The sequence below is a fragment of the Scomber scombrus genome, chromosome 18, assembly GCF_963691925.1.
Source record: "Scomber scombrus chromosome 18, fScoSco1.1, whole genome shotgun sequence".
NCBI lineage: Eukaryota > Metazoa > Chordata > Actinopteri > Scombriformes > Scombridae > Scomber > Scomber scombrus.
Genome location: NC_084987.1, coordinates 27,281,261 through 27,569,618, shown reverse-complemented (window position 1 = coordinate 27,569,618; position 288,358 = coordinate 27,281,261). Strand labels below are relative to the sequence as shown.

At 39.6% G+C, this 288,358-nt stretch overlaps 12 protein-coding genes across 18 annotated transcripts in view; 4 read left to right on the top strand and 8 right to left on the bottom strand.

Moving 5' to 3' along the window:
* fbxl16 (F-box and leucine-rich repeat protein 16) overlaps window positions 1-10,457 on the bottom strand; it is a 14,392-nt gene extending 3,935 nt beyond the window's left edge. Inside the window, exons 1-3 of the mRNA XM_062439516.1 lie at window positions 9,750-10,457; window positions 3,529-3,771; window positions 2,254-2,519 (exon numbers count right to left, since the gene is read on the bottom strand). Coding sequence (XP_062295500.1) covers window positions 2,254-2,519; window positions 3,529-3,771; window positions 9,750-10,457 — 1,217 coding nt within the window. The remainder of the gene's footprint in view (window positions 1-2,253; window positions 2,520-3,528; window positions 3,772-9,749) is intronic.
* Window positions 10,458-42,785: 32,328 nt separating this feature from the next.
* smg1 (SMG1 nonsense mediated mRNA decay associated PI3K related kinase) lies at window positions 42,786-93,157 on the top strand. 2 transcript variants are annotated; one of them, XM_062438383.1, is made up of 64 exons: window positions 42,786-43,008; window positions 46,914-47,062; window positions 48,085-48,237; window positions 49,025-49,161; window positions 49,810-49,868; window positions 51,126-51,339; window positions 51,616-51,741; window positions 51,858-51,930; window positions 53,210-53,307; window positions 54,180-54,353; window positions 55,031-55,252; window positions 55,712-55,813; window positions 56,331-56,621; window positions 57,868-57,998; window positions 59,742-59,903; window positions 60,627-60,745; window positions 60,861-60,948; window positions 61,137-61,238; window positions 61,966-62,106; window positions 62,405-62,631; window positions 64,190-64,389; window positions 64,576-64,737; window positions 64,982-65,136; window positions 65,262-65,395; window positions 66,323-66,634; window positions 66,778-66,919; window positions 67,418-67,568; window positions 68,116-68,236; window positions 68,536-68,781; window positions 70,952-71,103; window positions 71,386-71,521; window positions 73,559-73,703; window positions 73,947-74,085; window positions 75,755-75,973; window positions 76,063-76,243; window positions 76,433-76,594; window positions 78,418-78,644; window positions 78,982-79,136; window positions 79,383-79,605; window positions 79,737-79,983; window positions 80,739-80,968; window positions 81,052-81,297; window positions 81,418-81,556; window positions 81,654-81,763; window positions 82,052-82,270; window positions 82,592-82,785; window positions 82,980-83,152; window positions 83,513-83,792; window positions 83,979-84,251; window positions 84,501-84,735; window positions 84,886-85,097; window positions 85,232-85,388; window positions 85,807-85,996; window positions 86,333-86,613; window positions 86,978-87,187; window positions 87,843-87,980; window positions 88,409-88,561; window positions 88,659-88,838; window positions 89,559-89,786; window positions 89,896-90,107; window positions 90,225-90,325; window positions 90,747-90,923; window positions 91,120-91,226; window positions 91,860-93,157. In XM_062438383.1, exons 1-64 carry the CDS (start codon window positions 42,932-42,934, stop codon window positions 91,935-91,937), a joined length of 10,977 nt encoding a protein of 3,658 aa, XP_062294367.1. In that variant the 5' UTR covers window positions 42,786-42,931; the 3' UTR covers window positions 91,938-93,157. The 2 variants fall into 2 exon arrangements, with proteins under 2 accessions (XP_062294367.1, XP_062294368.1); XM_062438384.1 differs by lacking the exons at window positions 87,843-87,980; window positions 88,409-88,561; window positions 88,659-88,838; ... (4 more) ...; window positions 91,120-91,226; window positions 91,860-93,157 and having other exon boundaries at window positions 86,907-87,033.
* Window positions 93,158-95,226: 2,069 nt separating this feature from the next.
* Window positions 95,227-100,938, top strand: hao1 (hydroxyacid oxidase (glycolate oxidase) 1). The gene is made up of 8 exons (XM_062438382.1): window positions 95,227-95,497; window positions 97,625-97,776; window positions 98,009-98,279; window positions 98,469-98,641; window positions 98,967-99,058; window positions 99,468-99,626; window positions 100,090-100,159; window positions 100,636-100,938. The coding sequence occupies exons 1-8, from the start codon at window positions 95,361-95,363 to the stop codon at window positions 100,701-100,703; spliced, it is 1,122 nt and encodes a 373-aa protein (XP_062294366.1). The 5' UTR covers window positions 95,227-95,360; the 3' UTR covers window positions 100,704-100,938.
* Window positions 100,939-102,208: 1,270 nt separating this feature from the next.
* lin7b (lin-7 homolog B (C. elegans)) lies at window positions 102,209-109,253 on the bottom strand. Of its 2 annotated transcripts, XM_062439135.1 has the most exons (6): window positions 109,178-109,253; window positions 105,796-105,914; window positions 105,586-105,657; window positions 104,173-104,382; window positions 102,580-102,743; window positions 102,209-102,230 (listed from the first exon to the last, which is right to left on the bottom strand). In XM_062439135.1, exons 1-6 carry the CDS (start codon window positions 109,251-109,253, stop codon window positions 102,209-102,211), a joined length of 663 nt encoding a protein of 220 aa, XP_062295119.1. The 2 variants fall into 2 exon arrangements, with proteins under 2 accessions (XP_062295119.1, XP_062295120.1); XM_062439136.1 differs by lacking the exon at window positions 104,173-104,382 and having other exon boundaries at window positions 109,178-109,214.
* Window positions 109,254-114,326: 5,073 nt separating this feature from the next.
* On the bottom strand, window positions 114,327-124,508 carry snrnp70 (small nuclear ribonucleoprotein 70 (U1)). The gene is made up of 10 exons (XM_062438381.1): window positions 124,294-124,508; window positions 123,768-123,921; window positions 123,620-123,682; window positions 122,647-122,701; window positions 122,491-122,555; window positions 122,306-122,368; window positions 121,460-121,541; window positions 116,766-116,867; window positions 115,761-115,860; window positions 114,327-115,677 (listed from the first exon to the last, which is right to left on the bottom strand). The coding sequence occupies exons 2-10, from the start codon at window positions 123,912-123,914 to the stop codon at window positions 114,864-114,866; spliced, it is 1,491 nt and encodes a 496-aa protein (XP_062294365.1). The 5' UTR covers window positions 123,915-123,921; window positions 124,294-124,508; the 3' UTR covers window positions 114,327-114,863.
* A 1,400-nt stretch (window positions 124,509-125,908) lies between these two features.
* scaf1 (SR-related CTD-associated factor 1) lies at window positions 125,909-137,429 on the bottom strand. The gene is made up of 6 exons (XM_062438380.1): window positions 137,282-137,429; window positions 131,091-134,704; window positions 129,551-129,633; window positions 128,901-129,212; window positions 127,156-127,284; window positions 125,909-126,893 (listed from the first exon to the last, which is right to left on the bottom strand). The coding sequence occupies exons 2-6, from the start codon at window positions 134,590-134,592 to the stop codon at window positions 126,750-126,752; spliced, it is 4,170 nt and encodes a 1,389-aa protein (XP_062294364.1). The 5' UTR covers window positions 134,593-134,704; window positions 137,282-137,429; the 3' UTR covers window positions 125,909-126,749.
* A 10,331-nt stretch (window positions 137,430-147,760) lies between these two features.
* abcc1 (ATP binding cassette subfamily C member 1 (ABCC1 blood group)) lies at window positions 147,761-175,037 on the bottom strand. Its single transcript, XM_062438379.1, has 31 exons — window positions 174,930-175,037; window positions 172,205-172,381; window positions 170,074-170,202; window positions 168,277-168,414; window positions 168,015-168,140; window positions 166,954-167,015; window positions 164,911-165,042; window positions 164,316-164,543; window positions 163,273-163,450; window positions 162,894-163,055; window positions 161,914-162,006; window positions 161,475-161,678; window positions 161,121-161,267; window positions 159,957-160,044; window positions 159,763-159,832; window positions 158,678-158,804; window positions 156,831-157,007; window positions 156,476-156,643; window positions 155,241-155,415; window positions 155,028-155,069; window positions 154,731-154,897; window positions 154,426-154,633; window positions 153,973-154,283; window positions 153,576-153,775; window positions 153,270-153,396; window positions 152,882-152,983; window positions 151,663-151,809; window positions 151,419-151,577; window positions 150,951-151,117; window positions 148,950-149,144; window positions 147,761-148,295 (listed from the first exon to the last, which is right to left on the bottom strand). Exons 1-31 carry the CDS (start codon window positions 174,975-174,977, stop codon window positions 148,187-148,189), a joined length of 4,563 nt encoding a protein of 1,520 aa, XP_062294363.1. The 5' UTR covers window positions 174,978-175,037; the 3' UTR covers window positions 147,761-148,186.
* Window positions 175,038-180,840: 5,803 nt separating this feature from the next.
* On the bottom strand, window positions 180,841-190,683 carry LOC133999747 (sarcoplasmic reticulum histidine-rich calcium-binding protein). The gene is made up of 6 exons (XM_062439043.1): window positions 189,906-190,683; window positions 184,762-185,156; window positions 184,325-184,393; window positions 181,577-181,628; window positions 181,219-181,255; window positions 180,841-181,135 (listed from the first exon to the last, which is right to left on the bottom strand). Exons 1-6 carry the CDS (start codon window positions 190,309-190,311, stop codon window positions 181,096-181,098), a joined length of 999 nt encoding a protein of 332 aa, XP_062295027.1. The 5' UTR covers window positions 190,312-190,683; the 3' UTR covers window positions 180,841-181,095.
* A 5,222-nt stretch (window positions 190,684-195,905) lies between these two features.
* On the bottom strand, window positions 195,906-231,205 carry trpm4a (transient receptor potential cation channel, subfamily M, member 4a). The gene is made up of 28 exons (XM_062439376.1): window positions 231,137-231,205; window positions 219,869-219,930; window positions 219,297-219,474; window positions 217,140-217,320; window positions 216,012-216,181; window positions 214,412-214,589; window positions 213,972-214,036; window positions 212,325-212,564; window positions 211,902-212,004; window positions 211,232-211,350; window positions 210,637-210,939; window positions 210,034-210,135; window positions 209,697-209,825; window positions 209,241-209,370; window positions 208,294-208,439; window positions 207,774-207,886; window positions 207,143-207,250; window positions 206,997-207,043; window positions 205,220-205,452; window positions 203,948-204,063; window positions 203,622-203,754; window positions 203,195-203,369; window positions 202,213-202,378; window positions 201,618-201,799; window positions 199,508-199,640; window positions 198,710-198,782; window positions 197,031-197,124; window positions 195,906-196,910 (listed from the first exon to the last, which is right to left on the bottom strand). Exons 1-28 carry the CDS (start codon window positions 231,203-231,205, stop codon window positions 196,885-196,887), a joined length of 3,774 nt encoding a protein of 1,257 aa, XP_062295360.1. The 3' UTR covers window positions 195,906-196,884.
* A 9,665-nt stretch (window positions 231,206-240,870) lies between these two features.
* On the bottom strand, window positions 240,871-253,273 carry prmt1 (protein arginine methyltransferase 1). Of its 2 annotated transcripts, none has more exons than XM_062439210.1 (11): window positions 253,102-253,273; window positions 248,632-248,810; window positions 244,825-244,920; window positions 244,549-244,704; window positions 244,356-244,419; window positions 244,104-244,246; window positions 243,746-243,833; window positions 243,525-243,640; window positions 243,198-243,348; window positions 242,666-242,787; window positions 240,871-242,544 (listed from the first exon to the last, which is right to left on the bottom strand). In XM_062439210.1, the coding sequence occupies exons 2-11, from the start codon at window positions 248,656-248,658 to the stop codon at window positions 242,461-242,463; spliced, it is 1,047 nt and encodes a 348-aa protein (XP_062295194.1). In that variant the 5' UTR covers window positions 248,659-248,810; window positions 253,102-253,273; the 3' UTR covers window positions 240,871-242,460. The 2 variants fall into 2 exon arrangements, with proteins under 2 accessions (XP_062295194.1, XP_062295195.1); XM_062439211.1 differs by having other exon boundaries at window positions 244,825-244,911.
* On the top strand, window positions 251,802-278,078 carry ap2a1 (adaptor related protein complex 2 subunit alpha 1). Of its 4 annotated transcripts, XM_062439208.1 has the most exons (22): window positions 251,802-252,838; window positions 255,812-256,023; window positions 260,720-260,913; window positions 261,065-261,194; window positions 261,467-261,568; window positions 261,941-262,200; window positions 262,777-262,945; window positions 263,176-263,313; window positions 263,515-263,697; window positions 264,277-264,374; window positions 264,456-264,687; window positions 265,057-265,245; window positions 265,360-265,514; window positions 266,991-267,053; window positions 268,741-268,803; window positions 269,067-269,149; window positions 271,796-271,896; window positions 272,482-272,597; window positions 273,336-273,452; window positions 273,609-273,678; window positions 274,396-274,530; window positions 275,772-278,078. In XM_062439208.1, the coding sequence occupies exons 1-22, from the start codon at window positions 252,772-252,774 to the stop codon at window positions 275,847-275,849; spliced, it is 2,955 nt and encodes a 984-aa protein (XP_062295192.1). In that variant the 5' UTR covers window positions 251,802-252,771; the 3' UTR covers window positions 275,850-278,078. The 4 variants fall into 4 exon arrangements, with proteins under 4 accessions (XP_062295192.1, XP_062295190.1, XP_062295191.1 ...); XM_062439209.1 differs by lacking the exons at window positions 266,991-267,053; window positions 268,741-268,803 and adding an exon at window position 271,961 and having other exon boundaries at window positions 251,804-252,838; window positions 271,796-271,880; window positions 272,470-272,597; XM_062439206.1 differs by lacking the exons at window positions 266,991-267,053; window positions 272,482-272,597; window positions 273,336-273,452; ... (1 more) ...; window positions 274,396-274,530; window positions 275,772-278,078 and having other exon boundaries at window positions 271,796-271,917.
* A 4,899-nt stretch (window positions 278,079-282,977) lies between these two features.
* On the top strand, window positions 282,978-284,746 carry si:ch211-195b15.8 (dual specificity protein phosphatase 8). Its single transcript, XM_062439500.1, has 4 exons — window positions 282,978-283,103; window positions 283,377-283,471; window positions 284,096-284,255; window positions 284,416-284,746. The coding sequence occupies exons 2-4, from the start codon at window positions 283,379-283,381 to the stop codon at window positions 284,634-284,636; spliced, it is 474 nt and encodes a 157-aa protein (XP_062295484.1). The 5' UTR covers window positions 282,978-283,103; window positions 283,377-283,378; the 3' UTR covers window positions 284,637-284,746.
* Window positions 284,747-288,358: the final 3,612 nt, after the last annotated feature.

Sequence of the window (288,358 nt, the reverse complement as noted above, 5' to 3'; positions counted from 1 at the left end):
TTTTTATTAGAGGCTTAATACCTGAAGTTTTTAAGGCCTTTGGAAGAACGCCCGATAAGAGGGAGCTGCTAACTATTTCCAGTAAGTATATCATCAAGCAGTATAAACATTTTTAAGGAAGCTTATTGGCAGGGTGTCAAGGCAGCATAATGAAGGCTTACGATCGACAGATTTCTGAAGAGTTTTGTAGTTAATGGCGTTAAAGTGGGTCATGTTCATCAAGTTACTTTTATGTAAATGTAGTGGTGACACATTTTTGTGAGATGTATAACAAATGATAGTTTATGTAATGTTTTGAATTGAATCCCTAAAGAAGGAAGCAAACTCATTGCATGTATTAGCAGATAGGAGTTCAGGAGCTATTTAGGCCAGGGGGTTGGTCTACAGTGGCAAATAGTGTCTGCATTATTAATGTTTTTGGTGATGATGTCAGAGAAGAATGATTGTCTAGCACTTTTCATTTCTACATTGTAGGATAGAAGTCTCTCTTTATAGATGTCACAGTGAATGTGACGCATAGTGTTTCTTATGCTGTTCTGTCCAGCACTCTTTTTCTGGATCTTTACAGTTGCAGTATTTCAACAGAAGTTGATCTCATCCTTACAGCAGCAATGACATCAATGACGCTCACAGTCTTAGAACTGAAATTATCTAAGAGATCATTAACAGAGGCTGAGGTCTCCATTAACAGTGCAGTATTCTCATTTATATATTAAAAAAAACAAAAACATGTTCATTACAGTACAGCAGCAAAATAAAAGTCTCTAAATCATATCTGTCTACATTGAATGTCTAAAAAATGAACAGCTACTCTTCCTCACTTCTTATCAACTCTGGAGCATCAATGATATTAAAATTCAGGGGTGCTGGTTCAGTAAGAACAGCTGCTCCGTTATTCAAATCAAGCCACGTTTGAGTAAGGAAGAAGAAATCTAATTCATGGCTAATAATCAGGTCACTGACTAAGAAAGATTTATTTGATTGTGATCTTACATTAAGTAGTGCTGCTTTAATGGTTTTAATGATAGAGTGTAGGAACACAATGGAATGTTGAGGAACTGCAATTAGACTGTATTTACAATACATGTTTAATACTATTTGTTTAGTAAAGCAGTGATCCTGAGAGGAATGATAGAAAGTCAGTGTTCTTGGCAGTGTTGGGGGTACAGTTTGAGGGGGCATGTGGGGTGTGGAGGGTGTGGACAAGGTGTTGAGGGTTGTAGCTGGGGGCCGGCGAAGCATTCTAGAGGCTGTGCGTGAAAGTGTGTGTGTTTTATACACTGGTTGGTTGAGCTAGTGAGTGAGATGAAGAATACCAGTGGCAGCAAGGACAGTGGCCGGTGTTGTTTTCAGGTGTGCTGCGAGAATGATTTGTCATGTACATGTTTCAGCGGAGATAGCATGAAGAATGTTTGCAGCTAAGGCACGGGTGCCCTGTGGACTGGGGTGAATGCCATCTCTGTTAATAAAGGAATAAAAAAATTCAAATGATCAATTATAACTAAGTTGTGTTAGTAACTTTCTGAATATATCCATGTGTGGAGACTGAACAGCCTGTTAAAATGCCATACACCTCGAAAGAGAGAGAGAGAGCGAGAGAGAGAGAGAGAGAGAGAGAGAGAGAGAGAGAGAGAGAGAGAGAGAGAGAGAGAGAGAGAGAGAGAGAGAGAGAGAGAGAGAGGGAATCAGCCCAGAGATAAAAGCTGATTTGCTGCAGTCATTGACTAATTTAAAGAGACTGTTAAAATTTTGCTTTAATACTTTGGACTGTTGATAGGAGGAATAGATAGGAACATTTCTGGTGTAAAGATGTTTACTTAAAAGAGGTTGGATCTGGTGGATTATGTCCAAAACCTTGGCTTTTCCTAATTATGGAGTCACTGATAATCAGTGAAGCTGGAGGAGCAGGGGGAGGGTGCTTGGAGGTCTGAACCTATGAGATTATAGTAGGTGAAGAGTTGTGAAGAGTGGGTGTGTCATTGAGAGTGACAGTCAACAGGAGTGATGGACCTTGTTGCTACTGTAGGCAGCAACAAGGGACCATCCAATAAGCAGGGTTAAGCCAGCAGTAGATCCATTTGTGGCATGCTATCCCAACCAGAAGACTTAAATCTCAATATCTGAACAATCAATAACTAAAATCTTTCACTGTTAAAACATTTAGATAAACCAGCCAGGATCTAGATAAGATTGACTGAATCAGTATCACCCTACACACTTTACAAAACCACAGGACCACAAACAGACTCTGACCTGTCAAGCACCAGTTCTTCCAGTTTATGTAGGTCACAGGCAATGTACTCCAGGGCCATGTCAGTGATCCGAGGGCACCAAGACAAGTCCAGGCTGCGGAGCTTACGCAGGTTCTCAGCCACCAGCTCCACACCATCATCAGTGATCTTGGAGCAGCCAGAGAGGCTGAGGGCGGTCAGGTTGGGGAGGCTGTGCACCATGTTGACTACACCATGATTTGTGATCTCCCAGCAGGAGTGAAGCCGCAGAGTGTGGGTGGTGTAGCCCTGTGGATGGAGGATAATTTTAGGGTATTTGATTAAGTAAGTGAATTCCAAGGCATTAATAACAGGTTAATTATTATAAAAGACGGCATTGTATAAATTGACTTCCTCTTTTGTGGGCTCTTTTAAGTTTGAAATATGCTGCATTTGTGGCACCAGGCAAAGTTTCTAGCTTCTTTTTTTTTTGCATTGGGAATTGTCTAAACTACTTGTGGAAAATATAAATGTTCATTTACAAACCAGCCACACTGATACCTTGGTTTATCAATTCAGAACAATTCCTAGATTCAGGCTTGATACCAAACATCAGAGATCCTCTAACTTTTGACACTCTTAATACTTTTAGTTGGTGTCAGATCACTGATCAACTTATTATGTTCTGGTAACAGTTACTGCATCTCCTTCACACACACTACCTTACAATATAATGTAAGACAGCATCCCACACTACAGCCTTAAAATGACATCATTGATGTATTGGCCACTTGGGAACACACTAATGATATTGACGTTATCACCGTATAAACTCTGTACTACAACATAGTGTCTATGTTAACCCAATTTATATTCACTCTCCTGTCAGTTTTGTTTTGGTCTCCACCAGCTACTGAGGACTAGCAGCTAAATGTTCGCCAGCAAGTCACTAACTGTGTCTGTGTACTGTGTGGTGCTGGGCAGGTAGTGTACAGTGGGTTTAGTGGAGAAAAAGGACCATAAATACAAAATGCTGGTTGGTTTGGTAGAGTCAAAACAAATGAACCTCTGGACCATTTCTTATTATTTAAAGCTGGAATATAATCATAGTAACAACTTCACAGAGAATCATCACCAATTCTGCAGAGCTTCTACCTTATTTTAACTCAGTCTGGAGCAAACTAAACTCTCATCAACTGTGAAACTGTTTTAATAATAGAGGTAAAATGGAACTTTACTTTATAAAGAATACATACACCGTGCATCAATTCGAAAACAGTAAAATACCTTGACGGTTTCTATTATTTTGACAACCTACCTGTTTGGCGGTGAAGTAGGCCATGGCTGTGTCAGTGACATGATAGGCCTGCAGGCTCAACTCTGATAGGTTGGGCAGTAGCTGTGAGATAGCAGCGATGGCGTCATCCGCCACATTGATGCAGTCACTGACGCTGAGTGAAGTTAACCGGGCATTCAGACTGGACCACAGGCCGGCCTCTGTGAAGTCATTGCAGCCTGACAGTTCAAGGTGCATCAGGCCTTGCATTTGCTCCAACATGACCTGCAAAATAAAAGTAAGCAAATTGAATCACATCTCCATCTAAAGTTAGTGTCCACACTTGTACAATGTTCTATTCAGCAACTCTATCCAACAGCATTTTTTCCGCCCACTATCTAATTTAACTGAGTTGAAATGCCCTGGGCAGTATGAGTCAGCATATCTGTGAATACACTTGATGTCATATTAGTTACAGTGTAAACATCAGTGAAAAGGTGGGTGTATATTTGACATCATGTGCTGTCACTAAGGGCCGGAACCCAACTTTTGGTCTAGGCAGATTAGAATGAGTGATCCATCTATCGACCTACCAGAACCAACTAGATACCTGCTATTATCTCTAAATCAATTCCAAACCCACCACTACCACCTATATACAACAAAAAACCAGTACTAACACTTAAAATATCAATACCTCGGATACATATACTAGTACAGATGAAAATAAAGTTTTGTCTTTTTTTGCTTTTCTCCTGTTTAATTTGACCTGCAGCCTGCCTACATCTGATTCATTTTAATCATATGCATACCCAAAAATGTATTTGCATTCATACCATTGGGCATTTTTACATAACACATTATTTTGGTGAGTACCTATTGCGAATCTTGTCCAGGACTCTGTTCAGAAGTACCCTGTCATTAACACTGGTCACTGAAGCTATCTTGGAGTAGCGTTAGTCTGTTAGTAGTCAAAATACTACATGTTCAATGATCTTGTATTTCAAGTTAATAAAGTTGTCAATCTTTGAGTTACTTATCCAATCTTGAAAAGCCATAACTTGTTCTGATCCATGTATGTTGGCACTAAATAATTTCTTTTAAAGATGGTTGCCTATGGGTAACATTTTTAGTGTTCATAGTTTATTCTAAAAAGGGTGAACATATATTATCAGTAGATACAAAGTGAGCAGCTTTGTTTGCCCATGTCCTTAGTTTCTGGTGTAACTGACTATTATTTCCAGTTGTTTTAACTTCAACATCTTCTGCACCTATGTTTCACACTACATACTAAAGGTCATAGTGCCTCCCTTTTCTTTGTCAACTGCAAAAATAGAAAGTGGAAGCAACTTGAAATAATTCAATAATAAAAACAAAACTTCTATAAGGGGAGAATGAGAGCTGCTGACTGTTGATTATGACATGACTCTGTTGTATTGATTAAAATAGTGCTGTGCATGTACATTATGCTGAATTTAAGAATTGAGCTGTGGTGATCAATAACTTTATCAACAACCAGCCTTAATTTCTTCATCCTGACCCATGGCATCTATGGCCCTGGATCTGTCATTGTTTGAATACTGGCTTTTATTTGAGAATTTATGGTAGGCTACTCAAGTCAGCACCATTACTAAAGTTATGTTGAACTATAGGACTTTGTTTTACAATCGCATATTGTAGGGGTAAACACTTCCCTGACATCATCAGGTGGGCACCGTCCTTCCTTAGTGATTTGTTGATAGGACCATGTAGCAACAGAACTTCAAGAGGATCAGTTGAGTCCAGGTTTCTTCTGTCAGTGATTCACTGTTGTTTATTCAGACTGTAAATCATAACCAGCAGTGGGGGTGGGGGTAGAAAGCTTCACTGAGGTCATCAGGTGAGCACCCTCGTTCCTTGGTCTTTTGTTGATAGGCTCAAAACACCTCAAGAGGGCTCAACGGTGATACCTGGTCTCCCAGTTGCACCTCCCTCCACTTTTACCCCTCCTGCTGGCTAATGGTTATCTTGCCCCCCAGTTCTTGTCATTTCTTTTCAGCCAAAGCCAATTGCTGCTTTGCTCAGCACCCTCTACCAGTGATGTGATTTCTGTCAGTATCATGTCCAGCATTACCTTGGTGCGTTTGTATTCTTCAATAAGGCTAGGGCAGTTCCAGAACCCCGTCCCCCTACAGGCCGATATTGCTGAGGTATCATTGCAGTTTGAGCCTGTTCTATCCAGCTTTTTCATGATTCAGATTGTCAGAGGCCACATCAGACAGGGGGAACAATCCAAACTTCAGTCACCAAAGTTTCAGCTTACTTGGAAGTAGTCTTATCTATGTTAGCAAGGCTATGGTTTTTTTTCCTTCAACTGCTTACTCTGCTCTACGTCCTTAAAGCTTGCATTGTACCACTGTACTAAGCTCTTGACTTGAATCTTTGAAACCATTGGTATGGGTGCACCGTCAATGTAGAATCTCTGATCTTTGAGCTTTCCTTTGATAACACAGATAGTCCTGGACTTGCTGTGCTTAAACTTCATATATGCTCATGTTATGCTGGAATGAAGTTTTTCCAGGAGTCCCTTTGTACATGTGATGGTTGTGGTCAGAGTGGTCAGGTAATCCATATAAGAGCAGATGGGAGGTAGTCATAGTCTGGAATGCAGGTGTTCTCCTCCCACCACCCATCTGACCATGGTAAAGGCTAGTGGGGAGCATCTTGCTGTTATTCCTATTTCCAGGGATTGCCAATATGTGGTATACTCTGATGTTGTGAGGCAAATCTGTGGATGTTGAAAATAGCTGGAACACAAAAAACTGAAAGACTGTCCAGAGGTTGGTATATGGGATAGATCCAAAAGCATTGGCCAGGTTGAGCAATGCAACATGAGGATCTCTGTCTTTGTTTTTTTGCAGCTTGAATCTGATGCCATATTATGGTTGAATGTTCTGGGCATCCTGAGAAACCTGATAAACTGGCTTTTTGTACCAAGATGTTAATCAAGGAGTTGTCTTTCAGGTAAGTTGCCATCCTTTGAGCAACAATGGTGAAGAAAAATTGATCTTCACCATTTAGAAGATTTCTTTGTCAGGATTGATCAATATTCAAGGCATTCTTCTCTTTGGGGATTAATACTCCCCCTGCTCTTCTCCATGTTATGTTTTACTTCTTCCACAGAAACATAAGAACATGTGGAGCATTCTGATACAGCCTATAGGGAACTCCATTTCCTCTTGGTGCTGATGCCATACTTGCCTTCTTCACAGCTTTTTCAATGTTGTTCCATTTAGGAGCAAGGAGCAGGTCTGTTATCTGTCGCCTGCTGGTGTTCTGGTTGAGGAATGGCTGTCAAGAGGAATGTTCCTATGTCATGTCTCTGGTTGTCTTTGTATATTGTTTTCAAATGATCCTCAAGTTAGCTTCTTTGACCCTTGGAGTGCTCTGCTCTTCTCTCTTCTCTTCTTTCACAAATAAAATGGATCTTTGTAGAAAAATGTTCTTGCCCTTTCCTTCTGACATTGTATTCTGAGATTTTCTCTCCGCTGTAGTCTTGCCAGGGATAGTTGAAGGAGGTTGATTCCCAACCTCTCCCCAATCGAGCCTTTTTTTTTTTTGCTTCAGCATGTCCATTCTGGGCGCTTGATTTCTTGTTGCCTTCGGGACATGGGTGTATTGCTGTTGTTCTATTATTCCTTGGGTCTCTTGGTGGAAACTTTTCCCGCCCGCATTCATACAATAAATCAGCCTCTCCAGCTTCTTCTCTGCTGTTCCTTGAAGTCCTTCCAGGATCTTGCTCACATTGACAATCACATTGACTGTTCCCCACTCTTTTATGCTGCAGGACTTCACATGTGGATACAGGCGTATATTTTTTCTCCATCACATGTTGTGTGTAGATTGATTCCAGATGTGATGGTTGAATTATCTTCCTCTACGAATGGGTTATTGATGCTCAGCGGACTATGGGTTGTATCCTGCTGCTGAGCTTCACTCAACTGACTTGACCCATCTCTTATGAGATACTGGTTGATTCATTTTAGGCATTTTATCCAGCCTTGGTAATAATAATAATAATAATAGGTGTGATTTTTATAGCGCCTTTCACAAACCCAAGGATGCTTTACAATGGATAAAACAAACAAACAAACAAATAAACAAAACAAACAATCCCAAAAAAATGAAGACTGAGCAGAAGAAGAGGAAGAGAAGTGTTCATTAAAGAGAAAGGTTTTTAACTGGGACTTAAAAATGGAGACGGAGGGGCAATCACGGAGGGATTGTGGGAGAGAGTTCCAGAGCTTGGGGGCTGTAGCGCTGAAGGACCGGCCTCCCAAGGTGGACAGCTTGGTGCGTGGGACTGTGAGGAGGTTGGAGGTGGAGGTGGAGGATCATTCTTGGCCACAGAGAGATGTTACCTTGGACCAGCCACAGCTACATTTTCGGAGCGTGTGTTCCTACAGCTGTTATTTCTGTTCCAGTTACATAATTCGTTGTTATTTCTGTTTCTGTGTCTGTGTCTGAAGAACTTTTTAAAAGATGATGAGGGATCCATATTATATAAATGTTTTATTCACACATAAATAGCAGGTATATAGATAGTATAACTCTTTAGTCTGATTTTGGTTATTATTTGGTAATATACTTGTATATTAAATTTGGACAGCATCAAGTGTTTCTTGTTCGTGTTATGGTCACAGCATGTTAGACAGCAGTGTAAAAACATTTGACACTTTTACGCTTGGTTTAATACATTTCTAAATATATTACAGCCTGTGGGTATACATACCCTTGACTCTATTCTACAATATTTTGCTGACAAACTAAAACTTATTTTTAAAAAACACCATTTTGTTTTCTTTTCCCTTCCTGTCTTTTTTCAAATTGCAATCTTCCATTTAAGGTGCAACAAAATGGTTATGCACAAATCAGCACCCCACAACAGGAAAGTCCATATATAGATCATGCAGCCACCAATTCTAGCATTCTCCATAGCAACCATCCACTCATCCCAGAATAGCAGCCTAGCCTAGCAGGTATGAAGAGCCATCTGAGAAACACTCTGCCAGCATTATGCCTCTTTTTGTTCCTAGCAGTGGAATATGCACAGCTAATAAAACTGAAGTAAAAGAAAATCAGAATGTCTTCAAATCCTTCTTACTACTGTCTAGAATACCATAACACCATAATACAAGCAACAAACGTACATAATGTTGAATCAAATCCACTTATAAACAGACTGACAACCAAAACCAGAAAAGTGGTTATAAGAATGATAAGTGAAGTATTCATCTTCTCTTCATAATAATGTTTGTGGGTCTGCAGGTCCTCTCCTGTGTGCCCCTTAAAATATCATCAACTGTCATCCCAGTAGTGATGGCACTGACCTGAGTATTCTCTAATTAAAGCCAGTATTCAAATAATGAAAATGTATCAAATAGTTGACCACTAATAAAGATCAGTAAATAACCAAAGAGGAGGAGTGAAATAGGTAAATTCAACATAACGTCAATTTCCACAGCACCAGTTCCAACAGTCCAACAGAGCAACTCACTACTCTGCTGCTCTCACTTTCTCTTTATAACACTAAGAGCAGTTTCATTCACTTATTATTTCCAATCACATTTCTTTTACACTTTTTTTTTCAAATGGTGTTAAGTTAGCATTAATGAAATTCAACACCGTCTGTATATTTTTTCAAATTAAAAGCCTACTACAACAAGGAGCTTTGAGTCACTGGAATGTTTTAATGTGAAACATCTGTGCCGGAAGTTGATGTGCTTAGTTTCATTGACTATAGAACAGAGAGCAAAAAAAAGGCAACTGGAAGGCCACTGAATGTGTACTAAAAACAGAAAGTGAGAGCAGTAGAGTGGTGAGTATGGCATGACTCTCATGTTGTATTGATGTAATTAGTGCAGTGGAAATGTAGATTTTATTATCAACAGCGAATTAAAACGGGAGTAGATCAAAAACAGGGAGACTTCTAATATTAGATCAAATATAATATAAAACAGGAGAAATAAGTCATACTTCACAAATAATCATAACATATTAATTGCTGGTCTTAACTGTTGCTGACCAGTTCCATTCCTTTGTTACCTAGATTGCTGCTGAGACTGTAAGCTTTCTCAACAGGTGGAGCTGGAACAGATCTGAGTATAACTAGGAATCTCCCAGGTACTGAATTACGCACCATGTGCAATTCAGTATCATCTCCAAGATCAGGAACATTTTTTCATCCAGTAATCTCTGTCTTTTACAAACATATCTAGACTTACCTCCAATCCGGCATCTGTGATGGTGGACCTCTTGAGGCTGACTGAGCGAACACCCTTCTTGGAGAGTGGGTAGTTGTCAATGAACTCACAAATGTCCAGGTCTGACACCCCCACTAAGCAGAAAGACTGGAAACCACGCAGTGCGAAGGCCTGTAGACTGACAAACTCCTTCTCCCCATTGGGCAACAACGTGTATAGCTCCTTGGCATGCAAGATGGGTGTCACGCCCTCCCAAAACTTGGGCTGATACAGCACCTTGCGCCATGTCTTGCACACCTGTGCCAGCACACATTTTTCAGCTGTGGTGAAGTACCAGAGCAGTCGGTTAAGCAGCTTCTCATCCAGGACAAGTTGGCGCTCCAGCAGCATGGGTTTAGGTAGAGTAAGGGGGGGTAGTTGACGAAGGGACGGCTTCAGGCCCACCAGAGGCATTCCAGGCTCCAGGTCAGGGCCCAAGAGAGAGGCTGCTGAATGGGGCATGACGGGGCCATCCAGGTGGTGGTGGTGGTGGTAGGGAAGGGAGGATGGTGGAGGAGGAAGGATGGAGGGCACTGAGGATGACTGGCACAGACGGTTCTTGGCAGCAGGCGTGCCCTTGGTGATACTTGCGCTGCCCAGACCGTTGGGCTGGCTGGGGGGCAACTTCACCATACCGTTGCGAGTCACGCAGGGAGACTTCAGCTCGCTGGGAGTGGACATGTTCAACATTGGGAACCTGGTGAAAGAAGACAGATTGCCAGCACTGTTAAACTTGGAGAAAGGTGAAGAGGACCAGTGTGTAAAGAATGAATCATTCATTAATTTAATAAACATTGAACTGCTTTAGGACAACAACAACATTCATTATAAACAAACATTTTGCTCGCAACCAGTGACGTAGAGAAACAACAATAAGTAGCTACACAGGCCCTCCATAGTAAACTGAAATCAGATGAGTGTTTACTGAGATTTCACGTGAAGTGTGTTTAGCAAACACTCTAACACACTGCATTGTAGGAAGACAGAGGATGATCGTATACACGTTTCCACATACTTCTGTACATTGGCATACAAATGTTGTCATTGGGATCTCTACTAGAATGTTAAACTACATGTCATAATACTGTTCAAAACATGTTTTTGTAGACCAGGGTGTCCCCAGGAAACTGATATGATGAACAACCCGGCACACAGTCCCCTTCCTGCACACACCAAATATCCTTACAGTTTCTAGTAGAACTGATGAAAGTAATGTAAGAATAATGTATACTATTAGTATAGGGCTACTGATGTTTAATACAAGTCCAGCAGCTGAATATCAGACTTCAAAGTAAGCTGACATACATAGAATATTAGATAAAACAGTGAAGAAATACAGTGTGTTTTACTGCAGTGCACGTTTGAGAAGTATCTAAGGGAGTTTTCATCATTTCTTTTTGTTGTGTTGTCTGTTTTTATTCATTTATGTTTGCTATTGGAATCAGTTCTGTTGTGAATTTAAGCTGACTCCAGCTGCCATCCAATTTAAAGAAGCAGTATTACTGCTGAAATTAGGGTTAAGTGAAAAATAGGGGGTGGTGTTGATAGCATTTCATCAAACTTGAAATCCAGTATCAAAGATGTATAATCACCTCTTTTTAAAAAGGCAGACACTGTACCATTTTTATTGGTGAAATGAATGTCCATCTACCTGAAAATGAGACGAGCAGCATAATATATGAAATGTTAACTATATGTATCTGACACATTCAACTAATAACTGGAGCCTAATGTATTGACTCCAAATACTAAAGTAACAAATATTGAATACTATGAAGCTCATCAGATTCAAATATTAATCTGATCTGAATCAAAGTTTAACTGGGACATTCTTATATTGACGTGAAGTGATCAGCTGATCATTTCTCTAGAGTCTCTACTCCGTGAAACTATAAGAGCATTTAGTCCACTGTCGGTCATTTAATGGTGTTGCAGAGTGATGTGTCTTTACTCACAATCTTTATCTAGATACAGACAGCAGCTGCAGAGAGCAACAAACATTTAAGTTCAGCCGTTACGGAGTTAAATCTTAATGAGTTATAGCTGATTAAGTATTATTGTATTATATTATTATATTACCATTCATTTTAATCTGCTGCTGGTAATGTCAGTTATTTTAACCAGAGACAGTGACACTCGGTTGATGATAAAGAGTGAAGAGCGGTAATGTCAGAATGTAATTAATTACCATGTGGGAACCAGATCCAGATTGGAACTGGCTATAGAAACCATCCCCAGCGATATGGTAATAAATGAAACCATGTGACATTTGTCAACTGTCAGAGATTTTGACACACTGTTTATACTTTTAAATCTGTGCTTGTATTAGATCATTGTGACAGATTTTGCAAATCAATGAGCAACTTAATGTTTATGATTTTTGCATTAATGTGACATACCTTGATTTCTCCGTTTTTTAATTGTCAATTGTCAATTTCAGAAGAATTAACTCAAAGTAAATGTTTTCCAGGAATTGTTTCACATCACTAAACTTCCTACTTTATAATTTATATTTATAACACATGACAACTGAGAAAACATTATTTACTGATGAAGACTGTGAGATGCAGTTAATGGTTAATGAGATGAGTTAAACTAAACTGTTTTAGGCTTAACTGGCTCATTTACAGTTCTTTCTGTTGATATTCCTGTCAATAAATAAAATGAATGAAAATAATTGGACCTCGAGTTAAGATGTATACTGTCAAATTATGTATTTCCAAGGTCAAAGAAAGACATTTAAATCTCACGTTTGATTTCTCAGAAAATGTACTATATGGCGTTTTATATATATATATATATATAATTATATATATATATATATATATAACGATATGAAATTGCATATGCATTATATCAATTATGATATCAATATAGTTTGTATGTATTCTGTCTGACTAATAATGAAAAGAAGTTTCACATTTATGATTATATAAATCAGAGAAAAGCAGCAGATCCTTACAGTTGAGCAGGCCATATGACAAAATATTTATCTTTTGACAAAACTTTATAATCAATGATAAAACTGTGATCTAATTTGATTTCTATAATTATAACTAATAGCTTTCATTTGATAGATTATTATCATAAAAAAAATTAAGAGAAGCAGTTTTCAGTTAGCTGAGTCAAAATGTTGCAGCTATCATCAGCATGCTGTTTGAATAGGCTGCTTCTCCTTTGTTGTTTGCATTTGACAGAGCTGAACGGTGTATTCAAGTGAAAACACATCATAGTGTAAATGAAAGCTGTGGCTCATGGCCCCATCTAGCCTGTTCTCTGTGATCTAACTGTATCAGCAGCAGGAGGACAGCTCACAGGCTCAAACCGCTCAGTTATGCAACACTCTGACTATAGGGCTTCACACACAACAGCATCCTTCTGTCCAACTCTACTGACACAACCAGCTGTGCTATTTACACCTGCTACATCCATAAACACACACATACGTCTGATACACAGCGTCTATGAGTTATCAAGAGTACTTTTTCAATATGACCACATTTAGCAGCATTTTACATTTCATCATTTTAAAGTATTTGTTGTCGGTCCCTTAGCAGATGGAGACTGGCTCTGCCTCCCCTGTCGCATCACCGAGGTTCCTTCATTACATAATACAGCAATGTTGTCAACTAAGCCGGCTAAAGCAAGCACCCGTGAAGCATTTAAAAAGGCAGACATATTTCAGAACAAAGATGAGCAAAACCCATTAGAGAAGAGATGAAAAAAATATTCACTCAAATGTCAGAGGTCAGGCTATAATATTTATTGAGATTTGGCCAAATCCTAAGGTAACAAATGCACAGTCACAGCAAAATCTATATTCACCATTCCTCCGTCATGTGGCTGTGGTGCTGTCTCTGTCAGGAGGTAGGGATGCTGAAGCATCTGCAGGCTCTGATGCCTGTGATCCACCACAGGCAACAATTACAGCATATCCGGCACTTCACAATAAAACCATCATCTAAGTGACTACACTGTAAAAACAAAAGCTTGAAATGATCTATCTTAATGTTAAATTCAGTTAGGCTGAACCCAATTGTTACTGTATTAATACACCTATAATAATAAATAAATATGGCAAGTTATTTACTACAACTAACTGTATTTATTGTTTTTTACAAAGTCTTATTTTGTCTAATGCACAGACAGTTACATGATGGAGGCTTCATATACATTCTATGATACATGTGTTTATAACATGATCACATTTTTAAAAATGAAACCATAATGTAGATAAGTGTTTATTCTCCCTCTTTCTTTGTGCTACATCAACCACATATCTTATATTAATGATGCCAGAGTTCACCAGTTTAAAATACATAGCTATATTGTAACTGGGAATTAATCCTAACCTTAACCCTAACCTTAACCTTTCATCCAGCACCTGAGTTGTTAAAATACTCCTTTCCAAGCAAGTCATGTGAAGTAAAAGAATTATGAGCTTGATGTAGTATGCAGTATTACAGTAAAAGTACTGCAGTATTATGAGTGATGTAGTATGCAGTATTACAGTAAAAGTACTGCAGTATTATAGTGATGTAGAATGCAGTATTACAGTAAAAGTACTGCAGTATTATGAATGATGTAGTTAAAGAATTACAGTAAAAGTACTGCAGTATTATAGTGATGTAGTTAAAGAATTACAGTAAAAGTACTGCAGTATTATGAGTGATGTAGTATGCAGTATTACAGTAAAAGTACTGCAGTATTATGAGCGATGTAGTATGCAGTATTACAGTAAAAGTACTGCAGTATTATGAGCGATGTAGTATGCAGTATTACAGTAAAAGTACTGCAGTATTATGAGCGATGTAGTATGCAGTATTACAGTAAAAGTACTGCAGTATTATGAGCGATGTAGTATGCAGTATTACAGTAAAAGTACTGCAGTATTATGAATGATGTAGTTAAAGAATTACAATAAAAGTACTGCAGTATTATGAATGATGTAGTTAAAGAATTACAGTAAAAGTACTGTAGTATTATGAGTGATGTAGTTAAAGAATTACAGTAAAAGTACTGCAGTATTATGAGTGATGTAGTTAAAGAATTACAGTAAAAGTACTGCAGTATTATGAGTGATGTAGTTAAAGAATTACAGTAAAAGTATTGCAGTATTATGAGTGATGTAGTTAAAGAATTACAGTAAAAGTACATCAAATCTTCATCTGAAAAGTTACTAAAGCTGCCTGCCAGTTAGACCCCCTACCTACCCACCTGGTAAACATCTGCCTACCTGCCCTGTCCGCGTTAATAACTGACATCATACATTCCTCACTGACTTCTGGTGTTGTCCCATCATCACTAAAGACTGCTGCAATAACACCAACACTCAAGAAACCTGGCGCTGATCCGAATGATTTGAACAACTTCCGTCCCATCTCAAACCTGCCATTTCTCTCCAAAATACTAGGAAGAATTGTTGCAGCCCAGCTCCACCCCCACCTATCCGACACTAATCTCAATGAACAATTTCAGTGTGGCTTCCGTCCCCTCCACAGCACTGAGACAGCCCTAGTGAAAATCACCAATGACCTCCTGATGGCATCTGACTCTGGACTTCTCTCCATTCTGGTTCTCCTCGACCTGAGCGCAGCTTTCGACACCGTTTCCCATGAAATCCTCCTGGACAGGTTATCCTCCATTGGAATCACTGACATCGCTCTGGCCTGGTTCAGATCATATCTCTCTGGCCGCACACAGTTTGTTCAACTCAAGAACCTGAGATCCGGCTCCTCCCCAGTCTCTAGTGGTGTTCCCCAGGGCTCTGTCCTTGGCCCCCTCCTGTTCATTATTTATCTTCTGCCTCTTGGTCATATTCTCAGGAAATTTGATATACAATTCCAATGTTATGCAGATGATACCCAACTCTATCTTTCCACTAAGCCTTCTTCCACTCTACCCATCGCCCTATCGGATTGCTTACTGGAAATTAAATCATGGCTCTCACTCAACTTTCTTAAACTAAACAGCGAAAAAACTGAGGTCATCCTCATTGGTACCAGATCAACCCTAGCAACACTCAACACTTTCTCCATGTCCATCAACTATTCCACTGTTCCTACATCCCCTCAGGTAAAGAGCCTGGGTGTTATCCTGGACAGCACATTATCATTTGAAGTACACATCAATAACGTTACTCGGACTGCATACTTCCATCTACGTAACATCAACCGTCTCCGTCCCTCACTTTCACCAACCTGCACCGCTATCCTGGTAAACACCCTGATCACATCCCGTCTGGACTACTGTAACTCTCTCCTCTTTGGTCTTCCGCGGAAATCTCTTCACAAACTCCAGCTGGTACAGAACACAGCCGCCCGTATCATAACCAGAACCAGAACCCCCTCTATTGAACACATCACTCCTGCCCTGCAGCAACTTCATTGGCTTCCTATCAAATCCTGCATTGACTTTAAGATTCTACTCCTCACTTACAAGATCCTTCCCAACCTGGCACCATCATATCTCTCGGAACTGATTCACATCTACACACCTTCCCGAACTCTCCGATCCTCCTCCGCCAACCAGCTCTTTGCCCCATCTGCCAACTTAACTACCATGGGGTCAAGAGCTTTTAGCCGATCTGCCCCCCGCCCTTGGAACTGTCACCCACCAGACATTTGCACTTCGGACTCTGTTTCCACCTTTAAATCCCGACTGAAAACGCTCCTATTCAGAGTGGCATACTCTGTCTCACACTAACTATGCAATCACGTTCTTGTTTATTTATTGTACTGATGCACTTTGTAGTCACATTCATATTTATTCTTTATCTTTGCACTAAATGTTACCTGATTTATATTGTTTGATGTACTGTTGTCGTGTTTTATGTGCCTTGTAAGGTGTCCTTGAGTGCTTTGAAAGGTGCCTTTAAATAAAATGCATTATTATTATTATTATTATTATTATTATTAAAGCTGTCAAATAAATGTAGTGGAGTAGTACTGTAAGTACTGTACCTGAGTAAATGTACTGTGTTACTTTTTACTATTGACTTTGTAGTAATTTACAGTCTAAAAAATGTATGTTTTTAGGAATGTGTTCATTAAACAAGGCAGTCTGTTGTTATAATTGGTAGTAAAGATATTACAACCAAATCAGATTGTAACAATAACTCTTTCTACGTGTTGCATCATTAATATTGTAATTTGAATGGATCAGTCTTTTCTTGACAGAATTTATTGTATACATAGATTCTTTAAGAGTATCTAAAATGAAAAATGTGTATGTACGTAACTGTATGAAGAGTTGTTTGAAACTACAGATCCTCAAAGCAGGTTACACACTGAACAGTGGTAACATTTTCTTTTAGAAAAGCGTCTACTGTAATTTCTCCTTGATTATAACTGTAAATCACTCTATCTGTTGCAATTCAAACACTATATACTTCTTCCATTACACTCCTTCACACACACTATGAAATAACAACTATCAGCCATAGACAATAAGAAGAGTGTGAGGATAAAGTGTGGTGCAGGAAGACAGTTTTGACACATCACTGTGTAGGTTTGGAGCAAACTTGTTTTCAGATCCTAACAATGTATTAAATCCCAGCCTGTAAACAGAACAGCAGGTCACAACTGCAGTGTGAGTTTTGTCAATTCACAGTCAGTGCAACGTTCATAAAATATGTCATAAAACGTATATTCTTTATGGCACTGAATGTTTTCGGCATTATATCAAAGTTTCCTCTACTTGGTAGATTTGATTGGTTTGTTTTGGAATGCAGTCATTCATTCTCGTGAATGAATTCTGTAGATTCTCAGTCAAAGTAAATCTTGGTCAGCTATTACTTTAGTATCTTTGTAAAGAGTACTTACTCAAATGTAACATTGTATCCTTTTATAGATCATCATGGATCATACCCCAGCCAGCATGTCCATGTGGGCCCCATAAGGGTTAAATTTAGACATGGGTTTGTCTGCAGTTTCCACCTGTGTTTGCCCATATGGGCTTCAAGTGGGTTCCGACAGGGTTTCAGGTGGGGCCCACCTGCGTGAGTTACACATGTGGGGGCCATGTTTCTGAAACAATATGGGGTCCATACAACTGCCCTGTTTATGCCCATGCCCTCTTAGCCCACTTACATCCCTTATGGGGTTCATACAGCCAGCCCACATGGGCTTCACATGTGGGGCCCATGTTACTGAAACCATGTGGGACCCGCAAAATTTGTCCAGTTCAAACCCATGCCCACTCAAAACCCATGTAGCCCACATTTAACCCACGTGGGGCCAACATTCACATGCTGGCTAGGACATAGTCATTTTTTAAAACTGGCTACTCTGTCATGAGGTGCTAAAACCTATCCAGCAAACACCCTGACATTCACACACACACACACACACTACTGTACTTTAGACTGAGCTTACAGTCCTGTTCCCCTGATGAATCACTCTCACTGGACTAAATAAAACTGTGCTGAGAATCAGTATTACTGTTTATCCGACAGAGCCCAGGGTTAAAGGTGGCCACAACAACATGGACTCTCCAACACTGTCTTACTACAAATAGTGATGTAAGATTGATCTTACTGTAAATTGAGCAAAGTCAACACATGCTCTGAAAAAGATCTGCATGAATCACTGAGTTCCATTTTCCCCACAGTCCATCTGAATTCCATGATTCACATAACTGCTGGTAAGACTGAATACGGTGTCCCTGAGGTGCCAAAACCAAATGACATTTCCAGAAAAGACAAAACTTTAACAAAATTGAAAGCAAATCAACCTTTTAAAAAACAAAAAAATTTTCAGATTGGACAAAATCCAAGTCAGTTCAGAGTTCCTCAGATTTCAAGGTTTGGTCAGCTCTATATTTGCCAATAATTTACACCAATAATTATTGCAAATAACTACCAATAATTTATGTCATATGGAGAATAGCATCATATGAATAGTCTTTTTATGATATAGCCCATTATTTTTTAACCTTCTCTTACATCCATTCCCAGTCAGCTTAAAATGTGTGCACTGACAGTACCGAGAGGTTACAAAATTCATATCATATTATGTGTTTTCTGAGAGGTTAGTGTGTTTTCGGTTTTGGTGTTGTATTTTGTGATTTGTTTCATGTGTTTAATGAAATGTTGTTGTGAGCCACTGTAGAATTCATCACCCCCAGGATCAGCATTTGTGCCCTCAGCCTGCGCTGTCCCCCAAATGCAAGTAACTCAATCATCAGTAGCTTAGTTAATACAGATGTTTTGGTTTTTCCTCATGTTAACAGTTTCTCATACACACAGTTTGGGGTTCAGCATCTTGCTTAACTACACTTAACATGTAGAGCCAGGGGTTGAACCACACCTTTAATTAATAATCCACCTACTCTACCAGCTGAACTACACCCATGGCCGGAGTAGGGCAAAATTGAGCTGTGATGAGACCTCAAGACTTTAGATATTAAAATATTCATGTGATATTCATAGATTTTAAGACTGCTAACTCTATGAGGACCACCAAAAAACATCTAATGAGGACCCTGATGTGGATAAACTGTCTGAACATCTACAGCCAGAGTCTTCAAGTCACATGGAGTCAGCACTTATCATAAACCATTCAACACCTTAACATCTCTCTGTTACACCCTAAAGACAGAAACCCTCTGAGAGGAAGACAAAACTGCTATATGGCATCATCATGATATCACATGTGAGCTGTGTGGAAAACTACATCATAGAAACAGTAAGAGACTAAATGAACACATCAGCTGTCTGTGAACACCAGAGAAAAAACACTCACAGCATCCAATGAGAAGAGAAGAGGTCCAAGACTGAGGAAACCAACTTTAAAGAGAGACAGATGTTATCATCTGCCCCATATACGTAAATAAACCTGTTGTTACATGCTTAAAGGACAGGTTCACTATTTTTCTAATGTGTTCTGAAACAACAGTCAGGAGCCCAAATGAACACTGAAATGTTTTCTTGCTGTAATGATTCCTCCTGTTCATACTGACCATTAGAAGATCTCTTCATAATGCTCTTACAATGGAAGTGATGGAGGACTAAATCCACAGTCCTCCTTCTGTGTAAACATGTATTTAAAAGTTGATGTGAAGCTAATATGAAGCTTCAGCGTCCAAATGAGTCAAATCTTCATCTTCTATGTTTCAACGTTACAGTGTTTTTAGTACCAAAGTCTTTTTGTTACTATACTTCCACCACAGCTCAACAGGGAAACACTAAGAGGGAATTTGATGCTAAAAAAAGACTGTAAATGTGTCAGATATCACTTGATATGACTAACTCACACTGATGAAGACTCATATAAGCTTCACTTCTACTTTGAAATGACTGTGTGGACACACTGTTGAACAGGAGGAATGATTACAGAGAGGAAAATCTCTTTACTGCTCAGATGGACACCTGACTGATGTTTTAACACACACTTCAAAATGTATGAACCTGTCCTTTAAGTTCTATTCTCAGGTCACATGATGACAACTGACTTCATGTTACTACATTGTCTGAATGTAGACCATATGGTTGAAAGTTTTCACATACATTTTGTAACTCTTGTTATTACTAGCTTGCAGAACACAACAAACAAGAGAAACATGCTTTCCATATTTTAAATGTACTATAAATGTTTCTCTGATAGATTACAGCCACTGAGATTTAACAGGAAAAACTGCTAACTGTAAGTGGCACTTACATTTTATATTATGTTAAACATTGGAAGCCTCTAAAAGCACCCCCAAGGACCTTCCCAGCTAGTTCACATATACAGTAGAAGTGTAGCACCATAACTATCACACTCCAATGTAGTGTGTGATATTAGATTGAGGTTTGGTGAAAGTACTGTATCTATTACAGTGAGGATAACAGGTGTACAGGTGTGTTAAAATGTCATCACCTGAGCTGAGCTGCGGATGTCAGAAAGATATTACTGTTGTTGTCCTCTCATTCTTGCAGGTTTGAACTGCCACGAACAATGGTTAGAACCAAGGCCGTAGCCAGGATTTTTCAAAATACCGAGGTCCGAAAGAAGACGACGGCATATATTTCAGTTCAATGTAATCCATGATGTATTTATACCGCTTTCTTGCTGTGCATTTCTCAGTCATGGTCATTCTTGTGGGCCAGTTCTTTCTTATCACTTCCAATTTTGCAACTTAAATCAACTCCTATTTCAGTATTCTACAACTTCCATGGTTGTATATTTAAAAATTGTATATTATTTTCTTTGTTTGTTCTTAAAATGTGGAATGGAGCACGGCCTGCTGGGAAAGGGAGAAAAGGGCTCATCCAATGAATGAACAGTTTGCAAAATGTAGACAACATATTTCTGGTGATTTTCAAGTCGCAGTTCACATCTACTGCAGCAAATATTTTCTGGAAGTGAGCACTATATAACAGCGACTTAAACATCTCCAGTAATATACTGTGTATATTTGTGAATTTGTGACGAATCTGCTGTTGGAAGCGCAACACAGCTGGAGCTGTTCTGTAAGGAAACAAGTTAAATTGGAAACCAGTTGGGACACCGGTGGATTTCAAGACCTCGCTCCACCGCTGACTATAGCCGACTACTTTCGTTTTGACATGGCAGCGGTATCTGCAAGTACGTGTCACGTGACGGTCCGTTGATGCAAGGATAATTGTCTCGTCGGATATTTTCACAATGAAACGAAACTTCAAGAAAAAAATACAGAGGACATGACCTCGGTGTCCTCAATGGTAGCTACGGCCATGGTTAGAACTTGGCATACTCTGTGTTAAGAAAGGCCTACAAACAAGCTGTCATAGCAAGAGCACTCCACAGATGCATGATGTTAGAAGAGAGAGAGGATCCATGTTAAGACAATTTCTGTCTGAGGTAGTAAAGTGAAGGCACAGTGAAGCGCAGGAACAACATGATCCACACAGTCTTATCAGTGTGTCTGATGCTACAATTGATCATGATCATCATGACAGACTGAGACATAGTCTTCCCCGCTGGGCTTATCTGTGTCAGCAAGGCAATAATATGTCACGGTAACCTGAAATGATATTGGTAAGGATTAAACATTATGTGAGATGAACAGCGTTCTCTGGAAAATCAGCCATTTCTGCTGTGTTCACTGCAGCTGCTCCTGCTCTGTCTGCAGGCTATAGCTCACACACTTTCTAGCCTGTTAGACCTTCTAACAAGTAACCAGCATAATACAGTATAGAAGCTTAGGTAACATATTTTTCCAGTGGTGTCATATGATTATGAGGACACAAAACTATACCTAAGAAACCAAATGTTACTCTTGAAACTTCTGTAGGTTCCATTAAACCTTTAGTATGGGATCAAACACCAGCCCATATTGTAACTATTTTAAACTATACTCCGTAAGATGAGGCACAACTTCTGGAGACTCATGAAAAAAAGAAAGAAATATGCATACGGGTCAATAACGTATAAGGATTTTCAATAACTCAATTTTAAATAATAAAAACAAGCATATCTAATGCAGTAGTTCAAACATTCAGAATGTTGTGTACCTGACAATTCATATTACAATGTGAAAGTGAAGATTAATTGGCACTGGCCTGAAAAAAAAGTCATTTGGTGCGACCCTGATTCATCTTGAAATGTCTTATATAAATAAAAGATCATCATTTACAAAGATTTTTTTTAAAAATGCAAATACTTTGTTTCCAAACACTTTATATTACTGAAAACTTGTAAAAAAAAAAGATGTGAAGCGTGTTAAGTAAATTAATTTATTTCAAGATGAATCGTGGTCGCACCACATGACTCTTTTTTAAGGCCAGGGCCAATTAATCTTGAAAAACCCACTAAAATCACTTAATTTCAAATGTATAATATGGATCTTCAGGTACACAACATTCTGAATGTTTGAACTACTGCATTAGATATGCTTGTTTTTATTATTCTACAATTGAGTTGTTCTAAATCCTTATACGTCATTGACCCATACACATACTTTCTGTCAGATTTATAAAGCTGTGTGTACACATGGGCCTGTTTTATAAATCTCGATCATTGTGAAAGTGGATGCATGTGCACACCCTTAATCAGCTGTTTACACACCAGCAATTCTTCATCCTTATTTTTCAGTTTGTTTTAATAGTTTAATAGAATAGATTTGACTCAATTGTCATCCCTTTTGGTTTGTTTGGGGGTTTTTTTTGTTTGTTTTTGTTTTTTCTCCCCATCATGGTTTTAAATGGTGAAAATTACATGTTAGACTACACCTGAAATGTAATTCTCATCCAATTACCTGATCCTTCTATCCTTTTTTATCTCTGTACTTAGTATCAGTCACACCATATAATTATTTGTATAGGTGTTATTTGTTTCTTTTGTGATAAACGTGTCACACACCACCTGGATCTTCTTACACCCAGCCCTACATGCAGGGGCGCATTTCATCTAACTACACACCTATCTGTCATTACATTTTAGATATGCAGAATAGCATTTCTACCAGTCAAAACTGTATTCTCAGAATGGTCATTAAAGATATCCACATTCTAACTCGTAGAAATTGTATTTCAAGATATTTATATTGTTCTAGCCAAATAATAAATGTAAGATATCCAAATATTATTAAAACGTATAAGTGCCCATTTTAACATTTAATAGCTAGACTGGATGTATATTGCAGATATCCATAATTTGATTCTTCTGAGTCAGAACATTTCAGTTATCCACAACATCAATCTTCCTGGGACAAATGACGTCACCTTTGCCATTCATGTGTACTGGCCTTTAATTTCAGATATCAACAATTACATAATGTCCAATTTTAACTAGGAATAATTGAATTATGGATATCTACAATATACATCCAGTCTAGCTATTAAATGTTAAAACAACTTGCCAGAGAAGAACAAGGAGAGGATTCACTCCTCATCACAGGTTTTTTTTTTATTGAGCTTATGTAAGATCATATAATTTATGGAGATAATTCAATGAAGTTTAGGCTTTGCTGTGACACTGACCAAGAAACAATTGTACTAGTTGCAGATGTATGCATCATCACATTATCACGAGGAGGAAGTAGAGGTAATGTTACAAATGAATCATTCAGAGTAGACTGCAGCCCTGGCTTTTGACTCACAGGCAGCATTTTCACATACAGTACATTCACCTGAAGTTTTGGAGCTTTGACCATTGACTTTGACATAGTATAAAATACTAAAAGTATAAAAATGAAAGAATGCATGATATGTCAATTTTAAGTGATTGCTACTAAACAAAACGTCTGTTTGACTTAAGGATACATTTGTGATTGTTTTTCCACGTAATGATGCAACTCAAACATATTAAATGGTTGGAATTCTGTGCAATGGTGATTATTTCACTCTTAATGTCTCAGTGAATAGTTTAAAAAAAATTGGATAGTGTCATACAATGTAAAAAAAAAAAATTTTTAAATTATAAAGCTACACATGGGAAAAGTTAAAGGGGCACTCCAACAATGAAACATGTCACTTTACTTGTCATGGTTAATAAACTGTTGTATATTCTGGAGATGCTTTGTCAAGTTTAAGGAAAAAACCCCTGATGATATCATAGTGATGTCATCAGGAAGAATCATTCCTATTAAATTACATTATTGGAAGTTTACTCTCCAGTTTTTGGAGCTTGACACATACTGTAGTCAGGGTAGGTCTTCTCTGCTCCTTTGAGCTGACTATTTGTTTTTAAGTTTGAGGAAGTGCAATCACTGGAGCACTGTTAATCCTTTCAGCCAAACCAAATCTGGATTACCCAAGTTACCAGGACAACTTTTGGTAATGAATCCGCTATGTGTAGTTTGTTTGGAGTTAAAATGGGAGACTACAGGGCCACATGCACTATCAACCTAACAGCATGAGCTTGTCAGTCATTCATGACTCAAAACTCATGCTGTAAATCAGTCATTAATAACTCAGAAGTCATGCTGTACAGCCAGACATTGGAAAGGAAATCCCAAAGATTTCATAGAAGGCTATTTTTTGTGGATGTGTGTATAAAATGATGTCCGAGACAGCAACAATATTTCATGCATAAAATGTTCTTATCATATAGCTTCAATTAAGATTTGGAACAAGCTCATTCTCAATGAACACGTCAGAAAGTGAGGATTACATCTCTCCAACCTTACAGCTACTTCAGGAGTATGTTAAAGGGTTAAGGGACTATATTTAGGCTAACATTAGAAGGCATAGAAACGTGAAATGAGTTGCAATCAGAAAAACAACAGCAAAACACAGAAAACACCTCATTTGAAAAGCAGAGAGAAATCACACTGCTGCACAAACGAGAAGCAACACGATAGCGTCACTGACAGACGCTGACGTCATTCTGTTTGTTAATAATACGCAGCTCGATGCGGCTGATCAGCTCCGTCTCCCACAGGCCCCCACAGGCCCCAACATGCACACAAAGAGCTGGAACACCCAGCGCCATACACCCACATCACCCCGATCTCTCTGCAGTCTCCTCCGCCTCGTCTGAGCGGAGGAGCTGCAGTGTGGATGCTGCTGCCATAACCCAACATCCCGTCATCCATCACAAGCACAGACACGCTACACACACACACACACACATACACACACACATACACACACAAACACACACACTGCACCCATGGACACATCCTCATCGTCCGGCCTTTTTTTTTTTTTCGCATACCTCTCAGATGAAAATTCACTTGGACATTAATCCATGATCAGCACGCTGTTACTGCTGCCTATCGATCACGTTTCTCCCAACGTTGCGACGCAGATAGGACGAAATAAATAATGATCAGGGGGCAGCCCTGCCCGTTATTTCCTATCGGGAGGCGAGAGATGCACCTACCGAGCCCATAGACACAAGAAGAGCACCCGACTCCAAAATGTGAATGAATCAAACGTAGGGGAGCACCGATAAACAGCCGTCTCCTGAAAATTGTTCAAATTAGAGCAAAAGAGCTTCTCTGTTGTGTTTTCGATCGCCTATAGTCCCCCTCCACAACAGAGTGGCCCTCTGTCTCGTAATTTCTCCTCCACACGCACACACGCACACACACGCAGAGCGGAGCAGCTCTGTCTCATTTAAAGAGATAGGCCAGGGCAGCTGGAGCAGCGCTGTGCTTCTTATGTAACCTGAGCAGCAGCTTCTGCTTGTTCTGCAGCCCAGACACACACATACTGTAAATGAACCACAGGTCACTGGTTTACCTGCGTGCATATGTCTGTGTGTGTGTGTGTTTGGGAGGGGGGGGGTAAATCAGACTATCAGAGGGGCAGGGGTAAAATACACCCTGATGTGGGAGTCCTCTGGGTGTCAGTGACTTTAGGTTGATCGGCTGCCTGTCTCTCAAATAAACATAGTAGGCTAAAGACTTTCTAAGGTTAGAGTTATAATAGTTGTATATTAACCTGTTCAGTCAAATACTAAAAATGTCATTTTTGTACCAGGTTACTTCTACTAATGGGCCGCTTACTGTTTCTTATTGGCTTCAAGTATGGATGTACAGCACATGTTCTTTTTTAGGATGAGAACATTTGGAGTAAATTGCTGCTGTTAAACTGTATAACAGGTTATAATCATGTAGAAATACAGCCACAATACCAAATGCATCTATTAGAAGTGTGAAAGTGTCACATGTAACAGTATCAGTGAACTCTGTGAGGATTTTCACAGCTTTCACTGCAGTCACAAACCTTTCTGACTTCAGAGAAATCAAGGTTCAACACTTAAAACATGAATATGCAAATATACTCAACAGACAAAAATGCAATGTGACATATGTGGAGAATGACGTTTCCAATAATAAATGAATAATGATTAAATGTTCCTTTTTTACAACCTTCAGGAGAATGAGACACAAACATTCATGATGCACATACTTGGAATGACATGATAATACACATACTACTGACCAGGTTTGATGATAAGGATTATTGAACTATTGAATGTCAGATGACAGATATGCCAATCATCTTATTCACAAGTATGTACTGATAAGGTTAACACTGAAAGGGCTGTATAAATTCAAGAGTCACAGACTGTAAAAAAAAAAAAAAAAATGGATGTAGCCACCATATGTTTGGTTTGTGGACTCCAGAAATGACCATATTTGGACGGATGCTAACTCTAACTGCTTGTTGCTACCTGTTCAGCACAATGTATTTGCAGTCTATAGTGAACTGTGATAATGCTAGTGATCATATTCACCAGCAAAACACAGGCTTTAATACTCAATTTGACCCTGATGACCCACCAACAGATATTCTGTTCAATAAAAACGAGTCACCTATTATCAGTATTCAGTAATCAACAGAAATCTATATTTAGCTTTGTCATGACTTTAACTAATATTCATTTGATTAAAATTTGATATAAAGTATAGAATCAAATCATCTGATGAAGATGTCTTTCTTTCAGATAAATCAGTGGACTGAGTCTTCATTACATCCCTGTCTACTAATCTGATGACTTTGAGGTATTTTCTGATTATCAAAGCATCTGATGGGAACAATTGCTGTCTAGTAATAATATTATATATTACAGGCTTGATGTAACTTACTTACCCAGACTTATCCATCTGGATATATCATATATCATATATCCAATATCATACTGCCTTGGACAAAGTCAGTAAAGTGCAATTCTGTTTTAAAAAATGGATACAAGAGTATTTCCACGCTATAGAATAAAGGTTATACATATTCCACCTTTACAGATATGTGATTCAGGGGAACATCTTTACATACGGCCTGTGAAGAAATACGATTTAATCTTAAAAGAAATGTGTCACTTTTTGATTAGTATTTTGGTGTCAGTAAGCATTATTTGCCAAAAAATTCCCTATTCAGTTCACATAGACAACATTTATGTTTGAGTGTGCTGCTGTCACCAAGTGCTGCTGATGTGGGAATGTTGGGTCTCTTTAAATTGAATTAAAGAGTACAGTTAAGATAAGTTTATCAGCAGTTCATTGTCCACAGCAGCGATGCAGGTCATGTAGTAGAGGAAATGTTTTTTGTGTCTGTGGAAGAATCAGTGCTTGAAAAGGGCATAGCAATATATGAACTTTTAAAAGTAAAGCAAAAATTAATAATAATAATAATAATAATAATAATATAGTCTCAATATACTTAGACATACACAAAACTAATGAAAGACCAAATTCATTTTCTATCTGAGATGGGTTCTAGGGAATACAAGAGGATAAAACAATAAGAGATAAAGCAAAAGAGCATATTTCGGTTACACACACACACACACACACACACACACACACACACACACACACACACACACACAAACACATACACACGCACAATCTGAATATTCTCTATGTTTTGTTTTATATAATCTTATTTGATGCTTTCACCTCATTGTTCAAAAACATCAGAGAGGAAAAAAATGAGTCTTTGATTGAACTGCTAATGATTCACGCCCACTCAGGTTAACCTGTGATGTGAGGTCACAGGTTGATATTGCTTCATTTTAAGGCAAAAGCAAAACATGTTGGGAATCTCTTCCATACACCTCCTTTCAGGGTTTTGCCCTGTTATGGGCATCACCTCCATGAGGAAGTGACGCTATGGCTCACTGCCTCTACTCCTCTGCTTGTTCATTATCTTCCAGGCAAGCACAGCTCTTACTCTCTCTCCATTTCTTTCTTTTTTTCTTTATGTGTGTCTCTTTCTCTCTGAGTCCAAAGAGGCAGAGAGCTGGAGAGCTTTCTATTTATAGAATCCTACCCGCCTGTTCGGCCTCCTACCCCCTTCGGCACAAAGAGATACACCCACATAAACACACACAAAGCATCCATGGACAGCACGCATGCAAGCACAACACAGGGGGCATAGCACAATAATGTACAAAGCACACACACACACGAAGACACACAATAAAACTGAATGTGAATTCATGCATTCACAGCGTAAATACAGAAGCACGGTATGCACACATGAACAAACACAGGCATAAAAATGTCAAGTGCAGCGCAAAGCCTAATAAAAACCCAGCTACAAATACCATAATGTGCATACTATAGCATTAATAATGCAGGGAGTTTTAGTGGGGGAAGAGGAACACTCCCTGTAATGAATACAGGAGGGCTTCCTCTGCTCTGCAGCTTTGGCAATGCAGCATGACAGTTACCCATCCTTTTCTTTATCTTGTGTGTGTGTGTGTGTGTGTGTGTGTGTGTGTGTGTGTGTGTGTGTGTGTGTGTGTGTGTGTGTGTGTGTGTGTGTGTGTGTGTGTGTGTGTGTGTGTGTGTGTGTGTGTGTGTGTGTGTGTTGAAGCTACAACAATCTTCCTGATATTTCCTGTCATGTCAGCATGTGATGGACAGTTGGAGTTAGGCCTGAATGTGTATGTCATAGTGCATATTTCCTTTGAACCAGTGTTGTCTAGGGTGGATGAATGGAGCATGCTGGTGTTTTTTTTATGTTTTAGCCCATTATAGATTCCCAAAGGAGTTTCCTATAAACAATTACAGTTGTGTTTACATTTAGTGTTTCCCACTAAAGCACTCAGGCCTCTAGTTTCACAGCTGTGTGATACAGAGGTCCAGTATGTGTAAAGTTGGCGGTAAAAAGACTGACTCAGGTGAGATGATTAAGAATAGCAACCTGTCCCTCTATCTGTCATATCAGCTACTTCACTGGTTCAATGTAAAATGAAAGCAGGTTGGAAACAAGTACTGAAACATAAAAGATGAGAGCACTAATTCACTTAGTTTACCATTTCAAGCCCTCTGTCTACAGTATAAGGCCATAAACAGATCAGGTGTTGTGGTTTCATTCTATTATGCTCATTTCTAGTTCTATATTTTTATTCTGGGATTGCACTAGAGTAGCTTTGTATGATGCACAGTTTTAAAAAAAAGCTCCTTATTTATCTTATTCTGGCCCTTAATGCAGCCCCTCAGTACAGCCTCTGTCTCTAACTGGCAGCCTTAGCTCCTGTCTCTTTAAACCACTGCACCCACTCTGTTCTGATTGGACAGCTTTTCCAAAAGCCTGCCAAGTACCAAGGGGCAGCCTATCAGAGTTGTGTTAAGTTGCCATTGATGTAAACCAACCATTTCCTGCTTCAATGCTTCATATTAAAAGCTTTTCAATGACTATATACTGGCAGAGTTTCATAATGGTGCTAAAAACAATTACATATGGAGATATTTGGAGTTCTTTGTTGAGCAGATCAGCTAGAAATAGTGCAGGGAGGAATAGTACAAGCAGGAACCGCCACAGTAGGTAAACTACTTATTTTACTTTGCTCTGATGTGTCATGAAAAATTCTCATCCACACCTCTTAGTCCCTCCCACCAAGCCAGGAGAGAGGAAACAAGGAAATACATTTTTACAGACATGAGACATCGTTTCCTCCTCACATGAAGTGACAGCTGTTTCTGATGGTGGTGACAGCTGATCACAGCTGGATCAGCTGTGATCAGCTGTCATTCTTTTAATGAACATTGCTGTTGACTGCTGAGTGTTGTAGATTGTTTGATTGTTTGATTGATGTTGATGTGGTGCTTTGCACTTGTACTGCCTGAGTCTGCATGTTTCCTTGCTGTATGTTGGCTGTCTTGTGAGAAGGTGACATTCAATTTCCCCTCCAAGGTATTAATAAAGTACTTCTTATCTTATCTTATTCTGTTTCAACAGCTGCAGCAACTTTTGATGGAGTTTGTATATGCACACATGTGTACTATGCTAATACTAATACTGGTGCGCAGTTATCACTGACATGGCAGCAGTGTTTTCTCTCTGCAGCCTGTTATATTACATATTATAATATATCTGTTTGACAAACACCTGCACATGGATAAAGGGGAGTTTTTTTTCTTTGCTACTGTCACCAAGTGCTGCTCATGTGGGAATGTTGGGTCTCTTTAAATTGAATTAAAGAGTACAGTTTAGACCTGCTCTATGTGTAAAGTGCCTTGAGATGACTTTTGTTGTTATTTGGCGCTATATAAATAAAGATTGATTGATTGATTGATTGATTGATAAAAACCTGCTACTGTGTCCTGCTCAGTGACATATGAACCATTACTACTGGCAGAATGTGTTAATATTGTTTATTCATTATTTGCGTCTGTATTTATTGATATTCTGACAAAATGTTACAGGGAAAATGTAAATTGTGTAACTCATATCAAACCCCATGCTCAGGAATTTTCCCCCTCACATGTGAACGGAAAAGTTACAAATGATGTGAAATATAAACGTGTTTGAAATGTGTGTCTTGCTGACAGTCAGACTCTTCCTTATGTCTATTTTATCCATTATAACATTTAGTGGACCAAATAACGTATCCTGAAAGGAAAAATCTTTCTAATAAATGAAATAAGTTGTTTATGGTTTTTTTATTGATCAGACTGCCGATTAACAGATTTTAACAAGATGGTGAAGTTGAGTTTGAGTTCAATCTGTAATCTGTCTCCACCTCAGTATGAAAGTGCAGAGATGTTGTTGTGATGTATCAGATCATCAGAGGAGTGAGGAAATATCACAGAAGAGACTTGGAATGTACCCACAGCGTGCCAGCTTGACTCCAGTCAAGGCTTGGCGAACTCTTAAATGTATCATGTCAAATTGTAACATGCTATATGTTCTGTTGTTGCTATTCAACATCGGTGTTGGGGAACGTTACTTTTAAAAGTAACTAATTACATTATAAAGTTACTGCCATTAAAAAGTAACTAGTTACATTACAGCATTACCTTCTGAGAAAAGTAACTGGTTGGAGTACTTTAGTGTTACTTTGTGATTCCTCATGTAGTTTTAGTCCAGACCTCCTTTAAATATAATGACTGTACCATCATCACACACCTAAGTCTGGACCATCATCTATACATCTACACATAATGTCCCATTTACAGCTCTTTATTTTACAGCTTTACATACACAAATGTAAAAGTGGCTAGCCTTCTCAAACATATGCCCACATACAAGTTATAAAAGTACATACAGGCTTTTCAAACACATCCCTACATCACTGCAAACAGGGCAACAGGCTCTTGTTCTCCAGGCACAACTTGCATGTTATTGTAATGTTCTTGCCCTTATTTGCTCCCATAAATTCAAATTAATGTGAATATTTCCACAAAGTGAATGCTGTCCCTTCTGAGCTGGCATGCAGTGATATAACCGTAGCATGTAGCCAGGTGTCTGCCTGCCTGCCAAAAAAGTAGTAACGCTGCAAATTTGTGGCAGATTTTCTTTTGTTGTGCTAAAAAGGGATGTTGGTTCAAAAATAATAACGGAGTACTTACATTGCGGACCTAACACGTTAGGTTACTCGTTACATCAAAAATGTCACCCAAATACTCTAATTCGTTACTTAGTAACACTGTTCAACAGTAAGTTTATAATAATTTCCCCATATGATACTTGTCTAAGCGCCAATCCAATTTGGGAGAAAATGCGATTTTCATGCAGAATTGTTCTTACTTTAACACCACAACAAGACATTTGATTCTTCTACGGCCGTTCAAAAGAAAGGTATTAGTGAGGGTAGGGTTAGTGTCTCTTTAAGACAGGAGGAGCCACAGAACCCTCACTGATAGAGGACCTCTGCCATGCATTCATAAGACAAGATGACCAGACAAGATACAATAGTGGATTTGGGGAAAGTGATACAGTATGTTACACTAATGACAGCATAAAACAAAAGTCATCATACAGTCAATATGTCCTTTTCCCCTCTGAAGTGAGACTGTCATGGTACCATGATGCTACTTTCCCACCAACCCATTAAAAACATGTCAACATTTAGGTTTTTAATCATTCCAATGATCATATTCCAAACTGTGAGAAGATGAATGAATGAACACTGATACACAAACAGAAAAACACATGGACACTCGTATAAGAGCACGCACTGCAGTGAAGATGACTCAGCCACTAGCGTTACCATGGAAACACAGCCTCTTTGCAATCAGTCTCTTAGTAACTGTGTGGTTGCTGAGGATGGAAGTTGTTGTTGTTGTGTTGTGTGTGTGTGTGTGTGTGTGTGTGTGTGTGTGTGTGTGTGTGTGTGTGTGTGTGTGTGTGTGTGTGTGTGTGTGTGTGTGTGTGTGTGTGTGTGTGTGTGTGTGTGAAACTCAGCTATTGATATGACTACAGCTCATTGAATGGATACTTAAATTAGAGCATCTTTTTAGCAAATAACTTCAAAATTAACTTCTTTTTATTTTAAAGATGATTTGATCCATTTATTTTTTTTATTTATTTATTATAATATAATAAATATAACATCTGGAGGGAAAGAATGAACAGAAATCCTTTGACAACAAAAACACAAGCCTGTGTTAAATCAGTGATTTGAATTCAACAGTCTTCCAACACTACATACAGTCAGTGCCAGTACTGACTGAGTATTTTGTTGTCCTATGAAGCAACTCTGACATGAATCATGTACTGTATAATCACATCATGTTAGCACATCACTATCATTTTAAAGCAGTGGCCAGCAGCTAGATTCATGGGACCTTTTCTATTGGGTTGTGAAGAACACTAACATTTTAAATATAAGAGTGTCCCACAGTGTTGAATATTAAACAAATAAATAAGACAATCATATAAGAAATCAACCATGTGTGATGTATGATCTGCTCAAACTGTCTCTACCCCGTTTGTCTCGATTGACAGACTCTGTGATGAGAAGTGGAACTATGAAGTAAAACGTGTCAGAAAAAAATACTGTACTGAAATAAAGGAGTGGAAATAAAACAGCTGGTATGTAATAAATGAAGCAGGATAAAATAACATTTCATAATGATGTGCTGAGTTTATAAATGTATTATTTTATAGTTGCATGGTTATATTATAGTGTGTGTATTTATTTATATGATTATTTCATAATGTTTTATTTATCTACTGTTAAACACTGTGGTTCTTTCCGTGTGTTAGTCAGTCTATCTAATTCTATTGGTTTGTTTTTTTAACCCTTTCATACCGTTCATATTCTACATTCTCACAGTATGTTCTGGGTTAATTTTAAAGCATCAATAGTCGATCTGACTGATCAATAAATGTGTGATTAAACATTGATCAATGTGTTAGACAGCAGAGAGAGTGTATTTTTTAGGTTTTACACCACTCATTGTTGGAGAAAGAAAATCTACTATCACGTAATATCATGTCCTATTTTACCTAAGACATGAAAATATAACGTAGCATAGTCTCCGTAGAAGCCTGGGCAAAACATACATAGACATGGCATGTACAGTTTCAAGATTCTCCAAAACCACAATTTTCCTTGATGTGACCCACTAAAGAGAGACTCTGGAAGACATATCAATAAATAGCCTCAATGCATACAAATGTGGGGTGTTTTTACAACTGTCAAATGTCAATATGGGTCAACTTTGACCAGAACAGTATTCAAGGGTTAATGTATAGCACATATCTAGCCATTGCATTGTATTTAGAATCTGTATTAAACCTATTTATTTAAAGACTGACTCTAGGAGGCAGGGCTGCTTTTCTTATTGTCATATCTACTTTAGCCTTGCAGACAAATATGACAGAGCTTTGTCCCTGTGAATTGGTTGTAATGTTTGGTAAGCTGTTTTTGTTGTTCTTTTCCAGTTGGTATTTACATGACTTGGTGTTATCTCACTGTGACCTCTCACTGTGTCCAATTTTGATTGTTATTAACCACCATCACCTTACAGTATACATAATAAACCAAAGACAGTCAATGTTACAGATGAGTTACATCACTAAATCAAGTCATGAACACTTGGACAGCTAAATAGTCAAATCATGGATTTGTGGCCGTTATAGACACACACACACATGCACACGCACGCACACACGCACGCACACACACACACACACACACACATACACACGCACACACACGCACACACGCACGCACACACACACACACACACATACACACGCACACACACACGCACACACACACGCACGCACACACACACACACGCACGCACGCACGCACGCACACACACACACACACATACACACACGCACACACACACGCACACACACACACGCACGCACGCACGCATGCATGCACACACACACACACACACACACATACATTTAAATGTTTTTACAGCCAAAATCAGCTGAGTTTCACACACAGTTTTCTGCTTTGATTGTGTTGATATTTGTGTAGAACTATTTAGATGTTTTCCAACTACAAATGTATTCAATATGTTTACACACCTCACTGTTTTTTTTTCACAGGCTCATAATGATATGCATTTTCTCATCCAAATGTATGTGTGTGTGTGTGTGTGTGTGTGTGTGTGTGTGTGTGTGTGTGTGTGTGTGTGTGTGTGTGTGTGTGTGTGTGTGTGTGTGTGTGTGTGTGTGTGTGTATGTGTGTGTGTGTCAGATTTGTGCAGTTTTGTGCAGTATGAAAATGGCAGACAATCTTTACCAAGTCTCCTTCTCCTGTATGCTCCCTCCTCTTTGTCCCTTCTGCTCCCCCCTCCCTCCCTCCCTCCCTCCTTCCCAGCCTGCTCCATTCATGCTGTTTTTTTTATGCCATTCACTGTGCTATGCTACCAAGCTAAGCTAAGGCAGGGATACAGCAACTACCAGGCCCAGCTAACCCACCCACAGCAGGCTTCTCCACACAGAGCCCTGTGTGTTTGGATGCATTGACGTCAGGGCTGACGCACGGCAGCCTGGAGTGGCCGGCTCCATCAAAGACCTGTATGCTCAGGCTTGAACAGAGGTATTATTAGCTGGCAGAGGGAGAGATACATGGAGAGAATGGAGAGAATGAAAGGAGAGGGGGGGGGGGGGGCTTTGAATGAACTGCAGAGTGAGAGACTCAGGTTAATACATGAACGCATGTGAGGTGGGAATCCAGTGCAGAGTTGATTATTTATTAGTCTGGTTATTTATCAGGGAAAATAGTGGTAAACATTGTTACATAGGAAATAAATGTAACAAACACATGATCTTGATACTTTTACAAAGCACACTCACCTCAATGTCCATTTAATGGCTGTTCTGGAACTTCTGAACATATGACCTGATCTTCCTCAGCAGATGGAGTAGCCCAGTTGTTAAAGCTGTTCAAATGTCCAGTTTTCTGGAGCCCTTTAGAATACCAGTGTGTAAGATTTAAAGGGGTTTATTGGCAGAAATGAAATATAATGCTCATAAGTATGTTTTAATTAGTGTTATAATCACATATAAATAAGAACTGTTTTTTCTTAACCCCCCTACATAGGGATTGGGTTCCTTTCCACACAGGCTGCCATGTTGCACCGCCATGTTTCTATACTAGTCCAAACATACAAACCAAACACTGGCTTTGGAAAGGGCCTTTAAGTGTTTTTTTTGGAAGGGTTAGGGGAGTATTCATCTGCAACCTCACTGCTAGATGCCACAAAATCTTACCCACTGGTCGAGTATTAAAGTTGGCTCTTGACCTTCAAAACAGCAGTCACCAAAACAATCAATTCAATGTATTCACACATAAAAAACATGGAATGACAGTACATACAGTACAGTATCGTTTTTTGGTAAAACATGAGATTTTTAGCCACTACAGTTAAGGCTAGTGTGGGTCTGCATCATACACAAAAAGACCAAGATCAAACAAATGACATGAGAGGCACCAGGAGTCACAAAAAAAACCTTACATATTATTCATATTCTACACCCCCCCAGTATGACCCAGTCTAAGAATCTCCTCATAAAAAGTGTCTATACCAAATGTTGGTTTAGAAAGCATCAATAGTTGATCTGACTGATCAATAAATGTGTGATTAAACCTTGATTCATGTTTCAGAGAGCAGAGAGAGTGTATTTTTTCATTGTTGGAGAATCACACAATATCATGTCCTATTTTACCTAAGACATGAAAATATAACATAGCAATAATGATGGAAATGTATTTTATGTAAAGGTAAAATGACAAGAACTTTATGGAAGTGTGGGGTTTATTGTATAACCATTAGAGCCATCAGTCTTCACTGCTACATCATAAAAAGAAATCCTCAACTACCTCATACTATTCATTTAACAATAACACATGTCAATAGATACGGAGATAATTTGACTATGGACAAAAATGTGTAGCACCGCATCATGTAAAAGTATAACATTTTTAAATATTTTCATCATTATTCATTTTGGGCCACTTTAGGAAAAGTCATCAAATTTCAGGGTAAAAGAACAGTTAGGGTGTTTTACAGCTGTCAGTGTCTAAATGGGTCAAATTTGACTGAACAGTACGTAAAGGTTAAAAAAAAAGTTCTATCCTTAAGTGTCACAGGTGTGAGACCCCAGCATGTTCCAGAAAGCTTTAAAGATTTAGTGAAAACTCTGAGTTTGGAAGTGAAAACCCACTTCCAGAAAGAGAGCTAACTTAAACTTTGTGAAGTGAACCTTAGTTTGTTAACTCAGGACTATCTGAAGTTACTGCTTTTATACACATTAAGCATTTTTTTGAACAACAGGTTTTGCTCTCACATTCAAATATTATATAAATCTCTGCATGTCCTTTCTGACACTGGAAGTTCTTTTTTTTATATAACACTGTGACTCTGTGCACACAAGACAGCTGTCACTTTGTTAGAGCAGCTACTGCGCTCAAATATTTGTGGTACATAATGTGAAATCTCAGATTCAAATTCTAAAAATCAGTATGAAGCTTTAGACATGTAGGATCATTGAATAGTTATCTCTATCATTCATGATGTGATTGGTCACACTGCAGAATTCATAATTCTTATAATATTGAAGATGTGTTAATATTTCTGAGTGAGCAGGATCAAGTAGCATCACTCAATGCTGTTGAGCAAATAGACAAATAAATATGTAAAATGTAAAAAATCGACTGTATTTTAACCTCGATACCTCTTCAAGTGCAAATCAACAAATACATTATTACTGGATCAGATTGTTAGCTTACAGTCATGTCTCTGTGACTTTGATTTATAGTTTTTAACTGTATTTGTATCTTTAGTTGCTGCCAACTTTTTGTTATGACATCTTTTTGTGCATCTCTAACATGAAAGCATCAATCATTTTGGTGACAAGAGTGAATTAATGGCAGTTTTGACAATGGTTCAATTACTTATTAAAAGTCCATTCTTGTTTTTTCTTTCTATAATATTTTTTTATGAAAAGTTATTATAGAAATCCATTACAAGCAAAATGGCATTACAAGAAATCCAGATAATCTCCAACAATTGAATTGACGAAACTAAACCGATCAAGTTAAATGTAATATTGACTTTGGAAAACTCTTCCAATCTCTCTGGTCAGAAAGATTAACAAGATGCCAGGCTTTCTCCATCTTTCCAGTCAATACCATGTTTTATCACTCAGACTGACTTTACACACTTGGATTCAATTATTATACCCTTCATTTGGAACTATAAAGCTAACAGAACTTTTTTTTAAACACACACACACATAAAAATCAAAAGATGCAGATGGTTTTACCCTATGAAACTTTAAAATGTATTATCAGGTTGATCACTTACTTGCATGATTGAAAAAGGCCCTCTTTCTACCACTGACTCCTGCCCAGCACTCATAGAATGTTTGCTTTGCAAAAAGACTTTCCTTGCCCTCTCCCCTCAATAACCCCACTACAGTTAATAAGTCATGGTTGCTAACAGCTTTGTCGTTGACGTGCCAGGAGGCTATGTGAGAATTCTTTTCTTTGACTTTTCAAGTGAATTTAACACCATCCAGCCTTCTTAACTGAGAGACAAGCTCGAGATGATGGGGGTGGATCCTTCCATTACTACCTGGATCACAGATTATCTGACGGCATGACTACAGTATGTCCGCCTGAAGGAAAGTACCTCCGGAATGATGGAGATCTATCTATCTATCTATCTATCTATCTATCTATCTATCTATCTATCTATCTATCTATCTATCTATCTATCTATCTATCTATCTATCTATCTATCTATCTATCTATCTATCTATCTATCTATCTATCTATCTATCTATCTATCTATCTATCTATCTATCTATCTATCTATCTACACTCCAATTTGACTGAAAATTGACTCTACTGATGCATGATTTGTGGTTGTGAGATTACATCTGGAGAGACTGAGATTGTATAATGAAGATAGAGGAGATGTGTTCAATAAGATCTGGAACCCTGTACTGAAACTTTTTCTGGGTAAGAACTAATGTGTTGCGTCAAAAGAAGTGAAGAACCTTGCTGTGTTTATTCCTTTTATATTTTTATTTGTTTACCATGTAAATGCACTTCTGTACTTTTTAACCTTCTTGTTGTCTTCCCGTCAAATGTGTAACTTTTGTCCTCCTGGGTCAATTTTGACTTGTTTGACTGTAGAGCATAAAGTATAAGTGCACATCACCCAATTCTTTCACATTCATTCCAACTTTACATTTATTTTTGGAAATTGTGGTCAATAGGCCTCATTTAAATTAAATTATACCTCATATTTTAGTTAAAAATAAGCAGATAATATGAATTATTTGACCTAAATTTAAGTAGTAATGAAAGTAGTGATGATTATTCTTGCAAATAATGTAGTATGGAACCATCCATATTCTTTTTGTCAGATTTGACCCGAGGACAACAGTAGGGTTAAAGAAAAGAAAAACTAGTCTGTATTTAATTTAATATGGTTGTGCTTATCATTATTACTAATGATGTGCTGTGTTTGTGGGGTTTTGTTTGTTTGTTTGTATTCCTGCTATATGTCCAAAACATGTATGTCCAATGACTGTAGATAGTTTCTATATTAATTGATTCAATCCAGAGAAGGTGGATGTGCTCTGTACAACTGAGTGGATGTGAATGTTATGTGCTGAAATTGGGTTCCCTCTGGTGGTGGCAGGCTGGGATATATCTCAAGTCAATCAATTAACCTCTGTTTAGTTTGTTAATTTCAGAGATTAGAGATGTCAGTCTGAGAAAAACTTCCACCATCCACCACCTCACACTAAATAGAATTTCATTTGTGATGCTCAAAGCACAGAAAGAATATATTACAGTTGAATCTAAAGATCATACAATCATGAAATCTGACGTTATGTGTCAGGGCACATTGGGGATTGGTGATGCCTACAGGTTTATTTTTTTAGGGGTTTACTTTTTCTTGTGTGCTGTGTTAAACATATTCAAAAATTAACCTTACAACTATTTTGGTCGAAAGGTGATGATAGAGGTAATCGAAAATTTCGATTTTTTTTCAACATTTCAAATAACATATATATAATATACATTTCCATACCAATGGTATAATGTCATCAAGAACACTAGCATGGATGCTTGCTTTCTACAATGTTATTTGCTGTATTTATCCAACCATGTTGCCTGTGCAATTCAGCAAAGCATCAACATAAAGAGTAACTTAACACTCCCTGAAAATCTTGTCTTTGTTGACCTCCAGACATTCAACTTCTGACCTTGCTGCAGTACTGGTGAAAAGATGCAGCCCCTTCATTAATTTGAATGAGGCCAGCTTAGTGGCTAACCATGGTGCCAAGGCAGAGGGGTCCAGCAAAATTAGAAAATTTCGTCACAATGCAACAGGTTGTCATCTGGCAAGACACTACATTGGCCAATCACATACAATATATGCAAGTGCACATCACTGGGAGCAATGCAGTAGTTCTATTGTTCGTGATTGTCATGAGGAAACATATAATATTTGCCAGCGTGAGAACTATCCAGAGTTGTTGAATCCTCAATCTGAGTATTATAAACAATGGTGCAGTGTTTTTGGCATCGGATAAGCCTTCAAACACTGTTCAGTGATCAGTGGTGATCTAAGTGATACATTATAAATCTTTAGAAAGCTTGGTTATGGAGCAGATTGTCCTACAATCAGTTCAGAATTTAAAAAAAAAAAAGTATCAAAAAGATGAACGCAGGTGGCGAAAAACAAATCTCCAGGTTCGTTATGACATCTTGACGTCATCAGCTGTGAAATGCAAGGCGGTCCTTCTTCTCTAACATCATCACCAAACAATAATAATGCTTCAGGCAGGCTAACAAACCCTCCTGTGTCAGTAAGATTTTAAGTTCTATCAGTACCTCCATATCAGGTGTCAGGTATTTGTTGTCCCTGTGTCCACTAAAAATCAGTTCATGCAGTTTGACGCATTTTACCCAATCAACCATAAGAACCTGGAGGATATTGTACAACATCTGAAATCCTACTTTATATTCTGGCTTATTCAAGAATGTTTCAAGTTGCATACCCCATATCTTCTGCAAATTGTCGACATGCCTCTTATTTCAGGTGTCTTTCCATAGGCCCTGAAACCTGCCACAATTAAGACACTCTTAAAAAAGAACATATCACTAATGAACAATTATAGGCTCATATCAAACCTCCTGTTGTTAAGTAAAATATTGGTATTATCTTCCAGTCAGGATTTCTACAAGACCACAGCACTGAGGCTGCTCTTATTAAGGTCTCCAACAACATACGCTTAAACACTAACAGTGGGAGAAATTCAGTCTTAGTATTATTGGATCTCAGTGCTGCATTTGACACAGTTGACCACAACATATTACTACAGCCGACTGGAAACTGGGTGGGACTTTCTGGCACATTAATTTAATCTGGTTTGAATCCTACTTAAAGGACAGGGACTACTTTGTGTCTATAGGTAATTACAAATCCGAGCAGACAAAAATGATCTGTGGAGTTCCCCAAGGCTCTGTTCAGGGGCCTCATCTGTTCAACATGTACATGCTCCATCTCACACAGATTATAGAAAACAACAAAATATGCAGACGACACACAAATGTGTATAATATCACCAGGGGACTATGATCCAATACAAACACTGAGTATGTGCATTGAACAAAACATCACTATGATAGAATTTTCATCAATTAACAAAGATAAAATTGAAGTAATAGTTTTTAGCGTCAAAGAAGAACAATTAAAAGCCACTGCCCAGCTTCAGACAATAATGTTAAAAAACACAAACCTTTCCAGAAATCTTGGCATAGCCATTTATTCAGACCTGAATTTATTCAATCTAAGAAAATTACAAAGTCTGCCTACTATCACCTGTAGAATAGAAGAGATTTATGTATCAGTAGGATTTGAAAAAGACTTCCACGCATTTGTCTTCAGTAGACTCGACAACTACAGCTGATTCAAAACACTGCTGCTCATGTTCTCACTAAGACCAATAACGTGAATCATATCACCCCATTTCTCAGACCATTACACTGGCTTCCTGTCAAAGAATTGATCTTATAATACTATTGTTGGTTTATAAAGCACTGGATGGTTTAGGGCCAAATACATTTCTGATCTGCTGCTGCATTATGAACCATCCAGACCTATCAGGTCATCTGGGACAGGTTTGCTTTCTGTTCCCAGAGACAAGACTAAACATGGAGAAGTACCGCTCAGTTTTTATGCTCCACATACCAGAAAACTGCAGGTTTGCTGCAACACTCAGCTCTTTTAAATTGAGGCTGAAGACTTTTTTGTTTGCTACTGCCCTTTATTAACTCTTTTGATTAATATCTTACACTGCTGTTTTATCTGTCTTATTCTATTTGAGATTTTTTCCCCCAATTTCACACTTTTTAACTGTATTTAAATGTATTTTTGCCTTGTTGTTGAAATGTGCTAAACAAATACACTTCCCTTGCCTTACAAAATACACATTTAACACTGTGTGCATAATAAAAAAAAATAATCAAATAATAATCCTGGAACAGAGCTTGCTTCTCCATTAAACTCAATCATACTGGAGTTTAAGAGTTAAGTTTACTGCTATGTACACTGGATCATAAACACATCCACACTGGATCCTGCATGCTGCAACTTTTAAACTTAATCTTATTCAGCACAATGCCATTCAAAAGATAGATGGTCATCGGTCACAGATGGTCATGACAGACGTTTTGAATAAACCTTAATGGAACTTGACATGTTGTCCCCACTAATATTTTGTTTTCTTGCGTGTGTTGTCTCTCTTGCATTATAGATGTTTTGATTTATTTTGATTTGGGACTCCCTTCATCAATAGAGCGTCAACAGCCAATAGGGGGCGCTATTAAAAACAAGTAAGGGAGATTCCGCTGCTCCCTCAAATTCGAAGAAGGCCGACCAAACACTACCGTAAGCTAGCTATAACAACGATTTGCTAACCGATTTGAGAGACTTGACAGAAACATAATAGTGAAAAGTAAGCCTGAGGAGAGACACGGTTACCGCTGCTAGCGGGTCATGCAGCTCTCCAAAAGGTAATGAGCCGTAAAGCCTTGGGGTCTCGGCTCAGCGGCGCCCACAAACTGCAGCCACACTGGAATGACTGGCAGCCCAGGTTGGTGCTCTGCTTTTGGGGGAGGCTGGTTAATTTAGTCCGGTGACTGTTTGGGCCCACGCTCTGTTGCTTTATGAAGTTGTGGCCACATGGGAGGGAGATTCCTGTTTGTCTCTTTATCGTAACATTAAATACTCAGACCTACACAAATGCAATGTCTTCAACATAATCATTTTGTCATCATGCTGTCACGCAATATACGTCCACGTCAAAGAGTTTTATCTGGGGTTGACTGCTCAGCCAGGCGCTAACGCTAGCTCAATATGTGTAGCATTGGTTAGCTAAATATTGCCAACCTGCTGCTAACGTAGTTAACGTTAACGGCAAATTGACAGCAAACGACACAAGACACGTTAGCAGATAGGATTATTGTGTCCCGTGAGCTCCAGTGATGAATCAAGTGAGCGATTTAGAGAGAACCACCGTGTGATCCATATTCACAACACGCTGTGGTAGTCATATGTGGGTTTCTGTGTTAGTTTAGCTGGTTAGCATTACTACTTCGCTAATGTTAGCCAGCTAAGCTAGTCAGACGCCACCCCAATGTAACGTTATCAACTTCCTTAAGTTAAGAACTTCCGGATACATTTTATAAACGTTTACATATAAAGGCATGACAGGGTTGTGTTGGAACTTTTTCAACTTCTAATAAACGATGCAGAATGAATGAAGCGCCAAACTCCTGAGCTAGCACCACTTGTGTTATCGAACCTCATGTCGTGACATTTGTAACGTCAGGTGTAAGGTAATCATTTTTAATTACAGCCTACTTATCAATTTAGCTGGAGTACCAACAAGGGAAAACAGGCAACTGCCTAGGGCCTTAGACCCCCTTGACCCTTAGAGGCCCCAAGTTCACTGGCATTAATTTGTGGAATTGTTGAGTAATACCAAATTTGTTTGGTAACATGCACCACAAACCCTCAAAATAGAATTTTTAATAGCCTTAAGGTGGCTCCCGTGTGTCCACCTATGTAATTATGAGAGCGCATAGGTCATTTTTGTACCCCAGGGCCCCCCCCAGTAGCTTATTATGGTCTTGGGTAAACAACTCAGAAGTCATTATGGGCACCTAAGCCTTAGAGGGTTAATGTAAGAGAGCAATAAGACATGTAAACAGTATCACAGCAAAAAAGATGCTCACAAAATAGTTTGTTCATCAAGTTTTCCTCTGTCATTATGTCCAACCACCTGTCAACCCTTTTCATTTTGACTGACTACTTGCTGGAAGCAGATACTGTCATCCTCTCCACACTAATTGAGTCCAAATTCAGTACCATGAAAACCTAACCAGTGGGCAAAGTGAAAGTAATATTGGAATTAATCAAAAATATCCCTTACACTGTCCAATTGTAGGAGCACTGTTAAAACAATTTCTTAATAAATAGACATCATTGTGACCCATCATGGATCCCTACAGAAACTGGTGTCCTGCCAATGTAACACTAAGTAACCGGGGAACACGCTCTATAGAAGTGTGTAATTGAACTGTGATTGTGCTTATACAGTGTGCATGACGGCCTTGGTCAGAGTGGACTAAAACTTAGGAAACACAATCGTGTCCCCATTATTAATCAGGTATAATATTTTTTAATAGGGTTTTCAACCTTTTTATTCCTTTTTTAGGCTATTTCAAATAAAATAGGAAGCTACAGTTAAATATTACAGAGAGGTTATGGTCACCTGGTTAATTTCCACATTTTAGGTTTAGTAAAAAAGGGAAATTGATAACGAAAGAGAAAATGCCACAGCGCATGTTTCACAATATGTTCCTGTGTAATGTGACATGCCTCATGGATCAAAGGAATGGGGCTGATATCACATAGCTGAGTAGGCCTACCTGCTATTTTCAGTTACTTAATAGGCTACATTAATTCACATAAGTTAATTACATAACCTTCATAAGATTGAGCTCTGTGTGACAGGTGTGTGAGAGGAAAACACTTAATGTCTGAAAGTTACTCCTAAGTTAACTTTCATCACAATTCAAAGAGTGATTCTGAGAAATAGTTATAATAATAATAATCATAGTTATGTCCCATGACCCTACAGTTTCTTCACATCAAATATGTTATTCTACAGAAAACCTGAATATCATTAGAAAAACACATGTCCATTATAACAGCAGTTCATACCTTTTTATGAATACAGGAATGTACCTGGTGTGTGTGTGTACATTTTATTAAATACATGGATACACAAAATTAGTAACACATAGAATTACTCAATAACTCAATCCCACACCCCTGACGTGATAATATGAAAAGCCTCTATTGCATGCGACAAATAGGGCACTGTGTCAGAGAGGTGCCTTACACTTTATATGACCAGCATTCACAGCATTAGTTACTGGCTCTATAAATAAAGAAAAGAACAGCAGTCTGTTTTCTTCATAGCGATTATATTATATATAACAGACACCTGTCTCTGTATTGGCCCCTTGTGATTTAGCATATTATTATTAGTCAAGTTCTCTGGCTATACTACAGCAGAGCTTTATTCTACTGTAACTGGATGTTTGAAGTCTAACTTTAAACTGTTTTGCCTTGTGTCACCAGGCTGTTTGACTCCAATACATTTAGAATGGACTGGTTGCTGGTTTAAGAAAACGCTGGTGTTCATTCACTTTTCACAGCTACACCAGAATAATGCACACATGTTACATTGGTGTGGTTTATATGCAGACTTGCACATTCCAGTAGACTCCATGCTCTTGTATTGCTTTGATTGATTGATTGTGATTGGGTCAGCTGTGGCTCAAGAGGTGGAGTCGTCCCTCCTCCTCCAGTCCCCATGTTTAAATGTCCTCGGGCAAGATAGTGATCCCCAAATTCTGCATTGTAAAAAGTGCTTTGGATAAACAAAATGCCCTAAAGATTATGTTGGCACCTTGCATGACAGTCTCTGCCATCAATCTATAATTTGTGTGTTTGAATGGGTGAATGTTGGCATGTGCTTTGAGTGGTCAGTAGACTAGATAAGTGCTGTATAAATGCAGTCCAGTTACCATTATGGCAGTGTGTGTTTTCAGACAAAGAATTAATAAAATCACTCCAGTTATTGCTGCTTTTCAAATGCATTCTTGTACATTGTTAATAATGTTATGATGTACTGTGCTCACACACCACAGTCATTTACTTCATCTTCTGTTGAGGTTAAATGTCAGAGCATATGTTGGATTTTATCATCTCTAGGGAAAGAACAAACAATATACAAGCTTTTAAAGACAAAGGTGAAATATTTTGTCAATACATCATACATTTTAATCTAAAGAGTAAATGTTTGCACTGTATCATCTTCCTAATCGCCCAGCTAACTCTGATTGGCTAAACACAATAATGTAATCTATAGTTCAATTTCTAAAGACTGCTCCTGTACAGTTGTGGTTAAGGTTGGGTGTTTGTGGTATTATTGTTATAAAGGGTTATTCCACTCCTGCAGTCATCGTGTTAAGTATGTAATAGTCACAGCACAGCTTTCTGACTTCTAGACGAAACAAACAGAACTTTCCAACCAGTGGAGGGCAGGAAAATCCACTCTTGTTTCATTCTTCTCATACCAGCTGTTACACCCTTACAAATGATTGCTTCTGTGGAGTCCTACTTATTTTTCTGCTGCATTTGTTTGGTTAAACAGTCACCTTCACCAAGACAAGTTGGCTAACTGCTGCTTTCATATTGACATCAAGATCCCAAGACCAAACACTGAAATCAAGTCATGACATTCTTAAAGACTTTTGCAACCAATAAGATTACCATCAACAAGAATGACAGATTTGTCACTAAATACTCCTACAGCTTGTGTCTTTGTTTCTATCTCTACAATACATGCAGTTACTTCAGTTATAAGATTTGTCTTTTTTTTCTCGTGTGTGTGTGTGTGTGTGTGTCTGTCCATGTATTCAGAGGTGACAGTGTGTCATCCAGCCAGGACGGCGTGAAGTCCAGAGAGCTTGGTTCAGCAACGTTGTACGACGTGTTGCCCTCCAGCTGCCCTGACCAGCCAGCGGTGCCCAGCGATGCCTACGCTGCTGCAGATGCACTCCAGGAAGAGGGTGAGGCACCTTTTTAGGTCAAGCTGGTTTGTTCTGACATTGGCTCAATACCTTCTGCTTCTGTTAATGGACTAATCACCCCTAAATCAAGTCACAATCAGCACTGTTTAAGAACATCAGAGTTTGCTGTATTTTTCTTGCATATCTTTTTGTCTTGCAATGTTTTTTGGGGGCTTTTAATGATAAATGTTAAAAATGATCGGAGCTCCTGATTTCTAAATGTTATGATGAAGATTGAAAACTGCAGTGTAGTTCTTGAGTAGTAAAAGTTTTAATTGAGTAACCAGATGGTGTTCAAACATAATGAAGGTATGAAAATAAAATCCCTTTCAGACATGATGATATATGACATTGAGTTGTCTGTCACCTTAATGTGTCTCATGACTGTGTTTAGAAAACAGCAGTGTTACCGAAGGAGCCACAGTATCTGTGTGATATTTGGCACACAGTGCATGAGCTGCAGCGCTTTGAACAGCAGCTAGTTAATTCTCTCACAGGCTGCATCACTCATGTTTTTTAAAAGGTTCTCTGCCATTGAAGCTTTAATTAATGACTGTCATGAGCTGGATGGACACCAGCCCCCTCCTCTCACTGTGAATCCACTGATGAATCTCATGTCATTTATTATTTATTTATTGATTGATTAAAAGATGAAAAGTTCATACAGCTCACGTGCTGTATGCAGGTGTTTTCATGGATAATCATTCATCATTTTAAAAACATATCCAGAGGTGGTTTGTCCAGCACCATGAGGTTAAAAAAAAGAAAACCGAACAAGACATGAATGTAATCTCTTTGTATATTAAAGTTTATGTTCACACAGACATGAGACCAACATGTAAAGTCACATCACATTTATGAAACTGTAATTATCCATCAGTAAAAGCAGGGGGTCGGCAGTCTATCTCCCTGTTTCAAACATGCAACCATGCATACACAAAATAGTGTGTGTGTCTGTGTGATCAGAAATGATCTTCATATGTGATACATTGCTCTAAGTCAACATGTCTTTTGTCCTGTAGGTGGATATGAAGCTGGTCAAGGTGTCTGTGATACTACGTTTGGTTGGAAGTCGCTGGGGCAAGAGTTGAGGCCCAATGATGTGACAGCGGATTTGACTCCTTTTCAGCATGGAAACCGTGCTTTAGCTTCAAAGGACATGAGGAAATCGCAGGGTGAGTTCAACAGATCCGATCAACCCTCTGTTGTTAGATAGAAAACATTTAGTGACAACTGCAAAAGCTGCAGAACTCAGACAGTCGAATCTTTTCATATCATGAAGGATTGGATTGGCTTCTGTGTCAGCTACTGTCACATACACACACTGTTCTGACTGATAAACTGCAGTTCTCCATCAAACACATTTGTTACAGTCTCACATAATGGACTCAGTGTTAATACTATAGCAGCCAGCTGGCGAATAAAGGGCCATCAACACCAAGGAAGATTACTATAATGATAACAATGTGAGCACCCACACTTATGTTTCAGAATAAAGTTGATCATATTTAAGATGATAGAGGTATGCAGGTTTTGAAGTTTTTCTGGAAATGTCAGACTAGATGGAGATTTTGTTGTTATTTCGTGTGGCTGTCAGTGTTTGTATTGTTGATCAAATTGCTCTGAAAGTGATCCCAGAGATGTTGTTCACCACTGTTGTTATTATAGTTGTGGTGTGGGCTCCATCATCCACTTGAGTTAAGATTTTTAGAACAGTATATTTATAGTTGCAGTTATAGTTATTGTTCTGGGTTAGGATGACTTTTAACAGTGTAAACAAAACCAGTAATGTCATGGACTGAATTTAAAAAAACAAAACTGATAAAAGGCAGCAAATACATAATTGTTGGCAGGGCAAGATGATAATAATCTAAATGATATGATAATAATCTAAATGAGTATTCATAGTCACAGTAGTAGTAGTTGGTGTGTTGTTACTGACATACAAAGATGTTGTTATAGACAGAGGGATGCCTCACTCAGACGAGTCTCGGTTGGCCAACCTCCTGCGCAGAGTCTCCAGGGAGGATGATCGCGACCGCAGGCTGGCCACCCTCAAACAGCTGAAGGAATTCATCAGCCACGGCGAGAGCAAAGTGGTCAGTAACACTGTAAATAGATGATCAAACCCTCTTCATTATAGACATCATGAAATGTCTTCAATGTGTTCCTCCCTCTTCTCCTCAGTTTCACATTTGAGAAATATCTCTCTTTTCCCAGTTTATCCAGTAACTGTATTAAAGCTTATTTAGCTATCATAGCCAAATCCAATTCGAACTCTGGAGCCTTTCTTTATCTGTATCTCATTCTCGAGCATTTTTCAGTCTGGCTATAAAAACATGCTGATTGAATTAAAAGACAGGGTCACAATATTTCAAGTGTGTTATAAACCAGCAGTCAGGTGTCCATATGAACAGTAAAGAGTTTTTCCTCACTGTAATCATTCTTCCTGTTCATACTGACTATTAAAAGATCTCCTTCAAATGTGCTTTCAATGGAAGTGATGGAGGACTAAATCCACAGTGTGTCCACACAGTCATTTCAAAGTAGATGTGAAGCTTATATGAGTCTTCAGCAGTAGGGTTGGTCCGATGGACGATGCCATTGTCCATCGGCGATGCCTGACAGCCATCGCCGATGGACACCACATCGGCGATGTGCCGCCGCCACCGCATACATATGTAGAAATAGAGCATACACAGTGACAACACATAAGTCATTTTCTACATTGTGTTCTCCTCCTGCAGACCCTGGTTAAACAGTTGGACACCATCCTTAGCACCTTGAATGACATTTTGAATGAGAGGTAAGAGGAAGCTGTACTGTGCACTAGTGTTTCTGTGGGTTAAGACCTTTTATACAATGTCACACTGATCATACTGGACACAATGTATGGAAGTGTTGTCAAGTCCAGCTGTATCAACAAGCCACAAAATAGAAGTTCACATTAATACCAAACCTCTTCATGAGAAATGTAAAGGCCTGTCTTACGACAGATGTTCTTACATCACTTTTCTGTGCTTTCTATGTTTGAATGAGCAGCAGAGTTAATATTAGAAAACATAAAGACTTTAAATACAGGATCACATTACGCCTATCATAATAATTTCAGACTGACTACTACGAGTGAACAGTTGACAGGTTATTCTAGTATTTATAGAATTTAGGCCTGAAATTCATTTTTTAAAATAGGGGGGAATTCCCTCCTTAAATGTCTTATTCTCACCACAGATTGTATTTTGTCACTCTCCTTCAATTTAAGATATTCTCTGAACTATATTATATAGTAATTAGTTATTTAGTATACACTTATTTAGCGTCCGTAAAACAAACATCATATTGTGGTGTTGATACCTGTTAGTTCCTGTTTGGAATGGGCTGATTGCTCTGGGCTTTCTCCAGAACTGCTCATCCAAACAACTTGACACTGTGCTTACATGGGTTTTGCTATGAAGTAGTTACATCCCCTAACAATGCTGGAGTTCTGTGCGTCATTTGTGGCAAAAAACTCACACAAATATGTTATGGCTTCAATTAAGTCAAAGCCCCATTCAGTGTGGATAAGCTCCAGATTTGACATTCCAGATATTACATACTTCAATGGTGCATCTTATGGTGATGTTGCTCCTTGTAGCAAGCAGAGACACATCTCCAAATACAACACGTGTTTATTTCCTCCAGGTGTGCCATAAAACCAAAGCATAGCCCACCTGTTTAGCATGGTCACATTATTAATTCATCATTCATTTTGTTTGGGTATTGTAGCTGATTTTAGTACATTTAAACTCCAGATTCATCCATATTAAAACATCATTCTAACTGTAGTGTTTTCCTCTTTGAAGAAAAGACTATCTAGTGAGGACTCAGGATTGGTCTGAAGCACTCGTAACTTCTGTTCGTACCTGAGAGAAAACTTTTAAGAACAAGAAAATTGATGAACACTACACATTTTCTTAAATCACTTGTCCTTGCTTTTTAAGAACAAATCTGAAGCCATTTTTTCTTCTACTCCCATCTGCCATGAGGTTTCTAACATGTGCTCTCCTCTTGTTGCTGTGTGTAGCAGTAAGCTGCTATGGGAGTTGCGTCAGGATGCAGCAGCCTGCCTGGGTCTCCTCTGCACGGTGCTCAGCTACGAGGCTGAGCGCATCTTCAAGTGGCTGTTCAACAAGTTAAGTTCGAGCAGTCGCGACGAGGTGAAGCTGTTATACCTGGTGGCAGCGCAGCGCGCTTTGGAGGCTGCTGGGGAGAGAAAGGCCTTCTCACACGTCATGCAGGTAACAACACACATAGATTTCAGTTGCTTTCTCTACTGTGCTGGACTGGACTTTGTTCCTTAAGCCTCCTTTTAAAGACAGCGCTAACCCCAAAGCTTGACAAGCGCTTAAACAAGAGCGTTTAATTGATTTGAATCAATACAGCTGTCGACATAGGCCATGTATCAGCTCATATTTTACACAGGTTGCGTATTGCATTACGTTATCCTACTGCAGAAGTGGGAAATGTTGGCAGGAGGATGGTTGACTGGACTGAGCGTTGTGTGTGTGTTTCAGCTGGTGATGAGCAACCTGCAGTCCATCTTGGAGAACGTCGACACTCCAGAGCTGCTCTGTCAAAGTGTGAAGTGTATTCTTCAGGTGGCTCGCTGCTACCCCCATGTCTTCAGCACCAACTTCAGGGTGAGTATCAGCAGTGATGGTTGTCAAAGGTCCGATTATGTAAGAAAAATATTTAGCAAGTTATGTTATAACCTCCATGTGTTTGGATGTTGTTGCTTTCCCCCCCCCCCCCACAGGACACAGTGGACATCTTGGTGGGCTGGCATATTGACCACACACAGAAGCATTCACTCACTCAGCAAGTCTCAGGTTAGTGACATTTCTTTTGGAACTGGAGGATTTTCAGAGTTTTGTGTGTCAAAGGTAGGGGGGGGGGGGGATGTATCCACACTAACAAGTCCTCTTTTCAACACTTTGTACTGCTGACATTTGTGTTTTGTCTACCACATAACATCTTCCCTGCCATCAAATTTGATGTCCTGTTTATGTCTGTCTACAGCTTGGTTGCATTTAATTAACAACTGCATTTAAAAAGCATTAGGGCTGCAACAACGAATCGATAAAATCGATAAAAATTGATTATTAAAAGTGTTGTCAATGAATTTCATTATCGATTCGGTGTGTCGCGCAATTAATGCGAAAACGCGAATGCGAAATCTTCTAAATTGTAGGAGCAGTTTACACACCATGAAACTATAAAGTGTGTGCTGCATCCTGCCTATTCTGCACGCACAGAAAAAAGGGTTGTTCGCTTTTGCACATCACGTCAATGATATAATGTAATGTCACTGTGTGGATCATTAACCTTGTTGCAGTGTGCTCCCTGGTTATAGTTAGTGAACTATCAGCTTCTACCTGCTCAGATCTCACAGGCAGCTCAATGAGGAGAGCAGCAGGGGAATCTAGCATGCATAGGTAGCCTAATGATGGAAAAAGTAAAACTAGTAACTACAAAATAAACCAGAATTTATCCTGTAAATATATAGTTTCACAGACAAATTGTTGTATTTTTTCTGGGTTATGTGTGAAATAATTAAGTATAATATAAAACCAGTCTGTACACCACCAAGATGAACTGATTTAGACTTTATTCTTGGTTGACACTGCTGGAGGGTAATACTGATTTATAAGTGTGCTCTACTTGTGTGAAACAGGTTTTTTTATTACCAATATTTTATAGTTTGCGATATATAATATAACTCTTTTTAATTTATATAATATGTTATATTACATATGTATATGTTATCGGTTTTATAATTTGCATTCTTTATTATTTATTATTCATTTATTGTTCTATAGCTCAGGTCCCTTTAAACAACAGAACATATTTCTGTATAGCATACATGTGTATGTTATTTTAGTTGTTTTGTTTAAATTATTATTTATAATTTAATATAACTTTGACAGCTCAGGGACTTCCAAGTAGCAACCTGTTGTTTGAGCACTTTTTGAGCATTGTTAATTTAAAGTGGAAAAAATAATCGACCGATTAATCGATTATCAAAATAATCGTTAGTTGCAGCCCTAAGAAGCATCATAACGTACCAGTGCTTTTCAATGTGCCACTCTTCTCTGTGTGTGTGTTTAGGTTGGTTACAGAGTCTGGAGCAATTCTGGGTGGCAGACCTGACCTTCTCCACAACCCTGCTGGGACAGTTCTTGGAGGATATGGAAGCATATGCAGAGGTGAAGTTAACCCAGAAGCTTAAAGGATGCTGCCAAAGCCACACTGAGCATCTTTATAGCCATGCTCTAATAGAGGGCTGAACTATTTTGAAAAAATATCTAATTGCGACTATTTTGACTGATATTAAAATTGCCATATGATTAACAATATTAGAAGGAATGATCAAATTTACATCATTATTCTCATTTTCATTAAAACATTTATTAAAATGATTATAGGGGGATTTTTGTGTGGAAGTATACCAAACAGTCCCTTAAGTCTGTAGAATATAATGTGTGGACCTGGACATCTCTGCTGCATGACAATACTTGATTCAAAATGGTATTTGAAAATTGCAGTAGTGCATATTTTCATTTAGAGAAAATATTAATTATCCAGCCCCACTCTAATACCAATTAATGTACACCCATCAAGTATCAGGAAGCTATATTTACCAAGGCTGGGATTGTGTATCGGGACAAAATTACAAACTAAGTATATTTTCAGTTATATTTTAATTGGAAAGAGGAAAGGAAATGTATAGTTTTGATGAGTGCCTGATGGAAACAAGTCCCTAATGTCAAGATGACATATCTCAGTGTGACTTTTTTGTAGGTGAATTGAAAGATAACTCTAGCAGATGTGTGCTATTCATTGTCCGGGTGCTGCACTGCGCTCACACTTGAGATCTGTCTTTTTCATTCCATCAACATCACATGCTGTAATTTCCAACAAAGGTTGGAGTTAGACAGGCAGGGAAAGCACAGGAAATGAGAAGTCTTTTAAAAACCATTTCCTCCTCTTAGAGTGATTAAATGTGACTGTTAACATTGCCTTGTAGAGCTGAATAGTGCTGTTGTCAAAGAAGTGACTGAATCTGTGCTCTGATTAGGATCTGAGCCATGTTGTGTCTGGCGATGCTCCGGATGAAGATATCCCCCCTCCCTCAGTGTCACTGCCAAAGCTGGCAGCTCTGCTGAGGGTGTTCAGTACAGTGGTCCGCAGCATTGGAGAGCGGTTCAGCCCCATCAGAGGACCCCCCATCACTGAGGTCTACGTTACAGATGTAAGAGCCACACCCAGGAAGCCCTGTCTGAGATGCACTGAAAAGTAGATCCAGTGAACTCACTGGGGAATATGAGGAAAAAGTATCAGTTGTTAATATATAAATGTGGCCTGTGTATAATGGATAGATTCTCATTGTTTAAAATCTATTTTGATACAGTATTCATGTACTAATGTGACTAAAATGTAAGAGATGAGATCTGTATTCTTCTGTACAAACATGCTTTCTGTAAAAAAAAGCTGAGGCTAACATGACACTTCAGTCTGAGTTAGACAAATCAAACTATAAAAAAAATCTTTTAAATCTTTTACACTTCTGTTAGGTAAGAGAGGATTTTATGTGTGGAAAAAAGACATGGCAAAAACAACAGTTTTTTGAAAGAATACTGTGAGATGATTGTACAGTACCTACAGTTACGACTTGTGCTACAGGTCTCAGAACAGTGAGTTTAGTTTGGACTGGAGAAATGTCAGCACTCCTACAATCAAATGTAAAAACAGTGATTATATGTGTAATACACAAGGGGCCGTTTAAAATAGACCTTAACTCTACATAATTAAGTACTTTAAAATCAGTGACATACCAGATTATTCTGATGTCATATATACTATAATTTAGTTTCCATTTGGACATCACTTCAGTTCTGAACTGTCTGCTTTCCTCTTTGTTCTTTTCAGGTTCTGAACCGGGTTCTGGCCTGTGTGACCACAGCTAAGCAGGTTCAGTTCTCTGAGGCCGTTCTCACAGCAGGGAATGAGTGTGTGGGTGTTTTGCTGGCCAACATGGAGCCCTGCGGTCAGCTGATGGAGGCTGTTCTAGTCTACGGCCTGGACCAGCTGGATTGCTGCCGTGCCTGCGGCTCAGACTACAACCTGGCAGTCCTCAGCCTCGTCACTCTGGTACAGTGGCCTTTGATCACAGCTGCAGTGCTTTGTATCATTCTTGTCAAGAACACAGTGTTCATCTTTGTGTTGAGCAGCCCAAACGAGTCTGATAGCTCTTCTGTTACACATACTAAGCCTGATGGACTGAGTGTAATGGACCTTGTACTACAAGTTTCTGTGTAGTTTGTCGTTATTTTGTTGTTTGTAAAACTTACCACCCATAAAAGCTCGGGCTGCTAACGTCAGTAGTTTTTAATATTCTTCTACCACATTGAAAAATCAGGTCTCACTTTTCATCCAACAAAACTGTGTTGCAGTCTTTGTTATGTACTGTGTGGTGACTGCACATTATTCATATGTAGTTTTCAAGAGGACATCATTGTCAATCAGAGCTTTTCTAGACAGAAAAGAGCAGAACTGTGCCAGTAGAGGTTTCCTGCTCTCTGTGACATTAGTGACACTGTTTGTTTTCAGATTGTGGACCAGGTCAACACAAAACTGCCTGCGTCCTTCGTGGAGAAACTGTTGGCACCTGACTCAAAGCTGTTGGAGCTGCGGTTCAATCGAGAGAAAGAGGTGAGTGAGTGTGTCGCTTGATCAAAGTCAAAAGTATGCAGGTGCTCTAACATTTCAGCCTTATGTGAGAGTTGAACATGAGCATCAATCTGCTGTCTCAAAACTGCTCCTCCAGAACACTCACTGAATCCATCATCTATCATACAGACTTTTGTAGTTCTGTAGACCACATACTGTAAAAAAATATTGCAGTCATAATGATATATACATATGATATGATTTAAGGCCAGTTAATGCAGCCATTAACCATGTTTTTATGGAGCTGGCTTTATGCACAGAACATTATGATGATGAAACAGGAAGGGGCAAACCAAACTGCTTCAAAAGTGGAAGATGACTTACTATTTTATGATTTCCCTTCTATGGAACGTTGGGTCCTTAACAGGAAAAACAGACCCAGACTGAGAGTACTCTAATGTAAGCACAAAGATGACGACAGTAACTTGAGCTGTGTTTCTGTCAGGGTTAGACAGGCTTACGTGAAATCAGATGAAAATTGTGTGTGTGCACTCCACAGGTGATGTCAGCTGTTCTTGGTGTGTACCAGGCACTACTGGGCCTGAAAAACATCCCAACACTGGAGGCAGCTTATAAAATGGTATTGGGTGAGATGGCGTGCGCTCTGTCCAGCCTTCTAGCAACCCTGGAGCCAGCAGGTGGGGCCCCAGCAGCCGATGGCCCCTGCCCAAGCATTCAGCACCCAGTTTTCGCCCCACTTACCCTGCCCCTGGAGAAGGCCCAGTTCACCCTCATCTTTAACCTCAGCACGCTCACCACCATCGGCAACACCAAGAACTCTCTGATCGGGGTGAGCCACAGTACAGTCAATTATTCCATTAGATCCATTAGTCATTAGATCCATTCATATGAGACAGCTGTCACTCTGTCAAACACTTCACAGGCAAACCAGAGAGTTACATGGAATTTCTGTCTGTCTCTCTTTCTTTTTTTTTCCCTCCCTCTCTTTTTCAGGGAGTCAGTTAAATGACATTAAAACATGTGTATCATTAAATTATCTTTATATCCTCAGGTGTGTCAGGATGAGACTTGTGTCCAATCCTGTCTAAAGGGGTGTAGAGCGTTAAGTGTCTGGCGCACACAGTGGACCTCATGCAGCAACATTCTCTTAAATTTCTGTTAAGAGAGAAAAATAAGAGCAGTTAACTCCAGATGCACCAAACACTTAACCAGCCATGTCTGCTCTTACCCAGCTGTGCTGAATGATGAATCCCACTTGATCTTAAACTGGAGGCGTGTGGCTGTTTTATTATGAACATATGTAATGCCTCCTAAACACTATATAAGCGCAGGTGTTGTGCTCATGTGCAGGAAACAGAGGGATGAACTTTAACAGTAATGAAACTGACCTACTGTTAATAAACTCACACCTAATTTGGATCAGTAGAATAGTATTTCTTTAGTCTATGAATTTAATAATCCAATTCTTAGAATTACCCTGAAACAAAGTCTAACTTTGATCATATGATATTCATGTTTATTATGGTCCTGAAATTTAAAACTTATGTTTCTTTGTGTTGGACAAACAGTTTGTGAACTGTGAGAATGAGTTGTTGTTTTTTTTCTTATCTTTTTTTCACACGTAAAATCCTCTCTTACCTAACAAACAAAAGAGTAAAATTAAGAAAACATTGGTCAACGGGCTCTAATAAAATAAGAACAAATCATAAATACGAACGAAAATAAAAGGGGAATATGTTCATCTTTGTTCTTATCCTATCCAAAATAAAAGTCTGGCCTCATCTCACCTGGTATCTTGATGTAATATAAAATAATGTTGATTTCTTCCTGTGAAGCCCACATGAAAACTATTCGTGTTGGGTAAATGTCTGCTGTCAGTCAGCCTGGTGAAGGACAGTGACTGCAGAACAGGATCATGTCTTTTCATTTTCACTTTATGTTTACAGGAACTGAAGGTGCTTCACAGTGGTTGGCTGGTGAAAAGCTTTGGCGCAGAATCAAGATAATTAATGTTTGCGTTAAGAGAAGAAGAACTGCTGGTTTACCTTCTAATGAATGTTTTATGTGTGTTTTAGATGTGGGCGTTATCTCCTACAGTCTTTGCTCTTCTTAGTCACAATCTGATGCTGATCCACTCTGAGTTAGCAGTCTACTACCCTGCCATCCAGTATGCTGTTCTTTACACCCTGTACTCCCACTGCACCAGGTAATAAACACACTTAGACTGTAGCAGGTACCTGCTGTCCACTTCAGTATTCACAATTTCACACACCTATAAGAATGACTGGCCTTAATCTGTGTCTATTTATTCTTTGGCACTTTGTTGCACATTAAGTTGAACTATAACTCACGTAAAACTTTGTCGACTTTGTAACCTGCAGAGCAGAATAAATAACTCAGACTTAAACCATGAGTATTCAATTAAAATTCACTGAGGTCCAATTTGTGAAAATGTCTTCAAGTGAAGGTCCAGAACATCATAATGTCTGTGTTATTTTCCAGAAGCTTGAAGTAGCATTATAGTTCCATCAGCATCTGTGTCTAGTGGCTAGATTGTAGACTGTCACATAAATACAGTAGAATTCATTTATTAGTATTTATACTGAACCTGTGGGATTCAAATAAAGAATAAAATAAGAATAAAAAAGAATAAGATACATTTTCTTTTCTTTTAAAATAAAGTGCATTACAGAAAGCTTTTGGTTGTGCTTCTTAAATAAAATGCTTAGTTTTAGAAAATTAAAAAAGAATCCCTCATTACTTTTAAACTTAAACCATAAACTTCATTTCACATCTAATAACTTTATGACAAAACATCTCAACACATATTAACTCTTTTCTCGATGTGTATCTCACTGACAGCTGAGTCTCTCCGCATGTCTAAATGCATGGATTTGATTGGCTGATTAGTGTCACATGAGAAAATTGGCTATGCACAGTGGTCTGTGAGTTTCTGAGGGCTGCTCCACTTTTACCGTAATAGCTGGAGAAGCTCAGAACAACATTTAACAATCCTCAATATTTCATCAGTTACAGGTCCGGATCCAGACCGTGGTCCACCAATTAGTGACATCTAAACTCAACTTTTTAACAGTCCTGTTGCTCCTGCATTACTGTGTGCTCTCAATTACAAATCAGCGGATCATTCAGAAACTGGATTAACTCAACTGTTCACTGTCTGGTTTTAGCTTGAGATGAGAAGCCAAAGTGTTGAAATAACATAGTGTTATTTCTTTGGTGAACATCTAGAGGAAGATGTAGATGGTTGACTGCAAACATTAATTCTGGAATTTACTCACTCCTTAGAACAGCAAAACACAGCTGTCTGTCTGAAAGTAACAATTATGTTAATCATTTTCATGAGCGTACCTTTTTACAGACGTGCTGCCTGCATGTTTTTCTATCTGAGCAGCATTTTTTTTGGCTGCTTCTTGTCTAATTCTCATAGCATTGTAGATGAGTGTAGTCCCTGAATCAGTTTCTGTCTTAAGAAGAAATAAAAGCACTAACATATCTTAACATTGCTGACAAACAGAATGTTACTGAATGTAAGATGCTTTTTATTAACCAGTGATGCCACAGGTCAAACAGCTAAATCAACCTCTGAACAAGAGATATGATTGGCTGCTGGAGGAGACAGTTATACTAATGAGGTGCTACAGTGGGTTTCCACAGATGCCGCAGCTCACTGAGTAAAACTCGAAATTAAAAGGATTATTAGTTCATTTATCCAGTTTTTATTCATTGACATTTAACAGTGAATAGCTGCTATTCTCCTACATGTTGTAGCACAGTGAGGCTGTTCCTGTTGCTTCAGAAACAGGCTCTGAAATGGTTTTATCTATTTTCTGAGGAAATGAGTGAATAACAGTGACATGTTGACTGTGTTGTTTCTGCTGTGTGGTCTTCTTAACTGGCCTTGTATATCTACTGTTTGTTTGTCCATCAGGCACGATCATTTCATCTCATCCAGCCTTTCATCATCTTCTCCCTCCCTGTTTGATGGCGCTGTAATCAGCACCGTCACCACGGCGACAAAGAAACATTTCAGCACTCTGCTGAGCCTTCTGGGAGGTCTGCTGGCAAAGGAGCATCTCTACCCTGAAACCAGGTTCTTTCTCTCTCCCTCTCCCACTCACACGTACACATACAACATTTCTGTGGGGTATAATTGGATTCATTTGGGTTAATGAGAAGTTCAGTTTTTGTGTCAAATGTTTCAATTATGGATGTTATTTTCAGTAACACTACCATGTAACTGGTAGCTAACCATTAACACAAGTGTTAAGCACATTTAGACCTTCATAAAAAGTTAAGTATATATATTTATTCTTTTTGCATTTTGCATATTTTTTGCAAGGAGATTAAAAATAACTGAATTGGCTGGGGTAAAAGAAAAAATCATGACGAGCCAGTGTATTACATACAGTCAGCCTACAGGCCCACAAGAAGCAACACGTTTATGTCACCAGGTGCTATCTAACATTGGCAATAGAGGCTGACCAATACATAGATTAGCTAATTGTAATTATACTTAACAACAGCACTAATAATAATTCCATTGCTGTTGCCTTTAGTTATGTTTTTGATGATTTTTTTAAAAAGTGTATTTTTGAAGTGTGTGATGTCCTCGTAAGTACATATTTCAGTTACGACTTCATTAACTAAATGTAATGGATCCTTATCAAAAATGTTTGTTTGTTTTTTAAGTGCCAATACTGTTAGCAGAATTTTTAATCTCTAAAATATTAAAATCAGTATCAACCTTAAAAATGCTGTATCAGTTGAGCTCTAATAGTCATGAATGAAAATGTGTGCTGTGTTGGTGTGTCAGGAAGCTGCTGCTGACCTGGGCTCAGGAAATCTCTGTGCTGATGAAGAAGTCAGACACCTACAGCCCTCTCTTCTCCCTGCCTTCCTTCAACAAGTTCTGCAGGGGCCTGCTGGCTAACGGTGAGCCCGACACGTCCAGCATGTTTCACTTAGTGCTTTCCACAATCTGACAGGCTGTGTGATCATCCTCACTGGTATCAGTAACAAAGGAATGTGTTTCCTCCTCTCTGGACAGCTCTGAATGAAGATCAAGGTATATGCCTCCAGACCTGCAACAGCTTACAAGTGCTGTCTTCATCTCTGTCCACTGAGCTGCTGCAAAGGTGAACATTATACACACACACACACACACACACACACACACACACACACACGTTCAACTGCTCTCAGTTACAGTATTTAAAATCCACTCTATAAGCTAGTCATGTTTCTTTGCTGTTCTGTACTTTATCATAGACATGAGAAAGAACTAGGATGCAGCTCACTCTGTGTGTGTGTGTTTGTATATTAGGTGTGTGGATGTATGCAGAGTCCAGTTGGTGCACTCAACAGTGAGGGTGAGGCAGGCCTATGCCAAGCTGCTCAGGACAATCCCTCTTGATGTGGCTCTGAGGTAAGACTTGCACTGCTGGAGGAATTTACAGGAGAATGAATCTCATCTCCACATTACAGATGGGTTTGACATTTTGGAAATAATCTAATAATCTTATTCAGTCATTAATACCATGACTAAATACGTCTAATTAATTAAAAGTTCAAATTAAAGCTAGTACACATGTTCTGGTTAAAGTTTTATTTGAATCTAATATCTGGTTTGAAGGAATGGTTTGACCTTTTGGGATGTGTGGAGATAAGAAGACACTCTTGCCTGTATAGTAAATAGGCCACCACCAGCAGCCTCTTAGCTTAGCTTAGCACAGAGACTGGAGACAGCTAGCGAGACTCTGTCCAGGTAACAAGTGTGTTATGTGCCAGACTGTGCCAGACTCAATTCCCTTAATTGTATCCATGATTCCCTCACTTGCATCTTTGTCCCTCCCACTGAAGATGCAAAAAAAGGATGTGTTCTCCATAAAAGCTTCAGGATGGCGGACAGGAATGACTTCAGGTCAAGTTAGGCTCGAGGAGTCAGGAAGGATCAAATAAGGGAATTAGGATGTACTCTGTATCTTGTCCAGCAGCGACCTTCTAGAGTCTTATCATGACTGGTGTTGCAATGCAGCCAGTGGAAAGATAACCCCCCCCCCACCCATTAAAATATGTGTATTTCCAAAGAATGTCAAACTATTTCTCAAAGCAATAAAGATGTCACATTGATTCTCATGTGTGTTTTTGTGAAGTAACCACAGCCATCCAGAGATGAGGGAGATCTCAATGGCCATCCGCCACCATATGAGTAGAGCACCGAGCAGCACCTTCCATCCTCAGGACTTCAGCGACCTCATCAGCTTCATCCTATATGGAGTCCTGCACCGTGGAGGGTACATGTCACTGCCACAGAGCACACACAACTGCATTGTACACTTACTCCATTCAAGGGAATGCAGGGAATGTGTCATGAGGCACTGTAATGTCACGCTGCACCAGTCTGCCATATTAGTATGTGGTCAGCGTTGCCTTGATGTCATTTCTCTTGCTCGTTGAAGCTAGTTGGTGTGTGTAAAGAAGCAGAAAGTTATTTATGCTGCCCACCTGTACCATTCTGTGTAACTCATGATGACTGTGTGCTAGACATCAATGCAGTGAGAGTCTCTAAGCTTCATATTTGTGTGTCCACAGCAAAGATCCCTGGCTGGAGCGTCTGTACCACAGCTGCCAGCGGATGGAGAAACGGGACAGTCGAGGCACTGGGGACGGCAGCGGTCCAGGTGTAGTACCCCGGGCGCTGTTGAAAACGGAGGTGGTGCTGTGGCAGTGGGCCGTGTGGGAGGCCGCACAGTTCACTGTTCTGTCCAAACTCCGAACACCGCTGGGCCGAGCACAGGACACTTTTCAGACCATCGAAGGTGAGGAGACAAGACCCCATTAGTGTTCACACAACTGGAACATTATATGGTTCTTGAGGGTTTTTTTTTTTTTGGCACCTCATGCTGCCATCAAGTTTTTGTAAAGTAAATGATCAGTCATGCCTTGTGCTTATCCATTGTTTTCTATTTGAAGACACTTTAGAAGGCATTAGCTGTGACAAAGAAAATAAAAACATTGTTAACTTCATTGTTTAAATTCAAAATTCTTCTTTTGTTACTTACTAAAATGTGTTGTATAGTTTTAGACTGTTGAGTGATGACATGAAACAGAGGGAGAGAGAGAGAGAGAGAGAGATGGGGAATGACATGCAAGGTCATATATGAACCAAAGGTGTTTAGTGTTGCACGGTCTACCGGTGCCCACGGTATACCGCGGTGCCAAAACGTCACAGTGCCTACTATACCATAATTTCTACACAACGGTACTACCGTTGAACACAGTGCCAGTGGGACCCATAGTTTCTGTAAAAACAAATCTGGCTTGTGGGCATTATCCTGCGCACTGGTGCTCGTGCCACATCTCATCTCTGCAGCTGCAGTCACTCACAAAACACAACACAGACAGTCATGGCAGAAGCAGCAGACCTGAACGGTGGCAACTCTTAATATACAACATGGCTTAGTACAGGTGCTAATGGGGCCAACAGTGTATCTCGTAAATGACTCCACTAATAATGCCTGGAATGGTATCAAACTTCTACAGTAGTACAAATATGGTCTTTACTCATAAATCGATGCATTGGAAAGTTTGTAAGTACACCAGGAGTTTATTAAAATAACACTTACCTGATGGCTTCTACTCTGCTGCTAACATCAACGAAATCTCGCAGGATCCCGCACAGAGCACGAAATCTATTGCCTGAGATCCCGCGAGATTTCGACGATGTTTACAGCAGTAGCAGCAGAGTAGAAGCCATCAGGTAAGTGTTATTTTAATAAACTCCTGGTGTACTTGTTGTTTCAATTCAAACTTTAATAAATGTGATTCATAAAATATTGGTTTGTCTTTTTATTTTTTACTTAACCAGTAGAGTTACAATGTAATGCATTAAATGTATGTTTATCATGCACCAACCAATATTAAGTAATTCTAACTTGTGTAAATACATTGCACGTTCATAAAAATAATAATAAAACAGGCTGTGGTATCGTGATACTACCCGGAACTGTGATACTTTGGCTGGTATAGTATCGTGGGTATTCATTTTGGTATCGTGACAACATTAGAGGTGTTACAGTTCAATCAGTCAATCAATCAATCTTTATTTATATAGCGCTAAATCACAACAAAAGTCATCTCAAGGTACTTTACACATAGAGCAGGTCTAGACCGTACTCTTTAATTTAATTTAACCCAACATTCCCACATGCCACATGCCATCTTCCTCGACCGATTGGGGTTGAGAGTGAAGGAGAGAAGGAGAAGAGATAGAAAGGATAAGTACAGAGGAGAGAGAGGAATACTGACAAAACAATCAAACAACATTGAAATTAATAATAGCTGCAGGTTCATTATTTCTCTGTATCTGTGTTTCAGGTATGATCCGGAGCCTGGCTGCCCAAAGTCTGAATCCAGAGCAGGATGTTGGAGCCTGGGCTGGTGCTGGAGGTGATGGCGACGGTCACCACTCCAATCAGCTCCGCCTCGCTCTGCTGCTTCAGTACTTGGAGAACCTGGAGAAGCTCATGTACAACGCTTATGAAGGCTGCGCCAACGCTCTCACTGCCCCACCAAAGGTTTGCAAATCAAAGCTGCATGCTCTCAAACATTTGAAATGGTTACAGTATGACTGCTGAGACCAGGGAAGAGAGGAAGTATAGCAGTGTAACTGAGTATCAGTTATTATGATGGGTTCATATTGGCAACCAGATCCTTGGCTTTTCTATAACTAACATGATTAATGGCTCCTCTTCTGTGTTCAGGGCATCAGGACATTCTTCTACACCAACCGTCAGACGTGCCAAGACTGGCTGACGAGGATCCGCTTGGCACTGATGAGAGTCGGTCTTCTGTCCGGTCAGCCAGCAGTAACCATTCGTCACGGCTTCGACCTTCTGACAGAAATTAAAAACAGCAGCACACAGGTCAGTGTAAATACACTGCTATGTCACAAACTCATGCTATACATTTAAATGTTGGTTGCAGCAGGGATGTGCAGATATTGTGATAAGCTGACTTTGTTTTTAGAAGGCAAAAGGAGAGTGTGGAGCTCCTATGCATGCAAATTCCTGCCATGACAATTTTTGTGAATAATTGAAGATAACGATGATAATAATAGGTTATTTGTATCATCTGGTTAGATTAATAATGTTTTGGTGTACTCATCAGGGTCCAGAGCTGGAGGTTCCTCTGACGCTGCTGGTGGAAGCTCTGTGTGAGCTGCGTTGTCCTGAGGCCATCCAAGGCCTGGCAGCCTGGAGCCTCTCCACCACTGGCAGGAGTCTGAGCTGGCTGTCATCTGTCGCCCTGCAGGCTGAGGGACGGTAAGCAACACTGCCTTAACAAGACACCCACAAAATTCTGCAATATAAACAACTAACTCATCCACATGTTATTACTTCATTTATGTGGTTGGTTCCACTGGAAAAATGCCTGTGTGTGTGTGTAGGTTTGAGAAAGCAGCTCTGGAGTATCAGGATCAGCTGTCTGCGGTTACAGGGATGGACTGCAGTATAAAAAGCTCTGAATGCTGCCTGCTCAAACTCTCCAGTAACACCAGCAGCCCCAAACACACCAGCAACGGTAACCAGCAAATACCCACATCCTGTTAATTCAGTCAACCTGACCTCAGAATGCAGTTTATTTCAAAGATGAAGTCATAGACAGGGAAAGTGATGATATCTATGAGCTGTCACATGATATCTGTATCATATCAGTTGGTATATAGGTATGTAAAATTTTAAGGGCTTGAAAACATTTGTTATTTAATAAAGTTCATAAAGTTCACCATCTCAGTTCACCATTTGAGTGACATTAAACAAGTGACCTTTTGCACTACTGAATATTTGTCACTATTTTGCTATTCTGCCACTCACTGTAAAAAAAGCTGTATTTTAAAAGACTTGAGTGGAGCACAGTGGTTTGCCTCTGTATACAGAGGATCACAAATAGATCATGCTTTATAGCAGATACAGACTCATTTAAGTAGATGACCGTTGTGACTAATGCCAAAACAAAGGCATGTTTTTTCTAAGTACCTAATTATAATGTATCATTTGTTTGAATAGATTGATGCTCCCAATCAGTTACTGTTTCTTTTCATATTATAGACAATCCAACTGAATTCATGTTAAGTGATTGCAGCAGTGGTTTTCCCCTGACAAGATTTAGTGTAGATTTGCTCTTAAAGGAGAGATTCTTTTTTGGGTTTTTTTTGTTAAGGGTTTAATTGTTGGCTTTTTGCCTTTTATTTATATATATATATATAAAGAGAGAGAGAGGGTGCAATAATGTCGCATGCACTTTAACCTCTCAACCAAGACCTCAGAGAGATTTTTAGTGTCTTAAACATTTGTATCTAAAATTTAGCTGTAACATTACACACCAGGTATCTCATTTGGGTTGGCAGTCTTAATTATTAGGTTGTTTAAAAAAAATATACATATCTATCTGTGCCTCTGGCATAAACTACTGTAAGTGGGTTTTTTTTTTTTTATTTCTTCTGAAAAGGTGACAACAAGAAGACAGTCCTGCTGAAGTCCAGTGAGTGCTCCTCTGAGGTGATCAACCTTCTGGCCAACAAAGCATGTCAGTGCTATGTGGCACTCTGTGATTGGGCTTCTGTTAAGGAGTGGCAGGCCAGCGTCAACGCCCTCAAACAGAACTCCACCAATCCAGTCAGCATCAACCTGAGGACAGATTTCAACTACATCCAGGCTCTGAGCTGCTTCGAGGATGGAGATCTGACCGAGTGTGGGACTCAGCTTGAGCTGCTGCCAGGAGAGGACTACAGCTCACTGTCCAGCAGCAAGGACAAGCTGGGTAACTAACTCTGGAAAATCTCTGAAAGATTTGAGTTTCTTGAAGCTGGAACAGTTTGACATCACATTGAAATAACTATAAACTAACATTTCAACATCCAATAGTTAACACTCTGTGTGTGTGTGTGTGTGTGTGTGTGTCAGATCTTAAAAGGCTTCTGCCCTCCATGAGTCCAGATCCAACTGAGCTGCAGAGAGCCATCGAGGTGCAGCTCCTTCGCAGCGCTGTTAGCGCTATGATGAAAGCCAATCAACAGCAGGAGCAGAGGACCACAACCAATCCAGAGTGAGTATTTATGTAAAACACTTAAATTTGGAAGTCTCGAACTGTCATAGTTCGTCAGGTATATTGGAAACAGAAATGAGGAATATGTTTCATTTCCTGTAAATTCTTCCCTACAAAAGTCTCCCATTATTTAGTCATTTAAAAGCTTTTAATTTGAAACAGTTAAGTATGAAATGTGGGGTTGGCTTTTGCGCCAAATTAAAATCCGAAAAAGTCAGAAAGCTGACTGATCAGAACCAAGTGGGCTATTTGGGAGGGGCCCTTAAAGAGACAGGAGCTAAGACTGCCTGTTAGAGACAGGCTGTATGAAGGGCTAATATGAGATGAATAAGGGGTTTTTTGAACAGTAAATCATGCAGAGCTTCTCTAGTGATGTCCAAAAATCTAAATATAGAGCTGGATATGAGTATAATAGATCCTTCTCTTTTACTCTTAGTACTTTTCCCTTTTCATATCAAATAGTTATGCAGTCTTTCAGTAAGTCATGTGATGTTTCAGCACGTTGGTGCGCTGCCTGAAACAAACTGGACGGATCTGCCTGGGTCCTCTTCGCTTGTCCACCCTCACACTGTCTGATGCCCTGCCCACACTGCCCACCCTGCAACTCCACTGCACCACCACCCTCGAGAACTCACTCACTGGACAAGAAGTATGTACACCCATGCCTCCCATTTGAATGCATTTATACTAAAAATGTTTTGATGGCTTGGATGATATGTTGAATTTATCAGCAAACAGTTCCTTATATTTCACATTCAGCAGTTATGGAGCGACATTATCATTCATTTGGAGTTGTGTTTCTGTCAGTGTCAGTCCAATATTTACTCAGAGAATGTATTATAAAACTGTGTATACATTTTTAAGTTTTTCTGTTTTCATCAATGACTAAATAAAGTTTTCAAAAACTCTTAGATTTGCTGAATCATACATTGTGGTAAAGCTGTATTTAATCAGCTGGTGAAAGGTGGCTTGTTGCAGATACATGGATTTCTTTGGACTGCCACGAAAAAATAAATAATGATAAAGAGACAAAGAACAACCAGATACTTTGCTTAAAATCAACATACCATTTGAATAACTGAGCTGCTGGCAAAGTAATGTAGTCTGTTGTTCCTTGTCCTATTTTGTTGCATGTTTTTTTCTGACTAAAGAAAAGAAGCTTGAGGTTTATTGTGTGTGATGTATATTCTTTGTAGGACTGTGTGGTTCCTCTGTACAGTGAAGCTCTGAGCTCTTGTAAGCAACAAGACGTCCAGCCTTTCCTCCAGGCCCTCAGATACACCATGTTCCAGAGACAGCTCCTCCAAAAACTCAGAGGTAATGATCAATGGTTGAGAAAATGTGTATTTGCAGTATTGATGTTCTAAACTCAAAGAATTCTTGTGTTGATCAAAGTGCAGTTTAGTCAGTTGACAAATCACAGCTTAGATGAAAGCTCATACTTAATGTAGCATGCCATCTGTGACCTTTAAAAACTTCTTTGTGGATCATCCAACAGTTGTTTGAGACCTGTTGTTGGCCCCTCTAACTCTCATGAACACATTGCATTTCCTACTACTTCTTAACAATAAAAAAAAAAAACTCCCTAAAAATTCCCCATCTCCATTCTCTTCCAGGTTCAGCTCCCTCCATCGATGGCCACCTAATGGAGCTTTGTCTGACTGCTGTCAAATTCTCTCGGAAAAAAGGCAACATCGCGCTGGCGTCCCGCCTGCTCAGCCAGTGCATCGACGGGACACAAGAGGAGGAGCAGCAGGACGAGCTGAGCCAGGCCTTCAGGCGGCTCACTCTGGAGGGAACTCTGGGGGAGAAATGGGGACCAGAGCTGCAGATAGAAAAAGCCAAAGTACTGAGAACTGCAGGTAAAGTACAGGGGACCAGTTTTTCTCCTATACACACTGCCGCTGCTAAAACTTCACAGTTATTAATATCAATGGGCGACTAAGGATATTCACTGTCTCCGCTGCCTCAACTTAGGGGAAACACTGAGGGACAATCAAAATCTGTGCAATACTGTTGTGGGAACAGAATGATGTTTTAGGTACGGACAAAGCCTGACTGTTTTTCTGTGTAGAGCAGCTTGAACATACAGTCATAAGAACAACAGTACCCACCACAGTCTAATGCAAGATTTTTGTAAAGCCTTTTATGGTAAATATGTCTCATAGGACTTAAGGGGGAATCAGCCTCTGTGGTCCAACACATAGAATACTAACAACAAAAGGCATGTGCCCCAGTTGACAATTGTTGACAGGTTTTCCTCAGAAACCATCTATTCCTGTAGTTTGTTGATTAGGGATGTCACGATCTGGATTGTAAATCGAATATCGATGGAACTGACATCACGATCTCTACCTTTGAAATCAACGGATGAATCAAATATGTAGCCACGCCCCCAATGTCACGTCCCGCAGGCGAGTCAAGAGGGGGGTGCGATTGGTCTAATAAGCAGCACCACAGAGCTATCAGGGCGCTTTCAATCAATCAATCAATCTTTATTTGTATAGCGCCAAATCACAACAAAGTTATCTCAAGGCACTTTACACATAGAGCAGGTTCTAAACCGTACTCTTCAGGTTTAATTTTAAAGAGACCCAACATTCCCACATGAAAGAAAAAACTCCCTTTTAACAGGAAGAAACCTCAGGCAGAACCAGGCTCAAAGTGGGAGAACATCTGCCTCGACCGGTTGGGGTAGAGAGGGGAGAGAGCAAGAATAGGAGAGAGAGAGAGTAGCACATTGAAAATAAACATTGAAGCTAGAAGGTCCGGGACTGGAATCTGTCATCCGGACGTCTACATGCCCAGATTACCTGTGAGACGAGAAAGCACAGACAACTCCAGGGAAGAAGTTTAGGTTATTGAATGCATTAATAGTACATGAATGTTATTGGATATAGATGGATGGATAGAGAGAGAGAGAGGAGGAGAGAGGAGCTCTGTGCATCATGGAGGTAGGAGTCCCCCAGCAGTCTAAGCCTATAGCAGCATAAACTAGGAGCTTGCTAACTATAAGCTTTATCAAAAAGGAAAGTTTTAAGCCTACTCTTAAAAGTAGAGAGGGTGTCTGCCCTCTGGACCGAATCTGGGAGATGGTTGCACAGGAGAGGAGCCTGATAACTGAAGGCTCTGCCTCCCATTCTACTTTTAGAGATACTAGGTACCACAAGTAGGCCTGCGTTCTGGGAGCGCAGTGTTCTGGTAGATACATAAGGTACTATAAGCTCTTTAAGATATGATGGAGCCTGACCATTAAGAGCTTTAAAAGTGAGGAGAAGGATTTTAAATTCTATTCTTGATTTTACGGGAAGCTTTGCTCTCACACGCGCTGCATTGATAGTAACACATACAAGCACGCGCGAGTGCAGACACTCTCTAGCGCGCGCTGTTGCTCGCTCGCTGCAGATTCCGGGAGATTGTGTCTGATTTGCAGGCGTCAAGGAGCCGCTATCAATATGCGGGACACACCCGGATTTTTCCGGGAGAGTTGGGATGTCTGCACTAAAGCAGTAACTAGCGCTAAAGGAGTATTTGTAGCACCAGAAATGCTACTGTTAGGATACAGTTAGGACACTGTTAGTACAGTTAACACACTTCATTATTCAGAGATGGCTATGGACATTAGGCTGTTTTAATTGAGTTTTTGTTTTATTGTGAACTTGAATATCATCTAATAGTGCACACTGCAGAAACTTACTGTAAACAAAAGAATCATGTAGTGACCCTTTTGTTTACAGTAAGTTTCCAATTGACTGCTGAAACAAGTTATTGTTACATTATATTGCTAATAAATTATTTAATTTTGACGGTAAGGCCTTAGTGTGGTACATTGCAAACAACTGATGGAGATTATATCACTCATGATTAGTCAAAAAATGGCATAGGCATCTGTGCTAAAAGTACCCAAAAAAGGGATTGAGAATCGAATCGAATCGTGACCTTTAAATCGAAATAAAATCGAATCGAGGATTTGGAGAATCGTGACATCCCTATTGTTGATGGTGTTGCCCAATAAGCTGTCTCTATGTACAGGCCAGTCCATGACAGCCATGGAGATGCTGAGCAGGGCTGCTCTGTCTTACTGCAACGTGGGGAAGAATGAAGGAGCTGCCTGCCGCTCACTACTGACACTCTGCAAATGGCTGCTGGCTGACTGGAAGGACATGACACCTCAACTCAAACAGGCATGCTCATCCAAAGCTCTACATTTACTTTTTTACTTTGGTCTGAATTGTGAAATGACATGGTGTTAATAATGTAATTAGGATTACAAACATTTAATTTCAGTTTTAAGCATTGCACCTTTTTTAATAACAGGTACAGAGTACTCAGGAGGCATATCTTCATATGTCAAGCATGTAATGACTTTGTTTATTATAATGTAGTAAAGCTTTACACTAAGAAGGCACTGTGTGGTAATATTATGGAAAAAGGTGTTATAAAGAACTTGTGATGTTTTGGTGTAGGTGGTGAAGAAGTCAGGAGCAGTAAACTCCTCCAATGCTTTGGGCAGCATGTCACCTCTGAGCAGGAACATTGCTGCTCTGCTGGAGCTTCCTCTGGAGGACCAGGGCATTCCCCATATCATCGCTGAGACCTCGGGTAAAAACATGCATTCAAGTCAAAGTTTTCATACCACCAGACATATATAGATGCAATGTTTCCCACAGACCAGGTAGCAATGTGTGGTGCAGGGCTGTATGGAGAACTTTTGAGGGGCAGGGGCTCTGACCATGGGGAGGGGGTGTTGCTGTTGTAGCAGCGGTGCTGTGTGTCGGTAACCTAGCAACACTAGGGGGGTCCGGGGGTATGCTCCCCCGGAAGAAAAAGTTGAAAAATAATAGGGCTGCAACTAACAATTAAAAAAAAACGATTAATCAGTCGATTATTTTTTCGATTAATCGATGAATCGGATAAAAAAATATTTTTAAAATTTCCACCCCTTCATTCAAAAACAAAACATAATTTCAAATTGACAATGCAAAAAAGTGCTCAAACAACATGTTGCTGCTTGGACGTCCCTGAGTTGTTAAAGTAATATTAAATTATAAATAATAATTTAAACAAAACAACTAAATGTTAATGTCTGATAGCTTTAACAAAATAACATACACACGTATGCTACATAAAAATAGGTATTTTATGTAAATAAAAGATAAATAATAATAATGGTTTATTTTTGTAGTTACCAGTTTTACTTTTACCATCATTAGGCTTCCATACATAGCTACTATAGCTGCTGCTCTCCTCCTCTCCTGCTGCTGACTGTGAGATGTGAGCAGGTAGAAGCTGATAGTTCACTAACTATAATGAGGGAGCACACTGCAACAAGGTTAATGATCCACACAGTGACATTATATCATTGATATGACGCAAAGCGATAGAAAACCGATCGTTTTCTGTGCACGTGCGCTTCGTGCCGCCCTCGGCAGGATGCAGCACACACTTTCTAGTTTTATGTAGTGTGAACTGCTCCTACACTTTAGAAGACTTTGGTGCGATTGGTCTAATAAGCAGCGACACAGATCTATCAGGACGCTGTGCTATCACACGTGCTGCATTGATAGTCATCATGCGGGGAGTTCCGGTCCTCTGAAATGATGCCAACGCGGAAGTAACTTAAAACTGCATTCTATCAAAAGGGCCACCAGGGGGCGACCGTTTTGGTGTCAAAGGGACTTCCGTCTCTATACAAGTGAGTTGAGTAGTGTGGGATCATGGGAGTTGTTGTCTTCATTGTTAAACAACTAGCTTCTCCTTGTTAGGATTTACGTCAGTGTTCATCATTCAGGAGGTTTTTACCATAGAGGTCTCCTCCTCTCCAAAACAAACATGCAAAGGGATTAAAACCAGTAAACCACTGAATAAAGCAGTGTTTGTCTGAGGCTGTGCGGTGGACAAAGGATGTTTGGGAGGTCTCTGTGTGAGCTGAGCTGCTGCTGTAACGTTTGCTCAGCTTGTTTCTCTGATAACTGTACATCCAGATGTCAGAAGACTAAAAGCCTTCATCCAGTTTAAAATGTTTAAAAAATGACTAACAACTAACAAGCTTGTTGTAAAATATGTGGCTTAAAACTAAATAAAGATAAATTCATGAAAGTTTTTTGGCAGACAACAACAACAACACTGATGCATGCATATTGTGCACGTATACTCTTTGGAAGAGGGGGTGTGACAACACCGACAGGCAACCAAATGAAAGGGTCTGTTACCTGATTTAAAATGATGGATTTCTCTTGGTTTGAACTTTTTTGGAAACATTTGGAATAATGTAAATAAATAGATAACATAGGTCTGGTCATTTTTAGACACTTAAATACAGAATAGTAACATCTTATAGCTTTAATCATTTATTTTAACATTTGATGAACATGAAGACAGAAGAAACTTTAAAAATTCACAAACTTCTGAATGCTAACAACGGAGGAGGCGGAGGGGGTTAAATTCTGAAGCAGGTAGCCGTGTCGCAACATTGTTGAATGCACACTGAATGAGCACCAAATGTTTATATTGACTACCTGTTGTGAGGGATAAGTCGTGAACATAATGACCGGAGGATGTGTTGAACATGTGACTATAAAATGACTTGTCTGAACTACAGCAAGGCTCCATTTAATCTTGTTGGTCTTCTATTCACAGTGAGTGTGGGCGTTGGAGAGCCAGACTTTGTATTGGGCCAGCTCTACCAGCTCTCCACCAGCCTGGCTCCAGAGGTGGCTAAATCCTGGGCAGCCCTGGCCAGCTGGGCTTACCGCTGGGGCAGGAAGGTGGTGGATAATGCCAGGTTAGTGTCGAATAAATGTGTAGTTACCAGTTTAGAGTTTGACATTCATGATGACTCCTACCATTGTAAAGTTGACGATGTTCTGTTGTTGTTGGCAGAGTAGTGTTGATTTCAACTTAGTAGTAAGCTGTAACACTGTAGTTAACTGTGATGTTGAGCTGGACTGTATTTATATTGTCTTGTACTTCTAGCCCATCAGCATATAGCAGGAATATGCCTTCTAATAGAGTTTTCCCTCTCCAGCCAAGGGGAAGGATTGCCTCTTCTTCCTCAGGAAAAGAAGGAGATTGAGGAGCTGCTGCCAGGAACGACCAGTGAAGAAGACAAAGACACCATCTTCAGCATTCTGGGACAGGCCATGTGCAGACCTACTGGCATACAGGTAGACTCTGCTTCTTTTAGCTGGACAAATGTCTGAATACAGTGAGATGAGTCCGTCTTTTATCATGGAGTCCTGTAAGATCTCACATCAGTGTTTATATTCCACAGCACAAATTACTCTTTACTTTACAATTTAGTTTGGTTCAGTTGGAGGAACTTTGTTGGGATTTTGGTGTCTCAGCCAAAGTACCTGTCGTGTAAAAGTCCATGAAGTGAAGTTGTCAGCACTGGATGTCAGCTTCATCACTGCTACAACTTCTGTTTAGCATTTATTCTAACTGCAAGCAATCTGGTTGTATCACAATTATGACTATGAGTAGGAACTGAAACTCACGTTAAAACATGTAAATGCATTGTCAGACCAGGGTTATTATAGCTAACGAAAACTAAGACTAAAACTAGCAGCTAAAAAATAATTTAGTTAACTGAAATAAAAATAAAAATGATACTAATAAACAAAACGAAAACTAAATCAAATTGACTACAACCCCGTTGTAGATTAAAGTAAAAGTGTGGCGATGAAGAGCAATGGGAGCATTTGTGGGATACAGGTTACAGGGAAAAATCCCACTAATTTGAAAGTCCACCTTCAAAGCTCTCACAGACAAGCACACAAACAGTTCCAGGAGTTGAGGATGCAGGAGAGCTTACAGTCAGACAGCTGCACCACATACAGAGCAAACCTTACCTCAGTGTCAGCATTATTTCATCCTTTCCTCCTAATACCTATTAACTAAAACTAAATAAAAACTCAACTAAATCTACTTAATCACTTGTTAAACTAACTAAAACTAAACTGAAATGAAATAAGAAATCAACTGAAAAACTAAATAAAAATAAATACTAATGAAAATGACAAAACTATAATAACACTGCCTCAGACTAAATTACCAGAAAAAGTCACATGTCATGTTAGCTTTTATGGCCTTTCCAGGCTTTCTTACCACATCTGGACATCTTCCTTCCAACATCAGTCACACAGCAGCAAATACATACTGACTTCAACTTGCTCGCTTATTTAATGGTTTTTCACCAGCACATGGCATGTCAAAGCAATCTCTGTGACTGCTATTAATATATGTGTAATGTGTGTGATTGTTGAGAGGCAGTGAATCCCCCAACATTGAAATGTGAAATAACAGAGATTTATAACTGGGCCTTTTATTTGCTAGTAATATTTGATGTAAAAGGTCCAAAACAGACACATGCAGCATTATTGTGTGGCACATTTATATGCTGGTAAATAAATTATTATAAAATTATTATTTGAAATGTTTTTTTATTTTTAATTAGGAAAATGTTTTAGTCTCATTGTGTTGTCATTTCAAATTCTCACATCATTATTTTTATCTAAACATTTATTATTTATGATTATTTTTAGGGAATCTTGGAAGTTGTTTCCAGCATGTAGTATTTTCTGTATGAGAAATTTCATTCATTCATTTTATTGGTATGTGTTTTTGAGTCATATAGTATATGTTTGTGTTATTTGTCTGTACATATCATTGTTGCTGCCTGTCTTGTTCAGGATTGTCTTGTCTTCTTTTCATGGTTAAATAACGGTTAAATACAATGGTTAGTGTTGTGAAGCAGACTCTCACATGTTGGATGTAGGAAGTGTTTGATGAATGAATTAGACTGTTCTGATCTTACCTTGTGCTGTGTGTCAGGATGAGGACATGGCTCTGCAGCAGGAAGACGATGAGGACGACATGGTAGACGTGATCTGGCGGCAGCTCACTGCCTCGTGTCCTTGGCTGGCGGAGGCAGGCCAGCTCGTCACAGATGGTCTGATCCGAGTCTGGAGGCGTGTCGTAGACCGCATCTTCGGCCTCTACCGGATCTCCTGTCAGGCCTATTTTACCTTCCTCAAGCTCAATGCTGGACAGGTGAGACGTGGATGCAGCATCTGTAACTGCTGGAGTGAGGACAGCCTTCTGTTCAGTCCTTCATGCCCAGTGTCTGCTGTGTGTTTTAGGTCCCAATAGATGAGGATGACCCAAAACTCCTGCTGTCCTATCACAACAACAAACAGAGCAACGACGATGTGATTGTCATGGCAACCCTGCGTCTCCTCCGCCTGCTGGTGAAGCATGCCGGTGAACTGAGGGAGGGGCTTGAGCTGGGCTTAGCCTCCACCCCGACAGCACCCTGGAGGGGTATGTCATACTGTAACCAAAGTATTATTTACAGATTGTGTTTTTTTCTTTTTTGTGGTGCTGGAGTAGGAGAATCAGGAAAATGTTTAGATTTAATGTGAGTCACTCTTGAATGGCTGCACAGAACAACCTTTGCCTTGGTCCCCACACCCAGCTCTTTTATATACTGATGATCTCTGTCCTCCTCAGGTATCATCCCCCAGCTGTTTTCCCGTCTCAACCATCCAGAGGCATACATCCGACAGAGCATATGCAGCCTGCTGTGTCGAGTGGCCCAGGACTCCCCACACCTCATCCTCTACCCTGCCATCGTGGGCTCACTCTCATTGGGAGGCGAGGCTCAGAACGCAGGTATCCTGATTATCTATCTATCATGTCTACTTCATTTCTCATTTATCTCATTAGAAATCATTTATTGCCATCATCACTGCAACTAGACACTCAGAAACTATGGTGTTTAGTTTGGCAGTTATTAACAGTGTAAAATATGAAACCACTGGTCAAAACTAAGTTAGATTTTAACCCTTACATACTGTTCAGGTCAAATTTGACCCGTTTGACATTTGACAGCTGTAAAAACACTCCAAATGTCTTTTACTCTGAACAGGGATTAAAGTTATCCGTCAATTGGACTACCGAAAGGTCATATATGAGATCAATGCAGATCCGATGAGAATTACAAAGGTGTAATAATAGTATATAATGTGATACTCTACATTATTATCACAACAAACACACAGAGCAGACATGGGCATCAGTCAATTTCTAAATATCTATAAATTGTTAAAATGCTGAGACAGAGGAGAGGAGCAGCTAACGTTAGCCTCTGCTGCTGTTAGCTGTCATCACGCTGCTCTCCTTTGAGACTCTGTTCACGGCAGGAATGTTACTACTTTATTCCTCCTCACTGTTCTGTATAAAAGGTCTGGACACTGAATGAGAGTTGCTCCGCCAATAAGCAGCTACAGAGGTAGCGGCTGTAGGAAGCTGTTGTGTTAGCGGTTAGCTTTCCCACACACCTCCACTCAACCCTGCAGCTCAACACCTGCGTGCTGTTTAAAGTACATGGCAGCAACATTATGCTGGTTTTGGTTGGTTCAATGTAAGAAAGCAACATCTTAATGAGAAAGAGCCATGTGTTTCACCTCTAGTGGAGCCGAGTCCTCAGTGTGTGCTGCTCACAGGCAAGAGCGCAATAAAGTTAAATAAAAAATCAAAATCCTCTCTGTCACTGTAACAGTCTGACGGACTGTCAGACCCTAACTCTGAGTTTTTATAATGTTAATAACTATTTTCTGAAGCCCATAAGGTGCTAAAATAAAATACAAACGTTTTCAGAACATTTATACCTCCGACCCCCACTGTGGTCATACAGAGCGCAGTATGCCTTATTATTGCCTGTAAGCTTTTCCATTTCATTTAGAAAAGAGCAGCAATGGTTAGAATTTTTTTTGCTTCAATCCCTGCTCTGAAATTTGATGACTTTTCCTAAAGTGGCCCAAAATGTACAAAAATTATTTATTTTTTTTAATTTATTTTAAATGTTATACTTTTGTAAAGGTGCTACAAATGTTTTTCCATTGAAGCTGTTCTGGGTCAGATTATCTCTGTATCTATTAACATGTGTTTTAGTGAAATGAATAGTTCATAGTTTTAATAAGATAGTAGTTATGAGGATTTCTTTTTATGATGTAGCAGTGAAGACTGATGGCTCTAATGGTTATACAATAAACCCCACACTTCCATAAAGTTCTTGTCATTTTCACTTTACATAAAATACATTTCCATCATTATTGCTATGTTATATTTTCATGTCTTAGGTAAAATAGGACATGATATTGTGTGATTCTCCAACAATGAAAAAATACACTCTCTCTGCTCTCTGAAACATGAATCAAGGTTTAATCACATTTATTGATCAGTCAGATCAACTATTGATGCTTTCTAAACACTGCTGTGTTCAAAATATGGTATAGACACTTTTTATGAGAGAATTCTTAGACCTGGTCAAAGCTGACCCAGAACATACTGCGAAGGTGTAGAATATGAACAGTGTGTAAGGGTTAATGTAATTAAGTGAAAAATACCAATTAATTGTCCTCAATGAACAGAAATGATTGATGACACCAGTAAAAATGTAAGGATTGTGGATTGATGATGAAATGTGTCGACAGGGAGCAAACTACCGTCAGCTCTGCCCACCTTCCTGGGCAGCATGCAGGGAGACGGCCTGGGCGGTGAGGATGAGGACGAGCAGCCAGAGAGCGGAGAGACAGACGGACAAGGAGGAGCTCCAGAGGAGCTGGCAACCTGCTCAAGTCAGGACCAGGCCATGATGCAGGACTGTTACAGCAACATTGTGGAGAAGTTGTCTCTAGCCAACCCTACCATGGTGCTTCAGGTAGGAGGCTGCACACAGAGTTGACTGTGTTTTCATGGAAAGTTTGTACCAATCTCCTGCAGGAGCCTGTAGGAGGCCTTTCCTGTAACATAATTCCACATAATAGCAGACCAGCGCTACAGCGTGGATATAGTTCCTAAAGAAATGAAAGCTCAAGGTCCTGCAGTGGTAATGCAACCTAAGAATGTTTATTTACTAGCTGGTCACATAACCGTCATATACATTGTCCACAAAATGCTAAAACTTAAAGAGTGAGGAAGATGAGCCTGTAAGTCTATAGATATCTATAGATGGTGTATTGTTAAGAAGCTGCTAACCAGTCCTGTGTGTTAACCAGGTCCAGCAGCTGGTAGGTGAGCTGCGCAGGGTGACGTTACTGTGGGACGAGCTGTGGCTGGGCGTGTTACAGCAGCAGCACATGCACGTCCTGCGTAGGATCCAACAGCTGGAGGACGAGGTCAAGAGGGTACAGAACAACAATACACTGCGCAGGTCAGAATCACCTACTTCTGCTACTATTTAACCTATTAGTCTTTGTTCTGATGAATACACTAACATGACCTGGATAAAAGCTGACAATTGAAATCATCAATAGATTCTGTTCTTTTCAGCCTTTCAGTGCATTTGTTTTCTCTCTATTTTGACTCTGTTTGTGTGTGTGTGTCTGTGTCTGAGTGTAGATCAGCAGATGAACCCTGTAAGGAGTTCTCAGTCTTTATGCTCTTTGTTTTTCTGCAGGGAAGAAAAGATCGCCATCATGCGTGAGAAGCACTCTGCTCTGATGCGTCCGGTGGTTTTCGCCCTGGATCACGTGTGCAGCATCACAGCCGCTCCAGCAGAGACACCACACGAGACCTGGTTCCAGCAGACCTACGGTGATGCCATCAACTCTGCCCTGGAGAGACTGAGAAACCCCCACAACCCCGCCAACCCTGCCAGCAGCTGGCTGCCCTTCAAACAGGTGTGTTAGTGTGTGCCTGTACACACCTGGATGTGTTCATAGTTAGTCATGTTTATAATTTCTACACATCATTTTTGCTTTCTACAAGTTTAACCCAAGTTTGTGTGTGTGTGTGTGTGTGTGTTGTTCAGATCATGATAAGCCTGCAGCAACGTGCTCAGAAGCGAGCCAGCTACCTGCTTCATCTGGATGAGATCAGTCCTCGTCTGGCATCGATGTCAACAACAGAGATGGCTCTGCCAGGTGAGGTGTCGGCTTCAGACACCGTCACCATACAGAGTGTAGGCAAGTCCATCACCATCCTGCCCACCAAGACCAAGCCAAAGAAGCTCTTCTTCCTGGGCTCAGATGGACACAACTACCCATACCTTTTTAAAGGTAGGTGACCTGGTGACACATTAGCACCCCATACATACTTCAGCTACATGTATAGGTTCTGAATATATTATAGTATGTATAGCTGATGTGCACCATACCTCGAAGACAAAGAAAGAACTGGTTGAGCTGGGCTGTATTTTCTGTTGCTGTTAAGACAACATGAAAGAGGTTAAATAACACTTAATTATGTTCTCCTTTTCAGTAACACATGCTCTGCCCATAGATCATGTTTGGTATGCAAATAAGGATTGTAATAGTTGATTTCCTTAAAAGAATAAGGCATATTTTCTAAATCTCCTAGTGTTTCTATGGAGCCTGGGAGGTGTCAGAGTAAAGAAGCCTCATTCATGAACATGATTTCATCATTTGTGCCCTGGATTCAGTATCCACATAGTGTTAGTTTTATTTATTGAGGTTTTGAAATATTTTGAAATCTAAAATTCTGCCTCCATGTTTATGGAGGTGAATATTGAATTTAGTTCGGGGTTCTTGAGGCATTCAAATTTAAAATTCAACACTTCTTTCCAAAAAAGTGTCCCTGTTTTTCTCAGTAATCCATAAAACTTGACTGTCAGTGGTTTTAATATAAAGTGTTATAAGTGTTGTATAAAGTCTGTGGACCCCCTTTTAAACTAAAAAAACCCACATCAAATAAAATCTTAAATCAAAATGCCATCGTAGTTTCAACACAGACTGTAATCTTAGCGTGTGTTCCAGTAATACTGAAGTAGGGATTAACATTTAATCTCTGTCAGGCCTGGAGGATCTGCACTTGGATGAGCGCATCATGCAGTTCTTGTCAATAGTCAACACCATGTTCACCAAGATCAACCAGCAGGAGCAGCCACACTTCCATGCCCGCCACTACTCCGTCACCCCCCTGGGAACCCGATCAGGACTCATCCAGTGGGTAGACGGAGCCACGCCCCTCTTTGGCCTGTACAAGCGCTGGCAGCAGAGGGAGGCTGTGCTTCAAGCTCAGAAGGTAACGATGCTACACTGTAAATGAGTAAGTAGAAGCCCTTTGTTTTTTCTCTGGGCTAAGTGGACACATTTTGTCCTAATCAGGCCCAGGACTCATTCCAGCAGCAGCCAGTGCCTCCAGTCCCTCGCCCCAGTGAGCTCTACTACAGCCGCATCGGGCCTGCTCTGAAGGCAGTAGGACTCAGCCTGGACGTGACGAGACGTGACTGGCCTCTCAGTGTCATGAAGGAGGTGCTCAAAGAGTTAATGGAGGCTACACCTTCCAACCTGCTGGCCAAGGAGCTGTGGTGTTCCTGCACCACCCCCAGCGAGTGGTGGAGGGTGACTCAGGTAACCATGGCTATTAGCAGTTTTAAAATGATAAGCCAGTGTTCTCTCTATCCTTCATCCTGTTGTTGTTATTCAGTCAGTGTTCTGTTTGGTTGATATTCTTTTTCTGTTACTCTGCAGTCTTACGCTAGATCCACTGCTGTCATGTCGATGGTGGGATACATCATTGGTCTCGGCGACCGTCACCTTGACAACGTTCTGATTGACATGACCACTGGAGAGGTGGTGCACATTGACTACAATGTATGCTTTGAAAAAGGTAAAAGCTGTGGAGTCAAATCAGTTCTTAATATGCCTCAGTCAGTGTGTTTCAGCCTGGAGTCAGTTTAATGAGAATGTGTCACTTGTTTTTCCAGGAAAGAGCCTGCGGGTGCCAGAGAAGGTCCCATTCAGGATGACCCACAATATAGAGACAGCTCTGGGAGTCACTGGAGTGGAGGGCATCTTCAGGCTGTCTTGTGAACAGGTTAGTGTCATGTCACACACTGAATTCATGTCATGTGTTAGCTCCCTGGTACATCATATATTTGATTAAATCAGCTCATCTCTGTGTCTTGTACATACAGTAGGTTAAATGTTTAAAAAAAAATGCAAAAGAGATGTATTAATGTTATTTCACCAAAAAAATATTTCCTTAAATTATTGTCTGTGTCCCTAATGATTTAACTAAAGACTAAATCAGCACTGAACCCTGCATTCTGTGGAGAGTTGCTGCTCTGATGAATAAGTGCTGAAGTCATACGTGTTGTTTTAGGTGGTTCAGATGATGCGTCGTGGCAGAGAGACCCTCCTGACCCTGCTGGAGGCCTTCGTCTATGATCCCCTGGTAGACTGGACTGCTGGGGGGGAGGTGGGCTTCGCCGGTGCAGTGTATGGAGGAGGAGGCCAACAGGCTGATAACAAGCAGAGCAAGAGGGAGATGGAGAGAGACATCACACGTTCTCTCTTCTCCTCCAGGGTGGCTGAGATTAAGGTGAGGTCATGACAGGAGTAGACTGTTACATGGTCTTCATGATGTGATGGACTCATGTCAGTCTGTTAGAAAATAAAGATTATTAGCCAGTAATGTTCCATGCTGAGGGGTTCAGTTTGATTCAAATCATGAGACAGCGATGGATGCCCCCTTTTCTTTATTTTCAAAGCATTAGTGGAGGTAAGAACACAGCAGGGAGTAGACTGTTAGGTCCTGGTTAAATCCTGGTACTGAAACAACAGGAAACCTTTGTTGCTTTCAGTACTGCACACAAATGATCCAGATATTAGGCATAGATACTGATTGGTGGACTGTGTACAGGTGAATTGGTTTAAGAATCGTGATGAAATGCTGGCCGTGCTGCCACAAGTGGAAGAAGCCATGGAGGAGTACCTGGTGCTGCAGGATCTGCTCTGCCAGGGGGAGAAACTACAAACCAAGCTGCAAGAGGAGATGGCCTTCCTGGAGGGGGCAGAGAACCATCCAGACCACCTCATCCTAACCCTGGAACAAAGGTCAGAGACAGCACCGTGCTCATGAGTCACTATGAAATGCTCTGTTTACTTTTGTGTCACTGCTGGAGTTAAAGTGTATTTTTAATGATTTAGTGATGTTTAACTTTTTTGAGTTTAGATTTTCTCTCTGTACATAGGCAGGTGGCTCATATAAATATTGTGAAAGCTTATTCATCCAGCTGTCCTTTTCACAGGTACTCCGAACACACTCAGTTGCAGTCACGGCAGCGTACTGTGCAGGAGGCCATTCAGAGCAAACTTGCTGACCTGGACCAGTGGATCTCCCAGTACCAGGCTGCATTCTCCAACCTGGAAGCCACCCAGTTGGCCAGTCTGCTGCAGGACATCAGCAGCCCCATAGATCTCGGTTAGTCCCGCTGGAAATTATGCAGGCAGAATGAATGGATGAGCTGGTTAAAAGCTGGCAATTTTACAGCATTTCAAGGTTATGGATATGACGTGTTTAATAAGCTTGTTACCATAGAGTCTTTATTCAGGTTATTCAGGTTAGGTTAAACATAAGTTTTAATTGAAAACAACACTGCCTTCCTCTACTTGTCATAAACAGGCAGGTTGATCTGAAAGGAGGGGTGTGATGGTCTTCGACCTCATTTAATGTCTAGAAATGAGTGTGGTAGACATGTAGTGTTAAAATGCCACATGGAGCATTTATTTTTTAGTTTCCTTTGAGCGTGTGATCTTATTCTTAGTTTTCTACCTCTTCCAGGTCCTCCCAGCTATGTGCCAGCTACAGCCTTCCTGCAGAACGCGGGCCAAGCCCACCTGATTAGCCAGTGCGAGAGCCTGGAGGCAGAGGTGAGCTCTCTGCTGCAGCAGCGCCGTGGGGCCCTTCGCGGCTGCCTGGAGCAGTTGCACAGCTATGCTACAGTGGCTTTGCTATATCCACGGGCCACCCTGTTGCGCCACCGGGCCCACCAGTGGAAAGCCTGGTTGGAGGAGCTGCTGAGAGACATGACAGTGGAGCACTGCCAGCACATCTACAGACAGTAAGAAGCACCTAACTTTCTGTGTATTGTTCAAACTATTTAAAACCCTTTATACTATTGTCATGAAGAATTTCTGATTTTCTGGACGGTATACTTTATTTTCGATGATTGTACAACTTGACATCTGTCAGCTCCGGTAATCTTTCATGGCCACAGCTGAGCTTTGTTTCCTCCTTCCCTTTGCAGATATGAGGTGCTGTTGGCTCCCCAGCCTCCTGCAGCCTCCTGCCAGTTCCTGTCCAGTGTGGAGTTGACTTTGCAGCACCAGGTGGCTGACACCAATGAGCGTGTGATGCACCAAGCAGAGCGACTGAAGGCTGAGGGCACAACTTCAGCAGCCTGTGAGGAGCAGTTGCAGGAAATCGAACACTGCATTGCAGTCTTCCTGCGGGAGAACGGAGAGCCAGGCTCCCTCAGCCTGGCTGGAATCATCACATCTGCCCTCTGCTCACTCTGCAGGTACTACACAGATGTCATTCCACTTTATGTCCACTCTGACAAATAGAAAATAAATAGTAAGATATCCATATCCAGTAAGTATCTGCATCGCTAAAATAAGCTATTGAGACAAAACCTACAAATACCACAAGCACATCAAATCCAACTCCTTTTATTTATATAGATATATAAGAAATGTGGTGCTTCTAGAAAGTAGAACTGCAGGTGAACATAAAGAAGTCACTGTGTGGTTTTTTTTTTTGTGTTCAGGAGGAACCTGGTGATGGAGGGAGCAGCAGCCAGCGCTGGAGAGCAGCTGGTAGACCTGACGTCCCGGGATGGAGCGTGGTTCCTGGAGGAGCTCTGCAGTATGATTGGAAATGTCAGTTCCCTGACAACACTGCTACAACGCTGCCCACTCCTACCTCATGATCTGGAGCTGCCAGCACCTTCAGCTACCACCCAAGCTGTGTACCTGGCCAGCGCTGTGTACACCTGCTTACAGGTAGGTCAAATCAACCAGTTACAAGTCATAGCAGCCTGTTCTCGGCTGGAAAGAAGAAGCTTTGTATGATTTCATAGAATGTTTTTGTTTTTATGGGTAAAAACAGATAAAGGAGTTTCTGCCACTGATGTATCTCTTTGTTCACTGTAGGAACTGAACACCAACTTCCGTCAGATCATCTTTCCAGAGGCTTTGCGCTGTATGGTGAAAGGAGAGCCCACCCTGGAGTCCATGTTGGCAGAGCTAGAGCAGCTGGTGGAGCAGAGCTCTGATGGACTCGGTTTGCAGGGTTTAGTTGACAGCCTGCAGGCCAGCACAAACCTTGACCATGATGGACACAATCACTGCTTGGACATCACCAGGTAAGTGATGGTTACCTGGAGTTGAATTTTACTCATCATGAATGTGATCACACATTGATATAATTGATTTCAAACTGAAAACACTGAAAACACAAAGCATGTGTGATGTATGAAAGATTTGTGTTTGTGTTCAGGATGCTGCGTGCTCAGTACTCTGAGCTGATCCAGCCTCGCAGCATGGATGGACCGGGCCAGGACACACCAAAGATGTCTGCAGGTCAAATGCTACTGGTGGCCTTTGACGGCATGTTCACCCAGCTAGAGACTGCTTTTGGGCAGCTCACTGAAAAGGTAGCATCCAAGTTTTCCTTTTGATGCAATTAACCTTATAATGTGCTGTAAATGACATACTCTGTGTCAGGTCTGTGTGTTATGTGCCTTTTTACTATGCATATTTTTCATCATCTTGCATCCCAGCCCTCATTCTAATTCAAAACCACCAGCTAGAAGTCTGCATGAGGCCAGTCGGCCTGCGGGTCACATGAGACCCTTTAATATCATATATTTATACTTTTCGTGGACTTCGGACAGTCTACAGTCTGCAGCTGGGCTTGGTACAGTGGGTTGTGGGGGTGGGCAGGTGCTGGGTGGTCTTATAAAACAGGCCTGTGCAGACCTCTAGCACAAGTGGAGACAGTAGGTTTGTTTTTCCTTAAGCCAGCAGTCAGCCTTGCTAAATAAAAGTCCCTCTGCTCCTCTCTGTCCTCAGCTGAGTTCTCTGGAGGTACCGTCAGCCTGGAGGAAGGTGGATGTTCTGAGGGAGGCTCGGGCTGCACAGCTCCACTTCTTTGACAGCATGACTCAGCGGCAGTTGATGGAAGAGGTCTTCTTCCTCAAGAGACTGCAGACCATCAGGGATTTCTTCAAGCTGTGTGCATCCTTTGCACAGACTCTGTCTGGTAAGAGCTCCTCAAGAGCTGAGGACCAGAGTGAACCCATCAAGCTCTTTACACTAATTCTAAACTACCCAACCACAGTGACTGACTGATCACCACTCACCTGTTAAACTTCATACTGGAGCTGGTCTACAACAATATGTTGATTTTTAATGTATTTTAGTCTGAATGGAACAGTACAGGCAGAGAATGTAGCCTGATCACTTATATCTGAGCTTGATTGTTTTAACAATTTACATTTGTCATTTTTCTGTCAATGGTCCATTATTATCAGTTTTGGAAGTTTTCTGGTCGTTTTCAGCTTTCTGATGACGAGTGTGACAAACCTCATTTGTCCAGGTACCTGCCCCCCAGCTGAGGACCTGTTACCTTCCAATGGACCAGTTGGTTTGGGGAAGCCGTTGTACAGGCGGCCCAGTGGCACAGGGTCAGGTGTGGCAGTGGTCAGTGAAGAACAGATGACCCGCCCCATCAAGGCCTTCACAGCAGAGTTTGTTCGGCAGATGCTCATGGGTCTGCCCAGCCAAGCCCTCGGTCTGGCCCTCTGCAGCACTCTGTCTGCACTCGGCCTGGACGTGGTTGCTCAGGTGGAAGCCAAAGACTTTGGTGCAGAGAGCAAGGTACAACTATATAAATGACAGTGTTTGAATTTCACATCTTGTGCCTGTTACATTTTTGTGAGTAATCATGGATTCTGAGGAGAATATGGACATATTTTGTGTCATCCCACATACTACTTTTAAATTGTAAATCAGTTTGTAACATTAGAATGATGCTATGTAGTTCATCATAAGTGTTCAAAGGTTACTTAATGAAACAGCTGTGAAGTCAAAGAGCTTTCTTTTTGTTGTTTCATCCAGTTGCGAGTTCAATGTGCAGTGACTTTACACTGTATTATTTGATTTCCTTGTAGATCATAGCTCACTCAGTATCTGACTGGTACTTTATCTTGACTCTAAACCCCTGCCTGTCGTGCCTCTGAAGGTGTCTCTGGATGAGCTTTGTAAGAAGACAGTGGAGCAGAGCCTGGCGTCAGGCCGGGTCCCTCAGCTGCTGCTGAACAGAGCCACAGTGCTGGCCTCCTCCTACGACACAGCCTGGAAGAAAGTGGACCTGCTGAGGAGGTTGGACGGCAGCCTGGAGGCAGCTAAAGCCAGCCTGCAGAGGAGCCAGCTGCACATCGCCATGTTCCAGGTACACACACCAGTGTCAGAAGCTGGCTTCATTTCCTGCTCTAAAAGTGGGATGATATTCAAAACAATAACATGTGTACCTTCTCCAAAACTGAAAAAAGTTTAGTTGACTGGATTATAATTTTTATATAGTTATTGTGTAGACCACAAAAAATGTGTGGTTCAAATAATACTGTTGAAAAGCAGCAAACACACTGTTTTACAGGCCCGCCCATTAAATCCAGACACAGAAATCTTGAAACACAGTTTGTGAAGCCTAGCTCCACAATTCAAATTAAATGGTTGAAATGCTTTTTACACCTTTTTTAGAAATACATTTATGACCTATTTAATGTGTTTAGAAGAAAATGTCTGAATTCACTTTACACAGTCTTTAAAGATTTTAATATAGTGAATAAAAGTTTTAAACTGACCTGTGTATTGTTCAAGTCAAGCTTGAGAGCAGACATTCAATCACATACGTAGAGGCCCATGTTGTGTTATCTGGAGAGACATCCATTCTCTGCTGCTAGTTATTATTGACAGTTTATACATAAAGTTTGAGAAGAGCAAGCAATATTTGCAACATAGAGTGGCAGCACTGTTACACTGCTGGTCTGATGCCATCTGAAAGAGTTGAAGTAGTGAGTCTCTGTGTTTTTGTGTGTGTCTTCCAGTGGCAGCATGAAGATGTTCTGGGCCCCAATAATCAGCCTCTAAGTGTCAGCGTTCCTCCTCGTTCTGTCATCCTGAGCAACATGAAGAAGAAACTGTACAAGCTGAGTCAGGATGAAGGAGCTATTGTTGCTATTCAGGTTAGTATAACACTACAATACCTTGTTATTAATGCCCTGTGAGTAGTGTCCATTACTGTCTTGTCACTGAGGCCTTACATACTCAGCTTAAAGATGGAGAATGTTAAACCTAGGTTACATCACCTAGTTACTGTGGTGGATTCATATTTTATTAATGATGTATTAATTGACCCAAAAATAAGAAAGTGTCAAACACTTTTAGTTACTTTGATGTTTTTTTTAATCATGACACTGTTCAGTTATATTTTGCATTAATTTTATTTGACCACATCAAAAGATCTACATGCTGTTTGCCACCTTTACCACACTGCCACCAACATGTTGATGGAGAAAACTCAATCCTTATTTCGTTTTAGTTTATTTTAGTAGTTGTGATATGACTGAAAAACAAAAGTCCACATTGTGTGTTATTTGACTGCTGTTATCAGGAGAAGCTTGCATCTCTAGAAGCGAGCATTGAGCAGCGTCTGAAGTGGGCTGGTGGAGCCAACCCAGCACTGGCCCCCGTCCTGCAGGACTTTGAGCTGACCATCAGGGAGAGGCGGGCCATGGTGGCCAGAGAGAACCAGCGCACCAGCCAGGTAACTACTCTGCCATGCTTATGATCAAGACCCACAGCAGTTTATAGATGATCAGTGTTTAAGAAAATGTCCAAACGTCCCTGCTGTCTGTTTCCAGGTCACCTTTTTGTGCTCCACCATCCTGAATTTCGAAGGCCTGCGGACTCGATCCCCTGAGGCTCTCAACATGGACTCAGCACTGTTTGAGCTGCTGAAGCGCTGCCAGCAGACGTGTTCCTACGCTGCTCAGTTTAGTAGCACTGTGTCTCCACTGGAGCTCCAACTGCTACACAGACTGGTGGGTGTGACCTCTGACCTTTACACAGTCTATACGCCTGTCCACAAATATAAAGGCTTACTTTTTTACAACAGCATCAGAAGTTCTGTAAAATGATTTTATATGAATGATATTTTAGTTTTAATGAGATGATTATTTATAGAAGTGCTTCTAAGTTCTAAACAAGAGTAAAAACACAAACATGAAGGAATACATGTACTTCTGGCATAGAATGAATGCCACAATGATTCATTTATGGGTTCAATATGTAAAGGGTCTGTACTTATATGTACCAAAGTCTGGTGTGAATATCTTTATTGGAAAATGTTGATGCATCCAAATTCTTTGGATTGCTGTGCTGAGACTGTTCAGAGACTACTCTCTACTGCTGACTGATACTGATAGCAGCCCTCATACAGACTCAATAAGTTGGTCGATTTTTCTTTATTTACTGTTTAAAAAAAACAACACATGGCATCAACATGGTTATCACAGTAAGTAAATAAAAACCAGCTTTAGTTAGTGTACATTAATATTTTAGGAGAATGAAGCAAAACCGTTTTTTCCACCCCTCAATACACACACATGTGGTTCAGTTGTCCTTCATTATCGTAGCCTGAGAGGTGCTCAAACACCCAATACTATAAAACTAACAACAAATACCTAAACACATTTAACAGTGAAATGCATGAGCACATCAACACCAGCTGTCTACATTAAGCTCTCGATTGATCACCACAGAGTCCAGTGTTGGACCTGCCCATAGGCAGCCCTGATTGGCTGAGCTGTGCCCAGAGGCAGCTTGAGGAGGAGCTGAGTGTTGAGCGGAGGACTCAGGAGGAGCGAGAGCAGCAGCTGGAGTCAAGTGGAGAGACTCTGCAGCTCCTGGTGGATTCCATCAAGACCATCCTGTCCAACCACAACCGCCAACTGGCTGACGTCAAGCACCTGCTGAGAGCCATGGCTAAGGTACACTCACTTTTACATTTACAAATGTAAGGACAAAGTCTTTAACACTGTGTCTGGCTACAGTGCTCAGAGCTCTGTGTTTCAGTACATGTGTTTGTGCTGTGTACAGGATGAGGAGGCAGCGATGGCAGATGGTGAAGAGGTGGCATATGAGGGCAGCGTGCGTCACTTCCTGTTGGAGTACAAGGCGTGGCAGGACAACATCCAGCTGGTGTTATTCACAGTGGTCCAGGCCAGCGGGCAACACCGCAACCAGGAGCAGCTTGAACTGCTGGAGGAAATCCCTGCTACCCTGAAGGAGCTGCACTCCCAGAGCCAGAGGTACATACTCACACACACACACACACACACACACACACACACACACACACACAGTTATACTCTCAATGTCCCTGTTTAAAATATGTATTAATCCTCCATGTGTGTCTGTCACTGCAGTGTGTATAATGGCCTGGTGGGCTTTGCCTCCCCTCTGGTGACGGACAGAGACAGTGAGTGTGCCAGTCCTGTTTCTGCAGCACAGACCAGCTTTGCAGCAGGTATGTCTTCCAGGAATAGACACATTTTAACCCTTCACCCATGTGCTGACTGTGAAGAGACTGTAGCTTAGAACATCCAAAAAAATATCTAAAGCCACTGGAGAAATGGTTTATGTTGCAGGAGTGGTTTGACAGTTCTCTATTGATATTTTAATAATCCCCTAAAATCCAGAGGAGAAATAAAACACGGCTCCAGGTTTTCAAAAATGTCCTTGAGAACTGCTTCCTGATGCAACACACACAACCTGTCCTACAACTTTTAGACACTCAGTAGATTGAAGGGGAGACATGTTCTAGAGTCTGCATGTCTGCTCTACATGGTTCTTCAGGTTGGTAGACTGAGTGTGTATTTCCCTGTATTTCATCTAACACTAATATAACTGCTTTGTTTTCCATCATGCTGAATGTGGTGTGACTTCAGCTGTTAGATGCAGTGGGGTGAAGACTCAGCCAGACTCCATGTCCCAGAATGCACGCAAGGCTCTGCCACGTAACCTGGGGACCCCCACGGACACCCCGCCCAGCACACTGCTGATGAACAGCAAAGGCCTCAACCCCAGCCCCAAGAGGGCTGTACGAGACCCCAAAACAGGACGAGGTACCCCCCCCTGCACTCACTGCACAGTGACTGCTCACACACTACACAGCAGCACGTTGTTACACACAGATAAACCTAAGGAAAGAGATCTAACATGCTGACTCAGGTCATTACTAAAAGAACTGATCCTGAGCAGAATTTTGAGGTTAAAGATGGTGGGTTGAGCATGTGTGTGTGTGTGTGTGCTGTGTTTCAGCTGTCCAGGAGAGGAACTCGTACGCTGTCAGTGTGTGGAAGAGAGTGAAAGCCAAGCTGGAGGGCAGAGACATCGATCCCAACAGGAGGATGAGCGTCACAGAGCAGGTAACACTCAGTCATTTAGTTAATCTAAACTGATCACCAATCACAAGGTATCTCCTATATGTTTGATGGATTTCTTCAGTCAAATGCTTTATTTAAAGTGTAGGCTGAGAAAATAAACATTCAGCACAAGTGTCTACAGTAAATACTTTCATTTAGTGTAAGATGTGAATTTTTACTGTGGTCACTCATTTGAGGAAGCCAGTTTCATAAAGTGTAGCAGGTTAAGGGGGATAGTCACAAAGGATTTGCAGCTTCTTTTTAGGTGCTTTTAACAACCAAATAGTTTCTCCTTATTTACTAAAGGGCCACAGAAAGGTTTTGTGCAGGAGAAATCCCTGCTCCTGTTTCAAGGTGCAATATATGGAAGGTCATGAAAATATAAACAAACAACCACTGCACCTGTCACATGACAGACCATCACAGCAGCAAACTGTCTGCAATGTAACATCTAAGAAAAGCAAGTTTAAAATCTGCAACACTGTTTTATCACACGCACACTCACACACACACACACACACACAGAGAGAGAGAGGTTATAGTGAGACAGTTTGTTGATAGATCTCCAGTGTATTCTTTAATGTCAGTGTAGTGAGCAGGAAATGAGATGTAGGTTTTCATGTGATATCATTGCAGGTGGACTTTGTCATCAAGGAGGCCACCAACATGGACAACCTGGCCCAGCTGTATGAGGGCTGGACTGCCTGGGTGTGAACGCTACACAGCTTCATGTCTTTGGTCCAGTGAAGGCTTGGAGATCCACCAGAGTCCAGCGGGTCTGGGGTGTCGGAACAGCAGCAGCGGGCCACACTGGGGGGAGGAAATGGGAAGCGGATGCTTAGCCCGCCCTCCCAAACTCCTGGGATCCCAAACTGAGGCAGCGACCTCGTAGCACCGCTGCAACCACACTCCCCAACCATCGGTGATCGGGCTAACACAACGCTTAGTGGGCCTGCGGCCCCATCTTCCTTTCTGGTGTTTGACCGGGCAAAGCTGCCCCAGATGGGGGTGGGGGGAAGGAGGGCACACGCCTGCTCACCCTCAACTTTGAAGAAACCTTCCCCCCTCACCTGCATAGCCCACTATCAAGTTGTACCCATAAACATCACTGCGTCCTGTTGAGCCAATCAAACTCCATCTGAGGGCGGGATGAAGCAGCCAGAGCAGTTTCCCTCTGAAGCACACAGCTAACACGCTGTGGCAGGACTTCATCAGGGCTCAACGCTCAGATGGGGGCCCACATTTGTTTTCTCTAATCTTTTCCTCAATGGCGTTGTGATATTGATTGGCCAGTGGTTGACACAGTTGGGCAGGAATGATGAGAGCGAAGGTTCAACAGGATTCTAACCTGAAGCCTGAAATGAAAAGAAATTAAAGGGGAAAACAAAAATCAAACTGTACTTTGATAAACAGTAAAGACTTTGACACATGTCTGAAGTGTCGTCAGATTTCACAGAATAAAAGATTAAGTGGAGTTGTTTTCTCAGGAAGGTTCATGGTGCTTTTGTGGATCAAGCTGAAACATCCTGTCATGAGACATTGTGTTGGATGGTTCATCATTAGCTCAGAACGGACACATAAAGGTGAAGTCATTGAGACGAGGGAGAACCTGCGTCTGACCTTTTTTCTTCGGTGTGTATCTTCAGTCTGTGTTGTGCTTTGTAAAGATCTTCAGTCTTTCTTTAGATAGAACTGTACCAGTAGATTTCTGCCTTTTTTGACTTTCCTGTTAGAAGCTGTTGCTTCCCTCATATGTATTCACTCCCCAACCCTAATGCTTGCATTTTATTGTTCTCGACCTAGTTTTACATTTTTAGTGGGAAGTGTTTTTTGGTGATGGTGAAAAATGTTTTCTTAAAGCTTTTATTGTATTTTGTTGGATGCCAAATAAATATAGAACTAAAAAGTGTTGTGTTTTATTTGACAATGACAAAATTGCACACATTGCAGGAAAATCCCATACAGCCATAAATCTGCAGTAATGGCATCCTGTCATTGATAATGTTATTTCAATAAAGTTCAACAAGTACTCCTTTTCTTACTAGTTGGCCAGTATTATAACTGAACTCTCATCAGGGAGGGCTGGATTTAAAACCTTCAACTTTCAAAAGAGACCTCAAACATCAAGTTCGGGAATCAAGGTTCCATGTAAATGAAGCAACATCGTCTTGTGACTACTGACTGTAGACAAGTTAGAGTTCCCTTTGAGATTTTAGAGGTATTTCACCAGTAAAAATCTATTGTATCTTTAATCATCATGTGACCCCCCTCATATTTATCTGAGGACCTTTTGGACCTGACCTCCAGGTTGGGAACTAACAAACTGTCAATTAGTGTAACCAAAATAGAATCTGATAGATACACAGTTAGTGTAGTTTAGTAGAATATGATTAGACTGTATGAAATAATGGTACCACAGGAGCAGCTGCAACATGCAGACCTACAAATACACACTGGAGCACCTTCTGAGGATAAAGAAGGCGTCCTATAGCCATCAGGCTGTCTCATTCTTCAATAATTTACAGCAGAGCTAACAGACTAATTGAATTTCCCCTTGGGGTTAAATAAAGTAATTTTGAATTAAACCAGCAGTCAGGAGCCTAAATGAACATTAAACCTGTTTTTCTTGCTGTAATCATTCCTCCTGTTCAAACTGACCATTAGAAGATCTCTTCATAATGCTCTTACAATGGAAGTGATGGAGGACTAAATCCACAGTCCTCCTTCTGTGTAAACATGTATTTAAAAGTTGATGTGAAGCTAATATGAAGCTTCAAATCTTCATCTTCTATGTTTCAACGTTACAGTGTTTTTAGTAGCAAAGTCTTTTTGTTACTATACTTCCACCACAGCTCAACAGGGAAACACTAAGAGGGAATTTGATACTAAAAAGACTGTAAATGTGTCAGATATCACTTGATATGACTAAGGGTGTGTGTCCATAGTGCTGGTAGTGTGCTGGGATGAAAAAAATACTGCACATGGGTTTTATTTCTATGACAACAATATCCTCCTGATCACTCTAACTCACTCTTACATGATAGACTAGCATTACCACTTTGCTTTTTATTATATATTTACTATTCTTATTATCTATTTGTTTGACATTGTTTGGTTTGTTTTTACCATGAGCACCAAGCAGAGGATGCTTGCTCTCATACTTTGTACGGATGATCTTGATAATAGTGATGTCCCCACTGTCACTGCTCAGTTTGACAGCTGTAAAACAAGGATCAGCCAATATATGATTGGTTGCCTGAAAAGGAGCGACAATGACGACACCAGCACTTTTCTGAAAAGTTCACAAATGTTCAACTAGAATCAAACGGAGTGGTTCAAAACAGTCGGAGTGCTCTGACAAAAGCGCTGGCTGCAGCACTTTTTCTCTAAGCAGCCGCATGCTGCTGCATTCACTCTCTACTGTTTGGGAACATTTGAAGAAGAAAAAAAACGCTCATGATCAGAAAAAAACCACCATATGGACAAAAGCCCTGACTCATATAAGCTTCACATCTACTTTTAAATGACTGTGTGGACACACTGTGGATTTAGTCCTCCATCACTTCCATTGAAAGCACATTTGAAGGAGATCTTTTAATAGTCAGTATGAACAGGAGGAATGATTACAGAGAGGACAACCTCTTTACTGTTCATATGAACACCTGACTGCTGGTTTAAGACACACTTGACTCTAACATTGTCTCCCTCATTACAGTTGGAGTGATTCCACTGTGTGTGTAGTGTTCCGTTGTCTTGAATAAATAAATCAACAACATACTTTAACATGAGGATTCAAAGTTCACTGGCAGCCAGCACTGTCTCATAACCCTAACCCTGGTAACAGTTTGAACACACACACACTCAGGATATTAAGGTGGAGTTGTAACTGTCATGCTCCCAATCACCTGGGTTTGTTCTAGTCTGTGTGGGTCACATGTTTATCTTGTGTAAACGGAGCAGAGAGGAGTAGAAACTTCTCAGGTTTGGATTATTAAGAAGAGGCACAGACCTGATGAGGCCTCCTACAGGTTAATGATTACAGCAGCTCTGCTGATCACAGCTCAACCTCTCTCACTGTGTGTCTGGTGACAGACTAAACCCAGCTGCCTCTCTGTTCTGCTGTTTGAGTGGACAGCCATGTCGGAGCTCCGTGTATGTGTGTCAGACTTTGAGAAGGAGGCCAAGAGAGTTCTTCCTAAAACTGTATATGACTACTACCGCTCAGGAGCTGATGAGCAAAACACACTGGCTGACAATGTTGCTGCCTTCAAGAGGTACAACACACACACACACACACACACACACACACACATATATATATTGGCAAGCTCGACTGGACACTGTTTTTGCATGAAGCTAAAGTTCAATTATTGCTGCAAACAGCATGGTGCCTTAGACTCTCAGTGATTGTTTTAAGCTGCAGTTAGACTCATGCATTATTCTGTTCATACTTCAATATGTGTGAAACTTTAAGTACTTTCCTACATTTATATGTATTCTTATTTAAGAATGTTTTTCCAGGTAAATGTGTTTTATAAAAAATGTTTTGATGTTTATCTTCTAATAAGACTTATATTGAAAGAGGGCCAACTTTGACACTTTAGTACTTTGGTACTTTGGCTGAAGTTTAGGACCTTCTGCCACAGCAGCATCAAGTATTATTCCCTACTGAACACTATGTATAGATACTGATAATGCGTGTTTACATTGATGTAAGTATAAGTATATGCATTTTATTTAAAGGTGCCTTTAAAAAGCATTCAAGGACACCTTACAAGGCACATAAAACACAACAACAGTACATCTAACAATATAAATTTAAGATTGATGATATATCATATGATATATACATATATTATATGATATATCATATGATATATGTAGGGGCATGAATCTGCATGTGTCTGTATATGGAAACACATTCATTCTGACACAAGTTTGTCAGATCCTGCTGTGACCTTTCTTCTTTTTCATAAATGTTTTAAGTATCTTTTTTTTAATAATCAAAAAAAAAAATCCATCGTAATGTGATTTTACAAACTCAGTTCATGTTTCATTATTATAAGACTTGCACACTGACCACCTGTACATAAGTCCACTGTTGTGTACAGTTGAAATGAAATGATTGATTAAACATGTAATAATGCTTATCTGGTGTCACCTCCTCTCAAACAGCTGTGTGTGTGTAATGAATATGTTTAATCACTTTTCCACTGGTTCAGCAAACATATTATCAATGTTAGTGCATTGATCCAAATCATATTATCTCATGTGATGACAGTTAAAGGATAAGTCTGCTGATTTTCTATATAGTTCTTTTTATTAACAAATCTCATGCAGAGCCAAAGCAACAATGACCTGATCCTAGTTAGTTAGTGTGTGCTGATAATATACATTATTACCAAAGACTTAAAACAGCGATCACACTTTCAGTCTCCAGAGCAGTTCTGTGTAAGGCAGACACCACTGAGCATGTGCAGTACATGTGTTCTGTTTACAGCTTCACACAAACTATTGACTTTGTACTGAAGTTCTGCGAGAAAGTGTATACTGAACCATGACATTATTCATAAGTGTTATGTGGATGACACACAGCTCTACGTCTCTTAACTCATTTACCTGCCTGCCTCACTGATACTGAATGCTGGACATCCCAAAATGTCCTAAAAATATAATAAAGACAAATCCTTCTTATCCTTTTTAATGGCACACCGTATAGTCTTTCAAATCCCTTCTTCTACAAGAATACATCCCTGTTCATGTACTCAATGGTTCTTCTGGTGTCATCTTTTCATTCTGTCATTGTTTTTTGTTTTTTTTGTTGTTTTTTTTACATACTGTTCAGGGTCGAATTTGACCCAATTTTACGTTTCGTTTAGCTGGACTTCTCCCTAAATGTGACCCACATATTTTTGTGCAGCTGATACACATTTTTTTTAAATGCAAATGTACAAATTTGACCTGTGTTTAATTTAAAAAATAAATCAAAATCAAAAATCATCAATCAATAGTTACTGTATTCATCATCATTCTATAAAATGTTCTCCTGGACCATAAACTAGTGATTGTATCCCCATAGATGAATATAATACACTCTGCTCTCTGACAGCTTCATGAAAGATTAATTAAACATTTATTAATGACTGATGGGGAATATATGAATGTGACCTGGTGTAGAAACTAATTATGAGTCAGAATATGAACAGTATGTAAGAGTTAAAAAGCAGTAAAACTACTTATGTTCTTACCAACTGTCTAATCTCAGCCTCAGATTTAATCCAGCCAAACACAAGTGCAACATCATGAGCTGCTCAGCAGATGTCGCCATTTTGACTGTATCGGATGCTTGGTGACAGTGATTCATTTTGGACTCAGTTTCTTGGTTCCCCTCGTCGTTACAGGTGGTGTTTTTTGCCTCGGGTTCTGAGGGACGTGTCCACGGTGGATCTGAGTGTCTCTGTGCTGGGACATAATCTCAGCATGCCCATCTGTGTCGCAGCCACAGCAATGCAGAGGATGGCTCACCCTGATGGAGAGACAGCTACTGCAAGAGGTAGCTTACACACACACACACACACACACACACACACACACACACACACACACACACACACACACACACACACACACACACATAATATCTTGGTGAAAGACAGAAGTTGAAAAAACATGTTTTTGTTGTATGGTAACTGATGAAAATGAAATGAATCAGTCTGAGGCCCATTCCAACAAGCACAAGTAAAGTCAATAATTCAGAACACCATCAACGATATGTTTCTACCCAGCATGCCAAGCAATGGGGACAGGGATGATGCTGAGCTCCTGGGCTACCTCCACTATAGAGGAAGTGATGTCAGCAATGACAACCTCACCTGGTCATGGGGGTGTCATGTGGATGCAGCTCTACATCTATAAAGACCGAGAGCTTACGCTGTCATTGGTCCGCCGGGCAGAGGAGGCAGGTTATAAAGCTCTCTTTGTTACCGTGGATACACCATACCTGGGTAGGAGATGGGATGACATGCGCAACGGCTTTAAACTGCCCTCACACCTGAGGTAGGAACCAAATATAACCAGCATGTAGACCACAGAGTGTATGGAGGCATCCCACTGTAACAATTCTGTGTGTGTGTGTGTGTGTGTGTGTGTGCGCGTGTGTGTGTGTGTGTGTGTGTGTGTGTGTGTGTGTGTGTGTGTGTGTGTGTGTGTGTGTGTGTGTGTGCGTGCGTGCGTGTGTGTGTCCAGTATGTCTAACTTCCAGACAGCCTTTCTGGCTTTCTCTGAGGGGAACTATGATAAAGACAGTGGTCTGGCTGTTTATGTTGCAAATGCAATAGACCCCAGCATCTGCTGGGATGACATCACCTGGCTAAAGAAACACACACACCTACCTATCATTGTGAAAGGAGTACTAAATGGTACACACAAACACACACACACATTTACAATACATAAACCTTTTAACAGTGTGTTATGATAGTTAGATAACACTGATGTTTACAGATTTGAATGCAATTAAAAGAAAAAGTAGGTGTTATTATAGATTTCTAGGGTCTCACTTACAATTATTGCCAATTATTAATACAAACTTTTTCGGAAAATGTTATTAGAATTTAAATTAGAATCCCCTATAATATTTGCCTGTGTGTGTGTGTGTGTGTGTGTGTGTGTGTGTGTGTGTGTGTGTGTGTGTGTGTGTGTGTGTGTGTGTGTGTGTGTGTGTGTGTGTGTGTGTGTGTTCAGGTCAGGATGCTGTCCAGGCTTTGAATTATGGTGTTGATGGCATCTTGGTATCCAATCACGGAGCTCGACAGCTGGATGGGGTTCCTGCCACGGTCTGTATGTGTGTGTATGTGTGTGTGTGTGTGAGAAACTTTGTTGAAACACAGTGAAAAACAAATTAAATTGTTATTTCTTTATTTTTCTTATTCAAAAAAATCCCATGAATAGATCAAAAGATGAATACCTTTGACTTCAGTACAGATAAAGTATAGAGTTCTATTTTTTGTTGGGGACTATTTTCAGCATTTTTAAACGGTTTTGGACAACAGTTGAGCTCTGTAGTACAGAGGCATACGATACATCAGGTTTTGATACACACACGATACTACATTCTTGGTTTAGTTGTTTTTTTATGTGCATTTTGACAATTAAACTAATATAGAATATGATTTAGATGCACTTTCTGTGGTAATATACTGTAAAGGTGTGTGTGTGTGTGTGTGTGTGTGTGTGTGTGTGTAGCTGGATGTGTTGGAGGAGGTGGTGGGGGCAGTGCAGGGTCGCTGTGATGTCTACATGGATGGAGGAGTGAGGCGAGGGACAGACGTCCTGAAGGCATTAGCTCTGGGAGCAAAGGCTGTGTTCCTCGGCCGACCGGTGCTGTGGGGCCTCGCCTGTCAGGTGAAGCAGCATCTCATTTATCATTCCATTTCTTACCTGTGTGAACTGTGCTTCAGAATCCTTCTGATTTTGTTCCTGTAGATTTTAAACAGAAGTTTTTATGACAGCATTCTTGAAAGGCTTTTCTTCCAGTGCTTTAAAAAACCCTACTCTTTAAGTTCATCCACATCATTTAGAAATAAGTATTCCCCAAATACTCCTAATGAACCATATAAGTACTAATACACAATAAATACACGTATGTAGACCCATACCTACACTTACATACACACATTTATATATATACATGCCTTTTTTAATTAAATTTATTTTGATCACCAAAATCATTAGCATGTGTGTGTGTGTGTGTGTGTGTGTGTGTGTGTGTGTGTGTGTGTGTGTGTGTGTGTGTGTGTGTGTGTGTGTGTGTGTGTGTGTGTGTGTGTGTGTGTGTGTGTGTGTGTGTGTGTGTGTGTGTGTCCAGGGGGAACAGGGAGTTACTGAGGTTCTGGAACTTCTAAAAGTTGAGCTGCGACTGGCTATGGCCCTGGCAGGTAATATCAGATCATTGTCACTTTTGAGGACATTGTATAGACTTACATTCATTTCTCCATGTCTAACCCTTAACATTAACCACTGATTCAAATAATCAGCCTTGGCTTTTATCCTCACTTGGACAAGCTGTCCCCAATTAACTGATCTTAACTCTGAAATGTGTCTACATCATGGAAATAGCTAAAAAAAAAAAAAGGTCAAAAGTCTCCACATGTGAGGTTAAATGTGTAGGTGAGGTCATAGTTAGATTAAGTCAAGGACATTAATGTGCTGATGTCAATGTAATGTCCTCTGAAATGATGGAAACACGACTGTGTGTGTGTGTGTGTGTGTGTGTGTGTGTGCGTGTGTGTGTGTGTGTGTGTGTGTGTGTGTGTGTGTGTGTGCGTGTGTGCGTGTGTGTGTGTGTGCGTGTGTGTGTGTGTGTGTGTGTGTGCGTGTGTGTGTGTGCGTGTGTGTGTGCGTGTGTATCTAGGCTGTCGTTCTGTATCTGAGGTGAGCAGGTCTCTGGTCAGAAGAGTGGATTTTACTTCCAGGATGTGAGAGCAGATCTGCTGCAGGAATCACAACAGAATACATTCTCTATGGATCTCTGGATTCTCTCATTTGTCTGATTTATTCTGATTTATTTTAATATTACAGCTGATTCTACTGAAAATAACATATCATCAAATCAAATGTTTGAGTTGTGATACCTGCCAATATTTGAGTTTCCCTGCTGTGATGTCATGTAGGAGTTTCACCTGTGCTTCATAATAAATCTTCATCTTCTTCCTCACTTCACAGAGTGTCAAAGTAACTTTAAAGCAGTTCAGTGCATTTGATGCTACTGCTTTCATCCACTGTCACTTTAAATCACTAAAAACCTCCATATTATACAGTAATGAATAAGTTACAACTTTCCCACTGGTAGTTAGTGCAGGTTCACTGGTGATAATACTGTATGCACAATATGAACTGAAATAGTGACACCTGCATTAATACCAAATGCTACATCTTGTACTTAAATCTGAGTTAAGAGGCCCTTATTATTTTAGTTGATATTATGGTCATATGATGTATATTCCAGAATTAAGTTGTAATGAATTAAATGACCAAAAACGTACTATACTAACATATATACAACACACAGAGAGCTGCAGAAACCTGGGGACAAAGAGGCCTCAGAGGGGGTCCTGCCCAGCTATTCTGCTACACCATTAAATACAAGGAGGAAGCTCCAGATGTTTGTTTCCAGATGTAGAAATAATTTAACAAATCTGAAACATTCTATAGACTCTATTAAAGTCTATTAATAATGATAAGTCAATTTAAAAAATATTTTTTAGGGCCCCTGTCAGTCACGGTTCCTTAGAATCATTCTAACCTTTCACCCCCTTCTGTGTGTACTGGAGGACTTTAGAATGTTAGCAGTGTGCAATAAGAAAGAAGACAGCATATAACTTACACAGACTTTATTTCATGAATAAATTATACAAGACAATGAATAAACAAATTAATTTTAAAAAGTCTCAAAACTCGGACTAATGTAACACTTGCTATCCACTGATGTCAGTGTACTTCTTCATAATGCTAATGGTTAGCCCTCTAACTGGGACATCTGAGAGAGAAATGGCGGTGAAGGCTGGAGGTTTCCTGTGCTACTCATGTGTGACAGCAGACAGTGGACACTGCTGAGGACCGCAGTGTTCCACATGAGGACACTAAAGTAAAACGACTGGAGAACATAAACACTAGGTTCTAGTTAAGCTACAGACTAGAGACAATCTGTTGCCCTTATGCGATAGGATGCTGAGGATGATTTCAGACTGGGAAGGTGAAATTACAGCCATGGTCTGACAACAAGCTTACTCTGATTTGATCTAAAGAGAAGAGAGAGGGAGGGAAGAAAATCTTAAACTGCAGCGTTTGACTTCAGTCAGAAGTTCAGGTAACAGGTGTTGGTAGGCTACTTTGGTTTTTTGCTTCTCGTCTACGGTCATGCCTCCCACTGGAACACAAACGTCAGGAGGGTTTGGACGATGAGGTGGATGGAGGCGTTGGATTGGCTAGCCCCTGGACTCCAGAGAGCTGCAGAAGAGAGACACAATCATGTTGCATGCTGGGAAACTACACAACAATATCCGTTCTTTATCTTACTGAGCCTAATATTAGTTCTATTTATGTCAGATTATAAAACACCTCATGAAGTGCCTGTTTTTAAAATTGTGTGACCGTTGTTCACTCACTAAACACAAGCTTAATACATTACAGTTTGGTTTTCCATATCGTAGAGAGGCTGTGTTTACATCTAAAAATTGCTCACACGTTTACATTCTGTACTGTATAGAGTCAGTATGCAGTATAGATTAGATTAGCCATGATAACAGTGTGCACATGTATTAATGATGCCTGGGTTCAGACTAATGAGATGTCTCACGAGTAGCTGGTGTGCTGCTGTCGTCTCCGGGCGCTCCTCATCTTCTCAAAGCGAGCCTCCATCTCCTCCAGGACCTTCGGGGTGTAGCGGACCACCAGTTTCACCGAACCCTGCGCAGCCTTCAGCAGCTCCACAGCCTTCTCGTGGTGCTCTCCCTCAACACTCTGCACACACACACACACACACACACACACACACACACACACACACACACACACACACACACACACACACACACAGTCAGAGCAACAGTCTGCAGGACGCCATGCCAACCATTCATTTCACTGATGGTATTGTTTATTCTTTGTGCAGTTAGTAGGTAGGAAGATAGGTAGGTAGGTAGGTAGGTAGGAAGGTAGGAAGGTAGGAAGGTAGGAAGGTAGGTAGGTAGGTAGGTAGGTAGGTAGGTATGTAGGTAGGAAGGTAGGTAGGAAGATAGGTAGGTAGGTAGGTAGGTAGGTAGGAAGGTAGGAAGGTAGGAAGGTAGGAAGGTAGGTAGGAAGATAGGTAGGTAGGTAGGTAGGAAGATAGGTAGGTAGGTAGGTAGGAAGGTAGGAAGGTAGGAAGGTAGGAAAGGTAGGTAGGAAGATAGGTAGGTAGGAAGGTAGGTAGGAAGATAGGTAGGTAGGTAGGTAGGTAGGTAGGAAGGTAGGAAGGTAGGAAGGAAGATAGGTAGGTAGGTAGGTAGGTATGTAGGTAGGAAGGTAGGTAGGAAGATTGGTAGGTATGAAGGTAGGAAGGTAGGAAGGTAGGAAGGTAGGAAAGGTAGGTAGGAAGATAGGTAGGTAGGTAGGTAGGTAGGTAGGTAGGAAGGTAGGAAGGTAGGAAGGTAGGTAGGAAGATAGGTAGGTAGGTAGGTAGGTAGGTAGGAAGGTAGGAAGGTAGGAAGGAAGATAGGTAGGTAGGTAGGTAGGTAGGTATGTAGGTAGGAAGGTAGGTAGGAAGATTGGTAGGTATGAAGGTAGGAAGGTAGGAAGGTAGGAAGGTAGGAAAGGTAGGTAGGAAGATAGGTAGGTAGGTAGGTTGGTAGGAAGGTAGGAAGGTAGGAAGGTAGGTAGGAAGATAGTAAGATAGGTAGGTAGGTAGGTAGGTAGTTAGGTAGGTAGGTAGGTAGGTAGGTAGGTAGGTAGGTAGGTAGGTGGGTAGGTAGGTAGGTAGGTAGGTAGGTAAGTAGGAAGGAAACTTTATTGATCCCTCTAGGGGGAAATACAAAATTGACACAACAGTATTCTTAAGTGATAAAAATTAAATTAAATTAAAATACTATATACAATAAACAATCTCTAAATACTCTATACAGTAAACAATAAATATAAATATGCATATGTCTAAGAGTTAAATCAGAAGAGATCTTTTTCTAACCTCTGCTCACATGTTTTCTGTACAACCATTTCTCATCATTACTGTAGTGTTTGTTATATATCAGTTGTTCCATGTGCAGAACACAGAATCTATGCCTGTATTATAACAACCTTAAAGTCTATTTCATAGTTTCCGTTTTCACACAGCTTTGCATGACGTAGAATTTGATATCAAAATATATCAGTTATTGTGTAAATGGTCAGAGTGTAGCTGTATGTAGTGGAATCATACCACTCCATTGACAGACAACAGTTGGTCTCCTCTCTTCAGCCCTCCCTGGCGGTCGGCGACCCCCCCAGGAATCACTCTGGAGATGTATATGGGGGAGTTCTGCTCTTTGCCCCCCATGATGTTGAAGCCCAAACCCTCTTCCGTCTTGGGCAACTCCACCACCCGTGGGTGGGCGTGACCCTCGCTGGCTGCGAAGGCGGCCACTGTTGCCTAGACAGGAAGGAAATGACAGGAACAGGGAAATAAATCAATCAATAAAAAGACATGAATATATGACACAGAGCTGTGACAGGTGAAGCTGTAAAAAAGATGTTTGTGTCATTTATTCTAACTACACTGTCACCAGAGTCACAGAGTGTGTGTGTGTGTGTGTGTGTGTGTGTGTGTGTGTGTGTGTGTGTGTGTGTGTGTGTGTGTGTGTGTGTGTGTGTGTGTGTGTGTGTGTGTGTGAGTCCTACTTTTGAGTCCACTTTACTGTTTAGAGTCATTCCTAGATGTGTCAAAATATAAAATATGATATTTATTAATCACCACACCCTCTATATTCACCTTCACTCAGCACTTTTGCAGCTGTTGCACCTGCATGGACCAAAACCTGCAGGTGTGCTTCCAGATGCCCACACAGTCCCACCCAAGACCCACCACTCTCCCACTTGCATGATTAAAAATGGACCTCATGAAAGAACTACTCATACAAACCAATGTGTTTCATTGCTATGTGTACAGATTCAGGCCCAGCTGAGAGTACACACCCCTGACCTTCACCTCCAATAGCAAAGCCTGCTGCATGTCCAACATTCATTTTTTTTTAAACTTGAATGTAATTCCAGTTCTATGAGTACGTGCACAGGCCTCTTTTATTCCTGCTGCTGAGCTCAGAAGGGAGACAAACAATGGGTGAACCTGTGTGTGGTTGCCACCTTCTGATTGGTCAGTGAGTGCAATGATCTGTCTCAAGGTGGAGTCTTATCAGAGCCTGTTAGAGTGCTATGCATGTACACATAGAACTGGAGTTACATCCAGGTAACTACTATTTCTTTATAATAACCTCTCTCTAACATGTCACATCTGCTTTAGAGAGACTTGTTGTTCTAACTTCATGTCAAAGCTGTCTCTCTTTATTTCTGTCACGGATCCTCTAATACTGACACTGTTCAGTTGGTATTTCTGACGGCAGTATTTGAAGCTATGTGGGGTGAATTCTTGTTTTTACTCTTTAGTGACATCTGTGTGAATCAAACCTGTCCACAAATGAAGCAGAACAGGTTCTCTTATGGGGCAAGTTAAGTGTCTCATCCTAAGGAGTTTTAGGATGATAATAAGAAAATGTTCTTACAGTAGATCCTAAGTCTCTGAATAAGTCCTCTTGTACAATGCTGAAGTACTTTTTAATGACCAGTTTGCATGCATTACCTTTGCTGTTGCCTGTGCTCGCACCTCTGGTCCTCCTACAATGTCCAGAGTGTCATACAGCTGCTCGTATACCTGAGAGATCAGATGAGTCAAGTGATGCACACTGGATATACATGTGCTATACAACACACATCTGATATGATGGGAAGTCTCATGATGTGTATTTTATATGACTTGGGGCTTCAGAAAGGTTAATAGTTAAGAAGTTACCTCCCTGATGGCGGCACAGAATTTGCTCTGTAGGACTCTCTGCAGGGCCTGCAGTTTGGGGGGAGGCAGCTCACCGCTACGCTGCAGCCGGTCCAGCAGCTCGATCACCCTGCAAACATCTAACACACACACACACACACACAGGAAAGAAGGTGAGTGTCTCAAAGGGCTCCAAAGGCCCCAGATTCCCTGTGTGGAAATGAGTTTGTGATGATGGGATTCATTGCAAGTCTGGTAAGAACAACAACAGTGTAAAGGGCCTGATCAAGATAGTGGATCCTTATGTCAGGAGAACAGACACATTTAAAACAATTCTACAAATAAATACTAAGTGTCTACCTGTCCCACTGCATAGACTGCTACTCCTGACTGCACCTCCAGAAATGCCTGATTGTGGATGTATTCATTATGTAAGAGCAGATAATAATGAACCTCATTTACTCAGTGATTTGTTTGCTACTGTTCAGATTAAATGTGAACACAGCAGATGTTCTGTGAGCCACCGTCACTATCCTTTTTGTCATTAATATAAGTATTTTATACAGACCAGTGTTGGGGAGTAACTAGTTCCATGTAACTGTGTTACATCATTTAATTACAAAATGAATGTAAGTGTAATCTGTTACAGTTACTGATGAGAATGTGTCATTAAATGATGATGATTACAAAGGAGGTTACATCTGAAGTCACACCTTTAACATTTTGCTCAGGAAGGTTTTTTCCTCATTTTTTAATATTGAACATGTTACTGAATACATATATTACTGTTTTTAATTCTTTGAAATCTATATATTTTTATATTTTATAAATAAATCATGATGTGGGCTTATTTGAAGCACACATGGACTTAAATAGTGTCACAGTACTAATTAAGCCGATTCCAGACTTTTGACTTTATTCATCAAATTTCTTTATTTTTTATTATAAAATCTACATGAACTAATGAATACATTTTACAATGAGAGATAAATGTTGCTTTATAAGAAATGATCTCTCTTATAAATCATGTCAGTATCCATGAAAAACAGCTGAACTTTTTTTTGATTTTGGTGATCAAAATGTATGCTGCATATTTGTCCATGAAACAAAGCAGCAGTGACACAGATATATTTTATCTTGATTGTTCCTAGGGGGGGAATTCAAAAACTGACACAACAGTCAAAAAATAAAATAAAATAAAATAATATATATATAATAAACCGTCTCTGTCTAAAATAATCTGCAGTTATATAAATCTACAATATACATAAATTCCTTATATTACATACAAGTGTGTAATGTTCCTGAGATGAAACAGTAAGGACATCCTCAGTCTTATTAGTGGAAGTGGGAGGTTACTGGGAGCTGTGGTGTTGTACAGTCTGATGGTTGATGGTATGAAAGAGCCTCCCAAGAGCTTTGAGGCACGTGACTGAATGAGTGTGTGGCTGAACGTGCTCCTGAGTGCTCTGCAACGTGATCTAATGTAACTCTGCCACACTGTCATGTGATCCCGGCTGATAACATTTTAGCATTATTCATTTCTATTTTTTTTGCATGTAAAACTGTCTGTAAAATCTTTTACAATCTTTTTCTGTTTCATAAGATGATGGATGCATGAATGATGCATGTATGAAAGGATTTTGATGCATAGTTACACTTCAGCCACCACAGTGTGTCATCCCATACATCACCAGTAAACCTGCAGTAATGCTTTTGGTTGTAGATCAGTTGATTTATGTTATTGTAATGTCATGTTATATCATTTGGTGAAAGAGAAAATGATGTTACATTTTTGTTTTCATGCCTAAAGAGAAATGGAAAAAAATTAGGAAAAAAATCCTGACTGAGGTCATCATAATTCATGCATGAAAGGGTTAATGTACATTTGCATATATAAAAATGTGAATCAGCTGCACAAAAATGAAAAAAATGATGCATTTTATTTCTATGTTTGTATACTGTTGGTCACGTTAGGAAAAGTCTGGCTAAAAGAAATGTGTATATGGTGTTTTTACAGCTCTCCAATGTAACAATGGGTCAAATGTGACAGCATGTGAGGGTTAACCATCATTAAAGTTGAATAAAAATACATAAATGTATCTATTTGTAAAAAAAATTTTAAAATGTGTTCAAATAGTTTGGCATGTGATTGGTTAATGTATTTGTGAACATCATAAATGAACACATTAATAAAGCTTGGTTATATTGGTAGATCATGTGACACTGATTTCTCTCCATAATAAATGACCCTATTAACACTGCAGAAGTCAGTCCATTTTTGATAGTGGTTCAAACTAGTAGGTTGAGATGGGGGGAACCCCAATTTAAAAAAAACATTATATATTTACTGAAAAGACACGTAGGATTATCAGAGGATGAGCTGATGTAATGCCCTTTCATAGACTTACTTACATCTTGGTATTTATGCTGTTTATTCATTTCTACACATCAACAAAAATCTGACTGCAAAGAAAAATATAAAGGTGAGGGGAAAACCTCTCCACACTAATGAATGAAATGAATGCTTCCTCACACTCATCTTTGAACTAGACCATCAGAATGGTTCAAACACACAGATCCTTAAAACACGAGGAAACATTTTCAGATCAGAGGAAATCAAGATGGATAGAAATGAAAACTTTTAACATTTTGTTATTATGTGTTGGGTGCGGGCTGATGTCCTGGGGGTCATCTTCCCCCATTCAACCTTTCCCTATGCTCAACATATGAAAGCCACAAAATCAGCCCACTAAATGTATATTTACATTCTCTCTCTTTCTCTCTCTATAGAAAGAGAAGGAGAGAAATAATGAGAGTATAAGCTATATAATATACAGTCTATGATAGCAGCAGCAGAGATAGAGAGAGAGCAGTGGCTCATATTCAAAATGAACGTGGATGAGCTTGACCGCACCTTCATCACCTTTAATTCCACTTCAGCTGATTTCAAACACTTTGATGATGACTCGCTCACACTGTGTCCGTCATTCATCTTACAGTTCATTACAGTTCATAACAGCTGATCAAAGCTAATGAACAGAGATACCGCACATAATTACCAACGAGGATGTCAACAATGGATCAGGCCTAAGTGACAGTCTGAATGAAGCCTACACATAATGACGTCATTACGAGAGAGAAACACGCTGGCTTTTAACATTTAATGACGTCTCATTATTCATAAATATATATATATACTTGTTCATTTATTAATGATTCAAATAACCAATATTCGACTTAGAATAAAAAAATACATTATTTTGCCACCTTTGTGTCATTTAAGACGATAGTGACTCTGTATAAGTGTTATCCTTTAAAACACACGGGTTTACTGTCACTACATGTCTGTTATTACTCAGTATTATTAGGATTGTTATTATTATTATTATGAGTGCGTTACCTCTCTCTAGGCAGAGCGGCTCAGTCATGGCCGCCATGTCTGCTTCCTTGGCAGTGTGGTAGTAAGAGGACATCATACTGAGCTCCTCAGTCAGTCTAAGCGGATCCTCAGATTATTACTGCGTGGATGAGCAGAAAATCAGCCTCAACGCGATGCGTGCTCCATCTGTTATGATGCTATGGTCAGCAGACTGGGTGAGGGTGAAGGGTGGATGCGGGCTGAGAGCTATGGAGGGTGGATGGAGCCAATTTCAGGATTACCGGGAGAGGGATCAGGAATCTTTGGTCACGTCACACCGAGAAGAATTTCCAAAGGGATTCATTGGCTCCTTTGTACTGTTTATTTATTTATTTGTATCTTTATTTATTTCATTTTATTTATTTCATCGTTTATATTAAATAAAGCCAAGAGAAAATGTTTATATTTTTCTTTCTTTTTTTTGGAGTCATTGGCAGGTTTGTTTGAATTAAGATGGAACAGAAGTAGACATTACATTTCTTTTAGGTGCTTGTTGTTGTGGTTTTAATAATGAGCCTAAATATGAACCATTCACATACAAACTATGTATATTGATAATCAGTTACTGTGTGTGCTTTGTGACGTTGGAGACTAGTTCAGAGGATTATTATTGAAAATATACTGACACCCTTTTTTTTTTTTTTTTTACTGCTGCTGCTCTTAAGTTTTTAGAGATGTCTTGTACTGTATGTGTTTTTGATGTGTGCCTTTTAAAGGTTCTATTTTCTTACACCGAGAAAGTCGATCATTGCGCATTTTGTATAATGACAATAAAGATTCTTTAATTGAATAATTAAAGGGTAAACCACCATTATTGCTGTTATTCATATTTTTGATATGGCAGATTACTGTGTGCATTATTGCCTAGCATGGCCTCTCTTTGCTGTAAAGACTGATAATGCCAGGCATGGCTTTGGTGATCCAGATGTGGGTGTTTCATGAATATTCTACCCAACTCTTCTCAGCTTTGCACCTGCCAAAATAAATAAGAATATATAAACGAAAAACATTGACATTAAAAACGAACAAAAGAGCAGATTAAAAATTAAAAATCAAGAAATAAAAAATGATTATTGCACATTTCCAGTAATAATTGCAGTGCCCCCTGACTATATCTATAGATGTTGACAAATCAGGCTTGACTCACTTGTGTTTACCTGAATGACATCACATTTATAGACATCATCCATCTCTAGACTTATTATGATCAAAGATAGCTGCCTTAAACCCACCACCATAAACAGCATATAGAGTGTCAATTACTCTCTTTATTTCATTATCTTTTGTAACCAGTTGGTGAGAAATCCATCAAGAGTCAAAGGTCAGTGACTTTTTTATTAATAAACATTACTGCTAGAACAAGTTAGTTATTTTATTTTTTGACTTTCTTTGAAATCTTTGGATGAAAGTTCGTGTTGTGATGGTGAAAGATGGAGAAGACATCATGACCACATCAGTGGTCCTTGAGGATGGAGTGATCCTGTCTGATCTGAAGGACATCTCTCATGCCATTGGGTCTTCATTTTGCTCTCAACATAGACTATCCAAAGGAAGTAAGGTTCACATCTGAAGTCATTCAGAAGGTCCTGATGAACATCGGTGGAGGACAGAACGGACTCTTGTGGAAAACCTTGTACGGTTGTGTTCTGATGAGACATCTGAAGCTAAAACTTCAGATATTGAAGTTCAGGCTCTAAAGTTTAAGCTTTAAATTCATGTTTTTCAGTTCAAGTTTTGCACAATTTTTGAAAATGCTTTTTTATTTTTGCAATTTTTGTATTACTACAATATGAAAACCCATAAAGTGAAAGCAAACACATATTCCTATGGAAAGTCATCATTATGAGATAAAATGATGAGACAGAAAGTCAGTTATGAGATTATTAGTTTGAACCACTTGCCAAATAAGTTCAATTGATTATCAAATCTAAGGTAGAGCTTTACACAACAAAGGATATTTAATCAAGAACAAAAACTAATGTAATGTAACAAAGTATGTTCTTTTATTTCAATCAACATGTGAAGGCAGCTCTTTCACTACTCATTTTAAGTAGAAACAACTAGTTAGGTTTTACAGTGTGCCTGCCTTTTTGGACTTTTACCCTTTTTGAGTTGTCTACCTGTTTTTGACTATGAATACAGCTGAGTCTCATATCCTCTCTGTCTCATCTGGTAGTTGGGTTTTTTGGTACAAGTCTGTTTTTGCTGAGTCGTTACATTTACGTCATTTCTAAAGTATTCTTAAAGTAACTTAATATTTAGGTCTACCTCAGTTTGGAATGTTCATATAATAAAATACATTGTAGTTACTCAGCATTTAGTTTTTAGTGGACGACCTGTTAGCATCCACATTTCAAATGGAAATACTGTATTTTCTACTCCTCTACATTTAGCACATTTCAGATGTCTGAGTTGTTAAAAGATCCACCAAATAGTGATTTAAACTTCTCACATGGTTTCATTTCAATTAATGTTTGAACCACTACTTTAACTGTAATACTGCATACTACATCACTATAATACTGCAGTACTTTTACTGTAATACTGCATACTACATCACTATAATACTGTAGTACTTTTACTGTAATACTGCATACTACATCACTATAATACTGCAGTACTTTTACTGTAATACTGCATACTACATCACTATAATACTGCACTACTTTTACTGTAATACTGCATACTACATCACTATAATACTGCAGTACTTTTACTGTAATACTGCATACTACATCACTCATAATACTGCAGTACTTTTACTGTAATACTGCATACTACATCACTCATAATACTGCAGTACTTTTACTGTAATACTGCATACTACATCACTATAATACTGCAGTACTTTTACTGTAATACTGCATACTACATCACTCATAATACTGCAGTACTTTTACTGTAATACTGCATACTACATCACTATAATACTGCAGTACTTTTAATGTAATACTGCATACTACATCACTCATAATACTGCAGTACTTTTACTGTAATACTGCATACTACATCACTATGATACTGCAGTACTTTTACTGTAATACTGCATACTACATCACTCATAATACTGCAGTACTTTTACTGTAATACTGCATACTACATCACTCATAATACTGCAGTACTTTTACTGTAATACTGCATACTACATCACTATAATACTGCAGTACTTTTACTGTAATACTGCATACTACATCACTCATAATACTGCAGTACTTTTACTGTAATACTGCATACTACATCACTATAATACTGCAGTACTTTTAATGTAATACTGCATACTACATCACTCATAATACTGCAGTACTTTTACTGTAATACTGCATACTACATCACTATGATACTGCAGTACTTTTACTGTAATACTGCATACTACATCACTCATAATACTGCAGTACTTTTACTGTAATACTGCATACTACATCACTATAATACTACACTACTTTTACTGTAATACTGCATACTACATCGCTCATAATACTGCAGTACTTTAACTGTAATACTGCATACTACATCACTCATAATACTGCAGTACTTTTACTGTAATACTGCATACTACATCACTCATAATACTGTAGTACTTTTACTGTAATACTGCATACTACATCACTATAATACTGCAGTACTTTTACTGTAATACTGCATACTACATCACTATAATACTGTAGTACTTTTACTGTAATACTGCATACTACATCACTATAATACTGCAGTACTTTTACTGTAATACTGCATACTACATCACTATAATACTGCAGTACTTTTACTGTAATACTGCATACTACATCACTCATAATACTGCAGTACTTTTACTGTAATACTGCATACTACATCACTATAATACTGCAGTACTTTTACTGTAATACTGCATACTACATCACTCATAATACTGCAGTACTTTTAATGTAATACTGCATACTACATCACTCATAATACTGCAGTACTTTTACTGTAATACTGCATACTACATCACTCATAATACTGCAGTACTTTTACTGTAATACTGCATACTACATCACTATGATACTGCAGTACTTTTACTGTAATACTGCATACTACATCACTCATAATACTGCAGTACTTTTACTGTAATACTGCATACTACATCACTATAATACTACACTACTTTTACTGTAATACTGCATACTACATCGCTCATAATACTGCAGTACTTTAACTGTAATACTGCATACTACATCACTCATAATACTGCAGTACTTTTACTGTAATACTGCATACTACATCACTCATAATACTGCACTACTTTAACTGTAATACTACATCACTCATAATACTGCAGTACTTTTACTGTAATACTGCATACTACATCACTATAATACTGCAGTACTTTTACTGTAATACTGCATACTACATCACTATAATACTGCAGTACTTTTACTGTAATACTGCATACTACATCGCTCATAATACTGCAGTACTTTTACTGTAATACTGCATACTACATCACTCATAATACTGCAGTACTTTTACTGTAATACTGCATACTACATCACTATAATACTGCAGTACTTTTACTGTAATACTGCATACTACAACACTATAATACTGCAGTACTACTAGTATAGGAGGATTTTTTATGTTATGGAGTATTTTTACATCTTATCATCACTTACCCTTTTTATGTCCCTTGAGTTATAACATCATACTGATAAGTTATAGTCTCTCATTACATCATGATTATGTTACCATCACTACGGTCATATAACTACTTTTATACTCCTCAAAGTAAAGCATCATTCTTCAAAACTAACAAGTAGTGACTGTGACGTTTGGGGGGAATTCATGAGCAGTTACTTAATAATCCAGATTACTATCATAAAAACTTCGTTTTGAGCCCAAAACCATCATCTTACAACAGGGACCGTTGCAAACTGTTAACTATATAGAAGACATACTTATTAATGCCCATTACTGTTTATAAGAAATATTACTGATTAGAATTTCAACGTCAACATAAACATTTAGAGGTGGAGATTTGTTCCACCCCAGCAGCACAGATACATGTCGCTGCTACATTATAGATACAGGGATGCAACGATAATTCACCACGATTATAAGAAATATGAACACTTTTTACTGTGATGACAGTGTAAATCAAGCACAACACCACATATAATTTAAAAAAAATTTTATTCCATAATGAATAAACAGAACAATCCTCAATTTTCACACACTACATTTCCTTCAACTTCACGTACACTGAGCAGAAATAAGTAACTGGGGTCCAAAAAACGCATGTGGAATCTAACTGAGCCTGATAAGAAAAGAACACAATCTAACCATCTTAAAACAAATAGGATCTGTGTTTAGAATTCATCGCAGCACCTCGTCCTAACCCCCCACCCCACCCCCCCCGGGACATAATGAGGAAAAAAAGAAAGAAAAAGAAAGTAGAATTGGCTTGAATCGCTGGTAATCTGATAATTTTTAGTGGCACGGATTAGTTGAGCAAAGCAGGGAGGCTGCCACTTTAATGAGATCCAATCAGTCGTATGTATCAGTTGTGTTTGGAATATTTAACAGATGGTGGTCAGATGTAAGGATCTGAAGCCCTGACATCATTAAGCTTCCTTTACCTTGGTAGAAACGTAAAGGCCAATTTAAAGTACAGTAAGAAACATATAGATGTGTGAGTCTGTTGTAAAGCCTCTCAGTACTCATCTCCTGCTGCTTCCATCTTGTAGCCATTCTCACTGGAGCCGTAGCCGTCAGCTGATGGAACCGACTGCTGGTCCATCGTTATCCCGTCCTGACTGTACTCCTCCATGTTAGGAGGTTCCCCCCCCTCATCCTCGTTCCCCATGTCATCCTGAGGCCCCATGTCGTCTCGTAGGGAGCTGTGGCGCTCCTCTCTGCGCTCCCCCCTGTCTCTCTCCCCCCGCTCCCTTTTGTGCTCCCTGTCTCTGTCCCGGTCTCCCCTGCGTCTGTCTCTGTCTCTGTGGCTGCGCCTGCGGTCCCTGTCCCTTTCTCTGTCCCTGTCTCTGTCTTTACGCTCCTCCATGCCCTCCCCCACCTCTCCCTCATTTTCTTCCAGCATTCTCTCTCCTCCCTCAGGGGCTCTGTCTCCCTGGCCCACCTCCTCTCCGTCCAGACCCTTTCCTCTCTCCCCTCTCTCTCTCTTACGATCCCGGCTCCTGCTCCGTCTCTTCCGGTCTCGACTCCTCTCCCTGCTCCTGCTGTTGTCTCCTCCTCCTCCTTCTCCTCCTCCCCCTCCTGCTGCTGCTGCTGCTGCCCCCCCGCGATCCTTCTCTCGCTCTCGACGCCTGGTACCAGTACCACCACCACCACCACCACCACCACCACCACTGTTCTCCTCCCCTACTGCCACCGGCCTCTCTCTTTCTCTTTCACGGGAGCGGCTGCGTCGGCGGCGTTCGCGGGATCGGGACCTGCGCCGCTCTCTGTCCTTATTATCGCGGTCGCGCTCTCGACTGCGCTCCCTCCTCTCCCCGCGATCCCGATCACTGTTAACATCAGGACACAGAATACTGTTTAACACATTGCTCACTCTTACACCAATCCACAGGACTGCACTCTAAGCACTCACCCCCCAATAGGGCGATCATCGTAACGTGATGCATCATCTCGGCCAGAGTGCTTGATGTTGACATCAGCTCCACCTCTCCTGGTGCCACCCAATCCACCACCTGGTTCAGGAGGGAAAAAAACAGAAGAGGAAGTGAAATGTGTGTCACATTAGTGTGTCCACCTGTTATATGAACTGTAGTGAGGCTGTGATCACACTGATAGCAGCTCTGTGTCATAAAGCTCACATGGCTGCTGTTGGGTGGAGGTGTTACTGCAGCTACAGTTAACATCAAATACTGCCCCCAAAGGTTCAATCTGCGTCATTCATTCATAACTGCTCAATCTCTACTTTCATTTGCTACATGCTTGTAGCTCCTGCTTGTTCTTTTTGATAGAGAACTCCACAATTAACTTATTACTGAATAAACCTCACCTACAGTTGTTAGAAATACATTGTTCACACCCTCCTCCACTTCCTATATAGGTCAAGACCCCACTGTTTATTCAGCACCATCATCAGATCAACATTTCATTTATTTTATTTATAAATTGGCAGCTATGGATCCCAAATGTACAAAATCTTTGCAGACAGGGCTGTCAGTTTGGGTTACCCTGGTAACAGACACTGATAAAATGTGCCCATCAAATCTGAATCACGTTGCAAGTCAATTATCTCAAGTCTGACATCCAGAGGAAGATCAGAACACTTGACAAATATAAGTGAGAGCAGCCGTGTGTTTTATTAAAAAACTAGACTTAGTATTCTGCAATTCTCATCCGTTGCAAAATTATCCAGTGGGCCAGATTGGACCCTTAGACGGGCGGGTCTGGCCCATGGGCCGTATGTTTGACACCCATTCATGTTGTTGTGACAGTCCTGTGCTAAAAGTTCATGGTATTATTGTCTTAATAAACCTGCACTTAGTAGTGAAGAAGAGAAGTATTAGTGTTCATATTCTAACCCTGTGTGTGATTGGTTAGTGTATTGTTGTGTTTTGGTGTGAAAGCTGTGGTTGTAGCTGACCTAGCCTGCGAGGGTGCCATCCTTTAACAGTTCGTCCTCTCTCCACGTCCACCAACACTCTCCTGCCGTCGATCTTCTTCCCGTCTGCGTGCTTGTAGGCAGCTGGGGGAGAGGAATTGGGAGAGGGAAGACGGAGGTGAGATGGGAGTAGGACAGCATCAATGTGGCCAAGGAAACAAACAGTGCATTATTATACTGACCAGGAGCAGGCGAGGCCGAGATGGCTGCTCTCTGGGTAAAAGCCGAAGGATAATGGGAGTAGACTTCCTTCCACCAGATGAGTGATCGATACGTTTACGCTTTAACTGCATCTTTACATAGCCAGCTGTCTCTTCTTTCACTATCTATATAAAACATGCTCTAAGCTGTCCACGTTTATTAAGGAGAATTGTGAGGACGTCCAATTTTCTTGAGGCGACATCTCTTTAAATCTAGTTCACTACCAAATGATTCATTACTACTATAAAAAGGCACAGTGGTAAGTTACTGTGCATTGTGATACTCTAACACACATCTGATGCTCTTAAATATTCAGTTGCTGTTGCTATGACAACTGTATGTACTGTACTCATTGTAACTATAAAAAAACAAGTGATATCCAGGGAGCTTACAGGTGACATGTCTTTTGTTTTGAAAGTCACGTGTTATCACAGCGGTAAAGCTTCCTGCACCATGTGTTTCACTTCAGTGCTCAGGTTATTTTAACATGTCCCACACCTCATTTGGACTTTTATCTTCCAAAAGCTTGAGCTTGTGTCAAACTGAACATGTGTGGACATTAAACAGCTGTACTGGTTTTAATCTGTTGACACCTGTTACCAGCTTACCATCCTCTGAATGGAAGAGCAACATGATGGACGCCACCAACAGCAAGAAGCTGTCATTAACAAAGAGTTACAAGCATGTCCCACCCCTCATCCCATTATACCACACAACAGTCTTTAGATCCATCTTGTATAATGGAAGGACTCCAGGCGGCTCATCCTGGCTGCTACACTGGTCTGATGTGCTGATGATCACAACTTTTAGGTCCAAGAACAGGGCCTTACCAGAACCCAGCAGGTACAGCATACAGTCTTGAGGGCCTTACCACCTCCTCTCATACAGTAGTATACAGTAGTATACAGTCTGAGGGCCTTACCACACTCCCTCACTCACACTCTGCAGGTGACGGTCTTACCATGATACCTCACTGTTGGGCCTTATGAAAGTCTCTGCCCCAGTCTACAAGCCTTCAGCGCCAAAAGTTACAAATACTGTCACTGCAGCTCCACCAGGGGCCTTACCAGAACCCCTCCAACTTCTGTGTTCACTAAGGATGACAACATCCCATCCAATGATAGGGCCTTACCAAACCCCCACCAGTCCTACCAAAACTGACCAACTGAAGAAAAAAGAAAAAAAATAAACTTAACAAAACAAACAAAAAGAAAAGAACAAAAATGGGGCTGCTTCCTTACAGGAGTTGTCTTATCACAACCCCAAACAACTAATGAGGCCAGATCTAGTAGGTCTAGGCCAGGTCTAGTAGAAATGTCTTCAATCTGAGCTGATTTAGGGCCTCCAGTGTCCTAATTTAACTACTGACATGTCAGAACATCAAACTGTATTTTTTGGGGGGAAAATCTTGAATGTATTCTTATTTTGTAAGGCCAACTTAACTAGGATCTATCTTTTAGTTATGTAGTGAATAAATAATGTATGAATAGCCGATTTAGCATCATTACCAAAACCATTCCCCTCATTTGCCTTTTCTATTAAAGCCAGCTCACATATACTATTATATATGTATCAACTTCTCACATTAGCCAGACGAGATGAGCTAACTGAGCTGTGACTCCCACACGTTTACTGAATATAGAGTCAGAGAAGTGTATTAATAGTATGGTTTGACTTGTACACACTATTATCTCTACAGTTGAGTTAATGCCTGCTTCCCATTTACATCTTTCACTGTCCTGTAATAGAACACTGGAGCCTAGCAGACACACTGAGGTTGACACAGAACACTCATCCTACACTTGGTTCTAAATGTGCAAACAAAAATGAAACTAGTAAAACAAATGAGTGCAGTTTTTACTCTTACTGATGATTGTTAAGTGAGGCATGTTTCCCTGTAGACCTGCTGTACTTTACTGCTACACAATGATTGGAAGCTGCATCAGTGTTGTCAGAATCTCCTACATATTGAGTGTGTTCAGCATGAATCACAGCACACTAACAGGACTCTGGTGCCACTTAAACTCCCTCACTGACCCCCTGTCCCTGCATACAAAGTCACTGCTTTGGAAAGCATGAGCCCAGAGCAACCTGAGGTGGCTTTAACATAAAGGGCAGAATCATTGGGCAACATTTCATACACTAGTGGTCAGGGGTGCGTTCAATGGTCAAAGCCTAAAGATCCAAGTAATAGCAGTTGCACTGAAAGCAAAACAAAGTTGCTTTTCCCATTGAACGTAGCTCCTCTTCCCTATGTAGGAGATGGAGGGTGGAAAGAAATCTTACCCATCATACAAACCCATTATACCAACCATATACTGAGCTGTGGTAGTAGGGTGTAGATGAATCATAACCATCATCATCTGCCAGCCAGCTCTGGCCAATAGCCATCACAGATTGGCGGCTGCAGTGGCAATGAGAACAACACACAGTTAATACACTGTTGAGCCCCACATCCCCCCTCAGTTCACCCCCTGTTTGAGACTACATCATAGCTGTGATTCAGCAACTCTGGTCTTGAAGAGCTGATAGCGCTGACAGCTGAGATACAGCAGGCACAGACGCAGAGCACGTCCATTCTAATCACATGAAGCTGCTACACTCACCTCACAAGCTGTGTTCACCTGCATGAGCATCATGCTGCTCATCTCTGCTTTTACACACACACACACACACACACACACACACACACACACACACACACACACACACACACACACACACACACACACACACACACACACACACACACACACACACACACACACACACACACACACACACACACACACACACACACACACACACACACACACACACACACACACACACACACACACACAAGCTAAATAGAACTGTGGCGGAAAAAACTTCTGTCCCACATATCATTCATATGGATCTCATTCATAAATAAACATGATGTATCCTTAATGAAGCTTTCAGAGAGCACAGAGTTTATTCTTTAGTTTTATGACTAAAAACCATTGTTACATAAAACATGAGCTAATTCAATTAATTATATTAAATGTGAAGAATGAATATGGGTTAGCTATATTTCCTTTTTTCTATACTCTGGGTCACATTAGGGGAAGTCATCACATTTCAGGCTACAAGAAATAAAGTATTTTTGCAGCTCTGATGTAAAAACGGCTCAAATCTGACCCTGAACAGTATGTTAAGATTAAAACTATCTAGTTCATCATTTCAGTACTAGTTCAAATAGCCTACACTTCCAAACCCTGCAGAACACACTGTATTATCACTTCAACCTTACATACTGATCAGATTCTGCTATTTCACAATATCTTCATCGTTTTTACATTTTTTGTAGATGGAAAAAAAACATTTTAAATGTATAATCACACTATAAATGTATGTTTATAGGTTCAACATTACATATGTTTCCATATTTGTATATTTTGGGTTGCATTAGGATAGGTAATAAACTTTACTTTTAGCCTTAAATGTTGAGGTGATTTTTTCTTCTCTAAAACTGAGTCTGCAACTTCAAACTTGTGCAGCACTCGGTCCACTTGTTGAAATAAGATGAATAGGAAACACGGATAGGATCACACACACAGCATACATACATTTACAGCACAGCTTAACTACCTTAAGTATTCTAGTTGAAATGTCATCAGAACACACAGCTACAAAGCAGCAGTGTGTGTATCAGGTGTGTTTGTGACACACTGCGTCTCTGCCGGCTGTATTTCAGCTGTAACATCCCAGAATGGTGTCACTGTGTTACAATGCACCATTCACTGCATCATCCACTGTGGCATCACCACCAGATTCAAATGTCTCACTAGTGTGGTGAAGCTGAACTAATCTCACCATGACCAGGGTTGAAGACCACCAATAAAACACAAGCTCAATAACTAATCATACACAAAGATGGCTTTCCATACAGTCCATGACACATTTCTGGTAGAAAAAACAAACATCTCATTCAAATGCTTGGTGACCAGTCTGACCATGTGCTTACCATTACAGTCCAACCAGGAGAGCTGCTCTTCCACAGAGCTACCACGCCTAACAGTTAAGACAATGTGCCGTTGACAGGCAAACATGTTGAGCTTCACAGATCAAAAGACACTTTTCCCCCATGATGCCCCACTGAGTGAAGCACTTCTCCCCTTCTCAACCAGACTATTAGTCAACTGATAATACGCAACAAACACAGACACACACATCACACAAGCACCAGACTCTAAACTCAACATGCACATTATAAAACATGTGTAGAACAAGTTCAGATTCCTCTGATGCCGTAAACATTAGTTTGTCTGTTTGGTAGCTGTCACCTTCCCGAGGTGAGGAAGCTGCCACTCATTACTATAATAAAAGATAGATAGAATAAAGGGAAGAGGGTCCGACTGAAGAGTGCCCCTGCTTGTCACAGTGATCGGTCTTAATGAACATGTAATCATATAGAAAGTGGTTTTAGTTCAGCACACTTTGTTGGTACTCACAGTGCATGTCTCGTTCATGCTCATACTCAATGAATGCATAGCCCCGAGGCTTCCCCGTCCTCTTGTTGTACACTATGTAGATCTGAAACAAACAAGCATGGACACTTTGATTGGCTGTGAAGTGCATTGTTACACAAGAATACCCAAACACAACCAATAACGTGTGTGTGTGTGTGTGTGAGAGTATATTAAATATTATATATATAAATAAATCGAATTCCTGAAAACTGCCTATTTTATATGTCAATGATTATTTATTCTGACTATTTTAAAGCTATTATTTATTTAAGGACACTGTTTGATTTTAAGACATTATTTATTCTATATGGAACACTGCTGAAATAAGTTTCATTGTATAGTTTTATCAATGCAATGACAATAAAGTATCTATTCTATTATCAGTGACACAAAATCCAAAACCACTAATATAGAGTATTGTAAAAGCTTCCTAAGTGTAGCATTTACAGCAGAGCAGGTGTACAAATAGTTCCATGCTTCCAGTGACTAAGTTCCAGTGACATATTCCCTTCATTTCATATATCTCTGAGTATTTGCACCGACAGCTGCACAGATGAAAGTGCAGGTCATGTGACTATGAATGTTAATTGTTAACACAGATTGCACTCAGACAATGCTGACAGCTCTAGTGTGTACCTCTTAATGTTTCATATGTTCTGCTGCTTTAGCTTGCAGGTCAGGTTGTGAACAATAGAAAAGTAGTGTATGGAGGGAAGTTTGTTTTTTTAGAATATAGAATCTCAGTGAATTTCATAGAAGTGTAGTTAGTACACTTAGTGCATACATGTGAGTAGGTCTAGACAAGTGAGTAAGAGCAGCTGATCATACCCTTTTGATGGGGCCGTAGACCTCAAACTCACGGCGCAGCTTGGACTCTGTTGTATCGTAGTTCTACAGCAAAGACAAAAAAAGACCCTCAGTTATGAGCAGGGATTAACATGCTGAATTCACAGAGCTGCTGTGAGTACATGTGAAGATTTAAAAAAAATAAAGTCATTTAAATATATACTCACCACTCGTGCAACAAACAATGTCTTGAAGGCATCGCCTTGTGCATTGGGGTCATTATGAGGGTCCCCTGATATAACAGACAGGAAAGCAGGATGAGTTCAAACTACGACATCATACACAGTGAGTAGAGCATGTACTGTGTCACTGTGAACACTTACAAAGCTTGAGTTCTGTCTCCACCACTGTTTGTCTCCTCTCGATCTTTTCTCTTCTCTGCAAAAGCAAAATAGTGAGTCAGTCAGAGGAGGCTCATAGACATGCTGGTACCACTGGCCCAGTCTGTCAACTGCTGGAACACTACAGCCTCTTCTGCTATGAGCACAATAAACAGGAATGCACTATAGTCTTTATGAACTTCATTTCTATAAAATATTAATAGTCATATTTTAAAAAGGTTGTTTGGTGTAATATTTCCCCTGCAGAGAGAATGAGCTTCAGTTTACTTCAAACAGCTAATATGTATATTATTTAACATTATGTCATCACTATAAAAACACCAGCTAACTGCTAAAGTGTGATAAAGTTGTCTGACGTTAGCTTCCCTTTTTTTTAAGTCACATCCAAAAAATGTCACTGTATAATATGACCTCTTCCTGTCAGCTTCTGTGTCTGCAGTGTATTTACTGCTTCTTATAACTACTTCAGGTCAGCTGGAGGAGTTGTGCCTGTGACATTCTACCTTTGTATGATAATCCAGGATGCTGCTTCTACTGTTTATCATACAATTTTCAGGGTTTTCAAACAGAAATGTATTGTTTTCCCACACATCCTGCAAAACAAGTACAGGAAGACACCTGACAAAAATGTGACTATCTTAGTTGATTTGATCTAAGAAACATTTACCCATAACATATGTATTATTGTTGTTCTGTTATAACTGATTTCATTAACTGATTTACATTTTGTTTTTCACACAAGAGCAGCTGTGAACAAAGAGCATCTTCTGTTTCTGCACCAATCAGCTGTTTTTCTTCTTGCACATTTCCACCAAGAACAGAATTGGAAATAATCTAAAAAAAATAATCTAGTTGTAGTCTTATAATAATATAAATAGTGACCCCTGCACAATCTCCAATATTTGAAAATCTAAATGAAGGTATAAAAGTCCATGCTCTTTAATTCACATCTCACCTTTCTCTCCAGCCTTTCCTCACGAGTCTCAGCCCTGGTGGGTGGGGGGGCATCTCTGGGGTCCTGATCACAAACGAGAATGTATCAACACAGGGTTCGTGCACAGAGGAAGAAACATACCCACATTACACAAGACTCAATACATCACCTCGAAGTGCCTGATGAAGGGAGCAATGCCACTGTAAGGCTGGTTGTGATGCTTCTCATGGGGAAGCTTTTCAAGCTGAGGCAGGAAGGGGATGGGGTCCCGCGGTGCGAAGAGGGCCAACAAGTTCGGAGGTAAAAACTGCGTCATCTTTCTCCTACATAGATCAATCAGTGTATCATTTCTATAAGCATCAGCTGACACGCTGCAAACATCAAGCAGAAAGCGGAAAGGCCAACACCAAGAACGGAAGCTGGCACGTTACGTAGCATTATGTGCTAGTTGTTGTCTTTAGCATGTGTCGGTTCTGCATATCCCATCGGTGCAGCAATCATCATTCTTTATACACAAACTACACTAACACTGTGGATAGAAGTTGTGTAATAATCGGTTACATTGAGGCAGTTAGCTCCTAGCAGCGTACTTTAAGCTTTGAGGTTGTAGCATTAGCAGATTGAAGCCATTAGCTCCACTTAGCCAGCATGCTAACAGTGCTAACAGAGAGCCTGTGTATGCGGTTAATGCTCACCTTCACTCCTCCTGTCCACACAGAGGTCAGACCATGGACAACGTGGAGACTCTGGTGGTGTATGCCGGTCCTGGACCAACTTCTTCGGACTGAAATGGACAAACAACAACTAAAGCAGACCGCTACAGCTACCAGACCAGACCGTGTGTCGACAAGTACCTCAATGTGTGCCTATGTTCTCAAAAATAAAATGGCGGGATGCCGTAAATCGACCACAGCCGACGCAAACGTAAAAACCCAAGCGGTTTTTTTCCAACCCGCATTCTACCAAGACCCCGCCCCCTACTCCGCCTCTGATTGGCCCTATCCGACCTTGACCCTGATATCTCGCTCTATGATATCTTAAACCCAAGCCTATCGAGCTGACCAATCACAGGCAGAGTAGGGCGGGTCTTCTCAGAATGCGGGTGGGAAAAAATAATGTAATACCTCTACCACAAATCAGCAGCACCGTAGTGCGCATTTCAACCAATGTTCACACACAGTGTGGATGAAATGAGTTGTTCTGCATCAAACTTGTCATGTCTAACTTATAATTTAGCTAAATATAACTCAACAGTATCAACTCTTTAAGGTAGTACACATTTATAAGTTACCTAAGGAAATAGAGCTCAGTTCTACATGAGCTTCCCCTAGTCTAAAGTCCTATAGGATGTTCACCTTTTCCAATATGAATTAGGAATTTAAATGGAGGCATGATTGATTACCTGTCACAATCATGTATAGGTGCTGTACCAGTGCTATAGTAATGAACGAGAGCAGTCACTGGATCAGTTCAGTTAACTGAAACTGTGTTGCATGTACGTTTTAAAGCTTTATTGCCAAAGCCAGAAAGTACAACATAGATATTAGCCTAACACTAACATAAATAATTGACCCTTTGAATCAGTAACATGAGAAATGTACAAACAGACTGTAGATATGCACTGTACATTGAACTGATTCGTCCATATTTCTCTCTCTGTCTGTCTTCCTCATAACTTCTCCCTGGGTGTCAAGATGGAGTTTCAAAGCCTTTAGGATTTGTTATTTTTTAATAATTTCTGTAATGATTTAAAGATATTCAATTTAGTGCTATTTTTGTAATCATTTCTGTAATGATTAAAAGTAAGATATTAAAGTAAGTTAATTTATTTATTGGTTAAGTGTATCTCTACTTATACAATTTTTATTTCCAAAAGCTATATCTAGAAATTAAAAGGTACTTAAGTCAATCAACATTCCTTTAAGAAGCAATACATTTAATTTAAAAGCATATAGGATTTTGAATATGATCGAGTATAATAATTTATAGTGAATCCTATAGAACCTATTGGATTTCTAATTGGAAATTCCTTTTGGAATCCTTTAGGACTTTTTGACTAGGGTCTGTTCAAATGAGCTTTTCATTGCTGCTGTCAGTTCTGCTCACGGAAGAATGTTAGGTCTTTAAATTAAAGAGTACAGACCTGTTCCATGTGTGCCTCAAGATAACTTTTGTTGTGATGTGTCGCTATATAAACTGAATTGCATTGAATTGAAATCATTATGTAATCATTATGCCATGATGTCAGTGACAACAGCCTTCTAAAGCAACGTTGGTTATTTACCTTGTATAGCGGAGGAGATAGAGGTCATGTGATGTATACAGAAAACAGACTTGAATAAATAGGCTCATTCTACTGTGTACTGGTTTCCAAGCAACATTTATATTTTGTTGGTTAAGTAATTTTATAAAGAGATTTAGCAACTTTCTCAATCTCACTAACACATGCACACAAAACACAGACGGCAGATTCCAAGACTTTAGAAGCCAAGTGTCAAATGTATTTCAACCAATCACAATCAGCTGTCCAACTCAGCTTGCATACTGTCTGCAAAAAAAAAACAAAAAACAAAAAAAAATCCAACAGAGACACAGGGAGGGAGGAGGGGAGGATGTGATGTGATGTAGTGTCCTTACAGTGTGTACAGTATATTTTGGTGTGTACAACTGGGTATTACATCTCCCCTCAGCGTGGAGTTTGATATACATGGGGTAGACAAAATAGCATGATTGCCTAATCCAATGCTATTGAAAAAAATAAAGAATACAAAGAAAAATAGCCCAGCAATGAATAGCACCAGTGTGAAGCTTCTAATGGGCACAGTCAACAAAAGCTAAAAATGAGACGCTCACACAGGTAGTATTTACTGCAGGGTTGTTGTAACGGACTATATTAGATCACACAGGTGTCGATGATAGCATCCACCTCCTGAACCTTGTATACATGACACATTTCCTATGTGAGACATATTTACAGTGAGATCGCAGAGGTAAGGTGAGAGACTTCTATAAGATCACATATAAAGCATAGAAATGGTGGGCTATGAAAACAATAAAAACATGAAAACAATCAGTTAATGTTCCAGATCATGAACAGATGGCGGCGTTGGTGGCGGTTTTGGGGCGGGGACGTTTCTAAAAAAGCCTCCTATCAGGCAGAGGAATGCATGTCGTCCCTCTCTTCCTCGTCCATTTTGCGTCCGTGTTTCCGGAAGTATTTGTAACGCTGGACGTACAGCTTCACCAGGTTGCTGACTTTGACCGGGTTGATTTCCCCTGTACGGCTGTGGCAGATCTGAAACAAACACAGTGTGATGAAATAGCCTGTTTTAGATTGTGTTCATGTGTTTTCATGTATTCCTTTTATTATACAGTAAAAATGTCTCAGCCAGATTCATCTGTGTTTTTAAGTATTCAAAATCCAATGGGTCCTTTAAATGAAATCATAGGGTACAGTTTAGACCTGCTCTATGTGTAAAGTGCCTTGAGATGACTTTTGTTGTGATTTGGCGCTATATAAATAAAGATTAATTGATTGATTGATGGCTGAGGCTGACCTTATGCACAGCTTTCCTGAGGATGTCTTTGTAGTCGTCCTTGTTGATGTCTTTGCGCTGATAGTAAGGTTTGATGGCAAGCTTCACTTCCTCCACTGCTCGCTCCTGAGTGTGCAGCTTCTTCAGGTACTGAGACATTCAGGGAAGACACAAATTAAGTTATTAATAATAATAATAATAATGATAAACTGTAGCTGTACAGTGATTTTACAAACACAGGATAAGGTAAAACACTAAAAATACATACTGTCATATAATTACCTCAGTAGCAGAGACATACAGGCCTTCATTTCAGGCTTAAACACAAACAGCCTTTTTCCACAATGTCTTCTTTTCCCCAGTTAATGCAAACTCAACACTTCCACAGCACTAACTCATCTTACAAAAACAGCCCTTTTATCCTATGTGCTGCTGAGTTTCACTTTTGTAGTTGTGAATTTACGTATACAAGTTAAATTGTAAATAAATAAAAAGTAATGTAATGTAAATAAAGACTTTAAATACATGTATGATTCTGTATGAAGTATGAATACATAAAACACTATGTTTTTTATACTGTAGGTATGACGGGTGCTGATGGTTTTACAAAAGCTTCAGGTCTCTCTCAGTTTAATGATGTAACTGTCAAGATAAAAGTAATGTAGGCATCCAAGTAACCAAAGATCAACAGGACAGATGTCTCTTAATTACAGTCCAATGATCAAAAAAGCAGAAAATGAATGTAATCTTTGGTTTGGTGTCTGTGAACTGATTGGGCAGTCGGTAAGAGATTAGGTACCGACACTAGGGGTGCTAATTTATGCTTCCTCTCATCCCCATCTGCCATCATGGAGGATCCAACAATACTTTAAACGCACCTAGAGGAGGTGTAGTCAAGTGTATACTACACAGATGTTTTTACCATGTGGCAACACCCCTTTGATCCAATGTGTTTACTGATTGATCAATAGTATATAACATCAACTATACTATAGTCATCACTTACCAGTACCAGTAACCTTTTGGGACATTTTTGGGGATATTTGACTATTTTTGTGCAGATTGTGCAGACTGTCTGTCTACCTAACTGCTGGGCAACAGAAGAGTAGAGAGGATGCTGGTGCTGTTTGTTCGCTGCTTCTCCATCTGAGTTTAACAGTTTACAATAATATATAATGTCAACTATACTATTGTTATGGCCTACCAGGATACCAGGATGGAATACAAGATCTCCCTCCTGGCTCAACAGTGCATCAATGGTGATATTTTGTAGCACTTTGAGATTTGTTTTCAAATGTAAAGTATGTTACAAATAAAATGTATTAATATTATTATTATTGTTGTTGTTGATCTGATGGGACAGTAAACAGTGGAGCTAATGTAATACAGTAGATCAGGAATGAAAACACCAACAGCAGCTGATTCTCTTCTGTCACAGCTCCTTCAGGAGAATATGACACGCTAAAGCTGTGTGTCTCCTATAATAACTTTCAGCCTGAGAAGGATAAGAGCTAGATTGTATTTAAACATTCTGCAGGCTACAACTGTTTTTATTACTCTTTTCATCAGATCTGTTCTATTTATGTCCTATTGTGTGACTCACAGAAGCTGTTACAGATCTAGGAGGGGCTGAGACATGAGTGAGGGGAGTGAGGAGACAAGTTAGAATAATAAAAAGCGGTTTAGATTCGTAGATGAATCCAGAGTAGTGAGGTATAATTATTATATCATAGAGCAAACTGTCCTGATCTGTTCATCAGCTTTACCTTATCAGGGTCTTTACTGTCATTGTCCCATCCAGCATCCCCAGAGCTCCCCGTCACTCCTGACAGACCCATAGGCATGATGGGGGGTGGGGTCTGTGCGCATCCACCACCTATGGAGGGGTGCAGGTGAGAGGGCGGGGTTTTGGTGCAACCGACCAACGGGAGGGAGCCGTGCAGGATGTACTGGGCTGGGCTCAGTCCGGAAGGTGGAGGCAGAGAGGGAGGGGGGGGGATCTGTGAGGAGGAGGAGGAGGAGGCTGAGGAAGGAGGCCCATGCTGCTGTGACTGGTTCTGATTGGCCTGAGAGAGGATCTGCATGAGAGAGATGAAAAATAATCATTAATACAACACAGATAACAGAATGCATCAGGGAAAATATGAGCAACCAAATTGAAGCAGCATGTAAGTACACCAGTGTGTCTCTAATGTAGCTGTGCTTTCTCCCCAGCAATGGAGAGGTTAACTGGAGACTCCAAATTGCCAGTAGGTGTGAATATGATTGTGTATACCATAGAGACAGACTGTGGCTTAATGTATGCTGGGATAGACAGTGGAAGTGCTTTATTAATAGCCTGGACTGTGTTTACATTGCCTTTAATAACATATTGAAAGAACAGTGAGGAGAAAGACTCAGTGTATCACTCTCTGACCTGACTGGTTGCTTGGATGAACTCTTGTGCTTTGGCTCTGCTGGCGATGTTTGCCTCTTCCATTTTGAAGAGCAGAGCAGTCACTGAGAGGAAGAATGATAGAGAATGATTTCAGGAAAAGAACATGCTTCTATAGGGTTATACATAACATACATGACATGTAATAATCAACATATTCAAGGAGTCTATCTTAACATGAGTTGGTAACATTTACTTGTTTAGTTTTCAGGTGAGGACGATGCCTTTGAATGCAGATGGAGAGACTGAACATGCTGAGATAAACTGATGCAGGTGTTGTAAACAGTGTTGGGGGTGATGTCTTACAGTACTTTTTAACCTAACTCAGTTGTTTAGTTATTAATTAAAAGGTAATCCATTATTATTTTTAACCAACTATTCCTGTCGTTACCGTTTAACCACAATAAAAGAAAATCCACCACAAATTCACACTGTTACTACTTTTTGGCAGGCAGGAGAAAGGACCAGAATCAATTGATCATATAATACTAATAATAATAATAAGTCACTATATATTAGAACCCAACCGATATATCGGTCAACCAATAATATCAGCTGATATTAGCCGTATCATATACCTGTATCGATGCTTATGCTGCCCGATACGAGCCAATTTTTTTTAAAGACATATAAGCAGCATTTAATGTATATTTAATAGAGCCCGACTGATATATTGGTCAGCCAATATTATCAGTCATTATTGTCCTATCACAGACATATCCGTATCAGCGAATATGTTGTCTGATATGTGCTTATATTTGTTTGAATTTTTAGTTATATAGGCAGCATTTTATGTACTGGTTTTTATGTTCATTCATAGCTATTTATAAATATGAAATTCCCAGCTGTTTTTACTGTCATTTTATACCACAGAGTTTATTGTGAAACTGTAAAATACCAGTATCCATAACATATCATTGTAAGTGATAACCACATCTGTGGGAACACTGCAAAAAAAAAAAAATGGTTTATGTATATTTGTGTATTTTTTGATTTTTTTTTGCTCCCTAATATCAGTATTGGCCCCTAAAATCCAATATTGGTCAGGCTCTACTATATATATATATACACATGTATAATTTACTGACTCAAAAATAGATTTAGTATTAAACTACTTATTTACAGCTACATTTTTTATAGTTTTTTCTACTGAGGAAAGCCACTGGTTTCCACTCATGTTACTATACTAGGAATTATTTAGCTAGCTATCAACTTGTTTTAGTGAAGGTAACTTTCATGTCTGCTTTGACAGTAAACTAAATACAGCTACAGTTGTGTGGGGATTCAGTTCAAAGTGTACATTAGTCTGAAAGGTCTGCAGTGTCATGACTTGTACACAGATTAAAGTGAACTACAACTGTCTATGATTTGCTTCCTGTCACAAGAAAGGTTGAAATCTTGTGTTTTAGGTTTCTAAAAGCTCCCAGAGTAAAGAAACCATCAGCTGTATAAAGTGGATTTAACTCTACAGTTCATTTCTTTTAACAACATGACACACTTTCCGTGTATGGAGGAAACTCACATGCTAAGACTCCTCCGGTTGTGCAGTCCACCCCAGTCTGCAGACTCCAGGGGAGGGCAGGAGCTGCTGGAGGGGGAGGGGGAGGAGGAGGCTTACTAGCAGATGAAGAGGACACTGAGGAAGAGGAGGGGTCTGACGTGGACAGAGGCAGAGACAGGGAAGTGAGGCCGCAACCCGCCGAAGAGGACGAGCAAGGAGGTGAGGCCAGAGATTTGGGTGCGTCGTCTGGAGGGGGGGGCTTGGTGGCGGTTGTTGACAAAGCGTTGCCGAGGCCAGCTCCCTGGGAGGTAGACAGGCTGGATGGACTGGACGGTGGGAGTGTGGGGCTGGTCTGAGTGGGACAGTCCTCTGCTAGGAAAGAAGGCTCCGGAGTCTTACAGCTGCTGTCCACCGTCTGAGAGTCTGGTGAAGACTCCCTGGTGTCCCGCAGAGGAGCCATAGAGGGTGGAGGTGTGTGTGGGGGCGAAGAGGAGGGTGGGAGCACACTGGTGAAGGAGGAGGAGGAGGTGGAGGAGGAGGAGGAGGAAGAGCAAGGAGCGGGGCCAGCTTGGCCAGTGTGTGGACTGATTGACTTGGTCCCGTCTCCTACAGCTGACTGAACATCTAAAGAAGCTCCGGACCAGCCGTCGGACGTAGCTTTAGTCTGGCTGCTGTCTCCTGCACTCAGTCCTGCCGCTCCACCTTTCTCCCTGCTCTTCTTGGCCAAGCGACGGCGCCGCTTTGTCGCCAGAGAAGACGAGGGGGAGGAGGCCGAAGAGGAGGTGGATGTGATGGAGCTGGGCTTGGTTTTCTTGGATTTCAGTCCCGTAGGGCCGGTTAAGGAGGGTGGAGGTGCTGCCAGGCTGCTCCTCTTCCCCATGTTAGCCAGATCTTTGCCGCGGTTGCCCAGCGACAGTGGCTCCGAGCACGGTTTGAGGAATGGAGACCTGCTCTCATTGTCTCTGCAGAAGACCACTGCGATGGAGCCGCCCACCACGGAGCCCCCGCCCCCTCCTCCTGCACCTCCTGACCCCAGAAGATCCATGCCCAGCTTCCCAGAACCCACAGAAGAGCCGGTGGTGCTGCTCACACCTTCACGCACCAGCACAGACACTTTGGACTGCAGCTTACCTTTCCGGCTGCCGCTCTCTTTCTTAGATTTTCCGGAGCGACTCAGATCCTTCCTGGTGCTCTGTCTCTCTTTGTCCTTTCCTATCTTCCTGGTTTTCTTCACTGAGGGGAGCCCCGATAAGACGGGGGGGGCGCCCGAAGTGACCGACAGTGAGGAGAGGCATTTGCTTTTGGTTCTATTTGAAGAGGAGGAGGACGATTCTGATTGGCCTATTTTCTTTAATGTGCGGGATTTCTTTTTCGTGTGATGGCGTCCGGTCTTGGGGGCGGTTTTAGTTTTGGGGCTGGGGGCGGGCGGTTCTGGAGGCAGGGGGGCAGGAGGCGTGTCCTCTAAAGACGGGTAGTCGGAGTCCAGCGCCTCGCCGTCCAATGACAGCACGTCTATCTCCAGTTTGTCGGAGTAGCGGTCCGACTCGTAGCCATGGTACCTCGGCGGGGACAGGGACTGGGAGTGGCTGCGGCAGCTTCCCTGGTCCTCCTCCTCTCCGCCGGAGCGCCATTTTCTTTTCTTCTTCCTCTTGTGGGGTTTGTCTGAGTCCTGCGTGGGCCGGCAGGGAGAGGCTGGGGCCAACCTGGGGGAGCCGGGTACAGTGGTGGTGGTGGTGGTTGTAGTGACTGTGATGGTTCTCTTGATGGCGAAAAGATCAGAACCGTTGAGGTCCTGAATGGACGGCGGGACCACAGGACGACCATCCCGGCGCCGCTCCCTGTCCCGCTGTCTTTCTCTGTCATCTTCTCTATTTTCTCTGCTTCTTTTGGAGCCCTTTGAAATGTCCCGCTCTCTGCTGCTCGAGTGTATTCTCTTCCTCTCCCTGTCGTCCTTCCTAGAGCTAGAGTCTCTGTCTCTCTCGTCTCTTCTGTGGCTACTGGTGCGGTTTTGATCTCTCTCTCTTTCTCTATCTCGCTCTCTTCCTCTGTCTCTATCTCTCTCTCTCTCTCTGTCTCTGTCCCCCTCTCCAGTTCTGTCCCTCGCCCTGTCTTTGTCTCTGTCCCTCTCTCTGTGTCGTTCTTCAGACAGGGTGGAGAAGGAGCGTCTGGTTTGTCCCCCTCTCCCTGAGGAGTTGTGGGAACCCGAGGCCTCGGGGCTGCTGTGCCGTCTCTTTTTCCTCTTCCTGCTGCTGCTCCTGCTGCTCCTCTGACTTTTCGCCTCCTTCCCGCTCTTTTGCCCTTGCTCCCTTTCTTTGCTCTTCTCTTGTCCTCCCTCTTTCTCTTTCCTTCTCTTCTTCCTTCTCTCCTCCTTCTCCCCGGCTTTCCTGTCCTTGCTTTTCTGTCTGTCCTGGTCCTTGGAGCTCTTGGAGGACTTGCGGTTCTTGCCGCCTTGCTCTATGGGGGGCGCCAGGGGGGAGGAGGGGGGAGAATCTGCGGGGTGGGAGGGAGGGGGCGGCAGCGGCTCAGGAGAGAGGGCGGAGGATGCAGGGAAGGAGAGATATCTTTCCTTCCGCCTGCTCACCAGCTTCGTCCTCAGATCCTCTACTCCTATCACGGGCTCGTCCTCGGGCTCTCTGTCCTCCCAGCTGCCCTCTGCGCACACCGACACAAAGCCGTCCCCGTCCAGCACCCGCAGGATCCGCTCCGGCTTCGAACCGAAGAAGGAGACGTTGGGAGAATTTAAAGGGAGATTTCCACCAGCTGCTCTCTTGTTGCCTCCATCTCTGTCAACAGCCCCCACTATCTCCCCCTCCTCTATCTCAGAGTTTTCAGAGTCGGCGCTCTCCCTCTGCCCTCTGGCTTTGGTGATGCTACAGTCCACTCTCCTCCTCAGAGGGAGCTGGGTGATCAGGGAGGGGCTCGGCGGGTCAGTGAAGGTGTCGGTGGAATCTGGAGGCTCTTCTTCTTTCACCTTGTCCTTTCCTATTTCGGCATTTTTCGTCTCTCCTCTGACTTTGCTGCACCCGTCATCAGTGTCTGAAGCTGGGGAGCCTGTGGGGTCAAAGGGGTCGTATTTTTCCCCTTCCCCTTCCCCCTCCTCCGCCTCCACCTCCACCCTTCCCTCCTTGTCTCCCTCAGTGGGATGGAAAGGATCGTACATCTCCTTCTTCCTGCCCTCTTCTTCACAATCCACACGTGGATGCGCTGAGGTGTGAGGGAGGGAGTCGGAGGTGGTGTTAGGCGTAGACGTGGAGAGAGATAACGTCGGTAGAGAGGTAGAAGTGGAGGACACCCTGGCCACCTCCTTCCCCCGAGTCTGACCTTTTACATGGTTCTGATAAACTGACGAGTTGGCGCAGACGGAGGAGGACGTGGACAAGGGGGATGACGGATCGGACGAAGGAGACGAGGGAGACAAGGAGGGCGAGCAGGAAGGAGGGCTCCTGGCGATCTCTCTCGCTCCGGCAGGGGAAGAGGAGGCAGCGGGTCTCCTTTTGAAGCCTGATGCTGGAGTCAAGTCCATGGGCCAGCAGGACTGGTCATACAGGGGTCAGGACAGAGGGGAAGCTGGAGGCTGGAGGCTGGAAGCAAAGAAGAAGAAGGCCACGTGGAGAGACTGTAATCCAGCAGTCAACCTAGAGGAAAGGAAAGATGACATTTGATCTTTATATTACAGTAAAAATGTTTGTGGATGTGTTGAAAGCAGCCTGTGGAATCATATGTGGAAACTTTATGAAATGATTTTGTGGGGGTATAAGTTGTTCATTTGTAATTTCCTTGCAGGATGAAAGCAACAAGTTTCTTAAGCATTATCATTCCTCTGATCTTCGTCACAGAGCAGTTGTCTACATTATGAGATACACTGCCCACATTCAACACAGCTTCTTAAGACAGAGCCACCCCCCCAAACTTCACTCCAACATCTTTCCCCTTCATCCTACTTCCTGTTAGTCTGAAGGGAGAAATAATGTGCATAAGAGCCTGACTGATGACTTCAAGCGCTTCTTTTAACATAATGACTGACATCATGTTTGTAGAGTCCAAACAGATATATCAGCTAGAGCCCGACCCATACTGGATTTTTGGGGGATATACCAATATTAGGGAGGATATCAGCTGATCATTTTATACATAAAGAATATATACATACAACATACATTGTTTGCAATGATCCCTTAAATGTAGTTATCAAACACTTGTGACAAATATATGTAATGAAGGTATATAATTAAACACTAACTAAATAACAAAAAAGCCATATAACAAAAACACTGAAATGGATCAAATATACATTCAATGCTGCCTGTATAACTTATATATTGGCCAATAAATGGGTTAGGGTTAGGGTTAGTATAAAATGACATCAGTGCTCTGAAACAGTAAAAACACAGCTGGGAATTTAATATTTATATATCTATGAATGAAAAAACACAGAACATAAAAACATTTACTGAAAATGCTGCCTATTTAACTTTAAAAGATTTTTTAAATATCCGCACATATCAGACAATATATTCGCTGATACTGATATACCTGTGATAGGGCAATAATGACTGATAATATTGGCTGACCAATATATCAGTAGGGCTCTATTAAATATACATTAAATGCAGCTTATATGTCTTTAAGAAAAAATATTGACACATATTGGACGGTATAAACACAGATACAGATATATTTGTGATAGGCCAATATCAGCCAATAATATCGGCTGAACAATATATCAGTCGGGCTCTACTCTCAGCATGACCAATGTTATCAACAGATATTACATTGTGGTATCACTGTTTTGATCAGCTGATGGGTAACAAGAAATTTTGGCAGAAATAAGCAAAAGATGTGTATGAGGTCTACAGCTGCCCCCCCTAACAGTGGCTGAGTCCATGCATCACCCAGTAAGACCTGACTCACATTTTGTCAGTTGAATCATCACTCTCTTTTTCCCCCCTCCATATGTCCCACACAGAGTAACAGAGTGACAGCAAGACAGCAGGCTGTGAACTTTTACAGATTCTTGAACACACAGCTGTGATGGACTGAAGTGCTGACTGTGAGTTTGGGACAGTCTGAAAATGGTGAAATGTTTCCACTCTGTACCTATACCGGTCACTTTTCCTTACTAGTGAAACTTGGAGGCTCCTTATCAAAAAATATTTGTTGCTGCTATATGTTTATGTAAAATACACAAACACACACATATAAGCACATTTATTTGTATCTGAATCTCTAAATTCTCAAAAGTCAATATATAAATCCAGTATATATATATATATATATATATATATATATATATACAGTATGAGTCAGACTATAGTCCAGGAATGCACTTGGTATGAGCTTTACCAAATAAAATGAGGTGTCCCTAACACTATGGGGACTTACCACCTTATAATAACTACCAAAACCACAGACTGTGTGAGTCAGAACCTGTGGATGGGTGAAAAAGAAAGGTGGAGATTGTAAGTCTGAGAAATCACGATCTAAACGTTTGCATTTACTTCAATGACAAAAATGTTTCCACTGTTATAATGTCATCAACGCTATCTCGCTCTGCTGATTCAAAGCTAATAGAGAGAGATTGTCTGTCTGGGATCAGTCAATCAATGACTCCAGCAGCATGACAGAGACAAGCATCTGTCAACCCTCCAGACCATCAGTGAGCAGGAGCAGCTTACCATCTAACGTATCCTAACATAAACAAGGCATGGTTTCTTGCTTAAATACAGAGCCCAGGCTGGTTGAACACATTAGCTACGTTAGTATTAGTATAGCATTACGTATCGTTCAGTACACAGCCTTTTGTTTTTTTTCTGTTGTTCTTTTGCACGTCTTGCATTTTCTTTTGAGCTTTAACGTGTTTACTATTCTATATATACTGCTGTTATGTGCCTGTACGTTTTCTATCTATCGTTGATGTAAAAAAAACAAACTACGTAATGTTAACATGTTCAACACTGCTGTACCTCTGCTCACTATTAGCCACTGTTAGCATTTCTATGTAGCTTTAAATGTAACTCCACCTGCAGCCTATCTGAATATGTTTGTAGAATAATCAGGTTTTGTCCCTGCTCGTAAGGCACGCAGCACTTTTACACATATTCACTCTGTGAGGATGTGTCTGCAGCAGGTATTCAGCTAGCTAGCGAGCTAATTTAGCTTCCAGTGGCTCGCCTGCTAAATGCAGCAGGAAGGGCTATGTGCTAATGAGTTACCTTCAGTCCAGTAACCAGCCGTCTCACAGCGAAGCCTCCGTCTTGCATTTACCGCTGTCTCTTCTCGAGACATGAAATCGTGAGTTAAAATACAACACGAACTGCTTTTTGGCGTTTTAAAAGCGCAACAACAGCCCCATTCCATCAATCGCCGCCATTTCCATCCCCCTCTTGCCGGACAACAAAGGATGATGGGAAACGTAGTTTATCGTGGGATTCTGGAATTCTTGTGAATTTTAGCTTCAGACCACCCACTGGCACACAAAATGATCTTTAGCAACCGGCAGATTCTCCGTTGTTGAACCAGTTTTTGTCCAATACTGCAGAAATAAGATGATACTACAGCAGCTGTTTAAGTAAGACAAGAAGTATACGTTTGCATATTTGTTAAGTGACATCACAGCTCCCAGTACCTCCCACTCCCATTAATGTATATTTTATTTAAATACTTATGTATTTATTTTATCACTTAAGAATACTGTTCTGTCAATTTTGAATTCCCCCTAGGGGATCAATCAAGTTTCCATACATACCTACTATACGTACATGCATACATACCTACCTACCTACCTACCTACCTACCTACACACACACACACACACACACACACACACACACACACACACACACACACACACACACACACACACACACACACACACACACACACACACACCTACCTAGCTACAGACATACATACATATATATATATAGAATGACTTGCTGACTGTAAATCATATCTATTTTTAAAGAAGAGATGGCCTACAGTAGACTATGCAGTGAGCACCTCAAAGCCTAATGTCATGGTCATCATCATTGGACAATGATAAAATGAAGTTGAAAAAAAATGAAGAAGAGAAATGAAACAATGCTTTTAGTGAGACGCACAAATGCACCTTTTTTAGTTTCATTCCTATCCTGTTTAAATGTTAAATTGTAATGTGTTTTTTCAATATACTACAAGTGTTGCTGCAGTTTTGACCCCTCCAAGGAGTGAACACCTGCCTGCTAAATGCATCAATAGTTTTGACAAACAATGAAATCCAGCATTTTTTACCACTAACATTAAAGGAAGGTTAGGAAGGAAGAAGTTATTGTATCTAGTTGAAGAAACACATTTTATTTGAATTAATTTCATTTTTATAATTGACCTTTATATGTATTTTAAGTGCAATGTAATTAAATAAATTACATTAAACTATATTGAATAATTAAATAAAGTCCAGTTCACAGGACAAACCTTCAGCATAGATTGGACTCTTGTGCCAATGAATAGGAAACGTGTTATTATATAAACGTTTTGAAAGATTTTCAAATGTGTTTTGTATTTTATAAATATAACTTTGTATGTCAATAAAATGGAGCCAGTATATGTTGGAAAGGGCAGTTTATTCTATATGACTAAAAAGTGATGACAGATGTGAACCACAGGACTCACAAGTGACAGGTTAAAAAAAGATTATTATCAAAATTGATGACTTTGTGTGTATGGGACGCCAGTATATACCGGGAAGTCAAACAGGGTGCTCTAAAAATAAATTGTGCATAATGTGGATAATAACAATAATAATAACACACTAGAATAACAACATCCAGTCAAACAGACTGATTTCATTTTCAGTAGGCCAGAGAGAGTATACAAAATATTCAGCCTTATCACTGAATTATCTGACTATAATCTGGTACACAATACTTGTGAGTAGATCATTGTTAGTTGTTAACAATAAGAAACATATGGGGCATTGCCAGTCTTCTCCTTTAAGTCTTCTAAGAAACCCATTCTTAAAGCAGGTTGCCCCCAGCACTCTGCCTGTTGTTTCCAAGATGGTGGAGAAGTGGGTGTCAGAGTCGGTAGCCTCTTAAGCTCCTTTTACACATGCAGTCTATTCCTGAAATGTTCAGGATCATTTGTGGCATGTGGTCATGTGTGACTATTAGTGGGGTTTGATAATCAGTGAAATGTGTACCACCAGTTTCCCACCTCAAGACCCAGTAACACTTCAGGGACAATGTTGGTATGGCAGTAACATTGCAGGGACAAGCACATAAAAGGTGATGTCCATTTGACCAAATACACTCTCACATGGAGTATATGGGTGTTTTTCCACTACACAGTTCCAGCACGACTCGACTCGACTCGGCTCGCCTCGACTCGTTTTTTTTGCGTTTCCACTAAAGAAAGTACCTGGTACCTGGTACTTTTTTAGTACCTGCTCTGGTGAGGTTCCAAGCGAGCCGAGCCGATACTAAAAGGTGACGTCAACAGACTGCCGGCCACTGATTGGTCAGAAGAGTTGTCGCTGGAAGAGTCATGAGCCGTCCCACACAAGAATCAAACCCGGCATTTTTAAATACCGGCAGCAGCGTTACAACCATAGTTACAACCATAGTTACAGCCATAGCTACAGCCATACGGCTCAATTTTCTTGCTTTGTGTGACAAAAAGCCTCATACAGCAGCAAGTACACCACTGCTTCAATGTCCTCCATTGTTTATGTGTTTTGTGTCTTCTGTATAAAACAAAGTCATGGCAGTTTCGCGGAGCCGTGCTATGACGACCCCGCCCACGTTGAGTAGGTACTTTATTGTAATGGGAAAGGTCTGTTCTGGAACCGTACCGAGTCGAGGCGAGCCGAGGCGAGGCGAGTCGTGCTGGAACTGTGTAGTGGAAAAGCACCATATTTGAGCAACAGTGTACAGCTGGGGTCCAATATATATGACACTACTGATGCACTAATAGATACTATATATTTACTTATCTGTAATATATACATATATATTTTTATTTTCATGTATGCTGCTATGATGGAAATGCTAAACAAATTTGCAATGACATCTATCCATCCATCAATCCATCCATCCACTACAGCACCTCATGCATCACTGTGTTCATTTGTGGCCACTTATCAATCACAAGGTAGCCATCATTTACAAAATAAACATCATGCAGAATTGAAGAAGACTTGAAACTAGTTAGTGAGACAATAAAATCAATGGCAAGGTGTTTATTAATGCATTTTTTATTTATTTAAAGGCTCCTTTCAAAGCACTCAAGGACACTTTACAAGTGTTACAACCCCTCCCTTTCTGCTCTAGCAAAGCCTGTGAAGGATCCTGGATGAAACTCTCGACAAGGGAAGCCATCCTCAAAAACAATCAGCCTAACAAGTTACAAACCTTGACTGGGACACGCAGAAAACCCAAACCTGAGGTAACAGGTGAACAACTGATGTTAACTACAACCATTAAAACTAGCTAACTAACTCCTCCCTAGTCTTCGTGCAGTTAATGGTGGGGGGTACTTATGCATGCTAAACCAGCGGTGTGAAGAAAAACAACCAGAGGACTGGTAACCCTCTCACAGCCCTGGAGGTGCTCCCGAGCTAATAGCTCTACCCACCTTCGCCGCCCCCTAAAGTAATCACCACGAGTCCCCTAGAGGAACCCGCTGCCAAGCCTAACAGGGGGAAGAAACCCCTGCTCAAACAGGCACCAACATACCCCAGATAGGGCTCACCACATTCACAACAAACAAACAGAAATGGACCAAATGCCTCTCCTAAATCTCTTACAACATTCTCTTACAGGAAATAACCAGCACTAACAACAACCTGACATTTCCCCTCCGAGAATAACCACAGCACAGTCAGCTATGTCCAACAACAAGTAGTGTACACTCTAACAAGGCAAACCAAAGACCATTGTCTGCAAGAGGAGGAAACACACAACAACCTAAACCGGGCCAATTTACCAGTACAGACCAAATTCAAGCTAATTTGATCCTCATATTGGATCCTGGACGAGCCCCCACTTGTCACAAACTGGCTCAACATATGTGACAAGGATGGGAGACAAGTCAGGATTATAAGTGCCAAATGAAAATGTTTTATTGTAACTTAAACAACATATCTACAAAAAGCATGAGGTGTTGAGAGTAGTGGCATCAGTGGTGAATGTAGTGTGTGGATGAGTGATGACATTTGTGTGCTGCTGTTGAGTGTAAAAGGAAAACGCCAAAACGAACCCAGAACCTGTAGCGGCGTGGAGCGAGAGAGCGAGAGAGAGAAAGAGAGAGAGAGAGAGAGAGACAGAGAGAGAGAATGAGACCAGGCTGGCATTTATCACCTTTGTAAAGGCCTAGCCAGGTGTCAGCACCTTGCCCTAACAACCCTCCCTGACTGTCAACTCCTTCAGGAAGTAATCAGCTGCATGATGGCAAAGGGAGGGGTTGTAACACAAGACACACATAAAACAACAACAGCAGTACAATATAAATCAGCTAACATTGATGTTGAAGTTTTTGCAAAGATAAATACTGTAAATAAATATGAATGTGACTACATAGCGATTACATAGTTAGTGTGACACAGAGTATGCCACTCTGAATAAGTGCGTTTTCAGGAGGGATTTAAAGGTGGAGCTCTTGACCCCATGATGGTAGTTAAGTTGGCAGATGGGGCAAAGAGCTGGTTGGCGGAGGAGGATCGGAGAGTTCGGGAGGGTGTGTAGATGTGAATCAGTTCCGAGAGATATGATGGTGCCAGGTTGTGAAGGATCTTGTAAGTGAGGAGTAGAATCTTAAAGTCAATGCAGGATTTGATAGGGAGCCAATGAAGTTGCTGCAGGGCAGGAGTGATGTGTTCAATAGAGGGGGTTCTGGTTATGATACGGGCGGCTGCGTTCTGTACCAGCTGGAGTTTGTGAAGAGATTTCCGCGGAACACCAAAGAGGAGAGAGTTACAGTAGTCCAGACGGGATGTGATCAGGGTGTTTACCAGGATAGTGGTGCAGGTTGGTGAAAGTGAGGGACGGAGACGGTTGATGTTCCGTAGATGGAAGTATGCAGTCCGAGTAACGTTATTGATGTGGGCTTCAAATGATAATGTGCTGTCCAGGATAACACCCAGGCTCTTTACCTGAGGGGATGGAGGAACAGTGGAATTGTTGATGGACATGGAGAAAGTGTTGAGTGTTGCTAGGGTTGATCTGGTACCGATGAGGATGACCTCAGTTTTATCGCTGTTGAGTTTGTGAAAGTTGAGTGAGAGCCATGATTTAATTTCCAGTAAGCAGTCCGATAGGGCGATGGGTGGCAGAGTGGAAGAAGGCTTAGTGGAAAGATAGAGTTGGGTATCATCTGCGTAACAGTGGAATTGTATATCAAATTTCCTGAGAATATGACCAAGAGGCAGAAGATAAATAATGAACAGGAGGGGGCCAAGGACAGAGCCCTGGGGAACACCACTAGAGACTGGAGAGGAGCCGGATCTCAGGTTCTTGAATTGAACAAACTGTGTGCGGCCAGAGAGATATGATCTGAACCAAGCCAGAGGGATGTCAGTGATTCCAATGGAGGATGACCTGTCCAAGAGGATGGTGGATATTTTCAATTTTGGCATTGAAGAAGGTCATGAAGGCATCACACTGTGTGACTGTGAGTAAGTGATTTCAGAATATTGTTAATAGTTCAGAATAGGGCTCTAGTGTTCCCATCAGCTTTCCTGATTAAGTCTGTTCAGTAAGTGGTCCTGGCTGAAGAAAGAGCATCCTTGTATTGAAGTATGTGATTATAATACATTTCTTTGTGAACTGCTAGGCTGGTTTTTACATAGAGGCGCTCCAAACAACGGCCTTTAGTTTTGAGCTGGCGTAGTGCTGCTGTAAACCAAGGAGCAGAGTGGGTAAAAGAAACAGACTTATTTTTCAGAGGTGCAAGAGTATTTAGCAGTCCATGAAGTCCATCATTGTAGTGACATACCAGTTCATCTGTGTTGGATAATTTGTCTCTGCTGGGGAAGTCATCAATTCCACTGGAGAGAGCCAACAAGTCAATATTCTTGATGTTTCAGAATGTGATAGAACGAGGCATATTAGTCTTGGATAATATAAGATTGACATCGAAGGATATTAACTTGTGGTCTGAGATAGGCAGGTCTGAGGCACAACAGTTATGAGGAGTTACAGCAGAACAACAGATTAGGTCAAGAATGAGACCTTTGGAGTGTGTCAGAAAGTCAATATATTGTTGAAGTCCAAAGCTGCCTAGGTATGAAGTGAAGTCCCTTGTAAAAGCATTGTTGATGCTATCCAAGTGGATATTAAAATCACCCAGCAATAATACATTTGGGGACACAGAACATATAAGGTTGTTAGGAAGGCAGATAATTCCTGTAGGAAGGCATTATTCTGCTTGGGTGGTCGATAAATAGTGGCAAGTATAGTAGGAGTTGGGCCCTTGATTTGCAGAGCAATGGACTCAAATGAAGGGTACACAGGGACCGTAATGGTTACTGAGGTAATAAAGTGAGTGAGTGAGTAAAGCCATTTCTCATACAGACTTTTATACAAAGACTTCTTGTTCTATGCTGTGAGCATAACGTTTTCTATTTCATCTAATTTTTAAATAAATTTCCCCAAAATATTTGACAGTGCACCCAAAACCAGCAAAATGGTGTGTTTTGTTTTGTGTTTTTTTCCAAATGCTATCACCAACATTTTGACTGTTGTAAGCATTTTCATTTTAAACAGACAGAAATACCCCCTGGCACTTGTGATGTCATTGCCTCATGTTGTAAGAAGGTGCATGTATGCCATGTTTCCCCAGTGGATCAGTCAGTTAAGTCACCCTTTCTGGGACAGTAAAGTTCCAGGGTTTGAATCCTCAAGCAATCAATTCAAACTTGCCAACTATGTGGCATTTATGCATGTAACAAGCTGTCAAAGTCCTATTAAATCAGAGACTGCCCTTTTGCATAGACTCTGTTCGCTGCGGGCAAGGTCATTGCTGCTATATTTATTTTCAAAATGTTCCACTGTGAGTCTGACAATGTTACAGGAATGCAATGCTAAATCTTTGGAGTCCCCTTTTAACTATGTGCAGCCACAATGATGAGTTAGTAACAGATCCAGTACCCTCACACCAACTGCTCTGAGCATCAGTTACACAGGCTGCTGAGGAATCTAGCAGGAGACACACTGTTCCGTCCCCAAAGGACAGAGAAAAAGATTTTATGGTAATCAACTCACACACAACACTGTGCATGCTGTCATACTTTCTAGAAGAATATAAGGGCCATGAGAAGAACACTTCACAGTTATGTATATAAGCCTAACCTTAGTAGCAGAATTCTAACACTCAAATGTTTTGTTTTTTTCTTTTAATTTGGCTATAATGTGAAACATTTACCCAAGTTCCACAAAAACAAACATTCAACTCATGCAACATCAATATAAAGTTTTCTGGAAACATCCATTTTATCTGATACTGATGATAGATACTCTGGTATTTTCATACTAACAACACCCTGCATGGCAGCTGTTGCAAGTAGGTATAATTTAGAGAAGTTCAGACTATTCCTATCAAAATGAATTAAAAAAAAATGTGCAGAGCCCCTGAAGTTACATGTGCAAAAAAGTCGTAGTGGCCTGATGAGTTCTTTAGACTACAGCTTCCTGTGCACACTGAAAGGTGTATTTAATGTACAGGTAGATTTCCCTTACAAAATCACTTCTGGAGCCGGCTAAACATAATGAAACTTTATAGTTAGATGTTTTTAGAGTGACAGATACTACTGATGATGATGATGATGATGATGATGATGATGGGCAAGAGAGCAGGAATATTTTCGCTGAGGGCCGTGGTGCAAATGTATCTTAATGCACATATGTTGGGTCTCCACTTTGTAGAACAATCAAAGACAAAATAATTAGTCACTTGTTAATCCAAACTACTCAAAATCAGATGTGTGAAAAGGGTTTTCCTGAACACTGGTGACTAGTATTAGAACCTATTAGAACATATACATTTCATTTCTGCTGTGTTCATTCTGACAAACAGGAATCTGTGTGTACTAACATGCACTGTACTGTACCCAGTGCACATTAGTGGGATTTCTTTCTACATGTGATTTCAGGAGCTCTTTGTAAACACTACCTTATCAAAATTGTCATTCAAATAAATGGATCTTTATTCAATAAAAATACCACAGTAAGTCAATAACACATACAGCAACGCAAAGAAAAAGAACTCAATTAGAAAAACATGCATTTTATACTTGTTGGCATGACTTTCTAGCAGTAAAGCTTTGCAAAAAAATCTAAATGAGGGTACAAATGAACACGGACAGTACAAATATATGTAAAAAAAAAAAAAAAAAAAACAGAAAGAAAAAAAAAAACAGAAAGAAAAGATTTTTTTTTTGCAGTCAGTACCTTGTCCATTTCACTGGAGACACTCTAAAACCAAACTGTTTTGTTCTGTTCTTCAGTTTGGGTGTCCATCCAGACCACAGAGAACAGCCAGAGGACAAGTGAAGAAAAGAACTGAGTTGTCCTGAGAGCCTGAAACTATCATTTGGACACTTTAATCACTCAGTCCTGTAAAGTTTCCTTTTCAGGACTATTTAACCACATAACTGTTCTGTTTTATATGATTCAAATATTTAAGAACCAAGGCATTTTAAACACTTCTAACCAAATCAGTTTCTAGTATGAACACATCAATTTAAAGCTGTTGCAGAAAGAAAACACACAATAAATAAACAATCATCGCTGGATATGAAGTAACAGTCAAATGGAATCTATGCAACAGATTCCTTCAGTTTGTGCGTTGTTTTGTGTGTGTGTGTGTGTGTGTGTGTGTGTGTGTGTGTGACTGAAATATGTTGATGTTCAATGTTACAAACTGCCACTGCCTAGGCCTGTGACATCATCAGCTTCATGGATGTTTCTGACCAATCAGCTGGCACACCTGCTGTTGCTCTTGACACCTTCACCTCCTCCTCATTATGCTCTCAAAGTAAAACTGAAAGTCTGAAACAGCAAAGTCTCTCAGGAGAGTCGGTCCTGATGATCTTTGATTCAACTAAACAAACTAATAGCTTTGAATCAGTCAGCGTTGCTAGCTACTAGCTCAAAAGAAAAAGAGAGCTGTGTCTCGGTTCCACACTGCTTACTACTTCTGAGCAGATCTGAAGTCCATTTGTCTGTGCCTGGGGAGACTCTTTTTACAGATAAGTCTAATGAGGTTCTATTTTTCCATGAATAAGAAAATTCAGACACATGCAGTCGTACCAGATTGTAGCTCTCCTCAGTGTGCATTCAAGCATCCAAGAGGTGATTGGTCAAATAATAATAGAGACATTAACAGAGATGAATCATTCATTCCACTGGATTGACTAAAGTCACGCAGTCAGTTTGGGTGGAGAGCAGGCATAAATATAGCTTAGATGGGATTTACAGGAGTCATAAGCGTGGCTGTTGGTAAAATAAATGCGGATTAAACATAAGCTTGTTTATAACCAAGCAGAACAATATAGAAAACTATCAGATGACTCTATTAGTAATATCAAATGAACCAGGGGTTCAGGTTTCACCCTGCTCTGAACAGCGTTCAGAGACGTTCAGGGACGAATGTTTTTTCCACCTCGCAAACAAGCTGACATCAGTTTGCTGCACGTACCCATGAATGGCTGTCCATTCTCTAGCCTCTGTTAAGGATTTTTTAGGTTTTGTTCAGGTTGTCCACTCTCATATTTCATGTAACATGGACAGATATACTTAAGAAGTTGATGAAGAACAAGGAAAATGAGTGAAATCCTATAACTGTATTTTGTGTCATAGTTTGTTAACATGGCCTAAGGAGCCAGTTGAGGGCAGCTTCTGAGAGTGGGCCAATCACAACAGAGTAGGTTCCTTTTAACCTAAAAGAGATAAAAGCTAAAACAGCCTGTTTCAGACAGAGGCTGAATAGAGGGGCTGTATTAAGTGTCAGTATAAGATAATTAAGCACTTTTTAAACTGTAAATCCTGTAAGATATTCCAGAATATGTTTCCCATATATGTGCTGCACTGTTCTCTTAGTAAATCTGGCCTTTAGTCATCGAGTTAGATATTTGTTTTGTCTGTTGTAGGCAGTTATGTTATTTAGAAGATGGGTTTGTATGAGACAGCTGTCAGAAGATGTTCTACATCTATAAACTGAAGTGGGATTGTTTGGACAGTGGATTGTGCAGCAGGAAGCTGTTTTAGCCATCACCATCAGACACTGTCACAACTACATCCACTCACTATGGACACTATGTTGTTTCAATTAATTGATCTTTTTTTAATGGTGAATCCATCTATTTATCTAGGTCACATTCATTTAATTAACTATATATAAAGAATTATTGCTGTATTCTGATGGGAAGTACTGAAAAAATAATTCTAGACAAAATTGTTCCTTTATACTTTGATTCTTCTGGTATTCTATGTGAAACAGGTATAACACTGCATTCAATGGCTCGATCTAACCTGATGAACACTGCAGGAAAGCTGTCAGTGTGTACATTTAGTATCTAGTATGGAATTGGGACAAATCAATTGTGAGGTAGGAATTTGTCACTTCATCTTTCCTACTCTGGTTGTCATGACAATGAGAACAACCATAAAGCCATACTGACTTTATAGCAGCCCCCACATCCTAACCTAACCTGACCACCTCCTCAAATCATCACTGAGATTTCAAAAATGTTTTTTCAGGGCAGTAGTTTGACACTTTTAAGACAACAGCCTTTTGTCCTCTATCAACCTCAGCACTGCTTACCATGTCCCTTCCATAGCATGAACAAGCTAGGAAGAAACTGCATTGTACATATGATTTGGGCTAACAAAAAAAAGCAGGGTTGTTAGAGACTGGCAGCATACATTTGTGTAGTTAAATGAGGACGGAAGTGTAGGGTGGAGCAGGTCAAACCCCTTTGCTCTCACCAACACCTTTATTTTAACAGTCAAACACTCCAAATCTGAACATTTCCTCTACTTGATCTCCCTCTCACTCCTTTAACAGGAGCTCCACAGCAGGGAGTCAGAGGAGGTCAGAGGGGCTCCTCTGAGGAGCATCTGGACAGTGAGGCACCTCCTGCTTCACACCAGCCCAGAGTCTTTGGCCATCTTGAAGAAGGATCCTCTTTGAGCAATGAGATTGGAGGGAGAGTCAAACTCTGCTATCTCTCCCTTGTCCAACACCAGGACCCTAGAAGAGACAGAATAGTGATGAAATTATTAGAATCAACACTGGTACTACTGAAGGCTCAAATGTGCCTCATGCACCAGTGTGCAAACACTCTTATGCACCTTATCTTGTGAAGATGACTAATTCATATTTGAAATCACTAAATTACACATTACACAAATTACATTAGAATTCATTCATCCTGTTTATATGACAATAAAGCAAGAATAAGTAAATATTTATCCTGAGATAGTGATACCACTGCTGGCTTCTGCAGACAATGATACACACCAAGTGTTCAGTCGAGACAGAAAGCATTTGAAGTATTTGAGCATTTGAGTTTTACATTTTTTTGTTCTACAGGCTCTGCACTTCAGCAAATGAAATAATGGATACCAATTAAAATGCCATGTGTCAGCTTTAATTTGAGTAGGTTGAACCCCTAAACTTTGGGCACTATGTGTTACAAGGGCTATATCTCCCACACAGTTCTTTCTATACTGGTGTATGTATGTAGAATGTTAATGCAGTATACATTTTTTATTTATGATTGAATGTGTTGAAGTACAGAGCCAGAAGAAAATATCTGTGTAAATGTTATTACAAATATGGACTGAATGTAGGTATTAATATATCAAAACATTCTATCAAGTGTTCATGTGTGGTGTATGGTACCTGGTGTAGTCCATGATGGTGTTAAGGCGATGAGCTATAGTCAGGACGGTGCTGTCTTCAAACTGGGAGCGTATGGTGGACTGGATCAGGTTGTCTGTCTCCATGTCCACCGCTGCTGTGGCCTCATCTAGAACCAGGATCTTGGTCTTCCTTAGCAGAGCTCTGGCAAGGCACAGCAACTGCCGTTGACCCACACTGGAGACAAAACACAGAGATTAGAGGCAGCCCATCAGCAAACAGAGACACGTACATATGTCTACAACAGTGTGTTTGGGCTCAGGTCCAAGTCCTCACTGCTCAGGTTTTTGAATGGATAAGCCCATTTCAAGCAGAGGTGGAACAGTACTCAGATCCTCTACCTAGTGGTGAAGCTAGTTTACACTACTTTATATACAGTTAGCTAGTTTAGTCCAGTGGTTCCCAACCTAAGGGTGGGGCCCCTCCAAAGGGTCATCAGATAAATGTGAGGGGTGGTGAGATGATTAATGGGAGAGGAAAGAAGAAAAAGTCAGTTTCTTCAGTATTTGGACTTTTTCTCTAATCTTTGATTTTTGCTGAAATATTGGATCATTTGAACATTTATTGAAATGAAAGCATGTGAGAAGTTTAGAGGGAAAAATCACTATTTGGTGGAGCTGTTACCAACTCATAGACATCTGAAATGTGAGCTGACTACACACTGCTTTATGTAAGACGTCAAAAGACAAAAAGGTTGGAAACCACTGGTTTCATCTTTAACAATGTGTTGTATTTATAAAGCTTGTTATATTATCCATTGTGTCAAATCTTCATCTGAAAAGTTACTAAAGCTGTCAAATAAATGTAGTGGAGTAGAAAGTACAATATTTTCCTCTGTAGGAAGTAGCATCACATGGAAATAGTAATAGTAATTGTACTTAGTTACTTTCCACCACTGATTTCAGGTTGATGTAAAATAGTCCAGGGTCCTCTTTGAGTAGAGTAACCCTTTTCATACCTGTGAGGAGCTCATCTGTCCACCTGCTAAAGCACCTTTACATGTTGCAGTGTGTACTTCAGTGATATTAGTGCTACAGAGCAGGTTTTGCATGAAAACTAAATGTCTACCAGCAAAAGGAATGTCATCTAAGCTGCAAAAAGGCTTTTACTATGAAACATCTGTGCAGGAAGTGTTGACTGGCACGCTTTACACTAAATGAAAAAATGGCGAAGTAGAAACAACTGGGATGAATCAGTGAGTGAGAGCAGCAGAGTCGGTAGTATTACTTCTGATATGTCTCTGTTGTAGAAATGGAAGCAGTGTATACACACCTATGTCTCTTATAAAGATGGTTTGAGACAAAGGTCCACTAAATAAAGATTGGTAGTTTGTATGGCTGTATATGGGTCAATGAGGTTTCTTTGTGTCCATGTGGTTTAGTCAAATTTAAAGGGTTAAAATATGAAAATAAACGTATGAATAACTTGCACACATTCTTTTTTTGTGGACCCAGCATCAAATTTCTGCTTTTAATCCATTTTGATCCAAATGTAAAGTGGTGTAACCATAAAAACTTTGTACCAAATAATTCAACTTAAAAACAGTAAATTCTCAATAAAACACCATATCAACTAGTTTGGCATGATCTTACATTATAACTTTTATATTAAATAAAGGTAATGGAATACAATTGTTCTAAATATTACATTTACTCTGGGGAATCATGGAGATCAGGAAACATTTACATGTTTTAAATGAAGTCATTATTAGTATAAGTCCACTTAAATACACTGTAGGTGATAAAATATGTAATATTTATCATTCTTTTGTGGTTACACCATTTGAGATTTTCAGGAGCATTCAGTCTTACTTTTGGTAGAAAAATGGTGCAAATGTCATTTCAAATGATATAAAATCAACAAAAATACTAAATGTACATTTTTAACAAACCTGATGCTGCTTTTAAATCTAGTTTTTAACCTAGTTCACCTTGCCAACCCTTATTGGTCACTGACCCATATATGGTTTCATAGTAGTTGTACCTGAGGTTCTCTCCTCCTTCACTGCACTCATGGTTGAGTTTGTCTGGCAGACCGGACACAAAGCTCTTGAGATGAGAAAACTCCACAGCTCTCCATACTTCCTCATCAGTGTAGCTGTTGAAGGGATCCAAGTTCATCCTCAGAGAGCCTGAAAACATCACGGGGTCCTGAGAAGAGGGAGAGAGTTGTATATCTGGGCATCACATCATGGGACCAACTCTTTTGTCATCTGTGCCATAATGATTCAGATTTGAGCATTGGAGAAATTAAGAATAAGTTAACTTTTTGCCATTTCTGGAATTAATGGAAATACTGAATCTATCCTCCTCACATGTATCATCAATTTGTATTCTGCACCTAATATAATCAAAACTAACTACACAATACAAAAACTGACATTCATTTCCATCCCTGGCAGGCCACTCAGTTATCATTTAACATGTTGTTTAGTGTCCTCTCTGTACTTACCTGTGGTATGATGGTGATTCTGGAGCGGAGTTCATGTAGCCCCAACTGAGCAATGTCTACCCCATCAATCAAGATCTGGCCCTCAGCTGCCTCAATGATCCGGAACAGCCCCAGTGTTAGAGATGACTTCCCTGCTCCAGTGCGCCCCACAATCCCCACCTTATGGACAGATGTAGCAGCTGATGTTAGAATGGCCATAAGACACAAACCTACTGTACTCTCAAATTTACCAACAATCTCAGACCTTTTCTCCTGCATCAATTTTGATGGTGATGTTGCGGATGGCCAGGTCAAGATCGTGGCGGTAGCGCAGGCCAAAGCCTCTGATGTCTATGCAGCCTTCAGTGGGCCACCCTGGGGAAAGGGTGGAGGCCTCGTGTTTCCACTCTGCCTGGTGATCAGAGAGTGCACAGTTCAGTTAGCACACCAACATCCACCACAACCCCACCTACACTCTCTTTCACTTTTACTTGTGTGGCTCTGTTTGGAACTTGTATCTTGTGTAGATACAGAACTGGGAAACAGTGGTGGACTAAATATACTGAGAACTAGTAGAATAACAATGTAAACAGTGAAAGTCCTGTGTTCAAAATGTTATCTCAGTAAAAGTATAATCAAGAAAAATGTGCTTCAAGTATCAAAAGTAGAGCCCAACCAATATATCTGTCAGCTGATATTGGCCTATCACAGATATATCGGTATCGGCGTATATGTTAACCAACATGTGCAGATATTTTTTAAAGGTTGGATTTAATGTATATTTGATCCTTTTTCTTAATTCAAGTTTAATACATACAAGGCCTGGGCAATACATTTTATATATCGATATCGCAATATTTTTTAGATGTGGTCTTAGATTTTGAATATCGTAATATGGTGATATAGAATAAGTGTCTTTTCCTGCTTTTAAAGACTGCATTACAGTAAATATGTTATTTTCTGAGCTTAACAGACTGTTCTATTATCTATTTGGTCAAAAAATATTGTGATATTTGATTATGCCCATATTGCCCAGCCCTAATATATACGTACATACATACGTGTTTTTTTTTAGTTATACGTGTTTTTTGTAATTTAGTTAGGTAACGCTAGTTATAGTTATTTATAGTTATTAAATTCCCAGTGAAGTATACATTCTTTATATCATTATTGGGAAATATATCAATATCAGAACGTTTATACTCTTTAATATCAGTATCTGGATCCAGTATCAGTCGGAGTGTAGACCTGCTCTGAGATCATTTCTGTTATTTGACTATGATTATATAAATTAAATAAAACTCTAATGAAATAGTAAATGAATAAATGAATCAGAGACCCAAATTTATGTGCACAAGTACTGAAAAAGTATGTTTTTCATAATATGTGACATTTTACCCATGTCCCATGAAGAAGCAAGGAGGAGTCAAGTAAATCCTCCATCCAAAAACACAAAAGTGAATCTGGAATTAGCTTCTTTGTACCTCTTTCTTTGTGTCACTGTACTCTTTCACTTTCTCCACAGCCACTATGTTGGTCTCCACTTCAGAGGACATCCTCACCAGCCAGGTCAGAGAGGCAGTCAGCTGGACGTGGGACAGAGGAGAGCAAGATAAGCATTATATTAAAAACTGAAGGCTACTTGTTTTTAATTTCATGTGTTCATTGCTAACAGAGATATATTCATGTGTTTTTTTTCTACTAATCATACAGGCTTGTGTTGAATATTATAAAATTCAAAAATAGTTGGAGTTTTCAGATACATTCCTACATAGCATCCTGTAGGAAAGGGTGGTTTCTAACCTGGCTTCTCTTTGCTCCTGTAGACAGTGTGAGCACGAACATGAAACACAGGTGTGTAAGAGTGTTTACCTGGAGAGCGTAGGAGATAGACAGCCCCACAATGCCTGGACTCAGGCTCGCTCTTGCTATGACAGCAAACAAAGCTGCACATGACACAATGCAGCTTCCTACAAACTCCAGACGAACTGCCAGCCACCTACACAAACACATTAAGATATTCATTATTCTGAGATGCTGAAGGTGTTGATTATTCTAAGAACTAAGTGGTACATTCAGTGGAACTAAAGAGGAGATTAAAAGTCTGTATTTTTCATGACACATGGGGCATCTATTGCAGCTGGTGCAGGTACACTGAGTTCTAACACTGGTCCTGACCTGTTTGCTACTATGCCGGGGTAGTAGGCCTTCTGGTTGTGGTCCACCCGCTGGTCACTCTCACGGATGAAGCGCGCCTGTTCACCGAAGGCTCGGATAACTGAGGTGCCCAACAGTGTTTCATTGAAGTGAGTGTAGATGGGTGAGCGGCTGACGGACTCCAGACGCTTCAGCTGACGAGATGACGCTACATAAAACCTCTGGACAGAGGAAAGATAGAGCCGTCTGACAACATGATTCACACCAATTAACCTGAATCATACACAGTGCAGCTGGAAGCCGTGAAACACTTGCAATGCACAGTCCCTCATGTTAAAGGGACCAAAATGTGTGAAAGGACAGAAAAAAAGAATCAGAAAAGGAGTCATTTTTTGCATTTTGAAAATATAACACTAACCTGTACGAAAAAGTAAAGCAGACCGAGAAAAGGAATGATTACGGTCACCAGTGGTGTGGCAATCAGGATGATGACACACGAACCTACTACATTGAACATGGAGCCCATGAACATTTTAATAATGCTGGGGATCAATGAGTCAATGGTGTCCATCTCCTTGGCAAAGCGGTTGACCAGATTACCGCTGGGGGTTTGCTCAAAGAAGGACATAGGTGAGCGCAGGACGTCGTACAGCATGGACTGGTGGAGGTAGCGAGATGCCAGGATGCCCCCAATGGACATGGAGAGAGAGTAACCAAACACTGCCACACCTATGAGAGAGCAAAATGGTTTCTAGGGTATTTATATGTATGCTGCACGGTCTGAGAACATCAATTCATTCCAAGTCAAGAAGCCAAAAATAAAAAAAAAAGGTGTTAAAGCCAAACTCAAGTTACTTTTTTGTCGACTCACCCTGGGTCAGGCCGAGAGCACCGTACACGCCGAGTCTCATCTCTCTGTAAGGCTGGGTGCCATTAATTACGGGGTCGTCGGTCCACAGGCTCAGCCAGTAGTTGGAGAAGAGGGAGACCAGGTGATGGGTGAGGAACAGCAGCAGACTGATGAAGGACAGAAGCACTCCGATGGCTTTCATATAGGCACAGAACACTGACAGCTTGACCTGAGCACGGAGAGGAGACCAGCTGGGATCAGACTGCACGTGGATATGAGATGATGAATCCATTGCTCACATGTGAATATATGAAGTCTCTACCTACCCGTCCAGTACTGGCTTTGTCAGCCTCTGTTAGCTTCCCCACCTCGGCGTTCTTAACCTTCTTGTTGAGCACCTCTGCCTCCTTACCCGTCTGGGGTAGTTTGGATGCACTGCTGCTTAGACATAGAATAATACAGAGAGACACAGGAGCTTCAAAAAGAGGAACAACTAATATATACCATGATCAAACCTCCAAGTATAGGTCTGGTGATATTATTCTTATCCCCAACATATTTCAATGAATAGAGCTCCATTGTTGGTTTTCACAGTTTCACTCACCCAACAAGAGTAGTCACACTGCCATTCTCCATTCCTTTGCTTCCTTTCTTTGGCTCCAATTCTAAATGTAAGAAGGAAGCAAAAAAGTGTTGAGAAATGATTTAATCATCAACATTATTCCAAAAACACAGTCAGGGTTCATGGAGCAGATTCCCCTCATTCACAGCAGTGTAATTATTAACTTCTCCTTATTGAGATTAAGGAAAGTAAATAAAAAAAACGTGTGTCTCACCGTCGTTGTCACTGTGGTCGACAGCAGCGTATGTTCGCAGGAAGTCGGCGAACGCTCCCTCCGTGGCCATGAGCTGCTGGTAAGATCCCATCTCTGTGATCTCTCCTTCCACCATGACCAGGATCAGGTTGGCCTGGGGCAGGTAGCTCAGCCCGTGAGTCACCAGCACACGAGTCTGCCAAGAGCCACACACATTTGACATGCTTGTGTAAAAAGGTGGTAGCATACGTTTCAGTCAGTAAATCATTATCATATTGATTTTTAAGACATGAAGGTTCCGAGGAAGTTGTTTATATGAGTGGTTCTTGCATAAATATATAAAAATACCTCAAACAACACTGTTTCAGCTTCTTCTTCTGCCTGTGGCGTAAATGAATAGAAATACGGACAATGTACATGCCATCACAACTTAAATGTAGTCAGAAGTGGGCTTACATCCGTAGTGACAATAACTTGAAAAAGCTCTACTAGATCTTAAGCTCTACTATTGTGTACTGTGAATGAAATTTGGCATGTATGTTCAAGACTTACTGCAGGATGTCTCAGACACGTTTTGAACTTGCACTGCAGTTCATTTTACCAAAACGAAAGGAGTCTGTAATTTGTCTTTCTTCATTTGTGTTCTATGCACTTCCGTGTGTTTCACTGGGTACACCTGCCTTCTGTACTTCCTGTAGTTTTAATTTGCTGAACCTTTCTGTAGTTTTGTCCCTCTATATTCATAGTTTCTCTATAGTGTTGCAAAGTGGGAAGAACTGTTGGAGGCCCTGGTTATGGAAGTAAAAGTCCCATTCATTTTTTCTCATACACAATGTTATGTTTGAGTAGATCTATGGCTTTGATCAATATGAAACGTTCCTGTTTAAAGGATCAGTGTGTAGGATTTAGTGGCAACTAGTGGAGAGGTTGAAACTTCCCCTTCCAGGTGTGTAGAAGGATCTACAGTGGCAAAAGACTGCGTACATGACCATTTTGGGTCAGATATTAACTACCAATCACCTAGTACATTTCAGCAAGAAACAGCCAATCACAGAGCAGGAAGAAGCTAAATATTGTACAGTGTTGAGAATATTTATTTGGAATTAACTTTACCCTTGATATCTGGGTCACTTTTGAGTGAATTCAGCAACTCTGGCTATTGTTTTACAGAACGGGGAAGCAGCAGCCCCTCCCACTTCACAGATCTATGACTACTATAAAAAAAAAAAATCAGTGTGAGCCTGATACATACACACCTTGTCCTTCAGCAGACCTTGTGGGCCGATGACTTGATCAAAGATGTGTTTTCCTACGTGAGCGTCGACAGCAGACAGCGGGTCATCCAGCAGATAAACAGCACGGTCACAGTAGACAGCCCTGGCCAGGCTCACCCTCTGCTTCTGACCTCCAGACAGATTCACTCCCTGTACAGAGACACAGACAGCGCTCAAAACTACACAAGACAAGAAATAATGTCTATAGTCATCCTCTTGGTTGTTAGATGTAGAGATTTCTAAATCTTGATTCAAACCAATTGTAGACAGCTTAAACAGATAGTTGACATGTGTTCCATTCTGCAGATAAACTGACTGTGTGATCATGAATTGATACCTTCTCACCGATCTCGGTCTCATCTCCAGCAGGAAGGATCTCCAGGTCAGGCTGAAGGGCGCATGCCTCCACCACACGCTGGTACCAGGTCTCCATCCTCTCCTGGCCGAACATGATGTTGTCTTTCAGTGTGGAGTTCTGGATCCAGGCCTGCTGGGGAACGTAGGCCACTGAACCCTGCGGGACAACACACATCAGCTCACTCATGCAAGGACCACTTGTATGAAGAGATTGATACTAAGGTGGCACAAAAGAGTGATTAGGTTAGATTTGTGGAATGCACCAATTTTCTCATCGAGTTTTCTCACATGTGCTCCAGACCTGCTGGGTGAGGGTTGGAGTCATTACACTTGGAATCATTTGCCTTATTCTGATCATCTAGTAAAATACCTAAATCACATAACATGAACATTTAATATCAAACCAAACTTAGTTCAAAATGAATACTGTATTCACAATATCATCATCATCATCATCATCATCATCATCATCATCATCATCATCATCATCATCACCACCACCACCACAGGTGCCATTTTTATTATCTTTTAGATTTTATTATTTTATATAGGCATATTAATAGCTAAAAGCTAAATTTGCATCTGTAGTCACTGGACACTGGTCAGCAGTGGCACACATTGTTGAGCATGTGATTAATAACAACTAACCCGTGATTTAAAAGAGAATATCAATGTATCATATAATTACACACACAATTCATCATGATACAATTTACTAAATATAAAATTACATTTCCTATTTCAATTTTAGGTGTGGACTTCTAGGGCTGATTTCTTGCACAGGGATTAAGTCTAGTCAAAGACTAGGTAGTTTAACATTGACTGACTGCTTATCATCAACAAAATGCCATGAAATGTACAGAAATCTGCTCCCCAGTGGATGAAACACTCTGATTTAATGTGCCCTATGCCTGTAGGCTGTGCACAAATGTGAAGAGTTTTTAACAAATAATCTAGAATCTAAGAAGAACCAGTACAGTACAATGTCATTACATGTAGTGTAATGACTTCTACCAGTCAACTTTACTACTGTAAGATGAACAAACTACATAATGAACTTCTTGACTGGTCCAGTTAGTGCCAGTATTCATTTATTATGCAAAAACTATGACAAAGACAAGACCAAAACTAAATAAATAACTTTTGAAATAGAAAACTATGATGAAATGTGCAACAATTTTCATCAACAAATAAAAACTATCAAGTCAAACACAGATGAATAGACTAATTAATGAATCACCATGTTGATACAAACTCACAATTACACCCTATCCAACAGTATCCTCTACCAACCAAAAGATTTCTTTTCAGAAGCTTCTTGACCTCTATCAAACAGCATGCTGCAGTAATGTCAGTGAACATCACCAGCTTTTAGAAAGAAAACTGATTTGTACAATGAACTAATCCACTGAAAATTTGACACAAAGCAGAAACAGCACAGCTGGACAGCACATTGACAGCTGTCTATTGAAAGCCAGGCTAATGTTAATTTAACATTATTATGGGCTGTGGGTGTTGAAGTAATATTAATGGTATGTTCAGTCTGCTTTCTTTTGTTTACAGGCTGTCACTAAGAATGAGTGTAGGATTACTGATTGCTATCAATCACTAAAGGAATACTGCTGCATTAATGTTATTCAGTATTTTAGCGGCTCATCTTTCACCCAGACAGTGAACAGTATTTTAGTATGAGTGAGTGAATGTAGCTTATGAATGATCAGAGTGAGCAGAACAAGAGTTTAGAATGATACACTGATTTGGCCTATAGTCATTTGATGTTACTATCTACTATAAAGAGGTCAAAAGAGAGAGAGAGAGAGCAGCCACCTTGACGGCCACAGCTCCTTCAAGTTTGTCCATCTCTCCGAGCAGAGCAGAGAGCAGCGAGGACTTTCCTGATCCCACGTGTCCCACCACAGCCACCAAAGAGCCTTCTGGGATACACACATTCAGCCTGCAGACACACAGAGACATTCAACTTTCTTTACTTCAATTAAAGGAATAATCTGGGGGGCGGGGGGTTAATAAAGAAAGAATTGCATACGTATGAATCAATGTGTTTTACTTCTAAGTTTTAAAAATATCTTATTTTGGTTGCTGCTTTGTGTGATAGTGTGGGAAAACACACATAATCAGCAAAAAGAAGCAACTGAATTTTTTATTGTCTTGATGGAATGTTGATATTATATGAGGAGAATATGACAACATTTAGCCACAACAAGCTGTGAAGTTGTTGATGCAAACTGCATAGATTACAGAAGCTGCCTTAAGGCTGCCTTCAAAATATTCCACATTGCTTTTTGCCTCTCCTATAGCAGCAGGTTGTTACTTTAGACTGTAGCATGTGACAGAGCAGTGAGCTTTCCAAACTGTATGGCTGAGACAGACATAGAATACTGTCATCTGTGTCATCAATCAGTACATTGTAACAAAGGTCGTCCTGAGCTGATTCACAGGATCAGGTCCAATCTGAGAATCAAGACCTTATGCTTTCAACTGTGTTAATACTAAAAGCTGATTCCAGAGTTGATGTTGGAGTTTAAATGATTTGATAATATATCAGCCATAATGATGAATGACATGAGCAAATATTTATGATAAGTATCCTTTAAATGTGATAATTTAAGAATTGAAGTGACTAAGATATATGATGAGTTAAATGTTTTATAGCTTGTGTGAATCTGAATTCTCCCGGGGGGGTTCAATAAAGATACATGTCATCTCTCTCATCTCATACATTATTACATTTGTACATTTAAAATTAGAAAATAACTACAAATACAACGAAAAGATAAATAAAGTGTTAAGCTGAACTGTAATAAACATTAAATGAAGTTGTGTTGTGTTGGCAAGCCTGTATTATGAACATTAATTCTTTTTTTAACCATTTTGTCACAGTATAGGACACACACCTCTTGAGTGTGGGTGATTCAGATCTGGACCAGCTGAAAACTCCTTCCACTATGGAGATACTGTGAGGAGCTGGAGAGGAAGAAAGAAAGGAAGTACGAATATACTTTTACTTTAAATGTTTCCACACACACACACACACTTGTGAGAGAAGAGGGAGGAGACAAAAGACAAAGCAACAGAAAGAGAAACTCACAGCCTGCTACTATGTTATGATCCACACTGTCCTCCTGCAGCTCCTCATGTGATAGAAACACTCTCAGACGCTTCAGGGACACACTGGCCTGGACACACACAGACAGTGACAGTGTCAGCTTGACAGGGACTGACAGCTACTAAATGTTCTTATACACACACTTGCATTTATAGATGATTTCTGTTTTGTCAAGTTTCCTGAAATAAAACCCTCAAACAACAGAAAGATTGAATATGTAACCCTCCATATTATTTAATATAACATTAAGTCATTTCTAAACCATTATGACATCAAGTCAATTGATGATTAGCTTACAGCAGACAGGCTGGTGTGTGTGGAATAATGTAGAGCTCAATAAAGGGTCAGTTCACACAAATTGCTGATAAACATATTTGCTCATTAACCTGTCAGGTTTCTCTGCATACATACAGTTTTGGTTTTATGTGTCCACATTTTATGAGTTTGGACATTTTCATGTGAAAAATCGTAGAAATTGTAGAAAATACGCACTTAATATTAAGTTATAGACACGCAAGTGACCAGGTGAGAAATCAGGCAATGTGGTGAATGAAACACCTCTTTCACATGAACTGTACCTGGGTTCTTACTGCAGTGATCTGATATCTTAAATGTCATGTGAACAAGAACCAGTTTCCATAATGGGATACACGAGTAGGGAAAGCTGATTTCCTCAGCTTCATCTCTCCTGGTGAAAGCTAATTTCTTGACCATGTATACAGATAACTGAGTTTCTAATCAGCCTGTGACAGCAGAACAGACATCACTTTAAACAAAGATATTTGTCATTGTATTGAAAATGATTCCATTGAAAGTTTAAGTTTACACATGTAACTCAATACTAAACACATCGTGTAGACACAGAGGATTGAAGCTGCTCATGCTGCCCCTTCTGTGTAGACATAATATAAGCAACCTCTAGAAATCCCTTTCCATGGCTTAACGTTTAACTATTTGTAATATTCAAATAAATTCATGCAGTAAGGGAAAATATAACAAAATAAATACAAAACAAAACCAAACACTGGACTTCTTCTTCTGTTCCTTATTACACATTGTGTGTGTGTGTGTGTGTGTGTGTGTGTGTGTGTGTGTGTGTGTGTGTGTGTGTGTGTGTGCTGAGTATGTGAATGGAGACACACCAACCTGCACCATACTGCTGATGACCATTGGCAGCATGTTGAGAGGAAAACGAAGGATGTTGAATAGAGCTAGAGACACAAAGGCCTTCTCAGCATCCAGCACGTTCTCTTCATCGCTGAGCACGTACACAGTGAAAGTGGACAGAGCAACCTGTGTGGTAAGAAGGGAGGAGTGAATGAGAAAGTGATTTTAAAATGATCGTGATAACAAACATTTTATTTGTAGAAAGTGTTTAAAGTAAAGTCAATGAAGTGTTCCTATAAATGATGTGCATTTCAGACAGTCTGTGACTTGTATCATTCTGTCCAGTCTGTAGAGTTGGTGATGTATCTGTAGTTTGGCCTGTGCTGGACTCACCAGGAAAGGTGCACAGACCCAGGTGAAGGTGGACACTGCACCCAGGTATGCGGCCTTCTTCAGGACCCGGAGCTCACTCTCACGGATTTCTGACACCTTGTCCTTAAAGGCCAGCTCCCAGGCGTACAGCTTCAGCACCTTGATGCCGTTCAGCATCTCATTCATCAGCTTGATGCGATTGTCCTTACTCTTCATCTGAGCCACCTGCAAACACACAGTGCCACAAACACAAACAAACTTAACAGTGGATCCTCACTACACACAAATTGGTTGAGCAGTTATGGTGTGTGTGTTCCATCTCTGTTTATACGTATATGAGTGAAAATAACATTACAAAGGCTGGAAAACCCAGGAAGTGGACCTAGTCATGAAGGTTTATATGGCTCAGAGATGGAAGAGAAGATTCATGTAACAGTGTGTGTCTGTGGAGAAGTATTACCTGGTAGGTTTTGGTTTTCATGGCGATGACAGCATTAATAGGAACCATCAGAACCATCACAGCCACTCCAGCCAGCACAGACGGACCCAGGTTCTGCACAACAACAAAGAAACAACAATAAAAAAACATTAAGGAATGATCCAGAAGAAAATGTTATAAAATATGAAGAATACAACAACATGTTTGAATTGTGAACATTTGCATATATAAAAAGTGTGTATCAGCTGCACAAAAAATTACATTTTATTTCCACGAGTCCAGTTAAAAGAAATGAGTATGTGGTGTTTTTACAACTCTCATTTGTAAAAATGAACAGTATGTAAGGGTTAATAAATAAATCACCCAAAATAAAATATTTCATGCCAATAGGAATCAAATTAAAGAATTTTTCATGCCATTACTTAATTTTTACTGCCTGCTGCTTCATTTGTAGATTATCAATTCCAGAAAAGTGACACTTTTTTTCTTGTGTGAACAAGATAATAAATTATAAAGATAATAAAGTATAAATTCATAAAACATGATAATTTACTATAACTAATTTACTATAAATTCATATATAACTAACTGCCAATTTCAGATGCACACAGGCACCATAAAATCTAGAAAAATCTGCTAATGTTGAAACAAGCACCAATCAGAGGGCAGCCTCAGGTCACCTGCTTGCCACAACTTGAAGGATGTTCATATACACTCATATGGCTGGTGCCCCTCAGACAGGAGGTGTACATATTCACACAGAAATGGACAAAATTCAATATAAGTATATTGGTGAGGACCTGTGGGACGGTTGTGAGGATTGTATATTGTTTTTTTTTGGTGGTTTGTGGCTGCAGACAATGTATTCAATCATATGTACATTTTTCCTTTATTGACTATATTACTTATGCTTGTTGTAAGTGTACTGTGTTGACTTGTGTTGCATGTGTACTGGTGTGTTGCCTGGTTATGATGGTGCTACAGCTGCTGTGTAATCTTACCTGCCAGAGAAAGTAAAGGGCCAGTACCACCTGCAGAGGAGCAGACCATATCATGTTGATGTAAGTGATGAGGTCCATGAAGCGCTGAGCGTCCACTGACATCAGGTTGACAATCTCTCCCACTGTGGAGGTACGGCGTGCTGCGCTGCTGATAACCAAGGCCTAAAAGAGCACATCCAGGGAGGGATACGCCCCTACAAGGGTTAGAGTCCAACTGAAGATCACAGCTGACCATAATGAATGTTTGACGTTACTGTAGGATTTAATCAACTTCAAATTGATAAATCATGACGGCTGGTGATGGTTTGTACTTTTGCAACATTTTGGTTATTCTTTACTAAAATGAAATGTAAAATCACTATAAATAATGTGCCTGTACCTTCCTGTAGACTGCTCCAATGATGGCGGTGCGCAGACGCATGCCTGAGACGAAACAGACGTGGAAATACTTCTGGAGGATGAGCGACTGCACACAGGTGCATATGAAGAGCAGAGCTGTGTAGAAGAAGCCCTGCCAGGAGGGGGCGCTGGAGTTGTTGACAAATGAGATCAACAGCCTGGATGATATCAAATGAAGAAAGTTAAGTCAGATTTCTTCGTAATGCTAAACACACCGCCTTGAAATGACATGACTTAACTTATCTGAGCTATTTATATGAATTATTTTCTTAACACTGTTCAAATTTCTCAAAAATGCCATTAAAAAGAAGGTATGTAAGCAGAAAAGAAGATCAAGAAGATCATCATCAAAGATGAAGCACCTGCACACTTTTTTTTAACCTAGTTTTAGTCTAACTTTTATTCAACTTTATCAATTTTATTTCATTTTACTTTTGTTTTGTCTTTTTAACCTAGTTTTTACTAACTTTTAATAAACATCTTCTCTTATTCTCTCTTTATTTATTTATATATTTTAATTTCTCTTATCTATTTTTCTTTATTTACATTTTTAAAACAATTGTATCATTCTTTTTTCTCTTGCATGCATTGGTCTCAATTATTTATTTTTTCTTTGTTCTTTCTCTTTAAGTTGTCTTTGGTCTACACTTGTTCTGTTTCATCAGCTTGTCCATCAACTGTGAAGCACTTGAATCAAGGAATCACACATTTATTGATCAGTCAGATCAACTATTGATACTTTCTAAACACATCTGTGGTTCAACATTTGGTAAAGACACTTTTTATGAACAGTGTAAGGGTTAACAACCAACTGGTGTCTTTTATATGGTCTTCATGCTCCATAATTGGACTATAAAGGAGGTAGTCTCTGAATTCAAGCCCCAAACAATGAGGACCCTAACCCTAACGCTAACCTTAGTTTATGAAAGGGACATATATGAACCCCATTTCATACAAATCAAATACTGCTACCAGGTCATTTCATTAGGGTCTATATTTTGAGGGGAAACTGGGGTTACATACCGGAGGATCTCAGGCCCAACGAACATGAGAATGTCCTGGATGAATTTATAGAAGCAGGAGATGAAGAAGTATGGCCCGAAAGTCAGGCACAGCGCCCAGAACAGGGAGGGCTCCTTTGTCTTATGGGGTTTTTTAACAATCAATATTTCGGACTCCTCCACAACTCCATCCTGTTTGCCCTCATTGCGCTGGACCCGCTTGGGAGAGTACAAAGTCTTCTGCTCTGTACTGGGAAGAAAGAAGGGAAGGAAAGGCAAACATTCAAAACTCAAAATAATAGAGTTTGTTGAGGAATATCCAAAAATCTTTTTCTCCACTCACTGGACCTCTAAAAGCTGGAGTCCAGATTAAGTTTCCACACAAAATACATATGTTCGTGTTTTATTCAGTGTAGGTTGAATAAAACTTTCAGAAAGAAGTCTGAAATGCTAAATGGCTATACTGTATAGTTTTTTCTCTATGTGTGATTTTCATATTTGCTTGCAGTTATACCAAAGAAAAGATGAATATTCCTGAACCCACATAATTCAAATGTGCTGGGTATAGTGTAAGAATGTAGAACATGTTTAATTCTCTGCAGTACTGAGCTCCAGACCTTTTGACTTTTTGGCACTCTGTGTTCCAGCGATGTACCAGCTGTGGAACCACTCCCTGGGAGCGGTCATCAGGGTTCAGAGACCACAGGTCCTTCTCCTCTAGGGGGTGCTTGAAGCCTACGATCATCATCCTGGTGAAGAGAGAAGCACGTAAGTCTCATAATACAAAGAGGATTAGGAGGTGCAATCTGAGACGGAAGTGGAGCAGCAGGGTCACGACTTACGAAAGCAAAACAATATGAGCAGTGTATGAGCACGCTGCATGAGCACGCTGCATGAGCACTGTGTATCTCATCATGTTTACTGTTCTGCAGGAGTGTTTGGTGAAACCGTCACACAACAGATAGGTGTGTGTGTGCACAGAAACCAGACAACTGACCTTCACTGTTTTTTGGGGGTTTTCAAACCTCGGGGCTATGGCTGGATCTAGCACACGGGCAATCTGGGCAAGTTCCCAAGGGCCCTTGAGCAGCCCTCAATAATGGTAGAAAAGAAATGTGTTTTTGTCGGGCTCTACAGAAATACAACACAAGGCTAGATCCATTCTCTTGATGTTGATAATTATGGTCACTAGTATGTCCAAAACACATTTCTAGCAGTACTTTTTTAAACTGTGACATTTATTTATTGTTTTTATTTATTACATTTAGCTTTGTGTGGAATATGTCTGAGCGAATGTGTGGAGGATGCGTTCTTTTCAACCTACAGGCACTCCAATTTCATTGTATGGTTTTTTAAGAATGCAGTGAAAATAAAGACATCTATTCTATTCTATTCTATTCTATTCTATTCTAAATATTGAGTTCCAAGATTTCTACCTGGCAGCAGTGTTATCCAATCAGAATTAAATAAGTGTTGTTTCGGGGAGATGAGCTTCAGTGCCCAGGGGCACTGAGCAAGAGTGCATTAGTACCCTAATGCACTCTTGCTCAGGATAGCTTCTTTTCACTTTGAACTCTCTTATATTAGTATGATTGAGTTAGAGATAAATAAGTATAATAAAAGACCAAAGAAAATTGTTTAGGGGTTCAGGTATATGTTGTAGTTTCTGTTCAGGTATCTGATCTGTTATTGGCTGTTTCAACAGTTGAGGTAACAGTACACTGTGGGAAAAGAATTCCACAAGCCTCAGCTCTAACAACGCTAAGCTCTATATACACTTACATTTTTGAGATTTTTCAGCTTTTTGTTGAGTAACGTTGTTTATCAGTCTACAGTGCAAATGATAATGACTTACAGTTGTTTACTGAATGATAATCATGTTCTCACTCTGAGTTAGAGACAGTAATGGTTGGCATCACAACACAGTGCACCACATCAACTGTCTGGGGGACTCATGCATATGCATCAAAGATGCCCTCCAACCATTACCTACCTAATATGAAAGAACATGAAAAAGTTCAACAATCTTGTTAAAATCTTTATAATAACATCTACTTGTTTCTATCATATAAATAAAATAATACAGAAATATGGTTGGAAATAAGTTTAACGGTTGGGTAGAGATGTGTCCCCTGCTTCACTGAAAAGTCCATTCTCAGTATATGTACACTGTAGGCTTCAAGATTCTAAATCCTACTTGGCTGAGTTGTATACTGGAACATGACTGGCTCTAAACTTGTTGTGATGTCACAAATCCTGCTGATTAGATACACCTTAAACTCATATTTAAATAGAAACTTTATTCTTTCAGCAGACAAATGTGACAACAGTCTTCTACTGTCAAACATTATTCTGCACAGTACAGCTGAAAACAAGAATTCAAAATAAAGATGGTTATCAATTTGCTTCCAGAGATGTAAGAAATCCAAGACAAGGAATGTTAGATCAAAAACAGCAAAGAAAAAATCTACACTTATTACTGTGCTATCCACACACACACACACACACACACACACACACACACACACACACACACACACACACACACACACACACACACACACACACACACACACACTTTAAATGGGGTCAAAAACAGGACAACACTAAGATTAAATATTACAAGTATTATTGTAAGTAAGTATTAATGCTCTGCTTACTTTGTGATCCACCAGAAGGTTATTCTGGAGAGGAAAGAAGCTCCAAACTCAGGACAGGGATTCTGCACACATAAACATTACGTTCAGAAACAAAGACAAAATATTTTCCTACTGCTGAGAAACAGATCAGACCAACAGAGAATGAGGTTTAACAGCAGAAGGTTCACAGAGATTACATATATGATGTACATACATCTTCTCTTCTCTTCTCATCATCTCTGATAGAAAGATAGTAGCAATCTGCACGCCGTGACTACACGCTTTACTCGTTCCCAAGCAACCTGGCCTGATGCTATGTATGATACTATGTGCTTCTTGAACTTTTGTACAAATGGTCATGACAATAAGAATACTGTAGGATTGATGAGATTGATGAGCTAGCAGGAGTCACATCATGTGTAATTCCAATTGTGGCCAAATCATCCACAGAGGTGTCAGAGGACAGTCTGTTTGTTTTCTAATTCTAATGGATGAAAACATTGCAGACACCCAAAAAGTGAACTGACCCCCTTTTCTCCTCTCCTCCTACAGTGGGGGTCTGATAGCATGATGACCAGAATTAAAAGCCAGATGCCTGATAAACTTAACAACTCAATAAAAAAAAAAAAATGACCTGGATAACTCCACAGAAACAGGAGCTCTGGACTGAAGAGACTCACTTATCTCCACACAGACTGGGAGATTTCTAAGAATATGTGTTGTTTTCTGAACTGCTAAGATCAAGGATTGGTGTCAAATAATGATAAAATAAATGTCTTTATAGAAGTTAAGTTTCACTTTCCAGAGTGTCCCTCAGCAACCATTTATATAACCATTTATAATTTGGTTTATTTTTGTGTGAGATTATTTGCTTCATCACGTATTTTTAAGATGTGTAGTTATAAATACAAATAAACGTCTTCATTATCTAAGAAGTTGTTGTTTCTTTGAATACAGCAGAAATGTGGTCACTGTTAAGAACTCAAACTTCAGATAAAGTGTGAGTAAGGAGTGTTGACACAGTGGACGTTTATAGAAACATCAGCCTTCATAGAGAGGAGCAGGGAGGGATAGAGACTCACCGGGTCTTTAACGGCTGGGGAGAAAAGGGGCAGCTGGTCTGACAGACAGGACAGGAACAGAGCAACCAGCAGCAGAGCGTAGTAGATATAGAAGGTGGTGTACCTCCACACACACACTGTTGATGGCTGAAAAACACAAAAAGTAACACATTGCTTGTTTGTGAGGCATTTGGCAGCTCTGAAGGTAACTGTGTTTACGCTCTCAGGAATGAGAAACTTTGTTTGGTTACATTTAGTTCAGTTCTAATGACTACAGACTGACCTGGTCCAGAGCCTGGAGGATCTTGGACCTGAACGTGACTGTGGCACACACCAGAGCCAGCAGCCAGTAGATCAGCATCACTCCAGATGACTGAACACCTTTCATCCTTTCGTACTGGATTAACAAGGTGGCCAGCAACTGGAACACACACACACACACACACACAATTATAAATCATACTGCACAAGACACACACATACATTTTAAAACAAATACAATTCCATCCCTAGAACCATTCTTCAAAGTGTAATAAAGAGGAAGGCAGTACATATTGCCAAGGGTGTCATTTCCATTAGGGATGTGGGGGAACATGTGCTCTCATTTTCATGCACAGGGTGTGAAGCATACTGCTGTTTACATGGGATGCACTGAGCTTATTTCCTCAAATGTGCTGGTTTGTATCGAGGGCCACACGAGTCACGGCAAGAGGAATAAAGCATTCATTAGTTTCACTAAACTGGGTTGGAAAACACGTCCCTCCCACATCCATGTCATACGTCTGAATGTTAGGTGATAGCCAATCAGATAGCTTGTTACATCTCAGCTTATGGCCAATTTGCCTGAGACAATTTCTTATGTCATGTCTTATGACATGAAGAGGTGAAATGACTCAGCAAATCCATTAGTGAATAGGACAAGGAAAAGCAACAAGGACATGGAAATACAAATAGAAAACTGAGTTGCCCTTTTAAATGCCTGATTAAAAGTTGTATTCTTAATTTAGTTTGTGAATTCAGTTATTTATTTCTGTTTTTAATACTGCATTTTGAAATTGGCTTTGAAATTCAATTATTTATTTGGGAATTCATTCATGTATTTTTTAAATGATGTTTGATGGTGTGGTGAAAATGAGTGAAGTGTCCATTTCTTAAATATGATGGCCCACAAACCTTGATACAGTATTCTTTCTGATCACACCCCATACACATGTGTGTCACAGGTGCACCTGATGCACCAGGGGAATATTAAAAGTGTGTGTGGTTGTGCTGGATACACCCCCACCACACTGTGCAGGTCACACTTGACTATAACGTTAGGGCACTTATTATTTCAGTGGACTATTTTACTTAAGCGTCTCTAAACATTAAAAAAAATAAAATTGTCATCTTATCACCTTGCACTCAAAGTAATAAGCTTCAATGCAAAGTAGATTAGTGCTGCCAGTCTTCCTCTGTGAACTTCATTCCTTATATGAAAAATGTTATTAGAATGTTAAATGCTCAAATTGAGCCTATTATTCATATTTACTACATACCTTTACACTGTATACAAATGCTTATGCACTGTAGTTATATGTTCTTTCCACTAGAGGATATTCAAATATTACTATTAAACAGGTGATAGCTTTCTTGCTAAATAATAATTAAGCTTTAGCACAAAATAAATGGTTAACACAGTAACCAGTAAACACATTTATTAAAATACACATTCAAATAGTAATTTCTACATTTGATTATGATTTTTTTTTACTTTTTGATTTACATTTGACACCCGAAATTCATTCCAACAGCTCTACTGCAAATAACACTAAACTAAACAATATCTAATCTAAACTCAACTAGTCAATTTCATCTAACATCCAGAACAAAAAATGAAAATTTTAATAAATTCCAACTACACTTGGCTCTGCTGATCAATCTTTATTTATATAGCACCAAATCACACCAAATGTTATCTCAAGGCACTTTACACATAGAGCAGGTCTAAACCGTACTCTTCTAATTAAATTAAAGAGTCTCAACATTCCCTCATGAGCAAGCACTCACATGTCTATAGAAATGACAAAGATCAACTCACCATGCTGAAGCCCAGTAAGGTTGGACTGACTAGGTGAACGGGTGCAGGTGCTCTGCTGCCATGACTTCTTTCCCAGAAAGAATAGAAAACGTCTGCCCAGCAGATAATCCATAATAGAAAGCCAACAGCCTGTAGACAGAACAACAGCTCTCAAATTCATGTTTGATGTATGTTTTCATTAACAGTAGACAATGGCTCAATAAGAAGGACCTGCCTACAAGGAAGAGAAATCAATTAAATGATACTAACGTTTAAATGTCGTTTAACTGATTTGTCAAAAGAAGTGAGGGAGAGAGAGAAGAGGAGAGAGACAAAGAGAGAGGTAACACTGATGACTTAGTTATGCAGTAGAATAAAAAAAACTGTGCCTCCATTCTTGATTCTGTTGCAGAAATGCAAATCAAATACACATCCATGGCTTGATGAGCACACTCATACCCTAAAAAGAGAGTGAAGTGAAAGTGGAAATCTGATTAATCACAGGCATCTAAATCTAAAAATCTAATCTATCCAGTAACTGTTCAGGTAAGAATGGCTTTCAGACCACCATCATAAACCAACAGTATCATTCAATACTATCAACTGTGTTCTTCACCTTCCAAGCATGAGTACGATCCTTCTAGATATGAAGAATTCCTTACATATTTTCATAGACACATCATCAACATCAGAGACAATTTTAGTTGCCTAATCTAATATTTTATAGGTCGGTTAAAAGACTCCCTAAAAAGAGAGCAAGAGAGAAACAGAACATGAAGGGAGAGGAAGGAATGAAGTGCAACTGACAATGTACTATTATTAGATATTTGTGAAATGTAATATAATTCTATATAGTTGTGGTTTATCAGTTAAGTGTATGAACTACACAGTATAAGGTCTCTGCTAACAGTGACAACCAGACAGAGAGCTGTCTCATAAGAACAGGTCCACACAGGTTTATTCACATGTCTCCTGTATGAAAGAGGTGTTAGTGTTGATTTATTGCTGTGGTCTAGTATCACAGGTTACATTGTTAAGATGTACCTCTTACAAGATTGGTTGTTTCACAAGTTGTTTAACCTATCTGAGCATGAAACCTCAGGACACACACTCACAGGTCAGCCCTTTGCTTCCATGTAGCTTATCTCAGATCTGAATCCACTGTCCTGTTTACGCCTTCTCACTGAGGCCTCTTTCACAGCATGACACAGCAATATATGTTCAGAACACAGCAAAACAAACCCAAATACTACACCTGATAAACCCAAAATATATTAATGATTCATTCACTTTGACAGACTTGAGGATTAAAAGTGTCATGAACAAAATCATATGCTATATGGAAGTGACTACTAAGAAAGTAGGGGACAGAGTGAGGGGTTCAAATATTTAAATATGCAATCAAGTTAATGGTTAAAAGGATTATATAGATGGAGAACTCATCCATCATTTAAACCTACTCTGTCCAAGAGCTCTGGAGCTAAATCCCAGTTTAGACTGGGTGAAACAACAACAATTAGATGTCATGTAGGAAAATTGGTACACTGGTCATTTGACACATGAACATTTACAGTATATTACTTGTTAAACTAGTTTCACAGATCATCCAAGTGATGGACCCATAGAAGCAGGCCCATACGTGTGTGTATCCCAGAATTGAATAGTTGTCTTTTAAAAGGATATTTAATAGATTATATATCTTCACATCAGAAATAATATGATTGGTCTACAGTGAGCACAGGGCTGTGTGTTGTTTAGATTCTGCTGTTGCTGTTGCTGCAATGTGCAGTTCAAATCTTATCTGTTGATTGAAATAGACAGAAAGAATCTGTGTTACCAGGGCTTCATTAATCCTGGGACCCAAATCACTGAGAATTAGGTTTTTGTAATAACTGGATATTTCAGGTAATATGTAATAATGCTGAACCCATATTAATGATAATGTACCAATTCTATAATACCAAACATACAGTCAGCTCATTGCTTTCATTGTGACAACCAGACAGAGAGCTGTCTCATAAGAACAGGTCCACACAGGTTTATTCACATGTCTCCTGTATGAAAGAGGTGTTAGTGTTGATTTATTGCTGTGGTCTAGTATCACAGGTTACATTTTTAACAAGTCAAGATGATCAGGAGTCACATCACTCACAGTTTTGGCTTTGTTGAGGTGACTCATACATATGTAGCCATGGTTATGGCTGCGGAGGTAGATGAGGTAGATGGGAGCACTCAGCCAGAGGTAGAGGCATGGCAGCCACACCAGGACAGTGTTCTGGAAGCACTGGGTGAGGTCTGGGTTAGAAGTGTACCATGTACGGTTCCAGTCCTGGTCAGTCAAGAAAGAAAATCATCACAATGTTATTAAAAGAAATGACTATTAGCCAAACTCATATTACACAGAGACAAAACATTCAATGTTATTTCATGTTTATGAGAGAATATTAGTCACATTAACAATGAAACACTGTGGATATCATGTGTAGCATAAATACTGGGGTAGAAGTTTAAGAGTCCCATAATACAGTGTTGTTCCCTATACAGTGAGCCATCCAAGAGTCTGATTTAAACTCTTGAGTCTGGTAATGTTTCATTATTTCTAAACACTTGACATTCCATTGCTGTCAAATTTTGCTGAGTAAGAAAAACACTTAGCAGATGATTTCTAGGTTAAGTATTTTTACTTCTGCCTTTTATAGTCTCTATATTTCCTCTTTGCAGCAGGTTTCTTATGAAGGCTCTGTGAGTCCTGTGCACATTATTGACCACAAACTAAAAGAAGCAATATACAAATGCAAATGTTAACTGTGTCATGTAACAGTTTATACTTTTTCCAGTTAGATGTTGTAGTGGTGGTCAGGTTGTCAAACAGTCTTTTGTGATTATATTTTTTTAGGAAAATTTAAACAAATTGTTGAATAATCTTAAACAATTTTAACAGTAGGAGGTGTTGTATTTAGCCACTTTGATTGATTTTTTACTTACAGCCAAAAGGGTCTACAGCTGCTTTGTATCCCTCCTCTGAAAACAGAATAAAGCGTCTCCAGGTTCTTTGGTATATGAATTTTGAATACCGTGCAAAATATTTTGTGGATACCCTTCTGATATTAACTCAGTTTAGGGCATTCCCAGAATATGTGGGAGTGGTTAGCCTCCATTGGTCCACATTGTCTCCAACACATCAAACTTACAGTTTTCCTGGTCTATTTGAACTAATAACACACAAATCACTGTATTGTTCCTGTCTATATTGATCATTGAATAGTCACAGTGTGGGTTGGATCAGGTATGTGAACTCTCAGGCTACTGATGTCAACAACAGATAACTGGAGTCAGGAGTCAGCAAACCTGGAGTCAAATCAATGAGATTGGAGGTGTGGGTTCACTTCTAAAACCACTCACACATTCTGAGTTTGCCATGAATGAGGAGCATCTGCTGATGTGGAGCAAGACATATCAGAAGACTCATGAAAGTCATGTTATAGAGTCAGTCCACAGTTAGATTAAGTGTCTATAGATGGAGATGATTAAGTACTAGAAGCTGGTTAAGATGATTAAAAGGGAACAACACAGAATGTTCAGTGAAATAAAACAGAACCCCAGAGTTACAGCTAAAGGCTTAGAGACATGAGAGGACACCATGGAGAGGAAGCCACTGAAACTAAAGAAACATCACTGTGCCTCTGTGTTTTCCATAGTGTACATTGATAACACACACTACTACTGGTAAACTGTTCTATGGGCTGATACAGTTGTATGGAAACGTTTGGGCTCCCCTTGACAAATCACATATTTTTCTGCAAACATTAATGCATAGATACTTTTTATGTCAATTAAAAAATATATATATCATTGAGGCGTGAGCAAAAGTTAAGGCTCTCTGGTTTCAGATGTTAAATCAGCTGGTCAGGTTTGAGGCATCATTAAGAAACATCAGCTGGTGCCAGTTTCAAATCTTTCTTTCTTCTTTCCAAACTGTTGTGTGAACACTCAGTAAGCAGCAGCTCCTCACAGTGCAGCAGAAGCTACAAGAAGACAGCAGAGTGTTTCCACACCGTCACATGTCATGAAAGCTCAGAGAGAAGTGCTCGTATACTGATGTCCTCATGTGGGTGTAAAAAGCAGCAGGAAGGTTGATCACACTGAGCAGTGATGGTTCAGAGATGATCCAACAAACTAAACCTTCAAGAGTCAGTAGAAGAAAAGCTGAGCTGCTTCATCATTGAAACAGAACATCTACTGAAGAGCTGCAGACTGATGAAGGTTAAATGAAAGTCTTTAGACATCATCAGTAAAGGTCTGTTAGGAGGAAAAAGACGCAGCATTAAGCAGCTATTCATCATGGGGGAGGATCTGGGAAACGTTACAGATTCCACTAAATATCAGTGAATTCTGGAAGCAAGAAAAACAGCTGAAGTTTCTATTACAGGATGATGATCCTCAACAGACCTCCAAATCCACCATGGACCACCTCAAGAGACCCTCACAGACCCCCATGACACTTAAATAGAACTGAACATCTGTGAGATCTTTAAAGAGCTGAGAATGTAAGACAGCTCAACAATATTTCACAACTAGAAGACATGAACCATGTAAGACTGTTGCATTTATGCTGATTAAAATAATAATGAAAATGAAATTTACTCGTGAATAAGAGATCTGTGGGTAATATATGTCCGTTTGGTAGTAGTTTATAGCGTCCTCTCCACATGCGCGTTCCCGCGACGAGGGGGTGCTTTTCACGGCAGGGGTGCTTAATTCGGCACAACACCGGTGCTAATGCTGCTCCACTAGCATGTGCCGGGTAGCTCATAACAACAACTGGACACACTTAGAAGATAACGAAAAAGACATGACGGCTATAAAAATAAACTCACCCAAAATGGGTCGGAACTGTCCACACTGCAGAACGCATCAAACCCCATTCGCCACCTCACAGTAGAAGATAAAAACTTGCTGTTAGAAGTGGTTTTAGAGCTCAGGTTTGGTTTTGTAACCTGGTTGCCGGCGGAAGGTTGTTTTCTCCTTCTTCTTCTCTGGTGGTTTACAAATTAACTTATCAGGTGCATACTGCCACCTGTTGTACCGGAGGGTCACTGTGGCTACATATTCCTGTCCATCTGGATAATGGGACAATGTTAATAAAGGTAGGTGTGTAGGTAGGTAGGAAGATAGGTAGGTAGGTAGGGAGGAAAGTAAGTAGGTAGGAAGGTAAGTAGGTAGGAAGGTAAGTAGGGAAGAAGGTAAGCACGTAAGTAGGTGGGTGTGTAGGTAGGTAGGAAGATAAGTAGGTAGGTAGGAAGATAAGTAGGTAGTTAGGTAGGTAGGTAGGTAGGCAGGAAGATAGGTGGGTGGGTAGGTAGGGAGGTAAGTAGGTAGGTAGGTAGGTAGGTAGGTAGGTAGGTAGGTAGGTAGGTAGGTAGGAAGGAAGAAAGGTAAGTAGGTGGGTGGGTAGGTAGGAAGGTAAGTAGGGAGGAAGGTAAGTAGGTAGGTAGGTAGGTAGGTAGGTAGGTGGGTGGGTAGGTAGGAATGTAAGTAGGTAGGTAGGTAGGTAGATAAGTAGGTAGGTAGGTAGGTAGGTAGGTAGGTGGGTGGGTGGGTAGGTAGGAATGTAAGTAGGTAGGTAGGTAGATAAGTAGGTAGGTAGGTAGATAAGTAGGTAGGTAGGTAGGTAGGTAGGTAGGTAGATAAGTAGGTAGGTAGGTAGATAAGTAGGTAGGTAGGTAGGTAGGTATGTAGGTAGGTAGGTAGGTAGGTAGGTAGGTAGGTAGGTAGGTAGGTAGGTAGGTAGGTATGTAGGTAGGTAGGTAGGTAGGTAGGTAGGTAGGTAGGTAGGTATGTAGGTAGATAGGTGGGTAGGTAGGTAGGTAGGAAGGAAACTTTATTGATCCCTCTAGGGGGAAATTCAAAATTGACACAACAGTAGTCTATTCTTAAGTGATAAAAAAAATACTATATATAATAAAATAATCTGTAATACTGTATACAATAAATATACAATACACTAGTGGAAGTGGGAGATGGGAGCTGTGGTGTTGTACAGTCTGATGACTGATGGTATGAAAATTTGAAATTGTGAACAATATTCTTCCAACTGCTGAAACCTTATAGGAAAACATTTCAGTTTGAAGTAGTTGCTTGTGGATTTTGTTTGTAAGTTGTTGTAAAAATGAATTTCATCATCTGGTGTTATTGTGTGTTAATGAACTATATGAAGTCAGGTGTAAGTTTCTTGCATTTTGAGTTGTAGTCCTTGTTGCTTAAATACCTGAAGTTTATATTTTCATATGTTTCATATTTTTTTATTTATTTTTTTATTTATTTACTTGCTTATTTATTCATTTATTTATTTATTTGAACTTATTGTATTTACTGACTGGCTTGCATACTTACTGAACTATCTTCTGTCAAGTTTTTCCCCTTATCTTTTGGTTTTGCCAAAGGGGGCTCAGAGGTCTTGACTAGTTTGGACAGCTTGGTGTCTGAGGGCCTATCCCCCATGTACCCGACCACCCTGCTTCAAATGAAAAGATGCTCCTGAGACCAAAAATAAACAGACCCCTCTTGTAGGGGTGGGGGATGTTCTAGAGGTTATCTGACCTGCAACAGGCCAGCAACCTCCTATGGGCCTGGGAGGGACCTAAAGCAAAAGAGAGCAATGAGGGCAAGGAAGGGGAAGAGGAGAGAAAGGCTCTCCTTTCTATAGCCAGCTATAAAAAGAAGTGGCTGGATAGATGCGGGAAAAAAATCTGTTGTGACGCATCCTGGTGTCACCCTGCTGCCTCTTCGTCCCTGGGACCCAAACAGGAATGCCCCCCAACAGCACTGCAACTTTCTCTCTCTTTCTCTTCTCTTTTGTCCCCTTCTGCGCTCTCCCCTCTTTATCCTTACACACACACACACACACACACACACACACACACACACACACACACACTCACTCACACCACACACACACACACACACACGCACACTGTTTATTTAGGAACAATACAATAATTTGTGTTATTGGTTAAAATAGATTATGTTTGTTCATGATTATAACTTCAACTCATTTTATGTCAAATGATTTATTAAATATTTTATTAAATGTGTATTATTTATAAATGCAGGTAATTCACTTTGTGGAGCACCCTGGTGGTCGAGTAGCACATGCTACATAATCGCAACGTCCCTGGTTCGAATCCGGCCAGGGACCTATGCTGTATGTCATTCCTCTCTCTCTCTCCCTGTTTCCTGTTGGCCTCTCTACCAGTTACCATCTAAATAAAGGCAAAAAAAGCCCAAAAATAAAATCTAATAAATGCAGGTAATTCCAAAGGCTTCTTTTTCTTGCCACTGTAGTTTCAAACATGGAAAAAGTAAAGACTGTTGCATGACACAGTTAACCTTTGCATTTGTATTTTGCTTCTTTCAATTTGTGGTCAATTATGTGCACAGGGACTTACAGGGTATTAACAAACATCACTAAGAGCCTGCATAAGAAACCTACCTACTACAACATTAAACTAGAATGAGATGCAAAGAGGAAGTAGAGGGACAATAAAAGGCATATTTTGACTATAAATCATCTGCTTCAGTTCAAACTCTGGTTTTACAGATCATGAATGATCAGCAATAACATGTCAAGTGTTTAGAAATAATGCAACATTACCAGACTCAAGAGTTTAAGTCAGACTCTTCGATGGCTCACTGTATAGGGAACAACACTGTATTATGGGACTCTTAAACTTCTACCCCAGTATTTATGCTACACATGATATCCACAGTGTTTCATTGTTAATGTGACTAATATTCTCTCATAAACATGAAATAACATTGAATGTTTTGTCTCTGTGTAATATGAGTTTGGATAATAGTCATTTCTTTTAATAACACTGTGATGATTTTCTTTCTTGACTGACCAGGACTGGAACCGTACATGGTACACTTCTAATCCAGACCTCACCCAGTGCTTCCAGAACACTGTCCTGGTGTGGCTGCCATGCCTCTACCTCTGGCTGAGTGCTCCCATCTACCTCATCTACCTCCGCAGCCATAACCATGGCTACATATGTATGAGTCACCTCAACAAAGCCAAAACTGTGAGTGATGTGACTCATGATCATCTTGACTTGTTAAAAATGTAACCTGTGATACTAGACCACAGCAATAAATCAACACTAACACCTCTTTCATACAGGAGACATGTGAATAAACCTGTGTGGACCTGTTCTTATGAGACAGCTCTCTGTCTGGTTGTCACAATGAAAGCAATGAGCTGACTGTATGTTTGGTATTATAGAATTGGTACATTATCATTAATATGGGTTCAGCATTATTACATATTACCTGAAATATCCAGTTATTACAAAAACCTAATTCTCAGTGATTTGCGTCCCAGGATTAATGAAGCCCTGGTAACACAGATTCTTTCTGTCTATTTCAATCAACAGATAAGATTTGAACTGCACATTGCAGCAACAGCAACAGCAGAATCTAAACAACACACAGCCCTGTGCTCACTGTAGACCGATCATATTATTTCTGATGTGAAGATATATAATCTATTAAATATTCTTTTAAAAGACAACTATTCAATTCTGGGATACACACACGTATGGGCCTGCTTCTATGGGTCCATCACTTGGATGATCTGTGAAACTAGTTTAACAAGTAATATACTGTAAATGTTCATGTGTCAAATGACCAGTGTACCAATTTTCCTACATGACATCTAATTGTTGTTGTTTCACCCAGTCTTAACTGGGATTTAGCTCCAGAGCTCTACAGAGTAGGTTTAAATGATGGATGAGTTCTCCATCTATATAATCCTATTAACCATTAACTTGATTGCATATTTAAATATTTGAACCTTCACTCTGTCCCCTACTTTCTTAGTAGTCACTTCCATATAACATAGGATTTTGTTCATGACACTTTTAATCCTCAAGTCTGTCAAAGTGAATGAATCATTAATATATTTTGGGTTTATCAGGTGTAGTATTTGGGTTTGTTTTGCTGTGTTCTGAACATATATTGCTGTGTCATGCTGTGAAAGAGGCCTCAGTGAGAAGGCGTAAACAGGACAGTGGATTCAGATCTGAGATAAGCTACATGGAAGCAAAGGGCTGACCTGTGAGTGTGTGTCCTGAGGTTTCATGCTCAGATAGGTTAAACAACTTGTGAAACAACCAATCTTGTAAGAGGTACATCTTAACAATGTAACTATGAAGTAAAAAATTGTAACCTAAGTTCCAATAGAGAGAAACAGTGATCTAAGGTAATGCTCTCTCCAAATGTAATGTACAGTACATTGCTTTTCTAACTTCAGTCCCCTCAAAAAAGCTCTGCTTGTGTTTGTGTGAGTCCACAGTGCTTACAGGTACATTTACACCAAATCTGACAATGGTTGTTGCTCTTTCAATATTTCTAAATATTTGTAAACATGTAACGCATTTTCCCACCAGGATGTGCTGATGTCTGCACACAGATACATTTCACAAAGGTTATTTATCATTGTACCAAATAATAATAGTTCTATAGGTAACACACTATACCCTGTTCCTCATGTACTAACCAATGAGTGAGGAACAAATTATAACAAACTCATAATTGATGAATGACTAACAAGCAGTTCCTGAGCAACTCTGACTGTATGTGTGTATGATAGATAATGATGAGTTAGAGATCAGACTGGGAGATATTAGATATATCAGTTAATGATTACATGACAGTCAGATATCTGTTAATTGATCATGATGACCACTTTCTTCATGAGTCATTCCTAATCGATCAGCTGCTGAGCAGCACAAAACTAGTAACTACTCATTCATTACTAGTTACTTTAACAGTAGTTACTGTACCCCTCAAGTAATGCATCATACTATGTAGTTACTGTTTCAGCTTACTGTTACATACCTTTTGTGTTCCCTTGAGTACAGTGATATGTCATTCTTCATGAAGACCCTTTTTTAAAATTTTGATTTATTCACTGAGAATCTAGCTCTCTTTGTAGTAACCTCCTGACCACACTTCACATCAGATCACATCAGATCACATCAGATCACATCAGATCACATCAGATCACATCAGATCACATCAGATCACATCAGGTCACATCAGATCAGTGACACACATTCACACTGCTGCCCAGCAATAGCCTACTTTTTCACTTTCCTCACCCAGATTGACCCTGCTGGTGCAGGAACCAAACAGGATTATCATCAGTGAATAATAGTGAGGTCATCATGAAGTAATGAGTAACAAATAGGGAACTTTTTACTAGAGAGACTGTAACTTTTGAAAATAGCCACTTGTTTAACATTTTTCATTTAACAATTTTATGTGAAGTGCTTCAGCTAAACTTCAGAATGCATTTTCTCACAGAACAGGGTCTCTAGAGTTATTTGTCCTTCAGTTACACCAGAATCACATCAGGAAGGGATCTCTTCATGGCCAGTATGGACAGGAGGAACAAATACTGAGACTGACAACTCTTTCAGTGTTATAGATGGATGTGTCAGTGTGGTTCTAAAACAGACTTTGAAGAAATTGAACCTAAGTCAAGTTGCAAATCTTTTTGATTTTGTCATGTCCAGTATAAAGTTATCAGATCCATGACTTGAGTCCATACCTCTGACTATTTCTATACTGCTCATAATGGCCTGTTCTCAACATGTTGGTGAAAAGAAGAATACATTATGCAGAAAATATGTATTTCATGTTCAGTGTATTGTCTCTCATGCCTGGCTTTGACTCTGAACAGAGAACCTCATATTCTTAGTGTAGCGAGCATAAATCAATCAGTGAAAATTTCCCCTCTTTTTATTTAACACCACTTGGTGTTTGAATAGCACAAATATGATTTCAAATGTATCATTTTCCTTAAAAGTACGACTTAGATTTGTTGTTTAACAACAGTACACAAATATATTAAGTTATTCTGTTAACAATTTCTATTCAGTCATCATGTTCAAAAGGAAAAAGACAAAAATACCAATGAAAATCAGAGGTTAAGATGAAACATTAGATTGGCCACATGGTGGCAACATTTGGTTATGTTCAGTTGTCATCTTCATCTTCAAAGATATCAGCTACAGTCCTGCGGATGGACAGACAAACACAGGTTACAGACTGTGCTTCATAAACTTGAACAGGTTACAGTTCAGTGGAAATATGACCTACTTGTAGATTGATCCAGTCACTTCATCAAGAAAACCTCCTGAAGAAAAGAGACACAGTAGAGTTTATGTTAACAAACAGTGTTGCCTTACAGTTTTGTCATATAACACTCCACTGTAGAAATATATTCATAATTACATAATTGAAAGGATCAAGTATTGAAAATGTTGGCAGGACATTAGTTTGTTGTTCATTTATACACACTACATAGCAAGATTTGGTGCACTCTGCTGCTCCAGTCAGGACTCACAAGTTGAAAGCTTCTCTATGTATAACATGAGTGACCAGTTAAAATGTCAAGAGAGAAAAGAAATACTGTGAGGTTTGTTTTTCTCACTGTAGCAGCTCTTCATTTACTCACCAGGCTTGCAAAGGGTGTGGCAAGCAGGACACACATGGCAGAAATTGCACATCTGTAAAGAAGACAGAACCCAGACCAGTAATGAATACAGAGGAGAGTTATTCATGTAAGAGTCAGTGTAGCACAAGGAGCCACATCCAGAATATCTGTTCCCAACCTGTTTACTGCACACTGTGAAACTACACTGCCATATACGTAGGTTATATATAGGCCATATAGGTTACATGTGTCTATGCTCATACTGTATGTTAGATGTATTGAAGCCCATTCATATCAGGATGATGATGTCAGCTTTACTAAGAATAAATCAAGACTTTCCCACTTGAATTACTTTTTTGAAAATAGAAAGCCAAATTATTGACCTAACTATGACTTAGGGTCAATTTTCCCTCAGTATCTTAACCCCTCCCTTTGTCTTATTATTATTATTGTCTCTAACTTTTTTTTTGCTAACGGTCATGGGCTTCCTCGTGAATGAGAATATATGACTATGTAAATGTGAATGATTAAGAAAGGATGATATGCACCATAGGCAGACAAAATGGCCTGGAAAGAGAACAGTTTGAATATTTAGGTCATCTGTATCTAAATGTTACCATATGTTGGGAGCCCAGGCTGCTTTGGCTATAACTTTGGTTTAACATAAATGGCACTGTGTCTGAACAGAGTGCTGCTTACTGCTGTTTAGTCATTCAGGGAATATTTTTCCTCGCCACGTGCTGATTAAAACTAGTCAGCTGGCTTAGATTTTACATTGTAAGACTTCCATGTGTGACATCAAACCAAATGACTCACAGGACTGAAAGCCTTGCGGCTGCTTAGACACCACAGAAAACAAGCAATTTTCATGGCTATAGCAATATCCAAATTGACATTTTAGCAAATAGTGCGAACAGGATCACAGAGGTCAACTAAAGGTCACAGAGGTCAACCAAAATGTGTACCATCCACCTCTTATGTTCAGGAATATTCACAGCAGATGTCAAGTCAAACAGACATTAGATTTGGAGATAGCTTATCATGGCACTGGAGCTGGTGAATCTGACAGAGCGACTAGAGGAAAAGTCATTATGCCTCGTCCACTGGGACTAAAAATATCTAAGCAGCAAATTACATGATCATTAGTGTTGGACAGACTGACTGATGGACAAAATAACCCAATATCCATCACCATACTGCAGCATGACAGAGTTTCACTTAAGTTTTTAGGTATTTACATTAATCAGATGAAAAGTGAAAGATAGCAAATGGTTATATTTTCTTTTTATCATTTTGAACCTTCTTTTTGTGTTATCAGTTTATTCTGTGATATAAGATGTATTTGTATGGGTTTTTTTTGTTCCCTGGGTTTTAAGAAGCCAAAAGTCAAAAGGCCCCAAACATACTCATGGTTCTGGGAGTTTGTACTACTGTTAACATACTGCTGTGTAGCAGATGATGGTGAACATGGTAAACATGTTCACCATCTTAGTTGTTTGCGTGTTAGCCTGAAAACATTTGCTAATTAGCACAACACACAACGTTTTACAAAGTCCGATAAGTTCAGCAGGTATTCAACGTATTCAACTCAATCATATTTATTATTTTATACATTTTGACCTGAGATGGTGCTAGATGAAATCAGGATCATTTGATTATTTGAATCAAAAATGTCAACCTGCAGGTGGTGTGATAGGAAAGGTCTGAGTTTTACACAAGTCACTGATCAAAGAGTGGGTCAGGTGAACAGAGAGAATTACACCCTGAGTGTGATGATACAGACAAATGTAAATAGGTCATCTATGGGTCATAAAGAATCATCCTCTGGAGACTATGAACACAATGCTCATATGAAAGAGATTCTGAAAAGTGCATAGTGGTTCTGATATCCTGCCACACAGGTGACACCAAACTTTTACTTTACTTTTTAGTGATGATGGCAAATAAAATAATAGTCATTTACATCTATACTTTAATTTAGCAGTCATTTTGACCTGATTATGGTTTATTCCTACACTCATGGAGCACTTAATTAGAAACATATGCAACAAAATATTAAACTAGGTGTATTCATATATTCATTGATATACTGATTAATTGTATTCCTTTTGAACAAAAACAGCAATCATCAAATTAGGCTCATATTTAGAATCACACATGTGTGATGTATATTGAGTGTGCCACAGGCAGACACACATCACTCTAACCCTCACATACTGTTCATATTCTAACCCATCATAGTATTTCCTCACATAATTAGTCTCTATACCAAACTTATGAAGCACAAATCATTCATAAAGACCTCATCAGTTACAGATAAACATGATTTATCTTTAATGCTTCCAGAGAGCATTATTTTTTTTGTTTTTATGATTTAAGAAAAACTATATTTAAAAAAACACTATTATGGTCCAATGTGACATAAAACAGGAGAACAAAACTATTTCATATTATATTAGATGTGAAGAATGAATATTTTTGAATCTTTTGATAAATATGGGTCAACACGCTACAAAAATGATTTTAAAAAGTTGAAATATTTCTATCTTTGTATGTTCTGGGTCACATTAGGGGAAGTCATCACATTTCAGGTTTTTAAAAAAAAAAGTATTTTTACAGCTCTCAGATGTAAAAACCCTGAACAGTATGTAAGGGTTAATATGTACATGTATCAAAAAACCTAGCTGATTAAGATTCTCTTTTACTTTGGAGCTAGATGAGAGAATGTGCTGACCAATGTTAATGTGACTTAATTGTGTATTTTCTCACCTCGCACTCATCACAGTGTTCAGACTTGTCTCCTTCTTCACAAGGACATTTATCACAGCTGTCACAATGCTGAAAGGAGAGGACAGAGTCAGAAAGGGTTATATATAACAGAACCTACAGAGCCTTACAGAGGGCATGCAGGATTGTGTGGATGTGATTGTGTATTAGTACTAGTTCAGTACTTAGAAATCCCAGCTCTTTAACTGTTAGCAGTCGGTTTGCATTGTTACAAATGTTAAAGTTTGTGTTAGATTTGATGCAGAGAATTTTGTGAATGTCTCTGGTTTCCTGACTGCAGCCTCTTGAGCTGTGATGACTACATTTAGTTTCTTTAATTGAGAAACATTATTGGACTTATTATTGAAAGGATTTCTATGATTTATGTCTCCAACACTGGTAATATGAACATTTATGCGTTATTTAAAAATCAGACATACCTCACAGAATTCACAATATGAGCACAGAGAGCCCTTGTGATAATCGTCATGATCGTGGTCATGGTGGTGGCCATGGTGGTGGTCATCATCGTCATCATCGTGGTCATGATCGTGGTCATGATCGTGGTCATGGTGGTGGCCATGGTGGTGATCATCATCGTCATCATCGTCATCATCATCGTCATCATCATGGTCATGATCGTGGTCATGGTGGTGGCCATGGTGGTGGTCATCATCGTCATCATCGTCATCATTGTGGTCATGATCGTGGTCATGGTGGTGGCCATGGTGGTGGTCATCGTCATCGTCATCATCGTCGTCATCGTCATCATCGTCGTCATGATGATGATGATGATGATGATGGTGATCGTCGTCGTCATCATCATCATCATCATCTGCACATAATATAGATCATAACTATAACTTTTAAAATAAAGTACTTCAACAGACATTCAATATTGATACATCTAAATACATGCATACGATCATTTATAATGTAAACATAAATTGACATGAAGTATTTGGAATGTTGGTTAAAGGTCAAAATCATTTTGGAGTAACTTAAAATTGAGACTACACTTATGAAAAATAAATGAAGTCTATATGAAGCCAGATTATAATAAATGTAGACTCTTTATTTGGGCTCCACAGGATTGTGATTTCTGAGACAGGAAATATGAAGGATTACATATTTCAGCAACTTTCAGCAAATTGCATGTTCACCTACAACACTACAGAGAAATTAAGTTTAAGTAATACTAATCTTTGCTAGGATAATGATGAAATACCTACAATTAAGTGTATATTTAAAAGAAAGAAAGAAGTTATTCTCAAACGAAACATGGAAAAAAATATTATTATTATTATTATTGTTAAATTATTATTAAAGAGAAATGCCTGAATTATAAAATAAAGTCAGGAGTCTGAAAAGTCCAAACTCTCAGAATAAAGTCTGCATTCAGAGATTAAACTCAAAATCATAATTATTTTCTGACAATTACTTTATATCTTGACTACACTGAAAATGTAATACATTGTAATACAAGAAATCTTCTAACAAATGCATGTATGTAACTTTGTTGTTTGACACAGTCAGAGGTCATAGCACAGACACTGTGCAGTGTGCTCTGGATGCAGAGAAATGACTCCACCCCAATGTACAACCTGAGAAGAGCCATCAAACAGAGGTGGGCCAACACACAAACGACAAGTTGCTGAGTTTGGCTTGAGGAGGTCATTTGGAATACATTTTCAGTTCAAGTTCATATTTAAACCAAACTCATTGAGACCAGCAGTGGTGACAGATGTAATCAGATCACTTACTTTAGTGAAAGGAGCAATAGCACAATGCAGATATACTTAATTACAAGGAAAAGTCCTGCAAAGTACTGAAAATATTATCAACAAATAAATATATAAAATCAAAGTAAAGGGACTCATTTAGCAGCACAATGGTGCCTGTGGATGTAATATTATTTTGATGTTACATGTGGTAACTATTGTAAATACTGCTGGGTGGTTAAGTATCTTGCTAATTTCTAATTTGCTAATTTCAGGCCGATCTCCAAACTGCCTTTTCTTTCAAAAACCCCTGAGAAGATAGTGCACAGTCAATTAATGGCCTTGCTGGAAGAGCATAATATTGAGGTTTTCCAATCCGGTTTTAAAACCCTGTACAGCACTGAATCAGCTCTTATGAGAGTTTTTAATGATATCTTTTTAGCTACTGACTCCGGTGACTGTGTTATCCTTCTGCTTTTAGCTTTAACTGCTGCATTTGACTCTGTGGACCATGAAATATTGATCTCTCATTTGGGGCAGTGGGTGGGCATCAGGGGCAAAGCACTGGAGTGGTTCAGGTCGTACTTGGCTGATCGAACTTTCTGTGTCAGCCTTGGTGACTCTGTATCCTCCTCTGCTCTTATCTCATGTGGGGTCCCACAGGGCTCAGTTCTTGGCCCTCTCCTCTTCTCTCTCTATTTGCTCCCGCTTGGTTCCATACTTAGGAAGCATGACATTTCATTCCACTGTTTTGCAGAGGACAGTCAGATTTATGTGTCTCTTAAAAAGAATGATGCATACTCTGTCAGACTGTTACTCAAGTGTCTTGACGACATAAAGGACCAGTATATCAAACCAACCATCATAAACCTAGGGGTTAAAGTGGACTCTGAGCTTAAGCTTGACAGTCAGATCAGGGCTGTTGTTATATCGAGTTTTTTTCAATTGAGGCAACTGGCTAAAATAAAGCCAATTCTTTCAAGGCAGTGCTTTGACAGTAATCCAGCCGAGGGGTGACAAAGGTGAGGATTACTGTCTCAAAGTGCTGCCTTGAAAGACTGCACTGTATGTGGGGGTTAGTGGACCTCCATCGCCCGTCTCCAGGTGGTAAAAAATTCTGCTGCACGTCTTTTAACTGGCACACTTAAACATGACCACATTTCCCCGATTTTGACCTCACTCCACTCGTTGCCCATATAATTTAGGATCCATTTTAAAATTATTTCATTTGCTTTTAAATCTCTCAATGGTCTTGCCCCGCCCTACCTCTCTTAGCTTCTACACCCTTATACACCCACCCGCTCCCTCAGGTCAGCTGATCAGCTGCTCCTGAGTGTGCCTAAGTGGAAGCTCAGAGGGGACCGTGCCTTTGCTGTTGAGGCATCAGCACATTAAACAGGCCTCTTCTCTGTCTGTTTTTAAATCTCTTCTTAAAACCCAATCTCTTCTCCTTGGCCTTTGACACCTAGTTACACGTCAACTTTATTTATTTTATTTTATTTTATTTCATTGCTCTTATTGCGTGGCTATTCATTATTACTCATGTTTTATGTCTTTTAATTTATTTTCGTATTTTATATGTAATCTTAAGCCTCATGTCAGCTGTTATGTCTTTTATGATGTCTTTTATTTATTCTTCTTTACAGCACTTTGATCCACTGTAGTTGTTTTAAAGTGCTTAACAAATAAAGTTGGATTGGATTGGAAATATATATGTCAGTGTGTCACCTTTTATAAAAACTGACAATATGATATATCAGGTATTCATTTGTAAAGTAAGTGAATACAGTAAGGGAGACTGGAGCAGTTGTGGCTCAAGAGGTAGAGCAGGTCGTCCACAAGACCACCAATCAGAAGGTTGGTGGTTTGAGCCCCGACTGCTCCGGTCTGTTGAAGTGAAGTGTCGTTGGAAAAAAGATACTGAACCCCAAATTTGCGTGTGTGTGTGTGTGAGTGTTTAAATGGGTGAGTGAGCATTAGAAACACTGAACAGATACTCACAGGTTTCAAATGTCTGACACTCAGCATTCGGGTCCTCATGCAGGTAATATGACCAAACACATTTAATACAATTAATAATAGCGTTCTGTGCATTCTTATAGTTCTAATTCAAAACTTCTGTCTTTGGTAACAGATTCTCATTTATGCAGTTTATGATCATTTGATTTATTAAATGAATAAAAGTTGGGTTAAAGACACATGGACAGTGGTAATTGTCAAATTTTCACATGTTCACAGTCAACACAAAGATCACATTTCTGTCAAACAAGAAGAAAAAAAAAAGACAATCATTTCATCTCTTGACAATTTGATATTTGACAGAACTCTAACTCATATACTTCCTCTATATAAAGAGATGTTTCTCTCTTTTCCCAAACACTCTCTCCCTGAAGGTCTGAAAAATACCTAGCAAATCCACTGTTGTAACATTTCATAATAAATGAGTTATACATCTGTTCAGCTTAGTTTCAAAAATCACTCAAATATTAGTTTTTAATTATCAAAGTGCCAAATGAGCATCAAAAAGTAAGTAAAATTGCATAAAACTCTTAACAAATGTTCATCATTAAAGTAAACTACTGAAATGTGCATCAAAAGTTATAAATGGTTTGGATGGTTTGGAACATCAGCATGAAAAGAAGTGTGATTATTACACTGTTTGGATTATTATTATTACACTGTACATTGAAAGTTATTCTATTATCTAATTTGTGTTCTGCAATTGTACAAGTGCACATTTCAGACTATATTCTCTTCATGACATGCTTCTATAATAGACAGTGGCATAAATGCTCCACAGAGAAAGAAAGAGATTGAGAGATATGGAGAAAGAGAGAAACTTTACCTCTGTTGGTACTCTAAGCTTATAAATGAATTCATTTAGGTAGTGGCCCTCCTGCACCTCCCCTCGCGCTTTAGTCTCCCCTCTGTCTGTTTATCTAGCACCCTGATCCCCCACCATACCCCAATATCACTGTCTCTCTTTCTTTCTCTGTAGGTTCACATAAAGACACAAATGCAGGTCAGTCTGATTCAAAACAAATGAGAAAGGAAGATCCTAATAGAGGAACAATTCTTTCAAAGGAAACACAAATCAAAAGATCTCAGACTAGTGACCCCAATGACTGACTTCCAAGTCAGGCTTGGTTTGTGTGAAACTGTTTTTCTGTTCTTTCTCTCTCTCAAATCAATGCTTCTGCAGTCCCCAAGTTCATATTTAGTGTACTGTACGAAGGACTTCGGACAGTCGGACTTCAGATGCGCCAGTTCAATTTCCCCAGAGTGCTCATAACTCTAGTTAAGCAGGGAAAAGAACACAGTGTCAGAGACAGCAAGGGAAATAGACAGCTGAAAAGGGGGTGGAGGAGGGAATTTGATTACCTATGAGTTCTGGGACATTAAAGTAAGAACTGACAAAGAGATGATGAGGTTGTAAGGATGTCAACGAGTGGGGACTAGCTAATGTTTGGCTTAGCTCATCCCCTTTCGTACACTGTCCAGTAATGCTTGTATCTAATACGCATCGCAAACTGTCAAAGCATCAGCCATCACTTTCACTTCAACATCACTGCATCAGAACTGTCTGCTTTGTTTCCTGAGTTTCCTGTTTTGGTGCTTAAAACAACCAATCACAAGACAATCTGGAACAAAAGGCATACTGTCACTCAAATTCAAAAGTGAGTGACCTCTGATGCTCAGACAGTACACAGTCTACAGTGTGCCTCATGTGCAGATGTCTGCATACATGCTAACACAGAAAGACACAAATTGAACGTATACACCAGAAACAACATACAATAAACAATGAATACTAAAAACTAGTAGTAATAAACAAAAACTACTGCACATTTAGAGTGACTGACCTTCATGATCATCATCATCATCATCGTCGTCATCATCATCATCGCCGTCGTCATCGTCATCATCATCATCGTCGTCATCATCGTCGTCATCATCGTCGTCGTCATCATCGTCGTCGTCGTCGTCATCATCATCGTCGTCATCATCATCATCATCGTCGTCATCATCATCGTCGTCGTCATCATCATCATCGTCGTCATCATCATCATCGTCGTCGTCATCGTCGTCGTCATCGCTGTCGTCATCATCATCGTCATCATCATCATCTTCATCATCATGATCAGCCATCAGGCCTTGCTCGGAGCGGAATGGCAGATCCTGTGCCTTGGCACTGGGAGCCAGTGGGGTGTGGAAGGAGCAGAGCAGCGCCAGCAGCAGCGCAAGAATAAAACTTCTCAACGATGCCATGTTTACAGCCAAGACTGGGCCAATAAGTGAGGAATTACCCTGGAATCACTGCAGAAGTCCAGCACTGCAGCCTATTTTCCCAACACGAACACCCTCACAAATTCAAACCCACACACACGTGCCCACACACACTACAATAAGGAATGGACACCAATTATGATGGTATCCAGTAAGAAAAGGTCCAGTGTAAAGTATATATTCCAAGCTGAGATCCAAACACTTGTTCCAAACTCCTCGCAAAAAATGATCCTTGGAAAAGCAGGTGTCCTTGCTTTGAATCTGGGACCACAACAGGGTGTCTTTTATATCCAGCACTTGTGTGACAGGAGAGCAGTCAGTAACTGGTCAACTGAGACACAGAGAGGGCTACTGTGAGAGCGTCAGAAAAAGAGTGAGACCCACCTATGTGGTAAGCCGATAAGAAGTGGGGCAGTCAGATTGACTGACAGGGGCAAATGCTGGTGGGCAGGTCTGCACTATCCATAAGTTAAGTTACTCAGAGAAGAGGGGAGTGATTAGAGGGGGTATAAGGAGAGAATGGAGTATACTTGCTTTTCCATCATCATCAAATGTTTAAACTTAAATTAGAACAAATGTTTAAGCTTAACTTCGGAGAGGACCAAGGCACAAATGGGCCCAGTGAATGCTGACCATATATTGTGAGATAGAAGAGGGGGATGATTTGGTAAAGGACATTGGGCATATATTTATTCACAATAAAAACTGATAATTTATTACAACATCTTCCTTTTGTAGTAGGTGTTTGAACATGTTTGCCCCACTAGCAGCAGTGCCTCTGGAGGGTGATGTCATCTCAATAAGAACTGGCCACTCTCTGCCAACTTTACACACAAGATATCCAACTCTTTACCACAGGTAGGACACTGATATCTGATGATTCTGTATACCCTTGGATTATGTTCAATAACAAAGGTTTTAAAGGTTTAAGATGAGTTTTTTTTATTTTTATTTCAACATGTACATACAGGGCAAATACAGTATTATTAAGATTAGGGAAAGATAATGACTATAGTCAATATACTGTGATTAAGGTATAATTAATGTTAGACAACTTAAACATTAAAAAAGGAACATAAAGTATCCTTCTATGTGGATGATCATTTGCTTTTTATATCAAACCTGGATACCTCCTAGCCGTGTTGCTTTTATTGGTCAGCCAATTCAGGATAGAAACTAAATGCTATGCTATATGCAAACTTTCATTCCTCAATCTTTTTTTGACACCCTAGACTTAGTTGACATAAAATCCATCTTCAAAAATCTAAAAGCTTTTATTACAGGATGGCTAATATATGTTGTTTTACATTTTGGTCACATTTTCATAACTAAGCTGACTGTTCATCATGGGCAGCGATGGTGTTGAATTCTGTTAAAGACTCCATTTCAGCAATGCTGGGATTTTCATTCAAATTCTATTGATAATCCTATTATCAGGCACACCATGAGAATATGGGCTCAGTTCAGATAACACGTTGGTTTCTATGGTTTCTCATGTCCTATTTTATCAAACGATCTCTTTTAACCTTCTTTATACATTCCACAATTTCAAGAATGGTACAGAATGGGCATCAATCACTTAAAATACCCTTTACACCAATCAAACCAAGGTCTGATATCTGTTATCTACACCAAACTGGCTGGTATGAGACGTGCCCCCTTAACAAAACTGCCTGGGAGCAGGACTTTTGACTGTCAGATGATGACAGAATTAAGTTTTCAAGCTGATTAATTCAACATCCCTCTCTGTTGGTCACTGTCTGATACAATTTTAATACATATATCACAACCATAAATACCTATATGAAAAGGTACTCCCCACCTTGCTACACAATGGATAGCCAACTTCCTGCATTGACATTTTGGTATTGGATATCAATGGTGCCCTGCACAATTGTCCCAGTAATTCCTAGAGAGACTAGCCTGAGGTATCTTATGATCGAATGGGCTGATTGCCATGACATGTGCTGAGCACATTCAGGGTCCTATGGGGATAAATCCTTGACCCCATGACCTTTTGCCTCCCTCAGACAATTTTTGTTCTAATAATAGCTAAATCATCTTCATATTGGTGGTGTACTGAAGATTGCATGTATAGGTCACCAGCAAGGACTCAGACTATTGCTCATCATATTAATTATTCTGAGCTACCATTTACAAAATATGTTTTTTACAGATTCATCATGCTGATGCCGGAGCATATGCAGTATAGGACAAGGCCAGACACTGATCTCTAACACATCTACTTGTCTGTCCCTCCCCCTACATGCTGCCCCCAAAATAGATAGATTTTCTGCAGGGAGGAGTTGACAACCACTCTATTTAAAACCAAACACCGTCAGAGTCAGTGTAATGTGAGCCTCCCTGGCTCTGTCAATGTAGAACCAGCACAGAATCCAACACCCGCTGTCAATTTTCACCTACAAATGCATGAAGAGAGAGGTGAATGACAGGAACCTCTGAAACCCCTCCCAAACCAAACTTCACCAAAGTCAATAAATACATGAACTGTACTTGTTTCTGCACACTGCTGTGATGCCTCCAATAGTGTTCTCACCCAATTTTGTACAAATGCTAGAGAAAACACTGGATGATACTATCATAATGCAACTTTATTTCTCACTCATTTAAAAAAAAAAAAAGTAGGTAGAATGATAAATGATGCAACACCAGTTGAATAACCTTTGGATCAATTTTTTCTTCAGTCCGCATTTGATTTTTTGTCAGTCAGGGCAAAGTTTTGGAAATGGTGTTACTGATGTTATTGTAAAAAGCAGTTTCCATTGAATGATACATTTGTATATATTGTAATGGAAAGAGGCATGTAATAGGTATACTTCAGCATTTTTCCTGTAGATCATGTTCAGTCTTAAAAACTCCTCATTCTCTGACAGCAGGTCAGTGTTGAAGTTTAATAACACACATATGACATTCTGAATAACGTAGCTAAGGCAAAAATGGAGTAATTCCATTTTGAATGAGTAGCTTAATCAAAGTCAAATAAAAACAGAGCACTACATGATTGTTCAACCAACAAATCAGTACATTAAACATAGAGGAGACTTGTATTCATTAATATATATATATATCATTACCCTTTACAGTCACTCTTTAAAGCATTAATGCATAATCTCCAGTGTGACAGCATATGTTTGAGAAGAAGTTGCTATTGATGTTTCTAATGGTGACAGACTAGTGGTAGTGACAAACAGCTGAGTTGGAAAGAGCAAAGGACAGAATGAGAGAGGAGATCAGATCGAGATGAAGACTGCAAACTGGCTGAAAGTGGAGATGAGCTTAGACATGCCAAAGACATTTCTTCACTCTTAGTTTGGACCACTGACTCTGCCTGCATTGACCCACTTGACCCTTTTAGTCAACTATTACCACCATGCAATTCTTCCTCTGCATACAGATCATACACGTCAATTATCAGCAGTTTGGATTTATAGCTGACACTTTGTTCCATTATTTTCCTGTCAGCTTTAGTTTGGGCAGAAATTGCCATCTGACTAAAGACCCAGGACCTCATTTAGCTCTGACATGTCTGAGTCAAAAGGAAAACCTTAGAGAATAGGTGTCATTTAAGGTGTTGGACGGGGTGTTATGAGGTGAAGAGATGACAGCAAGCAAACTGCATAGGCCCATTCATCAGGCAGATCCAATATTCCCCAGCAGGATTCATTTGCTTCCCTGAATCTGACCCGGCCCAAGCTCTTTCCATGTAAGGACCGTCTAAAGTGGGAAATCACTTTCAAGGATACAGTTACCTCAGGGAACTGAGTTGTGTGTGTGTGTGTGTGTGTGTGTGTGTGTGTGTGTGTGTGTGTGTGTGTGTGTGTGTTTTCGTTACCTCATTGGGACCTTTTCCAGTATAAACACCGACCTCACGTTGACCAGTAGCCCTTATGAGGACCAAAGCTGGTCCTAATGAGGCAACAACATCATTTCTGAGATCCTGTTTAAAAGTTAGGGTTAGGGTTTGGATTAGGTTGTCAACAATGAATAGAAGTCAATGCAATGTTGTTACAGGGATGGGTGTGTGTGTGTGTGTGTGTGTGTGTGTGTGTGTGTGTGTGTGTGTGTGTGTGTGTGTGTGTGTGTGTGTGTGTGTGTGTGTGTGTGTGTGTGTGTTTGTGTGTGAATAGACTGAAAACTGAATTTGTTTCTAAAGCATTTATACAGACAGTGACAGACATTTCATAAACCCTATGAACCCTAACCCTAACCCTAACCCTAACCCTAACCCTAACCCATAATATTACATATCTGGTCTGTAAGTGTATTAAAAAGGTCTGAAATGATTAATGATGTCATTGAAGATACCATAAAAGCTGAGATATCTCATTGCAGAAGTTTAAAACAGTATTTGGCATTTAAGCCTGAGCTAATAGCTGAAGTCTTTGCTGAAATGTGTTATTATGCAGTGGCACTAATGGCAAGATAGTGGCTAATACAACCATAGTGATGTCCTGGCTCCAGACAAAGACAAAAGATTTGCTGCCACCACAGGCCAGAAAAGCAGCAATGTGAGAAGTGAACTACTGGAAGCCAACAAAAACAATGTTTTCAGTTGCTATTAAGTTGCTCTTTGAAGATTTTTACGTCCATAATTAAACATTTTATAAAAGTAGTTTTGCAACAAAATGCAAAGAATCCTAAATTGGGATTGGCTGACTTTCCGCTTTAATTTTGACCCAAATGCTTTGCTTGGGGAAATAAATGTAGATTAGAAATAAAATATTTTCTAGTAGTGACAATATTGCCTTATCTTCTATGTATCTTATCTTATATCCCCTTCCCTAGGGCTGGGTACTGGTACTTGATACCTTTAAGGTATCGACCAAAATAAATCAATACCAAGTAGTATTAAATCGTCTCCCGTCCAAATGATACCTGCAATCGATTTGCTCACAGCCAAGTGTTCTTCGATTAATAAATATTAATAATTTGAAGACTTTCGAAATGCATTTGTGTAAAAATCAAGTCATTTAGATGTGGAGGAGTGGTGGCATTTTATGCAATGTAATGCGTCTATTCACATGATGGGTATAGAATGAAGTACTCAATTGGTATCAGTATAACTTTAAGGGTACTTCATTGGTACTGGTATCATCATTTTTTAAATGAGACCCAGCTCAACCTTTCCCCTTCTGATGATTTCATTGGGTTTCCAACTCTAAGCTCATTGCTGGGACACATATGTCCCCAGGCTTGGTATAGCGGGCTTTAGCAGTTGCTATAAGCAGTCTTGTCATGATCATACAGTATGCACTTCCACTGTACTGTCCCAGCACGGAATAACCATGTCGAACTGTGACAGTGCTGTAAAGCTTAGGAGCTTCCTGCTATATACCTTCTCCACTGTGTTTTTTTACACACTATCCATGCTTTATAAACCATTACTGTACAGCTGCACTGTTGTTCTTAGCTGAAGCTAAACTCCAACACTGTGGTTGGTGCTGTGGGCAAATCAACAGCAAGAACACAACATTGAATTTACTACAAGGTTTTTATAAAACTTACAATTCTACAAATGTACATTGGTATTTGGTGTTCAGTCCACAGTAAAGAATGCATTTTTATCCTAGATCCTGGAAGTGTTTCTAAGAAGCAGGCTGCCCACTCCGCATTCTCATTGATTATTGATTAATTGAACATGAGATATCAATATCATCATACTGCGCACTAAAGCAGGAGGTTCTGGTCAGGAGTGTAATGATAAAAGAATCACATTCTTGTAGTAAAACAGAATGGTCTCACTGTTGTGGTAGATACAAAAAACATCTGTTTATTAAGACTTTATTGCAGTTTGAATAAAACCTGAGGTCACTACAGAGTCTCAATCTTGAAATATATATACAGTACCTGCATAGATTGATTCATTGTGTAACAAAACAGAGGTACATATTGGTCAGAAAAACCCAATATGAAAATGTCAGATGACACATCTAAACACAGAGCTGACATTTTACTATAAAGGGGATACAATGATCTAACTCTGGATATGGTGAAATTTCCTTAAGACTTATCAATAATAAAGCTACATTTATTTATTTTTTGGTCACTTGAAGGCAGCAGAACAATCTGAAAAACACATCTGATATATTATCACATCATGACATTGTAATGGTGAAAACAGTTCTCTTTTTACACTTTGGCATTGATAGTTGTAGTAGTGTCCACCTGATGAATTTAAGTACAACGATCACACTCTTTTGGCACTAGTTTAAACTGCCCAAAGGCCCCAGAAAAATATCTGCTATGATAACCCCAGTGCACCCCAACTTCAGACTTTGGCATCTCCTAGTGGTAGAATAAAAAAGGCACTATGTCAGACAAGAATGAATTTTGACACAACTATAAAAAAACAACATATTTTACACACAAAATATCATTTTCTTCCAATTAAAATATATCTCAAATAACATACTTTCAACTGTAGAACAACAAAGTTAAACAAATGAAATGATTAGTTCAAAGAAGCAAATCGCTCTTTGACACTAGCCCTGAGTAAACTGTGAGTGTGTGTGTGTGATCATGGAGTTCAGGGAGTCATCTTGGAGACAGTGGAGCCAGATCTACAACAAAGGAGAAATATAGAATTGATTCTCCATGAACTACTATCGTCATTTATCATCATACTAATAACTGGATTAGTTGCTTACAAAATGTTCCTCAAGGGGTGAAGGGGACTTTACCTCTGAGGAGTGGAGCGGGGCGGCTGGCCTTTATCACATTACTCTGAGACAGAGCATCCGCCATCCAGGAAAGGGTACTGCAGCAGTACTCCAGCTGAGAGAAAGAGACATACAGACAGAGATGAATGAATAAAAGCAGCCACACCCTACAAACTAGCCATCTATCCAGTCACCCATGTACCAGCAGGGGGTTGGAACCACTGAAACTAACCTTAACCTACCTGTACATAACCAGGAAAACTTCATTTGTAATAAAGAAATAATTCTGGCCAAGATGAGCGGCAATGACTTTGAATTAGTGAACGCCAAGTAATACAACTCAGTATTCAGTATGTTGTTTGTCTCTATGTATACCCTTTCATTGACAAATCAAGTCAGGCTAAACCATCCTTACCTCTAAACTTACGGCTACGAGCTGTTGGAACAGACTGCCTGAGGAACTGAGAGCAGCTGGAAGTGTGGACAAACTCAAAACCTACCTGTTCAGTCTGGCTTTTGATAAAAAAAAACTGAATAGTTTATAGTCTCTCTATTCTATTTTATTGTATTTGTTTTGATTTTTTTAATTTCTTACCTTTTTTGGGTTAGTTTTTGTACTTTTTTTTTTATTATTCTATTATCATTCTATAGTTTTATCTTCTTATTTTCTGTTCTTTTGTCTTTTAATCTCTTTTTAACCTAGTTTTAGTCCAGCTTTTATTAAACATCATCTTTTATTTTACTTTTCTTTTGCCTTTTTAATCTATTTTAACCTATTTTTACTCTAACTTTTAATGAACCCTTTTCTCTTATTCTGTTATTTTACTTATTTATTTAATTGTTTTGCTTATTTACTTATTTTATTTACATTTTAAAATCATTTTTATCATCTTCTCTTGCCTGCACTGGTCTCATTTGTTGTCTTTTAATTAGTTTTTTTATTCCTTTTCTTTATGTTGTCACTTGTTCTGTCTTATTATCAGCTTGTCAATCAACTCACTGTGAAGCATTTTGAACTACTGTAGCCTGTATGAAAGGTGCTATATAAATAAAGTTTGATTGATTGAATGATCCTGGGTTAATATTAGCTTTGTCTTATCTACTCATTAACACATTTCCTGTTCATTAAGCATCAAGGCATATATCATCATCCCAGTGTAGCATGTGAGGAAGGTACACAGTTACACTGCATACAATACCATACAATACCATATGATACCATACAATACCATACAATACCATACAATACCATATGATACCATACAATACCATACAATACCATATGATACCATACAATACCATACAATACCATATGATACCATATGATACCAAACGATACAATAGGATACGATACGATGCAATATAATACGATATAATACAATACCATGTGATATGAAATGATACGATACAATACGATACCATGTGATATGAAATGATACGATACAATACGATACAATATGAAATGATACGATACGATGCAATATGAAACTATATAATACGATATAATACGATGCGATACGATAGGAGTAAGCCAGAGGAAACACCAAAGACTGAGATAAGTTTTTACTAGTGAGAGACACCTCTCACTTAAATACAAGGACCAGTGTGAGGAATTGGTAAAATAACATGATTTTCAGGCCCTGAGGAAGTCGTGGTTTAGGGCCCACTAGATCTTGCATGTGTATTGAGGTATTGCTGACCTGTGTCTCCAGCAGCCGCAACCTTCGATCGTGGTCACGGATCTCAGTCATCTGCTTCAGCACACTGTCCACTCTGCAGGAACACACACACACACACACACACACACACACACACACACACACACACACACACACACACACACACACACACACACACACTTACGTAAGTCACTTACATAGACTTACATGCATTTTCTGTACACTTACCCAAACTCTGACCATAACCACTACTAGCCTAAAACTAGCCACTGACCCAAAAATCAGCTTTTTTTCAAACTGGGGACATTTTTTGTCCCCAATTGCACAAGATGTCTCCAATCAACAGTTGTTAAGTCTTCTTAAGTCTTATGTCAGGTTTGTGTCTCTGATAGTGAACTAACTCAGCTGCAAACCTCAGCTATAGGCAGTCTGAGTTCAGCTCAGTTCAACAAGTTGAAATGGTCACAAACTTCTACTAGTGAAAAACTTAACATGAACGTATATTAGAAGCAAATGTTTTTGATCAGGATCCATCCAAGATACTGCTTGGAGTAAGCAAGACAATTACAGTTTCAAAATGAACTATCTAGTTGGCTAACTATGTAATAGAGAAACATCTGTCAATCCTGAACTATCTTCTTAATTATTGGCCAATATAAGCCCATATACAGTATGTATAATTTAATGCTGATATACTGGCTGGGCTCTGTTTCCCAACATTGCTCTTTGTCATTCAAATTTAATTGCATATTAAATGAATCTCACATATATATGTATTTTAAACTGTATAAAATCACAAAAATAGCAGAAGCAACTTACTTGACAGATGTAGATTTAAGTCGTGCTGTGTCGCTCTCCCTCTTCCGCTTATTCTGAGCTGAGAGGAGGTTTTCTTTCTGGATACTCTCCCATGTGTTGAGGCGGCTGGCTTTTCTGCCCCGCAGCTCTCCAACTGAGGACAAAGGAGATCAGTAAATCCATCAGTCACACAATTTTATTTATATAATATAACAAAAGTAATTACAAGGCACTTTACACATAGAGCAGGTCTAAACTGTACTCTTTAATTTAATTTATAGACCCAACATTCCTACATGAGCAGCACTTGATGACAATAGCAAGGAAAAACTCCCTTTAACAGGAATCAACCTCAGGCAGAGCTGGGCTCTAAGTGGGCGGCCATCTGCCTCGACCGGTTGGGGTTGTGAGAGATAGAGAAAGGGAAAGGGTAAGTAAAGAGGAGAGGGAGAGAGGGAGAAGAGGGAGAGAGGAGAGGGAGGCACAGTGACAAACAATCAAACAAAAGGGGTTTGAATAATGGACACACATATATATGTTCCTGCAGGCTGAAGAGGGCAGTGTGTAGTAAGCAAGCAATTTGATGTCTCTGTGTTTCACACTATTGACTGACAGTTGATGGTAGTAAAGCACCAAGACATTTGCAGAAAAGTAAAGAGAAGAAAATGCTAGGTAATGTAAACAATGTAAGTTACTAATATATTCAGATGCCTACAAGACAGTTTTATGTGGAAGGAAATCTGTTCAATGTGCTTAATGTTTACAATAAAACTCTCATTTATATAAATGCTATATTCATTTTTAAGCCTGCTAGTGAATACATAGAGTCCTCTATGTTAATGGTATATTTATCAATATTGTTATGAATTTAATTAATTTTGACATCATATTTTTCTACATAGCAAGTTATTTACCTATACACATAAGACCTACACACAAAACAGTAGTGCTTCTCTTTGCATTTCAAATGTAAAGGACAGGTTCACAATTTGAGTTTGTCAAATAAAGTGGATATCTTCCACAATCGCAGCCTTTTTAATAAAAAATCCCTCTTTGTGTCTTGGTGGACAGAGTTTTCTGTTTAGCTACAGTGAGAGAGGGACTTTACCACTAAAAACACTGTAACGTTGAAACATAGAAGATGAAGATTTGACTCATTTGGACGGCTGAAGCTTCATATTAGCTTCAGATCATCTTTTAAATACATTGACATGTCCTTTAGGTTTGATATTTCAAACTTTGTGACTCTGAGTGTTGTAGAGTGCTGTCCCACTTTCTTCTAAGAATAGCCTTTCTCATTCCCGGAAGTAAGTGTATTGTCTTCATGAAAAACTCTCAGGTCTCTCAGGTATGAGTGTTATTGGTCCTAAATGAACTCTCAGCACAATCCTAGGAGGGAGTCTAAGATGTCTAACATATGATGACCCTGAATTTACACTTCTTCACTTGAGAAGAATTCAGATTCCTGTTTTCCGGCAAATTACCACAGCCTCAAACTTGGGAGGTACTGACTCTCAACCAAACCCCTTCACACCTTTCAGACACAGACGTGCCTCTGATGTGTGTTTAGTCCATGTGTGTTCAACCTCATATCTGTTTATATGAACAAGCTGTGCTTTCTCTGCTTCACCCTGCTTCTCACTGTTAGCACATACTTTGGTCTGCTGTGTAGATCCATCACTTCACGATAACCCAGATAATTACACTAAATTACATCCAGTAATGACCAGATATACAGTTTCATCCCTCTCTCTGTCCAAATGCATGCTCCCTTTCTCTTGATCATCATGTTTTCTTTCTATTTTTCTCTCACCATTTGTTTTTTATTGTCTATTGTCTTTTTCTGTCCCTCTTTCTCGCTTCATAAAAATGGTAAACTGATGATTGAACATCATTTTTTTGAGTTTCCACTGCGTTCACTTTAGACCAACTGGCACCCCAACACACAACTATAGATACTGTTAAAATTCAGCAAACACATCTAGACTAAATAGGCAAACTCAATGACTCATCTAGTACATAAACAAGTACCCCTAATGCTTTAAAAAAAAAATCACTTATCCCAAACTTGTGTCTCTGCCTTCTATCTTTACACCACTAGCTTCATCCCACCTCTCTTAAATGTTCTCACCAAAGTGTCTGCTCTTGGCTGAGGGGATGTGCCGGATGTATCTTTTGATCAAAAGGTGGAGGTGTGAGATGATGATGAAGGGTGGAGCCAGGCAGGGCCTTGAGTGGTACTCCACTATCAGGTTGTAACGTTGAAACTTCCAGTAGGTGTCACTGCGCTCCTGCACTTTGGAGAAGGTGTAGCTGTGGACAGTAAATTGAAATCTTATTATACATATACAGTCAGCTACAAAGATTAGATTAGATTAGATTAGATTAGATTAGATTAGATTAGATTAGAAAGTCTTTATTGTCCCTGAGGGGCAATTTGATTTGCAACAGCAGTCGACAACCAAATTCATACCATAAAACAAACACAAAAACAAAAAACAATACATAGAAACATAAATATAAATAATAAGTGTCATCAGGTGAGTTATAATGACCATGGATGCATAGTACAGGAACACCAGCCTAAAGCTTATTTAAAAACCCTACAGCAGAGAGAACAAATGATCTGCTGAATGAAAGCTTAAAGTACAATTATTCCAGTTTTAGTGTTTCATCAGTGGGACAGCATTGGAACTGAACTGAAATGCCTCTAAATGCCAGTATACCTGAACATAGCAATGAGCAGGTTGACCAGTAGTATGTTGGTAACCAGCAGGTAGATGACCAGGAGGATGACAACCAGCCAGTTGGCGTAGGTGCTCATGCAGGGCTCCTCTCCTGCTTCAATGAGTGTGGCGTTGTTTGTACACTTTATGTCTATCAACTTGTCAGCTACATGGAAGGAAGAGGTACAAAACAACATTTAAGGATTTATGCTCCACATTTACAGAGGGACAAATATGACGGTAACTGAAAGGCAACAATAGCAGGTGAACTCCTACACACTGAGTCATCAGTTTTATTAAACATAATTCAATCGTGTGCAATAGATTTTATCTCTATGAAGCTTCAATTATTTAATTATATGGTCTTATTGCAACTGTAGATTGTGGTGCTTGCTGTAAACATAATTATAAATACGCCACGCCTACAATTCACTTTAAATATTGAGAAATAATATGGATGCAACAAGTCAATTACTGAATCTTTCAATCCATTAATGTAGGATTTATTACACTGTAATGGATGTTGTACCTAAGTGTACTGAATAATCTAGCAGCTCTGTGTGAGTACAATTATGATTACAACTTATACCTTTTGGCTGTATGTGTTGTAAGTGAACCGAGGAAACATTTAGACAAATGTTACGCATCAATTTAATTTCTGTGCCTTATTATGCTCCATTTTCATTTCAGAAGAGAAACCAAATGGATGTTGCTAAATGATATACACAATCTCATCTTAACAAGGTTCTGTCATTTTTTGTAATAAGTATTGAGATGTCATGCAGTCTTTTTAATGAATATATGTGTCACTGTCACAGAACTGAGATAAACAAAATTAAATGAAAGCTTTAGAAAAAGTATAGTTTCAGATATAGTTATTTTGAATTGATTTTGACTAAAATTTCTCTCATCTTCATAATTAAAACATGGCTCAGGGTACCAAAGGTCCTCCTGTTTGAGATAAAGAGACTGAGTTACTCACCATCCATTTCATTTATGGGTATTTGTCCAAAAATATGCAGGTATGGTCTGTAGAACACACGACGAAATATCCAATCAGGACGGGGATCATATGCGTAGAGGAGTGCCTGATTGGCTACTCCATAGGCCATGAGCCAAACAGCCAGGAAAAAAAGGAAGAAGAAAACATCCTTCATCTGAGGGAAGGAAAGAGAGACCATCAATGTATGATGATGCTGTATAAGACATGAATAAGACTTTGTCATTTCAGTTAGATCTCCAGATTATACATGGGCTGACATCTCATTGTATAAGGATGAAGCACACTGAATTATATTGGTCAGTGTCTGTTATGTGTGTATTGTGTATTGGTTCCTTTGTTGCATGTGTTGAGGATGACTGTAGATTACTGAAGTTTTGGTCATTGTTAGAGTTTTGTGTTCACTCACCATTTTGCCAACAATGATAATCTTGGGCCCAAGCTGTTTGTGGATGGCAAATATATGGATCAGACGTAGCGTGAAGACCATAAAATCTATGGCCATCACAGCTCGGCCAAACTCATATGACCAGGGAAACATTCTGGAAAACAAAACAGAGCAGTCATTGTGTCATGCAAGGCACAGCTGTGCACATATTCATCCACATTAGGAATACATACAACTAGATAAGGAAGAAAAATATTGACTGGCATTTGAGCCAGTCTGCACAAATATATGAGGGACAGGAAGCAGGGTTTTGGACCCTTTGGTAGACATTTTGTCAAAAAGGTCACCTGCAGCACAGAGCCAAACTAAAGAGTGTGATGGCTGTGAGGTCACACTTGTTCCACACATCCTGGATGTAGTTCTTCATTCGCTGGAGCACAGAGGAACCTCCCATAAAGAAGGTCTGTCAACCAGAGAGAGTAGAGTCATATATGCAGTATGTGTTCATGTCTGTGTCACTGAGAGAAGTGTGTATTTTAGGTGATTTGGTAACCAATTAGCATTCAGAATGAAAATAACATTGGTGATGGAGAGAAAATCTATCCAGGAACTCCAGTTTGAGTAATAGATCAATACAGTTTAAAGGTTTAACTGACTGTACAATACTGCACAGCAGTTTATATTATGATAGAGAATCCTTCATAATATAGTAAGAGAGTGGGACTATCTATCTATCTATCTATCTATCTATCTATCTATCTATCTATCTATCTATCTATCTATCTATCTATCTATCTATCTATCTATCTATCTATCTATCTATCTATCTATCTATCTATCTATCTATCTATCTATCCATCCATCTATCTATCTATCTATCTATCTGTCTGTCTGTCTGTCTGTCTGTCTGTCTATATATCTATCTATCTATCTATCTATCTATCTATCTATCTATCTATCTATCTATCTATCTATCTATCTATCTATCTATCTATCTATCTATCTATCTATCTATCTATCTATCTATCCATATATCCATCTATCTATCTATCTATCTATCTATCTATCTATCTATCTATCTATCTATCTATCTATCTATCTATCTATCTATCTATCTATCTATCTATCTATCCATATATCTATCTATCTATCTATCTATCTATCTATCTATCTATCTATCTATCTATCTATCTATCTACAATTTTGGAAAGTTGTCATGGTGACATGTTATCATCTGTCTCACTGTTGTAAGGTAAATAGTAGAATTAAAGTGTTTACATTACAGTATTTTATGTGATGTCATCCAACAACAACGTGTATTGTTGGATGACATCACATTGCATTGCAGCAACTTTTTTACTGAACAACCCTGCATTTTTGTTGCTGGAGCCCTCTATGTTAGGACCCCCACTCTGCCAACAATGTGGCTTCATTGAAATTAGGAGGATTTTTTGAAGTAGAGCTACTGTCAGTCTGAACAAAGCTTTAAGGTAGACTAACATTAGCAGTCTGTCTGTCCTGCACTCAACCCTGTAAGAAATTCCTATGTGGGTAATAAAAAAATTGACCAGAGACTGTAAACAGTGTGTGAGAGTGTGTTTAGTGTCTTCACAACCAACCTGTCGAATCTCTTCACATACTAAGGTGAAAACCCAGAAGTAGAGCACAAACTCCAGAGTAGCAGGGCCATTAGGGGGTGGGGGCTTGAAATCCACCAGCAGAACATAGGCAAACAGGCAGAGGAACAGGAAGTACATCAACACGTTGCCTAAGAATGAGGTGACGGGGGCAAACCAGAACTGTCTCCACCGTGTCAGAAAGAATGGTCTCTTGAAGTTGGATGGCACTGTAACTGAAGTAAACAGAGGGAGAAGAGGGAACATGCGGATGAGTCAAATATATCAACAATAATGATGCCAAAATGTTGTCATATAGTTTTGTCAGAGGGAAAAAGACAGAGAGAGGAAGAGCAGGGAGATACAGATGCAGGAAAGTGGATGTGCTGTTAGAAGAGCGATTATTGAAGACACGATGGACAATTTATAATAACCATCATCCCCTAAGGATTTTGGTTTTGTGTTTGTTTGCATGTATTCATTATCCTAAGTGAATTGAGACCAAAGCAGAGCTCAGAGCATGGTTGGTTCAGGTAACAAGCTCCCTTTTCACCACAATGATCCAGAACAATGCCCCAATCACTGCCGATACTGCACCAGTCCATCTAACCCTCACTCATACTCTAGATATCTCTTTTTAACTATTTTCCAGACTACCATGAGAGTAGGTTCATGGTTCATGCCCAGCCAGCATGTCCAGGGTTACATTTGGGCTGCAAATATGGGTCCCAAGTGGGATTGTCTGCAGTTTCCATGGTGGCCCCACCTGTGTTTGCCCATATGGGCTTCAAGTGGGTTCTGACTGGGTTTCAGGTGGGGCCCAAATGGGTGAGACCCATATGTTTGCCCATATGGGGTTTAAGAGGGATCATTTCATGCCCATTTAGCCATCCCACATGTGCTTCACCTATGTTTCTGAAACAATATGGGACCCATACAATTTTCCCTGTTTATGCCCATGCCCACTAAGCCCACTTACATCCCTTATGGAGCTCATACAGTCAGCCCATGTGGGCTTCACATGTGGGTCCAATGTTACTGAAACCATGTGGGACCCGCACAATTTGCCCCGTTATAGCCCATACCCAATCAGTACCCACGTAGCCCTTTGGTGCATGTCATGGTATCTGGAACACTACTGCAATGGCTTGATTTCCATTAGATTACAAGTGTTGGCCATTCTACTAGAACCTACTGAGCACACTCAATGAACCCTGTCCATTTTAGGTCCATGAGCTATAACAATGTCAACATTTCTCACAAGACATCATAACCTTCAGGACATATTTTTATCCCATCTACTGCTAAGACTGTAAGAATGTGTCTAAGAGAAGTTTTCCTCTGTTTGGACATTGTTGAATTTTGGTTTTAACAAACCAGTTAAACAGGAATGGTGATCCTTCATTATATGAAGTATGTTGTTTCAAACAGTAGGCAAACAGTAGGCATATTTTTGATTGATCATTATTATCAAGAAATCCCATAAAAACACCTACAATAAATGTATTCCACTCAGGTATTGTCAGTTTTCTTTCATTACCATGAACATAGAAGAGTTTATTCTTCTATTCATCTGAGAACCTACCCAGACATTGAAAATGTAGTCGTAGAATTAGTTTCAGAGCAAATTACTGGTGTCATGTTTAATGTACTGAAGGAATATTGCTCACTATAATGCCTTAAGGAATTCAGGAAGTTCTTAGTTTCCACCATGCAGAAGTACATAAGAGAGTAGCTAATGAGTGCATGCACTAATAGCAGAGTAGTAATCCAAACCCACCTTTCAGGTTTTCTTTCAGAGCCTGGAACTCTTCAGCCTCTTCCTCACTGCAACCCCAAACAAAAATAATTTATTTAATTTAAAACTGAGAAGGAACACTGTCATATAAACCCAATCTGATTTATGTTTGTGTCATTTATATCTACTTTTGTATAATGTCAGCAAGGGAGAAGACGGTTCCATCATTCCCATCCAGACTGTCAGTGTCTCTGCCTTGGTGGACCGTCTGAGACTTAACCTCCTCCTCTTGTTCCCTGTGACACACACACACACACACACACACACAAACACACACACAATCCAGTCCTGTAAAACTTGGTTGTTTTTCTGTTGTTATGATGTTATTTGGTTTCTGTCAGGTACAATCACTGGATCCAGTTTCAACATAAAACTGAATCAATAGTGTCCTAGTCATCTATTCTGTACAGACCATCGGACCGTTCTGCAGGATAAAAGGTGTGTATCCTTTTTTAGGTGGAAAAAAATATCCTTTCAACCATTTTTTAAAATCAGAATATTATTTCTGCATCCAAAAGTTGTGCTTTCATGCAGGATGACACATTAAGGATAAAACGTGTCTTATGTCTTACAGATTGTAATTTCCCAGACATTGTGATAGTACATTTATTTTTATTTTTTTCACTCCATTTTTAATCACAAACAAAAGTAATGAGCCCTGAAACTAGTATAGAATCATATGGCAAACACACACACACACACACAAACACTATTCCACAATAAGCAAACAGTATAACACAATAATAACTGAATACTGACCTGAAGCTGATAAGGTCTGTGTAGAGGAGGGGGGGTATGAAGAAGGTGAGAACCAGTTTCCAGACATCTGTGCTTTGCTCCATGTCTCCCCACCAGATCTGAGACAGCAGAGACTACAACAGAGAGAGCAGCATCTCACTATAACAGCTACCAACCAACATTCATTTACACTGTCTGCATGAATATGAATGTGTTATGTTTAACATCTGTATTTGAAACTTTCAATATAAATATCCATAAATGTGACATATAACTTTAATTTTGATTTTGGTTTCCCCCCCCCCCCCCCCCCCGTACATTCATTCAACTCTATGTTAACTATGATTTACACATTAAGCATCTATACTTCTCATCCAGGAAGAAAGCACTTAATAGAAATCTACAGTCTCATGTTTCCTCTTGTTTTGTCATATTTAAGCCTTAGATAAAGCAAGATTACTAATAAAAGCCTGGCTCGAATAAGCCTGCATTGTGACCAGTCTGTTAAATCCTGGTGTTGGGAGGAGAACAGCGACTCTACCTGAACACCATCATGGCTGAAGAACAGGCGAGCGTCAGCCGCAGTGGCCATCTGCAGACAGGTAGCATCGCCCCACACTGGAGACTTCCTTATAAGGAGAGTGAAGGAGCGACTCTCACTGCTCTGATAACACTCACCAAATACATCTGAACACACAACACACAGATACAGCACAGGATATTATTATCTTATCTTCTTCATAATGGCTAAAGATAAAGATTTAATGTCTTGGTGGCTAGGTATCAGGTTTTCAATATTTAGATTAAAACAAATAATTCAATGTTTTAACCCTTACATACTGTTCGTATGCTCTAAGAATAATAAGAATCCTCTCATAAAAAGTGTCTATACCAAATGTTGAACCACAGATGTGTTTAGAAAGCATCAATAGTGGATCTGACTGATCAATAAATGTGTGATTAAACCTTGATTCATGTTTCAGAGAGCAGAGAGAGTGTATTTTTTCATTGTTGGAGAATCACACAATATCATGTCCTATTTTACCTAAGACATGAAAATATAACATAGCAATAATGATGGAAATGTATTTAATGTAAAGTGAAAATGACAAGAACTTTATGGAAGTGTGGGGTTTATTGTATAACCATTAGAGCCATCAGTCTTCACTGCTACATCATAAAAAAGAAAACAATTTGTAGCACCTATACAAAAATATAACATATTTCATTTTTGTACATTTTGGGCCACTTTAGGAAAAAATCATCAAATGTCAGGGTAATAGAACGATATTTGGGGTGTATTTACAGTCTAATTTGGACCCGAACAGTATGTAAGGGTTAAATCTAAATGTTCTTAAATAAAAAGCATTTGTTAACTGATCATAATTAATATAGGACAGATTTATGGGGGTTATCCTTTCATTTGCTGTACTGTATTGGCTTGGTGGTAGGATGTGATTGAGCAGAACAGCTTGTGGTCTCACTCACCGTGTGCCAGATTCTCTAACTTCTGTGCAAGTAACTTCATGGCGACCTTGTTCTCAGTCTCATTCTCAAGCTTAGAAAGCTCCCTCAGCATCCTACAGCCACCCAGAGCACTCAGCACTGACTCCCCTGCCTGGCAAGAAAACACAAACACACATGCTATCAATAAAAAAAAACACTAAAGACAAAACTAAAGATATCTGTCCAAAAAAGATTGCACATTTTTTGACCATAATGAAGATTCTTCACAGCTTTAATTTGACAGTTGACAGTACAGAGAGGGGTAGAGAGAGAGAGAGAGAGAGAGAGGTATGACATGCAACAAAGGTCCATGGTAATTGAATAATGGATGTTGCAGGTATGTGTAGGCTGCTTTAAACTACAAACAAACAGTGTCATATGAACACAGCCAAGTTCTATTCATTTCAAAGGTGATAGAATATTACAGGTAGACCTCACCATCTCCCAGAAGAAAACAGCCATTTCACGGCGGTTCTGCAGGACAGCCCAGATATACAGAGCTGCCCATGGAGACGGGCAGCGCTTGTCCCGATACACACACTCCCCGAATAACATCTTGTTGACTTGCTGAAGGTAAGACAAGAGAATAATCAGTGAGGGATTAAGAAACTCTCTCTTACTGCTTACAACATGATCTATTTTAATTGGGTTATTCAGCTTTCCTCTGGTTTCAGTTGAATTTATACGGTGGCCCAAAACACAACCTTTTCAGAAAAATGCTGTCTGATGGAGATATCAAACTTTTGAAAAGTTTACTCAAGTGCTGTTCACTTACCTTGATCGACCTCCTGGTGCTGAAGCTTTGGTCCAGGCCCAGAGGCACATAATAGAAAGGATGACAGACATCACCCAACAAGTCTGACACCAGGCGGGATACCTGCGGAATCACCAGACACTTCACTACTACTGCTACCATGACACAGTGTGCTGTTGGATACATTGTCCTATTTCAAAATGGTTCAGTGTTATTCAGTTCAGTTTAATTAAACCTGCTTTTTACCCTTACATTCTGTTCAGGGTCAAATTTGACCCATTTTTACATTTGAGAGCTGTAAAAACACTAAACACATTTTCATTAGCTGGACATTTCCTAATGTGACCCAAAATATAAAAAGTGGAAATAAAATTCTTTTTTTTTTTTTTTTTTTGTGCAGCTGGTACACATTTTTGTATTTTAAAAAAATCAGCATTTAAACATGTTGTTCCCTTAATTCTACAAAATGTTCCTTTGGACAATAATCTTCTCTATAAATGAATATAATACACTCTGTTTGTTCTCTGACAGCTTCATAAAGGATTAATGAAACGTGTATTAATGACTGATGGGGAATTTATGAATGTGAATTGGTGTAGGGATTTTATGTCCCTTCTTCCTTACCTCATAGAGGCTCAGCTCCTTTGCTGAGACAGGTCCAGTCAGTGGACTCTGGGGACTCTTTAGAGGTACTGTCATAGCTCCATCCATGTTAGGCATGGATCCTGCCAGGCCCTGCCTCTCAGTCAGGCGACGCTGGAGCAGAATGTAAGCCAGTGAGCTGTCAGACAGCGAGCGGTACAGGCTTTCCAAACGCCCGTAAGTCAGGTAGTCCAAGATATTCAGACCGTTCTCACAGAAGAGACGCACAAACGTAGGCTTGTCATTGATCAGAGCATCTGTCATGGAGTCTTCCAGGTCATGATACTGAAAGCACAATCACCAATCATCAGCATAAAATACCAATAAAACATGCAGAAACTAGTGGGTCATTTAAACCAGCTAGATTTAGACTTTAGTTCATTAAAGTCATTATCATGCATCAGTCCAGTAAAGCTTAAGTTCAGATAAAGTATGCATGATATGCATGTTAGGCCACTTAGGTTTCAGTTTGTGTGATAAGGGCTTATCCTGATACACTGTGGTATTTGTGGTGTAAAGATGGTGGTTTGGCATTAGTAGAATTGATCAAACTTCATTCATTCAGCTGGACTCTGACCTTCCACTGTATGTCTCCATTGAAGAGCTCAGTTTTGGCGATGTCCACTCGGTTCCAGGCCACGGCCAGTTTCAGCTCTTCAGTGTACTCACTGGCCACACTGGACACACGTTTACTAGCTTAATATGCACGCACACACACACACACACACACACACACATACACACACACACACACACACACACAAAAGCAATATTTACATGTACTGTACAATAATTGGATGAATAACATTTGACAGTGGTGTGGTTTTTGGGATCTTTCATTGTCTCTGTGTGAGGGAAGGGTGGGTTAAAGAGGCAGGGTCAGAACTGATGTCATTTTTTTTTATTTGAATGAACTGCTTTTAAAGGAAGTCTTGATGCTGGGCTGTTTCATACAAGACTGACAACACAGTGGTTCTTTAAACATTTACAGCCCTACATTAACAGTACTGCTGTTACCAGATCATAAGTATCTAACAGATGTATAGGTTGGGGCGGCTATGGCTCTGGAGGTAGAGCGATCATCCTCCAATTGGAAAATTGGACCAAAAATCTTGGTCAATTCAAGTCTATTTTAGTGTTTACTCTTTATGTCTGTATTTTATGTCTGTTGCCTTATTTTATTCTTATTGTGAGTCATTTTGTGACTTTCTACTGTTGAAAAGTGTCGTATAAATAAACGTACTTACCTCTAACAAGGGTTTTGAGGAGAACTGTATCAAAATCATCAAGACCCTCCTGCTCCTCGTGGAAAACAGTGATGAGCTCTCTGTTCTGATAAATACTCAGAGCCTGCACACACAGAAGCAGTGACAGGAAATGAGCAAATTAGGATCACACATTTTTACATAATCACACAGGCTCTGGGCAGATAAAAAAAAAAGTATCTCTCAATTTCTCCTACACACAATATTAGATGACTCCCCATTACAGCAATGCAACACACCAAGATTCCTCTTAAAAGTCAAATTTAAATGCAGATTTATAGTGACACCTGCAGACTGCAACTGCAACACTGCTCTCTTTGTTTTCCTACATCCTAATACAGAAACACACACACACACACACACACACACACACACAGAGAATCACACATGTGCTATCTGACTCACGCTGTCCACCAGTTTCTCCACGTCAGCTTCAGCCGGGAAGTGTTTACGGATCTTGTCACGGACCCTGTCGCGGAGCTCTGTGCTGTGACCCTCAGCAGGCTCCCCCTCTGCTGAAGGAGAGGTGGGACTCATGACAATAGGGGAGAGATTACTCAGCAGCTCACTGATAAGGTCTGCAGCTGGACCAGTACCAGCAAGAACCAGCCAGGGCGTAGATTTCCTCAGAGAGGCATCTAATCTCTGTGTCAGAGAATATACACGGAACAGATAAAAAAGCTTCTTAGTAAGATGAACATCTTTCTTTAGAAAGAGCTCAGACATAACTGATAAAACACACAACTGACTCACACAGTCACAAACCTAAGTGTCTATTTCATGTATTAAAAATGACAAACATCATGATTTCAAGTTAATTGAACCTGTTTTTATTTCAATACCATTTGAGAATGCATATTTAGACATTCTATTGACTTGAAATGTTGACTTAATAAATGTACAGCTGTGAGTTCACTCAACTCATTACATGACGTTTCCATAGAAACATGATCAGCATATTAGCAGATTTCCCAGCATGCATTGTTTAAGAGTTAAAACTCTCCAGAAATCGTTCTTTTTAATAATTTGAAGAAAAAAACATAAAATATTGACGTTAATCATGCTAACCATGATGAGTTCATTCACCACTGAATTCAGTGCATACCCCATATATACTACTGAGAGCAGCTTTGCATGTTATCTTTATACTGACTCTACAGAACAACCGCAAAGCTGCAAGTTGTCAAATGAAAATCTGACTTTTCAAATTAAGGACATGCAAATATAAACAGCTAGCTGACTACTTCAACAAATGAACAGATCTACATCTACTGAACGACAGAAGGGCTTTATACAGCAGTATATAGTCAAACTGCTGGTGGTGTTAAAATACCTATTTTTATTTGTTGACTAAGCCTTTAATTTTGAGGCTGTCATTTTGCTTGTATTATCATTTGAAGTTGAAACATGTTTCATTGTACAGTGGATGAAATATGAGACACTGCTTAATAATCAGTGGAAAAAAACTGTTCTCATATTGATCTAAAAATTCTGGAAAAAGCCACCTACATAAGAAGTATGAATGTGTTGTTCATTTGATTTTCTGAAAATGTCACATGTCTAAAAAAAAAGACTTTCTACTCAATCAATGACATTTAATGTATCACATTTTCTCTTTTTTCACAAGGCCAAAATTTTAATTTCAGAATTCCTTTTCTCTGAATTTCAACACAGATCACAGTTTAGCATGTGGTGTTTCTTAACCCTCCAGCATGGCATACCACTGGAATTTAAATGACTTAATCTTTTGCTCCCTTTTATTGTTTAGTTGCTGCTTGCAGAAAGCAACCAGAAAGCAACCTTATTATAGTTGCAATCATGTCATTCAGTATTGTGTCCTGTTAGCAGCAGACAGCTGAAGCTCCATAAGGCTTCATGGTAATCAAATCCCCCAGACCCAACCTAACCAGTCAAGGCAGATGTTCTGCCAGAGGGTCCACTTCTGTTTGAGGTTTCTTCCTGTGTTTCCTGTGTGTGTGTGTCTGTGTGTGTGTGTGTGTGCGTGCGTGCGTGCTTGTGTGTGTGTTTGTGTACACTGAACAGTTTCCTCACTTCGAGCATATTGGTGTCTCCTGAGATGAGCATGCACAGCACTGGGATTTCAATACTGCCACTACCTGTCAGCCAAAGATAACAAGTTAGAAGAAGAAGACATCTCTACAGAGACGATGCATTAGGTAAGTAGGGGTAGGGGTAACTTTATTGATCCCCCTAGGGGGAAATTCAAAATTGACACAACAGTATTCTTTAAAAGTGATAAAAAGATATATAGAAATCAAATACAATAAAATAAAATAAACAATAAAAACAATCTCCAAATACTATATACAATAAACAATAAATATACAATACATTAGTGGGAGTGGGAGGTACTACATTACATAACATTAGAAATGTTTCCTAATAATATCCTACAACCTTTTCAAAAAGTGTACTGCATTTCTAGTTATGGGTAGAAATTACTAATAGCTTTTTGAAATTTCTCAGCTCACCCCAAATGCCAGTGCGTTGATGGGAAATGTAGTCCTCCAGATTAGCACGAAACGCTATCTCTCCTCCTCTGCGCCCAACACTCCCATCATCCACCAAGAGGAAAGCTTGGCAGTTGTTGTCCAGGGAGCACGAGTCAAATGATGTGTTCTGGATGTAGTAACGAGCAGGGAAGCTCCCCTTTGAACAAAAACAGAAGAGTGAATGTAAGTGAGTTGGAGGGTTCATTCAGGGATACAATCTACTCTGCCACACCTTTGCTCTTCTGATCAGTGCTGCTAATATTACATGACACATGACACAGCCAAATCCTGTTTGATGAGTATCTGGGCTCCTTTCTTTGTATAGATACCCACAAGACTGAGACTGATGAAACCAGAACATTTGACATTTAATTTGATATTTGAAAATGAAAAAATATTAACTTGACATTTCCAACGAAAGAGAACCTCATCAATCATGTACCAAACACTGATGACGTCTAAATGTTTAACAGTGATGGACGTTTGGGAACAGTAGAAACATTGTGGAGTACAATGTAGAACATAATAACAACAATGCTGGAACACACAAAAAATCAGACCATTAATCAGAAAATCTGCCCATGAATCTATTACCCCAGGTGCATGTTGGGAGGGTCCCCAACACGCCTATGATCAGCATTCAGCCAATCATATGACAGACATGACAGATGTGAAAACCTACTACCTCTGAAAATATTTCATACACAGGATGTGCACAATACACCCAAAAACCTGGAATAGCTGCACTAAAATGAGGACAAATTAAAATATTGATTGGCAATAACTGAAAATTGACTGTGACTGCTCAACACAGATCAAACATGTATTTTGGCCCTTAAACCATTCAGTGATTTATAAACCAACAGCTGTATTTTTTTAAATAATTTCTTTGACAGACAGGAAGACAGGGTTAAAGATCTGAGAACTGGAGTGATATGATCCACTCTCCTGGTCTTAGTGAGGACTCCAGCAACAGTGTTCTGAATCAGTTGCAGCTGTGTGACTTTTTCACAGCAGTCCAGAGTATGAAATATAAATGCATGGATGAGTTTTTCAAAATCCTGCTGACACATAAGTCCATTCATTCTTACTATATTCTTCAGGTGATAGCAGGCAGACATTGTAATTGCTTGTTGTAATTCAGATCTGAGTCAATGACTTCACCAAGATTTGGGTTTTTTTTAACATTACTAATAGAAGCTGAGAGCTGACTTTTAATTGTTTTCTTTGGCTCCAAAATGACTATTTCAGTTTTATCTTCGTTTAATTGAAGAATATTTTGGCACATGCAATCATTGATTAGCTCAATGCACTTACTAAGTACATACATAGTCCCCTGGTGACTAATTACACTAATTTGTGTGTCATCTGCATAATGATGGTGGCATATTTGGATGTTTTCTATAATCTGAGTGAGTGGGAGCATGTAGAACAGAAGAATGGAGCCTTGGGGAAGTCCACATTATTTTTGTGTTTTGAGATGTGTAATTACCTATACACACAGAAAGGATTAGAACCAGTTTAATAATGTGCCAGAAAGTCTAAGCCAGTTTTGATTTGCATGCTGCATGTCAAGTACCTGTGCACTGACAAGCCGCTGCCTGTTGTGCACTAGGCCCCAGGGTGCCAGTCCCACTGCGATCACTTTCTTCTGGGAGAGAGCTGGAGCTGCAGCCCCGTGGTCTCTCACCGCCTCACCAACACAGCGGGCCACACCCTCTCTCAGACCCCCTGTTAAGATCCAGGCCCCTGGGAGAGAGTGGAAGGAACGCAATGAGGTGCCACACATAAACACAAGGTGAACTTTTCAGCATATACAGTATACATTGAGCATACAGGTTAAACTAGTGGTGGTCACCTAAGTCAGTAAGATTTATCTTCAAATAACTATGAGCACTTCAATTTCAATCTAGCAAATGATATATTTCACCGGATAAGTGAAACTCTGACCTGCTGGTGGTGCAAGAGAAACAGTCAGAGTCAGTAGACTTCATCATAAGCCATAATGGATGTGGATATTTCACTGGATAAGTGTCTGGCTTGCTTTCCACTCTAGTCTGCATATATTCTAGTCTAGGTGTGGTTTCAAACTGGATATTAAACCAATGGAAACACTACTAACACATATGACACTGTCAGTATGAATGTAATGTGTGCAACATGTGACAAAAGGAAGCTGAACCAGCTGACCAGAACAACAAGACATACTCATGTCAACAACACAAATGGAACTAGAACTGCCTGCCTCCCCCCCTCACCCTACCCACCCAACACACACACACACACACACACACACACACACACACACACACACACACACACACACACACACACACACACACACACACACACACACACACACACACACACACACACACACACACATACTACTGTTAGTACTTGAAGCCTGAAGCAGTTTTTTAATATGTAGCAGTTTTTAAAAATGTGTTTTTGCTTTTTAGTTGCACTATTGTTGTTGTTTCATTGTTGTCTACCTCACCATGGGTCAGAGACAAACACAATTTCAATCCGCAATATATATCCATGTGGTTAGAATTGACAAGAAAGTGACTTTGACTTTGAGAAAAAGGAAGCCATGCTTCATAGCTGACACCAGTGTATTCTAAATGAGCACTGTCATGTTTACAGATTTCCATACTAGATTCTCTGTTCTCTATTCATTTGAATGGTAAACATGGGTTCTTACCTGTGCTCTGTGCAGCCTTAACCAGCCCGTTTCTCAGAACATCTCTCACCCATGTTTTGATCTTCTCATGTCCTTCACCCCCAACCACTGACACCACCAAGTTGGGTGAGGGCAGGCCCCAGTGAGTGGTCATCAGGGTGTAGATGATCTGAGGTGGTGTGTCACATGATAGCCGCAGGAACTACACAGGACAAAGACAGACAACCAGTCAGATAACCAGAAAAAGGAACACATGTATTCAAGGATTAAATACATCACTCATACTGTTCGCCACAGAACTCAACCTTGAGTACAGTTCAATAAAAATAATGCTTCCCTCTTTTTTTCCACCATTAACAACCTCTGACACCCCATAGATTCAATTCCTGAAGAATTCTACTTTACAAACAAATGTGATGAATTTGCTCACTCCTTTTATGACAAAGTTTAATTTATTAGAGACATCCTCTGGTATATTCTGTCCCCAGTGCATGATACGAATTCATCCAGTAGCTGAATTCTTCCATCTACTCCCCTTGCACATGACATATTGAAAATTGTAAATGCCTCTTTGCTTATTGGGACTTTCTGTACCTGATTCAAACCGGCAGTTGACACCATTACTGAAGAAAAAGAGTCTAGATCCATGTGTAATTAGTAACTGCATACCTCAAACATTCCTTTCATCAGCAAAATACTGGAAAAAGTTGGACAATAATATGAGGTTACCAGGTCAGGTAATCATAGCACTGAAACAGCCCTGATCAAAGTAATCAGTGACCTCAGGTATAATAATAAATCAAAAAGAATCTCAGTTTTAGCTCTGCTTGATCTCACACTCAAGTGACTTCAAGATTCTGCTGGTCTATCTAGCCCTGCTCACTTCCTGCTGGAGTCACTGTTGGTGTTGATGTTCATTTTAAAGGACATGCCAGTGACATAGTAAAAACAGCTGTCTATCACCTGGAGAATATACAGTATGTAAAGTCATAAGATTCACATCTCCAGCAGATTGGATTGTACTGCTCTTTTCACTGGTGTAAGGATCACTCACCATGTTAAGATTAAATTTGGCTATAAGAAATAATTGAAGGATTTTAGGAATTCTAGCAGAGCAAAGGTTGGTAGTATTCAGTTTTGTACAACATTAAATAGACAGCGTGTATATTCAAAGGCATACATTTAAAATGTTGCAAAGGTAAAACATATAATAGGTCATCTGAATAAATGTACTGTGTGTGTGTGTGTGTGTGTGTGTGTGTGTGTGTGTGTGTGTGTGTGTGTGTGTGTGTGTTTGTGTGTGTGTGTGTGTGTGTGTGTGTGTGTGTGTGCCGTGCGTGTTGATATTATTGTTGTATTTCTTTTTAAACTTTATTTAAATATTTTAAAATGATCACATCATATCCATCATGTGCCTTGGTGCTGATGTTAAGCATCTTAATCTACCACTGTGTGAAAGGAGCTATACAAATATAATCAATGACTAGTGCTTCAGTGCTGTCATGTGTCACAGTCTGACTAACAAGGCGTCCTCATGGTTTTCAGTTGTTATTCTGGTATGTGTCTAACTGAACAACAATACTTCCTGGTATCTATACCAGCTACATAACATATACTCATATGTTAGTGATACACAGAGTTAATACAGAGTAGAAAATCAGTGTTTCAGAAAAAGCAAGATTTTAAGATTGTGACAATACAAAGAGTCATTCTGGTGTGATTGTGATATATAAAATTCATATTTTACAGTCATTTATCATGATTGTGTATGTGGAAAATTCTGTTCCAAACATCTGTGGGTGTCATGTGACCTGCAATCCAGAATGTCACCACGACTCCAAATTACCTCCCATCCCAGGACTGTTCCTGTTTACAGCTGTCATCACAGTGTGATATACTGTATGTATTGCAGCAGTACTTTGCTAAATGATGCACACCAGGGGAGGACACACAAACCTTTAGTAGCACAAGCAGGGTTATCTGGGGATTATTCTTTAAACGGTGAGTTCACCATCCTGACTTGGTTTAAAATGTTATGTTGATGACCCGAGGATTTGACCTTTCAATGTTCAGGGTGAATCCCTCCACTGGTATACTGGTTTATCTATGACTCTGTGTGTGTGTGTGTGTGTGTGTGCGTGTGCGTGTGTGTGTGTGTGTGTGTAGCATTGCCCTCACATTGCTGTGTCTGCGTCCTGCGCCAGCAAACTCCAGCTCTCCGAAGGCATCGGTTGGACACTCTGAAGAGTGCTGCTTGCTGTCCCACTGGCTGACAATAGCTGCTCCAAAGTAATCCCCTGTGGCCACAGAGTCATGCACCTCCCGCACACCCCCACACTGACACAATGCTCCATTACTGACACACCCCACACAAACAAAGACACACAAAGACACACACACACACACACACACACACACACACACAGATTATTCTGTGGTTGTACATCTCTCAAATATCCTAAAGCACTTCAAAGGTTTTGTAATGATGCAGTTTTTACAGTCAGGTCATATTAACCCATTTCTCCTAATAATTATGCTTATCATTTGAAATGTTAAGGACATTTTGAAAGCTAATTCAGTCATTTTAGGCTACAATGATCACAAAACAATGTTTGGCCAATGGGACATTTTGGATTAGGGTCCAGCCCATTTCAGACAAACTTTACAGAATCATTAAAATATAGATCTTTAATGACCTTTACTTCATGAAGACAATATTTGTGTATTGTAAACAGAGAAGGAGATATTACCTTAAAGAGTCTTCAACAAAAGTGGTACACACTTTCTTATTGATGATCTTGGGGATCCAGCTCTGGAAGCAGGAAAATGGTGTGTTAGAAAATGCATGGTGTATTTCACCTGAAAGTGAAATGTCCTCCTGTAAAGTCTCCTGAAACCCATACTGTAACATGACACATAAGAAACAATACATGTGAAACACACACACACACAATCACAGTGAATGAGAAGCAGAACCAGACAGAAATGGACTTCTACTAATACATATACAGTATTTTACTTAATGATATGTTTACATTGCTGATATATTTACTTCTTTAAACTACACACTATATTCCAAATTCAGTATCTGGAAACACAAACAGTTGTTTCTCTAATGAGTCGGGGCTATAAAATATGAACACACCTGTTTCTACTTTACTGTATGGTTATGTAAGTGATCTCTCTGGCTGCCCCCCCCCCCCCCCCCCCCAGGGCTGCAGGTCTGTTCCCCAGATGCCACAATCATTGTTTTTTTGTGAGTTTTTGCGTTTTGTACATTTACATACACACACTCTAAAAAGTGTATTTTAGTAGTAGTTGAAGTAAGGTAATGTTTTTAATGAATCTCATTCAGCTCTCTGCTTTAGTGACGACAGTCTACTTTTGTGGATTGTATCACGTTAAACTTACACCCTGTTGCCTCAGCTTGATATTCTTATTTAGGTAAAAGTGCATCAGTTAGGTTTCTTTCTTGTATTGTGCGTCTGACATGATGGCATCCACGTCTTCTTCACATTTTGAACCACTGCAGGTGAACCAACATTTTCTCTTGTCAGACTCATAAAGTCTAATGCAAGACAAATGATATTTTTATGATCAAATAATGTATTATATTAGATATAAAATGAGCCACTTGAATTGTTTTAATTATGTTGTTTAAGTTTTTGTAAGCTCATTGAACCAAACCAGCTCAAATTTAAGTCATGCTTTTCTTTTTTTTTCTTTTGGAAATGTTTGAATTGCTCTATTTATTGTTTTACAACTTTTAATTGATTTTTATTCTTTTACTGTTTTATTTGACTTCTTCTTTACTTTTATTTCATTGTTTTGTTATTTTATTCACCATGATCTATTACTTCTGTGCCTCTGTCTTACTTTTGTCCACCTTGTTTGGTTTCATTCTTTCTGTAAAGCACTTTGTAACTTTGTTAAGAAAAGTGCTATATCAATAAAGTTTATTATTATTATTAAATATATATATATATGTATATATGTTTTAAATTAGCTTAATATTTTCTATGCATTTTGCTGCTTTTGTGAAAAATGTGTTGTTATATTTTTATGTTTAAACCACACTCTAATGACAGTGATACTCTAGCTGGTCAGCTCTATTCACATTGCTATAGTGCTTTGCTGTTACGCTAGTTAGGATGTTAGTAGTGACATTGGCTTATGAACTACTTTAATATCTTTATGAAATCCAGTTGGTGAGTGGAGAGTCATTTGCAGGAGGGCTTCTCATGGTTGAATACCTAACTGAAAGTTGTGTGTTTATGCTCTGTACTGGTGTTGCTGCTTATGAGCTGGGTAAGGCTTACATTAGCTTGTCACTGAGCCTGTCACAGGGTGCAACAGTTTGTGTGTGTGTCTGTGTGTGTGTGTGTGTGTGTGTGTGTACATTGGGTGCTGCTTCAAGACAGACTTGATAAATGTGTACTTATCCCTTCACATTTATTCAGGGCTTACTAATTTGATAAGATGGACTTGTGTGTTTGAACGATTGGCAAGGGAAGTAGACAACCCAACCAGAATGAGTCAGTGGTACTTCTATTGGGGATTTGTCTCACACGTTGAAACTTTACTAACTGTGCTTGTGCTCTATTCTCAGACCACCATGGCTGGTTCCACACCTGCAAGACTGAAGGTGATGTTGGGGGAGAACAATATTGAAAAACCAACTCTTCCAAATGGCATACCAGAGACACTAGATGACCTTCTCAGCAAGATAAAGACTACCTTTGGGTTAAACATCAGACTGCAATACATGGACCAAGAGTTTTCAGTCTGAATTCTACCACTGAGCTTCAGGATTTGGGGACAATCAAGTGATCCACCACCAAACAAATCCACCTTTGATCAGAGCCACTGACACATCATCTCATTCTCTTTCACTTGAGCCTGATGACTTTGCTTCATCGGGACCAAATGACACAATAACCCTCTCATCCCTAGAGTCTATGTCATCTCAAAGAAACAGTGGCTACTGGACTTTCAAATTCCCTGCTGTTCATAAGACACAGAGCTGCAACTAGAGAAGGGGAATGCTGAGTACCACGTGAGCCGCAAAATGTTGGCTGTCAGCTCCCGAATCAAATCTGATATCCTGAACAGACTAGCAGAAGAAATGTATGAGTACAAGGCCTACCCAGAAGATGTACATTTCTGCATAATTGCAGTGGCCTTAATCAAGAAGCACCCTTGTTTGAAAGAACCTGGCTCATTCAGGCTGCTACAGTTAGAAACAGCAACTGAAGTACAACATGGGAAACTATAGGACTCAACTCAAATTGCAGGGTGTCCAGAGCTGTCAGTAAATTCCCTGAAATCCAGAAAGCTACTACTGATGCTTTCCCTGCTAAAACCATGAAGAGGCCAAAATGAGCTGAAGCTAACTTTTCTCCATCCTTCCCTACTGGTGACACTCTGGAAAGCCTTGAACAAAAGAGACTTGAACTTCTGACAAAGATCAGGATCAATAGAAAATAAAAGGGTCATTGCAGACAAAATGGCTCACACCTTTACCTTCAGAAGAGAGGAGGTGGTAAACCAAGAACCCAGCATTGAGAACTTCAAGGACAGATGGCCTGCACTCAGAGGAGGCAAAAGTCTTCACATTCTGTACTTAAGTAGAAGTACTGATTCAACTCTTTTACTCAAATAAAAAAAAAGAAAGTAAGTAAGAAAGTACAGGCTCGGAAATGTACTTAAGTACAAAAGTAAAAAAATTTTTTTACCGTCAATGATACACAATACCTCTTTCGATAACTGCAAAACAAAAAAGGTTCTCGGCACACGAAATAGAATAAAAACAACCTGCACAGAAAAGAAATCCCTGGACACAGTCTAGTTTTGCTGCAAGCCAAATTTCAGACAGAATATATAGAAATATATTAGGGCTGTCAGCGTTAACGCGTTCATTAAGGGCTGAGCATAACACGTTCATCATTAATCGCTCCTCACTGACTTACTCACTGTCACTGATTGAGTGCAGCTGATACATATTATTTTTTAGAGTTTCTGACCCATATTTATTCAAAAAAAACCATTGCATTCTTCACATTTAATATAGTTCATGTTTTTTTCTCCGTAAACAAGACGTGTAAAATCTGAATGATAAACTCTGTCTGCTCTCTGAAAGCTTCATTAAGGATTCATCTCACTTATTATCTGTGACTGATTATTTATTCATCAATGATTTGTTGTGCAGACATTTGGTAGAGACTAAGTATGAGGGGATACTGTGAAGAGTCTGAATATGAACAGTATGTGAGGGTTACATACAGACCAAAACTGACCATGTCTTTCATATGTATAGTATGTTTTCAGCCACTCAAAAGCTACACCATAGAGCTTGTTTTAATTCAACTCTGGCATCATAAATATTCATCTGTTTTTAAATAAAGCAAATGAAAAAGTTCATCTGTCTTCACAGATTTGGAAAAATACAATGAATCAAGATTATGCTTCCTACACTGAGGACATTCATCTTCAGAGAGAGTGTGTCCTGAAAGCTCTCATCATCTTTGAGGGAGAAAATGCAGAAGAACTAATCCAGGAATATCTTGTAAGTTTCAACAGTAATATGCATGTCAGCACATCTGGTCAAAGACAGATACATAATAAGTATCCTAGACGTTTCTCTACTGTAACAACAACCATAACACCTGAAGCATAGTGGGATTGATTACATGTATTCTTTCCTTAGCAACAATACACAAAACATTGGATTAAATACTTTCTGGTAAAGAATAAGTATTTTTATTAGTAGTAGTGGAGTTTAAAAGAATAGTTTGATATTTTGGGAAACCCTCACTTTCTTGTTTAGAGTTCTATTGATAGCACGCTCTCAGCAGCCAAGAAATAGTCTAACACATAACACACATTGGCACATCAACCAAAAACTGCCAGTGCCAGTGACATTTTGGCCCACACCTAGTGCACAGTTAATGCATAACAGTGCAAAGCAATGGCAGTGATGTTTTGTCTTTGTGTCATGCCCTTCTGTAGGACTCTAGTGCTGATGATGCTCAGAGGAACCTGGAGGAGCTTACCATGGCAGTGTTTGTCATCCAGAGGACCTGGAATGTCTAAACCCTAAACATATTCAGTTTATCATAGAAGGTGTTGTATAATACTGGCTGAAGCTGGTTAAGGAGGTTTGTTTTGTTATCAGCTGCAGATAATACAACTGATCCATTGCCCAGTTCTGTTTCACACTTTTATATACTGGTGTAATAATGCTGTATGTGTTGAAGCTGTTACGCATATTATATATTTTATGCATACTTTGTTATGCATACCAATACTTTGTTGCACTATTTTGCATTTTGTTGACAACTTGTTAGATCCATAGAAAAGGAAATGAACAAGTTTAGTCCTAAGAAGTTACTTATGCACTTTGTGCATTTGGTTTTAGGAAAGCATTGTTAGTGACCTTAAAGTCAACAGTATGTTTTTCGTACATTTATAGAATAAAGACTAACACATATCAGAATTGAGTCTGTTTTTTTCTTTCAGACAATTTCAAATTTGAATTGTTTGTAATGTACAGAACTACTTTTCCTGAAACTATATCATTAGGTTGTTAAGGAGCAGTACTTTACTTTTGGGTAAAGCAAATAATTGAGTTGGAAAAAAATGTCAACTTTAAGTTGACTTTCCTTAAATTTAAGTTGCATCAACTTAAATGTTTGATTTGAAACAATGAGATTATTACGTACAACTAATTTAAAGCAATTGTTATTAACTTTTCAATTAACTTGATTTGGAGAAAAAAAATGTAATTAAATGACTAATTGTTACTAATTAAGTTTAGTAATTAAGTTACTAATTGAAGCAATTATTTTAAGTAGGTCCAACAATTTTCTTTTTTCAGTGCAGAAGAAACCAGGTTAGTGGGAGAAAACAGGTTACAGGAACTTTAACAATGACTCTACATCACTGTAGTAACCTGATGACTGGGTTTAGTAAAATCATACACAATGCTGCATCCTGATCCTCAACACTTCTACAGGTTAGATTATATAGTTATTTCCTGTTGTAGCATAGAAATATATTTTTCTACTCATCAAACCATCTAAATATTCTTTTAACATGAATAAATGAGATAGATGGTAAGTTGTAGATTCTATTTTGGTGTTGCTGGTAGCATTGATTACATTTCAACATTCATTCTGCTGGAGGAATGAAAGGACTGAGTGAAGAACAGTGATGAAAATAGAGGATTATGTACAAATCCAAACTATTAGAAGGTGTTAGAAGTTTTCATAACCTGCTGCAGGATAAACATATGAACTATGGGTTAGTTAAGTGTCTCTAGGTTGTAAGAGAGAGAGAGGGAATCCTCCAATCTCCCAGAGGAGACTCATCCAGTGTAAACAACTGTCCACTGCACAGTAAAGTAGATGGGTAGGTGAGAAAGGCAGAGGAGTGTACAACCTGTGGGTCTTGACAGCTGAAGAAGCCGCAAACATATACTGACAGATAAGAACAGTCTTTCAGTCTTTGAAAGATATAAATACAATGAAACCTTGTAGGGGGAATGAGAATCCTTCAAACATTGTGTGTCGAAGTTAAAGGTATTTGTGATGTGAAGCTATTCAAACTGTGAGCATGTGACAAGATTGTTTCACCACCAACTCACTGCAAGTGAGACAAAACTGTTAAACCAAAGTTTAACACCGAGGAAAGTAATAGACATTGCCGCCTCATATGAAATCACATAGGACCAGTTGAAAACTATGGTAAAGGTACTTTATGTGTCACACAGTCTCTGCATTTAACCCATCCTAAGTACTAGGAGAGGTGGGAAGCCACTATGCAACACCTAGGGACCAACTCCAGTTGTATGTCACTACCTTGGTCACGGGCACTGACAGGAGAATTAATGTAACATACATGTTTTTGGCAATAGAAGGAAACCCACGCAAGCACAGGGAGAACATGCAAACTCCACACGGAAAGGTCCTGGATCAAACCTGGGTGTGTGGGATGCATTCAATTACATTTCACACTGCAAGGTGGGGCATGCACAAATTCTGTTATTTAGCCAACCAATATTTAAGCTGGCTACTGGAGCCATAGTCTATATTGTCCCTGTACAGAGTTTGAAAAAAACTCTTTAAAGTTGCACTGAGGCCAGTTACCCATGCACTGTTAGGTGATGGTAGAGAGAAATTGGACATTAAATGTACCTGGCAGCTGATATGCAGGCACAAAGACATCACAAGGACAGTTGAGTTTGACATTATGAAAACAGCAGTGACATATGAACCAAGGGAAGCTAGTCTTTACTTGACTGTGCAGTGTGAGCATCATGTTCCAAGGAATAGGGAAATTCATGAGAAAATGAAGAATATTATTAATCCAACTGCTGTCTCAGCTGTGCATCCATCACTCAGAATTCTATTCATGGTAACAGGAACTTGTGAAAGAATTCTCCGAATGGGGCGAATGCACTGCTGGTTCCTGAAAAGCTACGCACAGGAAGGCTACACTACCTGCTTTCTATCTCAGATGACATTTTCTCACGCTGGCCCAGCACTGCAATGACAATGTTCTTGGCAGATACTTTTCCTCTGGGACCATATCAGCCTCAGCCCCTGAAACAACTGATACAAAGGATTAAACAACATAGTTGCCACAGTGGACAATATACTTGTTATGGGAGAACCACAGAGGACTGCACTACAGATGTTAGCTATTTCAAGTATGAGATCATGTTTGATAGGATCTAGCCAATCCTAGCAGTCAAAGACACGGCCCCACCAAAAGAACAAAGTTGGAGACATTACCAGGCAGAACAAAAGACCTGGCTATGTTTACTCCACGCCTGTACGAGGTCAATGCAAGGGCCTCGTACTCTGCAACTACGATGCCAGCAAGATGCTATAGCTGCAAGTCGACGCATCGAGATGTGGCGAAGGAGGGCAGAACAGTGACACATGCCTCAAAGTCACTGACACCAACAGAGGTTAATAGTCCCCAGATTGAAAAGGAGATTTTTGCTGTTCTGTTTGGCTGCAAATGTTTCCACACTTACACATATGGCAGGAACGTCAAAGTTGAGTCAGACCACAAGCCCCTTGAATCCATATTAAAAAAAAGTGGGTCGCCTCTGCTCCAGATCGCCTGCAATGAATGATTCTACAGCTGCAACAGTATGATATTAAGATCTAGTACTGCCCATGGAAACACATCACTGTGGTAGACACACTGTCCACACGCTTATCCTCTAATCTCAGCATGTTTTCCAGGGTTAGGGTTTTGGATTTGATTGTGGACAGGATAGGTTTGGAATTTTTGTCAATCTTAATAAAACAGTTACATGTCACATCCCTATTAAATGGGTACGTTCTTACTGGTATACATTTCACTTTGTGTTTCCACAGTGTTTCCTCACTGAGCTGCAGTGGTGGTCAGACATAGGTCTGATTCAAAGATCCCCATCTGACTTGTCTAACTGTGACTGCTGAAAGCTTGTGTTGGCCTCAGCTGACCTTAAGGAGTTTGTTCCCTACTGATTCCAGTGTAATGTCTTTAAGAAGAGATCTCTATACAGCCAGTATGTACAGTAACAGATAACTCTTAATCTACATATAAAAATATGATTGTTGAATCAAGATAAGATTTAAAAATGATTTCAACTCTGGAGTCAGTCAGATTCTGTGGTTTCACGTGAAACTGAAACACTGAGATCATGAGACCAGAAAGAAAAGGATTAAGCAGAGAGCAATAGAGAGGAGAGGGAGGTAGTCCAGAGATCAGCTGTTCAAAACAGAAGTGAAGCGTTAGAGCAGGCGACACAAGATGAAAGAGAGGCAGAGAATGAGAGAAATGTCAGGAATGAGTGAAGAGGGATTCAAGTTTAGGCTTGGTTGCAGGGTTTCAGTGTTGCAAAGGGAAACTAGCTGATTATCTATATGTTATATATGTTATATATGTTTATCAGTTGTGTGTATGTGTGTGAGTTTGTGTGTGTGTGTGTGTGTGTGTGTGTGTGTGTGTATATGTGCCCACGCATGTGTGACTTTGCTTAATTCATTTCCTTGTATAGTATGAAAGTACTGTGAACTTCTTACACACCATATATTGTTCTGTTCCAACTCCTCCAACAATAAATACTGTTGTTGATACAAAGTGAAGCAGAGTAAGATGATCAAGTCACTGAGTGAAAACTGGATCTACCTGTTTGTCTATTGACAGCTTTGAGGCTATTTGATTTTGAGAGGGAGTGCTTTATAGTCTCTCTTCTTATTGGTCACTATTCTTATAGTGTCACATTTCAACAGTGCACATCCGTCTTTGCAGCTGATGTTTGATTGCAGGGATTAATTTTTGTTGCAGAGTTTTTTATGAACATCCTTCATCCTGTCTGACTTCAACATCATCACGTGGCTGCACTGCATTGGGAGCTACCATCAGATGAGCTACTTGGTAGAACTTTTCAGGCAGACCTGACTCTTTAAAAATCACAATGTGTGTTATTTCTACACTTTCAGACATGTACCTCATTACATTGATGTCAGAACAACTTTACATGTTGTTCTCATGTCTGAATAAATACCAGAATCAACTAAAAGCAATGTTCTCAGGTCAGATCTGTGACATTTCTGTCACACTTCCAACGCAACCAGTCTGAGCCGACTGCTGTCAGTTTAACATAAATGGTTCAATACACAAAGTCAGAGTCAATTTGAACTTGTTTCATGTTATTCAGAACACAGTTATAAATATATCACTTCATTATTTTCTATGTACAATGAAACAGGAATGTGGACCAAGAAAATGCCCAAGGATCACTTTGAATGAGCCAATTTTAAAGGACAGGTTCACATATTTTCCAGTCTGTCTTAAAACAACAGTCAGGGGCCCAAATTAACACTAAACCTGTTTTTCTTGCTGTAACATTTAAAAGATCGCTTCATAATGCTCTTACAATGGAAGTGATGGAGGACTAAATCCACAGTCCTCCTTCTGTGTAAAAATGTATTTAAAAGTTGATCTGAAGCTAATATGAAGCTTCAGCGTCCAAATGAGTCAAATCTTCCTCTTCTATGTTTCAACGTTACAGTGTTTTTAGTACCAAAGTCTTTTTGTTACTATACTTCCACCACAGCTCAACAGGGAAACACTAAGAGGGAATTTGATGGTAAAAAGACTGTAAATGTGTCAGATATCACTTGATATTACTAACTCACACTGATGAAGACTCATATAAGCTTCACATCTACTTTGAAATGTTTAAACGGTGTTTAAGCAGATCATATTCAGTTTGCAGATTTGCAAAGTAAGGAAGTGTACGACTCCTAGCTATGACATCATACAGAGAGGACATCTCCCCTCTGTCTCTGCTCTCTCAGCATATTGCTTTCACCTTCTTTTCTTTAGAAGCCAGCTTTGTGTGCATGAACAGAGTTCATGTTTCCATGATCATTTGTTCATCTGAAACATAGCCCACATTTACAAACACAACCAACAGTTGATGAGGGTCAATCTAACCTCAGCTGTTGTTGCAGAGCTTGTATACTGAACCCACAATATCTATGTGACTGGCCATCACTGCTGAGCTTCAATGAGCACAGCAGATAGAGAGCACAGAGATGAACTGAAACATATCTGGTATTCTTCTTCTACATAAGATTTTTCAGTGGAATTTTTGAGGAATTTCCTGGATAAAGCTAAAGCGTCCTTGTGAAGACGCCCTACTTGATTCGTTATTATGAAAACAGAGGAGGTTAAAGGAGAGGCCAGCTGGGTCTAATAACACACCACACAGAGGAGGCTTGAAGGGTATTCCAAAGAAATGCAGAGTCACCTGTTAGGTTCACTGACATATTTAATATGAAATACATACTAGGACCACCTGATCACTGCAGCCTTATATACTCTTTATTAGGCTACTGTTCATCTGTTTATCCATTACTACAAGCGCATTTATTTATTTTCATATTAATAATAATCATAGGGTTAGGAATCAAACAGACATGATCATTCATCAAGCTGCAGAAGATCATATTGTGATGATATGTATCACAATGATACATGGATAATTCTACGTAAGCTGTAAATCTAGTCAAATTGGTAATGAAGTGATATTGCATACATCTCACATAACATGATCTATATATAGATATCACATATGATCTGTATTGATAATATATACATATGATACATCCATATATTGATGACGATGTTCCCATTAATCACATAGGCCTACCTGTGTGTTTATACAGTAGATTTATTCAGAGTTAGTCTCAATACTAATGTTCAACATGCTTATTTTAAAGCGTGTCCTCATATAATCTTACATATGATCAACAGGCACTCTGTTGAAGCTCATGAATGCGAACTGATGGCAAGCACATGTTTCCTCAGTTAAAGTTCACAGTGAAGTGCATCGCCTGTGGGTTAAATCTCTAGTCTGGGCTGTTCCTCCAGTTCCTGTTCAGACAACAACACGCAGCACAGAGTTTTTACTGTGACATCTACCACAAAAAGTTACAAGAAAAATCCAAAAAAAATCCTGCAAACATTTCTCATTTAAAACTGATCAAACTGTAAAGCCGACACCAGCTTTTATAGCCTGGGGCGTTACATAACATGAATATTGTATTATAGGTTTTAATAGGAGATCTTCTGAGACACGGACTGTGCAGTTATAGGGTTATATGTTGTTGGGGTTTTTTTTTTTTTTTTTTTTTTTTTTACTTCTATCTATTTCAAATGATTTGGAACACACAGTCATTGAAAGAAAGATGAATTGATTGAGTCAGTCTGGACCCCTCACACATACCTTCATACCAGCACTGACAGCCTGAGGCATCAACACTCACAGGTCTTAACTGGAACAACAGCAACATCAGACCCCCGCTAATACAACACACATTCAAGTGTCACTTACTTTTTATTCTCCTCTCTCTTCACCCAGTTGAGGAAAATCCCGCCACAATCCTCACAACCATCACCGATCAAACGGATTAAAGTTCTACACAGATGTGCTGTCTACAGACACCTACCTGATCCTTCTCTTTCTTACTTCCAGCTTTTCCACCTCCTCCGTCCCTTTCTTTCTCCAGACCCTTCATCCTGCGCAGCAGTCGTGTGTCTGATCACAGAGCTCCGGCAGAGCTGCCCTGCATCCTGCAGCCCCGCCCCCAGCCTGCTGCAGTCTGTCAGGCTCTGCTCCACAGGTACCAGCTATGGTAGTTACACAGGGAGGATCACACATAGTTAAAGTTGTAAAATTGACATGAACTATTTATATGATCCTGTGAATGAATTACTGAAGAGTCTAACCACACACGAGTCCAAGGGTTCAAGGAGTGAGGGTCTCCTTATCAGAGTCTGTGTTTGAAATGATGACTTTGACTGGTATGATCATTTTTGTCTTTGAAAGGCAGGGTGGGGTATTGTATGTAAAGATAATAGGCTATATGAATAGTTTACTTTACTTGGAATAAAAATATGTGTTTCATTTTTTGCTTTTCCACGAGAAAGTTGTAATAACTTAAAATAAGCAAAACATTCTCCTCATGTAAAACTTCACAATCTCTGACTAGGTACATATTGTTGATTTCTAAAAAAGTTCCCGCTGTCTCCTTCTTCACTGTGAAGTCCATTATCAGTGTTTGTACACTTGTGTAAATTGCATACTGGACCATGATGGGCTCCAAACTAGTTCTGATGTCACATAATCCATTTTTTAAAAACTTTTACGCCTTAAAGTGAGAAACGTTTCACTTTGAAGCAGCTGTAAACTGCTTCTATTGTCAAACTCACATACATCATTCCGCACAGTTGAAGCTCAAACAACCAAATGAATGAACATGATTGAAGGGGAATAAGTACCATTTTTTGGACCTGCTGGTTAACTTCTACCGGTGCACTGTGGAGAGTATCATCACATACTGCATCACATACTGCATCACAGCGTGGTTTACCAGCTGCACCAAGAAGGACCAGAGGGCTCTGCAAAGACTCATCAAGACGACTCAGTACATCATTGGGACCCAGCTTCCTGCAATTGGGGACATTTACTAAACCCACATCCTGACTACCATCACTTCCAACTACTTCCCTCTGGCAGGCGATACAGGACAATTCAGTCAAACACTACAAGACTGAAAAACTGCTTCTTCCCCAAAGCTGTTAAACTAATGAACATGGTCTGATCCCCTCATCCCACACACACTCTCACTGGAGGACTATTCATCTAAACTCTGTTTGTGTAATAATATAAAAGTGTGCCTTAAATTGTTTCACATGTTTACATACACATTGTAGTGCATTATAAATAGATAGATAGATAGATAGATAGATAGATAGATAGATAGATAGATAGATAGATAGATAGATAGATAGATAGATAGATAGATAGATAGATAGATAGATAGATAGATAGATAGATAGATAGATAGATAGATAGATAGATAGATAAATAGATAGATAGATAGGTATCCATTATAGACATATACATAAATAAATAAGAACCTTTATACAAAAAGCTTCAAGTTGAAAATGAAGGTAAAAGCAGATTAAAAAGCAACCTAAAAACTTTTAGGACAAATTACAATGTGAGACAATTAAGAAGAGGGAGAATATCGTATTCATTTGGGCTCCTGACTGTTGTGTTGGGACAGAATTTTAAAAAATTGTGAACTCATCCTTTAACCAACTGACTGAGTTGTTTTTGTTTAGGATAAAAAAAACTTCCAAACATTTGAAAGAACCACCTCCTCCAATCTGTGAGGAAAACTCTGAGCTGCTATTCTTCACAATATCCAACATTCACATTCCAGTGAGAGTGATGTCACCACAAAACCAAGAAGAAAGACTTTCCTTTGCCTGTAAACTGTTATACTGTAAATACAGAAAATGTTTACAGTCCAAGCAAAACCACACTCTGTAAAAGATGACCTATATATATCAGCTGGCCAGGTTTGAAAGTTGAATTATTACTATTATGAGGTGAAAATATTTGTATAGACTCACTGTTGTCATGTCAAATTATGAATATATTACAGTCCAGGCTTCTTACAGTAACATGTTGGTATAGCACATTTGTGAGACCAGTTATGTAAAATCAATGATGTTGTGTTCAGTACAGCCAGACAGAGACTGACTTATACTGTATGAGGGTTGTCCTGCACAGAGAAGATCAAAGTGGACAGTCTGAGCTGGAAGCATGGTGGTCTCTCCCCTGAGGATGCTGAAGTCATTTCCTTTACACAAGGAAGTCAACAGCAAAAATACATTCTTCCTTTCTGTGTAACTCTATCTCGTAGATACTTACTCCAGTGATGTAATACATGAATGAAGGAAACGCACTCTCACACCTTCAATGTTTGTTTGGAGTTGGTTATAATAACAAAATAAGTCGCTACCAAGACTTCTTCAATTCAAATGATGGAAATACATATTTATCTACCTATGTCTAGAGTTTATTATGGATATGTGTTGTTTGTGTTGCATTCTGACTTTCAGGACCTTACTGGCCATCAAATGTATAAAACCTGGTCTTGTCTGTTTTACACACGGGCTGAACGAGTCCTCGACCCACAACGATGAGACTCTCATACATCCATATTTCCTACATTGTTGTATCAAAGCACAAAGCGAGCTTGAGCACTGAGGACCATTGTTGACCTTCACACTCTATATCAGTGGATGAATTGGGAGGTTTAGGTGTGACAGAACAGCTCAGTAGTGATTCTGTGTTACTTTGTGTTGGAATTTGGGACTTTCAGGTCTTAAAGTAAGACTTGGAAGATATTTGGGAGTTGGAGACTTCAAGCCTTGTATCTGTAGTTCATTTACTTGACAACAACATTAGTGTGGTATACAACAGTAGAGAGCATTCCATCCCATTCCACTTCATTAAAGTCAGTGCACAATTACTGCATTCATCATGAGCTGTGAATATGTATGGTCTAGTTCAGCAGTGTTTTCTGTGTAGAAAGTAACAAGTTCACTGAGTCTGTTCTGTATATATGTTTGTCCTCTTTCTACACTGTTTGTGTGTGTGTGTGTGTGTGTGTGTGTGTGTGTGTGTGTGTGTGTGTGTGTGTGTGTGTGTGTGTGTGTGTGTGTGTGTGTGTGTGTGTGTGTGTGTGTGTGTGTGTGTGTGTTGGCCTGTCAGTGGCCATGAAGGCAACAATGGGAGATTAAGAAGACAGTACAGGAAGCAGTAGTTGGATAACTCAGGAAACATGCTTCCTGCTATTTCTGTTTGCAGTAAGCAAAAGGGGGCTGATGTAGGTCATGTGACTGCACCGGAGCCAGAGACGGCTCCATGGTATGCGATGCCATTTGGGAGATAAACAAGTAATGGGCCCATTCTGTTTTCAAGTCCCACCTGTTGAAAAGCTTTGAGACTGATGAGATTTTTGCCCTGTGGAGATTTTCCATCTATAGAAAATGAAGCTAATAATAACAACGTTAACATTTAAGGTGTATGGGGGCATCAAATATCAACGCTTGTTCAAAGCAGGAAAAGCACAGATGCAATGAATACCTTTGATGCTGGTGAATCTCATTCAGTAATTCATGAGCCTACTGGAAAATCCAACTTGAACTGGTGACTGGTTTGACCAGTTTGAGCTGTTGTTGTTGTTGTTGTGTTTTTTTTTACAACTGGTAGACCAGCTGCCAGTTGTCAACACTTGCTTAAATTAGCTTTAACTAACTACTAGCTCAGAACTGGTAGCTGGTGTGAGCTAGGCTTGGGTTTTGACAGCTGGTAGACAGGGGCAGACCTAACGTGGTGGCTGGGGGTGGGCCTGGCCCCTCCCTGGAATCTGATTGGCCACCCCAGTTTTGGCATCATTACTGTTTATTATTATTATTTAGAGTCTATATTCTATAAAGTCTGTATTTTTATATATTTATTTATTTTGACCCTCTTTTTTTTTTTTTGGCCAGCAACCAGCGATGAGTTGGTAACTGGTTTACCAGCTCTCAAGAACCTAGCTCACACCAGCTTAGACAAACCAGCTTACACAAAACTGGTCTACCAGCTGATCACCAGTTTATACCAAGCAAGACCAGCTAATGACCAGCTAATGTTTGATGCTGGTTCTAGCTGGATTTTACAGCAGGGGGGCCAGGGATATAATATACTGGTATAATGGTTCATCAGTATGGCTTCCATGGACACTTGAATGGAACTGAGTTATTGTTAATGTTGTCAGTTGCACTTGTGCATTTTCCTGCTATGTCAAATTAAAATGTCTGCTGTGAAGAAGATCTACGGGTAATCACTTCAGACAAGGATATTATGTCATTATTTATAAAACTACCATAGAGTCCATATGCAAGCCAGTTAACCCTTACATACTGTTCATAGTATCCCCTCATAATTAGTCCCTAGACATCATTTCTGAACTACAGCTGTTAACAGGGGCAGACCTAACGTGGTGGCTGGGGGTGGGCCTGGCCCCTCCCTGGAATCTGATTGGCCACCCCAGTTTTGGCATCATTACTGTTTATTATTATTATTTAAAATACTGAGTAAACAGTATTTTTTGAATGATGTTTTTGAGTCAAAAAAATCCACAAACATGTGTAACAGCTGCACAAAAATGTTTTTAAAAAGTTAAAATATTTAAATTTTTGCATATTCTGGGTCACATTAGAATGAGTCATGATTTTTCTGGCTACAAGAAAAAGTTTTTAAGGTGAGGTGTTTTTTTTTCTTTCAAATGTCAAAACAGGTCAAATTAGATCCTGAACACTATGTGAGGGTTCTTTAAGTTGAGGCCAGTGTCTGCAATGTGTTTAAATGTATTCATGAAGTCTTTGTGGAACATGTGTGAAGTGCATACTCTGCTCAGACCTCTATGTCTGCTTTGTGTTGTTCTGTGTTTGTTGTCAGTTTATATTACTGTTGTAAAGTCAAATGATTAATACTTACAATTTCCATACAACACTGGACTTTGAACTTAATTAATATATCAGTTCATTTACAGTTTCAAAGTAAGGTAAAGTTAGGATGCTGGCAGGAAGCAAAACAAATCATTGCATATTTGATGTAAACCAGAATACACTATACCTACATCTCAAAGTAGTGAAGTGATGGAGTAAGAATCAGGCTTCCTGTGAGAAATAAAGTAAGTCAGACCCTCATTTGTGGAGTAAAGTAACACACACTTAATTTGAATATCTGTAACAAATTACACTAATTTACACACAAAACTAAAACTGTCAACCTCATAGTGCCAGCAGAGGTAACGTCAGCAGACTGTTATCATCTGGGCACCTTTAACATGTGTTGTATATCATGGCCATCTTTCCTTTAGTTTTCATCCTTGCATGCTAATGAGTATTGATCTGTTGTCTGTATGTAAGAATCTGTGTAAACTGCTCCATGAGGATTTAAAAAGGGTTCTTCTGCTGCCATCTACTGGTCAAAGTTTTAACTTACAGCCACTCCCAACAATTCCTACTGCTATATCATGATTACATGAGGTCTAACACAATCAAATACCATAGAGCAGGAGTGTCAAACATATGGCCTGCGGGCCAGAATCGGACTGCCAAGAGGCCAAATCCGGATCATTTTAAACTGGAGTATGAAATATTCAGAAAAGTCATTCCAATTATAGGCAACAAGATGGGAATTAGTTAGTGGTCATTTGAATAAGTGCTTATTTGTTAATAGGCACAATTAAGCACATTTAAATATAAATATATACTGTATATATAAATTGAAATATTAAGACCCTCCAGACCTTTAATGTGTTTTTACCTTGTAGAGGGGCCCCCAGCTCGATGAAACCATCAATTGACTTTATACTTTGGTTACATGATGCATATTCCTAAATCCATTTTAATCTAATTATACTAAACTAGCAAATATACAGTTATCACTGGGCAGAATATTACTCAAGGAGTAGAATGAAGCTGCTACATTATATAAATACACATGACCTACACTTGGTGATATTAAGATGGATTATAATATATTTTACAGACGGACAGTTTTAGGCCATACACATTCATTCAAATAAAGGGACTCAGTATTTCTCCACTAGATTATATTTCTGCAATGGTTGGAAAGGCTTTGAAACAGCAATTAGATCATTGTGCAGGTATAAGAATTTACAGTTTAATAGCCACACACTAACAGGATATAACTTATTTTCTTCATGTTAGTAATACAAAACTTGTATATGATAAACTATGATAAAAAAAAGTGTCTGGTTTCTATTGCTCCCCACCCAGCTCCAGTGAACCTGGTTGTTCATGCATGAGTTTAGATGATTATTTTCCATTTTGCCTCTTCTTTACTGTTATCAGGGGACATAAGTACAATGAAACAGATCACATGTATTTGGTGTAAAGAAGGCTCAGAGGAGAGCTTAGGACAAAATACGCACCTTCACACTCTCTGCCTCCAGTGCAGTGTGTATAAGTTCAGGATTTTCTTTGCACAAATCTCATTTCTGCAAATACCAAGATGAACATGAAGAGAAATACTGGAACACTCAGCACCCCAAAATAGATGAGCTACCTTTCATATGTGTTCTGCCCAAAACCAGAACCATGCATATCTTCAATTTATTTCAGCCAAAGACATTTCACAGTGTTCTGAGATCCAACATCTGCCTACTCAAGGAACACTTCTCTCTGTGTCACACATTTCATGGCATTGTAGGAGGAAGGAGGTTCAGTGTTAGAGTTATAATAAAGTCATTAAATCCACTTCAACAGGAAATGTGATACTAGATCCAACAATGATGGACAGATACACTTCACACCAGACCAGAGGTGAAAACATATGTTCTACTTTACTCTCATTTTCTTCACTTACAGCTTAACTTGATGTGTTCCTTAACTACACCATTAAAAAAAAAAATCAAAAGAACTATGTGAAGTGTATCCACATGTTCAAGAGCTGACACACTACTAACATGACAGCTGTGTGTGTAACTCAGTTAAACTGGGTCATTTCTTAAAAAACTAGAACATATGAAACATATTAGAAGATACAAAGTCTAATATCTGTTGAACACATTCTGATAGATGTGTATTACAATAGGACAGTGCTTTTATTTAAAGGACATGAGTGTGTCTTAAGACAATAATCAGGTGTCCATATGAACAGTAAAATAGGTTTTCCTCACTGCAATCATTCCTCCTGTTGCTACTGACTATTAAAAGGTAAAGATGGTCTCCCCAACTCTTTCACCTTGTCCCTTCACTGAACATGACTGGGTTGCATCCTGAATCAATTACTAAGGTTTAACGTAAAGTCCTTACCAAATTCTTATCAAGTACAAATTAGCAAATTTAAACCATAAAACATTTCAAATACAGAATATCTAAGGTAACAAAGTCCTGAAATGTCTAAAATTGATAAGTTGGGTTCAAAGTAATCAACAACACAAAATGAACTGCATCGTGAGCTAGCCAGTTGTTTCTTTGAGCACACAATGAAGCTTGAGGTACTGGTACCATGAGCTCAATGGGAATTCTGCTGTATCTCTCATGAACCTCATTTTGGTCATCCTACCCACTGTGATTGATGCTGTCAGGTTGCAACAATCTGCCATGGTATGGTATACTGGCTCTTACTCTACTACAGAGCAGCTGGTTATTTATAGCATCACAGAGATATACCTTATTTGATTTTTCAACTACAGAAAGCCCTAAAATAGCCCCCTCTTTAGCTTGGTCATAAGATCCCGAAACACAAAAAGCTCATTATATAATCATTATTATACATTATAATTATCATTAGAATGTCTGTCACAGGTTTGTTGACTTGATGCCAGGTCCTTCAAACTGAACAACAAAATAAATCTTCTGTCTGAAAGGGTTACAAACTACTTTGACAAAGAAAAAGGAAAAAAGTGCTTTCAATGGAAGTGATGGAGGACAAAAACCACAGTGTGTCCACACAGTCATTTCAAAGTAGATGTGAAGCTTATATGAGTCTTCATCAGTGTGAGTTAGTCATATCAAGTGATATCTGACACATTTACAGTCTTTTTAGCATCAAATTCCCTCTTTGACTCGACAGACAGTTGCAGTGTAAGAGGGAATTTGAACCCTAAGATGTCTGTGACTTTGAAATATATCCACTTGATGTGAATTTGGTTTTGGACTGTGAATGTAATATTTAAATCCTATTGGATTCTGGGAAACTGTAAAGGATATTTGTAATTATCTTCTGACAATTTATACACCGAATGATTCACTGAAAAAGCTAACGTACAGATTCGTCAATTTATCAGCAGCCCTGATATCACATTCATGTTACCTGACACAGCTCACTGACTGGAAGCAAGGAAAAGTAGCTGTAGCTGTTTTTAAAGAGTCAGCAGGCTTTTGTTCAGTCATGACAGTGTGTCACCTATAACAACAAACACTTACCACTCCTTAAATCACACTGACTTTTTCTTTCAAAAGTTTTAATGTGTTTTTTTAACCAAGAAAAACAAGTGTAGTTTCCCAAAAATGTCTGACTGGTCCTTTAAATCCTCTAGACAGTTTATGAGGAAATCCTTTAATTACACTTTCTTTTCTAGACAAAAGTGGGACACATTCAGTAACCTAACCTATTAACTAAGCACTGCTTCTCTTATATGTGTTCACATTATTTTATCACAGTGACAACATACCTGCTAGACAGGAAGTCCTGACCTCAACCCAATCTAGAAACTGTAGTTTACCACCATGAAATCACAGGATCATGAAGCCGTGAAGTGTCCCCCTTCTTTTCTTTTTTTTTTTTTTACCATGGAGCGAGTGTGTGACAAAAAATATGGCAGTTAGGGGTCACAATTAGGGGGCTTTCATCAGAGCTTTCAACCACATTTCAGTCTTCACCTGATGCCAAAGACAGACTTCTATATATGGGTCAATGAGGTTTTTTTGTGTCCATGTGGTTTAGTCAAATTTAAAGGGTTAAAATATGAAAATAAACAAAAATAAACTTGCACACACTTTTTTTGGCGACCCAGCATCAAATTTCTGCTTTTAATCCATTTTGAGAGAATATATTAGAGGATTATGGTAAAAATGTCTAAGTGGTGTAACCATAAAAACTTTGTACCAAATATTTCAACTTGCTTAAAAACAGTAAATTCTCAATAAAACACCATATCAACTAGTTTGGCATGATCTTACATTATAACTTTTATATTAAATATAGGTAATGGAATACAATTGTTCTATATATTACATTTACTCTGGTTACCATGGAGATCAGGAAACATTTACATGTTTTAAATGAAGTCATAATTAGTATAAGTCCACTTAAATACACTGTAGGTGATAAAATATGAAATATTTATCATTCTTTTGTGGTTACACCATTTGACATTTTCAGGAGAATTGTCTTACTTTTGGTTTAAAAAAAAGTGCAAATGTCATTTCAAATGACATGAAAACCAAGATATTTGAATTGTTTGTCTTGCCAACCCTTATTGGTCACTGACCCACAGTCTGGTGCTTACTGAATACTGACTAGAAGGGGAGAGTAGAGTATGTTATAAATTGTTGTGTTAAGAACCCTTTAAGAGGGACACGAATTATAGGCACAGTGGCTCATACATTTGGGTTAGGGTTGTTTGTTGGCTTTAATTTTATACATTAGAAAAAAGCATTCTTTGATATTATGGCATTAAATAAAAAACTGGAAAAAAATTGGGGTGTTCCAAAACTTTTAACCGGTAACTAGATAGTGATAAATGCTTATAGAAAGATGCTACTAGAATTACACACAGCTCAAAAGAAGCAAAACAAGTTTCTTTTACAGTTTATTAGTTTTATTAAAAAAAACAAAAACAAAAAAAACAGCAGACAAAAACAAAATATAAAAGAGGAAAAATCAACTGTGATAAGTTCAGAACTGTCTGCACTGTGACAACATGGTTACTACTGTTCAGATTAATCAAGCAGCCTCAGACACACACACACAATCACACACACATGGGCTCCGGGACACCTGACAGGTGTGGAGCCAGCTGGAACCTGGCCTCAGGATCTGGTCCCATCACATCTTTTTTTTTTTTTCTCCTTCAGGTCCAGCAGTAATTACTCTTTAACACGTTACAAAAACACTGAAGATACAGTTAGGATGCTGAAGTTTGGTTCTTAAAAATGGTGTGACCTGATGAAAAGAAAAACAGACAGCTGGCGCACAATGGAGTGCAGCCTGGCTGTCACACATGAGGCCGGCCCAATTAACAGCAGCACAGCTCTGGTTATGGAATCAACTTCAGAGTGTGTGCTGTCTGCATGCATGCAGCATCTCATGGCCAGAGCACCTGCAGCAAGTCAAATTTAATATTATCTACAGTCACCATTATGGGACCTTTGAGGTGTAGTAACAAGCATTCTGTTGCAATGATGCCAACAGTGATTTTCAAGATCGACAGATAGAACTCCAATTCTGCAATATCCATCAATTACAATCAATGATGAATATTCATGATTATTTCAGACCTTACCATTTGTGGCCTTTGTTTGGGTGGCGACTAAACACAGCTCATTAGTTTAGGTTTACTTTGTATTAAGAGCCATTTTAAATAAAAACTTAATGGGGTTTTTGTTTGCAGCAGTCTGATATTCAGCAAACACATTCCTGGCACAAAACCGTGTAGTGTGTACCGTGCATTATTTCCACTGAGTCACAAGTATGGAGCTGCTGCTTTAATAAACTCAAAGTATCATCTGCTGTATCTCAGTCTTTAGGAAACTGGAACCCAGCATCTGCACCACCACAGACCACTTGTATTAACAATTTTCATAAATACATGGCTATTTTAGTGTGAGCGGGACCTAAGCCGGGTTCTAGAGAGGACATCTGCAGGACAGCTTTCTTGTCAGTTACATATGGTTTCTATTCACTGGTACAGAGGTGGAGGGCAGGGCTTCTGGAGTTTACAAAACTGAACCCACACGCCTACAGCTTCAACAGAATTACAAAGAAGAGGACAGATGAGTAGAGGGGTCATGTTATGACCATAGAGAGGGCCTAAGTGACTGAACAGTAACACTATGCAGACATGTCAGCAGGACCGCTGTGTTTGTGTCTATATGGATCTTGCACATGCAAATAAGAACAAGAACCCAAAAAAGCAAAACCCAAGAGGACATTGGACACAAACACATTTTGTTGAGTGACTACTGCACAATGACTCACCACACCAATTCAAGGATGTGAAAACTTTTTAAATACTGTTAACGTTTGAATAATGACAAAAAAAAGAAAAAAGTTGACTTTAAAATGTCGCTGCAGGGGAGTATTAAACTTGTGTATAGACTCCCAGGCAAACTGTATAATCTGTCCCCGACTAAAGACAAACTAACACAGGGAGGGAGACGGAGGCCTCTAACGCATCCTGTACTCTGACGTCTTGGACACCTCACACAGCTGACCCTTGAAGTCGATGTCTACGGTGAAGTCCAGGTCCCTCTGCAAAACCAACAGAGCAGCAGGTCAGACTGATGCACACAGCAACCAAATGATATAACAAACACATTGTTTAAAAGAGGAAAAAAACAAAGTGTGGAGAACTCCAGTGTGTTCTGCTTACATTGTTCTTCACGTTGGGCTTCATGCTGATGGTGCCAAAGATTTCTTCACCAGTCTTCACAGTCAGGTAATCATCCAGGTAGAAGACAGTTTGCTTCCAGTGGGTGTAGGGAGATTCTGGGCCTGTGAGAGGAAAATACTGTGTTCATTACTGCAGTCTACTCTTAAAATCTAATTTTATTATAAAAGGAAGTCACAAAAAAAACAACTCCACTACAGATTTCTAAAAGAAATTTAAACTGTACTAATACTGGTTTAAAAATGATCAGTTCTAGCAGATGCTCATCACAGACAGTGTAAGTGTACCAGTCTGAGGTATAATTCATACTCTGATGTATGCAGAAAGGTTAAGAAAAAAGACTTCTATATGAATGTAGCTGTATATGTATGAATGTGTGTATATGTATATAGAAACGGTTGATATATGTGTGTACTGTGTTGTATCATGTCTTTAGTATGTTTCATCTTGCCCATGTAAAGCACTGTGTGAAGTAAAGACAGCAGGTGTATAGTGAGTTCAAACATAGACTGACTGGTGGAGAAGCCGGTCCTCTTGTGACAGCGGGTGAACTCGATGTTGAAGTAGGTGACTAGAGCATGGATGTAGTCATTCCTCTTTATCTGCAGGCAGAACGGTGAGGTGAAAGTCAGGTCCTCTAGCTTCACTGTGTAGATGTCCACCTCCTACACAAACAACAAGAAAACACAACATTCATGATGTCAGAACAATGAGGACTATCAGTTTCACACTTATAGAACACACAACCAGAGTCAGCCCCTCTTAGCAAAGAACAGATACAACTGTTCTTAAATCATTTGACTTTTCAGGAATTTAAACAGAACGTAAAAACTTCATCCACCTTGATGAGACAGGCACTGCTGACCAGCTGTTTAGGATCCACCACATCCACCAGAGGTTCCTTAATTGCCACCTCCTTGATGCATGACATATCAAATCCATACACATTCTCCCACCCTGACAGATAAACACACAGGAGTCAGTACAATGAAACATGGAGTCTTTCAGAGGATAGAGCATTAAATACAACCTCCTGAGGTTGGGTGAGGTGACAATACTCACAGTGGATTTTGTAGTCCTTGTACTGCCTGTCTTCGATGGCAGTGACATAAAGGGTCGCCCTGTCTGGAAAGATCAGTCCATCTGGCTTCTGTTAGTTATTAAAAGAAAAAAAGAAAAAGACTCAGCATGTTGACAGGCTATCAGCAGTCAGGACATTTCTAAATAGTGTAACAGCATCCATATTGTACAGGGCAGTTATAAAGAGTATGTGTCAGATTAGGACCTGGCCCATGCTGGTTTTTTGGGGTCGATGCTGATATTAAGTAGTTAAAATTCCGATATCGATATATCAGTCGATAAACTTATATCTAAAGAATATGTATATTAAACACATTTTTGGGGTGTAACACAAACGTACCAGCCATTTGTCCCGAGCATAAATGACTGTGTTGAGCATGGACTCATAGAAGAGGCAGTAGCCCATCCACTCTGATATGATGATGTCCACTCCCTCCACTGGCAGATCCACCTCCTCCACCTTCCCCTTGATGATGGTCACAACTGGAGACACAACCAGAGTTCAGCAGGTAAATCACAGCTATAAGAGTTCATTTCCTCACTAACTGATCCAGAAACATGCTGACCCTGCACACATGGTGATTCTACTCACCATCATCCATCTTGTTGGCCTTGACGATTTTGACAGCGTAGTCAGAGATGCTGCTGCACTCAATCTGTTAACAAAGACAGAACGACAGTTTAATTCACACTTTCACAGTGGCTAGTGTTGCAAACTAGAAAAAAAACAAGAAAAAAAACCCCACCACACACACAGCTGGGTTTGTTCTCACTCTAACACTCACCCCTATAACTTTCTTGGCTCCGGCTTTGGCAGCAAACATGCAAAGAATTCCTGTCCCGCTGCCCACGTCCAGCACCACCTTGTCTTTAAACAGATGCTTGTTGTGGAACATGGAGTTGCGGTAGGTGAGGGTCCGAACCTCATCTTTCAACATCTCCTACGGTAGCATTAAAAGAGACCCAATAACACCGGAAAGGTTAAGATCATGTGACAAACGTTCATGTTTTTAAGACTCAAATATAAAAGTGCAGTTTGGTTTGAATTGAAGAGAAATTACCTCGTGGATGCCAAAGTGGGCATATGAGTCGAAGTAGTAGTCCTTTGACGTCATATCTTCAGCTGCAGGCTTGGCTGAGCTCTCCCCCTGAGAAACCTCAACAAAACACACACAGTGTTACTACATGAAACTGCGTTAGTCCTACATTACATTTTTAATGCTCAACATTCCAAAACATTAACTTAGTCACATATCAGATATGGTGCAAAGAATTGTAATCGATACTTTTATACACTAGAGATGCAAAAAATAAAGTCCTGTTTTCATGATTACATTCATTTATTTCACAATACTACTGATGGGTTCAATCACAGGAGCATGATTTGTTTTTAAGACACTTTGAAAAGAATTGTGAAACTGGGTTTAACTGCAGCAGTTCCAGGTCATCTTAAACTGTGTCTAGACAGCAACTGTGTGTTGAACGCATGTTATCTGCATGCTGGAAGCACTCAGAGCTCACACTGCTGTAGTAAGGCGTATACAAAAAGAGGAAAAGAGACACTGCTGAGATGTAAGCCTGCACAGAGCTGCCTGCTACAGATTAAAATGAGTGGATCTGTTACGTGTGAAAAACACATGACATGCTTGCTGTCTAGACATGGGGTTAGGCTAACAGCCAATAGGCAAAATGAAAATAAATACACCATACTAAAATTAACTTTAATTAGACATCACAGTAATGGTTTTAGTCGATTTCTAATATAGTATTTTTAATTATTGATCCACTCAAGGAAAATATTACTAACATAGGTCATCCATGTCTATTTCTTACATTCATTTTAATTGATTTATTTGACATGAGGCCTGAGAAAATCCTGTCTTATTTTTGTTGTAGCTTTATTAAAAATGAAAGACAGAAGTTGAGAACCTCTTATTCAGGTGTTATTAATCACTGAAATGAAATAATTATATCTTAGTAGATAATATATAATAGTATAGTGCTGAAGTCTACAAGATGCTAGTGTTAAGTCTTTACCACCTGGCATATTTACCCATCATATAGTGGTCACTCACAGTATTACAGCTATAAAAAAAAAGATTTTTAAATCCCCCAGTGGTCCAAAGAGCATTTTCCCCATAGACCACCATTGTAAGGGACTGAACTATGAATTATGAATGTTTGATCCATGGAGGTTTTATATTTGTAATGAACTTTGCTCGGAGAAAAAAAAACCCCAGTGACATCACCACAATGTAAAGCATGTGGGCTGAGTGGGAAAACACTGCTGTGCATATTAAGTGGGTCGCATAACGCCAACATATGAGCCAGCCGAGCAACTCTTATTGACCCGAATGGGCGCCATTTTGGATCCAGTATTGAGGCCTTCTTATCTATCCATGCAGGGTTTCAATGTTGGGTCCTGCAGCCATTACTAGAACAGGTCTCCTTTAGCTAATGTACTGTCACACTCTCATACGGAACTACTGATGCTCCATGTTCTGTCTGTAGTCTCCCGTTTAAACCTATGGACGTTTTTTTATTTAAAAACAATTCTGGTTTTGTTTAATCCTGGTCACAGTGCAGCTGTTGATGGAAAAATAAACCACTGTCTTTTTGTTGTGCAAATACAGAAAACAAACACTGAGCTTTTACAGTTACACAACCATGATGTTTTAAAGCATCAGTTAATCGCCCTATTACAAATGGTTAAAAAAAAAAAATTGTGGCTTATATAACAGGCAGAACATTATATCCAGAAAATTAAGTAATGCCTTTAAGTTTAAGTACCAGCTGAAAACTAACCATACAAAATGACCTGAGCCATTCTAAAGTAGAACAGGGTGGTAATCTTCATATTGCAGGGACAGTTTGACTTATTTTAGAAAAGTCCAGCACTGGAGAACATTGTCTCCACAGGATAAGACAGGTCTATTGATAGCTGGCAGTAATGCATCTATTTGCTCTCCTCATTCAGTACACTTTCTGACTACTGACAGATTATAATTTTCACATCAAAGTGTGCTCATTTTCTCAGTCCACATAAGTAGTAACGCTTTAAAACCACATCTCATGCCTGCAGTGATTTTGTGTGGTTAAGTTGTCCTTCACATCCCTGAGTAAATGCTCTCTACCAGCAACTACATCACTGTCAAAGAAACTTTGATCAAATCAATGGGACAAGTAACAGAGTCAATAAAGCAACTGAAGATCCAAAGACTGAAAAAGGCAAAGTTTTAACATCGCTGGGTATTAAGAGTTTTGAAGCTACAATCCAGTGTGGTGACACTTTATTTCACTTAAACATTGCTTTACTAACCTTGCAAACCCAGTTATAACAAAATAATTAGATAGAAATGTACTTAATTGTTATTAAAATGGTATACAATACACACTATTAGACTGATATTTTTAATGTTGCTCCTGCCTTGTATAAATAGTTTGTATGTGCTAGAAGTGTGACTGTTTCCACTTCTCAAAATCCCCCTCCACTCATATGTCTGAACTTCACTGTGCATAATGATGTTCAGAGACTGTCCACATTCATCTGCTGAAGGCAGAAAGTTTCTGTGCTCACTGAAAATGAAACTTTTAGGGGTGGGCCCATGAGCAGGATTTGTGACATCAGAACTAGTTTGGGAGCTAATCTGGTCCAATATTCAATTTACACAAGTGTGATCTGGGAACATGAAGCCTCCAGTACACAATAAGAGAAGACTAAAAAAATATTTATTTATTTTTAATCAGGGGAGAAAATTAGGTTTCACAACATCAAGTCAATTAGGCTAAAACTAAATAGATAATTAACCTTAGTTAACTTAGTTAACATCTTTTGTCCAGCAATAAAACGTTTCAATGTAAAATATTTGCATATTCCTAGACTGTAAATGGAGGGAGATGGGTTAAATATCATTTTAATGGTTTTTAGTAAGTGTTTTTGTGGAAAACCTATGAGACACACATTATTCTAATTAGTATTTCTTTATGTTTTTAAAAACATGTCTGGAAGGGATCTTTACATTTTTCAGTATACAGGGCCAGCTTTTCCTCAGCACAAAGGAAGGCTGCACATGGTTAATGGTGCTCTGATGTGATCTTGGCCTTCTCACAGATTACCGGTGACCATTTACACTGTATCCATTACAGACTCCTCAAACGTGTCAAAATGAAAGCTGGTCGAACATACTTGTGAGGTTGAGGCAGAGGTAACTCACAGGTAGCGTTACCTACACGCTGTACGTGCTATGCTACTCATTAACCCGCCAACAACCAATGACAACTTAAAGTCGGTATATGTCATGTTAATACCATTGATAAATTTTAAAAAAAAACACCCAGCTTAAAGATATTGCGACAGGCTTGGCAGTTTACAAGCAAGGTAACGTTGTGTCAGAGTGAACGCAGCGGGAGAATGAGGCAGCATCCATGCCTGAAACCGCTAACGACGCTAGCTCTGAAGCTAACACGTTAGTTCCCATGCGGTCTGAAAGGCTCCTCAGACACCGCCGGCCGGCTGTCGCACCAACTAAACCGCCTTTCTACCGCCGATAACACCGTCCGTTTTAAGCCCGTGGTGATAGCCATCAAGTTATATGGTCAAATAATGACAGGTTACCGGTTTTAAGTTTAATTTGACTTCTGTAGATTTGTGACGTTAAATGAAAGAACGACAGAGGCTCATTACGCCAACTAAGTAAGGTTAGCTAGCTCAAGTTAAAATGGATGCATCACTATCTGATGTGAATGAAAAATAACACTAACATTTAACAATAGCTTTCTTCGAATACTGAAAACATGCGTATGTTATTTAAAAAAATTGGATCAATTAAAAAAAAAAGTTCATTGTGTTGCCTTTTGTAAGACCTTACCTCCATCCTCTCTGCTGGCGCCGCCATTTCGGTCTAATGTCCGGCTGCGTGAGCTTCCACTGAGAAGTCTTCCTGCGCTCCGCCTGCAGCCAGCTTTAAACCTGCTGCTGCTTCTGCTGCTGCTTGTCTCTGACGGGCGGCTCCAACCACTGTTTCATCAGCATTACTGCCACCTACCGCTGCGGAGTATACACACACATTAAACCTCTAATCATTTTGGCCCAAGAAAATTGATCCCCCACAGACATATTTTACGATGTATATAAAATACTTCACCTTGAATAATAATTTGAGTCTGAAAATATTTTTCAAAAAAAAAAGTTATCTTATTAAAATCCTTAATATTACATCTTCCCCCCATATGAAATTCCAGAATCTATAGATATGAAAATATATTTCATTTTAGAAGTGTAAATACTTTACAGCGAAGTAAGAAACAACTTCTGTCATGTTCATTCTCAGTACATGTGCACTGGAGGCTTCAGGTTTCCACACCACACTGGAATAAATTGAATTTTGGACCATGTTTGACTTCCAAATTAGTTAGAAACTTTCCACTTTCAGCAGATAGATAGATAGATAGATAGATAGATAGATAGATAGATAGATAGATAGATACTTTATGCATCCTCATTGGGGAAAGTCAGGTATCCAATAGCTCATACAGACACATAGGCTACATAAGTAAATAAGAACATATATACAAAGACCTTAAAGTTAAAAACAAAGTTAAGAGCAGATTAAAAAGCAACCTAAAAACTCAGTAAATATGTAAGAAAATTACAATGTGAGAGGAGGAGGACAAATATTGCAGTGTTAAATTCTGCACATACATCATTCTGCAGAGTGAAACTCAAACATCTGTAGGAACAAGAAAAAATCATATTTTTGAGTGGAGGGGGGCTTTAAATAAAGATAGATTCAAGTCTCTGGTTTTGCATCGAGAAAATGAGTTCTTGCTCCTCTGAGTTCTTTCACCTGTCACCTTTCCTGTTTGTTCTGTGAACATTTGCCCATTTCCGGTCAATATTTTGTACACTATTTTTAAACTCTCAAAACAATTAGAGAGATTAGAAGATTAGAATGTTTTATTTATTTTTTATTGTCAAATGTAATTTATATTATTTATGATCACCTGACCTTTGTGGTAGTTGTACTTATTTTACTTTGTATAGGTAGCCTATTTTTTTCTATCTTCTGTTTTTTGATTGCTATGCACCACAAAACCAAGGCAAATTCCTTGCTCCACATGTAAACCTGCCTGGGAATAAACCTGTTTCTGATGATGTTCATATTCACCACAGTATGATTACATACACTACTGACTCACCCACCAGAGAATGATCTCATAGACCAGCTGGATGCCAGCTTTAATTCCTGATTGGACCAGAAGCTTGTGTTTTTCTTTATTTTTTAGAGATCGGGAATGGACAGAAAAGATGAGATCTTGGAGATATTTTCTGGCACTGGATGTGAATGGCGTCCTCGATCATTCTCCGGCTGTCCTTTTTTTGTGTGTTTTATCAATACACCACTCAATAGAGTGGTCTTACTCTCCTTCAGCTGATTCTGTTCAAAAGATATGAGCCGTCAAATATGTCCTGTGCACTTGTGACAACCAACCCCACAATGGGGCTGGTAGTCACACACTATGGGGTTGGTTGGTATTTTAATGGGGGAAAATAAAAAATGTATACAGTCTTAAAAAAATATTTAAAATGTTTAGTTTAATTGACATACAACAACTTACTACATCCCCTGCACCAACAGAACATAAACAGGAATAATCATTCCGTTAAGTGCCTTTTTTGTCCTTATATGACAATATCGTTAATTTTCACCTCTCTGACTGCTCTGAGCTTCACATCTGGAGGAGTCTGACCCTGGTTTGTCTTCCTGACAAAGTTCCTGGTCATTTTGCTATCTTAAAAGAAAGAAAGAACTAGATTTATGATACCATATATGTATATACCAACATGTGACAACCAACCCCAAAGAGAATGTGACAAGCATCCCCAACTGGGATTTTTTGCTACCAGCAAAGCTACCAACCACATGTTTTGGTGTAGCTAAGAAAAAAACCTGTGGATATATTGGATATTTACATTTTCACATGAAAAGCACTAAACGTCCTCTCACCTCAATGTCAAGCAGTTTACTCCAGAAATGACCTCTGAAGTAACATCTCACCTAAATTCTGAAACTTTCAGTACCAAAACTTTTTAACAGCGCCCTCTATGGACCAAGATCTGATGAATGTGACAACCAACCCGTGTGACAACCAACCCCGTTCTCTCCTACTCATTGGCAGTGGCGTGCACAGACTTTTTGAAGGGCAGGGGCCAAAAGAGAAAAAAAAGGGTGCATACAGCGCATTCTCGCCACTGAAGAGGGAACTTTAGTGTGTTTTGCCATCCAGGAGGGCCTATTGGCTCCCAAGAGGGCAGTTTAGTGTGTTTTGCCAACCAGGAGGGCACCTCACGTATTGGCTCCCAAGCAGGCACTTTAGTGCGCGTTTTTCAACAATTGGGCCACGAGGGGGGGGCAACCGCCCCCCTGCCCCCCCCCCCCTTGTGCACACCACTGCTCATTGGTACCTGAAATTCAGGAAATTAAGAAAAAGTGTTTCTATACAGCACATGTCTTAGATCTTTCCTCTCAAAAACATATTTGACATTTCTTTGTTAAAAATGAAGGACTTTAAAAAGTGTGAAATTCATAAACAGTGTGGATGTGCCACAATGCTATTTGTTATAGCCTACTGCTACATCCATTTGACTTGAGTTTCATGATTTGCATTTCAGGTGTATGTTGCTGTTTTTGGCGTCCGAATTTTTGGCCGGGAACACGCTGTCGCTGTCCGAATAATGTTCGTTGGGATAGAAGAAGAAAAGGCAATGACAGAAATATAGAACGGGACAGTTCAATCAAATTATAAGGGATTTATATGTGACTGAAGGCTGAGGAAGCTGTCAGTGTATGTCATGCACACATGCAGAGATCCGTCTTATGCAAACACGCCGATTGACACAAACAAGGACGCGTGTTCTCCTTCTTTGAAAGCATATGTGTGTGTGATGACAAACAGATTTCCACAACCGCTAATCACTAGTAGTGACGGTGTATGTCAACAGGAAATGACCAACCACTGAGTCCAAAGCCCAAAAGGTGGAATTTGTGCCTACTCCCGCCCCGTTGTCTTGAATAAGTAGTGCCCGTTACTTGAAGGCCAATATCTGTGTCATTACTCAGACGTCTGTCTCTCACAGTAGATTACTAAACAGCTGAACAGGCGCTTCTGGCCGCAGTGAGTTTGCGTATATACCGTGGTACAACCACTGCAAGCTGGACACGGGACCAATCAGCACCGGGCAGCATTCGGCTGGAGGACAGGAGCGTACGCGTGCATGAGTACGTTGCGCGGTCACGCTGCTGGTGCTGCTGTCACGAGCCTGGAGAATTACAACGGACATACATTACACAGGACATCTTATTTAGACAGTTTAGCGCGCGCTAAAGAGAGCAGGATTATAATTCCATCTATCTGGTTGGACATTAAGAGTGTTTACTGAGTTATTTGGGTAAACCGGTGATGTATTGCAGTATTTGAATGATATTGCTAGCCAGCTAGCTAGCTAGCTGTTAAGCTAGCTTTACGCTGCGTGACTCGAAGTAACTTAACGTTGTATTCTCAGACCCTGTTCTCATTAACACATCTGGTTACTTTCATCTTAGAGACGTCCAAATAGTGGGTGGTTTTAACTTGGATTTTTACTGTAAATGTTGCGTGCATCGCTTTTAATCCTAGCTTGATAAGGATTGAATGAAATAGCCTTCCACAGCCAGCGGAAACGAGCCAGTTAACAGGGATAACGTAAATTTACCGTGCTTCTCGTTGATCCACCGCCATCCAGCTAATCTAGCAGAAGCTATTTGACTTAGCCACCCACAAGCATAGAGTGAGCTTAGTAAGTAACAGGCAATCATAAAGTTTTAACGCACGACAGGGACTGCTAAGTGGCTAAGCTACTACTACACGTCAAGTTGGCCATCTTCCACTCCAGTTCAGTGTGAAAAGCTGACCAACGTCAGTTCGTTTTTTTACGGATAAGGCCGGAGTGAGGACAGAAACCTGCAAACATGCCGGCTGTGTCGAAAGGAGATGGAATGCGAGGATTAGCTGTTTTCATTTCGGACATTAGAAATTGTAAGTGACATTTTTTTTTTCATTCTGCTTGTTAATTGGCGTCATTTATCGCTAATAAGATCACATGACGTTACTCTTGCTGCTTGTACCATTTTACATGCTGATTAATGAAATGATGTGAGTGTTCCAAGGCAAAGAGAGGTCATCGTCTGCAGGTGTCTTATTTTTTTCACCTAGCCGCTCTTCTCCATAATGTTAGAATGAATAGAATGAATAGGTTGCTCAGATGTTACCACTGATAGCAGCGTTTTATCATGACTTACTGCAACAGGACCTTGAGTCTGATGGCTTGGCTGCAGAAAACGAGGCCTTTTGCTTTTGAGTGTTGGCTGTCGCTTTAATCAAACCGAGGTCACACACATCAATACGCTAGTAGATTTCCAAATGTATAATCTGGCACCCAGGTTTATTTCACACATGAAAGACGGCGTTTGTGTCACTAGGTGTAGAAGCTAATAGAGCGACGGCACACACACACCAGTCTGAGAATGAACCTGACCCTCTTCAGACTGGACCCCTGCCTTAATCCACTAACGAGCACAAATCAGACTGTAATATGTATAGATGAACTAGTAAATAGTGAAATAATTAAGTAACTTGTTAAAACGCTATATTAGGAAATATGTATCGGAATTTCTTACCGGCCTGTTGTATTATTATTTTTCCAGTGACACTTTAATAAAAATATGAAAAGTGACATTTTGATGTTTTCCCATGTCATTGTTAATGACAATGCCATTTTAGTTTTCCCTGTCAGAGGGATTACTTATTAAAGTATATGTAAACTAAATCAACAGTTAATGTTAGGTTTGCACTGGGAAATAGCTGACAGGCAGTTATTACATAATATGTATATTTGTGTTAGCATTAACAAGTCAGGATATGAAAATATTTACAGTAACGAGTGCTTTGGGAGTGTTAAACTGGATTAAGGTTTTAGGATACCTAAAACATCTATCATAACATATGCTGACTGTAGAAAAATATTCTTAATTATTTATAACTTATATTATAATATTAATTGTATGATTAGCCCTATTTGCTGTAGATAGTAGATAATGCTGGTTTAGAACTATTAAGATTGGGACGTGATTGGCTGATTTACAAGAGAAGACTTTTCAGACTTTATGTTTGATGTGTACATGAAATACTCTATATGTAATTTTACATTTCATTACCAATATATATATAGAGAGCACATCGAAAACTTCATTTATTCAGTAATTGAGCAAAATTGAGTATTGCCTCAAAGCAATGCTGCTTTCTTGCAGCCCTGCCCTGAATGACATAATACACAATAAGAAAGGGTTATGTTAAATGGTGTAGCAAAATCTGATGGTCTTATATGTATAAATGTATATAGTCTCATGGCGTATGTCACTTAATTACTCAACCCTAAAGAAAACAGCAAGAACAGATCAGTCTTTTTAGATTAGAGTTAATTGGTGTAGGAGCTTAGTGAATTGAAGTTTTTTTTTGCCAGTGTGGAATCAGATCCAAAATGGAACCAGCTATTTGGAACCATCATCCCTACATTTAGTTATTTATCTCTAAACAGTTTCTAGTGTAGTTACCAAAATACATCTAACAATGACCTTGGCTTTTCAAGAACAATGCACCCAGTAATTATTTAGAGCAGCACAGTGGTGCTGATTAGTAGTTGTGGAAATATAAAGCAGTATGTTCACCTCTTGAGCCTAACTGCTTGGTGGATATTACACTATTACAAGGAGAGTGTCCACATTTGACAGGGTTCCCCAAAAGCTCTCATGTTCTGTTTTTATCTTTTTAAAGCATACAAAATGAGCCATTACTTGTGTATCATCTGTCCCTGTGCTCAAAATGAATGAAATATTGTAGGGCTGGGTGATATGGCCTCAATAACATCTCTTTTTTTCTCAGCAAAATGCATTAGTGAAACATATTTTTTTTAAACACATCATGTGCAAGGCAATAAAATACCTGCACATCCTGGAAGGCCGTCATCATTATGCAAAAAAAGACAGCAGGACATGCTTCAACCAAACGGCACAGATAAAATACAAAAGCCCTCACATGAATTCATCTGCTCCTGCCTGTATGTGTTAACTGCTGTGTGTATCGTGAATTTACGGTGGTGTTTCCTTTCCATCTTAACTCTCCATCCACCACAATCTTTACGTGAAGTGTAAAAGAATAATAAAATTGAGGATCACTGTGTAGAGTTGCCATTAGCGTGGCAGTACAAACATTAGTTTTTTTTAATATCCTTCTTAAATTGAAGGACATTATTGAATACCTGCATGGTAAAATGAGTGTTTGACCTGTTTCCACTGAGACATGAACAGCCCCGTCATCATTCAGGTGAACTCTCCGAGATTTCCTTTTTCCTCCATTGAAGCTTTATTTCCTCTTTCTTTAATGAAGCAACGTAGACACCTGCAACAGTGGAACATGAATTTCTGGGATTTGTGCAAAATGCTGTAAAATTGAGTCAACATCTTAAGATGAAAACTCATTGGAGGTAGTGCTGTGGAGCAGAATGTAACGAGCCTGTGTCTAAATCCATCACTAGACAAAGTCACTATGGGAGGCGGACTTCCTGTCTGTGTCAGCCAGACTATAATGGTCTCTTATCTGGTTTGCTGTGCTAACTCATTCTCATTTATGAATCTGATAATTACTGACCAAAAATTTTGTGAAGCATGAAAATGTCAGGACTCAAAGTGACTCACTGTTGGTGCACCAGGTTATGTTTCATATTTAAACACACTATCATTTGAACTCATGACGTTTTGGTATATTGTGGTACTATTGGGAAGCTAAAATCCCAGTAAATCAAATAGGTTACATATTATCCCACTGAAAAGTGTCACCCTGAGGACTAAAGGATTCATGTTTCCTGACACTGTGCCATTTTTGATTATCAAAATTCCGGTCCACCATGTCTTCATTATAAATGCTGATGTCATCCTGCTTCCTCTCCCCCGTCAGGTAAAAGCAAGGAAGCCGAGATCAAGCGGATCAATAAAGAGTTGGCCAACATTCGCTCCAAGTTTAAAGGGGACAAGGCTTTGGATGGATACAGCAAGAAGAAGTATGTCTGCAAGCTGCTCTTCATCTTCCTGCTCGGACATGACATCGACTTCGGACACATGGAGGCAGTCAACCTGCTGAGCTCCAACAAGTACACAGAGAAACAGATTGTAAGTCCTCTAGTGTGTGTGTGTGTGTGTGTGTGTGTGTGTGTGTGTGTGTGTGTGTGTGTGTGTGTGTGTGTGTGTGTGTGTGTGTGTGTGTGTGTGTGTGTGTGTGTGTGTGTGTGTGTGTGTGTGTGTGTGTGTGTGTGTGTGTGTGTGTGCGTGTGTGTGTATACTGTACTAAATGCTATATTCATCTGGTCCATCTTCAGTATGGCTCATTATTGTTTAAAAATGTACAAAACTGCTACCAATATCAAAGCAACACATTTCATTTCAGTGCCACATGTTTTATTGATTATATTGCATGTTTGCACAAAATCATTGTTGAACATTTTCCAAATAAAATCCTATTTGACCTTATTTAACCTTATTTTTATTTTTGAAGAATTGTATTGAAGGCACACAATATGGCTGAAGAATGTGACCATACGCTGGTACTTGACAGGTTCCAGTTTGACTCTTATTGAGCTCTAGTCCTAACTCATGTGATAGAGTTGAAGCTGTTGTTGCACACTGTGCTCCTGTCCTGTTCAACCTAATCAGAGCCAAGGTTTGTCTGTCAGTGTTGAAACAACTGGAGATCAATGACCTGTGTGTCATCATCTATATACTGAGCACAATCACACACACTCCAAAATATCATGCTCGTTATAAGCTAGCAGACACAGCTGTTGTAATACCTAAGTAAGCCAGTTAACACCGACTCAGTTTCAACCATTGCTTCACAGTCAGGTTTCTTCTACAGTGGTTCTATTAATGCTATTCAATCCTATCAATCAATCAAACTTTATTTTTATAGCACTTTGCATACATAGTAATGTAATACAAAGTGCTTTACATAGTAAATACAAACAAGACAAAACAAAAAGAAGAGAAATAAATAAATATTGACTCAATAAAAACAGGAACCCATGAATCTGCAGTGTGGATAAAAATGTAAAGATTAAGAATATCAATAAAAGATTAATAAAATCTATTAAATAATATAAAATAAAAGTGGGTAAAAACCAGAAATGTGAGTAGGGGTATTAAGGGAAAATAAAGATAAGGAGAAAATAAAATAATGAAACAACTAAGAGCAAATGTGATGAAGTAAAAGCAGAAAATAATAAGGAAACAAAAATAGAATAAAAAAGAAAGTCCAAGTAATAAAACAGGCTAAAATATCAAAAGACAGATGAATACATAAAAATAAAGTATTTTAGTAGTCATTAGTATCCATTAAAGCATTCTCTGGTTACCCAGCGATGTTGGTAACTTCGCTTACCACATTGGTTTGTTGGTGTGTAGTGTGACCCACAAACTGTGAGATGTGGTAAGAATGAAAATACAGCACAGGACACAGTTATATGGAGAGTGACACATTTTTTCTCTCTACAACATATCTGATTGAGAAGAAAACATTGACATATAGATTTAAGAGTGTTTGAGGACATTCCACCCAGTGTTTTGTGAAAAATGCAGTAGGACATAAAGCCAGAGGGATAAGAATTTGACATTCAATTCAAATGTAAAGATGAGAATGTTGTAATGCTGTCCATGTTAAAGCAGAATAGATACTTTAGCCACTGTGGATATTCTCAGACACAGTGTGGTTGACAGCCGTTTTCTCAGGAACAGGAAATGTTGAGTTAGCAGAATAATGTTGAGTCAGGATCTCTTACCACCCAAAAGCAGCATAGCTACTGTTCAGGGTGTACGGCAATGTGGAGTGTTGGAGCTAACATGTGATCGGGCTTTAGAACGGCCACCATAAACCAAATGTACTGATGACAGTGAGAGCTTTTGAGAAGTTTGACCCTGTGGTTGTATAACTGACCCAGTAAAACTTTAGTTCTTACTTCTTTCATTTTAAAGGGGCCGCATTATACCCCTTTTCAACAAGTCAACACAGTTCCCTGAGGTCTTAATAAAAATGTATCTGACAGGCTTTAGTCAAAATACCACAAGGATCAAGCAGCACAGCAGCCCTCTCATCCTGTTCAGAAGGGCTGCCTTCAATGTAAATACTTAGATTTTGCTGTGATTTAATTGCAATAAACGAAATAAAATGCTGAAATAACTTCATCATCATGTCAATACGTAAAGTCTGAATTCATCCTCTCTCAGGTCTGTCTACAAGACAAGAAAACAACTGTTAAAATGCTTGTTTTCTGAATGGAGTTCAGATTGATGAGAGCTGCTCCATCTACACTCAAAATAACATCATCTAAAGGCAGAAATACAGCAGGGGTGTGCATTGTATGTACACATAAATAGCTACACATTGTTTAACTTTAAAATTCTATAATCTCACCAGCATTTAAGATGTTTATTATTGATGACAGTAGCTGAGGTGGTGTGTGACTCGGGCGTTAGCTCGGGCTAGGTGGAGAAGCAAGTTTGAAGATAAATTCACTTCAAGCCAAAACTTTAAAAAGCCTCCCGCCAATAAACTTATCTGGATCAGAGCAGGGTCCAGCCCCGCGATACACACATTTTCTTGCTAAGCTTAGCCGAGCATTGCCCCATGTGATCTAAGAATGGCCGCAAAATCTGAATGGTTTGTTGGAATGAAAAGATTACAGAGAAAGCCCGCCCACAGCAAACTGACTGGTCTTATTTCACAGTTTATGTGTCAGTAGGCTCATCAGAGACCCAAATACATACTCATAAGCACAGATAAAGTGACTTTTTTTTATAATATGGCCTGCTTTAAGACATGCAGTACATGTGATGTTAAGTAGGACTGGCACTGACAGCTGCCAGCTGCTATCTGTCACTGTACATACTCCAGAGCTCAGTGATAATAGACCACTCCCTGTGTCTGCTGGTGATCTCCAGCCAACTTATTGTGTCACTGCTAAAAACTATCGGCCTGCTCCAGTTTGGGCTGGATGATTTGAGGAGAATAGCTAAGGTGTTTATTACAGGCTTATTGCATAGTCCATGCACATCTAAGCCGGCATATTTTCAGAACAGTGTCTGAAATGAACATCTTTATTCACCCACCAAGGGGACTGACAACCAGCATACTTTTCACAAGTCTAAATAATAATTATGTGTCACATTTACATTGGTTTTAGTACATTTCATTAAGATAATGAGGTATTATGTTGAATACAAACTCAAGAAAAGGCCAGTGTAAAATTTAGAGCAAAATCATTTTAAAACAGTTGTCATTGTGATTACACATGACCTACACTGAACACTGTACCTGAATGCCTCCACACAGACCTATCAGTCGCTGCTGCTCTGCTAAACATGCTGCTCACACTACACTTCCTGTGTAGAAACTGTGTTAGACTGTCTTGAGTGCCTCCTCAGTGTTCAGACATGTGTAAAAAAAACAAAACAAATATGTTGCGTGTGTTTGCACTGTATACAGACACGCATGAGTTATTTCCTCTGAGCCTTCATGATACATATTTTATTACATGAGTGTTTTGGTACAAACATTTACCCGTCAGTGTGTTGGATAGCAAATAGAATACCTACCTGCCTGCATGTGGCAGGAGGCTCCTGAGAATTTCCATTAATCATCATGTCAGTTGAACCATGCATGTTCTGAAGTTTTTCAATCATTTCCCTGTATGTTAACAGCCACGGTGTGTTTACGCAATATTCCTGTGGCTTAGTTCTGTCAGAAAACATGCTGATACTGTGTTAAACACATTTTTGAACTTGTCTTGTTTTTACTATTTCTTACGTAATACATCTATTAAGCAACATTTCTGCTTCCCATTATGCAAACTGTGATGTAAGCAGAATATATACACTCAGTTGTTACTTTATTAGGTCCACCTAGCAGAAACTAATGAACTTGGAGATGCCACTGTGAGTCCAGCCATGGACCTAAGTTGCCTCTCTGTCTCCCTCAATTCCTGCCACCTTTTCTTATAAATAATTAAATTATAATTCAATTTAAACATTACAAGCTGTTTAAAAAAAAATGTTTTAAAGGAAAAGTGACGCAAGTGTTGCTAAAGTACTCAAGTGTACTGTGTGTTGAATCCAAAGATCAGTCACATTCTTTTAAGATATAACAATGATTCTCAGCAGCAGAAGTAATACTTCATGACTCTGCAGTGTGAAGCCGCTAATGTTTTGGCGCCATCTACTGGTGGATTTAGCCTCACACAGATCAGTCAGCATGGCCTCGTGATGTGAGTACTGGTATGAACTGTATGTAGTATGTTTGCAGATGGTGAGAGTAGTTAACGGGTGTGCATGTAGTGTATGTTAGGACTGGGTGGGGATAGTTTAACCCCTTATTACCAGTGAGTATAGACTGGGAACACTTCTCTTTATATGACCATACTATAGAATACATATAGTCAAAGCACAAAGGTGAATGAATACTTGAGTCAACTCCTGTCCTAAACATTAAAACCTTTTATGAAGGTAGAATTTATTGCTACTCAGACCATCGATTTATTCATTGAGTTGAATGACTTTGTGCTATACTGAGATAGGTATGGTCATCAGGATCTGAAATGACTTTTATGGTGGGATGTTGATCATATAACCCAGCTCTATGTGGTACATCTACTGCACACTGTATATGTTATTTAATCACATTGGTCTCTCTCTCTCGCTCTCTGTCTCTCTCTCTCTCTCTCTCTCTCTCTCTCTCTCTCTCTCTCTCTCTCTATCTCTCTCTCTCGCTCTTGCTCTTTCTATGTCTCTCTCTCTTTCTCTCTCTGTGTCTCCATCACAGGGCTACTTATTCATCTCAGTGCTGGTAAACAGCAACAGCGAGCTGATCCGTCTGATCAACAACGCCATCAAGAATGACCTGTCCAGCCGTAACCCCACCTTCATGTGCCTGGCACTTCACTGCATCGCCAACGTGGGCAGCCGTGAGATGGCCGAGGCCTTCGCCAGTGAAATCCCCCGGATCCTGGTTGCTGGGTGAGTGTGTGAATCACCCTCAGTTTGTCTCTTTTTGTTTCCTATGTTTTTCTGCAAGCTGTGACACCAATGACAGTTCTATAATGCAACTTACATCACTTTGAATGATCTTAACCACTATGTACCGTAATGTACATGATGTGTACCACAGTGATACGATGGACAGTGTGAAGCAGTCAGCTGCTCTGTGTCTGCTGCGGCTCTATAAAACCTCTCCTGACTTGGTGCTGATGGGAGAGTGGACGTCCCGTGTGGTGCACCTGCTCAACGACCAACACATGGTGAGAGCATAATCCACAGCCTCACACACAAGGAACAGAGTTATAGATGCAGTCTAGTTGTTGTTGTTGTTTCCTGCATGCATCTCAAATTGTGTTTTTCTAAGAGATAAAATGGAAAGACCTATAACTTTGGGTTTATTTGCACAGTGTAGAAATGAACATCATTTCGTTCCCATTCAATGCATTTTGGAATTGTTAAAACTATTTTGTAAGTATCCACTGAGCTGTGATATCACTCAGAGTATTCATGTTCTTGTGTGTGTGTGTTTTAGGGGGTGGTGACAGCAGCCATCTCTCTCATCACCTGTCTGAGCCAGAAGAATCCGGATGAGTTCAAGACCTGCGTTTCCCTGGCTGTGTCTCGACTCAGCAGGGTGAGCCTTGAATCTGTCTCCAATCAATCAATCAGTCTTTATTTATATAGCGCCAAATCACAACAAAAGTTATCACAAGGCACTTTTCACATAGAGCAGGTCTAGGTCTGCTTTACATAAGAACAAAATATCAGGAGATGATTAAACAGTAAAACATACAATAAAGAAAAGAAAACCAAAATGAAATAAAAAGAAAACAAAGTACAGAAAAACCAGAAAGAAAACAAAAAGCTAGCCTAAAATAGAACAAAATATGAGAATGCAGCATAAAATAATGTCGCCTCAAGGTGCTGATACTGCATACACTAGAGACTGTTTATTCCTGGGCCAAAGTAATATAAATAGCTATTTTCATTGTTCTCTGTTCTCCAGATTGTGTCGTCGGCCTCCACTGACCTGCAGGATTACACCTATTACTTTGTCCCAGCACCGTGGCTGTCCTGCAAGCTGCTGCGCCTGCTGCAGTGCTACCCTCCACCAGAGGATGGCGCTGTTAAAGGCCGTCTGGTAGAGTGTCTGGAGACCATCCTCAATAAAGCCCAGGAACCACCCAAGTCCAAGAAGGTGCAGCACTCCAATGCAAAGAACGCCATCTTGTTTGAGGCTATCTCACTCATCATCCACTATGACAGGTGAGCATTCAGACCAACATGACTCATACTACATAACACCAGCAGCTGACACACTGTGAACAGTGATGTTATTCCATCCAATAACTCCACAGTGTAGTATCTTCAGTGTATCACTGAATGAGCTAGAGATGACTGAAGGTGTTTAAATATTCAAAAAGGATCTTAAAAATAGGTGTAATCTCAGAAGTTAACATTTTCATGTAAGAAAGAATGACAGTTTTTACAATTGTTTTTAATTTTCAATTTTCATTTAGGATAGATGTTGATTTTTAAGGCATGTTCCACAGTCTTTAACCCAAATACATATGCACAGATATGACATAGCATTTATTGAGTATGACAAACATGATGAACAACATGTCCCTCTTCTTTCATTTGGCAGCTCTTTGCTGTATTTAAAGGATTTTTTCAATGAATTGGTGTGAAATTAAATTTGAGCTAATCTTAGTGTGAAATTTGTCCTGCTGATTTTGAATTTGAGGGTAATTTAATAGTTGTTTTTTGTGTGTTTTTTTTTTTTTTTTTACCAAGCTTACAGTGAAATAAGGTTTGTTAAATACATTTTCTTTTCCACAGTGAGCCAAACCTGCTGGTGCGAGCCTGTAACCAGCTGGGCCAGTTCCTGCAGCACAGAGAGACTAATCTGCGTTACTTGGCTCTGGAGAGCATGTGCACTCTGGCCAGCTCTGAGTTTTCCCACGAAGCCGTCAAGACGCACATCGAGACCGTCATCAACGCCCTCAAGGTGATGCCTCACACTGTGACAGTCTGTCAGCAAGACATCAGGCTTTGATGAAATTATTCAATGATAGACACATGTCTGTCACAGTTTATCAACACAATCCTACCAGCCTCTATGAGCCAATCACACGCATGTTCATTTAACAGTTTCACAACAATGACCTGTAACTGTAGAAAGGATTCTGTGGCTTACTGTAGTGGTCAGCAGCTGATTGTGTCTGTGTGTCTCTGCAGACTGAGAGAGATGTGAGTGTTCGACAGAGGGCAGCTGATCTGCTCTACGCCATGTGTGATCGCAGCAATGCCAAGCAGATCGTAGCTGAGATGCTCAGCTATCTTGAGACGGCAGACTACTCCATCAGAGAGGAGATGGTGGGTGTAAAAAAGATTTTGTGCCATGCTATGTTCTTTTTTTTTCTCTCTAGTGACATACATGTGTCTGATATTTATAGCTGTATGTCAAGTGAGAAATGCTGAAGATGGTTTGTCTTTATTTTCTCATGTATTTACTGACAAACAAAAAGACCCAATGTTAAGTTTATTTGAGCTGCTTGCTTTATCTTCATCACACAGGTTCTGAAAGTGGCCATCCTTGCAGAGAAGTATGCCGTGGACTACTCATGGTATGTGGACACCATTCTTAACCTCATCCGCATTGCTGGAGACTACGTCAGTGAAGAGGTGTGGTACCGCGTCATTCAGATCGTCATCAACCGAGACGACGTGCAGGGCTATGCTGCAAAGACCGTGTTTGAGGTACAGCTGCATGAAGTCTTAACATGTTGTTTATGACAGCAGCAGGAGATGAAGGTGCTGTTATTTAGCAGAGAGGGATACGCACTGATTGGTTAAGTCTAGCTGTAAAATGTCAAAAACTAAAAAGTTTTGATCACTGCTAGTAGTTCATTGTTTCTTTTATTTAAAATGGGTCTGGTTGTACTTGATGTTACTGGACCTATTGGACACAGGAGTAAGTTTTAAAGCAGGTTTTTAACTTAAAATCGTAAGTAAAATCACCATGATGCTGAAAATTGTGAGAAAATGTCTCAACCAATAGGAATCATGAAAGAAGAATATGATCAAAAATGAATTTATTTTTATTTCTCTTACTTTTTACTTCTTGAAAGCATCATTGACAGAGCAACACTCTGCTGTATAAAGTGATTTTGGGGGAGTTTATTGTTCAGTTTGAGAGCTTCAGCAGTGTAGGAGCTCATTATGGCAAGTGTTCAACTCACACATGAATTTCTTTGGAAATAAGAGGAGATAAAATATGTGTTCAGCACTGTTGTATTTGGAAAACAGTAAGTTTGAATGACTCTCTTCCTCTTCCAGGCCTTGCAGGCCCCTGCCTGCCATGAGAACATGGTGAAAGTTGGAGGCTACATTCTGGGAGAGTTTGGAAATCTCATTGCTGGTGACCCGCGCTCCAGGTATGTTTGCTTTTTGGCTGCTGAGGCACAAAGTTGACAGTTGAAATGATTACTGACTAACTCCGTTGTTGTGTCATTCAGCCCGCTGGTCCAGTTCAACCTCCTCCACTCTAAGTTTCATCTGTGCTCTGTGCCGACTCGTGCCCTGCTGCTGTCGGCCTATATCAAGTTCATCAACCTGTTCCCAGAGACCAAGGCCACCATCCAAGAGGTGCTGCGCTGTGACAGCCAGATCCGCAACTCAGATGTGGAGCTGCAGCAGCGTGCTGTCGAGTACCTGAAGCTGTCCTCTATCGCCAGCACTGATGTCCTGGTTAGTACTTGTTGAAGACATCATTGAAAATCCTGTTCAGAAGTTTGCTGTAGTAGAGTGTTGTGTGGTATACAGGTATATGGTGAGACACAGAGGGGAGTTTGAGAAAATAAGCCAACCAAGAACAATGGCAAGGAATCACACAACAGGCCTAAATGTCGTGACACTATGCAAATTTGCAGTCATTCAGTGCATTTACAAGAAACACTGCTGTGCATTGTTATGACTTTGAATTTCACCGTCTCCAAAAATAGTCTCAGTACAGAGCCTCAATGTCCTGCTGGTGCTGAATGTGTGCTTCATCTTTATCTGCAGGGATGTGTCCTTCAGTCAGCACACACAGTATAAATGTCCTCTCTGTTCTCTCAGGCCACCGTTTTGGAGGAGATGCCTCCTTTCCCAGAAAGGGAGTCATCAATCCTGGCTAAACTGAAGAAGAAGAAGGGGCCCGGTGCCGTGTCTGTGACAGAGCTGGAAGACAACAAAAGGGAGGGCGGAGAGCTGAACGGAGGAGGAGACCGGGGGCCAGACGCATCAGCCATGTCTGCTTCCAACGCTGTAAGCTCATGTTCACAAATCAACACAAACATGCTGGGCCTCTGTGTAAATCTACAGCTGTAACTAAAGTACTACATTTCAGTGGCCCTACTGCAACTGTCCTTTGTTTTCCAGTCGACTCCGTCACCATCAGCAGACCTCCTCGGGATTCGTTCTGCTGCTCCCATCAGCGCTGCTCCAACCAGTGCCGGCAGCCTGTTGGTGGACGTGTTCTCTGAGGCAGGGCCCGCCGCACCTTCAGCTGCTGTGAATGACGACGGCTTCCTGAGGTGAAAAGTCCATTTGATGAGCAGATGTAGACTCTATCATGAGCCAAAGTCCAGTATGAGCTGCAATAAAGCTGCCAGAGGACAGGGACTGTCTGCTGGGGACAACACAACTGTAGAAAGTAAATAAGGTTCAAAATGCTGAATCATTAAAATGAGGAGAATAAACAGAAAAGTGATGTCAACTAAATAAATAATTCATACAAATTTTGGCCCCAAGTACAAACATAAAAAGCACTACTAGTCATGTGACTTAGTGATAGAAACAGTTACTGAGACTCCTGCAGACTGTGTTGGTTGTGGTTTTAGTCTGACTTTCATTGGAATGATTATAAATGTCTCTGTTCATCCACACGCTCCACTGATACATTTCCTGTCAAAAGCTGATTAGAAACTTGGTCACATGTTTACATGGCAGAGAAACGCACTGCCTCCCTGGGAAAGCAGGTGTCTCTAATCCACCACACTGATTACAGAAACCAGGTTTATATCAAAGTCAAATGAAAGGTGATTGTCACTTGATTACTTCAGTCTGTTCAAACAGTGGCTCTCATACTGGACTACTGGCAAAAACGGCTCTTATATATTTTTAGAAAGAAGCACCCTGAGTCTGTCATATACAGTTGTTTCCTGTCTTAAACTGTGTAATGTAATTAGTTATGGCGTGTGTGTGTGTGTGCGCGTGTGCGTGCTGTTAGACTACTATGCAACTAGTTGTGATGTGTCTGTGTTGGTTGTCGCTCTGTCTTTCTTTGCTCTATCTTTGTCTAATATGGACCTGTCAACCTGGAGCCAGTTCCAGTCACATATTGTTTGCTAAACTATGATCAGTGTTAACTGTTCTCTTTTCTGTAGAAGACATGCTGGTGTACAAGCATGTTTGAAACTCATTGTTTAGGTCAATATTTGTGTTTGTGTTTAATCCCTCATGTTGATAATCAGAGGTATGTTGCAGCTGACTCACTGACTAGCTTACACTGCAAGAAGAATGATCTGAGTTTTGTTCATAGTTGGGAGAGTGTGAGGAAACTCCACCACAAATCATTAGAGAAAGGTGTCCATCTTTTTAAATTCTCTTTAGTGGAGGGTGAGCAGGAAGAAGGATTAACATAATTTACATTATGACTTTGTCTTTACATTTCCATCTATGGAACATCATACATGTATAGAGTGTAAACCAAAAGAAGTGCATTGTAAGGGACACTTGTTAATGGGTATTGAGCTGTAGTAAGATAGGACCACAGTAAATGAGTCAGTCTGTTCAGGTCTATGACAATCTGAAGAGGCTACTATAAAACCAGACTTCTCTCCATGGTTGGCAGGTCTGCTATACTTGTCTTTTTATCTTGCTGTGTATGTGACTGTCTTTCGTCTTTTTCTCTCCTTCCCTTCTCTCCATTTCCCTGTGTGTGTGTGTTTTCTTTTTTGGTTTGAATGTGTGTCTGTCTCCTGTCCTGTACCGTGATTGGACATTGACAGAGATCTGGAACAGCCCACCGAGACCTCTGACTCCCTATTGGTGGAGGGTTCTGGTGACTCGGAGTAAGGGCCCAGTAGTAAACTACAGAAGTAGCTAGAAAAATACAATCATGGCACCTGTCTGTACTATAACATGTTATTAGTATTATAAAGTACTGTGAGTGGGTGCCATTTACATTTACATAAAGCACCAGAATTACTATACATGTACTTTGATGCCTGTTGACATTTTTCTTTAGAACTGAACACAATCAGCTGTTCTGCCCTCCATTAACAACAGATGTGGTTTAATGTACGTTGTATGTCAAAAATGTACATTGGTCAACTTAAGAAAAAAGGTTCAAATATACATAAAATGTTGCCTATATTATGTTAGAAGATAAAAAAAATCTGACAACATGTACTCCAGTACCAATATATCTGGATTAGGCCAATATCAGCCAATCAGTATATCGGCTGTGCTCTATTTCTAATGTTCATGTCTTTTTCATAACTTTTTCATTGTACTGTTTTTTGGTTCAAACTGTCAGCGTATTGATTGCAAAATACTCCAAAAAACTGAAGAGACAAATGTATGGACAATGTATTTTAGCCCAATCTGATTGATTTAGAATAGACTATTGTCTATTTTCAAAATGAGCACCAAGCTGTTTGCCCAACACGTTATCTTGCCCAGCGTCCAACCTATGTGAAAGCAGCAGTGTTGTAAGGAGAAACAATTGGATTTGGAATCCCATTTCTAAAGTAAGGGTGAAAATGTCAGCTGACATCGTCATCAGAGTGGGACATTATAAATGTAGTTAGCCCCGTCTCCACTCAAGATTTCAAAGGTGCTGACTTATCTGAGGGATTGAAACTTTAAGACCTATGAACTCAACTGCCAGACTAATGTTGTAAAGTAGCCTGAAACACCAAAGTTCATGCGTTCCAATTTTCAAATCAATTAGACCTCTGAAGAGATATGTATGTGTTTTCTGTCACATGTGCATGAAACAGGCAGACAGCAGAGTAGAGACAGGACCCAATGATCATAAAACAAATGAGCTATATAATAATAAAAAAACCGCCTGAGTTACTGACTACTAACTATACTTCAGTTAGGCATGACATATCTATTATAATCGCTCTGTAAACGTGAAACCAAGCTGCACACATATAACCCAAAACAAAAAATGTTGATGGCATCAAGCTGTATCAGTAGACTGTGTATATGTTTTTAAATGTGTGAACAGTGTCAGAGGTAGTGAATCATTTAACTCTGGCACATAGGATTTCAAATGAATCAGTGACAGAGGTTACAGTGCTGACTTTATAGTAAGTGACTTTAAGGATGTTAGCATGCTGATATGAATTGTGGCTTTCCCAATTCTTGAACAGTAATCAAAGCTGAAACTCAGCACTTTAACCCTAATCTGTTTCATGTCTTATTCAGTGTGTTTGAGTATACAACCAAAACTACAGATATAGTGTAAATACACACTTACTGTAGATATTTGTCATTGTGTGATGATCATTTTTGTACAATTTGGAGTTGGATTCTTTTACTAACCACCTCTGCTTTTTATCCTTCTTTCTTCTTCTTCTTCTTTTTCTCTGGTGTTCCTCTTAACCGATCTTCATCATACCGTGTTGAACGGTTGGCTTCTTCATCCTCTCATTTCCGCTCTGTCCATTCTTTCCTCACTCTGTCCATCCCTCCTCTGTGCTGTGGGCTATCTGTTCATCCCTGCGCTGTCCTGTGGTCTCTCAGCTCTGCTCCTCCCTCTGAGGATCCTGCTCCCCCTCTGTCTGAGGCTGACGATCTTCTTAACAAGTAAGGTCTTTCTCCGCGTGGAGGCTTTGTCATGTGTTTTCCTGCCAGCAGCTCTGCACGCTGTAGGAAGGCTTTGACTTCTTCTCAAAGAGTTTTAGACCCTGGTGACTTTATGCTCTAAAATAATGAAATATTCCTCTATATGTACAATCATTACACAACACACATTATTTATTCTGTGTTTGATTTGTTTATTGATTAGTTCATATCATTATTAAATGATAGATTGATTGACTAATACTTGAATCGCCTTCATCCTGCAGGTTTGTGTGCAAGAACAACGGGGTTCTGTTTGAGAATCAGCTGCTACAGATCGGCATCAAGTCAGAGTACCGTCAGAATCTGGGTGAGTTCACAGTGGGCTACACCTCACATGTTGTTATTGGCATGTTCATATTTAGTAGACTAATGGGCGAGGCTGGTGGGTTTCATCATCAAATGGGTGTGGCTTTGGCATTAGTTGATATCAAGTGGGTTTTTGTGGGTTTATTGACACCTAGGTGTGGCTTCATTTCAATATGAGTGTAGGCCATAAACACTTGTGTTGAAATGCGGCGAGTCAGCGTTACGTACTCTAACCTGAACCTGTGGCCGGTAAAAACACACCATGGCAACCGCTGATAGAGGACACACATCAACCAAACTCGAACTGGTTGTTGGTCCGGTGTGGGGGGGGGGATTGGTCTAATAAGCAGCAACACAGACACTCTCTAGCGCGCACTCTTGCTCACTCACTGCAGATAGCATCAGGGAGCCGCTATCAATATACAGGACACTCTAGGAGAGTTGGGATGTCTGCACTAAAGCAGTAACTAGCGCTAAAGGAGTATTTGTAGCACCAGAAATGCTACTGTTAGGATACAGTTAGGACACTGTTAGTACAGTTAACACACTTAATTATTCAGAGATGGCTATGGACATTAGGCTGTTTTAATTGAGTTTTAGTTTTATTGTGAACTTGAATATCATCTAATATGAAGAGTGCACACTGCAGTTACAAAAGGGTCACTAGATGATTCTTTTGTTTACAGTAAGTTTCCAATTGACTGCTGAAACAAGTTATTGTTACAATATTTTGCTAATAAATTATGACAGTAAGGCCTTAGTGTGGTACATTGCAAGTGATGGAGATTATATCACTCATGATTAGTCTAAAAATGGCATAGGCATCTGTGCTAAAAGTACCCAAAAAAGGGATTGAGAATCGAATCAAATCGTGACCTTTAAATCGAAATAAAATCGAATCGAGGATTTGGAGAATCGTGACATCCCTAATATATACATACATACATACATACATACATACATACATACATACATATATATACATATACATACATATATATATATATATATATATATATAATATATTAGGCAACATAATGTCATAAAAGGAATATATACACATATATGTATATATATATATTAGGGATGCAACGAAATGAAAATTCTTGGCCGAAACCGAAAATGAGGAAACCAAGGCCGAAAACCGAAACACCGGAAGAAATTATTATGCCAATTATTAGTACCATTGCATTTATGGCTATGACTGTGTACTAACCTCACTAAAATCAAGGCATTGCAATTCAAAGAATAAATCAATTACAAAAGTATGAAAATATTTATTAAGCACTGACATTACAACAATGCACAATGTAAAATTAAATTAAGTTAAAAAATAACACTTAGTGTTACACTTGGTGTCGGTCCGGGGGGGTGGAGGGGCGATCGGTGTCGGTCTAATAAGCAGTGTGTTTGTGTGACTATAAAAGCAGCGCGTGTGAGAGCAAAGCGTCCGTATAGCTCTCACACGCGCTGCTTTTATAGTCACACACACACCTTCTACTGTGCTGTTCGCTTCTCCGTCTCTAAGCGGGTTCTCCGCATCATTTCTGGTGCGCGCTGCTTTAATCCCACATCCAGGTAATGATCTTTATAACGCGGATCAAGTACAGTCGCGATGAAGTGCAGAGAATCCAAATAGATCTCAGTGAAACGTGTGCTGACAGACTCTAAGAGTGTACTACACTTTAGTGCTGCAATTAAAGGAATAACATCTGCTACAGATGCATCAGAGGAGCTGATCTCTTTAGTCAGCTGTTTCGGCCGTGTTGTTTTGGTGATAAAAGTATAATCGGCCGAAAACCGAAAATGCGCTTTTGGGCCATTTTCAGCCTAAGATTCTCGGTGGCCGAATTTTCGGTGCATCCCTAATATATATACATATATATAGTGTGGTCAGACTTAATAAGGAGTTGATATGATGACGAGGACCACTACATTTGTCATCCACTGTTAATCAGATGATGTGCAGCCAGCATCAATTTATCACTTCATGTGCATGTGCGGGAGACCCTCTTAAATGGAGGGTAGCCCTTGCCTTATGTAACATCTGGCTTGCTGGCATGACCAAATGGAGGGCAGCTGTTGGTTGGATTGAATTGAATTATCTTTATTGTCCACCTTAGTGGAAATGTGTCTTCGGCTTCCCCCAATACATTAAAAATATAAACTATACACACCATATCATGAAGACATTAAAAACATACAACAACTGACAATTGTACAAAGCAGCAGGAAAGCAGCAGCAACCATTGTAATAAGTTGGCATTTAGTTGATCAGTGGGCATGGTTATACTGTTTCTAATGTTTGTGTGGGCGTGGTTCAGTGGGGGGTTGTATGAAATGGTGGTTTAGGAAGACGTTCTATTACATGAGTACAAATGGGCCTGCTCTGGGAAGACGTATTGTCTGGATGTATCATAGGACAGCACACAGTCACAGTCACCGCCACTAAATGGAATAAGGGAAACATTCTGATTCTAATTAGATCTCTACCACATGCTGCTGTTTGACATCACACCTACTGTCTGTGAGCTGTCCTGCACAATTTGATATTTATAAGTCACTAGTCACACTTAGGTACTCTATAGACCACAAAGTCTGTTAATAAACTGAATGACCTTTTGACAACTGTATGTGTCTCTTACAGGGAGAATGTACTTATTCTATGGAAACAAGACATCGGTGCAGTTTGCCAGCTTCACCACCACAGTCAGCTGTCCTGGAGAACTGCAGTCTCATATCCTTTCTATGTAGCTGCTTTGCAGTATGTTCAGAAACCACCGAAGATGAAAATCAGATTACTGAGAAAGAGGGTGGCCAAAGAAATGTCTCTGACAGAAAATAAACGATCATGTATGTATCATCAGTTGAATCCTCAGAGTCATTATGATGTTTTGAAGAAACCTGAAGGCTGTTTCACTAAGGAGGATGAGAACAACAGTCGTACAAAGTCTTGCCTAATTGCTATTTGTCACTTTAGATCTATTTCACTTTACTGACTTGTGTTTTGCCCACTGATGATTAATGAAGCTGAGCTGTTTATGTCAGATAACAGCTACACTTCTGTTGAAAAGCTATCTAAACAATAATGAATGATTGAAATAATCAGTGGCTGAAAATATAAGATGCTGGTTATCTTACACATCCCACTGATTCTTTTAACTCTGTGTAATCAACTGTGTTTATTTGTTAGTATATATTAATGGGGAGCTTATAAATCATAACAGTGTGACCTGACTGGGCTGCAGTAAGTCCAGAAGACACAGTTGGAGGTGTTTGGGATTCAATGTGTATGACGCGCTGATGGTCCTTGACAACCAGCCACAGCTTAACGTTCAGACCAAACAAGTGGAGCCACTGGTAGAAGGAGGAGCCCAGATCCAGCAGGTCCTCAACATCGAGTGTCTGACTGACTTCTCTGATGCTCCGCTGCTCAACATCAAGTTCAGGTAAGCTCAGACACCCCCTGAACTGAACATTGAAACACTACACACTGACACTTCCACAGACAAACCACACTGCACTCAATGTCTTCATGTGTCATAATCAGAAACACACTGTAAGTTTGGCTGAGTGGTTATGGCAAAAGAAAAAAAAGAAAATAACTGGGAAAAAAACAATACTGAAAACCAGAAGAATTAACTAAATGCAAAAACTATGAATATATAAGCCAACGGTAGCCACCAGTATGGTTTGGCAGTTTCAGGTCTAACTAGAGGAGTGCAGGTCCAGCAGAGGAGAAACAAGTGAAGAACAATGAGCTCATTCAACACTTATATATATAAATAGAAATGTTTACCAAAAAAAACTAGTTCCTGAATCTTTTTTTATAACAGAAGTAATGATGACGATGTGCATTCAGTTGAATTAGTGATGCAAATGGCTATGCAGTGTGTATGTGCCTCTTACTTTATAGGGCACAGGCTAACCACATGACACACACTTTCAAAATAGAAGGTGTTTCTGTTCACTAAATTTAAATGATGGGAAATCTAGAAAAAAGTTACCAAAGTACAACATGTAACTGTGACTGCAGTAGTCACAGGAGAAGAGGAAAACATGTGAGACTTACACACTCTAGACAAGACAATTCAGCCATGTTCAAAAGGGGCTACAGGCAAAAAACCTGCAGATGTGTATACCTGCTATACATGTGTGTGTGTGTGTGTGTGTGTTGTTTTGTTCAGATATGGAGGAGCTCTGCAGAACCTGACCCTCAAACTACCTGTCACCATCAACAAGTTCTTCCAGCCAACTGAGATGACCTCACAAGACTTCTTCCAACGCTGGAAACAGCTTAGCCAGTAAGTGTGTGTGTGTGTGTGTGTGTGTGTGTGTGTGTGTGTGTGTGTGTGCGCGCGCATGTGTGTGTGTATGTGCGTGCGTGTATGTGTGTGTGTACTGTTGATTCTTTTAGGTTCCCTGATAAAGCTAAAGTCCCTTTTGTGAACTCTCCTCAGGCCTCAGCAAGAAGCACAAAAGATATTTAAGGCCAGCCACGGCATGGACACTGAAGTACTTAAGGCTAAGGTAACAGCTCATTCTTCTCCTTCAGTCTGTCATCACAAATCTGTTTCCATAATAAAGTAGGGCTGCGTGATTCTGCTCAATAAGAGAAAAGCGTTTTTTCCCCCCATGATTCATAGGGACAGCAGTTTTTTAATAAACACATATTTATCACAGTCCACACTGTCTCCATGCAGACATATGATCATTACTGCATGAACATTCAACAGTAATCAACTCAGTGTGTGTTGTCTGATCTTTGGAAAACTTCTGAAAACTGATGAATGATGATGATGGTCCCAGTCTGCACACTGCTCATGATGACGTCATTAAACCCAGACTGTCTGGCTGTTGGATGAGTCTATAGTTCAGTTTGATCATAAATCTGCAGTGGCCTCTAAATGTTGCACACATGGCAGAATCACTCTTACATAAAAGTAAGAATTCCACAGAGGCCTGTAACCAGATTGTGATCATATTTGAGTAATTATGCAGCTGTATAGTAAACTGGCTCTATATCTCTGTTTACCAGTTAACCACTGAGAAAAGGTGTTCAATTGTCCATCTTGAATTTGTACCTGCTTCAGTCTATCTGTTTTTGAAAATGTATGAAATTCCATCTTCAAGCCTCGAGTCCAACAGCTGTTGCCTCTTGTAATACTTCCATTTTAGTAGATGGATTACATGAAACTTCCCTGATTGATTATTTGTTGTAAAAAGTGGTAACATGTTTGTCTGCAGCTCCTGGGACTAGGATCAGCCCTGCTGGACAACGTTGATCCAAACCCAGAGAACTACGTGTGTGCTGGAGTGATCCAGACCAAAGGCCAGCAGGTTGGCTGTCTGCTGAGACTGGAGCCTAATGCCCAGGCACAGGTACAGTATAAACACACACTGTACAGGATAAATACAATGCCAAGCATAAAGCATTCTAAATATATCATTTCATTGAACATCTGCCAGCTAACCCAGGGTCCCAGCAGATCCTTAAAAACTCTTAAAATGTCTAAAATTTAGTTCAAGGTTAGTTAAGATATTAAATTTGATTTGTTCGGTTTATTTTATTTAACATTATTATCATTATTCTCTGATTATTTTACATAACCAACCAATCAACTTATTCATTAAAGTAAGAAATAATCAGCAGTTGGAACTATAATGAAACTAATCATTAGTTACAGTCCTTTTATAAAAGGCTTCAAAATGAGCTCCATTTAACCCATTACAACAGTCAAATCCTGCTTTTGCATTATTATGTCTCATAATATATTTTGTATGAGTGCAACAGTCACATGTGACACTTCTGCATTCTGCATTGAGTTCTAACTTGAAAAACTTAGAACATGGTAGTGCATACTATTACTGAAGTGACATTAGTATTTTTACAACAGTAAAGGATCTAAATACTTTAGATTGTTTTTCTTGTTATGACAGAGGACAAAAGCTTTACACAGAACATAAAGTAATCCATATATAAATGATAACATAACTTAGTGTTGTACTGACCATTACTGTATCAGAAATAAGTTTGTTTGTTTTTGCACTGCTGATTTGAAACTCAGAACTGTGTGTACAGCAGTCTAATTAGTTGTATTCTGTTGTGACAGCAGTGGTATTCATTTTTCCTTAAAGAGGTTTTAAAACGGTCTTAAAAGTCATTAAAATGTGCAGATACTGTGTAACCAGAGACAGATGTTTTCCATGTTATTACATCTGTAGATAGGTGCTATGTCTTCTTCACTTCACTGAACACTTACCTCTTAGTTTATCCTTGGAACATATTTATTCTGCATTCAGCAGGTGAGCAGCATTACAGGCTCCACTGTAAACACCTTCCCAGTTATGGGAAACTAAAACTAAGGATATTTTTCTTTAGCAAACCAAAAACAGACTAAGTTGTTGGTCCTCTGTGCAGGAGCAGCAGTTCCAACCAGTGAGTGAAGTATGTGTACAAAGTAGGGCCCTTAGATTGAGCAGCCTTCCTGTTTATTTAGCAGGGACTGTTAACAATCTTTGGGCTTTGAGGGCGGGCACGTCTGATTGCTTTACAATCAGATCCCTCTCATATAGCTGTGGAATGAGTCCCAGCTCTGCTAACTCTGTGTTTGTGTTTACAGATGTACCGCCTGACTCTGCGCTGCAGCAAGGACTCTGTGTCCAAGCGTCTCTGCGAGCTGCTGGCTGAACAGTTCTAGAGTCAAGACTTCTACCGTGACCAGTACTCCCACCATCCCCACCAGCGACCTCTCCCTCGACCCCCTCCTGCCACACCTCTTCTCCTCCCTCCAACAAAGAATCTTTGAGTAAAAAAAAAAAAAAAAAGGTGTAACCTACATAAGGGAAAAAGCAGCCGCTGTTAGCAGCAGCGGTCATATAATTGTCATTATTCTTGTCCCAGATTCTGATTCCAGTTCATCTTATACTTGTTTATTAACATGATGCTACATTCTTGTTTATGTTGGTGTTTACCTGTGTAGCTGGTGTGTGTGGCCAGGAGAGTGTGTGTGTGTGTGCGTGCGTGCGTGCGTGCGTGTTTGTGTGTATGTGTGTGTGTGTGTCCCACAGTTGTGCTGGGGTTCCACTCTGCTCTATCCTGGCTGCTCTGTAGTACTGATGCTGTGTGTGTGTGTGAGAGAGACAGATTACATAATGAATTGGTAGAACATTCCTTAAAGAGAAATGGGAGACGCTGTTCATCACACATGTGCACTCACCCTAGCCCTACACATTCACACACACACTAGTATAAGTATGATTCCTCGTGGTTCTGGTGGGACCCGTTAAATGAAGTGAGAGCTGAGGGTCCAGCACTCTGCTAATCGCCGCTTCTGCCCGTTCATTTGCATCAAGCATTCCCAGTGAAAACAGGCCAGTGAAAATGCACTTAAGGCTTTGGGATCCGCTTTGAGACCCTACAGCATGATCCCCCCCCTTTTACTTTTCTTCAGAACGCCCTGATTCCTCTCCTGAAGCCCTGTAATGATTAGCCCTTCATTTCAATGAACTAGTTCACTCGTTTATGTTTTTGATGTGTGTGTAAATATGTGCCAGTGTATTACTTTATTGCTTTCTGAGACATTCCCATCATGCTTGTTTAGAACGGATATGATGACCTAACCTAAGCCGCCCGTGTAGAAGGATGGCACAGAATGGACCGTAGATGAGGGGAACAACAGTGACACTTGCTGTGTTAAAACTGTCTTTTAGAGTTGTTTGGGAACATCTCGTCCACTGCCTGGGAGTTACTTCCTCTTAATGGATGGAAAGTTTCACAGAGCAGATGTGAGCTGCTCTTCATTGGAGGTGAGGAGGTTTATCCAACCAGCTGCACTGTCCTCATCATTTTAGTCTTTTCTCTTGTAAAAGTAAGTAAGCTTCAATCTGAGACTAACCACACAAAGTGAGATTCATGCTTTATGGTAAGCATTTCCAAACAGTTTGACAATGGAGAAGACTTCACTGGTTGATTTGGGGATTGTACATCTGATTCACTACCCTACCTTGATCAAGTGCAGTGGACAATTGCTCTGCTGAACTATCCAATGGGAGGCATGTGGGAGTGTCTCCACACAGTGGATGAGACGGTCCCAAACAGGGATGACTACATCTTGGAGCCATTGTGGCTCCAGAGGATGCCAGTACTGGCTTAAGTCACTGCTCCAGAGTCTGTACAGAGTACCAGAGTCCAACACACTGCCAACACAGGGCACAAACAAATACACTATTTTCCCTTGAATGATAAAACAGTTTGAGGCAGTGAAGCTCTGAACAGACACGGCTGCAGCAGCTGAGTCCAGCAGTAACATATGTATGAGCTCCCAGGCTGGACTGGAAGATCAGTCTGACATAGATATATATATGATCATGAAGTATTTACAAAAGAGATCAATCCCAACCAATTTGACATGTACACAACCACTACAGTAAATGTATGGGAACACAGATGTTAATCAACCTCAAAATGTTTCAATTTTAAGCATCCATAGCTTTCTAATTCTTCCCGGGCTTCCTCTCATGCACAAGCACTGATGTGGTGGGAGAGGACCAGATGTAACACACTGAGTTGTCCATTACAGCTACAGGGGGCTCGGTATATATGTGTGTGAATGTGAGTGTGGCTGTAAACAGGTGAGAACAAAAAGCCTAAAGACATTTCTGATACATGGTCACATTACATTCTGTGGCTGCACGGCAATCACGAGACATTGAACTTTGTAGTGGAAAATGTAGTCATTTTTGTCATTCTGTGAGTGTGTGTGTGTGTGTATGTGAGTTTGTGTGTGTGTGCGTGTGTGTCTATGCAGTATCCACTAGCTAATGCAGCCTCATGTATCGGTGTTAAAAAACCTGTCCAATACCTGTGTTAGAATTAAGATTTACTCTGTAATGAAAAATGTGAAAGTAAAACTATGCCATATATCCGACATGACGCCTCCTGTCTTCACTGTGGCTCTGATTCATGATGACAGTACAGCACATGTACAGTGTGTGCTCATTAAAGACTGCAGGAAACAACTCTTAAACTCCACAGATTTGTAGAATATGGCAGGAGTCAGACCTCAGACATCTTAAGTATTGTGAGATACACAAAAGGCTAACTGTACTGTAGTTTTCATTACCTCTAGCTTAAATGTGACCAACACTTCTTTCCATGATGACATGTTGGAAACTAAAAGTCAGATGTACATTATTTCTACTAACAGGACACTGGTGGCATTTGCTGAGCACATTCACTTTCCTAAAGGTACAGAGAGAGGACACAACTAATATTTTGAGAAAAAGGTTTTACTATTATAATATTGTATTTTTATTATTATCATTTAGAATTAAATCATAAGTTGGAATCTGATTATTGTAACTCAAACTGTTTATCATTTTTGAGAGGACAAAACAAACTTAATGGCTGTTTTGTGCAAATGTAAAGCCATTTATTGGGCTGGTTGATCTAAATGGTAATTTTGGTTTTGACACATTAACGTGTATTTTCTGGTTGTGGCCAATGAGGGACCTTCACTTGAGTGGCATCAACGATACTGAACAGCTGCTAATATTTTAGAAAAAGGTTGCAGTAGCCTATTATCATTTTATATAATTATATTTATTTTAGAATAGAATCATAAACTTGAATCTGATTATTTTAACTCTAAAATGTTTATCATATTTCAGGAAAAACATAAACAGCATAACAGCTGTTTTGTGTTAAGTCATTTATTGGTCATTGTGATTTAAAAAGTTCCATTGAATCAACATTTAAACACTGACAGACTCATTTTCTTCTTTATAGTCCAGCTGTAGCAGTCTGCTGTACTGATCCTCTCATCCAAGTCATCTGTCAGTGGGTGGTGTGTTTAAATATAGTCAGTGATGACATGCATCATCATCACTCTGTGTTAATAATCATATTAATACAAGAGCAAACACCACATCAGCTTCCCGATGGCTCCTGTGAGTCTTTAGCTTCAGTTTGTTCTAAAGTAGCTTCACAGAGGCTATGGAGGAAATGAAAGATATGACCTCCAGGTAACGTAACCCCGGTGTTCTGTCACAGTACAAACACCTGCATGTCTGCTGAATAGGATGGTAAATACTGTAGGTTTGGATGGTTGGATTTACTAAAAAAGTGGGAGAAAACACCAGCAATGTACTTTGGTTGGTTGACTGAAGTGTTGTATTATGTTTCTTGTGATTTTGTTGAATTTAAATAAGGCAAGAAAGCTTTTATATAATCCCACCCCATCACCCCAACTCATCAAAGCTCCCTGTGTATTTTCACATATAGATTTCCACATGAAGCAAGTACAATATCCACATCCAGTTGTACCATTCTGAAATATCCACGGTGTTAGTCATGTCAGAGAACAGAAGGTAGAGGAGAAATGACAAATATAAAAGTGTTCCTTGTGCCAGGTTGTCCCAGATAATGTGATTATTCTAATGTGGGACAGTTCATGCTGAAAACTGGGACAGTCACTGGGAGGCTGAAAGGTCTAAATCACCTTCATTCATACTATTAAAACTTCTCTGGTCAGTAACACTCAACGCCAAAATGCATGCTCACATTTGGTCATTTCAGTGATTCATGCTTTTGCTGTTACTAATAGTATGGTCATGTATTACATTATATTTCAATAAGTAAGTAATATCATTTACAACCTGCCTGGGGAACTAAACACATTAAGTATGACAAGAGTAAGAGCCCTGAATATATCTCAGTATTGCATATTTAATGTGCTTAAATGCATATTTCACCAATTCAACAACATATATGACTGTCTAACATTATTAAACCAGCTGTCCCACATTTCAAACCACATCCTCTAAAGTGGGACAATGAACAATTGACTGAGATTTTAAAAAAGAAGAAAAAAAGAAACATGTTTTCACCATATTTTGGTGCATGAATATATCATAAACAATCTGATAACAATTGGCAACATTTCTTCATTATGACAGATGTAAATACTTAACACTAAATTACTCTAAATCTTTTGTCACTGACCTTTGACTGTACTATAAGTACTTCCTGTTGGGTGACAGGTCTTTAGAGTAAACAGTCTTGGTTGTGTAAACACGCTATAATAGTATATTATAGTCTATAATAATCTACAATAGTCTATAATAATCTACAATAGTCTATAATAGTCTATAATAATCTACAATAGTCTATAATAATCTACAATAGTCTACAATAGTCTATAATAATCTACAATAGTCTATAATAGTCTATAATAGTCTATAATGATCTACAATAGTCTATAATAATCTACAATAGTCTATAATAATCTACAATAGTCTACAATAGTCTATAATAATCTACAATAGTCTATAATAGTCTATAATAGTCTATAATAATCTACAATAGTCTATAATAATCTACAATAGTCTATAACAATCTACAATAGTCTATAATAGTCTATAATAATCTACAATAGTCTATAACAATCTACAATAGTCTATAACAATCTACAATAGTCTATAATAATCTACAATAGTCTATAATAGTCTATAATAATCTACAATAGTCTATAACAATCTACAATAGTCTATAACAATCTACAATAGTCTATAATAATATACAATAGTCTATAATAGTCTATAACAATCTACAATAGTCTATAATAATCTACAATAGTCTATAATAGTCTATAACAATCTACAATAGTCTATAATAATCTACAATAGTCTATAACAATATAATAATATAGATAATAGTCTATAAGAATCTGCAATAGTCTATAATAAACTGCAATAGTCTATAATAATCTACAATAGTCTATAATAGTCTATAATAATCTACAATAGTCTATAATAATATAATAATATAGATAATAGTCTATAACAATCTGCAATAGTCTATAATAATCTATAATAATCTACAAGAGTCTATAATAATCTACAATAGTCTATAATAGTCTATAACAATCTACAATAGTCTATAATAGTCTACAATAGTCTATAATAATATACAATAGTCTATAATAATCTACAATAGTCTATAATAATCTATAATAGTGTATACTAATCTACAATAGTCTATAATAATCTATGGTTTATTTACTCAACAATAAATGACAATTAACTAATGACATTAACTTTCTGGTTGTGGGCAATGACGATGAATCGAAGGCAGTCGTGCATGTTCATGAGGAGGTCTGTATAAAATAACTGAATTAAAAAAGAGATAAATGCACTGGAGCTTCATTGTCCCACATTACCCTAATCCACCTTACACACATGATAGATGTGGGCGTCTATATACAAGCTTCACATGTAGCAACCTGTTTTAACAACCTGACTCAGTGTTTAAACGCCTTTATATCATACTCACAAGAGAGCCATCAGACAGCTGTGATGTTTGCTCTTGTATTAATCTGATTATGAACACAGAGTTACGATGATGAACGATCGTCACTGATTGTGCGTAAACACACCACCCACTGATAGATGAGTTGGATGAGAGGATCAGTTCAGCAGACTGCTACAACTGGATAATTAACATGTCAAACGTTGATTTAATGGAACGTTTTAATCAGAAGGACCAATAAATGACTTTTCCTGTCCTGGACCTACTGTTTTCAATGTTGATTCTCTCTCTCTCTCTCTCTCTCTCTCTCTCTCTCTCTCTCTCTCTCTCTCTCTCTCTCTCTCTCTCTCTCTCTCTCTCTCTCTCTCTCTCTCTCTCTCTGAAACATGATAAACATTACACAGTTAAAATAATCAGATTCAAGTCTTTTATTTTATTTTATTTTAAATGAATAATATAATGAAATAATAAAATGATAATAGGCTACTGCAATCTTTTTCTAAAATATTAGGAGCTGTTCGGTATCGTTGATGCAACTCTCCTCATGAATATACATGACTGCCTTGAGTGAAGGTCCCTCATTGGCCACAACCAGAAAATACACGTTAATGTGTCCGTTTTTAGGATAACTAATATGACACGTCATATTATAGCGTGTTCATTGAACTGTTTCTCCTATATAGCGCATTTGAATGGAGTGTAAACATGACATTTTTAAGACAGTATTTCTGCTCTAAATGCCTGGCTGCTATATGAAGCATCATCATCATCATCTGTGTAGTCGTGTGATTACAATATATGACACCCCAGGTTTAATATGACAGCAGTCCCAATTATATGCATATATGAGAAGAAGAGACAGATGCGTTTGAGCTCAGTTGTCCCACATTACACAAGCTCACCCTCTGCTGCACAGCTGACAGCAAAATAAATAAACAGGCCTGCATGTGACGTTCTAAGCAGCACTGCGCATACTCTTTTCGGGAGAGAAATAATGATGTCATCTTTTAATGTTTTGTGGTAAATAGAAATGTGTGTGTTATTTTGTTTGGAGGAGCAGCAGAACAGAAATATAACAGATTCTATGACCTGTATATCTTCAGGCTATGTGTATACTACAGTGTGTGTATAAAGTGTGAGGATACAGTGTGTGTTTACAGTGTATGTGTACGGTGTGTATACAGTGTGCAGGTGGCAGTGGTGCAGAGATACACACTGCAGAACAAGTCTAAATGTGTAAGCAGTATCTGTATTGAATCATTCAGACCTGGACAAAAGGTAAAAAGTCCAGCTGTGTTTTTTAACATTGCACATTGATGATCAGCAGTGACACTGAGCTGGAGGCTGACACCAGGCTGTTTCTACTCCATCTCTGCTGAGCGGGGCGCTAATACAGCCGAACTGCGTCTGCGCGTGTCCAGCAATGCGCTGATTGGCTGCCGATGACATCATCCAGTCAAGATCTATTGTTGGAAAGAGGATGAGCTCATCGTTTAGAAGCCAGTCTGTGAGAGCAGAGTGAGGACAGAGGACCCAGTAGCAGCAGCAGCAGCAGCAGCAGAGGACAGACTGTTTATCTGAAAGCAGCAGTGGACACAAAGCTTCTGGACTAGCGCTAAAAGAAGAAGTTAAGAGAGAACACTGAGTGAGTAGCAGCTTCTAAATAAGCAACATCACCATTTTCTGGGAGAAAAAACAACTATACTTATATGCAAAAACATCATATTTTCATAATGTACAGCTTCTTTTGCAGCTGAAACATTATCCAGATGTTTCTGTCTCTTTACTGTTTTCCTGCGTTCTGCAACATCTGATCCACATTTTGGGCATCACGGGGACAACTTAGTGTGATGTCATCAAAGTTGCGAGAAAACGATGTCGTCAGGTGATAAATATGGTGATTGTTGTTGTGCTGCAGACATGGTTTGGTCCCGAGAGAATGAGACGGAGCGGCCCCCGATGTCCGTCATTCTTCCGCGGCTCTACCTGGGAGCAGAGAGCGACGTGACGCAGGTGAGGAGAACAGTAGTGGTGGAGGAGGAGGAGGAAAGTCTGTCCACATCTTTCACACAAGGAAAAGTAGCAATGCAACTATGCACGCTTAAAACGTCCAGTGCATGTAAAATACTTGCATTCACAATTGTATTTATTTTTAATGATCAGCATGCTGCAATCTCAGAGTTTTTGACTTATGCATGAATGTATTAGTTGCATTTTACTTTAGTATGTGGTTAAGAAAGAGCTGATTGAATACCAATATTTATATGATCTATTATGAAGTGTAGCCAAGTAGAAGTAGGCTATAACGTATCATAAGATTACATATGATATACAAGTATTTCAGAACTGTGCTAAAGTTCAGTACTTTCCATCAGTGTGGTATATTAGTTTCTCAGCTTTCTGTAATATGAGCATGGCAGTAGACTGAATACAATCACTTCACTTCACCAAGAGATTCACACAAAAGATCCCAAATGAGGTGAAAGTGTAGAAAAACAAGAACATATAGCTTTCTTTCTTATTGAAAGTGCAAAGATATAACTATTGCCCTCTATGCCTGTGTGTGTGTGTGTGTGTGTGTGTGTGTGTGTGTGTGTGTGTGTGTGTGTGTGTGTGTGTGTGTGTGTGTGTGTATAGGACGGGCTGGCTTCGATGGGTATATCCTATGTGCTGAGCGTGAGCCGCTGCAGCCCCCAGCCCTCCTTCCTCCCCCGCTCCAGATACCTTCGCATCCCTATTGACGACTCCCTGTGGGACGACCTGCTGCCCTGGATCCCACAGGCTCTCAACTTCATTGGTCAGTAGCATCACTCACCATCAATACATATAGCTGCAGAAATAGATGTTTTGTCGATGTATTTCTATTATCCAACATATATGACAAATACTGATCATATTGGTGTAAACAGCTGATCTGATGAATAATAAGCTTGTCTCTCACTGTGCTGTGTGTTCAGATGCAGCCATGTCCTCTGGTGCCTCGGTGCTGGTTCACTGTGCAGCAGGAATCTCTCGTTCCCCGGCTCTGGCTGTAGCCTACATCATGTACAGCCTGGGAATGGACCTGGACCATGCCTACAGGTACTGCTGCTGGATCTCAGCTGTGCTGTCACTCATCATATTTGTCAGTGTGATCAAAAGGGTTGTACAAGATTTCTATTTTTATCCTAGTGTCTAAGGATATTAATAGGCCTGTTAAATAGGCCACATTTGCACACCTAGACATAAAGTATACAATTAGACATATTTATGTAATGTTAAACATCAAAGAAAAATGCATTTCATGCAACTTATCAGATGCATTTGTAAATGGCTACTGATTCTACCCTGCAGTGTTGCAGTGTGACGATTGGCTAATTCAGTCATATGACCAGCAGCTTGCAGGGTTGTTCCAGCCTGTGATTGGTTGCTCATTTGTACCATCCAATATACAAAAAGCCTGCCAGTTTTTATATTTGTAAATGATTGAAAAACTGGAATAGAAGTCAGTTACATGGACATTTTTTTTTGGCTTTGTGGAGGATGACAGCTGCAGTCAGCCTGTATTCACTGTAGTTAAAAACGGACTGACATGAAAGTATTATTTAAAAACCAAACAACATCCATAGAAAGTTCTTGTACAGCGTACCCAAACTCCTCTTTTGTCCACCTGAATGTTCCACATCTGAGTGGTTGAATAAAAATACTCCAAAACGTTCTACTGGACAAATCTGCTTCTTTTAAGGAATCTTTAAACAGATTTGAAAAATATGTTTTAACAAACTCCTGAATCTAACCTCACTGGAACTGGCTCCAATTCAGAACTGGATCCCAATACCCATCCCAAAGAGTACGCTTCATAGTGTTGTCTTATTTCAAAAAAATGTCAAGAACTAAACAGATGATCATATGAAATTGATGGAATTCTTTTTTTTAAATCTTCTTATATACAGCTATCCAAAGCTAGGGGGCAGACTTAAATTATACACATTATACTCTATTTAATTAATTTCATACCAATAAAGGAAATGTGAGTATTTTGGACACAGTTACAGTTAACAGTCCATCCATTCATTCTCTATACTGCTCATCCTGGGCTAAAAGAAGGCAAAACAATGAAAACCAGATCACTGTCCTGATATAGTCTGACTGCATTAGATCAGTCTAGAATATCAACCTGAGTCACTGTGTGAGCTGTGGCTGACAAACAGACTAACCCACATCCTGTCTGTCCTTATAAGGTTTGTGAAAGAGCGCCGACCATCTATTTCCCCGAACTTCAACTTCCTGGGTCAGCTGCAGCACTTTCAGGGTACTCTGAGCCAGAAGTCCCCCAGTGGCGACCTCCTCATCCAGCAGATAGACAATCACCTGCCCTCCATCAATGACAGCATCAACCACACTCCCACCAGTCAGAGCATGAATTATCAGTCCAACAATGTCATCAATGAATCAGCAGAGGTTAAGCAGACACACAGAGAGAATTTCTACCACACAGACAAAACACAGCAGAAACATTCACATTCGGATGGAAGTGGAAACCAGCAGCTTTCTCTGAAACTTCAGACTCTTAATCTGACTCTCAATCATAATCAGCAGGAAGTCCAGACGTCGTTCAAGGCTTCAGCTCCGAGCCACTGCGAGCCAGTCAAATCACCAAAGCCCACACAACTACAACTCCCAGCAGGCTCTGCTTCCCTATTAGAGAAACGCAAAAACCTCAGCCTCTCTTTGACCCCTTTGGGAAACCACCCTCCCTCTCTGGCAATCAACAGCCAGCATGCAAGGAGCAACACCACATCCAAAACTGTCCACAAGAGGGAGTCAGGAGAGAGGCTAGAGGCCAAGACAGCAGGTAACAGTGGCTCATGCAGACAGGCAGAGGACATCCACAGAGAGCAGAATACCCTCCACAGCAAGTGCGGCACGGCTGAGGTGAAGGAGCAAGGCCTGCTGTCACCACTCACATTCACCCTCAACAAGCTGCTGGGTTGGGGGGAGAGGGTGCTGCTGGGAGGGGTGTTTGTCCACCCTGTGAGGATGGGACAGCCAGCACTGCCGTACAGGTGCTGAGGGGGGCTGCTGGAGGGGCTGCTGGAGGGGCTGATGTTCAGGAAGCGTGTCTGTTTGTATCTGTGCATGTTTGTCATAAGGAACTGAAACACACACGTGATGTACATACATTTATTTATTTATTTATTTATTGCAGAGCTGAATATAAGAACTATACTTGAGTATAAATCTCTACACAAATGCATCTTGGTTATTTCATATTGACACTGGTCAGCTTATCTTGTCATTTGAAAGATGACATTATTTTAAAAGATTTTTGACACTATGGTTTGAAATGTATTGACTGATTAAAGATGACATTTCAACTGTTTCTTATTGCCTTTTTCTTAGTGTGAGGCTTCAGTTTAGAGCAGGACTTTTCAGCACCGTTATCTAGTTTTTAGGTCTCATCACACCCATGAGAATAAGAAATTAGACAGAGTTGTCCCAAGAAAAGAATACTGACAGGTTTAGAGCAGGACTTTTTGTAACATTTTTGTTACTCAGCCTATAGTCATATCACTAATTAAGAGTTCTCCTTATTTGAAAATTCTTTGAGTTTCTATTGACGAATTACATAGTCATTCTTAAACAGCAACACCATGTTAGGCTACTTCATTCATTCATTACAGACATTAGAGCTGGGCCATATGGGCAGAATAAAATATCACAATATTTTTGACCAAATACCTCGATATCGATATTTTGACAATATTGTAGGGATGAATATCAAAATCAGAATCATATGTATTGTCATTATACAGGTAGTACAACGAAATTAGAGGCAATGCCTTAAAAGTGCACATGAAAACATACATATAACCGCATTCAGTCCATTCACACATAAAATTGCACAGTTGAATAAAACCTGAGTAAAACCAGTGTAATAATATAAATAATAAATGAAAAATAAATAAATGAATATTGCAGTTGCAGCAGCAGAGGGTTAGTGCTATTGGTGCTTTTTGATAAATAATCCTCAGTAATGTGGATATAATGACTACGTTGATAAAGACAGATAATAGAACAGTCTGTTAAGCTCAGAAAATGACATTTTTACTGTAATGCAGTCTTTAAAACTAGGAAAAAACCAAACTTATTCCCTATCACCATATTATGATATTCAAAATCTAAGATGATATCTATAAAATATCATGATGTTGATATAATATTGATTTATTGCCGCGCCCTACATGACATACAGTGCAAAAATAGTGTAAAAATATGGATCAATGAGTATAAAACATAAATGACCGAACAGAGGGGAAGGCTGAATGTTTTGCAATGAAACATGAATGGATGAAAATATTAAAAGTGCAAAAGTAATGAAGGATTGTGTGATAATGTAAGTTACAGAGTGAGGGAAAACACTGTTGCCAGGTGATAATTCTATTTGTATAACACTATAGGGACTGAGATTTAAATAACAATTCAGAGGGAATAATTTGACTTCTAATATTGTCAATTTTCACTGAAAAGATGAAGATTTTTTCACAAAAGAGGAGTGTTCTTCAAGAGCAGGTTTAGAAGCAGTGATAGGATGCTTAACAGTTTCTAACAGGTGATCTGGCCTTGTGGGAGTTCTCAGAAGTACTATTAGAAAAAGAATTGAACGCAGCACTTTTTACAGCTTACATGTAAGACATCAACTCCTCCACATCAACTAGAAGCCCAGCAGCTGACTTCTGTCACCCTGAGTCATTAGGAGGTTAACTCTTACATGTTGTTTATATTCTAACCTTTCACAGTAGGATATCCTCTCAGAATTAGTCTCTAAATCTCTGGACTGCCAATATATTTTTCATTCATAAATACCTCATCAGTCATCAATAGATGGGTGATTGATAGAGCAGAGAGTTTATTCTTTAA

Excerpts from the sequence above, each read along its gene's own strand:
- smg1 (XM_062438383.1), top strand. The coding sequence starts at position 42,932 with ATGAGCCGTAAAGCCTTGGGGTCTCGGCTCAGCGGCGCCCACAAACTG. Across the intron at positions 51,742-51,857 it reads TCTTCAGCACCAACTTCAGG|GACACAGTGGACATCTTGGT; the intron begins GTGAGTATCAGC and ends CCCCCCCCACAG. Across the intron at positions 85,098-85,231 it reads CACTGCTTGGACATCACCAG|GATGCTGCGTGCTCAGTACT; the intron begins GTAAGTGATGGT and ends GTTTGTGTTCAG.
- hao1 (XM_062438382.1), top strand. The coding sequence starts at position 95,361 with ATGTCGGAGCTCCGTGTATGTGTGTCAGACTTTGAGAAGGAGGCCAAG. Across the intron at positions 95,498-97,624 it reads AATGTTGCTGCCTTCAAGAG|GTGGTGTTTTTTGCCTCGGG; the intron begins GTACAACACACA and ends TCGTCGTTACAG. Across the intron at positions 99,059-99,467 it reads TGGATGGGGTTCCTGCCACG|CTGGATGTGTTGGAGGAGGT; the intron begins GTCTGTATGTGT and ends GTGTGTGTGTAG.
- lin7b (XM_062439135.1), bottom strand. The coding sequence starts at position 109,253 with ATGATGTCCTCTTACTACCACACTGCCAAGGAAGCAGACATGGCGGCC. Across the intron at positions 104,383-105,585 it reads GAGCACAGGCAACAGCAAAG|GCAACAGTGGCCGCCTTCGC; the intron begins GTAATGCATGCA and ends CTTCCTGTCTAG. Across the intron at positions 102,744-104,172 it reads TGTTGTCTGTCAATGGAGTG|AGTGTTGAGGGAGAGCACCA; the intron begins GTATGATTCCAC and ends GTGTGTGTGCAG.
- snrnp70 (XM_062438381.1), bottom strand. The coding sequence starts at position 123,914 with ATGACGCAGTTTTTACCTCCGAACTTGTTGGCCCTCTTCGCACCGCGG. Across the intron at positions 122,702-123,619 it reads AGGAAAGGCTGGAGAGAAAG|AGAAGAGAAAAGATCGAGAG; the intron begins GTGAGATGTGAA and ends TTGCTTTTGCAG. Across the intron at positions 115,861-116,765 it reads ATGGCACCCTCGCAGGCTAG|GTGGTGGATTGGGTGGCACC; the intron begins GTCAGCTACAAC and ends CTCCTGAACCAG.
- scaf1 (XM_062438380.1), bottom strand. The coding sequence starts at position 134,592 with ATGGACTTGACTCCAGCATCAGGCTTCAAAAGGAGACCCGCTGCCTCC. Across the intron at positions 129,634-131,090 it reads AACCGGAGGAGTCTTAGCAT|TGACTGCTCTGCTCTTCAAA; the intron begins GTGAGTTTCCTC and ends TCTTCCTCTCAG. Across the intron at positions 127,285-128,900 it reads ACAGTAAAGACCCTGATAAG|TACCTGAAGAAGCTGCACAC; the intron begins GTAAAGCTGATG and ends TGAATGTCTCAG.
- abcc1 (XM_062438379.1), bottom strand. The coding sequence starts at position 174,977 with ATGGGGTTTGATGCGTTCTGCAGTGTGGACAGTTCCGACCCATTTTGG. Across the intron at positions 164,544-164,910 it reads GAGTGCCAAAAAGTCAAAAG|TACAGAGCAGAAGACTTTGT; the intron begins GTCTGGAGCTCA and ends CTTTCTTCCCAG. Across the intron at positions 153,776-153,972 it reads TGCTTTACTTTTTCGTACAG|AGGTTTTATGTAGCGTCATC; the intron begins GTTAGTGTTATA and ends TCCTCTGTCCAG.
- LOC133999747 (XM_062439043.1), bottom strand. The coding sequence starts at position 190,311 with ATGGCATCGTTGAGAAGTTTTATTCTTGCGCTGCTGCTGGCGCTGCTC. Across the intron at positions 181,256-181,576 it reads CCACACCCTTTGCAAGCCTG|GAGGTTTTCTTGATGAAGTG; the intron begins GTGAGTAAATGA and ends TCTTTTCTTCAG. Across the intron at positions 181,136-181,218 it reads GTGACTGGATCAATCTACAA|GACTGTAGCTGATATCTTTG; the intron begins GTAGGTCATATT and ends GTCCATCCGCAG.
- trpm4a (XM_062439376.1), bottom strand. The coding sequence starts at position 231,205 with ATGAAGGGTCTGGAGAAAGAAAGGGACGGAGGAGGTGGAAAAGCTGGA. Across the intron at positions 212,565-213,971 it reads GAGACACCAATATGCTCGAA|AGATTAGATGCCTCTCTGAG; the intron begins GTGAGGAAACTG and ends TCTCTGACACAG. Across the intron at positions 212,005-212,324 it reads TGGAGAAACTGGTGGACAGC|GCTCTGAGTATTTATCAGAA; the intron begins GTGAGTCAGATA and ends CTGTGTGTGCAG.
- prmt1 (XM_062439210.1), bottom strand. The coding sequence starts at position 248,658 with ATGGCGGCGCCAGCAGAGAGGATGGAG. Across the intron at positions 244,247-244,355 it reads GGCCAACAAGATGGATGATG|TTGTGACCATCATCAAGGGG; the intron begins GTGAGTAGAATC and ends TTGTGTCTCCAG. Across the intron at positions 242,788-243,197 it reads GAGGACCGGCTTCTCCACCA|GCCCAGAATCTCCCTACACC; the intron begins GTCAGTCTATGT and ends TTCCTCTCACAG.
- ap2a1 (XM_062439208.1), top strand. The coding sequence starts at position 252,772 with ATGCCGGCTGTGTCGAAAGGAGATGGAATGCGAGGATTAGCTGTTTTC. Across the intron at positions 264,688-265,056 it reads TCGCCAGCACTGATGTCCTG|GCCACCGTTTTGGAGGAGAT; the intron begins GTTAGTACTTGT and ends CTGTTCTCTCAG. Across the intron at positions 272,598-273,335 it reads CTGCTCAACATCAAGTTCAG|ATATGGAGGAGCTCTGCAGA; the intron begins GTAAGCTCAGAC and ends TGTTTTGTTCAG.
- si:ch211-195b15.8 (XM_062439500.1), top strand. The coding sequence starts at position 283,379 with ATGGTTTGGTCCCGAGAGAATGAGACGGAGCGGCCCCCGATGTCCGTC. Across the intron at positions 283,472-284,095 it reads CAGAGAGCGACGTGACGCAG|GACGGGCTGGCTTCGATGGG; the intron begins GTGAGGAGAACA and ends GTGTGTGTATAG. Across the intron at positions 284,256-284,415 it reads ACAGGCTCTCAACTTCATTG|ATGCAGCCATGTCCTCTGGT; the intron begins GTCAGTAGCATC and ends CTGTGTGTTCAG.